This window comes from Cololabis saira, chromosome 18 (assembly GCF_033807715.1).
Source record: "Cololabis saira isolate AMF1-May2022 chromosome 18, fColSai1.1, whole genome shotgun sequence".
Classification (NCBI taxonomy): Eukaryota; Metazoa; Chordata; class Actinopteri; order Beloniformes; family Belonidae; genus Cololabis; species Cololabis saira.
Window position 1 is genome coordinate 13,159,773 of NC_084604.1, and position 281,340 is coordinate 13,441,112.

At 42.0% G+C, this 281,340-nt stretch overlaps 1 protein-coding gene across 1 annotated transcript; it reads left to right on the forward strand.

Annotated features, from left to right (window-relative positions):
• The first annotated feature begins 95,756 nt into the window (after positions 1–95,756).
• Positions 95,757–230,865, forward strand: man1a1 (mannosidase, alpha, class 1A, member 1). The gene is made up of 12 exons (XM_061707448.1): positions 95,757–96,476; positions 132,792–132,888; positions 155,122–155,237; positions 159,202–159,282; positions 197,338–197,432; positions 209,390–209,513; positions 209,613–209,706; positions 214,063–214,178; positions 216,757–216,976; positions 217,750–217,922; positions 218,644–218,759; positions 225,566–230,865. The coding sequence occupies exons 1-12, from the start codon at positions 95,964–95,966 to the stop codon at positions 225,690–225,692; spliced, it is 1,872 nt and encodes a 623-aa protein (XP_061563432.1). The 5' UTR covers positions 95,757–95,963; the 3' UTR covers positions 225,693–230,865.
• Positions 230,866–281,340: the final 50,475 nt, after the last annotated feature.

Sequence of the window (281,340 nt, forward strand, 5' to 3'; positions counted from 1 at the left end):
AGGACAACTGGATGCGGTGGGGGCTTGGTGTCCGTTTTTAAAAACTGTGCAAGCAGTTGTTGGAGGCCCAATTATCCAGCTTTGAACTGAACGTGTTCGTAATGGATTGCCCGAAACCCTCTTATGTGCTGTAATATACCGCCCCCCGAAATATAATAAGGACTTCATTCAGGACTTTTCTTACTTTCTGTCGCCGATCATGACTAAGTATGATTGTGTTTTAATGGTTGGAGATTTCAACATTCATGTTTGCTGCCCCTCCAAACCTCTTTCAAATGATTTTATTAACCTCATAAAGTTTTTTAATCTTGTTCAACATGTGTCTGGCTGCAGCCAAATACAAGGGCACATGTTATATTTAGTGCTATCCTGTGGGATACCTGTGCAAAACCTAAAAGTCCATGACGCTGTTTTCTCTGATCACATGTCTGTGTTATTTGAAATCGGGGCGGGGCTAATTTGCACCAATTATGGTCAAGGACTCAAAACCAAGTCCAATGACACCACCCACGACTCTGTATGTCATACCATTCAAAAGTTATTGCAGAAAATAGGATCTAACAAATATCGACCAATCAGAAGAAGGGGCGGGGCTAATTCATGCCAATGAAGGTCAAGTACTCAAAACCGAGTCCGATGACACCACCCACCACTCTCTATGTCAAACCATTCAAACGTTATGGCAGAAAACAGGGACTATCCAATATCGACCAATCAGAAGAAGGGGCAGGGCTAATTTGCACCAATTATGTTCAAGGACTCAAAACCGAGTCCGATGACACCACCCACGAGTCTTTATGTCAAACCATTCAAAAGTTATGGCAGAAAGTGGCACACAAAAAATATGGACCAATCAGATGAAGGGGGGGTGCTTTTTGGCGTCTATCGTCGCCACGGTAACGCTTTTGACTGAAAAGTAATTGTTGCAGGATCGAGACGCATATTTTGATGTATAACACACCTGGGTGCACGTTACGGTTCGGGCCGCATTAACGGCCGAAGAAATGGCATAAATTGCGCCAAAATTACACGATTAATTGAAAATGGCCAACTTCCTGTTTGGTTTCGGCCATGGCGCCGAGAGACTTTTCTTTAAGTTGCAACATGATACAGTTGTGTACCGATTTTCGTGCATGTACGTCAAACCATATTGTGGGGCGTGAGGCACAAAGTTTTCAAGGGGGCGCTGTTGAGCCGTTAGGCCAACGCCCATTAATGCTCACAGAGTGCATCCCAGTCTGTAGCCTCAAAACACCACAGGAGAGTTTCTTCAGCTTTCTGTGACCAGCTCTGCGCAATTCTTTTGGTCACAGGTTGCATCTTAACAATGCACTTACAGATGGAGGAGAGAAAGACCAGATTTATGATCTGACTTGCTTAGAGAAGGGCATGCAGAGGAATTGCATGCATCTCTGACATTTGTGTAAATCAGATGCAGCATTTTATGGTGGAGCCGCTTGAAATACTGTTGGCATGTTGGAAATGCAACGGAGAAAGATGGAGGGTTGAACTCTGGAGCAATCGTCATAAATCCACTGGGGTTGTGTTTGTAGCGTACCAACAACTGAGCAGATGGATACAGTGTCAGCGCAAGTAGATGCTGGGACGTAAACTAAAATGACACTGGCAAACTAGATGATATGGAAGAGCAGTACCAGCCAACAGTTCAATATCTGGGCTTCAAAAACACAATGTCACAGTAGCATTTTCTAGATAACACCATCAGCTGTTCACACTCTCTGCAAGTCCACCACCTTTACTTTTGCCACTCCTCTTCAGATCTCTGTTTGTCCGTATCGTCTTGTGAGTATGGTCCCGCAGCAACATATCGATGAAACCACATGATGCTGCATTCTTATACTCTGGCTATGTTCTCATAGGTGTTTGGAGAAATTTCAGTTCATTTCAGCAGTCTGTTGATTTTCAGTGATAACCTTGAATCTGAAAATCTCTGAGATAAGGGTCAGTTTTAAAAAAAAACATATTTATCCTGCTGACAGCCAGCCTATCAGGTATATCAAGCCATCACTAGCTAGAGCTGATCCATTACTGCAGTGATTGGGAGCATTAGAGAGACCATCACTGTTCTTCTCAGTGCTGTTGCTCCAGGTATGAGTGGATGTTTCATGCTGGTTATTTAGATTCACAAAACAGCTCCAGGCTCCACCATCTAACGATGTTGCCTGTGCAGGACTTGACCAGCTTTGTTTCCTTGATTTCCGTTAATGCAATTCCAAGATCTTGGGGCATTCTATCCTTTATATGCTGCTCTGTCCTTCCACGAAACAGCCTGCCAGTCTGATGCTAAATAAGTAAAGCAATTTGCTGCTGAATTAATATAATTGTTGACTAATCTAATTAGAATGCAGTTTCAGTGACTGTCAGGCTCCATTAGAGTTCACTCTCCTTGCCGCCAGAGGACAAGCACATGGAAGTGGCCGGAAGAACCACAGTGAGAAGCAGCATATTAATCAAACACTAACAATGCATCATCTCGTCATTTTTCATCCTCCGAAACATAGATGTGTATTTACATGTGATTTTGATTGGTTGACATGTGAGTGCCTTTTTTCCCCTCAATATTCTGTGCAATGTACTATGTTCCCAAATTAACAATTAACCTATCCGGGCCGCACCCTGCCTTTTGCTCATTTATAGCTGGAATAGGCTCCAGGCAGCGATTGGAGTTTGGACTCAAATTGCACTTAATAGCAACCTTTGGAAGATTTTGTAAAAACTTTTTTAAAAGACTAATGAAGAATATTTTTTCGCATCTAAAGAAGGAGACAGAGTTTTGTAAGTTGCAGGGAAAAAAATGTTGCAAAGATTGGGGATCTTGTGAGGTCACTATTTACTCGACCACAACCAACTATCAGTGTTCCTTTACACCATCAAACAACAGAGATTGCATGAGACACAATGAAAGACTTGTGACAATATTCAACATATTTGACTGTGTTATAATGTAATTCCTTAGATACAGAATATACAATGTTCAAAGTAAACCGCAGAACATGAAATATTCACCTCATCAATAAGAGATTTGGTTTGAGATTTGAGACTTGAAGTGCAAAAAAATGATTCCTGAGGACTAAAACAGGTGCAGGCATTGGATGTTTTGGACATCTTTCTTATATGATTTACATTTCAGTGGAATCGTCTCCATTGTGGCTTCTGTCAGTCACATTCCCGTCGGTGTCTTATGTTGTGCTGCTCCTCATTCATTCCTTCTCCCGCGTGAATTGCGCTTGAGTAGGCTCCTGTTACAGTGCATCTGCTTGGTCGAATGGACTTCCTTTTAACTTGGAACATGCCAGTATCATTACTGTGATACCTAGATAAAAGAATTTCCATCTTTGTGCATATTGGGGACGAGTGCAGCACGAGGGAATGCCTTCCACAGAGAGTAATTAATATTTGTTCAAAAAATTGCTGCTTTTTGAAAGAAAAAAATAAGCTTATATTGTTTGAGAAGCTTAAATTAAATGTAGTTGGAATGCCAAAAATATTTGATATATCTTATTTATATGTGCTGAAACTTCGCTTTTTGTACGCCACACTGGTATTTCATGCAATCGCAGTCACTACTGGTGCATGCTGATTTTATATGCATGTACCACCCGGTAAACAGAAGGTAAACAGCTGCACCACTACCCTGATGGTGTGCTTCTTCCAAAGACCTCAGTCTACCTGACCAGTTTACGTTGTATGCTGTGTCCCATAATTCAATGTGCCACAACAGCAGAAACCAATCACAGCTGACCACAGCTTCCAGTTGTGCCAGTTGAGCATAAGTTACTACACAGTCTACAAAAAACATTGTTCCAGAAGTGTTGTGGCTTGCTCTGATGATGCTTTGCAAGGCTCAATCAGCTTCCAGTTTGTTTTTTAAACCAAAGATGCTCACTGCTGTTCACCCCTCCAAACAAACCATAACTGGTCGCTCTTCTTCAAGATGTGGAATTAATGTGAATGAGTTTGCAGTCACCTCTACAGTCTACTTAAATATCCCATCACATAACCAACTTCTTTTATTTTAAACAGCAGAAAGTTGCATTTGATTTTGTACAAACTGCCCAGATGGACGCTCGTTCTGTTTAGAAACAGGAGCTGGAAAATATGTTATTACTCACAGTCACTTAGTTACTGCCTTGGTATTTATGTTTTATATTTATTGGTTTAATGAAATTATTCTCAAGGAAACATTCTCCTTGACAGATATCCATACATGTGTTTGAGAGTTAGTTTCCTACATAAGTGTTTGTTTTCCTTTTTTATTTTTTTCTCCTAAGTCTCTTGTTGATTTGTAAAAAGAAAATCTGCAGCATAAATGCTTCATACATGTACATCACAATGTCTGAAAAATAAAAAAAACAAGGTTGGTGGAATCAAAATCTACAACCAAACCAAAGGGAAATGTTGCTAAGTAGGCCTTACGTGAGCTGTAAACAAATGTCCCCCAAAATCTGGATGAACTGAAGCAAAGGAAAGCATAATGAACCAAAGTTTGCCATGTGAGAGACTGATAAAGTCATACAGGAAATCCTAAAGGTGCCTGTTGAATTGTCATTGAAGCTTCCGAGTCATGGGAAGACCTACTACAGGCCACATTGTTATTATTTTGTACAACTGTTTAAAATATTTTTGCATGCCGTTTTTGCGTAGGAATGTTTTCATTGGTCCTGTGTTTCATTGGACCTAACCTCATGGTCGCTAAATTCTTCATATTTCACTTCTGAGAAAAGAAATGCTAGATTTAATGTGCAATAAAGATTACAATTCCACTCATCCTTCCATTAACTTCCATTAACTTGATTCACTGTCCAATCTTGTGTGAAAAGGCACATAACCTGCAGACTGTAGCCGTCTTAGTCACTTTCAGAGTAATGTCTGAATGAAGCTGGAAGAAACATGACCATAAAAGTGACCAAACACATGACTGAATGTCTTTTATTAATGATACCATTAATGTTTCTTATCTCATGCCTGAAAAGCACTTTTATGAGGTTGTATTTTAGATTCAGCAACTTGTCTGGCTGCATTCATTGGGTTTGCTGGTGGCTATTGAACTTGATTATTACAGTGCAAAAGATTTTTTATGGTGACGCGTACAAAGACAAACCGCAGGCTTTATACAGTCACATTTAATTAAAAAAAAGAATGCAGACAATTTAGAAAAAAATTAATTGTCCTACCTTTGAAGTCCAATCGCCTTGTGTGAAAAAACCCATCTGGCAGTTTTCCTCTCTGCAAAAGGCTCTAAAACACTTAGTCATGACAGTTAACTATTTGATTGAACGATGTCACATCTTGAGTATTAAGCTTTATGGCTCCAAGTAAATATTGAAATGCAGTTTGTGTTTGTAATTCTCAAATTTTTAACAAGGAGATGTTTATACATTTTTAGAATAGAATAATTTAAGGTTAATGCTTTTCCTTGTATTTTTCTACATTTTAACATGGAAAGATTCATTTCTAACATGTTGCAATTGCTTGTTTTTCATTGATGAAGGGCTTTCCATTAAAAGGGTGATGTAACTAAATTGTTCAATTGTTATGTAAACCTAGATTTCTAAACATAAACAAAGCAGTGGATACTACATCTCTGAAATGCAGGACTGTATATTCTCCAGAATATTCTTAAAAATGCTGTAAAATGTAAAAAAAAAAAAAAACATGCAAGCAGGTGTTACATGTATTTTCTATTCTTTATAATGAGACCAGTCCTAAAGAAAACATGGCAAAGCATTAAACATAGTTTAGGATTTGTTGGTTGGTTAAATACAAAAAGCTCAAGATGAATGCAATAATCAGTGCTATTTTTTGTCGTCTTGAGTATTAGTCTTCTGTGAGAGTTAACTATAATTAATGTGACGCTCCAAGGAGCCCGGGCTGGGTTGTTTCTCTGAAAGCCGACTTTAGTTTGCAGTTTGAGGACTATTACCTCAAAACTAATTATTTGCATTGGTTTTTACTTAATTGGGCTTCATGGCCTTTCCCCGATGCTCTGTTTCATCAGAGTGATTTTATCCTCAGGCGTTTCCTTTCTCCAATCAAGTGTGCTTGAGACTAAGCAAGTATTTCATCCAGTACAATTTGAGCAGAGCAAACAGCTTTTTTTTTTGCTTTTTTTTTTTGTACTATTTAAAAATAAAAATCCACTTTTTTATATCTGAGGATGATTCCTGAATGCCTCCCACCCATTATATTTTAATGACACCATCCCTCTGTGGCAAGAAAAAGTTAATAAGTGCAATAAATTATGAGATTTAACATGTACACCTGTAATATTTCATTGTATTTGTCACTCAGAGGAGATAAAACGGATGCCATTGCCGGGGTCAGTATGTCTTCTGCCAGTTGCAAACTAATCTCATTAGTCTCTTTTCATTTGTCCTCCCACCACCTCCATGTCTGTCTTCTTTACCACAGTCATTACGTCTCAATGATCCCCTCTCAGGCCAATTCCCCCCTCTTCGTCTCTTGTCCTCTCTGGCAAAGTGTCTCTCCCGGTAACAGTAATTCTCATTAATTATCACTGCAGGCATGTTCTGGTGCCAGAGAGACCCAGGTGGCAGTCCTCAGCTGAACCTCCCTGTTGCTGTATGAGAGTGGGGCTTTGCTGGAGCAGGCAAGACATCTTAACCACCCATAAGTGCACTGCCATTAACTTAAGAAAAAAGGAGACTCGAGCAGATTAATGACTTCATTCCATTGTTTCTTGCCCCATTTTCTTTCTTTTTTTTGCTTTCCGCATGAGCTTCAATGCAGAAGTAAGATGGCATTTGGTGGCTGTTTGGTGGCCTGCACATTTTTCTTATTTGGCCCTTAGCTGTACCAAATGAAATACCCCTTATGCAATGCAGCATGCAACAAAGGTTTTGCTCTGGTTATTTTTTAAATAAAATTCTATATAAAATGAATATAAAATAAACTTAAAAGATAAATACGCGAACAAAATAATCATACAAATTATTGAGGCAGCAAAATTGTTCAACATATTTTATGTTTCCATGTGATACTTAAAATGAAGGTGTTATTCCACCCATGAAAACAAGTTTTGAGTCGAGGCCAGACTGAAGAAAAGACCTGAAAGAAAAGGAAGGTTTTCCTTGCTTTCATCATCTCTGTTTCACTGCTGTATTTAGAGAATATGTGAACATGTGGTGTAAACAAGTTATGGATCCTTTCATTGTGCCAACAGCAGTGGTAGTGGACAGCATCCAGCTGTATTTCAGCATAAGTTGTTTATTTAAAATTTTTTAATACTTCTAAATATGTCACTGGTGTGTTAGCTCCCCTGTCCACTACCCTAAATACAACGTTGGCGGGGCCTTTTCACGTATAACTCCCAGTCTCCTCTAGTTCATAAATAATTTTGTGCCACTGTTGTCAATTTTAAATCAAATTTAAAGGGGAATTGGTTTGCTGTCTTTCTTATTTTAGTCTATTGAAAGGGGAAAAAATGTCTTATATCTGCTTGTTTGGAGAGTGCAGACGTCTGCAAGCTCCTGCTGCTTACTGCTTTACTCACTTTTAAATCATTCTCTTAAATCCTCTTACTTTTTTCCACAAGTCTTGAATATGATTGTATTCTTTTTGTTTTAAGTAAACCAAGACTTTTTGAAGGATTTTATGCTTTTTACAACTCATCTCATCTCAAGAGGAGATGAGAATGCGTAGCCTACAGGGTGTAGGTGGAGTGCTCAGTCTGGTGCACCACCAACAACTTAACCCTGAACACCTCCAAGTTGGAGGAACTGATCATTGACTTTAGGAAGTGTAAACCAGACTTTCAGTCGATCACTCTAAATAGGGACAGGGTGGAGATAGTGTCAGACTTCAGGTTCCCGGGCATCCACATCACTGAGGACCTAACCTGGACTGCTCACTCCACAGCGATCCTGAAAAAGGCACTTCCTGAGGATTCCCAGGAAGAACAACGTACAAAGTGGGCTCTTGTTCTTTATACTGCTGCTTGGCGGAGTCGGTGCTGAGCTGCAGCATCTCGCTGTGGTTCTCCAGCTGCACTGCAGCAGAGAGGAAGCAGCTCCAGGGGGTCATTAACACCACTCAGAGACTGACTGGCTGCCCTCTACCATCTCTGGAAGACATGTATAACACCCGTTGCCTCAGGAGAGCCCGCAACATGATCAGGAACTCCTAAAATCCTGGTCACCACCTTTTTGAACTTGTCCCCTCAGGGAGGCGTTTCAGGGCAAAAAAGACAAAGACCAACAGACTAAAACACAGCTTCTACCGAAGGGCTGTTGTTGCCCTGAATGCCTCAAACTCAAACTCAACCGAACCCTGAACTGCTCTTCAACCTACACGATAAATAATCTCTCTTACATAACAAGTGCAATACTCCAAGTGCAATATCCCTGTTGTAGTATGTATACTGTACTTACCCACAAACTGTCAATTTTTATTTTGTTTACAATGGAGATATTCAATTCAATTCAATTCATACTTTATTAAAGACACATCTTGAGAAGAGGTCCATAGTACCATAAAGATTATACATATAACATACACGATATAAAAGACAACAACCTATGATATAAAAGACAAAAAAAAACACAATACAGAAGACTAAAAAACAACAGTGACACAAAAAGAAAACAAACTTAAACTATAGACTAATTAAACTATTAACTATAAAACAACTTTTCATACTTTATATCACCGTTTACAAACCACCGTAGAGTTGTTTTATTGATGATTTTACTAATTTACTTTCAGACTTATGCACTGATTTTTACTGTTTAGTCATAAGAAGGAAGTTGAATGTGCCTGTAGCTAAACTCACTGCTGTCCTCAAATGTTTGGTCTAACTCAGCATGTGATTGACTCCACTCAAATTAGGGGGACTATTCCAGATGTACTTATTTCAAAGGATGTTTTTGTTTCAAATGTGGATGTCGCCGATGATGCTTTATGTGATAATTTTTGTGTTTTCTTTGACCTGGATGTTACTCCCTGGATGAGTCTGCAGTTATTCAAGGAAGACTCATAAATGACAGCACAGGGAAACAGTTTATGGAAATGATTAGGTTTGAAAACACCCTGTGTCCTAATGCTGATGATCTGTTGAACATGAAGTGTTTTCAAGGTTTTGGATACCATTGCTCCTGTCAAGGTTAGAATTCTTAAAAGTAGGCAAAATGCGCCATGCAGAAAAGAAGACTCAGTCAGGGCACAGAAACGAGAATGCTGGATAACCGAAAAGAAATGGTGCAAGTCATAGCTCCAGGTTTATTATGACATTTACAAAGAAAGGTTATCTGTGTTCAACTTTGCGTAATACAAGGGAGAGTTTTCTGAAATTATGAAAAATTGCAATAAAAGATCTCATGTCTTGTTTGCTACAGTAAACAAACCTTCCAGTTTCACTGCCCATAGAACTAATTTCTACTTCTAGGTATAATGAGTTTGCAATATTAAAGTTCATGGCATTAATATGCAATCATTTCCCCAACACACATAACTAGACACTACAGACACTACAGCTGTCACATTTCATACTTGTCATCGACAAAACATTCGAAGGGATCTTCTGCAGTCTGACTACATTGACGTGCTGCCTTGATAACTTGCCCACTGTATAGTCTGTGTTGAGCAGTTTGTTATCACAACTCGCTCATCTCGTCAACATCTCACCTGTTGAAATCGTAACTGTGTCGCACACTGAATGTCTATGACCTGAGGGGTTTGCCAGGGGTAAATCCTGGGAGCCGTATTGTTAAATCTGTGCATGTTTCCATTAGGCCAGTTTATACAAAGCTATAATGTGTCCTACCACAACTATGCAGATGACACTCAGATCAGATATACGTGTGACTGACGGCAGGAGAACATGGGCATGTACAGTAGATTCATCGTGTCACTGCATCAAACAGATCAGTGTGTGGATGCAAAACAATTGTCTCCAGTTAAACTCAGACAAAACTGAAATCATTGTATGTCATCATTGTCAAAGAGAAAGTGTTATGAGTTACGTTATGACTCTCTCTAGAACATACCAATCAGGTTAGAGATCTAATGGTAATATTGGGTTTAGATCTGAACTTTAACAGCCACATTAAATCAATAACATCAGCAGCTTTTAACCATCGAAAAAATATTGCCAGAATCAAAGGAATAGATATCTGAACCAGATTTAGAAAGACTAATCTATGCGTTTGTCTCCAGCAGGTTAGACTACTGTAACGGGACTGGCTTCTGTTGCTCAGAGAATAATTAATTAGGGCCCGAGCACTGACAGTGCGAAGGCCCTATTGTATGTGTAGGAATTGTTCTCGTTTTTATTCTCGTTCTCGTTATTTTTATTTTTCCGACGAAATTAGGGCCTTTTTGCCCCCCTAAACGGACCCCAAAAGTCACCAAATTTTGCACACAAACCAGGCCTGGCGAAAAATTTGATATTTAATGGTTTGCATTAATGGGCGTGGCCTAATGGCTCAACAGCGCCCCCTAGAAATCTTCATGCCTCAAGCCCCACAATATTTGACGTACATGCAGGAAAATCGGTACACACCTGTATCATGTCTCAACTTAAAGAAAAGTCTCTTGGCGTCATGGCCGAAACTGAACCGGAAGTCGGCCATTTTGAATTAATCGTGTAATTTTGGCGCAATTTATGTAATTTCTGCGGCCGTTAACGGTGAAAACCGTAACGTGCACCCAGGTGTTACCGTGGCGACGATAGACGGCAAAAAGCGGGCCCCCCCTTCTTCTGATTGGTCGATATTTGATAGTCCTTATTCTCTGCCATAACTTTTGAACGGGTTGTGATAAAGACATGTGGGTGGTGTCATCGGACTCGGTATTGAGTACTTGACCTTCATTGGCCTGAATCAGCCCCGCCCCTTCTTCTGATTGGTAAATATTTGATAGTCCCTATTTTCTGCCATAACTTTTGAATGGTTTGACGAGCACTGACAGTGCGAAGGCCCTATTGTATCTGTAGGATTTTTTCTTTTTCTTTTTCTTCCGACGAAATGAGGGCTTTTTTGCCCTTTAAACGTGTCCCAAAAGTCACCAAATTTTGCACGCAAGCCAGGCCTGGCGAAAAATTTGATATTTAATGGTTTGCATTAATGGGCGTGGCCTAATGGCTCAACAGCGCCCCCTAGATAACTTCGTCCCTCAAGCCCCACAATACGGTTTGACGTACATGCACCAACATCGGTACACACATGTATCATGTTGCAACTTAAAGAAAAGTCTCTAGGCGCCATGGCCGAAACCGAACAGGATGTCGGCCAGTTTGAATTAATCATGTAATTTTGGCGCAATTTATGCCATTTTCACGTGTCGCACTTTAACAAACTCCTCCTAGCAGGATCGTCTGTTCGACATAAAACTAAATTCAGGAGACACAAAAGACTGGCTGCGTCAAACTTCAACATTAAAAACAGGAAGTGATACTAGTAGCTGATTGGTGTATATTTGATTGATCCTATTTTCTGCAATAACTTTTGAATGGTTTGACATAAAGACTCGTGGGTGGTGTCATCGGACATGGTTTTGAGTCCTTGACCATAATTGATGCAAATTAGCCCCGCCCCTTCTTCTGATTGGTCGATATTTGATAGTTCCTATTTTCTGCAATAACTTTTGAATGGTTTCACATAAAGAGTCATGGGTGGTGTCATCGGACTTAGTTTTGAGTCCTTGACCTTTATTGGTGAAAGTTGCACGCGCGAGGGCCCGTTCATCGCTGCTTGCAGCTTTAATTTTTTCATTTTTAGAAAGGCACTAGAGTATTAGCCAGTTCCATTCCAGGGTGTCCTAGAGCAGATGAGCAGATGGGCATTGAAAACAGGCTGGAGCTTAAAGGTAATTGCTAATTTCGGTCTTCAGTCAGCTTTTACTTTGTATATTCTTTAGTTGACATTGATTTTTGAGAGACTCTTCATGATAATCTAATTTCACTCTTTTGACTTTTTAATTCTGAGTGACTAACTTAAGTTAAATCAGATCGTTTTTCCATTTCATAAGACAGGATAGAGCAGACTTTACTTATTGAGGAAGTTTATGTCCTTCATCTTTTCAGTAAGATGTTGTAAATATTGTATAGGTATGTTGTGGAGAGTGCAATCACATCTGCAGTCATCTGTTCGGGACTATCATCAGCGCCAGTAACTTAAAGAAACTGAACAAACTGATAAAGAGCCCTGTTCTGGGGACAGTTCTGGAGCCTCTAGATATGATTGTGCAAAGAAGGATAATTCATAAAATGAAGAAGATCATCAACATCCCTGAGCATCCTCCTCACAACACAATGAATCAGCAACAGTACCATCAGTCACAGGCTTATTCAGATCTGCTGCAACACAGATGCTACAGGAGATTCTTCGTGCCCACAGCTACAATGAATGTACTATGAATCTTTGAAGAGACTGAAAAACCATGGAATAATGAATTTCCCTTTGGGGATCAATAAAGTATTTTGGAATTTAAGCAATATCCTTTCCTTTCAGGGATTAATAAAGGGTTATTGTATTCACTTCTCACAACAAGTTTATTTGTATAGCACAATTCAACAACAAGGTAATTTAAAGTGCTTTACAGAAACATCAAAACATAATAACATCAACAGCAGAAAATAAAAAGCATTATTTAAAATTTAAACAAAAAGAAAGCTGAATGTTTCAGCTGATCTAAGGCTTTCTGGGGGTTTGTTCCAGACATAGGGAACATAGAAGCTGAATGCAGCTTCTCTATGCCTGGTTCTTACTCTGAGATCTCATAAGAAAACAGATGACCTGAGAAGGTTCATACTGGGTCAGGAGGTCACTGATGTATTTTGGTCCTAAACCATTCAGAGCTTTATGGCCCTTTTGCACTAGTCCCACCTCAGCTCGCTTCTACCCGCCACGGCCCCGTCTTGCGCTTTTGCACTAGGGGCTGAGACGAGTAGAGCCGCTCCAAGCAGATACTTTTTCTGTAACCATTCTTGGGGAGGTTCTAACCGGGCTGAGCCGGGACTATTTCTGACGTCACCACCCTCCACGCCACTGATTGGTCGGGGGCGGGGCCGTCAGACGTTTGAATGATGAAGCGGGAGTCAGCGCAAGAGCGACTCGCTGCGATTTTATTATAAAGCGCAAAACGTCTGTTTGGTGATCCAACTCTGAGGTGCAGATGTTCATAAACCTGGTGGCTGACAAGAGAATTAAAAAAGGGATGTCGACGGGCTGTTTTACTCTCAGCCGCTTGCGGCGCCAGCTGATTTCTGATCAGCGTCGACATGAACAAAGCGGTTGCGCAATCGAGTACGTCACAGCAGCTTCACCCCAACCTGCCCACTTCTCACCTGGCTGTGGAAAAACAAACGGAGACAAAACGGGTGGAGGCGGGTAGAGGCGTGACGAGCCGAGTCGGGCTCAGTAAGTACTAGTGCAAAAGGGCCATTATAGACCAGCATCAGAACTTTAAGTAAGTAAGTAAGTAAGTAAACTTTATTTGTACAGCGCCCTTCACAGACCATGGTCACAGAGCGCTTCAAAGTTAAAGTAAAAACACAGTTAAGGGATACATACAAATTTAAGATTAAAAGGCCAAGACAACACATTTACGATCATAACAGCCCCAAGACAATTAGGCAAAAGCCTGCACAAATAAAAAGGTCTTTAGTTGCCTTTTGAAGGAGTCAACCGACTCCATGGAACGCAGAGAGAGTGGAAGATCGTTCCAAAGCCTGGGAGCAACGGCCTGGAAGGATCGGTCTCCTCTGGTCCGGAAGCGAGTACGAGGTACCATCAGCAGATTCTGATTCACAGACCTCAGAGCCCGAGCTGGGTTGTAGGGCTGGATCAGATCGCTGATGTAAGGTGGAGCCTGACCATGCAAAGCTCTGAAAGTTAAAACCAGAATTTTAAAATTGACCCTAGAGGAAACTGGCAGCCAATGAAGATCTTTGAGCGCGGGCCAGAATTCTTGCTGCGGAATTCTGCACTAGCTGCAGGCGAGACAGTTCCTTCTTGTTTAGACAAGAGAACAAACTGTTACAATAGTCCAAACGCGAGGACACAAATGCGTGAATGACCAGCTCCAAATCCTTTTGCGACAACATTTTCCTGAGTTTCGAAATATTCCTCAGATGAAAGAAGCAGTTCCTTGTCAGCTGTTTGCAGTGTTGCACTAATGACATGTCTTTGTCAAACACAACACCCAGGTTTCTTAGGCTCGGTTTAACAGACTGGCCCAAGTCACCCAAATACTGGTTAATCCCAGGAATGGAGGCATCAGGGGCAATAACCAGGGTTTCAGTTTTGTCTACGTTTAGCTGCAAGGTGTTCACACTTAGCCATTGTTTTATCTCCACCAAGCAATGAACTAGGAACTTTATAGTCTATCCTCTGATGGACGGACAGTCAGTGTAAAGACCTCAGAGTTGGACTGATGTGGTCCACTTTGTTGGTCTTAGTGAGGACTGGAGCAGCAGAGTTCTGAATGAGCTTCAGTTGTGTAACTGATTTTTTAGATGCTGTTACAATAGTCAAGCCTACTAAAGATGAATGCATGAACTAGTTTTTCCACGTCCTGCTGAGACATCAGATATTTTATTCTTGATATATTCTTAAGATGATAGTAGGCTGACATTGTTATTGCCTTAATGTATTTTTCCAAATGTAGGTCTGAGTCCATCAGATTTCTTGTCTGGGAGGCAAGGGAACACGGGGAGAACATGCAAACTCCACACAGAAAGGGCATTTTGCCAACCCCACCCAGGGTGTGGACGTGGACGCTGAAGTCATGGGGGAACAGTCAGCGCCCACAGTGTCCCTGGCGGGACTTGAATTGACCTTCTTGCTGTGAGACGGCTGCACTACCTGCTGCGCCACCGTGCCCCTATGTGTATATATTAAAGCTCTTTGGTGACCTGTAATCCTTTCTCTTTGGCTCCAAACACAGTTTTATTCTTGTTTAACTGGAGAAAGTTGTGCCACATCCACTTATTAATCTCCTCAATTCATTTACCAAGAGCCCGTACAGGGCCTTGGTCTCCTGGTGACATTGTAATATAAACATGTCATCTGCATAGCTATGCTGTTGTTTATAATCTGTGCCAGTGGGAGCATGTTGATTCCTCAAGGTCCCGGGATGGAACCTTGAGGAACTCCAGATGTGATTCTTGTCTGCTCAGATGTAAAGTTACCTATTGACACAAAATACTTCATGTTCTCTAAGTACGTTTTAAACAAGTTTAGTACAGTTCCGAAAAGGCCCGTCCCATTTCTCTAGTCGTTTGACTCATATATTGTGGCCAAATGTGTCAAATGCAGCACTGAGATCCAATAAAATTAAGACCGACATGCTTCCACCGTATGTGTTCAAGCATGTGTCATTAAACACTTTGGTCAGCGCGGCCTCAGTGCTGTGGTGCTGTCTAAAACCTGAGTGGAAGGCATCATAGCAGTTATTTTGTGTTAAAAAGTTATTTTGTGGGTGACGCAGCTGGTAGTGCAGCTCCCCCACAGCTAGAGGGTCCTGGATAAAATTTTCGTTGGGGACACTGTGGGTGCTGAGGGCGTGCTTACTTCCCCCATGACTTCAGCACCCACACACTGGGTGGGGTTGGCGAATGGGCCTTTCTGTGTGGTGTTTGCATGTTCTCCTTGTGTTCCCTTGGTAGCTAATGTGAGCTACCCTCACAAAAAATGCAGCAGTCCTGGGCTGTACCTGGGATCACATGTAGTTGCTCATTTGTTTCTCGTCAAGATTGTTCTTTTTCAGCAGATGCTTCGTTACAGCTGTCTTCAGTGGCTCTGAAAACACACCTTAAACACATTAAGGACAAGTTAACCATCTGTACCTACTGTACATCTATCTTTAAGACCATTTTGAAAAAACATGTTCTCAGGATGTCTAAACAGGAAGAGGAGGAGTTCAGCAAATGTAAGATGTTCTCCAGGTCTTTGCTGTTAATGGGTTGAAACTGTGTCATGGTATTTAAACCGTTTTTCGGGGGACACGGTACATATCCTGAACCTGCTGCTGATGTACCAACTGCTTGTCTAATATTTAGGATTTTGTCCGTGATGAATTTGGCAAAGTCATTGCAGGCCACGGTGGACTGAAGTTCAGTTGCTACTGACACAGGAGGGTTTGTTAGCCTGTCAACTGTAGCAAATCAGGCCCGGGCATTATGACTTCTATTTTTGGTGATGATGTCCTTGCACTCCTCAGTTGTAAATTAGGAGTTAATTTTCATAATCATAATGAACCTGCAGATTTGTTTTTCTCTATCTGTGGTCAGTTTTCCGACACTCTCTTTTCCCCAATTTTCACTAGTGTGGAAGTTCGCATGGAGACTTCTTCCTTCCAGCGATAACCTTCTAATTAGAACAAAAGTATCCATGACATTTAACATTTTAGCATTGAGGCTATTGACAAGCTCATTGGCTGAACTCCTGGACAGGGCAGGTGTTAAAGGGAAGAGCTGGTTAAAGATCTCACTGCTGTTTTCAGTTGTACATGTATACCATTTTGTGATCACTGCTGTTGAAACGTTTGTCTGCACTGAAATCACAATTTCCCAGAAAACACAGGAATGATCAGATAGGCCCACATCAAACACAGTAAACTTTGAAATGCTACCAGAAATATGTTGGACTGTGCTGAAAACACTTGGGGCAGAGAGTACAGAGCTCCCCCAGGGCCTACAGCCTGGACCTGAAACGTTGTCACAGTACAAATGTGTTCACTGATGCTGCAAAAATTAGCACAAATGAGGTGCACTAAGAGTTGTCAGCTTGAGATCGGAACGGCCGAGACCCAGGTGTGAGCAAAGCCACGGTAATTATCCCCATAACATTACAGCACACCTGAAAAAGTGCAGGTTGTGGTGTGGAAGCCTCAGCTAGGGCTCATGGTAAGTATGGATTGAATTCATATGTCTTGTGTATAAATAATGGAAACCAAAAAGTCAGCCAGTCCAGAAATGTGGATCTTTTCAAAGACAATGATTTGCTGTTCATCTTTGTCATATATGAAAACAGTCTGATCACTACTAGGGTTTGAACTAGTAATTGATATTCTTTTTCAAGAGAACTGTTAAAGCACAGACCACCAACAGAATAAAAGCTGACTTTTTATCAAAACGTAGAAATAACATGAGAAACCCTTGGAAAACTGATAACAATTATAGTTTATTGTGTCTTTATTGAATGCAGATTCAATATTGAGGGAGTTAAAGAAAAAAAGTAAGCAAACTTTTAAAGTTAATAGCTAGTCAAGTCACCGTGTAACGTTCTCACTCGGGTGTAGATGAGCCAAAGCTAAACGTTCAGCTAAACCTTTATCCAATTTCAATAAGAAATGATGACAGAGGCGTGGAGTGGCGTTTCATCAAATATATTAATATAATATATTTATGTAAAAACTGAAACAGAACAATACAGAGTTAAATTAGTAGATGAACCAATGCTGACAATTGCAGCTAACTACAACAAACATCATAGAGCTACTTTGGTAGATGAACCAATGCTAATGGCTACCTAACAGATCGTTTTTTATGCTAACAAAGCTCCCATCAAAACAATCCACCAAGAAACAACATTAACAACAAAATGGTCGGCAAGATACAAAAATAATTATCTGATATATCAAACTGTTAACTTACAGCATTGCTTGTACACAACTGAAATGGTAGGAATCCGATTTGATAGAGCAGGTTAATGATGGCTGATCTGACCGGAGCAAAACCGGAAGTAAAGTCGCGGAAAAACCGGAGGTGACATCGCTGTTCACCGGAAGTGACATTGCAGTTCCTACATCATCTCAAAACAATGAAATATTGACTTATACTGTAAATACTTTATTTGTTAACTTATTATTGACCCATTTACCATATATAAATATAAAAAACGTGTTTTAACAAATATGAACTCTTCAATTATTTTAATAATACATGAACAACACAGGGTAAAGCTTGAGTTATGGTTCTGCTGGAACGTGCATACGCCATCACCGTGACGCCGTCGTGGACCCTTCGGACTTCTCCGTCACTCCATTTCGCCGCTGTGCAGTACCCCCCACAACCGCTAATTCGCGATCTTTTTCTGAATGGTTTATCCGACACCGGTCACAGTGAATCAAAGAGATAAGGACAACTATTGTGCAAAAAAACTAAACAAAAAAAATCACACATACACGAAGAAAAGAGCGCTGAAAGTCCACGACAGCTTCAAACCGGAAACCGGAAATGCGTTGCTTCCAAGCGAACCAATCACAGCCCTCTCGGTCTGCGTCGCCTCGACGCGTAGTTACAATTTCCGGGTACCACACGCCGTAGGCACGGCGTCGTTTTGACGCAGAACCATAACTCAAGGTATACACAGTTACAGGGCAACACACTCCCTGCCTGACCTGCTATGGTCACTCAGGATTATGGGTAAGCAATATCAAAGTCTCTTTATCAGTCTTTAGGCAGAAGTAGAATGAGTTCTGCAATAGGTCTCAGAAAAGTTTTCACAGTGCCTTGGTCTGTTGTCTTCAGCTCAACTTTTCTGACATGTCCATCTTTTCCAGGGAAGGTGGCAATAATCCTGGCCATGGGCCAGCAGTTGCGGGCCGTTTTCAGAAGCTTTTGATCCGACCTGCACAAATTTAAGGAGACCAATTCTGTCTACAGAACTCTTTTAACTTCTTTCTTTGTGTGAACAGATCTCTTGAGGTCTTTCATGAGTTGCCCTGGGGGTTTGAGGTCTGGGCTCTGATTGAGCCATTCCAAAATGTGGATTTTAATTTTATTTAAGCCACGTTGATGCTAAGGGTTATTGTCCACCTGCCTTAGCCAATTTCTGCTAAACTACAGCTGTTGGACAGCCAGCCTGACATTATTTTGTAGAATAGGTTGGTAAACTTTTCCCTTCAACGATGCTGGTGGTCCAGGCCCTGAGCCAATAAAGCAGGCCCAAATAAAGATCATCCCTCCATCTTTCCAGTGTATTCGCAGAGTGGTCTTTGGGAAACCTCAGATGAACAGCCAGGCGTCGCTATGACACAGTGTTGTGTTTCAGTGCTGGCATTCACATGTTAAGGGGTCTTTGGTCAAGACACTAAACCTCAAATTGCCACCAATTATTTCACTAGTGTGTGATTGTGTATCTATGAGCACTGAATTAACACTGAATTACTCACAATTACTTAGAGTTTTCTCTATTTAAGTGAATGTGTCTTTACGTTTATAAGTGCATGATTGGTGAGCGAGATGAGAAAAGTGATAAATAAATGCAGTTCATTTACCTTTGGGGGAGCAGTAGCTTCTTTTGTGGGCTGCTACTGTATAGACACCCAACCTGTGCAATGACTTGCAGATGACTCGTGAACAGATATCTCTGCCAGTGCTAGTCATGTCTTTTGGTCTTTAGCTGGTTCTTCTTATTTAAGAGTTTACAATGTGCATTTGAAGTCATTTTGACTAGCTATTCACATCTACTCACATCGTGCCACAGTGCTAAACTGTCTCCATTTATCTAACTGCGGACTGACGGATGCCTAAACGCTTTGATTTTAAATTTCTCTGTATCCAGTTTCCCACATTATGCAGCTCAACCCCTCGTGATCATATGTCTTCACCGTATCTCCTTTTTATGTTCAAATTAGGAGATGTTTGTTGTGAACAGCAAATCTTATCAACTGGACTCCAGATGCACTAACTACTGACTAATTACATTTTTTTGTAGTGATAAGAGCCACCATGCATCGCAATGGAAAGTTCAAGCGTAATAGAAAGTCTGATATCTTGAAACATATTCTCTTTTGAAATCTGTATGAATTAAAGCAGAAAAGCAGATAAAAAGGTTTTGTTGAAAGTTCCATGTATAAATTTTGGGAGCAGATGAGTCGAGTTCTGGAAGAGAGTTTAAAGCAAGTGCCAAAGTTTCTGGAAAAAGGCGAGAAAAGCAGGGAGTTGAGCAGGTTCTGGAGCGGTGCATGGCTTCACTGCTCAACCCCTCCTGGGCAAATATGACCTTCAATTAGCAGTCTTAAGAGGAAAACCATTTCAGATAAATTAACATCTAAACAAGCCAGATGCATTTTTGAAGGATTTGCTGTGGGGTTGAGAGAGACTGCTTTGAAGCTTTGATACTATAAGTACAGTAAAGCTGCGTTCATGACCTTTAACTAACTGTGAGTTCATAGAGGTCTCAACCTTGATACAGTTTTCAAAACAAGACAGTAAATGAAATGAAGGGAACACTATTTTCCGTGTATTTTGAAAAGATGAACAGACAATCCATAAGTTAAATGGCGTGAGTAATGGTCTGCTCCTCATTGTGTCTGATTGTGTTTGAATCTGGGGGGATTGCGCTGATACATGACCCCATAACCAGCGATGATTGGTTATGTGGAAATATGAGGAGCAAATCAGTGATAGCAAGTTCACTTCAATGATGAAGAGGAAGCACTCTGCACATATCTGATGTGCATCAGATAAGATTCAGACAGTAGGCATAACATTTTACTGTGAACCATTTTGGAAACTCAGCTTGGTTTATATAATCAAGGCCGGTCTTATTTAAGCTACACACCGTCTTGTTAGCAAGATTTGGTCACCTCACTTGTTTGAAGTGAGCCACAGCCTTTATAATAGAGCCTTTACTTACTATTTCCATTTGTTATAATAATAATACTCTAAATATACATTCATAACAACGACATGCATTAATTGATACACAATATTGGACATTATATTTAAACAAACGAATATGAAGTTATCAAAAGTGTGAAAATGCTTCATTAGCCAGCATATGTTTGAAATGTTCAAAATAGGAACAACACAGGACACATCCGTTCATTCCTCCACTGTTCAGTACGTTGTCGGCGTTTGTGTAGCCAAACGCCTCCTCAAGTGTGTGCTCCCAGACACATGCAGTTCACTTTAATATGAGCACATTTAACAAGTGCAGACTCTCTCTCAAGGCCAAGGCAAGAGCAGTACAACACAGGTTACAAGGATCAGACAAACACTCCCTCCAGACAAAATGGAAGATAACAGAGGTTCAAAAAAAAAACTAAAAACTTGTTTGCATTCCTCAGAAAATTCTGAAACTCTTGACAATGAAGTAATCCCATCACCACAGCTTGGAAATCCTCACGGGCCCTGCCCCACCTTGAGGAGATGTTTCCACATCGCTGTGGCGAAATAACAAGGCATGATTCAAACATGAACTTCCAGTGAGAGTTAACTTTAAAAATAAGATTTCAAGAGCATATTTTAATGGCTGCGATACATTGATGACGCGTTTAGCTCTAAGGATTGTTTGGCTTGACTAAACATCATCTCAATGAGTCAACCTCTCCCCAAAACATCCCCGGACAGAGACTGTGAAAAAGCTCGGACGTGAAATATGCCCTGACCTGACTCTGCACAAACCACAGTGTGACCAGTAAGATTAGACATATGAATTTAAACTCAGAAGTGTAGTAGAAGATAATTATTCTACTGTGCATATTAAAATCACAAAAATATATGGCTTGCAGTAGCCCTGTCTTGTGAAACGGTATGTGGCTTTGATGTGCAGTAGAAGACCACGAGTCCATCTTAAAATGGAAATCTGTGCAGCTGAACATTGCAGCAGCAAATACTGAAGGAGCAGCCCAGCAAAGCTTACACTATGACACTATATGAAGTTTAACAAATAAACATTTTGGTTTGAGCATGCATGCTTTAAGCATGGATTGCATGATTAACGGCTGGATGCTTCTCAGTGTTTTTATCATGCATTTTAAGTTTTATCATGCAGCAGGAAAACATTATGTCACACACCAAACCAGCAAAAGTGATGCCCAGAAAGCTGCTTTAGCTCTAAAATACAATGGAAAAAGCTGCCAAAGCCGTGAGCCAGGTTATCACACAGAAATGGTAAACAGAGCCTTACAGAGCCATTTCGAGTAAATATTTGCCTTGTTGAAGTGCTGTTTTCCAGCAATAATGGACAAAGTCGCCAGTCCCAAGTTCAATTTAACATTCCTCTCCAATCTGAGCATGAACATTTTGAATGAAACCACTCTGTTTTTCTTATTCTACCCTGAATAGAGATTAATTTTGGCCGACCATGTTTGTCTAAGCATCATATTGTAGCGTTCCTGCATCTATGTTCAGCTGTGATTGTGTTATTGTTCAGAAAGGTCTGTAGTGCATGTTTACGTGGGGTTATATTGAATGCATTTAGGGCCGAAGCAGGTGTGTGAGTATATGAGAAAGGCAAGGGGGGCGGGACATAAGCCTGTGAGTGACAGGAGCCTGTGTGAGGGGGTGTTAAAAATACAAATTCCAAGATTATAGAAAAACTTGGAATACAGCAATATGCCAAAACACATCACCATACAGTGCAAGAACATTGATTTTATAAATTGAACCCAAAGTTGAATGCGGTTCAGAGCGCACTCATAGCTGTGCTTTATTAAACAGGCTTAAATGGTCGATGTTTGGAGCATGCACAGAATCGGATTTTGACAGAAAAAACTGCTTATTAGCAGCTCTTACCACAGCTACTGCAGAAGTGTTTGTTAACTTTCTTGGAAATGGGATTTTGAAAAGTATGTCAAGGGTAAACTGTAAAATGAAAGAAAAAGAAAAACCACAGTGTAGGTGCGGGAATCTGAGCATGTATCAGTGACATCCTGTCCAGAAAGTTAATCTTTGTTCAGAGATAAACAGAACTAGACGGGCAGTCAAGTTCAATTTATCTCTTTTGAACTTAATTTTCCTTTTCTTTTCCTTTCTCCAGTAAATTTGATGTGCACGGCCTAACTTTTGATCAAATCTGAGCAAAACTGACTGCACCTCTTTTTATATAGGATCACCCCTCTGACCATGGCCACGGTTACATTATGTTTTTTAATTCGGAATTATTCATTCTTAATTAAATAATTCAGAATTAAACTATTTTCCTTTGAGTTTCCATCCATCCATCCATCCATCGTCCACTGCTTATCCGTTCCCAGGTCGCGGGGGCAGCAGTCTCAACAGTGATGCCCAGACTTCCTTCACCCCAGACAAAAGCGGAATGAGTGTATACATGATCGCGGAATTATTCTATTCTGATTTAAAATCGGAATAAACCAGCCACTTACTTCGGAATTAAGTTTAATTTGGAATGGCCATTTTCATTCGGAATTAGGTGTTTACATGGTAATTTTTAATCATTTTAAATCCGATTTAATTTTAATTCTGAATTAAAGAGGAATTAAACTTCCCATGTAAACGCACTGCATGACACATGGACAGATCCACACCCTGCTTTTAATTGCTAACTAACAATAGTATATCAGCATACTGTAACTTAACCACCAGTGTCACCAAGACGAACCTGGACTGACAAACTTTAACCTTCTCTATTTGTAACTTTTGAGACACAAACCAGAAATTCATCACCTGCTTGCAACTGAACGAATGGACGTGATACAATCGCAGATATCACAATACTGACAGTAATGGCTGACGGGCAGCAAAAAGACTGCTGAATGAATTCCAGACTGTAAACCAGTCATCCGTTCAGGTCAAAGACTGAGACAAGATAAGGAGATGAGCAAAGAGCTGCTGTGCGGTTCACTGCATCAATAGTTCATATAATAAATCAGGCTCATCTTTTCACAAACTAACAAAACATTAGGAGCAGAACGCCAAAATTAACAATTACAATTACAGTTAATAGAGACAGCTGGAATCCCTGCCACAGTACTGTCTCTTGTGGATGAGCTCTATGGGTAAAAATCATGCATGTCTTATTTAGAAAAGGATATTAGATGCAAACCAGAGATGAGGGATTCTTCAATTTATAAACCATGAAACAGCAATTATTTATCTCACTTTTGATGGAAACTCTACAACAGTAATCCTTTTGGTTCAGATCACATTCATGTTCTGTTGGACCATCTGCTCCACTTGTTGCAGAGTAGCTGCAACAGGCTGCCAATACTGCTTCTATTGAACTGAACTTTTTTTATAGTTTAAATTATGAGTTTAAAAAATATGAATTGCCTACATGCTGGTTTGGATGCTTTTCTTCTTGGAGGATTCCTACTAGTAATTATGGTACTTAAAAAAAGAAAATGCATTCATTATGATGAATATGTGTGAGGATAAAAGTTGTCTACATGTGGAGGCAGCAGATTGAGCTTTCAAAAGAGTAGGGATTCAGGATTATAGAATATTATAGGGTATTGCACTCTTATTTTAGTATTAACAACCTCCATTTCTATGAAAAAAAAATAATATTAGCTAAGAACTACATTTCCCTAGAGTCATGCTATACAGCTTTATGCTAATCAGCGCCATATTTGTAGTCACATTAGTTTGGGTTAACCCTAACCCTAACGTATAAAAACGTAAACGTATAAAAAAACATATCAATTGAATATATCTATTATGTAGTGCATCTGAATTAGTAACTACATTTTATAGAGATGATGTATGTTAAGGAATTGTAAATATGTTTATTTAGGATACTTTATTTAACGTCATGTAACTGACATTGATGTATTCACAGTGATTCAATATAAGTTGTAAATGTACCTGTGTACGGTTTATTTTAATATTTACCGTCCAAAAGCACAACATATTTAACCGTTAAGTGTGCTGATAACGCCTCATTCAATAGGGCAGTCAAATCGGGTGCGCGTGATCACGTGATCAGGATCTCCGCTCGTCACTCTATGACGTAGAGGGGATGCCCAGGGAATTCCCTGTGGTTGACGAAATGGCAGAATGGTTAAAACAATGAATTCAAATATCGCCTGTCTCCACTCCCTGGTTCAAAAGCAATTAAAAATGGCTTTTTGTGGCGGGACGACGCTCTGGTTAAGGTCCGGTTAGGTTAAGGCACACTATGATTGGTTAGAAGTAGGAAACGGTTGTGGTTTGTGCTAAAAAAAATTATTTCACATCAGTTACGCCACCTCCGTCGTCATGGCAACAGCAAACAATTACGTTAAATACTAGAAAACACGGTTAAATACTCGCCGTCAAAATACTGTTAAAACATAATCGAAACACCATTGAAACATCAATAAAACACTGCTAAAACAGCGTTAAAAACATGCTTTTACAAACTGACAGTAACAAACGGTCACTTGCGCATCAAAAATTCATAACTTAGCCAATATAATAAAGAATAATATATAAATAATAATAATGTAATAATCCGTGTATATATCACGACAACGGATCCCAATTGACTTTGCATAGGTACAATATCCGTGGTGCTCAAACGGAATTTTACCATTTCCGTGCTGGTGCCACGGAAAATAGTGGTGAGAGGTTGTAGGCATTTCACGTCTTTTTGTGAGATCAGGTTGGACAGAGGTGACCTGTCAGACCTGCCATTTACCTGCCAGTGCTGAATGTCTCATCACTACAATTGTTACATTCTTAATGGTCTTTGGAGGTTTCAGTTCAATTCAGTTCAGTCCAGCGATTCAATTCAATTCAATTCAATTCAATTCAATTCAATTCAATTGTCAAGAATGTCATCAAGATTTTTTGCTGTTCAGAATTAAATTTTTTCATTTAGCAGTTTTTCCCACATCAACTCTCTTTCCTTCGCCACAACATTTTTGTTGCATTTTTGTCAGAATATGTGCTCATATTCAGGATATTATTGCACCAATACTGTATGTTCAGTTCCAGCGAATTAAAGTGGGACGATCACTTCTGTTTGCGTGTTTATGTGTTTTTATAGAGAATCATGGTATTGCAGCTCGATTGATGATGGCTTTTTAGTGTCGCCTTAACTCAGTCAACATGCTCAGAGTTGACTGAACCAGCTCTGAACACCTGTTCTGAAACTTAAAACGCAGAGTTTTTGAACTCAGACTTTGTTGACTCTGGGTTTGTTGAACCTCCTTTGTGAAGCAGGCCCCAGTGATTTGACTCCTCTCAAAAAGAGTAACACTGTGAAATTAACAAGCATCTGACACTTAAAGGGGACATATTATGGCATTTAATGTATATTTTAAAAGGCCTTGAATGTCTTAAAAACAATCTAAAGCTTTTTTCTACATAAATCAGAAATTCAGCCTGTGGGCCATGTCTCTAGTTTTACCCCTTCTCACCTCATTTTCTGTGCTTCATTTTTAGGGAAGGGGGGGCTATGATAATGAGGCTCTGTGCTGATTGGCTCCCTGAATGACGTGTAGCAGGGGAGGAAAATAAACCTCGCTCCGGCCAGAGCAGCTGGCTGCGTCGTACACAAACTGTGTCCCATGCGAGAAGCTTCTGCGACAAAATAAAATCCATTGCTTTATTTTTTTTGTATTGGATTGTCCTAACTGGCCGCGAGTTTAACAGTTTCAGTGTGGACAGAGAGTGTCCGATGTCACGCAGCTCGATAGTCGGACGCTCTCATTCAGTTACACACTGTAAACGCATCGGAGCCTGATTTACGGTTCTGCGTTAAATCGACGCGTACCCTATGCCGTAGGCTCTGCGTTGGTGTAACGCGGAACCATAAATCAACGGGCGCCCGGCGCATGGCTCCGGGGCGCATCGCCCGTTACCGGGGATCAAACCGACAGATTTCGCTGAAAATCTCGGAGGGTGAAGCTGATCCAGCCTGGGACAGACCCCCGAGGACCCAGCTCCCAAACCACCCGGGAACCTGGATGATTTAACCCGGATCCGCTCCGCCGCGGCGCCGCGTCCGACTGGCTCAAGGAAGGACCGCTCCAGCCGGCGGCGAGAGCTGGTTGTGGGCGTGGTTTCAGCAGCGGAGGCCAAACCTCTGCGCCTAGGGTGACGTCACCCTAGGCGCAGATTTTAATCGGCTCAAAAAAAAAACACGTGACACTGGGGGATTCTGTAAGGCGGGGGTCACAGACCTTGCAGAAATTCATGGTATTTTGTCTCCCCTGTGCTGGCAGGGTGAGGGGAGACCACTTTATATATGTTAAAACAAGAAAAAACTTGTTTTTCATAATATGTCCCCTTTAAGTCAACATTTCCAATGTGGGGACTTTAAAAATGAAAAGACTCAAACTTCGAGACTTTTAGGAACACCCTCAGATCTTTGAATGCAGGAGAAGGATCATGCTAATCGTTGGAAACTTCTTCAAATGGCTCATTGTCCGATTATTGTAGTTGGTAAAGCAGCAGGCACCATTGCTGTAACTTAAGGTTACCCGTCATTTGTTTTGAAAAGGTTGTATAGTCATGGGCCTCTCTGCTCCCCAGCAACATTTGTTTAAATTATTTTAGTACATTTACCTTATTAGACGCTAACTTTAATAAAGCTTAAAGTGTTTTGTCTCTTTTAAGAAATTTGGGGAAACATTTTTTTTTACCTTGTCTGCACACATATTAATGATTGATACCATGAAGGTAGAAACCAAAGGTATATATATGTGCATTATTACTATATTTAATATATATATACATATATATACGCATACATATGCATACACATACATAAATATACACATACAAACCCAGTGATTTTTTTTTTTTTTTTTTGGGGGGGCGGGGTGACGACATCCACTGCCAATCCAGGAAGCAGGAACACACGGAGACACACGTCAAGCACTGGAAATCTGCAACAAAAAACCACAAACAAAACACGAAACCGGCACGGAGCCGACCAAAACACGAACAGCAATCGACCCAAATCTTAAGATCTGATCGCAGTCTGAGCTAAGCTATCGCTACCGCTACCGCTACCTAACCCCAAAAACTACAGAGCCAGCATGCAGGTGAACAAGCCAGTGTGTATGTCTATGTGTGTGTGTGCGTGTATGTATATGATCGTGTGTGTGTGTGTGTGTGTGTGTGTGTGTGTGTGTGTGTGTGTGTGTGTGTGTGTGTGTGTGTGTGTGTGTGTGTGTGTGTGTGTGTGTGTGTGTGTGTGTGTGCGTACGTGTGTGTGTACATGTCTTTGTGGCTATATGTGTGTGTATGTATATGTTTGTGTGGCTGTGTATGTGTGTGTATGTGTATATAATAATAATAATAATATTAATAATAAATCGAAGCTCTGAACAAGGTTTTATAACTAATTATCATTTTGATGTTTTTTCTCCACCCTCTCTGCAGGTTATCATCTTGATCAAAGGGTTTAACATCTTAACCCAAACACTTGGTTCTCTTTGCATTCCAGACGAGATGCGATAAAAGAAAAAGCATGAATAAAAGAGACTGAAAACCCTATTTGAGGCAGGTCTTGTGGATGAAAAAGTCTACATTTCTGAGGTGGGTTTAGTTCAGCTTGATATCAATCTGACTATTATTGAACATAAATAAATAACAAAGGAAAGTGGTGTCCTCTGGTTCTGAAAGACTTGACAACAAACTCCAGTATTCAGCCTGAAACTTGATTATTAGACACATATTTTCTTTCAACCAATTACATTGTTGCAGAGCCAGAAATGAGTCAGGGTAGAGTTAATGCGCCTGTAAGTCAATGCCCATGAAATAGCTGACAACAAATGAAACAGAAGCAGCTCACAAAAGAGTGTGATAGCTCTGACTTTCAACTCTGTTTGTTCAACGAGGAAAAGATTTTCACTCAGATCAAAGTACAACAGCACAGTAGATAGCTCTTCTTTTTGTGCCCTTTGTGGATTTTCTCCTCTTCCTCATGAAATTTCACATCGTGATCCATGTAAAGAATTCCCTGAGGAAGGAACCATGCCACATGACAAGACAGGTCACAGTCCAGAAGTCCATGGTTTCACAAACAGGCGCAACACGAAAGAACAACGTGTACGACTGAATATAAAAGAGCCCAAAACCATCAAAGGGAATTCAGGAAACACAAGGAGGGAGAAATGGAAAACAACTAAAAACACAAAGAAAACAAAAAGAAGAACAGGCACAGTTGCCTTTTCAGATTCTAAACTTTGAATTAGATGTCTCAAGAAATTCCCAGTAATAATTTCTTATACAGTATAAGAGGACATAAGTGACAACATAAGGCTATACAGTATATTTTAACCATAAGTGTAGTTTGAGTTTGAGTTTACATTTTAACTTTCTGTTATGACTTTTAACATAATTTGAACTAAAATTGAAAAAGACCGAACTGAGTATCATGAGAATATAATCAGACAATATTCTAATGACTGAGATGGACCTGATGGACGGACAGGGATGGATGGATGGATGGATGGATGGATGGATGGATGAATGAATGAATGAATGAATGAATGAATGAATGGATGGATGGATGGATGGATGGATGGATGGATGGATGGATGGATGGATGGATGGATGAATGAATGAATGAATGAATGAATGAATGAATGAATGAATGAATGAATGAATGAATGAATGAATGAATGAATGAATGGATGGATGGATGGATGGATGGATGGATGGATGGATGGATGGATGGATGGATGGAATATTACAGTAATATCTTTAGTTTGCTTGAATCCAACATCTATGAATTTGGCAAAACATTATTTTCAAGGTCGTTTTGAAGGAAAGCCATTTTTTCATATTGACGTTTACCTCCTGAATAATATAAATAAACCTTTACTGTCTTTTAATGCCATCTATCTTACTGTGAACATAATGGGAGCAAACCTCACATGTCAGCATAAATCCAGCAATTTGGAACAAACCACAGAGGAAGTAGCCTCTTCAAACTGGGACAAATGAAGCCTTACAGCATTTATACTTAAGCTTGATACTCAAGCATGACGTTCATGCTGTGGACAGATGGCCATTGGTGGTTGTTGTTGCACTGCAGTGCTATAAAAGCAGCATCACTTCCTCTTACTTGCAAAGACTGGTCACAACGGCTTCATTTCTCCAAGGTCAAGGAAAACTAATGAGGCTTTTGTCCTCAAGTTTGTGTGGAGACAAAACATATCCCTGAACTTTCCTTTTTATTGGAGTTTCTTGGCTTATAAAAGTAAAGTCTGCGTCCATTTTCATCTGTTTCTTGCCATTCAAGTAATTTTAATTACTCCTAAATTGTATCCAAAACGTTTCATAGTTTGACAGATAACCTTGATTTTCTCTGTTATATTTACATACTATTTTGTTTTTCATCACTGCATGCTTCTGTTTAAAGTTCAGAAAACACGCATCAGTGTCATGTATTTGTTTTGAGTTATCTTATCAATAACTATACCACCTGAAGATGGTGTTATTTAAATAGTTAAATGCTCATAAATCTGATAAACTGATTCCATCCAAAGTCTTCGAAGCTCTTAGTCGATTGTTGTGTTCTCTATATCATTATATTTATAAAGGCCTGTCTAGACTCCAAATCAGAAGTGTGTTTTGTTGTTGCTGAAGGCTGTATCTTCACCTGACTAAATTGTGTCCAGGTTTCAATGGTTAAGTGTGTCCTTCATCATTAGAATCCATTGACGTTGTGCCGTCTCCTAATTGGGATGGTGAATTGCACCAGCACCAGTTGCTGAGGCCAATGATGTTCACTTATGTAAAAGTGTTGAGAGTTGATGATGTCGGAATCTGCACCTGCATATAAACTGTTGTGCTCCGAGCCGCTTGGATCGAACCCTGCATTGTCAACTGTCAAATTGTGGCTGCCAGCGGAGTCCACTGTGATCGATACAAGGCCTTTGCGTTGGCAAGTTTAGCCCTTATGGGCAAATAACCACATAACTAACTTTAGTAACTTCAGTCGACATGTATATGATACAAATTTTGAAAAAAAAGTTCTCAAAGTCAAAATAAAAATGTAAAAATGTCACCTGTAACATGGTCCAACAACCTTTGAAGGCGAAATAGTTTAAATTCCAAGTATTTCATTGAGATCCTTATAAAAGGATGAAGGAATAACTTTTCAAATGTCATAGCCAGTTAATTATAACTATATACTGTATCATCATACGTAAATTAAACACCTAATCACTCTTTCTAAGCTTGCTGTTTCAAACTAAATGATGCTCAATCCTTCAATGCCTGATATATGAAATAAACACCTACACCTACAGGCATTTCGTTGGCCTGGACATGTGCAATGACAATATATTGAATCTAATCTAATCTACACTGGTCTCAGACATTCATGCATTCAGTACGATACATCGGGGGTTACAGTGTCAATTCTTAACCTCCGCCTGTGTGGCGCAGTAGCCATTTTGAACCTTCACGCTCCTGCGTTGCGATAACCGGCAGTATTGTTGCAGCGAGCGGCGTCTTTCCAGCCAAGATGGTTCTCAGGAAGGCAGGTTGCTGTGCAGCTGGACGGCCCCCTTCCCTGAGTCATTCATCTGCTGAGTGCACATCAAGGTTATGTTGATCCAGCAGGCATACACTCTGCAGAGGAGCAGCATCGCAGCATCACTGCTGCTGTCTGAACAACACAGATTATATCACCCCGAGGTGGAAAGCAAGGCCACTGTAAATAAATGCTTTCTGTGGGAAGAACGCTGAGCCCAGGCTTGAAGTGATGTATGACTTATTTAAAGGATATAAATTATTAATTTATTGATTCCATCAACTTAACTTGGCGCTTATAATTTAGCTGACTCTTTGGCTCCTCTGTGTACTTTCATCTGATACGTTTAACCTCACAGTTCATGTCGCACGTTGGGTGCTTCAGTTTCTTCAGTTTCCGTGTGAAAGTTTTACCCCGCAGCTGTATAGCAGCTGACAGTTCAACTTATACACAAACTAGAAAATGAACAACATTTGCAAGAAGGGAACGAAGACAAAAATGTCTTCTTTAGCTGGACGGAGAATATAGAGAGGGTATATACTCATCTCAAAGCCTGATTTTAAAATAAAGAGGCTTGATAAGTTATTGCTTTGACTCCCAGTAGACAAAAGAAATGTTTGTTGGGAGATATACACTTATGAATATACTGTTTGGTTAATTGAGTAAGACACTGATAAATGACTGATTAAATCAACGATGGCTGTTAGAACATGAAATCAACATTGTTTTAATCATTAGCTTTTTCTCTGGTTTTACCGATGCGGGAAACGATATTTAGATATGCCTGTATGGACGTTGAATAGAGTGTAAAATAGGACAACTAGTTGCATCGGATTGCTTCATCTGATCAGCACCACACCAGACAGCAGAGGTGCTGACCGCTCCCTTGACGTGAACTGTTATGCGTTCCCTCCTCCTCCTTGTTCTTGTCTTCCTTCAGGTGCTCCACATCAGGCCATTGTCTGGCCCCGCCTGTTTTTAAGAGGGATGGGAGGAGCAGGCGCTCTCTCTCAGACCAGGCAGCCTCACCTAAGTGCCAGGGTTGTTCCTGTGTTTCTTTTGTTTGTGTTGCTTTGAAGATGGGGGTCCGTTAGTTTGGTTTTCTTTCCTCTGGTTTTTGTCTTGTGAGGTAAGGTTCCTGTTCTTGTTAGGTTAAGGAGGGAGGTTCTGGGTCCTGCGTGGTTGGCTCAGGGTTCCCTCATGGTCTTTTCCTTTGTTTATTGTTTTGTTTGGTCAGGCCTCCAGACTCTTGTTGTTCTGTTAAGTTATGGTGTTTTCCTTGGTTTGTGAATAAACCAGTTTTTTTTATATATACGCAACTTAAACTCAAGCTTTTAGTTATGTTCTTGTTACAGAGTTGAGCCGAGTGTTCCAACTTGTGATTGTAACATGAACTAGCGCCACATATTTTTTTCAGGAGGATGTTTTTCAAGGTCGGCACACATGCACGTCCTGTTAACTGCAAGTATATTCTGGCCGATAAGGGAGCCGCTGTCGCACCATGATTTCAGATGTGAGTTACATGTGAGTTACATATCTAACTAGTTAAAGGAGCTTGAGGCCGGATTGTGGCAAGATCTATGAAAAAAATCTGTATACATTTTAAGTTTTCTAGTAATAATGTCAGATGAAGCGTTCCAAACCCAAAAGAATGAGTCCTCTAGTGTATTTCTCCTTTGCCTTGAACAGGCTGTGTGCTGCAAAATGTGCTGCAATTCGGTCCCGAATTTCCCGCGCTGTCCTGCGGATGTGACATCACATGACGCTGCATGCACGTTCTCCCCGTTCTCCCGTGCCGGCTTCACTGTTGGCTGCAGTACCCCCGACGACCGTCGTGGTGAAGGGTGGCGCTAGAGAGTCTCATTTCTTAAAAGGAGCCTCAAGCTCCTTTAACCTCACAAAATGTTTGTGGGTGAGCAACTCGCAATGGAGATGAACTCACATCAGGTGACGACTGTCATTTATGACTGACTGACTGACTGATTATGAAGATGAATATTCCTCATCCCACACTGACCTGCTCTTTGGATTTCCAGGTCCTAGGTGGTATTGGATTTGCTTCTGTTTTATTTTGAGGGCAATTCTTTTCTTGTTTATCTCAGTTGGATCTTCAGTTGATTCCCGTGTCATTTCTGGGTTCAGATCTCCTGCTTTTTGAAATCCAAGTTTTTGCAACAGCCTTTCAAGTTTAAACTTCCTTCATCCGGTAGCTTTCCTAATTGTGGCCGTGTTCTCATTCATCTACAGGTTGGGACTATGTTTTTGTGTCAGTGCCAATGCCTTATGTAACTGGATGTGTCAACAAGCAAGGGGGAAGCAACATACAGCTCAGCAGAATCCGGCATTAAGCACCAACAGTGTGCACACTTGCTCACAGTAAATCCTCCTTGGAATAATTGCTGTATTCACACAGAGCCTCACTATAAACTTCACACGACGTCTGGACACAAGACGCCGAAAGAAGCGTATCTGGCAGACCTTTGTGATGTCACGTGCAGCCCTCTGGAGGAAATTTCAGCTCTGCAGTGCATGTGTGAAAACAGCTTAAAACTAGTCCGCCTGACTCAGAGATCTCTCTGAGTCAGTATTGTACAGGAGGAAACGTGGTCTGACACGGTGCTGAAATGTCGGCGACAGATGCAATCTATGACCCACGGGTCCCTGCTGGTGACTCATGGGTCACGCCGATCAGCGTTATACTACGAAAAATACTAATCCAGATAGGCTGCGTTCAAAATGGAAAAAGAAACATCTTCAGCTCATCTATTAATAACTTTTGGAAACAGTCCAATCAGTACACTATAATTGCATCTCCACCTTTGACCTTGTCCTCTGTCTCTGATACTCCTGTCAAACACACTCTGAGAAGGGAAGTGTGTCTGCATGTCAACACTTAACAGGAGCTGGCTCCACGAGAGAGCCTGAAAACTCAACACTGCTTTTTGTTCTACTTTTGGAACCTCTAGGACCACAATTAACCCTTCTGGCTGAGAGTGAAGTTCTATCTTCGGATAATATAAAACTATAAGTTATTTAAGGTAAGAAGGAACTACCGCAATGGCTTTAAATGTAACAGGAAACGAATGAGGGGAAGCGAGAATTTTTGACTATTCCTCCTTGCAGAACTGCTGCAACCCAGATTCATGTGTAGGATGTCTGGCTCTCTCCTGAGGTCGTTCCACACAATCAGTATACTGTAGAGTTAAGTTGTCTGCCATTTACTGAGTCACTCCAAGAGGCAGTTTTGCTTTTTCTGCAGTCATTCTATGCCAGATTTTTCAAAGTTTACGCTCCCTGTCCTGCTGCGTCTTCTATTAAAGGTGACCTATTATGGCATTTAATGTATATTTTAAACAGGCCTTGAATGTCTTAAAAACAATCTAAAGCTTGTTTTTTCTACATAAATCATAAATCCAGCCTGTGGGCCCTGTCACTAGTTTTACCGCTTCTAACCTCTTTTTCTGCGCCTCATTTTTAGGGAAGGGGGGGGGTATGATAATGAGGCTCTGCGCTGATTGGCTCCCTGAATGACGTGTAGCAGGGGAGGAGAATAAACCCTCGCTCCGCCAGAGCAGCCCGAGCCTGTAAATTATCACAACACTGAATTTTCACAAATGGAAACTTTATTGTTAAAAAAATAAAATATGAGTTGTATATAAATAACATTTATGCACTATTTAAGCCGGATCTACCCGGCGGATGCTGAACGCTGGCCCCGGAGCCACGCCGGGCGCCCGGGAGCAGCGCTGCTGGAGCAGCGCGCATCACCGCGGCTTTAACGGGGGAATCTGACCGGTTCCGACCGGCCGGGACCGCAGGAACCGGCCTGGACTGGTAGCAGGGACTCCCGGGGACCGACCAGCGGAATTTCAGCCGGATCTACCCGGCGGATGCTGCGCGACGGGCGCTGCAACCTCACGGCGGGCGCACAGATCTGCTCCGGAGCGCATCCGCGGCGCATCGCCCGTTACCGGGGATCAAACCGACAGATTTCGCTGAAAATCTCGGAGAGTGAAGCTGGTCCGACCTGGGACGGACCCCCGAGGACCCAGCTCCCAAACCACCCGGGAACCTGGATGATTTAACCCGGATCCGCGGCGCTGTCCGACTGGCTGAAGGAAGGACCGCTCCAGCAGCGGAGAGAGCTGGTTGTGGGCGTGGTTTCAGCAGCGGAGGCTGAACCTATGGAAGTGAGCGCCTATGGTGACGTCACCATAGGCGCAGTTTCAGAATGGCTCAAAAAAAGGTCACGTGACACTGGAAGACTCAGTCAGGGGGGGGAGCAGACCCTGCAGAATTTCATGGTATTTTGTCTCCCCTGTGCTGGCAGGGTGAGGGGAGACCACTTTATATATGTTAAAACAAGAAAAAACGTGTTTTTCATAATATGTCCCCTTTAAGCTTCACCTGCAGAGCTGGCACGGGCCTGTAGAATATTTTGGTACGCTTTTGAATTCCTTTACCCTGAACTACTTGCGATCATGGAATCCAGGTCCTGAGGCAGTGAAGCAAACCAATATCATGACGCCCTCTCGACCATACTTCACTGCTGGGGTGATGTTGCGACATTTGCAGGAATCACCCTATGTGTCTATGGTTGAGAGCAGAAATTCCCCATTCCCAGTGATGAATTTAAACCTTTAGTTGTTACTTTTGGGTTCATTGAGGATTCTGTGTATTTTATTTTAAGCCATCTTGAGTCGGTGCCCACTTCCAGGAAGACTGGAAGTACTGAACTGTCTCCATTTATAGACAATCTGTCAAACCGTGGACCGATGGATTCCTAAACACGGATCTCTGTCCAGCCTCCTGCAGATCAACGACTCTTCAGAGTTGCTTGTTTGTCGTCAGAGATCTCTCTCTTGTGAGACATGGCAGCAGATGTTTTTCATTAACAGGAAACTTAAAATATTTAAATGTAAAAGTAGCTGTAAAATATACCTCAAAATTCATCCGTTAATTGTACTTTAGATGTAGGAACTACTGATTCCAATTAGTCATAAGTGTATAAGTTGCTTTGCTTTCCCTTTAATGCAAATGTTTGATATATATAGTCAATAAAGATATTAGAAATTATAACCGTTTCTGTGACATCAGCCAAATATTATTGTCTTTGTTAATAATTATTATCTTTACGAAGTGGAAACAGTAAATAGTGATGGCTCGGGTCACGTTTCCTTGCCACTGCATCCATGAAAGTGTCTGCAGTGCTGAAGAAGCAGACACCATTTTAATTGTGCCTTTTTCTCACATCCTAACTGCATAATGGTCTCCAATTTACCACATTTATTAAATTCTATACAATACAGCAGCTAATATACTTTAAAAAGTAGTTTGCCAATTCTTCTCTAATTAAGAAATTCCATCATGTACATCACTAAGAAGCACAAACATGCCTGTATTATTCATATATGACCCATTTATTATCTCTGTGGATGTTTAATAATATCTGTGCTGCTGAAACCCAACACGGAGAAACATGTTAGGGGGCAACACGACTATAAAAGTATATTTACAAAAGTATCCGGGGTTTCTTTGAATAAGGGCTGCAAGACAGGCTTATTTTTCATCTAATGGGATTTATACCATATTTTGCATATTCTAACGAAAAATGCTAGTTTATTAAATTTATATAAGAAACTACGCAAATCATTTCTTTTGAATACAAATATTTGAAGAGGTCAAACTGCCCATAGCATCTGCAACAATGTCTGAGTTGGTGTATTTGCCTGTGTGAGACAAGTTTCCTAGCTACAGGTTCATTTAAAAAAAGAAATGTAGTTTTTCTTTGTTCCACCCGAGTTGTTCGACCTCCCTAATCCTACACACTTTTCCTTGAATATTCAATATTCAGCAAGCTTGAATGGATTATTGTACAACTAATGACTTATCTTGTGTGACTGTTTACAATGATTTGAACTCCCGTCTGTTCTGAGGCAGAAACCTGACAGAAATTTCAATGTCCCGCATTGAAAATGAACTGAAATTCCTTATTTGAATTAATTTGAACTGAATTGCATTTATAAGATTTAAATGCAACAGAGATCATCTTAAGTCGTGACCAAATTACAAAATACCTTCTCCCCACATTGTCCCTATTTAAGCACTTCTGCCTGCATCATTTCCAAGTAGAATTGCTGATAAATCCAGGACCTCAGCAGGACTTATCTTTCTTAACTATTCATATGTCTGTTTCCCAGTCCTGAAGAGATTATTAACACTGAGCATATCATCACACCACTTTCCCAGGCATTTGAATAAGTTCTCCCTGACAGTTGTGATGATTTCTCCTTGGACCTCGGAAACGTCCATCACTTCGTCTTTCCTTGAGAACCCTGGGATTCCCCCTTCTGGATTAAGGTGTCTGAATAACCACACTCTGTGAAAAGGTTGAAAAAAGTTGGAAGTGGGCTAATTTCAGAAGATCATGTCACTTTTGGCTCAAAGAAGCCCCCCACCACCTCCGAGGTTGTTTGTTTTCTAACCTCTGACAAAATAACCACTCAAAATAGGCACCACTTGGAGTTGGATTAGCAGACATGGTTCAAAGACAAAGAGAAAATCATAGGAGTCTGAAATGAGTTTCCGGGAAAATTATCAATTGTATCATTCAAGCTCCATTCTCCATTCACTTTGAATAAATGGGGCAATTTTAGCATCTCAGAATGGTTCAGATGCCCAGCTGAGGCCTTTCTCGTGGAATTTCTGCGGGGACTCCAGCTCTCTCTTTCTGAAAATATGCACGGTAATGCTCATTGGTGATTCTAAATTATTCATAGGACATTTATCTCTGTGTTCTCCTGTGACGGACTGGCGAAGTGTCCGGGGTGTGCCCCACCTCTCGCCGGGTGACAGCTGGGATGGCGCCAGGCCCCCTGTGATCTTGAATAGGATTGAAATGGATATAGGATTGAAACTGCTTTTTTTTTTTACTGTGCACAGAAAAAAAAGGGAATTACTTAGTCGTTGGAGGTTACACAAGAGTTGCTTGGTAAAGTTTTTTGGCTGGAAGTTCACAAAGTTTTTCTATCTCTTTGCCCTTTGTAAAATAACTGACACATGACTTTGGTCCTACACGAGAAAACATGGGTCATTCTCACCATTTACAAACAGTGGCATGGGGAAGTTTTTCCATGTTATTCATGTGCTGGTGTTATCGTTCCCGCTTGTGTGCGACTGAAAAGAACCGGAGGCACACGACTGTCACTCGCTGTCTTTCTAACAACAATGGATGCATTTGGAATGAAAACAATGATTAAAAAAAAATAAATAAAAGGTGATGAATGATGCACAACAAAATCCCATTTAAAGGCTGGTAAATGAAACAACAATGCTTGTTATTTTCAGGCACGGCAGGCACAATTAAATTTTTGCATTGTCGTTGCCATCCATTACCCTTGGAAAATGAACAGCTTTGAAAAGCTTGACACATGGTGAAGATGAAGGAGTGTGAGCCAATCTCTCAAAAATACAGACGCTACCTGGAGTGCCAGCAGCTGCGCCACACTCTGTTGTGTTGAATGCCTGATGAAAACAGTGCTGCACTTCACTTAAAACCCACCACCCTTGGGAAAGGGTGTAGTTTTTGAATAAGCTTGATATCCAGTGAATGAGAAATAAATGCCTCTCCTAAGAACCTGTCAGCAGTTGGAGCAGAGGAGCACCTGCGCTGCGCTTGATTCAGAGCTTGTTAGATCTTTGCCTAAATGCTAACTACGTAGAGTTTTCAATAAGCTCGTAAAAAAGCAAAGGCTCACACAGATAAATGACATAAATACTGAAACCAACATAGCTCCCACTAATCAGAAAAAAACTGAAGTATTAAGAGTAGAATGAACAAATAATTCCACCAATCCAGATAAAACTGTTAATTTACTTTATTCAAACTACACAAGCACATGATCTGCTGGGCTCGGAAATCTATGAAATCACGGGCCGTAGGGGAGAGTGGGGTAATTTGTGCCAAGGGGCAAGTTTTTCCACCCCTGTTATCTAGAAAACCATAGAGGAAATTGGTCATGGGATCACATATTTTGGAGAGGCATCCATTTCAATCATCCTGCAAAGAAGTGAGACGCATGGCTTGAGAGGTAAGCACATTTAAGTTCAAAAAACAATTGTATGCCCTCCAAAGTAAAATTTCTACGATCAAGGTTTTTGGATTGCAGTGTTCGAACAATTATAGACAACTTGAAAAACAGTTCACACATGCTTTAGTGCTTTAGTAAGCTACACCATGAATCTATACAGTTAGCATGATAGTAACTTAAAACAGCTAGGGGATGCATTTTCTTCCAAATGGTGGGGTTGGGGTAATTTGTGCCAAAGGGCCTGGCTTAAGTTGTGCCACTTGCACTTATGATCATTTACTAGATAGGGCTCTGAAAAGCTTGAAAAAAAAGAAAACCCAAAGAGAAAGAGCTCTCCAATAGCTCAGAGAGTGACTTTCCGATACCACTGAGCGATGGCACTGATTATGAGAGCTCAGATGCCCAGAGTGTTGGTGATGATGACGACGACGACAACGACGACGACGACGACGACGACGACGACAAGGATCTGTCTGCTGGTGACTTTGTCATTGTGAAGTTTGCCGGTAAAAATCCAAATCCTATAACTACATTGGATTGGTGGAGACAGTTGAAGGTGATGACATCAGTGCAAAGTTTCTTAAGCAAAATCTTAAGAGTTCTGTTGATGGAAAGGCCGTGTTCACATTTAGAGAGAATGATTAAGGGGCTTTCCCTAGAGGTAATGTGTTAAGAAAACTACCCCCACCACAAAAACTTGGTGGTAGAGCAAGAAGGGAGCACAAGTTCATATTCCCCTGCAGTATCACCAAGTGAGATGTTCAGTAGGCCAAATCTCTGAAGAGTAGGAGTAGGCTATGTGTTCATATGTTAATAGGCCTTGCAAACTGGCATTTGATGTAGTGAAAATGTTAAATAAACCATAAATAAGCAATTTTGTATTGAATTTGTTTTGCTTTTATCAAAACAAATTTTTGCATCTTTGTTTGTGAGATTAAAATGATATGTCTGTGTTTTCTCACTGCTTTATGTATCGCAAAGAAAACCATTCTAGTAAATTGGAAACAAAAATCCAGTTTATGTATCAACCATTTTAGGAATCTTTTATCAGATCATATTAGTAGTGAGATAATGTCTGCCTCCACTGAACAACATTCGGCTGAATTGCACTCTCTGTGGTCCCCGATTATTGGCTTCGTTACCTAGTGGGGGCGGGGGGGGTGATCTCGTAGCCCTTGGGGTTGGGGGTCGGCTTGGGGGGTCTGGGACGCGGGCCTCTGGTGGCCCCTGGGGGGCGGTGGGTGGGGCCGCGGGGCCCTGTCCCTGGCCGGTGGGGGCCTTGGGGGCCTGTGGGGGGGGTTGCCTCATGGCGGTGGGGGGGGCGGGGGCCAAGTGCCCCTGCGGATGTGGGGACTCCGTGACCCTTGGGGTGTCCGCCGGGGTGGCCTCGGGGGGGGGGTGGGGCCGGGTCCAGGGATCGGGCCTCCCCTGACCGGGGGGTGCACGGGCGTGCGCGACGGCGGGGTGGCACCATTCCCAGGTATCTATGTCTTATGTTGTCAGTATGAATGGGAGGATGTTGGACCGTTTCCCCCTCCGTCTGGGGGCTCCGGCGGCGCCGGGGGCGCCCGTGGAGGTACGGTGGGGCCCTGGCCCGGCTCGGAGGGCCGGCCCCCGTCTACTGGATGGCCGGTGGGGGGACGCGGGTGTCTTATCAGGGCCGGCTTTGCTGGTCCTGCCTCCTGGCTTCGGCCTCCGCTCCCCCTTCTTCCCCCCTTACACGATTCATACGCACATAGGCGAAGGGCGGGGGGTCCGGGTCGTGGGGGGCACTGTCCCGCGTGGCCCGGCACTCCCCGCCTCACGGTTTTAACAGCAAAATAGACACTGCACATTCAACACTTAATAAATACATTTGACAAAGACACGTAGTTCGGGAGGGGGGGGGGGGGGGTCGGTGTCAATCGATGCTTGGCCCTCCCCCCTCCCTGTTTTTATGGCATTAATCACATGCACTCAACACCAGGGGCGGGAGGGGGTCCCACATCACCCGCGTTCCCTCACCGGCCTGGGACAGGTGGGTCGGGTTACCCGGGCCTGGCGGGGCTCGCCGTGCAGCCTGGGGTGCCTTCTGGCGGTGCTGGACCCCCCCGGGGAGGGGGAAACGGTGCGTGATTGTATGTCTGTGTCGGTGAGAATGCGGTATGGAAGGGTCCTGCCATGGAGGATTTGAGCCTCCATTGGCAGGACATCAAAACTTAATAATTTATGAATATTATATTATACAAAGATGGTTATTATTATTATTATTATTATTATTATTATTATTATTATTATTATTATTATTATTAGTATTATTATTATGTATAGTATATTATATTATTATTAGTATAGGTATCGGATAGGTGAATGGATGAATGAATGGGATGCCTGGGTCTGGGGCCCTCCGTTGTCGGGCCTGCACGGGTGTTGCCTTGTTGGGGGGTTCCCTCTCTCCGGGCCCGGCTCCGGTCCCCCCCGCTGCCTCTGCGGCGGGGCGCCCCTCTGCTCTTGGAGGGCCACTTTCGTGGGGGACGGGTGCGGCTCTGTCTCTCCGGGCAGGCTGGCCCCCTGCCGGGTGGGGGTCGTTGGCCTGAAGGGTGAGGGCCTCATGGCCGCGTGTCCGGCCCGGGCCGGGTGGCCGGGGATTGCCTGGGTCGCGGTCCGCCGCCGCGGGATCCCTGGCTGCTTCTTCCCGCGCCGTGGGGGCCCCGCCCGCGGGCCCCCTCGGCCGCCGCCGGGGGTGGGGGGGCCTCGCAGGCGGTGGGTTGCCTCCCTCCTACTTCTCCCCTCTGTGGGGTTGCCGGTGGCCTGGGTTCCGGGCTCTTCCGTGTCGGCCTCTGGTCTCGCGGGTGGCGGGGTTGCTCCCCCCCCTCCCCCCACTATAGATACACTTCAGGTGGAGCTTTGTTTGGTTTATTACACACACACACACACACACACACACACACACACACACATAGTCACTTAGTCACTCACATGCATACACACACACACACACACACACACACACACACACACACACACACACACACACACACACACACACACGCAGGATCATATACATACACACACACACACATAGACATACACACTGGCTTGTTCACCTGCATGCTGGCTCTCTAGTTTTTGGGTTTAGGTAGCGGTAGCGATAGCTTAGCTCAGACTGCGATCAGATCTCAAGATTTAGGTCGATTGCTGTTATTGTTTTGGTTGGCTCCGTGCCGGTTTCGTGCTTTGTTTTGTGGTTTTTTGTTGCAGATTTCTAGTGCTCGACGTGTGTTCCTGCTTCCTGGATTGGCAGTGGATGTCGTCACCCCCCCCCCCCCCCCCCCCCCCCCAAAAAAAACAAAAAAACAAAAAAAAAAACACTGGGTTTGTATGTGTATATTTATGTATGTGTACGCATATGTATGCGTATATATATGTATATATATTAAATATAGTAATAATGCACATATATTTACTTTTGGTGTCTACCGTCATGGTATCAATCATTAATATGTGTGCAAACAAGGTAAAGAAAAAAAAAAAAAAAAAAAAAAAAAATTATATGTTTTGCCAATGGCACAATTTACCCCGGTGTATTTTCTCTAACGGCACAACTTACTGGGGGAAATTTGTGCCAAAAAAACACTTTTTTTTTCAAAAGCTATATTTCTCATACAGTTTAATAGATTCAAAGTGATCCCAGAGATGCACAACATCCTTAACCATATGTACCCATTTTAGTTGGAGGCTTTGCTGTAATCCCCTCGCTTTAAAGGCACTTAAAGTAAAAAATGGCACTAATTACCCCACTCTTCTACACCGTATTTCACACGTTTGCTCCGGTTGTCGTTAAACACAGAATGACACGGTGTAATATGTAGGCTTGCCACCAGTCCCTTGAGAAATTGTTACATAATTGGGAATTAAAAGTTGCGTTCCGTATTTCACAATTGTCCCATGCACGTCTGTCACACACGCACACACGAACAACGAACTAACAATAATGAACAAAATAAAGGACAGGATATATCAAAGACAGCAAAATATGTTGGTACGATCTCTGCCTGCCCTGCAGACAGCCCGCCCCTTTGCCCTCCATTGCCTAGTTACCTCGCTCACTGCTGCTCATCACCACGCGCACCTTTCTGGATGTCTACAGAGGCTCCAGCCTCCAGACACCCTACCTCGTCCTAAAAAGAGGAAACGTCAACAAAAACATTGACGGTAGTGGGAAGAGGGCAACCCGTGGCTCGATAGTCACTGAATGTTGGGTTCCGGAGCCTGTGTTCGGATTCCATCCTTCAAGAATTATTCTGCAGAATAATGAATCTTGAGACTGATTTTGCTGTAGTTATTGTGAGGTTAATCAAACTTTTTGGATTAAGTTTTGTTCTAATGAATAACGGAATCGGGTCAGCTTGAAGAGCTGACTGTGTTTTAGACAATTGCTTATCACCTGTTACCAGTTACAACAGCCACTCCATAAACTGCTCAGGGGTTTGGGCTGGTCCACAACTGTTTCATGGTCAGTTGTATATTCTGTTGGAACACCCTCAACAGAAAGGATGTCGGTTTGTTCTTCAAAACATAGATTAGTTGTTCTTCAACTGAAATGTCCTGTTTATCTGTTTGTTACCTCCCATTGTCCATCCACTGTCTACCATTGGTTGTCTTAACATAGCCGACGCCTGTCGGTTTCTCAAATAAATACCTCCTGCAAAGAAGGACCCAGTGAGCATTTCGTCGAGAGCGAGAGGGCCGTGTTGCTCTGCAAGCTTCGACTGTGCTTCCCTTCTGCAGAAGGCCTTGAAAATAATTTCTAACAGTCTCTGTGTCTTTCCTAAGTTATTAATTTATGTTGATGATTTAGGAACCTAACAGTTATCATTTTCCTGATAACGATCAGGTGGTGCCCCGTCTTGATTAAGTCATTTTGATAATTCAATTTGATAAATAATCTACCTTATTAATTATTAATAATTGTGGGAGGTCAATTATTAATAAGTCTCTTGATAACTGAAACAGCATCTCCTTGTGTGTCACAACAGCTCACACCTTATGAAAACTCCCAAATAAAAAATATAAAAAAATATAAACATAAAGAATATTTTATGAAATCAATAAAGAATTCAATCATGAAAAATTATAACAAATAAAGGCTTAAAATATTGTGCTTTCCTCAGTGGAGTTCATGAAGAGTGAGCAGACCCAACCTGATCTCACAAAAATCTGTGAAATGCCCACGACCTCTCACCACTATTTTCCGTGGCACCAACACGGAAATGGTAAAATTCCGTGTGAGCACCACGGATATTGTACTATGCGAAGTCAATGGGCTCCGTTGTGATATATACACGGATTATTACATTATTATGTATATACATGTTTTATTCTTTATTATAGTGGCTAAGTTATGAGTTTTTGACGCGCAAGTTACTGTTTGTTACTGTCAGTTTGTAAAAGCATGTTTTTAACGCTGTTTTAACAGTGTTTTAATGGTGTTTTTATGATTTTTAACAGTATTTTGATGGCGAGTATTAAACCGTGTTTTCTAGTATTTAACGTAAATTTGAGTATTTAACCATGTTGTTTGCTGTCGCCATGACGACGGAGGTGGCGTAAGTAGGGTTGCCACCCGTCCCTTGAAATACGGAATTGTTCCATAATTGGGAATTAAAAGTTGCGTTCCGTATTGAACCAATACAGACACATATTATGCTCTTATTTATTTATTTCATAATATACAGGTGAAGGTCGGAAAATTTTAATATATTGCAAAACTTCATTCGTAGCAATTTCAACTTAAGGTGAAACAAATATATTATTTCCCATTACATGCAAAATGAGATATTTCAAGCCTTTATTTGTTATAATTTTGGTGATTATGGGTCACAGTTTATGAAAACCCCAAATAAAAAATCTAAAAAAATTAGAATATATTATGAAATCAATAAACAATGCAATCATTAAAATTATAACAAATAAAGGATTAACATATCTTGCTTTGCCTGTAATGAGACTATGTAATATACATGTATTAGTTTCACCTTTTAAGTTGAATTATTGAAATAAATTAACTTTTACACCATATTCTTCACCTGTAGCTATATTCTACATCTGGGCTGATGTGGACATACATAGCATAGGAGGCTATTCTAGTTGCTAGTATGGTTGGCTGTGTGTACAGTCATGCAAGTTCAATGCTATTAAAGGTATTGTGACATCATTTTTAACATGCTTTTAACACTATTAAAAGTCTTGGCCAACATCCCTCAAATGTGTGTAAAAGAGTGTAACAAGAAAAACTTCACTCTAGTACTCTTTTCCTGGCTTTTTATTACAGTGTTTTTTTGCCCCGTGAAAAACGCTTCCTTTTTCCCCTTTCCTGTCAATCATTGCCCCGCTCCTCCTCCAAACCTCCTCCAACCAACCGCTACACACTTCTGCCGGCGTCTCCGCACACACGCGCGCACACCGAATCACAAACACCGACACACAGCCCAGACAGGGCGACTACAGCCCGCTGATGAAGTCCAACCGGGACCAGAGGACCGGGACCGCAGCTCCCCGCCAGCAATACGCTCACAGCGGCGTCGGGGGAGCGACAGGCGAAGCATGCACGGAAAAGCAGCACGGCGAAGCAGACAGTCCACAGCAAACAATCATAAAAATAAAGGCATGCAAGCAGCAGTGTCTCCTTATCTTAAGTCCAGTCAGTGGCCGCGGGTCCTCTTAGCAGTTTTTCTCCGGTGATTAGAACAGAAGAGGCTCTAAACCGCTCCGTGTTAAGCCTGATTTATGGTTCCGCGTTAAATCGACGCAGAGCTTACGCCGTAGGGTTCAGCGTACGGTGCGCGTCGCCGCGTAACCCTACGCCGTAGGCTCTGCGTCAGTGTAACGCGGAACCATAAATCAGCCTTTATGGTGCGCTGGAGAGGAGAGGAGGCAGGGAGCTGGGTGGAGGGGGCGGTGATTTAGCGGGCCCTGACGTCACGGCCCGCCACCAAACCAGCTGCGCCGTTTTTGCACAGTTATGCGGAAAATCCCAGAAAGCACACAATACACTGAATGTTAAAAGTTCGTTGTTTTTTGGGTGTAATTGATGTCAAGACACACAACAAAACACAAAAAATCAAGAAAAATGTGTTTTTCATGTCACAATACCTTTAAAGCACTTTAAACTTTAAATCAAAGCGTTTTTTTTTTTCATATAAAATAAACACATTTCTATGCAGGGTTTTGGGGATGTCCCTTTTTTTGGCGCTCGCGTGGCTGAAATCACGGCGTCCCTTATTTCTGTTTCTGAAAGGTGGCAACCCTAGTAATATGTCATGTGTTGAGGTTCATCTGAGATTATAATTCCCTAATTTCTAGATCTAATCTTGTATTGTATACCTTTCATTTGTGTAGCGCCAGTCGGCGACAAAAGGCATCTCAAAGCATTCTGTCAACAGATGTCAGTCCATTTCTGTTCAATAAAACACAATCAAATTCAACTGCATTAAATTACAATCAGCTAGTTAAATCTGTTCCATATGAGTTCATGTGATGCCACTTCATAAAAATATATAAATAAAATATGATATTTCTTCCTTTCTCCTTTCTAATTTGTTAAACTGCACCTATAGCTACGTTGACTTTCTCTAATGGTGCTTTTACACTAGTACCTACTCAGCCGGCCTCGCCTCGCCTCGGTTTTGCGCTTCTCCACTAGGAGTGGAGGCGGGTGGAGGCGTGCCGAGTAGATACTTTTTCTGTATCTATTCTGCTGAGGTTCTAAGCGGCTGAGTCGGGCGGCATCTGACGTCATCAGACTACAGGCCACCGATTGGTCGGGGGCGGGGCCGTCAGACGTCTGAGTCAGGAGGCGGAAATCATTGAAAGAGCGACTCTGACGGCGGCTTCTGGTTCATTTTATTCGACAGGCAATGGCAGCGCAAAAGTCTGTTTCATGATCCAACTCTGAGGTGCAGATGTTCATAAACCTAGTGCCTGAGGAGAGAATTGAAAAGGGATCTAGACGGGCGATAAGGAACGACAAGATTTACCAGGCGCTTGGTCACTTCATAGCCGCTCGCGGCTACCAACAGACTTTTCAGCAGCACTGAGACAAACTAACACAAAAAAAAAGCGTTAACACTTGAAGCTTCTTTCACTCTAATTTTTTAACCTGATATCGAACACAAGTCACAGACCAAGCAGCACATATATCATCTCCTCCAAGTTCTACATCTTTAGTGTTGTTGTCTTCTTCGTTTAGATCACACAATCAAATACGTCACAGCAGCTTCGCTCCAACCCGCCTACTTCTCATCTGGGTATCAAAAATAAACGAGGGCAAGGCGAGTCGAGTCGAGACTGTCAGGACATTTTCCTGTTTTATTTTGAAAACCAATGTCACTCTGTTTAAGTTCTGTCTTGACCTTCCTGTTTCTCATCTGCCCTGATCGTCTGCACCTGTGTCTCTTTTACCTTTGTGTATATCAGTCTTGTCTTTCCCCTACTCCTTGCTTGTCCGTACTGTTTGCTCCCTCCATGTTCTCCTCGTCCGGTTTTCCAAGTTTTCTGTTTTCTGTTCATGTTCTGTTTTTTGATCCTGCTCAGCAACGTTTTTTGTTTTGTTTTTGAGCAATAAATCTCAGTTTTTTGGAACTCCTGCCTCCTGCTCTCCTGCATCTGGGTCCTCACTAAAACCTTTCCTGACAGAGACGAGGCGTGGCGAGTCGAGTCGGGCTGAGTAGGTACTAGTGTAAAAGTGCCATAAGTGTGCCGGCATGATTGTGGATGCTCTCTGTACTCCAGCGAAACTCTCCCCCATATCAGGACTCTAAAGACAACTGCGTCTCATCCACAGATTCATTGTCATGCAGTACAGTGTGAGACTGGAAACAAAAAAATGAAAACACTGACTAACCAATCCACTGTTTCCGAGCCGACATATTGTCCAGACATCTGAAGTCAATTACTCAAATTAATCTTCTGTCAGCAGTCTAACAGTGTCTTGAGCAAATGTATCTTAAAGTTGTGCTTAATAAGGCATTTTATACATGCAAATAATGTTCCATTCACTCGTTCACAGTTGTTCCAACACGTGACTGAGTAAGAACACTAGAGACGTCATCTGCATTATCAGCTGTGACAGTTTAAAATATCAAACTTCTTCTTGACGTTGTTGGTGTTTGTCATCCAGTGCTTACAGCACCGCCTGGCGGTCATTAAGGAACGAAATAGAATGAAAGTTACGACTGTAACTACGGTTCTATGAGTCCCGGATGACCGCCAGGCCCTCCGGTCACTCAGAATCCTCGTGCTCTCGCGAGAAGATTCTAGGAACCGATCACCTGCTGACGCCGGAAGATATACTCTTCCAGGGGTCATGGGTGACACTGTTGTTATTTGTACTCGACATGCGCATGCGCGAGCGGAGATATCCAGTGCTTACAGCACCGCCTGGCGGTCATCCGGGACTCATAGAACCGTAGTTACAGTTGTAACTTTCGTTAGCCGACTTGTTAATTCATAGATTTAAATCATAGACAAGGGAATGAAAACACAAGAGAGAACTGTGTGAATACCCCCTTGAATACAATAATGTTATGAGTGCTCCATCTTTGTGAAAAAATAGTGTCCTGTTTTTCCAGCAATTGAAACCTGTTCTCCTCTTTTCTCATTTTCCGACATCTCTATTCTCCTTCTTTCCACCTCTCTCTTTCTCTGCCAATATTTTGCAAATATCTTTTGACCTCCACCCCATCACCTCCTCCATCTTCTCGTCCCCGTTGTTAGTATTCATGATAGTGTGATCTAATATATTCTAATGAAGTGTTGTTTCATTCAGAAATATTGCAGCGCTGGTGGCTTTACATTTCTGCTTAATTTTGGGATCACTGGAATGAAAAAATCACTGAGACCTCCCTAGAGCCTCGGAGCCAGAGCCTACGTTTGTGAGTATGTGTGAATTCGTCTTTATATGATTGTGGGGACTTCCTGTAAAGTTGTTTTTTCACCTTGTTGTTTGGTTTTACTAATCTCTTAGCTTTTTAGCAATTTAGGGGCATGTGTGTTATAACATACTGACTTTTTTTTTCTTGCAGCCTGTAGTTTCCTTAATATTGTTATGATAAGGATGAAATAATATCTGTGGTAGCTGTGGTCCTACTCTGTTGACAGAAATGATGACATGTTAAATGCCAAAATAATAAAAAAGTAAGCATTGACATTTTGAAGCCCAAAACAACCAAATAGCACTGCTGAAGCGATTGTTCCTAACACTGAATGAGTCATCGTACCATTTTTTTCAGGCATTTCATTGGGTTGATATTTGTGATGGCCTGTCCTTGTACTTGGATACATTCACTATCTTCCCCTTCCTTGAAAACCCTGAAATCCCCACCTTCTGGACTGAGACACTGTATATGTATAGTCCTTTTCTGTCATGTAGGCTGTCATCCCCTCACCAAGACCCCAAAAACCCCAAAACAAAACTTGGCTAAGTTGTTATACTGAGTTGCAAGATATGTTGAAATTGGTTAATGTTGGAAGATCACTTCTCATTCTGCACAAAGCAGCCCTGTGCCACCTTCCAGGTTGTTGCTATTCTACCCTTTGCCTGTAGCTTCTGCATGAGCTTCCACAGTCTGCACAGCAAAAGTGTTAATTTCTCATAGACTTTGTTGAGCAGGCAGCTTGGCTTGGGCGCAGATGGTCCTCGTGGATTACTACAACCATACACTCTCCTCCTGTCTTGATCAACTGGCTCCCATCAAAACCAAAACAGTCACTTTCACACGCTCAGCACCCTGGTACACCCCTGAACTCCACAAAATGAAATCCCGTAAACGTCAACTCGAACGACTCTGAACTTGGACTTCTTTCTTGACAGCAGTGTACATCTCAGCCAAAGTAATTCCTCCAACTACAAACTTTTTTTATTAACCCTGCTAAATTACAACTTTGCTCCTCGATGGGGTTTGTTGACAGACTTTGCTACAATATATATAACCATTATTTTTTTTCATTTAAATTCTTCACTTTTTATCAACTGGACAGAAATTAAAGAAAAAACAAAACAGCATCATCACCAGCCCATTCATACTTCAGGTTGTATAGATGCTGCATGTCCACAGCACAAAAGCAGTGTAGAAATTGACAAAATGTATGCTTTACGTCAGGGGTCAGCAAGTAAGTTTGGCCTCGGGCCAAATGTTTTCGGAGCAACTGAATGGTGGGCCAGAACATCACATCAATCAGGCCAAACATGTTTTTTTTTCTACTAAACAAAACTTTTTTCCCCTTATCTATAGGCTACTAGTATTATTATACTATTATATCTTGTACAAAAAAGTAATTTAAGAAGGTCATTAGTTTAAATAAAGTAACTTGAATTTGCTACAGACTGTTATTAGTGTGTTATTACTGCTTTAGCGCTACTCTGTGGCTGCGTTATGAAACCGCTTATAAGTAACTTGGTGATAATAATATTATTTTCTGCCAAGCTACTAACAAATGCAGTCCTTCTTTAAAATACACAGAACGACATTAAACACATGAAAAACCCATGACGCACCTATGAACAGTAGCACAGGGGAGTCAGTACGTGCACACGGAGCAGCAGGCTCTCTGTGTCTCCTGAAGCGAGTGAGAGGATATGCAAATGAGGCAGATTTTCACACATATAATGGACGTTTTACCTTTTAAAAGACCAACAGCAAAACTCAAGGTAAGTTATCAGTTGTCTGTCTTACCATTTCAACAGCTTCAGGAGTTTTGCCGGGAGTCTGTGCCTACGTCACTCCTGAAAATTTGTGTGCACCTCTAATTAAGGCCCCCCTTTTCTACAGGTGACAGGGAACTATACAGAATTGTGTGCGTCCGGAATCATGAAGATCTACTTTTATTATATTTTATCTTTTCTAAATAAAGGCTTTGAATTCTCTATGAAATTGTCGTTTTTGTGATAGTAAATAATAATAAAAAAAAAAAAAAAAAAAATTATTTATCAGATTTTCAATGTCATCTGGCGGGCCAGATATTATTGGAGACGGGCCAATTTTGGCCCGCGGGCCGCCAGTTGCCGACCACTGCTTTACGTGTTTTTTCTATAGAGCGTTTTTTTTAAATAATACAAGGCGGATCCCCCATTCACCCATGTTATTTTTCATTGCTCACCTGTAATCACCACCTTTTCGATACCTAAACCTATCAAGTCACAAGCAACAGCAAAGTAGAAAAGGGTAATAACTTACACTGAATGAGACTTTACCAGATTATAAGTCTGTATACTAATGCCATCTTCTTCCATCTCAAATGTTATTTTACTTAATGATGACATGTGATGGGTGTATTACCAGCAGTGGAGTGTTCCACTCTGATCTGATGATGCCCGTTGGACCAGCCTCTGCTTCCCTACTCTGGCCATGTAGATGGGTACCTACAGGCCAAGCAAGCAGCGGCCCAGGCAGTCCTGGAGTTAAAAACTCGGGTCTTGGAGGAGTTCGGTGAGGCCATGGAAGAAGACTTTCGGTCAGCCTCGAAGAAATTCTGGCAAACCGTCCGGCGCCTCAGAAAGAGGAAGCAGTACTCTGCCAACACCGTTTACGGTGCAGGTGCGGAACTGTGGACCTAGACTGGAGACATTGTCAGACGGTGGAAAGAATTCTTGGAGGATCTCCTCAATCTGACCGACATGCCTTGCATTGAGGAAGCAGAGACTGTGGACTCTGATATGTACTCGTCCATCACCCAAGCCGAGGTCACTGAGGTGGTTCGTAAGCTCCTCAGTGGCAGGGCACCAGGGGTGGATGAGATCCGCCCTGAGTACCTCAAGTCTCTGGATGTTGTAGGGCTGTCTTGGTTGACACCCTTCTCCAACATTGCATGGAAGAAGGGGACAGTGCCGCTGGGGATGCTCAGCGAGTATGGGGTCCCGAGCCCTATGTTAAGGGCTGTTCGGTCTTGGTTTGATCGGAGCAGGAGTTTGGTTCACATTGCCAGCAGTAAGTCAGACTTGTTCCCAGTGCATGTTGGACTTTGGCAGGGCTGCCTTTTGTCACGGGTTCTGTTTATGGACAGGATTTCTAGGCTTAGCCAGGGGCCGGAGGGGATCCGGTTTGGGAACCACAGGATTTCCTCTCTGTTTTTTGCAGATGATGTTGTCCTGTTGACTTCATCAAACCGGACCTTCAGCATGTGCTGGGGCAGTTTGAAGCCGAGTGTGAAGCGCTCCCTCCAAAACCAGGCCATGGTTCTTCCTCGGAAAAGGGTGGGGTGCCCTCTCCAGGTGGGTGGAGAGGTCCTGCCTCAAGTGGAGGAGTTCAAATATCTCGGGGTCTTGTTAACGAGTGAGGGAAAGATGAAGCGTGAGATTGACAGAGGTATCAGTGCAGCGTCAGCAGTTATACAGTTGGTGTACCGGACCGTCGTGGTGAAAAAGGAGCTGAGTCGAAAGGCGAAGCTCTCGATTTACCGGTCAATCTACGTTCCCACCCTCACCTATGGTCACGAACTTTGGGTAATGACTGAAAGGACAAGATCGCGGATACAAGCGGCCGAGATGAGTTTCCTCCGCAGGGTGGCTGGACGCTCCCTTAGAGATAGGGTGAGGAGTTCATTCACCCGGGAGGAGCTCGGAGTTGAGCCGCTGCTCCTTCACATTGAGAGGAGTCAGCTGAGGTGGCTTGGGCATCTCTATCGGATGCCTCCTGGACGCCTCCCTGGGGAGGTGTTCCAGGCATCTCCCACTCAGAGGAGACCCCGGGGAAGACCCAGGACATGCTGGAGAAACTATGTCTCTCGGCTGGCCTGGAAATGTATCGGACTCCCCTCGGAAGAGCTGGAGGAAGTGTCTGGGGTGAGGGAAGTCTGGGCATCTTTGTTAAAACTGCTGCCCCCGCGACTCGGTAACGGATGAGTGGAAGAAAATGGATGGATGGATGGATGGATGGATGGATGGATGGATGGAGGGCGTGTGATTTATGGTCATCTGCACGGGCAAATATGGGAAAGTGGTTCAGGGAAAGAAATGCTCAGTTTGACTACTCTGTTTGCTAGTGTAATTGCTGTGAGATTGTGTGAGTACCTTCAGAGGCTGAATATCCACTACAAATGCATACAATGGACATTGAGACTATGTCACAACTATTTTGGATTCTTAAAGTTCTGGTCATTTCAAAAAATGTTTATGTTTGTTAAACTGCCATTTTTAAAAACTCTGAACCAAAAGCAGTCTTTAGGTTTGTGAACCTTGTGTGAAGAAGAGATAAGTGTAGGAACTCCTGGATGCAACGATTGTCTAACACTTGGTAATGTTTCTCATCTCTTTGTCCGGGACCATGCTAGTAAATTTTTAAGTTTCTGCTAGGTTTTGCTAAAAGTAGATTTGTTACTGTCACTACTTGGTGGCAGTGCTGGTTTGGATTTGGTAGATATTTTGTAGTTAAGTTAATGGAGGCTTTTCTGTTGGTGGGAAATATGGATGAGTTGAGCAGCAGGGGGTGGGGGGCAGGGTGTATTACCAGCAGTGGAGTGTTCCAGTCAGATCTGATGACGCCCCTTGGACCAACCTCTTCTTCCCTGCTCTCTGGGAATGGTGGTGGTTTGAATTTGGTAAACATTTCGTAGTTCAAGTAATGGAGGTTGTTGTGTTGGTGAGGAGCAGTGAGAGCTGGGCGGAGGGCAGAGAGAGATTACTGTTTAGTCTTCTGCAGATGTTGTAGGGAAGTTGTGCCAGAGCCTTTACTGAGTACTAATCCTCCTTTGGAGCATAAGTGTCTTGTGATTATTTCAACCATAATGTTTCTCGTTTCCAGGAAAGCATTGTCATCGGTGAACCTTAGACTTATCACAGTTGTGCTCATTTTATTCCTGCGTTTTTTTCTGCGTTTTTATGAAAAAATATACACACATGGTCGTTAGGGAAGTTACTTAATTATTTGCAACTTCTTTTTTTTCTCATTATTAAAGGATCGATTCCATTTTGTTCCATTCAACAAGACAGATGTCACAGTGGCACAGAGATCTATTGTGTATTGTCAGTCAATTTTCAACATGCTGCAGTTGTCAAGTAGAAAAAGCTCTTACATACAGACACATACACCAGTGGTTTGACAGTACTGCTGACTTAGCAGAAGTAGTATTATACAGCTTTTTTATTGGTCTGACCACTGCTGACTTTGCATCTTGCAACCAAAATGAAATCATTCTAAAACAATATGTTCAAGGCTCAACAATAAACTTCACTGTCAATATAGTATTGACACTACAGGCCAATATCCACAACCACTGCATCAACTCTTCTGCGAATCAAAGAGACAATACCGTGTGTTTGTTTTGTAATGGAGGTGTACATAAAAGCCATTGCACCAATCGCCCTCTAATATCAACAGTTCCAGCTATCACTTTAGTTTTTTCAGTCGGTTATTATTACTTAATCACTTTGTCATCAGTACCCCACTGCTCCTACTCTTAAATAACCATGCAGTGCGATAACGATCAATTGTTTTTTTTATCTCTCTGGATATCTGTTTATTGGAAGATCGTGGGTATTCTGTTGTCTCTGTTGCTAGACTGGCTTGTAGAGTGAGGGTACAAAGCTACGCTTTTTTTCATTGTTCTCACGTTGAACTTGACTACAGTCCCTTGGCTTCAGTGGACCCCCTTGTTACAAGTGAGATAATTATGCAAAACAGAAAAACATCTTCTCTCTCCTTTTGACGTACAATGAGCCAAGGCTCATGAGCCTCATGTTGTGTTTAGGACAAATGTGAAGTGACATTTTTGGTGGCAAGTTTGCATTTGAGGCAGTAGAAGGTCAACTGGCTTTGTATGTTTGGGCAATGCAAGTGGACACAAATACACATTTGTGGTCATGCTTTATGATGACAGGATATCACTACTGGGATTTTCATCAGTACCATCCTGAGTGAGAACCCATAGTTACTTGAAACTGAGTGTAAGCACCTAGAACTGGTGTTAGCCGTCTTAGTTCACTGTCTTGTTTATCTGTATATTTATTCATTCATTTATTTAAACCCTCTTAAAATAAAGCTGGAAATGCAGTTGCTGCTTGTTTGGGGTCCTTTTTGCCTTCAGTTTTCTCCACAGTAACTGAAAACTTTGCTCTATCGGGTTGGCAATTGAACAATATTACATTTCTTTGCCTTTAGAACATCTTAAATTTTTTTGGGAGGATGTTTAGAGATCATTGCCCATCTGCACTGTGAGGCGCTATCAGTTTTGTAGGAATGCTTTTAAAGTGACAGTACAGCCTGAAACACCTCATTCCTCTTTCTGCTTCTGTCACAGTCACAAAATCAATTAAAGCTGCAAGCGGCGATGAACAGGCCCTCGCGCGTGCAATTTTCACCAATAAAGGTGAAGGACTCAAAACGAAGTCCGATGACACCACCCATTCAAAGATTATGGCAGAAAATAGGAACTATCAAATATCAACCAATCAGAAGAAGAGGCGGGGCTAATTTGCACCAATTAAGGTGAAGGAGTCAAAACCGAGTCCGATGACACCACCCACGACTGTATGTCATACCATTCAAAGTTATGTCAGAAAATAGGGACTATCAAATATTGACCAATCATAAGAAGGGGCGGGGCTAATTTGCACCAATTATGGTCAAGGACTCAAAACCGAGTCAGATGACACCACCCACAAGTCTTTATGTCAAACCATTCAAAGGTTATGGCAGAAAATAGTATCTATCAAATATCGACCAATCAGCTACTAGTATCACTTCCTGTTTAACGTTGACGTTTGACGCGGCTCCACGGCCACGCCATTTCACGAAAACTCCCGATTTTGATAACTTTTCATCGTTAACGTCTTTTGCGTCTCCTGAGCGAGTTTTATTTCAAACGGACTATCCTGCTAGGAGGAGTTCGTTAAAGTACGACACGTAAAAATGGCATAAATTGCGCCAAAATTACACGATTAATTCAAAATGGCCAACTTCCGGTTCGGTTTCTGCCATGGCGCCAAGAGACTTTTCTTAAAGTTGCGACATGATACAGGTGTGTAGCGATTTTCGTGCATGTACGTCAAACCGTATTGTGGTTCTTGAGGTTTTCAAAGTTTTCTAAGGGGTGCTGTTGAGCCATTAGGCCACGCCCATTAATGCAAACCATTAAATATCAAATTTTTCGCCAGGCCTGGCTTGCGTGCAAAATTTGGCACATGAGGTCAATTTTGGATCTTGGTAAAATCCTTTTCTTCTCCAAACTTTTTTTTATTTCCATCGTTCTGGCATTTTTATCTTGGTTTTATCTGTCCAAAGAATCAGTTTTCAGATTCTTCATATATATTTTTTTCTGATGTTTTCAGTTAAGTCTAAAAGGGGACCTATTATGGCATCTAATACCTATTTTAAACAGGCCTTGAATGACAAGCTTTTGATTGTTTTCGCTAAATAAATGAGAAATTCAGCCTCTAAACCATGTCTTTATCATCCCATTCTCTAACCTCATTATATATGCTGGATTCTGAGTGGGCGGGGAAGCTATGATAATGTGCTGATTGGCTGCCTGAATGACGCGATACACCGCTACGAAAAAATGGCGGAAACTACGGCCGGCAGAGTTAGTTTTGGGCGTGGTTTCACGCATCGTAGGCCAACCTATGTAAATCGCGTTTTCGTTACGTAACAAAAGGGAGCAGAATCTGAATGGCTCGTAGATCCACATCACACTGGATCGTTCATCCGGGCGGCTGTACAGACACTGCAGAATTTGGTTGCTTTCCTCCTTCTCTGAGTTGACAGGCTGAGGAGAGACCACTTTATATATGTTAAAGCAAGAAAAAACGTGTTTTTCATAATAGGTCCCCTTTAACCAAAATAAAAGAATTCAGCGATTATCCACAGTAGTCATGTTCCATGGTCTTCCAGGCCCTTTGATGTGGTTGAGCCCACCAGGGCTTTGTCGTTTTAAAAGTGTGCCAAACGTAAAGTTTGTGCTATGTCTTACAGATTTAGGCTATTTTCAGTCGAATTACCGCCTCCTTCAACTGCATTGAGATTTCCTTGGACTTCATATTGGTTGCTCCAGTCAAAAAGAATCCAAATGCCAACTCAGTTGTCGATATCAACTTCAGACCTTTTCTGCTTCACTTATCTTGAAGTAATGAGGTCGTGGACCACACCTGGGCAGTTAGCATCTTTTCAGTCAATTTTCCAATTACTTTTGAACCCCTGAAAATGGGTGCACTGAGCTTAATTTTGTGAAACCTTGTGAATCAAATCGGAAAGTGTAGACTTCGATAACATCCTGATTTTTTTGTTTGTTTTGTTGACATCAAAAACTTAGGCAAACCACAAAATCCACAGATATTTTATTTTGCATCCAAAGTTTGCATTGTGTGTTACAGGTGAGCTGTTGTGAGATGCACCATGAACCATCACGCAATGAAACTATCTTCTCCAGGCTGACAAATCCTTTGTCGGACTACAGATTTGAATGCTGTGAGTGCTGTCCTTGATTAAATTCAAAAGGAGTCATTTCTATTTCGTCTTAGCATACCTTTTCAGATGTTTATGATTTGTGTACAATGCAAAACACAATGGTTTTACTGCAAATGAAAAAAATACTACATTATTTACAACTGGAATGTCATTCCGCTTACGTATTTTCATGAATGTAAAATATCTGTTTTATTGCATAATACAGTATTTACACATATTTTCTTGGGAAATTATCTTTGAACATGACACATATTCTAATTCTTGTGTGATCATTTGCACATGACATGGGTAATTTATCTGCACTCCGACAACTGCACAGCTCCGAAATTTCAAAAAGACAGATATCCTTCTATAATTTATATAGCCTACAACAGTTTACATCTTGTTTACTCCATTTCACTTATTTAAGTTTCTTGAGTTACAGCACTTATTTTTACTGTCACTGTTACATTAAAGACCAAAAACACAGTCAAATGTAGACAGTAAAGCTGATTTTGACTGTGATATATAAAGTTTGGAGTATAGATTTGAAGAAAAAAAAACATATTTTTTCAATTTTCTGCTTACATGTTTTATGTATCTCATATAATTTGCCCTTTAATCCCAACATGATATTCACCATATTCATTGGTGCAGTAAACTAAACGCAGCTGGACCAACCGAGTGTGAAAGGAGTTCCTTCATATCCGTGTAACTGCCGTAAGTGAATGATGGATGAAATGGCCCTTGAAGCAGAGCAGCCTGACTACAACTCATGTACAAAAAGGTACATCAAACATGCATTGGCAGCTACTTACTCAAGGCTGCACATGCAGTCTGCACTTGCATGATGACATGGCCTCGACTTGTCTGCAAGATCAAGTCAGTTGTCAGAAAGTTGAAATTTACTTTAAAGATACGTGTGAGGTTTTACACTGAGAAGTGATAAAATATTGTTTTTAAAAAGTTATGCATGAAACCTGTTACAACAACTTGAGCTTTGCACACATTACACAGAGCTCATGTGCTTCAATTGATATAAACAGTTCAGACAGTGACAAAAAGATTTATGCACAATATGAGCCCACTGGAAATGAGCAGGCAAAGGACCGCTGTGCCTGTGGGAAGCTTTTTAATTTGAGCGAATACAGATGAACATAACTGCAGAATCATGTGTACGCTTGCACAAAGAGGTGGATGATGCAGTAATCATAAACCATTTATAAAGAAGAAATATAGGAGAACAGCAGCACACTTGCAAACTACAGGTGTGTAACAGTTTCATGCTAATAGATTAAACAATGGGTCTAAAACAGATCGTCTTATAGAATCTATTAGAAGAGCTTCTACTTTTTGTATTTTATCTGTAAGTTTTGTAGCCTGTTAACTGACATTGGGTCTTTGAGTTTGTGAATAATCGGCTACGTGTTCTCTGTAATTCTTAGTCAACATGGAAATACTACTCGAGTAAATGACTGGTTTAAATGCTACCAACTGCCTGTTGTGCTTGTTTCTGGGTAGCCTGAGTTCCCACGAGTAATACAGTTTATGTTTAGCTAATGTTGAGCTTCTTTTGTGCTAATCTTAAGCTAATATTGAGCTTAGTTCAGCTAATGTTTAGCCAATGGTAAGCTTATCTTGATCTGCTGATGAGCTGATGCTGACTTGTTACGGGTTGCTACTGCTGAAGGATTATGAAAGCAACGCGCAAATGAAAAGTAAAAAGTGCACTTTTTCCTGAGTGCTGAGAACTGAATGTGCTGATGGCATTTTATATTTGCATTATACGGTAAACACGAAGGAGATACGATTCTGAATCATTTATTTACACAGTTAGCCACAACGCTCCACCTTTAGAGAAGGTGGAGCTGTTGCATGTGGCCCATAGGTTTGTTGGATACAGTGTGAAGATCAGACTTGCTGCACTTCTGAGCCTGCAACACGGAGCCAGACACAGCAGAACATGTCGCTCTAGGCAACTAGCGGAGATTATGAAGCGCTTTGCCAAGATAAGGCTGTTCTTCCTGTATAAATCTCCTCTCTGGCTGTTATTAGAGAGATTAGCAAAAGCTTTCTTATATAGTGTCCCTCCCCTCAACCATTTACCCATCATCCGCAATTGCTTCTTACACTCACAGCGCATGGGGAGGTAATGAGAATGCATGCATTGTTACATGTGACTGTGTGTGTCTGCTAATGGCTTTATAATTGAAAGTGATGGCAGAGTGTAAGCTGAGATGATGAATTACTGGCAACCAAACCGTCAGCACAGCAGGTACATGGCAGTGGCTGCAGGTCTGGAGTTGTTGAGTGTTGGTTTCCTACTGATGCTTTAAAACACACATAGCTGCAGAGATGTTTATGTCAAAGACGGGCACACTGGTTGGGTCGCTGCTTCGCATCGAATTGTCCCTTTGTTCTTTTATTGTCATTTTATACTGTGTAAAATTATTACAATTCATTTGTGTAACTTCTAAATATGTCAAGATTTTTTATATCTAATAACGAGAGGCCAGAGAAAGAATAGTATTGGTAGGAGTTCATAAGTTTTTTACTTCTTCCTACTCGTTTTTCGAACATCATGAATGCTGCTACCAAAAAAAAAAAGTGTCTCTCTTGTATTCATTACTCAAATGTTCAACCATGTCTGTTACTTTATACTATCGTGTTCGAAATGAAGCCTTGTGAATTGAATTGAAAATTGAATTTTGAAATTTGGGATTCCTTTTCCCCTGTGCCATGTTGCTATTTCACCAAATTACCTTAAAAACATTATATAAAAGAATTCAACCTTTTTTTAGGTATCGATAAAAGGAATGTGATATGCTTTAGGTAAAATATTGCAGGGAAACATTAGACAAGCTCCCTTTTCTTTACAACTCCATTCATGACTTATTTTGAGGGTGGAGTCATCCTGTCAGTTCCACTTAACCCGCCTCTCCCACAGGTTGCACCTTATTTTCAATCTGTGTTGCAGCTTTGCACCACCCACTTTAAAATGACAGTAATTGTAGAATTATGTGATGTTTGCTCTCAGTCTCTGATGTGACAGCAATCTGCACACCTGAATGACTCACAGAGCGAGAAAATTTAAGACCACGAGGAAAATGTCTGTTTCTGGGCGTTTTCATGTTAATTTAAGAACAAAACAACAGACTAGTCTGAAAATAAATACTCTTGTGACTCATGTCACTGTAAAATATGATTTTGCAGCCTATTACAGTAAGTGGAAATAATTGAAAATCCTGAGATTCTGAATGTGTTCCACTGGTGCAGATGTGCTGGCTTGCTGTTATGGCATACGCATCTTTAAATTATTCACAGCTTGCCCTAACACGACTTGGGCTACATTTTAGTAATGACAGGAAAGTACAAAAGGATCCCTGAAGGCCAAGGAAAACTCTACTCCTCAACACTCTTGTTGCCTTGTCAAGGGCCTCTCAGCTTCAACCTGCTGTTTGTACTCAGCAGCTTTGGAAGACTTCAGTTTTAACACTTTTTCCTCCAGAGAACCATCTGTTCAAAAGATGGTTTATCAGGGATACACAGCTTTTTCAGCTAGATGTTTGGCACAAAAAGACATGCATTTATTCTATGGGTTGCCTAAAAAGTTAGAAAGTTAGACATCCTGGCAACTGCGGCTTATATCTGCCGTTGGTTTCCATTGTCATATCTCATCTTCCTCACACCAAGCTTTGGATTTTACACTTAATGATTTCGATGCAAATATAAATATTTACTCAGATTTAACAAGAATTACTGAGGATGATGATTTTTTTGTTGTGGTTTGGTCAGGATTAGCAGTTTCACAGTTTTTGTTTTTCCACATCTACAGTTACTCACACTCACTATGAGATGTATGTGTGCTTACATTCACTATTTTATAAGGTATACCAGGTGTATAAAGTGGCCGGTGGGTGTATACAGGGATTTATACCAAGAAAAACATTTTCTGAAAGACATTTTAAAACATCTTTTGGAAGATTGATTTGATTAACCTTTGAAATTGTTGATCATATACTGTACATTTTGACTCTAGTATAAAAATCTAAAAGTACTGCTTACAAATATAAAGTTGCTTTGCAGGTACATGACGAAATAACAACAGATGCTGCAGCTAAGGATTAACGGCTGTTTGAATGGGCATTGACAGTTTTCTGACTTTTTCTCAGAAGATTTAACAGAAGATGGCACTCAAACCTTTCCTTTGGACGGTGGATGTATCTGCTCTGGCAAAAGTTTAATTTACTCTTCTACACGACTCACTCTCCCATTGACTCGTTTCCACCGCTCTGAATTTGTCACTTTGTTGCTCTGATTGGTCGTAGCGCTAACCAACAAAGGCAAGCAAAGGCAGTTTGATAAGCAACCACTGGTGCCTACCCTCGAAATAGGAGGCCCCATGAATCGTTTTCAGACCCTACATCCTTCTAGATGTAGGGTCATCATGTGTCCCAAGCTTTTATAATCTTCCCATACAATGAATGGCTGCTCTGACACCTCCAACCAATGTTGACTCTCCTCCAGCACCGACTTGACGTTTTACGACATGTGAAAACCTTTGAGTCTTTAAGCAGGGGATGGTTTGCTTTGGAAAAAAAGGTACAAAAGGTACAGGTCTTTTAGAGGGTGCTGAGAAGGAACTGCCCCCAAGACCCTACGACAAACTTCAAGGACAAGTTAAACAGGGTGAGCACATTAGTGATGAGACTAACTTTGATTCTGGACAAAGCATCATCAACTTAGTGAATTCAATCCAATTCAAAACATCATGTTTGATTAGAACCACCAACACAATAATTGCTGAGTGCATACCTAAAACAGTGTGTGGCGGCACGAAGAGGTAGTTTTGGTCAAAGTTATATTTTAAATGGATTTTTAATGTTGCCAGACAACGCCACCCTGGGAGTTTCACCCAGGGAAATTAAAGTACACTAGTTAAAGAGAAAAGGCACTCAGGTCCGTCACAAAGTGATGCAGAGACAGTCGTTCAAATATACAAAATAGGTTTGTTTTATTATTCAAATGTTTTTGTTAAAAATGATCGATAAAAGGAAATCATTCACTAGGGGAGGGGTTTTAAAAAGGGGACCAATCAGGGCCGAGACTTTCTGGTGTGGATGGGTCAACTAAGAGGGGATACTTAAAACACCACACGTGCAATAAAAGAAATAAGGTGAAAAACTTAAACACAGCACACAACAAAAGGCAGGGGCACCACCACCGGACACCAATCCACCACAGTCAGCTCCTGAGAGGGGGGAAACCAGAGGACAGTTAGGGAACAAATTAACACAAAAAGAAATGAATAAACTTAAATTAAACGTAATTAGGCTCAACAATCACTTGCTGGCCACTCAAAATATACAAAATCACAAATACCTCAAAAGACCTAAATAACTGAAACTAAACAAACTATAAATTCCTGAATGAAAGAACATACAAATAAACAGAACCAACAAACACACAAAACAACAACTAATAAACCAAGTCCCACACTGTTCTCTCACACATACACACACACGCACACACGCGCACACACAGACACGTGCGGAGCAGCAATACGCCCAGCCAGCCAGCAGTCAAGCCAGGCAGAGCGAACACGGGCCGGGTCGGCCGTGGCAGCGGTGGTTAGCTCGAGCAAGCAGCAGACGCAAGCAGTCATTCAGTAGTAAAAACGACGTCTGAACGTCACGGAGCTCCAGCAAGGCAAAGCAGCTCCACAAGGCAAAGCAGCAGGGGTTTAGCGGTGGTTACATGGACATCTTTAACCTACAATAATAAATAAACACAACATAAGAAACTACAAGTGGCTGGCGGAGAAAGCCATTGTCACTGAACACCTACCAATCAGGCATTCCTGGCCATTACGGCATGGAAAGAGGGGTCAGCGCAGCATGTGCGCCACCTGTAAACACACACACAGATTGCTGCGTGTACAACGCCAAAGAGGATGACGCGGGGGGGGAGAAAGCTCACTTACCGGCAGTAAGCAGTGAACGGCGTACAGAACGGTACAAGCGGTGAGCAGCATCAGCATTCAACACAGGGTGACATGTGCTTGGACACTTCCATGTCACCGGCGGCGTGAAGAAGCAGCATGCAGCAATCACCCAAACGAGCCTCCACACCCAGGGGCGGAAGTGACGGACGTCAAGTGGCAATGAAGCCCGGCCCCCAGGGAGCAAGAGAAAGACAGGTATTGCAACCCCCCTTTTATACCCGTCACTGCCCACTAGGAGTGACGTCACAGGACCGAGGACTGTCCTGCTACAATCGCAAGATCATCCATCCATCCATCCATCCATTGTCTAAAAGTTAATAAATAATCTCTAAAAGTACTAGTTAAAGTAGGGCTTTTAAAAAAAGGGATATCCTCTTTCTGTTAGGAAAAAACTGAACAGATCCCTTATTGTACAACGACACAGTTAGGTCCATGAACATGCACGTATCCTTTATTGCACATTGATTTGAACATTATGTTGTGGTGTTTAAGGTTTGTACAGCTGTGATATAAAAACTGTTGTTGAGTCTAATTGTCCTTACTTTAATGGTCTGAAGGTAGTCCAAACAGCGATTGACCTTTATGATGTTATGGGCTGTCGTGAGGCAGGAGTGACTGTGTACATCCTCCAGTCGCCTGGAGTCGTTACCCTCTCCACACGCTCCTCGCTAATGATTGTGGGTTGAATTAATTATTTTACTTTCCTGAAATCAATGAAACTCTTTTGCCTTTGGCTTGTTCAGTAGCAGGTTGTTGTCTCTGCAACACACTGGCAACTGTGTGTCGGTAGGCAGATTCCTCGCCCACCTGAGATGAGCCCCACCCAGGTCCAGCAGTTTACCCACCAGCCTGTGTGGACGGGCGGTATTAAACTCAGAGCTGTCATCCACAAAGAAGAGCCTAGGGTTATTCTGATTTTTCTCCAGGTGAGTCAGTGAAGTGTGAGCAGCTGAGGCTACAGTAGCAGTAGAAAGCTCTGTCACCAGACCTGAAGCTGTTGTTCCTGCATGGTCCTCTGAACCTCCCTGGTCATCCAGGGCCTCTTTTTGCTGTGACAGTGTCCGTCCAGGTCTTTCTGTAACACAAAACAGTGTCTGTAAACACTTCCAGGGCCTGATCCTCAAAAAACTCCCGTTGTTTAGGAGGAAACAGACTTGGTGTGAAAAGTTTTGGCTTTGACGTAGACCTGGTGATGAAGGACACCCCGGGAAACTTGGATAACATAGTGGGTATGGGTTTGTTCGTCCAAACAGATGAATATTGTCCAAGTACACCAACCCAAACAGGTTAGCATGTCTATCAAATCTGTCACTCACGAGGGACTGAATTGCTGCTGCATTTGTGAGGCCAAAAGACATGACCAAGTACTTGGAATGACCACCATAACAATTTTCCATTTGTCTTCCTCCATTATGAAAATGAAATGGAAAGCACTTTGAAGATATAGTTTTGTAAAAAATGTTAGCACCTTATACAGGTACATGTAGCTCCAAGTACTTCACTGTCTGGGTCTGTTGGATCCTGCAATGATCAAAAGGCAGGGTGCACCGTAGACAGGTTACCGATGCGCTGCAGGGCCCTGAGGCCATATGTATTCTCCAGTCTTCCTCACATTTGCATCTTTGTTCTAAAAGAGAAAGCGCCATTAGGAAATTAAAAAACCCATCAGAAAGTGGATTTGGCAGTGGTAGAAGCATTCATGAATGACTTAATATTGGACATTTGTAATGATATCCATGCAGCATTCCAGTCTATCTCAGCCTCTTACAATCTCCACTGCGTAAATTGACATATTTTCCTTTCCCTCATTAAAGAATTTCAAAATAATTTGATTTCTGTCAGGAACAAGGGGAAAGAATTGCAGAGGAGCTACAAGTCTCAACCCAATTAGTGACCTCATTCACTGAGCTCATCTTGCCTTTTTTCCCCCGACTCTCTTCATCTCACATTCTACAGTATTCTCCATGCCACCCCACATATTCTTCCTTCCTCTGAAATCTCTCATTTTTCCTCCACTGGACATTCTATTCTCCCTCATCTTTGCGCGCTTCTCTTTCTGTCTTTCTTTCTTTCTCTCTGCACAAATGAGTCCATTTCACCCGGGGGATGAGACCACAGTGGTTAAATCAGATTGGGGCAAGGTTATATTTGGAATGTGGCAAGAGAGACGCATCAAACAGCTGGATGATGACTGCGTGGCCTATTTTACAGTACATCAGCAAATTGGCCAACATTGAAATCTCAAGGCATATTCAGCTGACAATATTGGTAATATAAGTCTAATAAACTCAAGTGAAGCTGCCTCAATAATTAACATAAACATGCATACACAGAGGAGATGCAGCACTGCCTTATGATGGTGATATGATGGGGAATACACTGGAGACAGAACTGTCATTTTCAGCAAGATGGATCAATATAAATATGCAATTAAATATAACTATGAATTTTATTTTTTCCTTAGTGTTTTCTTCAAAATACCACCAGTTAGCACAAACTCAAATTAACTTATACAGAGTCAGGCCTGCAACAATATCAGCATTTCTTTCGTCACTTTTTGGTGTTTATTTGGACGGTACATAATGTAAAGAAGTTTTCACATCATATGTTATGAAATTTGTGGAGTCATTGAGGAAACAACTGGATATCAGGGGGAACATCTTCTCCCTGGTAACCTCAAGCCCTTTTCAGACATCTTGATCTGTGATATCAATAGCTTCATTAAATTATTAAATTAACATCATTCAGTCATTCAGACATTTTTACATCAATGTTCCTCACACTTCATTCAGACATGCCTGTGAGTGCAATGGTGGAAAGAGATGCAGTTTTCTCACATCATTTCATATCAGTATAACAATTCATAGCCAAGTACACAGTGGATGATCGTAGGACCTGTATGAGCCATATTCATTGTTGTATTATTTCATGTAAGTTTGCTCCATGCCACTAGGGGGCGGTATTTGCTGTGTGGCTCAGCTGATTCTTGGTCAGCTGGGTTATGTCATTTAACCTGGGGAAACCCAAACACAGGTGTTGCTGATTGAAGAAGCAAACGGTTTTTGACTGTGCTTAGTACAGTATGTGGCTACTGTTCTTATGTGTTTTGGATGTGAGCAATTCGGTTTGTTGTTTTAGTTACTTTTTATGAGTTAAACTCAAGAAAAATAAACAATGGAAGCAGCTGTGAATCAAATACAAGCCGTCGTCTGATATGTTCGGAGCGCACTGGGTGCACGTCTAAACTAAATCCTCCTTTGTACTGCACTTGTCATCTTCCAACTTTCACCACCAAATCCTTTTTTCTGGCTCCATTTTCAATCTTGTCTTTAGGTTTTCCTTCAAATTTGTTGCCTTCTTTATAATAATTTCTTTCTAATCTTGTGCTAAGAATGAGATTATTTTCCTGAGTTTGTGTATTCCCAGGTTCGCTTTGCTCCTCGCAAGATCTTTGTTTTCCTTCATGTGTGCTGGTCTTCCTTTGACTTGTTGCCTGCCTCTGTTCTTGATTTTGGGTTTATGGATTACCTGTCCACAACACTTTAGTCTATCTTCGTGATTAAGTGAGTAGAGTAATTTTACGTTACATCAACCTTCCTCCACCCTTGAAGAACCAAACTGCTTCGATCTGTTTCAGTAAAAAACAAAACAAATCTTGATCAAATCTTCATCAACGGGTTATTTTGAAGGTCTGTTCTACGGATGAGACAACCCTCTCAGAGAGAAGAAAAAAGAAATGTTTATTTGGATGATAAATTGTTCAACATCTCTGCGTAACACTCCAGTAAGTGTTTATTATTTTAGGGATATTTACAATGTTAAAATACATGATGTGAATATATTTTTTCAAGTCTACTTACTTTCTAAAAATTCTACTTGGACACAAAATGTGGCACGAGAGGGCTAAAAACTCTCAGACTCACGACTCAGTTGCTGCTGCTGAATAACACTCAACAGGACCATCTCACAAGCAGAAAGTCTAAATTGGTGAGAAAATTGCAACTTTAGACCGTGAGCAGATATATACACTGATCAGATGAAACATTAACACAGCCTGGCTGCAAAACAGCAAAAAATAATCAAAAGTCATGCACCTAACACTTCAAGGGTTAACAAACACGAACATGATCAGCATCAAGTGTCATATATCTGCTTTGTCCTGTTGGGCGGGTCCTCGGATCTCGGCTGTGCACTCTCACCTGTTACTGATCAAGGATCATCCAGAAATACCGGATGCATGCTGTCCTCCTTCGCCAGATTGGTCAGCTATGATTCACTTATTTGTTTTCCTTTGTTGGATTCAGTGATCCCGAGCACATGCCTCATTCTACTACTCTGACTAAATCTGCTGGAAGCTCCACCCCCGCATTACTCGTCCCGTTGGCCGTCTACCCGCCTGTCTTCCAGGACCAAGGTCAATCTATGCCCTGATGCCAACCGGCAGTTTGGGCCATCTCCGTCTGTCCTGCCTCCCAACTGGAACGTCCTACCTCCCAAAGTCCACCAGTCTTTTTCATGATCGCTACTGACTTGTTTTCCTTAGCTCTTAATTGAGAAAATATATCTAATGGACTAACGTGAGGTTGAAGTTATTTTTGAGTACCTTGGTTGGTCACAACATTACCTGTCAAGAGTTTTAATGTTATTGCTGATTGTTGTAACATAAAATCTAAATTTAACCAAAGTTAAATGATTTTTTTCCAGCTGTTGGTAGTAGATGAATCATTGTATTAAAGTACTGCTGTTTGATTGCTGCCTTCAGTTTTACTCCCTGAAAACTTGATTTTATCTCTTTTTTTAATGAAAAATACTTGCAAATTTGACCATGAAAACAGCTTCCAATTGTATAAATGTAGCCAGGGGCAATCTCTCTTATTTTCCCCACCGACTATGATAGCAAAAATCATGTTACAAATACTGAAAACAACTCAAGACAGAAAACCATACATTGAATAACTAGTATATTATGTGATAATAGTTTCCCCACTATCTGTATAAATCACCAAATCCAGATATTCCATTTCCTGCAATCTTGGAAATTATATCATATTTCTGACCAAGGCATCAAGTAAAAACTACATTTTTATAGTCTACCGTTATAATCCAAGCGCAAGAGTGTCGGTCTGGAAACATTGTCCTACACAAACACTCATTCAGAGGGGTATCTGCACTACGAGTCCCTACAATTAATGACAATTTGTTGCAATGTAAAGAAAGTAACATTCAGTTACTGCACACTTTAAAGCCTCATATGTTTATTTTCTTTAAAGAGCCACATGAAAAAAGCTTATGGATCATAAATGAGGCATAGATTATGTATATTACATATATATCTCTATGTACTTACGGTTGCATATGTATGACAAAACACTTGATTTTTATTGCATGGGCATGCTGGCTTCAGTGTTTGCTTAAAGAGTTGATAAACTGATATGATTCATAATATTTTATTATTTATAATGAATAAAATATTGCGAATTGAAGTTTTGAATTGAATTGAATGATGGGAAAAAAGATATATTGTAGACTGAAAAACTTTTAAGTTAAGTTGAGCAAAACAAGATTTTATTTCAGAAAAAAACACTGCGATTTGCAGGGGATCCAAAAACTTGTCACATCAAAAAACAAATCCCACAGAAGCAGGAACATGCCAACAGACAGGGAAACAAACAGCTCGGACCATCAGAATGGAGGGGAACAGCAAGAGGCTGGCCGTTTCTTTTGTGAAACGTCGTCTTATTGTTCAAATCTCAAGAATGCAAGTGCAGAAGAAATACATATACAAGATATGTTCTGATTCCCATTTTACGCATAACGCATGCGGGAGTTAAAGTGCTAACTTTATTTTAGTTTGACAAAATGCAGTTTTTCATGTAAGAAAATAGATATTATAACTTTATATGTGTGGTAAAGTTATAAAGATGTGTATTTTAGAATTATTTTTCAAACAATTAGGGCATACCTGTCAAGTTTTGGATTTAAAAATAAGGGACATTTTCCACCACCTGCTGTCCAACCAGCCAATCTACCTGTCAATCACTTAAAAAATACAATTATGTGTTCTTTATGTACCTTTGTGGACACTGAAATGCTGTGGACATTCCTGTGTATGTAATTCCTATAATATAGCCTAAATGAAAACACAAAGGGGAATTAAAGCATATTTATTTATTTAGAATATTTTCATTTTATACAAGAATTGATTGTCTTCAAGTAAAACATTTACATTTTCTTTTAATTTGTCATTTTCACTCATGTGGGTCTCAAGTCTGCCTTTTTTGCCTTCTCTCTGGTTACATACATCCATCTGTCTGATTTGTTGTTCTGAGTTTGTTCCCGTTGTCGCCACTAACTTCGCGAGAACTTCCACCAAGGCTGCAGCAAGGGGCAGTTCTCGCGAGGTTAGCGACAATTCAGTTTGAAGAGGCACAATAATCCTTTTTAAAAATTATATTTTAAAATGGGAAATTTACGGGAAAATACTAATACGGGAGGACGGCGGGAAAGAGGAGTAAAATACGGTAGTTTCCCGGCCAAAACGGGAGACTTGACAGGTATGAATTAGGGCAGATGGGAACTAGGGACGTGAAACTCAACCAAACACACAGACACAGACTTTCAAAATAAAACAGGAAATAAACAAAACCATGACAGATGTTATTGCTGTGTAAAGGCTAATGTTGACAGCTCTTCCCAGAGTTCGACTGACAAAAACATGGAACTCTTTATTTCAAAAACAGATTCATATGTATAGGAATGTGCACCTACTTTTAAGGTCCTTATCTTAAATTTATGAAATTTAACCCCAGATGGACATCTTATTAAACACATCATCCTCTTATTTGTTTTACAAAAACCAACCCAAAATGTGAGGAGAATCTAAGCGTTTCAGACCACCCTTAGCAGCAATAACTTATAGTAATTGTGTTTCTGTATTAATGATTCGTCTCTCACATCATTTTGAGGATATTATAGTCCACTATTCACTATGCGGTGCTTGAGTTCATTAATGATTGTGGATGTTTGTTTATACTCAGCTCTCTTAGTGTCAACAGCATTCTATTTGTGATGGCATCTGGACTTTGACCAAGCCATTGCAACATCTGGATTTTCTTCTTTTTCAGCCATTCTGGTCCAGGTTTATTGATGTTTGTGGAATCATTGTTCTGTTCCATCACCTAATTTGGGTTTAGCTGTTGGACAGTTGGCCTCACATTTGACTGTAGCAAAAACTTTGCTGAAAAGCTGCGAGGTGCTGTGGCTAAGGCAAAGAAAAATCAACAAAAAAAAACAACCCAAATCATCACCTTCCGTACAATTTTTTTTTTCATATACTATATTTGGTTGTTTGTGGTGTTGGCGGTGGATGAACTGAGTGGTGTGAATGATCTGCTGCCGACACTAATGAGTTATAGCAGACTAAGTCACCTATCGCTCCATGAAATGCTTCAGGATCATTTTTAAGAGGATCTTCTTGAGATGAATATCACCTTGGTAGTTCCATGAAGAGCTGACAAAAAATGTCACACCCACACTAACAGTAATGATTCAGGTTCTTTAGGAAATACGTGTCACAAACCATACCATTACCAAACGGTAATGGTATGCTCATTTGATTTAAATAGCATACTTCATATATTGAGCATTTCACGTTTCTTAAGTCTTCATTTGTTTATTCATTCATTCATTTTCCACACCTACTTCAGTCTGTTCATGTCACAAACGGTAGGTTCTTTTCGATCCCCAATAGACCACAGAGGCAGGTGGAAGGTTACGACGCTTTATTGAATAGTGAACAACAAGTAATATATTTTTGGCTCACTGGAGTAAAAGAAATCTGGGGGTTAAGATCTGCCACCAATAATATTAAAATCAACAACGGGAGGAGGGGGCTCAAATTAAATAGCTTGGCCACCGGAATTAGAGCGAGACCTGGATACACCACTGCACTGCAAGAAAGCAATCTCAGAACCAAAGCATCACAGCAAGGATCAAGGCATTAGCCAATGGTAACTCAACAATAAGTTCCCAAAATACACGCATGCAACACCATTTAAAAGCAGGTCTCGGGAAACGTCTATGGTGGCCCCAAACCCCTTCAACCCCCCCTCCTACAATCAAATCTCGTATCCCCCAGATAATGATGTCAGTCAGTGGCCCCTAAAATGAATAAAAGAGAGAATTAAAAATGCTCAGCCGAGACAATATAATAAAAAAAGGACAATAAGTAAAACTCTGTAATAAAGTCAGTGGTAAAAACCCGTGGCCATATGTAACCAGTTTAGACTTATAAAAGTGAATTACAGTATAATAACAACTTGGAGTAGTTATAAGACTTGGACCAGGATCAGAAAACGCTAAATTCGAGAGGAGCCACGGTATTGAGCAACAATAATGAGACAGGCACACAAGAGTTGAATAGCCACTGCTATAATATTTTTTCCAAGTGAACAAGTTATTTACAAGGTACCAAAATTGTTATCAAAACCGTAGAAAAATAAAAAAAGTAGTGTGCACACTAAACCAAAAAAAAGTGTCCGTTGGGGCCCTTAAAATAGAAAAAAAGAGTTGTTCCAGGTTTTGCAAGTCACCTGGTTCCAAGGATCCTTGTGTAATGTAAGTGTATCATGTGCGTGTGAATGAATGTGTACGTGGATATCTCCTCGGTGCTGATCTTCCTTCAGGGTAGTTGGCTCGCCATCTGGTTCAGCAGGAAGTTGTCCTGAATCCTCGGACTCTTTAGTCCTCTTAAAAAAACCTGACCTGAAGACAGGGTCATACAATACATTCAACACTATTCATTTTCAGATGCATCACTAGGAATATGAAAAGTTAAAAGATGCACAATATTACATCTAACTCTGACACAAACCTTCATCTCTGTTCAAATCTTAAATCTGTCTTTGGTTCTTTTTTCTGTTTTGTTGTACAACATTTAGTCTAGAGTTTATCATTTATGAGAACATTAAAGTGCTCACACATTTACCTGTTCTTGTAAACAGTTTCAATACTATATGGTAAGTAACCATTATCATTCAAAATAAAATTTATCATAAACATATCAGAACGATGTGCAAATAACAGCAAAACACATTTTGAGTTAAGACTCAGAGGTATTAAAGAAGCGTGCTTAATTTACTCACACTATAGGCCTGTTCATGTGAGAAATCTGCACCAAAAATTACCCTCTAGTTGCTTTAAACTCAGTAAAAATAACATAAATATCTTCCATAAAATAAAATATTGGTTTACAGTCATCACAACACCTCAATTTACTCTTTTTCTCCCTTAAATTGGCATAAAGAAAATAAAACGCTTCCCCTTTAATTATATTCACATCAGAAAAAAAATATTAAACTCAATGTGCATAATATTCAGAAATGTTGCACCATTACTCATTTAAATTAACTCTGAAAAGCTTAACATCACCACTGCTTTCTCTCAGCACACGGAAAATAAAGGGAAAATAGCACCAGAGCAGCAAAAAACACATTTCTCACCGTTGCTCTGTGTATATCACGGCTGAACACGCCGAAGTCGGCCTTGCAGCAGCTCTCCGAATGAAAGCGGTTAGCCTGTTAAGCATAGAGCTCGCATTCAGAATGGACGACGACGGCAAGCGTCAACAAGCTGTTCTTTTATTTTTTCATTGAATAATTGGCTCGTCTTACCGACGTAACTCTCCTTCGTTCAATCACTTGGCTCTGGACCTCCACTGGGTAAGTGCTCCGACTCTCTTTTCCTTCTCCCACAGGTAAATTCTGGGTTTATCTCCCGTTCTTCGCTCTTCTCCTCACCATGCAGTTGCCCTCGCTTCTCTGGCTGAGATCCGAAAGAAAGCCGGGAAGAGCAACGCAGCCGCACTTCTCCTTCAACCCGACAGGCTGAGCGTAGCCTGCATAGCCTCTGATTGGCTGCTGAGACTAGGTACCCCTCGTGGGTCCATGCGCGCTGAATGGTGCATTTAAATGCCGTAGGAAATCTAAAACTTTGACGATGTAAACTAAATTAAAGAATTAAAGATATTGAAAATAAACAGTCTCTTTTCTTTTATTGTACTGAATCAACTATGTGTCTTTTACACCTGGTTACACATGTATCAAAAAAACTCTGTTTCCCCTGTAGTGTTGTAGTTTTCTAGGTAAGGAGGAACCAATAACCTTTTTTTGTGTGTGTTTGCTGTGTAGCTTTCACTTTGAGAAGAAATAGTGGAAAATGAGAAGGATCTGTCATTAAAAAAACATTCTTTGTATACTGTGTCACTATTGGTTCTTGAATCCTAAGATTCCTTAGATTTATAGTCATTTGAAAAAGAAAGTTCATCCTCAGTTAAGTCAAGAGATTCATTTATGCAGTCATTATATTAAAAGAAAAAGTTGAAAACTAAGTACGCACCTACTGTTCCCAGGACGATTATCAGCAGCCAGTTGGGAAGGGTTATAGAGACCTCACTTGGCATCATTAGGAAAAAACGCTTAAGCATTGCTTGATTAGATGGTTCACCAAGAGAAAGCCTCCTCTATCTGAAGAGAACGTTGCAGCACATGCTGGGTTATAAAGTTGCACGTGAGAAAACCACCAGACTTCTACACAAATTTCTTTTGAACAGACAAGACAAAGCAGAGATGTTTATCCATGATATTTAATTAGTCTGTATATTCTTTTCTACTGTATTTGTGTTTGAGGCAAAAACTCTCAAAAGTCAGCAGAATCCATCTGTAGCCACTATTTCTGTCTGAGGCCTTGTGTACTGTAACCAGAACCATCCACCTGGCTAGATCTAACAGGAACACTTGCTGGACGGGCTCACTTGTACACATAGGGCCTGATTTACTAAAGGTTTGCGTGTGTAAAAACGTGTGCAAACTTGACATCACCCGCAAACCAAAGTGCAAGCTGATCTACTAACAGCGTGCAAAGAGGACTGCGCCTCTCAAATGCGCAAAATAGCACACATTTAGTACTTTTACCGCCAGAAATCGCTAAATACTGGGAGGGGAAATGCAAATTGGCCCATTTACCACGCGCAATGAGATTTACCAAGCCTGAAAGATTGTGATTGCGTCTGTATTTAATACGTTCGAAAGGAAGGTGCTAATCTGCCCAGCATTACGCAGGGATGCTTGTTGGTGCCTCTCCACATGCAAAAGGAGAAATATTTTATTTGAATGTTAAACCGAGTATTATTCAGCAAAAGGTTGCCACAGCCACAGGAGGCACATTCATTTTTTTTATTTGTGATAATAAATAAATCACGTGTTTTCATGGAGAAAAAAGTGTTTCTCATTGTGCGCATATACTTGTTCTGCAGTTGTCATACCCCGGGCAATTTAGTACTCTTTATTTAGGATCTTAGTAAATCGGGCCCATAGTACTCTAACACACTCACAATACAGCTGATGGAAGGATACGGGAATTGGTGGAAATTTTCTACAGAATCTCAGAAGGACATAGGTTAGCTCTGTGAAGAAGAAAAAAAGATTCCTCTTTGTCAGCTGTCGCTGGGAAGACAAAAAGAGTAGTTAATTATGTGCGTATGTCGCGGCTGACAGCGACTGAACTATGATTTTAACAGTTTTTTATCGGAAACATTGTGGACAGTGAACTGTGTGTGTGTGTGTGTGTGTGTGTGGGAGAACATTGAACTGGGACTTGGCTGTCAATTGCACAGGGGTGGGTGTGTCTTCCCTTGCGCTCTGTTCACAGGTGAACCGAATCCTGCAATCAAGGCTCTCAGGTGGACAGCGGTGATTAAAAAGAGGAAACAGATGCGGCACACGGAGGACGTAGTGAGGACGCACGGCAGAGAAGCCAAGGTGCTGGAGGCTGGATGCAGACGGAGATTCCTGCTCGCCTTCCCGGACGCAGAGAGTACGCACGGCAGAGAGGCCAAGAGGCTGGACGCAGACGGAGAATCCTGCTCGCCTTCCCGGACGTGGACAGGACCCCTGGCTTGATCACCGCATCTGTTTGGGAACATCGCTCTCTATTTACCCACATAGAGGGACGGTCTACCCTGGAGCTTGAGAACCAGTGAGTTTTAACTTCTCATGATTCAGTCCACTGATCGCACTCTTTCCCTGCCTTCCAGCCTGGTTTGACTGGCCGACGCTGTTTCTCTCCTGACGGCGAGAGTCGGCCGGACCCCGCCCCCTCACCTGCCGGACTGATCCCACGTCTGCTTTCCTGGTGCGGGACGCCAGAGCTCCCCCAGCGCACGCAGCCAGGCGCGCAGAGACTGTAGGCCCTGGGCGGGCCAGTACAGACTGAGACTGTTGGCTCATTGTATGTGTAACCAGGTGTAAAAGACACATAGTTGATTCAGTACAATAAAAGAAAAGAGACTGTTTATTTTCAATATCTTTAATTCTTTAATTTAGTTTACATCGTCAAAGTTTTAGATTTCCTACGGCATTTAAATGCACCATTCAGCGCGCATGGACCCACGAGGGGTACCTAGTCTCAGCAGCCAATCAGAGGCTATGCAGGCTACGCTCAGCCTGTCGGGTTGAAGGAGAAGTGCGGCTGCGTTGCTCTTCCCGGCTTTCTTTCGGATCTCAGCCAGAGAAGCGAGGGCAACTGCATGGTGAGGAGAAGAGCGAAGAACGGGAGATAAACCCAGAATTTACCTGTGGGAGAAGGAAAAGAGAGTCGGAGCACTTACCCAGTGGAGGTCCAGAGCCAAGTGATTGAACGAAGGAGAGTTACGTCGGTAAGACGAGCCAATTATTCAATGAAAAAATAAAAGAACAGCTTGTTGACGCTTGCCGTCGTCGTCCATTCTGAATGCGAGCTCTATGCTTAACAGGCTAACCGCTTTCATTCGGAGAGCTGCTGCAAGGCCGACTTCGGCGTGTTCAGCCGTGATATACACAGAGCAACGGTGAGAAATGTGTTTTTTGCTGCTCTGGTGCTATTTTCCCTTTATTTTCCGTGTGCTGAGAGAAAGCAGTGGTGATGTTAAGCTTTTCAGAGTTAATTTAAATGAGTAATGGTGCAACATTTCTGAATATTATGCACATTGAGTTTAATATTTTTTTTCTGATGTGAATATAATTAAAGGGGAAGCGTTTTATTTTCTTTATGCCAATTTAAGGGAGAAAAAGAGTAAATTGAGGTGTTGTGATGACTGTAAACCAATATTTTATTTTATGGAAGATATTTATGTTATTTTTACTGAGTTTAAAGCAACTAGAGGGTAATTTTTGGTGCAGATTTCTCACATGAACAGGCCTATAGTGTGAGTAAATTAAGCACGCTTCTTTAATACCTCTGAGTCTTAACTCAAAATGTGTTTTGCTGTTATTTGCACATCGTTCTGATATGTTTATGATAAATTTTATTTTGAATGATAATGGTTACTTACCATATAGTATTGAAACTGTTTACAAGAACAGGTAAATGTGTGAGCACTTTAATGTTCTCATAAATGATAAACTCTAGACTAAATGTTGTACAACAAAACAGAAAAAAGAACCAAAGACAGATTTAAGATTTGAACAGAGATGAAGGTTTGTGTCAGAGTTAGATGTAATATTGTGCATCTTTTAACTTTTCATATTCCTAGTGATGCATCTGAAAATGAATAGTGTTGAATGTATTGTATGACCCTGTCTTCAGGTCAGGTTTTTTTAAGAGGACTAAAGAGTCCGAGGATTCAGGACAACTTCCTGCTGAACCAGATGGCGAGCCAACTACCCTGAAGGAAGATCAGCACCGAGGAGATATCCACGTACACATTCATTCACACGCACATGATACACTTACATTACACAAGGATCCTTGGAACCAGGTGACTTGCAAAACCTGGAACAACTCTTTTTTTCTATTTTAAGGGCCCCAACGGACACTTTTTTTTGGTTTAGTGTGCACACTACTTTTTTTATTTTTCTACGGTTTTGATAACAATTTTGGTACCTTGTAAATAACTTGTTCACTTGGAAAAAATATTATAGCAGTGGCTATTCAACTCTTGTGTGCCTGTCTCATTATTGTTGCTCAATACCGTGGCTCCTCTCGAATTTAGCGTTTTCTGATCCTGGTCCAAGTCTTATAACTACTCCAAGTTGTTATTATACTGTAATTCACTTTTATAAGTCTAAACTGGTTACAGAATTGGCGAGCCAGCCAGGAGCCATTGGTTTTGAGCATCAGTATTGAGCTAATGATAAATATGGATTTCATACATAAGTCTGGTGTCAAAATTCCAAATGCAGTTATTGTCAGTGGAATCACTCAGGTAGCTGAACAAGATGAACAAGTGATTGACTTTCTAAAACAGTATGGTAAAATTGAGAGAATAGTTTTTGTTGATGATTCACAGTCCGAGTTCTTTCAAAACCTGATCGTTGAGTATGCTAGCGGTTCAGCCTTAGAAGGTCTAGAACCTCACTTACCATACACTTGCACAGCGCGAGATGACCCCACCGTTGTCTATGAAGTTAAGACCCTCAGTAGCTTGTACGCTACCAAGGTTGGAAGTAACGTTACCAAGACATACTTAGCTGAGCTCAAGCAACTAGCTAAGATGAGTGGCAAAGACTATAGCGCGGTGTTGAAAGAAATGATGTCTCATATCGGGGAAGATGTTGAAGCCATGCAGCCCACAACTGAAGAGCCCTCCCCCGCACATGTTGAGACCACGGTTTTGTCCCATAAAGGGCCAGAGTCCCACACCTCACTTTTAGATGCCACACCGAGCATGAACAGTGCCACTGACCATGTTCCTCTTACCAATGGAAAGAGAGCACCGTCCCTTTCATTGAGTGACTTGAACCCACCTGACGTCCATAAAGTCGTGGTCGAGCATATTGTACGGAGACAAGACGTCCCACACACCCAATCCCAAGTGAGACTCCGCTCCTTCTCCGGCAAAACTCCCAGACCTAATCAAGAAACTGATTATGAAACATGGCGGATACACATTGAATTGCTTCAAAATGATCCTAGCATGTCTCCCTTACAAATATCCAGGAAAATCCATGAAAGTTTGCTCGCTCCAGCGGCCGATGTAGTTAAAGGCTTACGGCCTGAGTCACCGCCTGCAGCCTATCTACAGCTCCTGGACTCAGCCTTTGGTACTGTGGAAGATGGAGAGGAGCTCTTCGCTCAGTTCCTGAACACCCTCCAAGACCCAGGTGAAAAATCATCCACTTACCTTCACCGGCTCCAGTTAGTCTTAAACAGAGCAACAAAAAGAGGAGGAGTTACACCTGAAGAAGTGGACAAACATCTTGTTAAGCAGTTCTGCAGGGGATGTTGGGATTACTCCTTGCTCAGCGCCCTGCAACTGGAGCAAAAGAAGAGCAGCCCACCCCAATTTTCAGACCTCTTGCTAATGATTCGCTCCGAAGAAGATCGACAACAAGCAAAATCCAGTCGCATGAAAAAACATATTGGCATCACAAAACAAAGAGCCCAGGTGCAGTTTCATAGTACATATGGTTGTGAGTCAGAGGAGAAAGATGAGAGCAGCATCAGTGCCATTGATGATCTCAGAAAGCAAGTGGTAAGCCTGCAAAGACAACTAACTACACTCATGTCACAGAAAAACACCACAGGAGCTAGCAGCAAGGGATCTGCAGGGAAGCAACTGAGTAGGATGTCAAATCCAAATGATACAGAGATGCAAAGACAAAACAAAAAGAAACAGACATACAAACCCAAGGCCTGGTACTGTTTTAACTGCGGTGAAGACGGGCACATCGCCCCCTGCTGCACCGACCCTGCAAACCCCAACCTAGTGGCAGAAAAGAAGAAGCAGTTGGAGAAAAAACAGCGCCAGTGGGAAGAAAGGAATGATTCAAACTCGCATTTAAACGACTAACAGTTCCTGTTGTGGGACAAACAGGAGCTGAGGAGAGTCAACAACGTCCCTCAGACGTGAACAATGAGAACAAACCCCCCGTTGAAATCAACAAAGACATTGCACATACAGAGAACATCAAGGCTCAAACATGTTCCAACCTACATCATTCAAAGCAGGACCAACCGTTTCGACTCCCCAAACGGCTGGTTGGCATCAAGAGCACAGCTCAAGTAACCGTGAGAGGTGAAGAGGTCAACTGCCTTCTCGACTCAGGCTCACAAGTTACCACCGTACCTGAGTCATTCTACAAGCAGCATCTTTCAGAGCAGGAGATCAAACCGCTTCATGACCTCTTAGAAGTGGAAGGTGCGAATGGACAGCTAGTGCCTTACTTTGGTTATATAGAAATGATCATAACCTTTCCAAAAGACTTTGTAGGAGCCCCAATAGATGTAAACACACTTGCCTTGGTTGTTCCTGACACTTCACAGTCACTCATACTCATAGGCACAAACACCTTAAATGTATTGTTTGACATTTATTCAGAGACTGACATAACTAATCGTCAGCCCCTCCCACATGGCTACAGAGTGGTTTTCAAGGTCATTGAGCTAAGACGGAAGCAGGCAAGCAACAACCACCAGGGGGTAGTGAAGATGCAAAGCAAGACGCCTCAAGTCATTCCAGCCGGCGAAACTGTAGTGGTGGAGGGAGTTGCCCTCGTCACTGGTCTTCAGGATGAGAAATCCGTCGTCATTGAGTATCCATCAATGTCCCCCTTGCCAGGGGGCCTGCTGGTAAAAGCTGGTCTTGTTGATTTCCCCCAGCTACGACCCCATAAGCTGCCAGTCGTCATAAGCAACGAGTCTGACCATGATATCGCCATTCCTGCCAAGTGCACTATTGCAGAAGTAAGTGCTTATCAGACCATCTTGTTAAAGGAACACAGTATAACCAAGCAATCAGAATCCCTCCAGAGACCCCCAGAGACCCAGTCAGCTCAAGAACCCACCTTAATTTTCAATTTTGGTGATTCCCCAGTCCCACACGAATGGAAGCAACGCATCACTCAGCAGCTCGACAACATGGCTGATGTGTTTGCGCATCATGACCTCGATTTTGGCCGGACGGACCAGGTGCGACACCATATAAAACTCTCGGATGAAAGTCCCTTCAAACTGCGTGCCCGACCAATCCACCCACAGGACATTGAAGCTGTCCGGAGGCACATTAAAGAGCTTCTTGATGCAGGAGTTATCAGGGAGTCAGAGTCTCCATTTGCATCACCCATAGTGGTAGTCCGGAAAAAGAACGGCCAAGTCCGGTTATGCATTGATTATAGGCGTCTAAACCTCCAGACTATAAAGGACGCATACAACCTTCCAAAGCTGGAGGACACATTCTCAGCTCTCAATGGTTCGAAATGGTTCTCAGTTCTCGATCTTAAATCGGGGTACTACCAGATTGAGGTTGAAGAGGCAGACAAACCGAAGACGGCCTTCGTGTGTCCGCTTGGATTCTGGGAGTTCAACAGGATGCCTCAAGGGGTGACAAATGCCCCCAGCACATTCCAAAGATTAATGGAGCGGTGCATGGGGGATATGCACTTGAAAGATGCGTTGGTCTTCCTTGATGACGTCATCGTTTTCTCCAGAACCCTTGAGGAGCACGAAGAAAGACTCATGAGAGTGCTAACTCGTCTCAAAGAGTTTGGGTTGAAGTTATCCCCAGAAAAATGTATCTTCTTCCAGACATCAGTCCGCTATCTGGGTCATGTTGTCTCCAGAAGTGGCGTTCAGACAGATCCTGAGAAGATTTCAGCTCTGAAGACATGGCCGGTCCCCAAGACCCTACGAGAGCTAAAATCCTTCCTTGGTTTCGCTGGGTACTACAGGAGGTTTGTTAGGGGTTACTCCAGCATCGTAAAACCTCTCCACAGCTTAACCTCTGGCTACCCATCTCTCCACAAGAAATCAAAAGCGAAACCAACAAATATAAGACAGAAAACAAACCAATACCATGACCCAAAAGAGCCCTTCGGGGCTCGCTGGACGCCAGCTTGCCAGCAAGCCTTCGAGGCAGTCATCCAGAACCTCACAACAGCCCCTGTCTTAGCCTTCGCTGATCCCCAGAAACCCTATATACTGCACACCGACGCCAGTACCACCGGGCTCGGTGCTGTGTTATATCAGGAGCAAGATGATCAACTCAGGGTCATAGGCTACGCCAGTAGAGGGCTGTCACGAAGCGAGAGCCGCTATCCAGCGCATAAGCTAGAGTTCCTGGCGCTCAAGTGGTCAGTTACGGATAAGTTCAGCGACTATTTGTACGGCAACCACTTCACCGTTGTGACCGATAGCAATCCGCTAACTTACATCCTGACCTCGGCCAAGCTTGATGCGACTAGCTATAGGTGGCTAGCAGCGCTGTCCACATTTTCATTCAAACTCCTCTATCGTCCAGGAAGGCAGAACGGAGATGCAGATGGATTATCACGCAGACCACATGGGGTGCTAGCAGATGATCTAAAGTCACAAAAAGAGAGAGAACGCATACGGCAGTTCACACAAGATCACCTCTCCGATCCAACTAACATCGATGCAGTTGATCAGTCTGTTGTGAAAGCAATCTGTGATAGACAGCTCACCTACGGTGTCAGTCCTGATGATGAGACTGAGGGAGGTCCAGATCGTGTTGCTTTAGTGGAGGTTCTCGCCATGTATCCCAGCGCTGTTCCCGACAGTTATGGACAAGAAGAACAGTTTGGAGGTCTTCCAACTGTCCCCCATCTCACTGAAGCCGAGCTAGCAGCTAGGCAAAGAGCGGACCAATGTATAAAGCATGTCATCGCCCAAGTCGAACATGGGGATACACCACCTCCCACCTTGCGCGCCCAACTTCCTGACCTCCCACTCCTCCTCCGAGAACTGAACCGTCTCGAGCTCCGTAACAACATCTTGTACAGGCGACGTCAAGTTGGACCCCAGACAACTTACCAGCTCGTTCTTCCAGCTGAGCTCCGCGACACAGTCCTCACCAGCCTGCACGACCATATGGGCCACATGGGAATCGACCGGACACTGGACCTTGTAAGGACCAGATTTTATTGGCCGAAGATGGTCATGGATGTGGAAAGAAAAGTGAGGACCTGTGGCAGGTGCGTGCGGAGAAAAGCGCGACCTGAAAGAGCAGCCCCCTTGGTCAACATTAACACCACTCGACCCCTTGAACTCCTCTGTATGGACTACCTGTCCCTGGAGGCTGACAAAAGTGGAACCAAGGACATATTGGTGATCACAGATCACTTCACCAAATTTGCGGTTGCCATCCCAACACCGAACCAAAAGGCCCGCACAGTAGCGAAGTGCCTGTGGGAAAACTTTATGGTACACTATGGCATCCCGGAGAAGTTACATAGTGACCAAGGTCCAGACTTCGAGTCCCGCACGATCAAAGAGCTCTGTCAGGTGGCTGGAATCCACAAGGTGAGGACCACCCCATACCATCCTAGGGGCAACCCCGTGGAACGATTTAATCGTACCCTGCTTGACATGTTGGGCACACTCCAAAATCAAGACAAGTCCAGTTGGCGTGATCATGTGAGGCCCCTGGTACACGCCTATAATTGCACCAGGAACGAGGTGACTGGCTTCACCCCGTACGAACTTATGTTCGGGCGTCAACCTCGCCTGCCAGTTGATCTTGCGTTCAAGTTGCCAGTACCAGAGGGTCAACATTCATCTCACTCTGATTATGTGCAAAACCTCAAGTCACGTCTTAAAGAGAGCTACAGGATAGCCATGGAGAAGGCTGCAAAGATTGCTCTCAAGAACAAAACAAGGTTTGACAAACATGTATCAGCCTCAGATCTGGAACCTGGAGACCGAGTATTGGTCAGAAATGTTCGCATCCGGGGAAAACATAAGATCTCGGACAAATGGGAACCCACTGTCCATGTGGTGGTGAGAAGAGCAGGCACTCTCCCTGTATACACTGTTAAGCCTGAAAAAGGGGATGGTCCTCTAAGGACATTACACAGGGACCTGTTACTGTCTTGTGGGTACCTACCTGAGGAGCAGAGCAGTGAGCCTGTACAAAAACCAGTACCACGCAGGCCAGGAACCCGTGCAAACCCTGTGGTAGAGGAAGAGGATTCCTCAGATGAGGAGGATGAGGTACTCATTCCTGTTTGGTTAAGTTCCCCTGTCCCCATGGTCAGTGAGAGTCCTGTGTACCCAGATCTGCCCATGACCGATGTCCAAGACACTCAGCATACAGAACCTCCAGGCCCTTGTTCTGTTGAGAGTCCTGTAAATGCTCAAGATGATGATAACCCACCAGATCTTGACAATCCACCTGAACTTGACAATCATAACGATTCCGACAACTTACCCGATATGTCCAATAGTACTTCAAATGGTCCTATGATGATCGAGTCCAACTCTAATCACAGTGATATTGAGTACTTACCCATCGATAGAGTCACACCAACCGAACCAGTCGACGAACCTTTGATTCAAAATCACTTACCTGAGGATGGTAATCCAGGAATCCAAGGAGAACAACTTCCAGTTGAGGAGGATGGTCTTAAAGGAGCAGAACCTGAGGAAAGGAAGGATGAAACGGGTCAAAAGGAAGGAATGGATGGAATAATCTCAATGGATACAAAGGAGAACATGGATACAAATGATTCTGTCAGGAGATCGGAGAGAAACCGTCAACCACCACGACGGCTTGATTACACAGAACTAGGAAGTCCTATGATCACAGCTGTGAAATCATTCTTGCAAGGACTGTCCACTGCTTGGGCAGAAGTCATAAGTGAAGAACCTGTCCAATCCCCTGCCCTGATCCCTCAAATCATTATCATTTAACTGTCTACCATGCACAGGGACGTGCATAGGTTCAGGAGGGGAGGGTGTAACCAGGTGTAAAAGACACATAGTTGATTCAGTACAATAAAAGAAAAGAGACTGTTTATTTTCAATATCTTTAATTCTTTAATTTAGTTTACATCGTCAAAGTTTTAGATTTCCTACGGCATTTAAATGCACCATTCAGCGCGCATGGACCCACGAGGGGTACCTAGTCTCAGCAGCCAATCAGAGGCTATGCAGGCTACGCTCAGCCTGTCGGGTTGAAGGAGAAGTGCGGCTGCGTTGCTCTTCCCGGCTTTCTTTCGGATCTCAGCCAGAGAAGCGAGGGCAACTGCATGGTGAGGAGAAGAGCGAAGAACGGGAGATAAACCCAGAATTTACCTGTGGGAGAAGGAAAAGAGAGTCGGAGCACTTACCCAGTGGAGGTCCAGAGCCAAGTGATTGAACGAAGGAGAGTTACGTCGGTAAGACGAGCCAATTATTCAATGAAAAAATAAAAGAACAGCTTGTTGACGCTTGCCGTCGTCGTCCATTCTGAATGCGAGCTCTATGCTTAACAGGCTAACCGCTTTCATTCGGAGAGCTGCTGCAAGGCCGACTTCGGCGTGTTCAGCCGTGATATACACAGAGCAACGGTGAGAAATGTGTTTTTTGCTGCTCTGGTGCTATTTTCCCTTTATTTTCCGTGTGCTGAGAGAAAGCAGTGGTGATGTTAAGCTTTTCAGAGTTAATTTAAATGAGTAATGGTGCAACATTTCTGAATATTATGCACATTGAGTTTAATATTTTTTTTCTGATGTGAATATAATTAAAGGGGAAGCGTTTTATTTTCTTTATGCCAATTTAAGGGAGAAAAAGAGTAAATTGAGGTGTTGTGATGACTGTAAACCAATATTTTATTTTATGGAAGATATTTATGTTATTTTTACTGAGTTTAAAGCAACTAGAGGGTAATTTTTGGTGCAGATTTCTCACATGAACAGGCCTATAGTGTGAGTAAATTAAGCACGCTTCTTTAATACCTCTGAGTCTTAACTCAAAATGTGTTTTGCTGTTATTTGCACATCGTTCTGATATGTTTATGATAAATTTTATTTTGAATGATAATGGTTACTTACCATATAGTATTGAAACTGTTTACAAGAACAGGTAAATGTGTGAGCACTTTAATGTTCTCATAAATGATAAACTCTAGACTAAATGTTGTACAACAAAACAGAAAAAAGAACCAAAGACAGATTTAAGATTTGAACAGAGATGAAGGTTTGTGTCAGAGTTAGATGTAATATTGTGCATCTTTTAACTTTTCATATTCCTAGTGATGCATCTGAAAATGAATAGTGTTGAATGTATTGTATGACCCTGTCTTCAGGTCAGGTTTTTTTAAGAGGACTAAAGAGTCCGAGGATTCAGGACAACTTCCTGCTGAACCAGATGGCGAGCCAACTACCCTGAAGGAAGATCAGCACCGAGGAGATATCCACGTACACATTCATTCACACGCACATGATACACTTACATTACACAAGGATCCTTGGAACCAGGTGACTTGCAAAACCTGGAACAACTCTTTTTTTCTATTTTAAGGGCCCCAACGGACACTTTTTTTTGGTTTAGTGTGCACACTACTTTTTTTATTTTTCTACGGTTTTGATAACAATTTTGGTACCTTGTAAATAACTTGTTCACTTGGAAAAAATATTATAGCAGTGGCTATTCAACTCTTGTGTGCCTGTCTCATTATTGTTGCTCAATACCGTGGCTCCTCTCGAATTTAGCGTTTTCTGATCCTGGTCCAAGTCTTATAACTACTCCAAGTTGTTATTATACTGTAATTCACTTTTATAAGTCTAAACTGGTTACACATGCATTATCACCAGCTGCTCAGACTGACAACAAACCCAGGAGAAGATCTAACTTTCACTCAGTGATGGAGGGAAGAATGTTGACTGTGAAAAGTGTTTCCACAAGAGACGCTAGCAACACATCCCATCCAAGATTTAATTTTCTGCTTGAATCATGGAATGAAAAAGTAATCATACAGACGACTGTCACCAATCAGACAAGTTGTCATTGTAGAATTAAAATTCACTTTCCATCTCTACCGGTAAGCACCTGTTGCATTGAAATCTTTCAATCCCAGCAGTTATTCCTTTGCCTAGTTTAGTGATTTGGGTTGCTATGACAGCCATTTGCTGGACAAAATATTTACAGGCAAAAAAAAGAAGAGATTGCATTCCAATCACAGAGAGAAAACAAATTGCACAATCTTTCTCATATTTACTCATGCCTCATCTCTGTCGCCATTTAAGCTTAATTTGCCTGCGTCTCTCATATCACAGACTGGTTCCTCAAGCTGTTTCTTTCCTAGCAACAGAGACAATTCAGATGATTGAGCATTTTCCTCTCTCATTCCCCCACAGACAAACTAAGATCATGGATCTAATCATTAATGTGTTTCACCATGCATGTATGAATGTGCTGACGGACTGTGGAGTGGGGAGTTTGTCCATTTGTTGTAAATGTAATGGAAAGGCTTTCAGTGGCAGTCAGCTGCAAATGGTGAGGATTGATGCTCTGCATTAGCATTTTTTAATATAATTGCAAGTAAGCCATTCACAATTACTATTCTATGCAGAACACGAGAAAGTCTTGATGATGAACAATGTAACAGGGAATAGCTTTACCATAGTTTCTCCCACATAATCTGCCTGTTAATCAGTACTGGGGCCGGGGCCAAACCCCCATTCTTTAAGACATCAGCAGGTCAAAGGACTGAGGGCTGAGCAGCAAGATACACGACGTGGTCGCGACATGGTCATAGAGTAAGCTCATGAGGAATGCAGCCAGTGGTGGAAAATGAATGTTTGTTTTCTATGCAGAATGGTTAAACGACACACTGCAGTGTTTCGTTGATGCAAACTGTATTGATTGGAGTTTTAGTCAGTTTTTCATTATGTAATAATTTTTGGTAGCCGGTTTGAACAAAGAGATCATTTTCAAGTTCATTCACTGGAGAGAAATGTCCCTGTAAATGCTGAGTAAAAAACTTCTGATTAGATTTTAAATTAAATGCTATGTTTGTGAGGTTGTGGGGCAGCCTAACGCTTTTAGGACATATAGTCACTGGACCTTTTTTTAATTTTTTTATAGAGAGCTATGTGTTCAAATAAAAGCTGGAACACATAGGCGCTTCCGTAAGAGTTTATGGTGAAGCCTCCTTCAACTTTTATAGCCAAGGTTTGTAGAACTATCCATCAGAAGACTTGAGGAGGGCTGTGAGTGTGGACGCTTTTAAAAGGTTTTGACCTACCAAACTCTGACTGTTGTGTTGAGTGGGAAGGGAACACTTAAAATGAAACAAAACAAAAAAAAACATAAACAAAAACATTCTAGCACAGTGGTTCTAAACCTTGTTGGAGGCACCGAACCCCGCCAGTTTCATATGCTCATTCACTGAACCCTTCTTTAGTAAAAAATAAAATATGATTTTTTTTACTGGTGCACAAAATGAATTGTGCATTAACATCACCTTGTTCAAATAACAAAACCAACACAGTGCATGAACTCAAAACAACTTACCTCAGTGTGACTTCTGCTGTTGCCTTTGAGAGACCAGTTCAGATATGCATGGCTTCACCTTGGAAAGTGCCAGTCTCATGTCATTTTCACATCAAAGTCTGTTCCTTTTCTTAGTTTTTATGTCTAGCATCCTCGAAAACGATTGCTCACAAAGATATGTTGTAACAAATGGTACAAAAAAATCCAGGGCTTTCTTAGCAATAACTGGATATTTTTCCATTTGTTGTCACCAAAACGTTGAGAGCGTTGTTGTTCTGAAGGGTTGCTGTTGAACCTGGCTCTGCTGAAGTTCAATGATTTCGTCGAGGTATTCATCATTGACATCTGCTGTCTCAATAGCAAACGTGAACGGCTGTCTCACCCATGCTGGATATGATGCTCTTGTAGGGAAGTATCCATCGAGAGACTTCGCAAGCTCATCTAAGTGCGTGGCAATTGTTTGCTTCAGTTCCATGGGTACAGATATGTCTCCAAGTCCACACACATCTTCGATCTTACTTACACAGTCGTCCAGAAGGGGGAAGTTTGCGAAGTTTTTGTTCTCTGCTCGTCGTTTCCATAACGGTAACTTTTTTTGAAAAGCCTTCAGGTTTTCTTCTGCTTCAGTTATGTTAACTCCACCACCCTGCATCTGCTGATTTACAGTAGATGATTGAGAGCTGCGAATATATCAGCGATGTATGCTAAAATGAGAATGAACTCAGAATCTTTGAAGCAATCTGCATGACAATGCTGGTGCTCTTGCAAAAACTGGGCTAATTCCACACACGCATGGCAAAAACACGATTCAGCACCTGTCCCCGGAATAACCACCGAACACTCGAATAGTAAAGAAGTACCTCGAATTCAGAGCCCATTTCTTTACACAGCTCACTGAAGATGCGGTGCCTCAGAGCACTATTTCGCACATAGTTCACACATTCCACCACAATTTTTAATACTTCTGCCATTTTGCCATCAAGGTTTTTGTTGCCAACGCATGCCTGTGCAGAATGCAATGCGTAACAATGATGTGCGGTGCATCGGCTTTTACTAGCGCACCAAAACCAGACTTTCTTCCCAGCATCACTGGAGCTCCGTCCGTACAAACTGCAGAAACCATTTCCCATGAAAGGTTGTTGTTTCTGAAGAAGTCATCCACAAGCTTCTTCACATCGGCTGCCTTAGTTGTTGTTGTAAGAGGCTTACAAAATAAAAACTCTTCTTTATCATGTCGTCTTTCACATAGCGCACAAAAACAGCAAGCTGGCTTAGATTTGAAACGTCGGTGGTCTCGTCGAGTTGAAGGCTGAATTTTGCCGGGCTTGAAATCAGATCCGCGACTACTTGAGCCAAGATGTCTTTACTCATGCACTCTATTCTGTCGCTGATGGTGTCATTTGAAAGAGGAATTTGGGATAATTTACCTACAGCCGCTGTTCCGAGTATAAGATTCGCCATCTTTAACGCAGCTGGTTTTACGAGTGTTTCGCCAATGGTGTGCGGTTTGCCCTGCTTTGCGATCAGATAAGCAACTTCGTACGATGCTGTGAGGATCGGTTTGTTGATGGGTACAAATCCAAGACCGGGCAGAGTGGCCTTTTAGTCGAATCTGGCTCTCTTCACCTTGAATTCAGCAAGCGTTGTGTTCTTGTATTCCCCATCTCCATGCAGCTTCAAGAAGTGTTCCTTCAGTTTTGCAGGTGCGAGACTAGAGTTGCTCAACTTGGCATTGCAAATCATGCAGATGGGACGCTGACTCCCGTCACGTTCCGTGATACATGTAAATCCATGTTTTACATATTCGTCCGACCACTTTCTTTTTTTGCCCGACATAGTTAGCATGGATTCAAATATCCGTAAGAAATCACACGACACACCGACAGTCACACGTTGTGGCGGTTGGAGGTGGACGTGGGGTCGGCGTCACTAACGCTAACCCAACTTCACTGACGCACACCGCTGGTCAGACGGAGGGTTATTAAAGAAGGTGTTGTTAAACAGGAAGTGATACGCTGCCAGCGCGTCCACTCCTTTACAGCCGTTTTACAACGTGTCATCACCTTGGGTAAAAGTACCAGTTCTTCGCCGCCACGTCGTGTGTCCGTACGGCGATCGACCCTTTAGATCGCCGGCCGCAGGAGCTTATTTGCCTGGATCGGTGCTCGGGAGATAACGGGCTAATTCCGGTGTGTGGTCCCGACTGAGAAGGAGGTCTCACTCTGCTGCTTATCCAGCGCTCTCAAAGCGGACCGGTAGGGAGTCTCACTCAGACACATATACAGCCCTTTCTAAGCGGTCTGATAGGGAGGTCTCACTCTGCTGCATAAACCAGCGACCTCAAAGCGGACCGGTAGGAAATCCCAGAGCAGGACGCTTTCAATGACTGTGCCCACTAACTGCAAAGTAGACGGAGGGGTAGACTTCTGCGGCGGAGGCTCCACCGAACCCCTGAGACCGACTCACCGAACCCCTATGGTTCGATCGAAACCAGGTTAAGAACCACTGTTCTAGCACTAGCATGGCAGCACCTGCGTCCAACTGGACTCCTAACAGTCTGACCAGCACTTATCCAGCTGGACCTCCTGTGTGATTTCTGGCTTGTGTTGTTCTCTCAGATGTAAGTCGCTTTGGATAAAACGTCTGCTAAATGACAGTAGTTGTAGTGGTAGTACTAGTAGTAGTAAAAGGAAACTGGAGAGCCACCTTTTTAGTTATTAAAATGAGCTTATGCGATTTTTCAAAAGTTACGATTTAACCAGTTATCATCATTCATTTAATCATTCATTTTAATTGATTGATTGGCTGCTTGACACAGTGCAGTTACATGCACATCTAAATCAAGCCATTGGCAACAATCTAGCTAAGGATTAAACTGGAGTTTCTGAGAAATTGACGTATACATGCATGAGAAGATAATCGATTGTTGAGTGAGGTGCGTTCGACTCCGTGATGCTAGGTGGCACCTCACACACTTTTGCGTTTACGGTCTTCCGGTTCCTTCTTTGTTGCTCGTCTTCTTCTTTTCCTACAGTGTTGATATTCTAGCTTTCGCGGTGTCGTCACTTCCGGAAGGGGGAGTCCCGGGGCAGTCAGTAGTTCGGCTAAGCACGGGTTGCATATACATGAATATACGGAAAACTTAAATTAGTGCACTAACAGCTTGATCTCAAGAGCTTCAGTTCGGTCGCTAAGGTGTACACATGGCTTTAAAAAATTTGATATCGGTTGGATTAAGGCAACAATACGACTTTCTGTTAGTGCATGTAAACGTACTGACTGATTAGAATCCTAATCTTAGGTTTATCCATTTTATTTATTACTTATGTGTTTTAATTACAAACCTTAGCTCTAACTCCGTATTATTGGTGTGGGTCTGGATGGTTTTCGGTTGAAATGTTTTTGTTGCTTTGGTTTTAAGCACTTTGTGTCTTTGAAAGATAAAACAGGATTGATTTATTGAAGATGACAGAGTGGGGTAATCTAGAAATGAGGGAAATAGAGAAAGAAAAGTTCCTTTTTTTCTACTTCAACATGTATAAAAAATACCGATGAACTCATACCGCCATCTGAGTTGAACTCTTTGCTGTCGAGGTCTGTAGCGCGCCGCCATGACAGTTCTCATGCCGTCGTTCGCAACAATGATTCACATGCTGCAGTCCAAAGTAATACGCCCTGTATAAACTCATGAGAATTCAAGTGGAGTCCAAGCTCAGAGATGACGGCGATGGAAGATAAATGTTAAATCTCTGACCCTGTCTGAGCTGCTTGGTCATTCCACACATGTTCCCACAAGGTGGGAAGAAATACTGTACCCAGGTCCTGGTCAGCAGCAGAGAATTATTAAAAACACAGGATAAAAGTAGAAATCTAAATAAGGAAATATAACACGAATAAAATATAAATATGTATGAGTTGGATTGTCCTATTTACAGAGTATATTATATTATAGAGTATATCCAAAGTATTACATCATTTACACTACAGTATTATCATTGTTATTTCACTGATAAGAGTTGGTGGGGGACTGGGATATACTATATCGTCCACTGTCGATTATTTCAGTGTATTTGGGGTGTGGGTGGCTGGGGTCAGGTTGAGGGCTGTGGTGTTTACAGAGGATCACTGTGTTCAACAGTCACAGCTTGATGGTTCTGCTCCTGATGCTCCGGAGCCTCCTGCCTGAGGGGGGGGGGGGGGGGGGGGGGGAGCAACCAGCGTGTGTGCAGGGTGGGTGGGGCGCTTCATGATACAGGAAGCCCGTTTCCTGCATCTGCTGGAGTGGATGTCTCTGGTCGTGGGTAGGCAGCTTGGACACTTTCTAGCTAAGTTAACGGATATAATTATGAAATCAAACCTGCATTGAATGGAAAGACCTTTTGTTCCATGTATTTTAATTTATGCATATATTTTTTATCTTACTCCACTTTCCACAACATGTTAATATTGAGTTATAATAATGTTAGAAATATATATAAATGTATACCTATGGTGGTACTGAAAAAAAAAACAGAAACGCATGCAAGCCTCTTGGAATTAATTTGTTTTAGCATTAAATTACTATAAATGTGAACTGATCTTCACCCAAGTCAATAAAGAAAACAAACGCAGTATTCTTGAGATGACTACACTCATAAATTCTAATGTCCTTATTGAACACGGCTATTAAGTATTCATTACTTCAACAAAAGCTAATTGTACACAGTAATGGTCCAGTAGTTGCAGTAGATTACACATCTAGGGTTGAGGTAATGGAATGAGTTTGGCGGTGTGTTATAGAGGTACTTTGATAAAAGAGACTCAAACGTTTCACGTTTGCCGTCTACAGAGAGCATCTGCTGACATGCATTGCAAAATAGTGATTCATTGTGGACCGATGAAGGAAAAAGTGAATTGGTTGAGAAGAATTGCTCAGCTCTTTGTAAGTGATAAAAAGACTAAGCTTTCTCGTCTCAGGAAATCCTCCCAACCATGAAGTGTGGTGGAGGGGGCATCATTATTCAGGTCTGGTCAACTGCATCAGGGCGTGGACCACTTTCCAAACTTGGGGGAAATTAATTTTATAGTTTACCAAAATATGCCACAGGATAATGTCTGGTTTGCTGTCACCAGCTGAAGCTACATAAAAGTCAGTTACCAACATTGTCTTCCAGCACTGTGAATGTTAAATGATAAAGTTCACCAAAATCATGATCAATTTGAGTTTTTTGTCTGTTCTTATCTTAAGCACATTGTGTTTGTTTTCTCTTGTGCCTTAGTTGATTTTTTGTTCACATTTGATTGCATTTTAATTCAGAAACCCAATTCCAAGTTTTATTTTCCTTGACACGGTTTTATTAGACTAAATTCAGTTTTTTTCTAACAGCACACTGTGTGCTGTTAGAAAAACACTGAATTTAGACTGAATTTAGACCCGGATTAACTCAGTGTGGTGCCCCAGGGTGACCACACTTGTAGTGCCCCCCTCCTCCCACATTTTACGGTAAAAAAGGGGAAATTTACTATGGTTATAAAGACCATAGATTTACATGAACGTATTGCTGAAGTACATGCTCAACACTCATACTACAAATAAATGTAAGACAAGCAACCAATTAGGAATAACACCACAGATAGACATGAGTCTACAAACGCCATACTACACTGATGCTCCAATCAGAATGCAACTCACATACCAATGTAACACCACATGTTAACTATCATCATTTCCATCATATATGACCTGTCTGAGGACGACATGCAAAACTATTACAGCATACCTGTATGACTAAACAATCAAACAGACCTACTGAATGAGCTTATGTGAAGGTAGGGAACAGCACATTCACTCAAACGCAATTCTCTTTATTTTATTATTATTATTATTATTTTCAAGTATTTTTATTATATCATTGGTTTCTGCTGTACCTGTTTTCCCCTCTTACAGCAAATATATATAGAAAATAACAAAATATGACATATATGGTCCAGTTAGTCATTTGATTTGGTGCCCCCTCATTGGCTGGTGCCCCTGGGCGCTCGCCCGGTTCAGTATATGGATAATCGGGTGTTCTGCCAATTTCTGCTGCTTTGCCAAAAAATGCTACCTAATGGTTTTCTACCTTTGTAGAGCTACAATTTTACTGTGTTTTACTCCCTAGCCCACTTCCTTTTCCCCCCAAGTGGTCCTTGCCGCTTGACAGGCCGTCATAAGAAAACAAGAATGTGTTCTTAATGACCTGCCTGGCTAAATAAAGGTGAATGACTGAATGAATATCAAATAAAGCGATAGAATTGTTGTTTTATTTCTCTTTATCGTATAATGTTCACAAAATTCTATGCAATTCATGTCATGGGTAGTGTATTTTGAAGGATCAAATACTCAACATCCCATATTATCAATTTTACATCGTGCAAGAAATGATGGACGTGGCCATCAAACTTTGAAAATCGACTGTGCGCGTGCGCGGAACCACAAAGTAGCATTTCTCGCAGGGAGCAAGGATTGGCAGAACACCGGCCTAGAGCAAACATGTAAAGGCAGTATAGAAAGAGTGAAAGACAGTCAACAGAAAAAGAGAGCAACAGGGACCATAAACTTAGTTTATAAACATAAATAAGTAAATCTATTCAAAGCCTATTGTACACCTCTTTACACAGCTCACCTTTGGTGTAATTATACCACCGCCAAGCTAAAGAAGTTGCAGGTAGCATATAATGATGCGTTCAGAATCCTCCTAAGGCTTCCAAGATGGACAAGTGCAAGCACTTTATTTGTTAACTGTTATGTTCCCACCTTCCATGCTCTGCTGAGGAATTTTATGTTTAAATGTATGCGTCGACTCCATGAGTCAGAAAATTGTCTAATAACTGCACTCACTAACATCAAATGGAGTGATACAAGGTACACATCTGGACTATGGAAACATTGGAACAGATGTTTGCATGTATTTTAATGTGTCACCTGTAATTATTTTGTATTTTTATGTATTTTATATGGAACCTTTTGAGTCTGTAATAAAGTATTCATTCATTCATTCATTCATTCATTCATTCATTCATTCATTCATTCATTCATTCATTTATATAACTAGACAGCTAATACTTTTCAAATCTCAATTTAGCACCAATACTGGAATGAATGAATGAACGAATGAATGAATGAATGAACGAATGAATGAATGAATGAATGAATGAATGAATGAATGAATGAATGAATGAATGAATGAATTGTTTATTAATGTGTCATACACCTCTAAGGTGCCCAGCCTATAAGGGCTTACAAGACACAGATACACTACACCAGCAAACAAACATCAGCTGCGTACAAACAAAAACACAAACACAAAATTATAAATTCCACTTATACATTACAGATCAGATCCTTTCTCAGTTTTCATATAACTTGTCCTTTCTCTGTTTCCAGGCTCTCTTTATAAAGGTAGCTATAGAGAAAACCTCCTCTTTAAAAAACCATTCCAATTTAGCATCATACTCAGTCCAAAACAACTCAGGTTTCAAATTTTGCATTTTCTGAAATAAAAACTTCCTGGCTTCATCATATAATGGACAATAAAACAAAAAATGAAGTTCATCCTCAATAACATTTAGATCACAAACACTACATAATCTTTCCTCTTCAGGAACACTGGATTCGCATTTTGCCTCAATTCCTTCAATTCATCCATTTTCCTTGACCTGTGGAGTTCTAGCAACCAGTCTGCAATTTTATACGCAGCCTTTTTGAAACCACGCCTCACGCAGGCTTCAGCCAATCAAGGAGCGGGGAGTGATGATGTCATCACGGCTGTCAGCCACGCTGCTATATAATGCTGCTTCCTGTGTGCGTGAGCCGCTGGTCGGTCTGTGTGCGAGGCTCCGGCATGGACAGCAGCTCCGCTCCGCAACTTTACACCGGAGATTTAACCCCAGCTATCGCTCATTTGGGATGATTTATAGCCTTTGGAAATGGATTTGTGAACGGGAGAAGCCGAACTTGGGTCGTTTGTGAGTTAAAGCGGGGGTTTATGTCATATATATTTTGTTTGCTGTAGTTGTCGAAGCAGGAGGGAAAATGCCAGTCGCAACTCTTCTGCCTTTCACTGCCACCCCGAATAGGAAGTCTGCCAGTCCCACTTCTTTCAGGCTGACAGAGAAATTTATCCTGCTGTTGGTTTTCAGCGCTTTTATCACCCTGTGTTTCGGGGCGATCTTCTTCTTACCGGACTCGTCGAAGCTGCTGAGCGGAGTTTTCTTTCATTCCCCGGCGGTGGAGACCAACACTCGCACCGGTCCGGAGAGCAGCGACTCCGGCTCGGCTGGAAACGAGGAGAAAAGGGTCCTGGCGAAGATCAAAAAAGACCACGAAAAGGCACTGTTAGAGGCCAAGGATACTTTACAGAAACGACCCGATGAGATCAAACAGGACATCATGAATGATAAGAACAAAGTTGCGGAGGAGAGCGCGGGTGGAGGCGGGAAGGAGGGCCAGCAGCTGCCGGTGGTGGAGTACCGGCGGCCGCCCGGGGCCACGGGCCGCGCTCCGCTGGACCCGGAGACCCGCCAGAGGAGGGACAAGATCCAGGAGGTAGGACCGGGTCCACCGCTGCTGCTCAGAGGGGAAACACACCCCACAGTCCAGGGGCCAAAGCTCTGAAAGGGAAAAGGGGGAAAAATAACAGTGACACTTTTTTATTTTAAGGTGTTCTAGGTTTAAAAATATGTCACTCAGTGAATCGTTCAGATATGCAGGGGATCGGTCTAATTAACTAGATCGTTTTACGCTTCTATTCTTTTTGATCTGTTAATACTACAGGAAAAATGAGGCAAACAAACTTTAGAGTCTGCACACTATCTGTTACTATGTTATACCATTTATTTTTTTTTCTGCTGAGAAATAAGTGGAAAGCCCAGTGTTGATCATGATCAACCTGCCCCTGGTTCTAGGATGTTAAGGCACATTTTTATTGACGTTCCTGTATTTGACTCTTGAACAGCAATAGTCAAAGTGTTTTCAGTTGGAATATTTAATTTACATGTACTCGCATAGCTTGCCCATAGTCACACAGGAAGCAAACAAATTATATGATAGATGGATAGATGTCCTGACCTCACTGAGATATGTATGTGTATACACACACACACATTTATTCAGGTGTATTGACACTAAAGTGAACTGTTCACATCACACACTCACACACACGTGTTGCCCTGAATCATTTCTGTTATGTTTTTAGTATGGGAGACATGGTGTTTGAACAGAAGATGTGGAACACTGACTTCAGGATCTGATCTGTTTTCTAAGGCTAGGAAGCCCTGCACTCACGTTGTCAATGTGGCATTTCTGAACGTCAAATTCATTGCATCATCTCTATTAGAGGCCATTCTGTTTGGAGGTAAAGCAGGGAGTATTATGAAAATGCTAACAGTTTCTGTGCCTGAGAGGCATCTAAAGTCACTAGCAACTCAAAATCTCTGAAAGGGAAAAGGGAAAAAAACAATGACCTTTTTTATTTTAAGGATTTCTAGGTTTAAAAATACGTCACTCCGTGAATCGTTCAGATATGCAGGGGATCGGTACAGTATGTCACTGATCCAGCTGAGAGTGTGCCCCCTCCCTATTTTTATCTCCACTTCGGCTTCAAGTCATGCTGTATTCACTTTATCCAAGTGAGGAAGTCAAAACTCTTCCACTCTTTTCTTTGCTGTATAAACAGCCAAGTCTCGTCAGCTGTCATATAGTCGGAACCGTTTAAACTGCTGTCAGAGCATCTTTAATGAGTCACATCCTGTCTCGGAAATCTACATTCCAATTCTATATCCCAATTAGTGTTGTGTAATTCTTTTGCCCGGTGGAATTTAGAATTTCACTTTTGCCTTTAGTCATGAATGCATCATTATTAGCAACAGCATTTCCACTAGAAAGCATTGGTATCGGTATGCAAAAGTGACAAGTTTCCTGATTAGCGTTGAAACATGCAACAAAAGTCTGAAGAAACGAGCGACGAGGAAGCCTGCAGGGTTTGTTGTGCTGACGTGTAGTGCAGGAATTATGATGTGACTTTTGGACTTTGCATTATCTTGCAGTGGCCTGTTGGGTTTCTTTAGCATTCCTATCTGCATTACAATGTCCTCCCAACCTGAGTTAGTTCACAGCTTCACTCTTGATAAAATTGTGCCTCCAAGAAGGATCGTTACCAACCAGACCAGATATCAGCACCACTCAAGGTGACAAAACTTGCTTATGATTTTTGAAAAGATCCATGTCTGTAGAAGATATTTTGGTATGATAACCCTTCCTGAGTGGCAGCTGTATCATAGTTATCAGCTCATGAAGTTACCCAGCCCCTTCAGAAAATTACATTTTAGATGCTGGTGCATATCCTGGTTTAGACTCATGTACAGGATATCTGTCAATGTTTCACAATATTGTGTTTGGTATCATTTTAAAGGGGACCTTTTAAGCATTCATTCAAGCTAAGATGTGAATCTTTCTGACCAACATAGAGGTCACTGCAGCTCTTTAAACTATAAACACACATTTTTACACAATCTTCGCCTAAATTATATACTATCTTTTAGCCCTGTGTCATCTAGGAACAACAGAGATGCAACATACAAAAACTGGAATACTCACAGGAGCATAAGAATTCAGGAAATGTATCACATCTTAGCTTGAATGAATGCTTCAAAGGTCCCCTTTAAAATGATACAAAAGACAATATTGTGAAACATTGACAGATATCCTGTACATGAGTCTAAACCAGGATATGCAGCAGCATCTAACATGTAATTTTCTGAAGGGGCTGGGTAAGATCATGAGCTGATAACTATGATACAGCTGCCACTCAGGAAGGGTTATCATACCAAAATGTCATCTATAGATGGATCTTTTCAAAAATCATAAGCAAGTTTTGTCACCTTGAGTGGCACTGACAAGTGAAATTTTTGGCCTCTGGCCCATGGACTACCAGTGCAATAAAGAGGCAGATGACATGGAAATGGGTTTTTTTTCTCAGTAATGTTGTCACAAGTGGTGGGTCATGACACGACACTTGCACGCAACTCATCCACACGGTCTCCACGTATGAGATGACACCAGGGGCCTCGCAAATGACTCATATTTGAGCTTAGATGAAGGATTAGCTGGGTTTTCTTAGAAGGGTAGACGCAGTTTTGGCTGCACCAAGTTTCCAACTTGTGATTTTTACTCCACCAAAACGTACTGACGTGTAAAACGTACACGAGGTCCTGACAGCGACCCCTTGACAGTGAGGATTAGTCGTGTGTGTGTGTGTTTGTGTGTCTCTCACACGTCAGAGCCTCCACCCCCACTCTGGGCTGCCCTACCTGTCGTGCCAGTTACCCCGTCAGAAACCTGTCCACCCCACCCTTTCAGGGAGGTTCTCATCGGTATTCCTAACCTGAAGGTGGAGCCGGGACAAACTGCAACATAGGTCGCGTCCTAATGCCACTTGGATGTATAATTTAGCCATGTGTCTAATTAACTAGGTCGTTTTACGCTTCTATTCTTTTTGATCTGTTAATACTACAGGAAAAATGAGGCAAACAAACTTTTCAGTCTGCACACTATCTGTTACTATGTTATACCATTTACTTATTTTTTTTCTGCTGGGAAATAAATTGAAAGCCTAGTGTTGATGCCATGATCAACTTGCCCCTGGTGCTAGGATGTTAAGCCACATTTTTATTGACGTTCCTGTATTTGACTGTTGAACAGCAATAGTCAAAGTGTTTTCAGTTGGAATATTTAATTTACATGTACTAGTCATAGCTTGCCCATAGTCACACAGGAAGCAAACAATTAGATGATAAATGGATAGATGTCCTGACCTCACTGAGATATGTATGTGTACACACACACACACACACACACACACACACACACACACACACACACACACACACACACACACACACACACACACACACACACATTTATTCAGGTGTATTGACACTAAAGTGAACTGTTCACATCACACACACTCACACGTGTTGCCCTGAATCATTTCTGTTATGTTTTTAGTATGGGAGACATGGTGTTTGAACAGAAGATGTGGAACACTGACTTCAGGATCTGATCTGTTTTCTAAGGCTAGGAAGCCCTGCACTCACGTTGTCAATGTGGCATTTCTGAACGTGGAATTCATTGCATCATCTCAATTAGAGGCCATTGTGTTTGGAGGTAAAGCAGGGAGTATTATGAAAATGCTAACAGTTTCTGTGCCTGAGAGGCATCTAAAGTCACTAGCAACTCAAAATCTCTGAAAGGGAAAAGGGAAAAAAACAATGACCTTTTTTATTTTAAGGATTTCTAGGTTTAAAAATATGTCACTCAGTGAATCGTTCAGATATGCAGGGGATCGGTACAGTATGTCACTGATCCAGCTGAGAGTGTGCCCCTTCCCTATTTTTATCTCCACTTCGGCTTGAAATCATGCTGTATTCACTTTATCCAAGTGGGAAGTCAAAACTCTTCCACTCTTTTCTTTGCTGTATAAACGGCAAAGTCTCGTCAGCTGTCATATAGTCGGAAACCTCTTAAACTGCTGTCAGAGCATCTTTAATTAGTCGCATCCTGTCTCAGAAATCTACATTCCAATTCTATATCCCAATTAGTGTTGTGTAATTATCTTTCCCGGTGGAATTTTGAATTTCAGTTTTGTCATTTGTCATGAATGCATCATTAATAGCAACAGCATTTCCACTAGAAAACATTGGTATCAGTATGTAAAAGTGACAAGTTTCCTGATTAGCGTTGAAACATTAAACAAAAATCGGAAGAAACGAGCGACGAGGAAGCCTGCAGGGTTTGTTGTGCTGACGTGTAGTGCAGGAATTATGATGTGACTTTTGGACTTTGCATTATCTAACAGTGGCCTGTTGGGTTTCTTTAGCATTCCTATCTGCATTACAATGTCCTCCCAACCTGAGTTACAGTAGTTCACAGCTTCATTCTTGACAAAATTGTGCCTCCAAGAAGGATTGTTACCAACCATCCATTGCAAAACTGCAGACGAAGATAATACAAGCAGTTTGTGTCAAAATTTACATTTGCATCTCAGTAAGGGGCAAAGAAGCAGCGTGAATGGGGCTCAGAACTGATAAAAGTAAACACGCAGGCACTTGGAGAAATGGTTTGTGGGAATGCTTTAGTCAGTGATAGGAATACAAATGGTAAAGTCAGACAAAACTTCCAGTGATGTATGAGAAAGTTGTGTGGACTGATAAACGATACTCCTATCAGCTCTGAAACGTAAATCTGCTTTAGGAAACGACATCATCCTGGCTGAACATAGGAGACACAATTGACATAAATCATCAAGAAGCAAGTGGAGTGGTTTTCCCAAACCGGTTCAGCCAAGGAGAAATATTGACACAACAGTGTCGGCTACGCATAATTTGATTTAACATGGTTTAACACAGTCTATGATTAAACACCATCAGTTATGAGGGATGCCAGCAAAAGTGACTCCTCAATATTTTCTAGTTATGGCTGTTGAGCAGAAGTTTGCAGTTGTGATTACGAGCCTAGTGAAATGTGTGTGAACTGCTGTCTGGACAGAGCTAATGAGAAATGCTCCGCATGGTTTTGATCATTAAGTTGTCAGTTCTCTCCAGTGAGAATTTAATATATCGGGGTTGTTTCTGGTCTAAAATCAGTTAAAGTCAGGTGAATACTTTTCTTAAGTCAAGTCAAATTTTATTTGTATAGCACATAAACAAACGGCTGAGCCGCAACCAAAGTGCTTCACAGAAAGTGCTTAAAAAGGGACAAGAAAAGGGCTAAGAGACAAAATCTGAATAAGACAATATAAAAAGACACTAATTAAAAGCAAGGGGAAAAAAGGTGGGTCTTTAACTGAGATTTAAAAATATGTAAAGACTGGGCCGCCCGGATGTGTAGGGGGAGGGAGTTCCAGAGTCTGGGGGCTGCCACAGCGAAGGCTCTGTCCCCCCTGGTTTTAAGCCTGGTCCTGGGCACTTCCAACAACTGTTGGTCGGCTGACCGGAGTGCTCTAGATGGGATGTGGTGGTGGAGAATGTCAGACAGGTATGTGGGGGCCAGGCCGTGGAGGGATTTCTAAGCGGTCAGGAGAAGTTTGAAATGAATACGCTTAAACCTAGTATGCATTTTTTTGAGAACGCTTTTGAGCGACAGTATTTTGTAACAGGGCTACAAGCGTTTAGGACTGATTGGAAATTTGGTAATTATTGTATGTCCCCGGATCACTTCCCTTTTAATAAAAAAAAAGCCTTTTACTCTTGCATTTATTGTAATTACTTTGTATGAACTACAGATGCACGAATTTCTGATTTTCTTAAAGGCCCACCATAGACTGTATAAGAAGAACTGGACAAACCCTCTGTGATGTCATGCATAGGTTTTCTTAGAGGTGCTTTTGAGGTCTTCTTCCTCCTACGTTGTAGATGGGCAGAACTAACAGGCCCAGAAACCAGGTTGAACATGCTCAACGGGTCTGGTCAGCCAGAGTAGGCAGTTGTAGCTAGTCTGGTTAAGCTATAACTCAGACAACATGCAAATTCCACACACAAAGACCACACCTGGGGTTAAAGTCAGGGAGCTTAGCTCAGAGGTACCAGTGCTACCAAGTGTCGATGCTGCCTGAGTCTTTCAATTCCAATATTATTTTTTTATTTACCTATGTAAGGATTATAGTAAAGCAATATTAAAGCACTTATATCAACTAGTATAATAACAGAAGCTGCAGGTTGCGTGCTCTTAGAGTAATTCTTAGTCTTTAAGCCTTTGTTAGCTCCATAACATTGTGCATCTGCAGCAGGGTAATGTGCTTCTAAGTGTTGGATTAAGGTTTCTAAACTTGATTTAAGTGTTTTTGTTGGTACTGGTACATGGTATTTTTACCTTGCAGGTTGTATAAAATAATTATAATAACTTGTACTTATATAGCCTTTCATGATACCCAAGGTCGCTTAACAAAGGGGGACAAACAAACAAGCAAAACAAAAACAGGGAGGGGACCTTAGCCTATTCAGCGAAGGCCAAGGAAAAGAGGTGTGTTTTGAGGTGTGCTTTGAAACTGTGGGGGAGTGGCGGATTTCAAGGGGGATAGAGTTCCAGAGGGTGGGGGCAGCCACGCTGAAAGCCCTGTCTCTGAATGTTTTTAAACGGGTACGGAGGATGGAGAGGAGTCTGACATCAGAAGACCTCAGGTTCCTAAATGGAGTGTATTGATGGAGGAGGTCGGACAAGTATTGGGGGGCCAGTGAATGGAGGGATCTGTAGGTGAGAAGGAGAATTTTGTACTGTAATCGAAACTTAACCGGGAGCCAATGGAGGTGGAAGAGGGTGGGGGTGATGTGCTGCCAGGGCTTGGTGTGGGTGAGAACCCTGGCAGCTGAGTTCTGCACATACTGGAGCCTGTCCAGGGTTTCACTGGGAACCCCGGACAGGACTCCATTGCAATAATCTAGCCGAGAGGTGATGAACGCATGGATGAGCGTCTCTGCCACGGAGTCAGAGAGTGAGGGCAAAGACGGGAGATGTTCCTAAGGTGATAAAAAGCTGATTTAGTGATGGATTTGACATGGAACTGGAAATAGAGGGTGGAGTCAAGGATAAGTCCCAGGTTGCGGACCTCCAGAGGTTGGGGTGATGGAGCAGCCATCCACATTGACAAGGAGATCTCCAACCTTCCGGAGCAGTGGCTTGGGGGCCACAACCATGAGCTCAGTCTTGTCACTGTTGGGTTTGAGTAGGTTGGTTGACATCCAGGTTTTTATGGGATGAATGCAGTTGACCAGAGACTGTGGGGGGAGCTGAGAGGATGGTGAAGTGCTGAGATACAGCTGAGTATCATCAGCATAGCAATGGAAGTTGAGACCATGGTGACGAGTGATCTGGCCGAGGGGGAGCAGGTAGGTAGTAAAGAGGGTGGGGTCAAGCACAGAGCCTTGAGGGACACTGTGTTTGACAGGAGCAGGGGGGGGGAGGAGGAGCCATGAATGGTGACAAACTGGGTTCTGTTAGAGAGGTAAGAGTGGAACCATGACAGTGCTGAGCCAGTGATGCCAAGGAGGTCAGAGAGCCGTTTGAGGAGGATAGCATGGGAAACGGTATCAAAGGCAGCAGAGAGGTCGAGGAGGATGAGAATGCTGATTTTTGTCAGAGTCAGCAGGTCGTTGGTGATCTTGATTAGAGCGGTCTCAGTACTATGGTGTGTTCTGTAAGCTGACTGTAGAGGTTCATAGAGAAATGCTATCTTTAGGTGTTCTTTACTCAAGAACACCTAGCTTTTGAGTAGCGTTGCTGTCACGATGTGGTTATTTTACCAGTCAGAACTGATAAGCATTAAATCAGCAGATTCCAGTATGAAGCTGATCAACTCAAACAAACCAGAGATTAAATCAGTGCAAACTAGTGACATTTACTTGAACTATCTTTAAAAGTGGTTCTGAAATGCTCATGATCTTAAGCCCTGCTCAAGTATCACATTTTCCCTACAAAAGCTTACTACATTTGCTGTCTTTACTCATAGCTGTAGCTTAAGGTGCCATAACAAAACTACGGAAGAGTTTATTAGTAACCGGATCACAAAGGTTAACTAGTACTAGCAGAATTACTCCATAAATTATGAGATATTGATTACTAACAGGTACTGCAATTCCTTGCTTATGGAATATTGACTTGTATTGATGCATCTTCCAATTGCTGAAGGTGATGCTGGTGTTTTGCTGGGCTCCTGCATGTTTCTGTACTATGAAATTGCATGTTTAAAATCAAACTCTAATACTTTTTTTTTAACCTGAGCTTGACTCATCTGCAAATCTGCTTGTTTTGTAAATTAATAATCCTCACCAACACAGCTAACCAAACATATTAATACTTTGCCCCTTTTAATCTCTTGTAGCGTGTTATTTAGATATGCCTTTTCTTATTATTTGAAGAAAAGGCTTTGGGGATGCCGTCTCCTTACTTAACTCCACCACCCACCGGTCTCAAGAGATCTGGACTGTGTTGTCTGGTGCTCTACATTGGTGAGCGTTGTGTTTGCAGAGGACAGGCTGCACAGACCACTCTAGCATAAATGGCTTGTTGTGATTGACCACCGCAATCCTACAATCAACCAAATCTGTTTGTCTGTTGGAAATCAAAGGGTCTCTGGTGAGCCCTGCCTCCTCTCAGCATGCAACCCGGGCTTTCAGTGTCTGTCACAGAAGCTTTGGAGACGAGAGCAGTTGGGGGTGCTAATGAAAACCTTGGCTGATCAACAGAGGGAAAATGAGAGTGTGGCTGGACAATATGGTCTAAAAATTAAGCCTGTATTTTCAGGGAGAATGGCAACACATGGTGTACATCTTTGTTTTTCTCATTTATTTTAACCAAAAAAAGTATTTGTGGTGCATAAACAAGTGCTTTAACTACTGATTTGATATCCGTTAGTGAGGGCACAAAAATATAAATTATACAGTTATTACAGCAAAGATATTTTATTCTTTTAAAACAGCGGTCATACCCAGATGAGTGTAGTGCTTTAAAGCAACGCAGAGAGACATTTGCAGTTCTTACTCAGAGGTTCCCCCTTAAAGCATGGCAATTAAATACTTTTTAGTACACGGTCTGAGGGGCACTCATTCTCTGGTTTTCTCTAGCTTCATCTCATAGCTGTCATTGTTGATGTGTTTATAAAGCCCCGTTGCAGTTGTAAAGAGAGACAACTGCTACTGGCGTCTAATATTAATTTTTTTGAGGGGGAGGGGGGTTGGTTGCTAATAGGAGGGATGAGAGACTGCAAGGGGGAGACAACACTTATGAAAAATAATCAAATGTTCCTTCAAAAGAAACTGAAACCTTGCTGCTTTATGTATATCCTCGGGTCTCTTGTTTGGTACATGCACTTTACCCTCGCTGTCGGATTCCCAGTTTCATTCAGCCGCGGCTGAACTTAACTCTATTTACGGTCTTTCCAGGCAAAATGTTGTGGAAGTTGTTCTGATAATCATACCAGTATCGCAAATACTCACAGGTACTGCCAAAAATGGGGGTATCTGTATTGGGGAGTATTTCCTGCTTACCAGCATCTGTCACTATGAAGAGAATCTCAAGTCTTCATCTTTGTTGTACTTTGTTTGTACTGTTCACTAACTGGTGTCTAAAAAACGACTGTTGTTGATTTAGAAACAACTCTTAAGAGTTCAGATAAAAAGGGTGACCTGTGTTGATGTCCCTTCTTCTAACCAAGTTTACCTTCAGGTCAGATGTCGTGCTCTGAACAGCTGTCTGCATTCCAGATTCACTCTTACTTTAACCATTTTGATCATTAAATGTCAGTAATTTTAACTGAGCGACATAGTAAACATTGGTGAATTATGAAAGGTTGAGTACCACTGCAACTTAGATAATTGTGTTTTTTAACTTGTGCAATTTTGTTGAAATCGGCATTCAGTGAGCTTTCTTTGAAGAGTGCCAAGCAGAGATTAACCTGCAGCAGTATATGAATTGTGCAAATCGTTAGAAATGTGTCCTTCACTTGTTACGCATTTCTACCTAAGCTGCCTTTTTTGTTCTCTCGAAGGAAGAAAGCCGGTTACATTTTCTTTCCAAATTTGTCATGAAAAGCTCCGGCCCGAGAGGAGAAGCCTTTGAAGGGACCCAGTGAATGGTGTCCCCTTTAGAGACAAACACGGTGCTAAATAAACTTCCGTATGGAGAATTTCAAAGTGAACAGTTTTCCCCTTGTAAACCCCCCCACCCAATCTGACGACATCCTTTTAATTCTCAGAAGTTTCAGTTTGGAAAAAACAGGGCACTAGTATCAGCAGCCAGACCGTCTGATCCGTAGTGTCGCAAAAGAAGACGCCTTTAAGTTTTAAAGCAGTTTGAATGGGTCAAACTCCACTCACAAGGGAGTTCATATTTAAGAAATCTCTCCTGCAACTCAATTAATGTTCAAGTTCTTGGTGTGGATTAAAGGTCTGGCTATGCTATCAAGCAATGTGTCTGGCAGCTGATAACTACTCTGCCTTGGGCCTGCAAGTGCATCCCCCCTCATACCAGATGTTGCAGAACAGCTTTGGTTCCTTACTTCATCTGCAAAGGAAATGTTGTGTGACAAACACAGAATGCAGAATTATTGCAGCTTTATTTTGAATTTAAAAGTTTTTGCAAGTCATGCTATAAATGAAAGATACTAAATGCTTACAATTTAGAAGATTTAAGTCAAAATTTGCTGCAAACAAAAGCCAAAATATCTCTGCAAAAGACTTAATCCAGCACTGATAAGCATGCCCAATTTGAAAAATACAACAAAAGCTTAGATGCGAGAATCCAAGCAATCAGAGCCATCTGTCTCTGGCATGTTTTGTGGGTATCAGCAATGGAAAAAGCAAAGTCATTAGGAGGAAAATCATGGAATTTCTGGAACTGGAAAATTAGCTTTTCCCTGTAGTCCAGTGTAGGAGTTCCAGAAATTTGACAGCCAACTGGGTTCAGCCCACCTGAGCCCAAAATACACAATACAGGGAAGAGTTACTTTACCAGCACTGTCACTGTACAGAAATATGACAGGCATGTGGACAGCTGGCGTCGGCTTGATGTCCTTGTTGTCTGACTGCTGCGTTTTGTTTGTTTTGTTTTCTTTGTTTCACCCGTGAATCTGCTTTCATTACCAAAATAACCAATATATGGCAGCTCATTTTCCAATACACTTTTATACTTTGTGAATCTTTGGATATATTTGGAGATTTACAAAGAAAAATTATTTTGTATATGGCCGACTGTAATTCTCAAGAAAACCCAAATGGACTGATCGGACCTTTTTTAGCTGCATTTCTGCTTGAGGCTATAGGCAGCGTTTAAGTGCTGCCTGACAATGCTGAGAATCAGAATAGTTTGTCATTTTGCTTCCAAATGGCAGTAATGGAAATCAAATTTAAAAAGCAGTCTTTCATAGGATGGAGGTGAAATGTAATTTTAATTTTGCAATAAAGATGAATTATTATAAAAGAAGTTGGTAGTGCTCACTGGGGCCAACGGTGAACCTGCCACTTTCACAGCAATCACTTAGAAAAGTGGGTGAAATGGTGAGACTCCTTTTCATAAGAAATGAGCTAAAACCATACTGGAATTACTAGATGGAATTATAAAGATGAGATCTCGGCGTCGTGCTCACGAAACCTCAACATTGATCTCCTGGACTTTGCTTTGAGAACTTTTCTGCAGTTGTGCAACATGTTTTCCATGTAATAGACTTTTGGAATAGTCTTTCCTGACTTATTTGTTGCGTTTCCATTACACTTTTGCGAGGAAGAAAATCGAACCTGATAATTTGCGATAAAGGCAGTGCTGCAGGGGGCCGGTGTTTCCATTGACTGCCGTCTCGTCCTCCGAGACTTCTACACAAAACAACAGAAAAGAAAATGTCAGTGTTCGAAGAAGATGGACAAAAAAGGACTTTGTGATTGCCATGACGGCTGTGGAGAAAGTAGTCTAAGATGATGAAAGCAGCGGGTGACCATTCAGAGGCAAAGCCCTTCTGTAATGCATAATGATTACTGTAAGTAGTGTTAAAGCACAACTACATCATATTCATGAGGCCAAAAATAGCTGGAAACTAGATTTTGATGACTTTAGATTAGGACTTGATCTTCAAATATATTGAGACCTTTTAACAGGTGATATGGGATGAAGGAATATCAGAATACCAGCTACCCAGCTGAAAGTATTTTGAAAGAAGTATTACTGAAATGTATACGGATGTGAGAGAGAGTCTTGCTGCCCGGCTCATCACTTTGCTCTGACCACGGACATGAAGGACTTGCGAGCCGTCCGCGGGTGAATTAAACCGCCCGTCTTGGGACCAGCTACTCTCCCCAGGACCACCCCGGGGAGCACATAACGCAGGGTGTCCTCTCAAGCTGGAAGCTCGACCCAACGGGACTGGTTGCCATAACTACCGACAACAGTACCAATGCTTTTCAAAGGAGTACAGCTGAACACGTGGTGGAGGATGCAGTGTTTTGGCCACAGACTTCATCTGGCCACTGGTGAGTCCTGTATAATAGCCTACTGAATGAATGAAAGAGGAAAAATAAAAGCCTTTTGTAATTTACACCATTTACAAGGCTCATGCAGGCCGAGCTAATGTTAAGGCTTATACAGCCAGCACTCCTGACCAATTTCATAAAATGTCAGACCTGTACTGTGTTGTGCCTTAATAGTTTTCCTAACACAATATTTGTAGTTTTCAAATTGCACAACACATGTAGATTAATTGTTAATTAAACAATTGATAATTGAGTAAACGTTTTTGATTTACTTGCCTTTGAGTTCTCTGCCTTTTTTAATGTGAATAAAAAACAAAGTGTTTTGTGTGCTGCAGGACATGGTGTGAATGATAGTTGCGTTGCCGTGTCATCTTCCTCTGTAAGAGAGTTGTAAGCAGCTTCTCCTACAGCTGGAAGAGGAGAAAAGAACTGGCTGAAGTGCAGATTCTGCCGGGTCTGCCGGGCCACCAGATTATAACGGTCCTCTCGCTGGAGCAGGAAAGGCTGTCTGCAGACCAGAAAACTGGGCCTCGGATCCGTACCTGGCAGGACATGGAGGTACTGGAAGCAGCTCAGAAAGCTCTGAAACCCCTCCAGGATTTCACTGATGCACTCACAGGCGAGGACTCTGCGAGCCTCCCGTACGCCGGGCCTGCGCCACACCTGTCCAGTGCCAACCTCCTGGCACCTGAAGTGGGGCAAAGTGAGCTGCCTAAGTCCATGGAGGCTAGAATGAACCTCAATGACAAATATGCCGACCCAACCACCAGTCACCTGTTGGACACGACATCTTTTGTGGATCCACGATTTAGATCCACGTATGTCCGAAGTGAGTAAATGGATGCACTTAAACATGACGTTATCCTGGAGTCTCTGGTCGGTGATTGAGACAGATGTTTGTGCGCGCTGCCCCGCCCAACTGTCCCTGAGCCTGCAGAGCAAGGAGAAGCTTCAGTGGCAGCAGCACCTGGAGCTGAAAAGAAGAATTCCCTGGCAAGCTTCTTTAAGCAGAGCACAGTTACTAGATCCACTCTCACGCCGGGGGAGGCGATTGAAAATGAACCTCCCAGATCCTGCTGTCAGTTTGTGCAGAGCCACTCAGATGGTGGGAAGAACAGGTTGTTGTCTTTCCAGCTCTGAGCTGCCCTAGCAGGAAAGTACCAGCCGCGAGCTCCCCTTCAGAAAGTATTCAGTTGCAGTGGGAACATTGTTTTTATTTGTGCTCAGTACTTCTTCTGTTTGGGTTTGGCACCAGGGCTTAGTTCATTTTGTTTCAGGAGCGTTTAATTTAATATACAGCTACTTTCACTTCAGTCAACTGTTCTGATGCACATGTGCTGCTAATAATTAATAAAGTGCAGTTAGCACTCAGGGCTGTGAATTAAAACCATCTTTTTGGTCTTTCTTAATAAAAAGATTATATCCAGATGTATATCGTATGTTGAGAATTAGCTATAAAATGGAGATGAATCTTGGTCCTTTTTACCCAGCCTTACTTTAGATTGACTGGCGACGTCACATCCAACGCTGCAAAAAGCCTTCCTGTTACACTTTTGTGATAAAGTGGATTATCAAAACCACTTCCTGGAAGTGTAAGGTTTTTGCAGTATTGGGGAGGTTTTTTTTATTTCATTAGAGCTGTTTCCATTACAGAATGCCTTTTTTTATGTTTGGATTTTGCGCTTTGTGTGTGTGTGTGTGTGTGTGTGCGCGCCTGTGTGTGCATGCCTGTGATGAGATGCAGCTTGTTACTTTGCAAATAATATGTATAATAGTATACAAATCTTCCTGTCAGTCCCTCGTCTTCCTCGATACACACAAAGATAAGGGGTGGTTTCAACACAGACTCCACTGCACAGAGAGAACTACCATGTGGTTAGCAAACTCTGAGCACCACCCAAAGTTGCCTGTTGATAAAGATAGAGCATCCAGTCCCCCCCCTTCTTTCCCCAGCTGGAGGTGGCTGTCATTTCCTTCCCCTTTGTTGTATTTCTCTGTATTTGCTCTAACTCTGTTCCCCCCCTACTCCTCTGCTGTGTTAAGAATTTAGTGAGCTTATTTTTAGTTTCAACTTCTTCTAACAGCGTGCTTGTGTGGGTGCCTCCTTACAAGCACATGTGTCAACATGAAAAGCCATTTTGCTGTTTTGTCAAACGGTAGAGCCTGAAGTAAGAACTCCAGTCTCCGTCGCAGCAAACTTGGCTGCTTCAGTCTTGTTTCAGCATCGACCAATTGAACTAATTGCTTCTGGTTCCTTGGTCCTGCTTCTTTTATTAGAGTGGGACTCGGGCCTGTGTGTGTGTGTGGCAGTCACTCCTGACCCTTCCAGGTGCTTTCTTTAATTGCCGTATGTGCGCGTGCGTGCGTGCGGTATATTAATGTAGATGTTAATCATCACTAGCTGCATTTACATTGAACCTTTTTAATACTACAATCAAGTAAGAGTGCAAATGCCTAAATATGTATTTTGGAATGTTATTTAGTAAAGAACAAAAAAAAAGCTAGATGTTTTAAGGTGCAATTCTGTAAAAAAACAACAACCCCTTTCTCTGCTGGGGAGCACATACTTGCAGCTCTGAAGTGACTGAGGGCTCAGATCCAGCAAACACATGTGGAACTTGTAGGGCCATGTGGAAAACGTCTCATTCAGGGAGCTGTTGAGATTTGTTTACTGTTAAGCCGACGTACGCCACAGAGCTGGTTCAGAGTCGAATTACCCCCCTCCCCCACATGGTTATAACACACCACAACGTGTTTCCCTATACCTCGGGACCCGTACCTTTTTGGGAAGTCATTGTTTTCTGTGTGATGTCACCAGTTTTTCTACATCATTGTGGGGGGATTTTGGTCCATTGACCTTGAAAACAGAGGTCTGTGGGTGCTTCTTCATTCAGCTCTCTCAGGGTGCTACAGCAGCATTTCCTGTTTGTTCAAGAAAGTTTGAAAAAAGATGAAACAAAAAAGTCATTTTTAGATCTGCAACACTTGATCAGTTGTTTTTCCCCCTTATTCGTGGGGATAGATTTTATTTATTTTATATATATATATATATATATATATATATATATATATATATATACACACACACATACTGTACATATATATGTGTGTATGTATAGGGTTTGAGTATTATATTATGTTGAATACAAACTTGAAGTGTACAGAAAAAAAAAAAAGTGTCTGTGTCTCTCTCTCTCTCTGAGAGACACAAATGTCCCTAAGACGTAGTTTAATGTACAATTATAGGCCCCTTTTCCAATCGGCAAATACCCCGCGTTTAACACTGGAATCTAGTGTGTTGTCTGTCCTTTTTTTTTTACATTAGGGTATTATCACTGGACGGTGAACGTGTGTTTAACGCGCTTTGTGTAACGTAAACGCAAGGCGTGGTATTTGCCACCTCGTGCCTGCAGGCGAGCTGAGCGGAGGGAAGGCGAAACATAACCTAACCCGTGTGGGCGTGTAGAATGACGTATTATCGCTACATAAACAAGATTCATACGCCGTCAGACAGGTGTCATTTTCAGAACGAGGATGGATGAGTGATGGGGGAGGCAATCAACATTTATTTGAGTGTTTTTAAGTTGCTACCAACTCCAAAACTGCCAAAACATAACTCTGTCGTTTGGTGTGGAGCGGCTCTGGATATCGAGGATCTGAATGAGATCCGCTGATGTCACCGACCCAGATCAGAGAACAATCATTCATCATCACCTAATCCTAATCTCACATTTATGCTGTGTTTACCACACCTCATGAGTGCGTAGGCACAAAGCTTTTACACCAATTCCAAAAGTGATGCACCCTGTAGAGGGAAGGGTTGGATTGAGGTCAAACGCTCGGCTCCACCCCCAAAAGCAGCGGCTGTAAAAACTGGGTTAAAAAAATGGTTTGACACATTTTTGTTGTCAGATGTTTAATGAAGAACTTTAGAAAAAAAAAAGAGAAAAGCAATCATTACTAAACATCTAATACACCCCCCCACCCCTTTTTCTTTAATACGACATATATTCAGCTCTTTTCAGCTGTGACATGTTTAATTACTTCATATACTCCATTACACTGACATGATTAATGTATTAACTGATACAACTTAGCAGTTTGTGAATCAGGAAAGTAGTCTTGGTTCATGTTCATTGTTGTGCCGTCCTGAAACTATTCTGTAGTTGCACATAAAGGCACCAGATGATGTCATTTCCATCCATCAAAACAATGTTTTTTATTTATGAAAGTAAAGACGGGCGCTGTTCTGTTGTAAGTTGTGCTCTGACTGTGGGTTTTTAGAGCAGGCCTTCAGCTGTCCAGTGGAAGTACAGCAGTCACCCAGAGTTACTGCTGCTTCCACTTTACAAGAGACTTGGAACGAAATTAGTGCCTGAAGAAAGGTGAGCTTAATGAAACATCAAGTCATCAATGAGGCGTCACGCTCTCTCGACACACACCACTTTGTCTGCCGTCTCAGTCCACTTCACTCCTTCAATTGCAGCACTTGCTGCTTGTTTTGAAGGCTTCCAGGGAGAACAAATGTGTGGACCTGCTTTTACAGCTTCAACAAGCTACAAGCCTCATTTAAGAAAATATGTCATGTATTTGAAGACTGGAGAAAAGGAAGTGCTGCAATGTTTCAATTTCTCCCGACTTCCTCGGATCTCGTATGTACTGGCTGACCTTTTCAGTTAAGAGGAGACTTTGGAGTTTTGCTTTTCATTAGTGAATCCCATCCATGCACCACGGGCCTTGACCTGGGGCTGAGGTGTGTGCACACGTCTGGGTTGGTGTATTCTAGCCTTCATCCTGCTGTGAGCAGCAGCCTGTCGAGAGGCGCCTGAACTCTGCTAATGTCATGTTTTTTTTATTTGGTATCTGAGGGAGATGTGCTTTTTCCCCTGAATTACTGTCTGGAAGTTTTGACTTCTCTTTTCTATTTAAGTCACATTCCCTCTGTCATTAGGGGACAAAACAAGAGGGTGCTTTTCTTTAGAATAGTCATGTACCGGTAATGACAATGACTCGACAAACTTTCTCTGTTGCAGGCACAACTGTTTGAGATGAGGTCTTTTATATCTGTTTTGTGGATTTGGTGGAACACAAGATACAAATCTACCTCAGCACACAATTAATTTGCTGGTGCTGCTTTATACTTGCATGAAATCACTTTCAGCTCTCAAGAGACCATGGGTGTCTTAATCCGAATGCTAATTATTTTTTTTCAGCCCATGGTTTTAATGTTAAGCATTTATAGGTGGTATGCTTCTTTTTTTTTTTCAGCTTAAAGTCAAAGCTAAAAGACAAAAGAAGTACAATCAGATATCAGCTAACTGGTGACTAATAGTGACAAATAGAGGCTGTATATTAACGGTTTTTATTGTTTTTTTTTTTTTACATATGTAGGCTTTTATTAGAAAATGTGTAGTATGTGGCTGTAGAAAGTGATTATAGATAATTTGACAGCACTGGGAGAAACTAGTGAGAAGATGCAACAAAGGTCTCCGGTCGTGGATCAGACAAAGCATGCAGCACATTTCTTTCTGGATAATTACAATTCTCCACTTGCATTGCAGGATTATTAGTATTCTCTCTGTTATACATGGTGATTATACGCTGGGCCTGGCCCCCCTGGGTCTCTGCGAGAACGCACGGATGTAAAATCTATGGCCTGACAGCACCATTGATGACCATGTGTAAGTGTTGTAGCTCTTGGAATAGCGAGGCCAGGAGGTGTAATTTATCTTTCTGTGCTCAACAGATTGCTCTTTCATTAACATACATTATTACTTTTTCATTTTCCAACTGTGTCATTGGAGAAGTCGTATATTAAATGTGTATTATATATTTATAAAGCCTTACTGAAGAGCAATGTGAGCGGTACTGTCGATAGCATGTGCTTGTTTTATTTTGTGTGTTTTTCAGTTTTTCACTTTTTTTTTTTAACAGAAGCATTTAAGCACGGATGCACCTATTACCTGGCTGGTGGCAGTAATTGGCTAATTGTCTGCTTAAACAGCTCCGTGCAGTTATCAGCCAATCAAGCGTTGTGTTATCTGACATTTGGTCAGTGAACGCAGGTTACAGAAGGATCGGATTTCCTGTCAGTTTCATGCACTGCGACGACGACCAGAAATGCTGCTTAAGAGTACAGAATCTGTACATTTGCAATAAGAAGCTGTTGAGGTACTTTAATGACGATGTTTGGGACTACACACTTCATTAAACATTTAAAACGACATCACCCAGCTTAACATGCTTAATACTATGAAGATGGTAAAGAGGCCCAGACTCACGCAGAGCACACAGTCGGTAGCCTCGGTTATCTTCCACAAGTGAGTGTCAGCCATTAAGTGGAAAGTCATGGAATTAGTGGAAGATCAGCCATTTTCTCTCGTCAAGTATAAACGTTTCAGAAAATTGATGCATCATCTGGGACCAAAACACACAATAGTGAGCTGGAGGTACTTCTCCGATGTCGTGTTACCAGAACTTTTTAATCTTGTTTCAAGCCAAAAGCACAATTTGCTGAAAGGCACTTGCAGTGCAGTAATCAGTTTTACAACAGAAATGTGGATGTCAGACGTCGTCTGACAAGACTGACTGATCAGTCTTTATTATTTGGTGCACCCGCCTTCAAAGGTGCAAATAGAGGAAAAGTAAAAGTGACAGCACTTTATTTTAAGTAAAGTGTTTGTGACATGTTTGTGATACGTCTCATGTTTTGTTATATTTAAAATAAATTGAAAAGAAAGTTGGTAAGCCTCTATAATTTGATGTATAAGGGGGAAATGCTGCAATTCCATTTCTGTTAGATTTGAAGCCAAATGCTTCCATCCAGTAACCTGAAGGTCTTTAATTGCTGCAGTTATTGGTTATTTGTTGTTGTTTTTTTTCTCTCTTAAATCTCTATAACCTTTTGATAAAATCAGAATTGACTCCTGAAATTGTGGTGTCATTGTGGGGGCGTTTTTTATTGTTTGTTTTTCTCTAAAGCTTTGAATCTTTCCAGCCCAGTCAAAAATTGCAGCTTAATTTTAGTAATGAATGATCACAAACCAGATATGTTTGTTGATAATCAAGTGACAGCCCCACTAAGCTTCATCCGATAAATGGAGGAAAAAATAAACTTTTGTTTTTAATTTAGTTTTTTTTTTTATTTCCATTGCTCAGCAAGGTGTATCTCTGCAACACATTTGATGCAATTACTTTAGGTTGGTGTTAATGTGTGTGAGTTGATGCTATAGTGTGTTGCAATTCAATCAAAAGCTATCATGGTGTAGTCAGAGTATATTAGTTCCCCCTGTTTATACAGCTGAAGTACTAACATTCTAGTAGTATTAACTAGAAATTGCAGTGAATGCTTGACTGGATGTGAACGCTGGGTGCATCTTAGCATCATAATCAGGGTTAGATTAGAACCTGACAAAGTTTTATCATTCAGTGGTTTATTTTCATATCGACTCATCTCTGAAGACAGAAATATCTTCACCTCCTAATAACACGTTCCTGCTTATTTGTGATGAATGCATGTTTCCTGAAGTTGGTATCTTAATGTGGTTTGGATTTATGAATTTGTACCCCTTTCACACTGGGGTTTCCAGATGGGATATGTTTGTGACACCTGGCATGTAACGCTCTGGTGTTGAATCCTTTCGGTTGTTCAATATTAATGGTTCCTTAGGGCTACAGCGGTCACGGTCGGCGGATTCTCTTCCCCTCCCTAATCAAATTCAGTAAACCCAAGAATCCCAGGCTGCCAATCACATAATCCATTTATTTTTCAATCTTCGTATCCTATCTTTTTGGCTTTTACCATGAGAGGGCTAGAATTTTAAAACTGCAGGCCCTGCCAACCCCAATATTAGCTTGACTTTTTAAAATGTTATTTTAAACTGAAGGCTTGGTGACATGTATTTTATTTTCATGTAGAGCACAGAGATTCAGCAGGCACGATTCAGTCTGTGCGCCAGAATATTTAAGTCACTACGGTTCGTGTTTGAACTATTCCAGAGTAATGAGTTAATGTGGGTTTCTTTCTGCTTCCCAATGTCTGAGCGAGGCTCATAGGGGATGATGACATTCAAAACAGAGAAGCAGAAACTGGCCAGGGGAATCACCACCAGCAAGACTGTGGTGTTACAAGCGGCTGACGGCGCGTAGGACATGGAGATGACGCTGTACGCAGGTTGAAAGTTAGGTGGGGCTGTGAGAGGGCTGTCGTCACAGAGGGCACAGCGTTGTTAGAGCTGTGGTTTATTTGGGTTACCAAATGTATACGTTGGTTGGCGCCAGCTCTTGGTATCCAGGTTGTGTGGGGAAACCCTGGAATCCTATCCAGCGTAACTCACTTCTCTCTTGTACACCAGATAGGCCCGGTATAGAGGCCAGTGTGTGTGTATATCGATGAATGCATCGACTTTCTGACGACAAAAATATACACTCTACTTGTTCTGTATTTGTTTTGCTGTAACAGAAATATTCAAATCACTGCAGCAATCCAGAGAAGTGCGGCTCTTATGGGACAGCCTTATATTTTGCTGATTCACAACTTTGACTATTATTACATCATGCAGGAAGTTTGGTTTGACCATTTTCTTTCTTGACAAGAAAAGTGATAGAAAATTTCAGGTAAAAAAGTTACCATTCTTAGGTCTTAGTTCAATTCCATTCACAGTTAATGCTATTGAGCTTCTCTTGTTTAATATATATACGTCTCTCAGGTGACAGATCCCGTCTCCTCACTCTAATATGAGGTCATGTCGAGATATTTTTCCGCCTACAGTCCCCACCTGCCTCCTTGTTTAATGCCCTCTCTTTCCCTGTGGTCTGAACTTCAGGTTTGTGGCTAGTTTCCCTCTTTGCTCTCAGACACACACGCTGGCGCTGCGTTGTGGTGTGCCCAGCTCAATTTACTGTGGGGAGAGGCAAGCCAAGTACACAAGCTAAATAATTCAGCCTGCATCCTGCAGCCACCCCAACCCTTTAGAGGAAGGAGATGAGTGTGTCTGCGTGCTTTTTAATGTGTTTTATAATGGATGCTGGTAGTTTTGCAGTTGCATTCTGTATGCTTTGAAAAAGATTAATGTAAATGGACTTTTATATGGCTTTAGTACAAAACGTGACGTTTGTATATGCCCAGACATTTTTCTTGAGGCCCCCCCTTTGGTTTATCTCCTACCAAAGTGGTGTACCCCCCACTTTGGGAATCACTGGTATGTGCTATGCATTTTTTTAAACTTGATTTGAAGTCTTCAACAGATCAGCAGAAAATGGGAGTGGAATGAATCAGTCCTAATTTAAATATATGTCTGATTTATGTCCAATTACATTAATGTTTACAGTATAGTCGGCTGCATATATGAAAGAAAACCATCATACCCCAAAAAAATTCTAACAAAAGGTTTTTCAGTGGATTATTGTAGTACTAGGTGTACTTAATGACATCCTAAAAGTCTACCAAAATCTGACCACCAGAAAGGTGTATTTTTCAAGATGGCAACCAAGGTGGCCAAGAAATCCCAGGTGAATAGGGTAAAATTTTTAACAAACAGATATCATCATGAAACTTCCCCAGTTAATTACTTACATGAAGACAAAAACAAATTGCATTGGAAGTTTTTTGAAATTGTATGTGTAACTATGCAAATTAGGCGTATCTCATTGAATATGCGCCAATTCGCATAAAATAACCATTGCTGCTTATTCTTTAACAGAGGCAAGCATTTTTGGTGCTAAACCCCATGTTTTTTGATAAAAGCATCTAATTAGAATATTTAAATTATAGTGACATTATTAGCCATGCACATTTAACATTTAATAAAACGGTTATGAAATCGGTTATGAACATATCTATATTAAATGTACGATTTCCAGTTTCACTTCTATTTCTAATCCTGTATTCAGGAGCTTTCTTTATACCTGTAGTCTAAAAAATCCATTGACTACTACAGTGTGGTACTGTGAAATTAGTCAAAACAGGGGCGCCACGTGAAGGCACAGTACCGCTAACCCCTATAGTTGTTTTTTCTTTTTTTTTTGTATTTTTATGTTTTTTTTCATTGTTTTTTTTGTATTTTTATCTTTTTCTTCTCATTGTTTTTATGTTTTTAAGTTCGCTGCAGTTGTTTCTTGTTTATCTTGTATGTTTTTTTTAATTTTTTTTAATTTTTTTCCTTTCACAGTTCGTCGTCACAGTCCTCCTCCCATAAAGGTTGATTCTGTAGATTCTCACAGTTTTCAACTTGACATGGTCCACAAGCAGGCATGCATGGTAGTCCATATGCTCTGCAACTGCACCGTTGTGTTCGGCAGGCGGTTTTGCAATTACAGTGGACCATCTGCAGGAGGCTTTCTGGGGCAGCAGTCTTATTGGTCATAACTGGCAGGAAGATATTGCCCTCCAGTTTCCACCCCCAATCCACTGGGTTCATGTCACTCTCCTTTTCTATCCACACCAATAAACTCTTTGACAATGGTATTTAGTCGAGGACTCTGTAGAAGGGAGACGTTCTGGAGTAACAAATGACTTAGCAGAAACAATTTTTTTGCTAAAAAGGTTGTAGCGCAAAGAAGCAAGTGAATCAGTACTCTTGCCGCCAAAAAACACTGCCATTGCCCTGCTCCCATGGTCCTCGATGACATTCCTTGCCTGATTTGGGAGCAGAAACACATTTGCACAGGACTGGATGGTTGATTCACGTTTCACAAGTTTCTGGAATGCTGACTGTTTCCCGACACTAAAGATGCGGGAAGTTGTATCACATCCTGTGAAAGCATGAATAAAGAGCAACTGGGAACACAACTCATTACCCAGGACTTGTTTCATCTCTCTGATGTTGTACACTTTACTAGCTTTGGACTTATCTGAATGAAAATAGAGGTCTCTATTGTTTGTCTCAGCATAGTAGAGCAGAATAATAAGCAAGTCTGTATCCTCTCCTATCAAGGTTGTGGTCTGATGTTCTGATGCTTTGACTGCAGTTTTGACTATGTCAACATCTGCATCACCTGATGCATTGATAACTCTGCAGCACAGCGACGATCAGTATTGCTGTAACAGTGAGGTGAGAAAATACAGTACAGAGGATTCTTTTAATTTAATAATTTTGTTTAAAGAATCATGAAATATCGTAATCGTGGGCTAAAAATCGTGAATCGAATCGAATCATGACCCGAGTGAATCGTTACATATATACTTGCGTCTGTATATTTTTGTATATTACTAATATAAGAATTCACAATCGTTATCTTTATTGGCCATTTTCTCAAAATGAGTTTTTACCTCTAACAGCGTAAACCCACCGGACGCCGAAGCAAAGCTGTAGCACCGCGCGCGGAGGCAGTCTCCTTGGTTAAACAGGGCGTGAGCCTCCGCAGGCACTCTGCTCCGCCTGCAGAGTGATAAGAGTTTTCCAAAATCTCCTGTGTAAATTTGTATCTGATAGGTGAATAAGGTCAAACAATAATTTTTAACCTAGCTTTATCCAATGTATGTTCCTTTATGCGAATTGGCGCATATTCAATGAGATACGCCTAATTTGCATAGTTACACATACAATTTCAAAAAACTTCCAATGCAATTTTTTTTTGTCTTCATGTAAGTAATTAACTGGGGAAGTTTCATGATGATATCTGTTTGTTAAAAATTTTACCCTATTCACCTGGGATTTCTTGGCCACCTTGGTCGCCATCTTGAAAAATACACCTTTCTGGTGGTCAGATTTTGGTAGACTTTTAGGATGTCATTAAGTACACCTAGTACTACAATAATCCACTGAAAAACCTTTTGTTAGAATTTTTTTGGGGTCAAGTCATAAATGCAGCCGACTAGTAGTAAGTTTGGTATATTTCTTTTTTTTTTTTTTTCTTTCAGCACAATCTACCCTTTAGGGCCTAAAGTTATTTTCCACAGTACACTGTCCAGATTACACTAGATTGCATGCTGCAAAATGTACAATTAAAAAACACAAAGGAAAATGTTTAAACTATAGCATATGTGAAATAATGAAGCCTGTTGAAGAATAGAAAAGTGAGTTAAGGTCTCGTGTGGAATTAAGTCAATTTGAGGTAAGAAAGTTGTAGCAATTATTCTTACATTAACATCTACATAATGATTGTTAATATCAAGTAAACATTTCCAACATCATACGTGCTAAATTGTGCATTATCATGCGGATGCACTTCTCATTTTCAAGCAAACCCAACTAAGTCCGCTCACGTCAAATCCCAGGAGGAACACGGCATCAGCTCTGAGAGAGCGCAGTTTTACTATTATTATTGTCTGGATATGAAAGAAGAACTAAAAGCTTGTCACGTGTCGCCAACGCCACTCACTGAATCCATTTTTATCCATTTCTCTCTCTATTTCTGTCATTTTTGTGTATCTGCAGAAGTGAGGTTGCAGTATGGTGGACCTCATAACTTAATTTTCCATTATTAAAACACGATCTGAATTCAGTTTGACGATCTGATATAAACTGCTTTCATCAAATTTATTTAACTGAATTCTATGTGTGGAATCCACTTGTGCACTTTCTAAAGCAAGTCTTTAGCTGCATCTGCTCTTCTTGGGAAGTGAAGATTAGCTCGGAAATTAACTGTTTCACGGAAAAAACGCCTAACCAACAGTTTTTAGCTTGTATCTATATTTATCAATATTTATGCCACTTCTGTATTTTTATTTATTATTTGGTTACGTGAATAGGTCACCAAAGGTACTTGGGTAAGTGTTTAGTAAATTTTTTTTTGTTTTGTTTGTTTTTTTTTACTTTAGAAAAAAAGTGAGTGTGATCTGCTGATGCCGTTTAGCCCCTTCAGATTCCGGAAACTTATTAATAATCCATTGTATACTGTCATAGTTTTTTTTTTTTTTTTTTAATTCATTCATTTTCATTAATTAATTTTAAGTAATGAATTAAATTTTTTTTATTGCATCATGTTTTTTTTTTTATTCAATTACTATTTCCTATTTTAAAATTCATAATAGAAATAGTAGTTATATAGTTATTTGCTGCTATGTCAAACATTTTTTGATTTTCACAGACAGTGGTTTATAAAGTTTGACTTTAGAACTTGCTTGCGATCAATAACTCTGCAGAGTGAACTGCAGCCTCTCGTCAGTGTCGCTGAACCTTCTCTCAAGCACTTCCAGCTGTGTTGTTTTAGTGATCTTTAGTTCTTTCACAGAATGCAAGTGTGTTTTTAATCCACTGCAAATGTTGACTACTGTCATTTTGCACCATGTCAGGTGAGTTTATGAAATGTTTTTGCTTAATATAAATTCACCTCTATTAAATTCCATATTAAAATGTGCAACTTTGCATCAAAAATAAACATATTTGAATACTGATTCAAAAAGCAGTTTTTGTCTCCATTACTAAATCTAATAAACCATATCATATGAATGAATTTAAAACAATACATTCATTTATATTATGGGGCAAAGCCTTTTCATTGCTTGTCTGCTTAGCCAATGACTGGCCTCATCACTTCCTCTTCAGTCATCATCCTGCCATGAAGCCTAGCTAAGCAATCAGCAGTTTGTACTCATCAGTATTCTCCGGAGACCAGGCGTCGCCTAAATGCAGCGACCATCTCTAGTTTCACCCCCAAAACACCAAGTGAAACAGAATATTCCTTTGTAAACGTTCGCCAGATGTGAAGACTGCTCTTCAGAACACTTATGTTGTGACGTTGCGGATCATCTGTCCAACAATATTGAAGTTTACGGTCAGTAAAAGTGTCCACATTACCATGTTCCTCCTGCTACAGGCATACACAAGGCTTTCATGTTTGATATTATAGGGTCCATCCGCAAAACAGACTGGAACGTATTGACCTGCCAGGCAACGGTCCGGCTGCTCAGGCTCAAAATTGTCAAATTCCGGTCACCGGCGGGTCAATCGGTGCATCTTTAGCCCCAAGTGACGGTGTGCAGACTAAACCAGCATTCATAATTGATTTGTAATATTGCTGGCTCATTCTACTTTCCACATCTGTGCTTTTTAAGATGCTTTGAAGTGAATGATTTATCTCTGACTGGAAAGGCCCAAACAAGAAAAACAGTCATGGAGTTACTTTCTGTTCACAGCTCAGCGGTGGTCGGCATCATTTACAGATGCCCAGGTGCCGTCAGCTGTCAGCTGAACACTGCAACATGTCTGTAAACGGTTTCTTACTTAGCTGCCCAGCAGTGTGCCAGGGGGATTTTCAGCATACATGTCCAAACACGAGTGCTGGAACAACATGCAGATTAAACCATTAAAAATGCGTAATCAATAAGCCTCTGGTTATTTTGCAAATATGGAAGTGAAATGACGCAGTTGCACACGGCTCTCATTTGACTGTTGATTCTGGCCATCAGTCCACGTCACCACCCTGACCCAGACAATGAAAAGTATTGATGAAATAACTGCTTCTTTTTTTTGTTTTTTTTTTTGTTTCATTTTATCAGCACTTTTTGTTTTCCTGGTACATAATACCAGTTAAATCAGAACTTATGCCAAGCGTGACTGCAAGGAAGTTCATTATCTCTTTTGCAACTGTCGCTTTGTTTTGTTTGTTTGGTTTAACAGTTTTAAAGACGGTAAGGATATGTATGTGGTAGTTCCTTTAATAATAAGACTCACATGTCAAACTCCATGAGAAAACGGTCCTTTTGTGCAACTGGCCCCTGTTCTTATAAAATTGAAATTGTACAAATTACTTTTTTAATTTTTCTTGTTTTACATTGAAATACTGTCCAACACTCACTCTGTTCAGGGTTTGAGTCCATCCATCTCTTAGGTGGAAAGGGTATCTGTGAGAAAAAACAAAACAAACTAAGCTAAACTCCAGTGGAGTTGGAGTATACTATTAATCTGCGGACATACTGAAGTTGTTCTGGTGACATGCGCCCAAAGATAGAATCGTGGTTTTAATTTTTACTATCCTACTATGGGTCAGTTTAGATGGACGCCATTCTACTTAATTTACCATCTTTGGAAAAGATGCATATTAGTCGAATTTTATTGCATGTATCCCAGAATTGCCTGTAAACATGGATTAAAAGACTATTTTTAATCTTAAAAACCACAATAATGCAGGAAAAACTGTCAAATGGCCAGAGTCGGCAGTTTCCACACTACCATTCAAACAGACCATTTCGTTTTGAAAATGATTCTCTGTTCAGCCGACCCAGGTAATTTGAATGAAACGGGGGGTGTATTTTTGGCATATGCTGCTCAGTTTTTAACCTCTGCCAACCTGTTAAACAAATGAGTGATGAACACGAGCTCTGCAGCCGCCTGCCTGCTGTATGGAAGTGGGCCGTGACTCTGATGGAGGACGTTAGAGAAAAATCAATTTGCCTTTCAGAAAGTCTTCATTCGTTTTCCTATTGTAAAGCAGTCAGGTCAAAAACACTTGGGCTGCTTCCTGGTGACAAGAGAAGGTTAAGTCAATAAATGTAGATGTATGAGTTTTTATACAGTTGTACGAAGCCGACCAAACAAGGTGCGGTTTTCAAAGGGCCCCTTAAACACTCCATTGTTTGACATGAAAGTCACAGTGAGTGAAGAACAGGCCGAAACATTTTTATACACAGCAAAAGCCAACTCACAGAATCCAGTCCGGTCCATTTGCCTCGTCTGGATTATGTAGGGACGGGCATAAACAAAGATGGACACTAACACGGTGATAGATGGACACTAACTCAACAAAACACTTCTGAAATCCAACATCGCCCGACAGTTACTGGTGCTTTGTTTATGCCGCAGATCCTGTTGTTGTTCTCACAAGATTCAGCTGGCAGTTATTTACTTCGGACAGAGTTGGCGGTCATTTTAAGCACTTGTAATTTATATGTGCACCTCAGATGTGCAGTCGCGGCAGTGGCCTTTACAAGAGTCAGACGATATTCTTTATCCATTGCAAGGTGAACAATGTTGGAGAGCTGTAAACAAGTTGCTTCTAAACAATCTGCAGCCCTTTATTTTAGCTAAGATGGTTAAAGGTCTGTAGCCATCGGTGAATAATTAGGAATTCCCTCATACCTAAGAAATTTCAAACTGTCAACCTATTAATTTTTGTACTGATGTGTTTTAAGCTGCCCCAAATGTGTAGTTTTTTTTTCTTCTAGTCTTTAATTACGTCAGTCTCTCCTCGTATTGTTTTATAGTAACTTTACTAGTAACTTTTATAGTAACTATAGTAAATCGATAATCAAAATAGTCGACAATGAATTCCATTGTCGACAATTGTCGCCAGACGTGTTTTTCAAATGTGAGGCATCTCACTTCAATACAATCTCTGCCGAGAGTCGCGCATGCACAATGGCATCTCTGCGAGCGGGTAGCGGGTAAACAAAAATTACGGCGTCCTGTACAGCAGCTGCGCGTAACAAAACTTCAAAAGTTTGGGAGCATAGCCTGGATACGGCGAATAAAAAGATGATTTGAAAGGTTTGCAAAGCAGTCCTTGCTTATCACGGGAGCACGTCGGTAATGCACAAGCATTTGAATAGAAAGCACGTCGGACAGTTGAATAAAACGGACTCCTTGGTAAGATATTAAGCCTATTTTGGCTTCAAAAGAGAGCTTTAACGTTATGCCTGACAAAAGTATTTTAAATTAATCTTGGACGAGAGGAGCAGGGATTGGAACCGCAGTCAGTCAGCAACATTCTCTTCCTCCACAGCAATGTAATGTCCAAGCGATTCATTTGTTAAATTAATTCGTTTCATTCGTTAATTTGGTTTATTTCATGTTATTTATTAGTGTTATTTGAGCCACTCGCAGCTTACTCTCGTTGCTATAACCTCAATCATAATTGATGCGCAAAAGGCTAAATAGCTTGTGTGATGATGACAATGATAGATTTGCATCTAACTTTCTGTCAGGTGACCTATGAACTGTCAATTATCCATCAAGCTCCACAATGATCATGTTAACATTAAATCAGATAGATTTGTCTGGGACATTTCTCTTGCGGGACGGGAAGAGACACTAAATCAATGCATCTCTATAATTGTGCGCCGTGCGGGCATAAATTCTCCAGTTTTGCGGATGCGGGTGGGAGCAGAATGAAGAAAACAGAGCAGGGCTCTAGTACCCATCTTTCTTGTGTTTATTATCATTTGCCACATAATTAAAGCAACCTAATACTAAATTAGAAAAAAAAAAAATACTAATTATCCGATTAGTCGACTAATCGTTTCAATAATCTGTGACTAGTCGACTATTAAAATAGTCGTTAGTTGCAGCCCTATTGACAGCATTACCTGTTAACTGTTAAGCACCAGTGATGTCATTGGAAAGGTCGTGTCCTTTGCAATCGAGCAGATGGGTTTCTTTCTGATTTTGAAATCAACATCTACAGTTGCTGTTCTAGATTCACCTTCACACTAGAAAAAAATCACACAAGAGTCAAGTTACAAGCTGAATCAAACGCATGTCCCTCAGACTTCTTTTTTAGTCCAAACCTTTTTCTCTGGTCCAGAAAAGGACGTCTTTGACTGCAAGTTCAGTGCTACGTACAGTTACATGAATGGTACATAAATAACTATTCAAGAATGGCCAGGGAAATTTGAGCTTTTTTGTTTTGTTTAACATTTCAGAATAAGTGGCTTCAGGGTTTGCTTGTGAGATTTTTAACCTGAAAGCACAAATCCAATAAGCCCTGAAGACGACAAACAAAGGGGTTTTCTTTTTTCCTGCTGTTTAATCTCAGCCCTGTTGATGCTGAGTACATTTAGCTTTTTGTTAAAAAAAGTAGAGTCCAAAGGGTTTTGCTGCAGTTGTAAACATGTATTGGGCTGTACTCTGGGAAGAGATTGGCCTCTGTAGAAGTAGAACAATTTAAAGACTTTATGAAGGACTTGAAGAAAACATTGAGTTTGACATTGTTCATTGGGGTGCTGGAATGTCTTTCAAATGATTGTTTAAACCTCTGAACTCCTCATATAAAAGACCTCTTAACCTGGATTAGGGTGTAAATGTGTGCGTGACAAATCAGACGGTGCTCTTCATTACAGATTAATGGCTTGCGTATTTGGCCGTTGCATGTGTGGGACACATTGTTTCCGCTGCAGCTCGCCATTATGGATGAAAGTATTAATCCCACTCTTGTGTCAGCAGAGAGCTTGGTGAGCCAGCATCCTTCGGTACAATACCAACCCATATATGGCTGCAGAAATGTTAAACCGCTTAGGAAAGCCCTCACTGATCCTTGAAGAACTGGTAGCTAAATGGGAGGAAAAAAGGATCTGGTTCCAACTCTGCGCCTGCGAACACATGAGATGAGGGGGAAAAAGATCAGGTGGTACGTTTTGTTCCAAAACACCACGGTTTTGTGAGCACCACTGGCAGGGCTGAGGGTTGTGTCTTCAGGACTTTTGCAGGTATCAAAGCAAACGTAGAGGCAAAAAAAAAAGGATTGGTCCTTTGGGCCGAGTAGCATGTTTGTGTTTAAATAGCAAAATGGAAAGAAAAAAAATTTATGAAAATATATATATATATATTTATATATTATATATATATATATATATGTATGTATGTATGTATGTATATGTAGAGGGAGCAATATCCAGGACTGACTTACGAAGTAGCACTGGGTGATGAAATGGGGGAAAAAAATCGGGATTTTTTTTTTAATTTAAAACGTTTTTTTTAAATCGGGATTAAAAAAAAATAATAATAATAATTTTTTCTTTTTTAAATCGATACTTGGATTTATGTATCGATAATCGTTCCTACACATGTATATCGATAAAATATCGATATTTTTAACCCACCCCTAATATATATAAATATATATATATATATATATATATATATATATATATATATATATATACATACACTGTACATGTATGTATTTAATTTGAGATATACACCCTTCCTGTCTATCTTCCTGCCAACTACTGTGCATCTGCTGTGAGCAGCTTGGCATGGTTTCCATCCAATAATAATGATAAAGGCGAGTCATGTATTTTTAATAGAATAGAGCACGGCGCTACTTCTGACCCGCTCTGCGAAACATCTGCAATTATGTTGTTTTGTGTGGCCGCCGTCAGTTTTTATTACGGACCTACTGGAGTCCAGAGTTGACCCTGAAAGCGACCCGTGGAATTTTTTTAAGCTCTTAATGAACTTGTTGCATATCTTTACCCTTTTCATGTTCTCCAGTGCCGTATTAGGAACCTGTGAAGAGTGCAGATGTGCAGAGACTCCTCACGCTTTCTTTAAAATAGATGAAACCTGAGTCTAGACGACGTGAAAATCACGTCGCTGTTTTGATCCTTAAAGCTGTCAGACCTCCTCTGCTCATCCACCTAAAAAAATTATTGTGCTTTATTTTTTTTGTTTCTGAAATACATAGATCTGGGAAATGTTATTCGTATCAGGAGAAAAACTTCATTTATTATGGCTATATTGATTTTATTTCATTATTTCTAGTGGCATTTTTTTGCCCTCATTGTTATTTCTTCCCATAAAAAGCAGTGTGTGTATCTGCAGTCATTGACAGCCATAAACAAGCAGCCTGGACTCTGGAGGAATGAAAAATAGATGGATTTGTTTTTATATTTGTCCTGTTATTTATTTATTTTGCATTATTGATATAAAGTAGAACAAACCTACCAGTTTTTTTAAGTTATTTGCATATTTAAAAGAAAAGTCGCATTTAGTTACTACAACTACATGGGGAGCTTTGCTAATTGAAAATTTGATACCAACATCACGCATCTTGCTGCTTTTGCCGTTTTTGAAATATGGTGATATGATGATTGTGATTAATCTACTATTTTTCTACTACTATTTTCTACTATTTTTTTCCCAGCATTCTCTGCTCATTGCTGCAAATGCAGTTACCAGTTTGCACATGCATGTTAGGTAAAAAGGACAGTCTGCAAGTTTGTTTATCTGTCTCTTGATACAACTTCTCTCTGGTGACTTTAATCTCATTTATGAATTCATTATGGTATTGGATTTTTCAAATTGAATGCACAGTCATATAAAATCATTAATGAGCCAGTGTCCAAATCATGCTGGATGTTACTTGTACAAGTAAGAGAATGAACTAATTTACCTGCACAGAGTGCTTCCTGCAGCTCAGGTTGTTGATCCTCAACTTTCCAGTTCTTATGTCAAAGTATGCTTGAGCCAAACCCCCAAATTGAACCCTAATTTGCTCCTCACTTGCTTTTGGATGAAGGAAATGAATTCAATTAAACGTTAACTCTGCAGTGGGTCTGCTTTGAGCACGTCTTTTTGAACAGACACTCAACATTTCGCTCTTGTCAGCACTTGCCTGCTCATTGTTTTGTTTGTTTTCCCCTTTTTTAAATCGGATCTAAAGAATGACTTGCATTTTCTTTTTAAATTATTAATGCTTTTTTGGGATGTTAAAATTCAGGAACTAATAAATGATACTTTTTTTTTTTTTTTTAAACTTGTGCGTGCTGTTCCTCATCCAGGCTTCCTGCAAATTCCCTGTTTTGTTTGCAATTCTTGATTCCTGCTCATCGCCAAAACGGAGAACATTTGATTCTTTTGTATTCATGTGTTACAGTAACAATATGGATTTGCAGATAGAATATTGTTTCCAGTTATTAAAAATACTCGCTGTTTTACATTCAATTCTACACGTGATCAACCCTCGCTGAGACCAACCCCACATAAAACTTGGGATTACTCTGTATGTTAAAATGTACCAGAAACACTGAGTGGATAATGATTTATGGCCAGCTTGGCAGCTTATTCTTACACCCATTATAATCCATTTGTCTTCTCTCTCTTTTTCGTTTTTTACGGCTGCTAATTGCAGTCCAGTATATTCAAGGCTTTATAGCAATAATCATTCTTTATTTATGCAGTGATTTGTTAACTTCTGTGATTACATTTGTATTTGGACCTGTCTGGGGTGAACACGGACTTTTGCACAATCAGGCTTGGGAAGGGCTCCCATGCAGCTCCTGTGGAGCATGTCTTCAGGAATTTTCTGATGTGAAAATATCTGTTCTTTGTGACCCAGTGTTTTTTCATTTTTGTTCTTTAAAAATAAAAGAAAAAAAATCTTCAGTGTTGTTGTCATAGGAGCGGATCCTCTAGTTTACCAGACACTCTCACGTGCGATGTGGTCCACATGCCGGATGACCTCTCCTGATCCCACACACTGTCATTTGGGGGTTGGGAACATCTGCTTCTAGTGAGGAGCAGTGGGAGTATTCGGTTTTAGTTTCACTTTCAAAAGTGATGGGAATGCATTTCCCCTTTTTGGTTTTACACCGATTCTCTCAGTCGCAGATGACGTAAGACACGTTGGAGCAAAGGAGTCATTAACCCCCGAGTCTTTGCAGCGCAGTTAATGATTCGCCATCATTGGTCAGCGTGCCTGAATCTGTGTGGACAAATGGCAGTAAAGTGCATGCAATGGACCAATGCAAGACAGGAAGGTCACACAACACCCCGGTACACATTTTGCCATGTAAATTAATGAACTTGGAAAAATATTTCTTGAACACACTGCAGGCTACTATCAGGAGTGAGAATAAGATAAAGAGCGGGTGAGGAAGAGGTAAATGTCAACACGTGTCAAGTGTTTTTGGCAGCTGTATTCGTGTGTTTTGCACATTCTTGAGGCAAGGGGCAGGTGTGTATCAGTTTAAGTTCATTTGCAAGATTGGACTTGATATTAGTGCCCTGCTATTGCACCTTAATCATTAGGCCAATTAGCATGGAGCTATGTTTGAAATAGCTTCAGCCACCAGATCCTAGTAAGCCTTGAAAATCCCAGGCAGTTAATCCAATTACTGTGAACACATAGGAATTCAGAGGATTAAATCCAGTAGAAGTTAACACACAGGAGTGTTTTGTAGCGCGATAGAGGCATCTAAATGTTGAATCGGAACATGACCACGCCGTTGGTTAACTGTCATTTTGTTTTAATGCTCATTTTAGTGTATGGATATACTTTGTCCAGAAGTCCACTTGGGTGCTCTGCACATGCAAAGTGAGGTGAATGCTTCCACATGCATGCAGCGTGTTTTCCTAAGTGAAAGTTGTCTTTGTTCAACATTGGGGAAACAATAAAGAAGCACTTACGATGAGATGAGAAGTAGCTGCCTTCAGCAATCTGCCTTTATGACTGTGTTGAAATGTAATAGCCATATGTCTAATAATCATCTATAACTCCTATGCTGTAACCGTTCTATAAATCAGAATGTTCAAATAAAGAATTTACTTTATCAGTTTGGGCCAAAGTCAACTTCTCACTTTAACGGCCACAATGTTTGTGTGTAAAGCTTTTGAATTAGCATTTTGTACTGTCTGATTGTTTGGTTGTTTGTAGGGCCTTTTGCAGGTCTAAGACCGTGCTATTTTAATTTCATGGGGGCTTTAAGCAGCTTTGGATTGTATACATGTATATGTATTGGCTTTGATATGGTGGTAAAACTGTATCGCAAATCCATTTTCAGGCCGATTTTCTGCTTGACTGAGTTACTAAATGGCGACCTCCCTTTTTGACAGCTTTACTGGCTTACTTTAATAACTTCGGTTTCCCGGGCAACAAGTCACAGTGACTGAGTGACTTATTGACCTATCGGTTTACTGCCTGCTGTGACCATTTGTGCCTGTCGTTACGAATAATCACCCTTAATTAATGTATTATGAGTGTCTGTCTGTCCTGAATGAGCAAATGAACAGCGAGTCAGCAGCAGTAACAGACGTAGCGGTGTGGCTCACTACTGCTGGTTGTGGTTGAGTGCATATCACACGCACATGCAAATGAGCGCAGGCCCCTGCACAAACTGTGTGCTTGAACCTATTCATCTGCACAAAGATGACATTGAGGTTGGAGAAGTGCGATAAGTCCAGGAGACGACAACAGCATAGGAACTGTAACGGCCTGTTGCTGATAAGAGAGCGCAGTCGGTGAACCGTGTGGGCCCGGATCTGTCTAAAGGTGGAGGATAAAGGGATTTTCTGTGTCTAATCTGGAGGAAGGTTCCAGAGAGCTCCTGCACAATGCTACATAACCTGGATTAGCAGAACAGATGTATGAGGAAACAGAAGAGAAACAAACATCTGAGACTGGAATGAGTGGGTTTTAGTTTGGAAGCTAGTTTTCATGTCGGTCCAAAAGTTCATTAAGATAAAAATGAGACACCAGTGGCTGGTTATGGTGAACACAAGTCAAGGGAAAATGTTGCTTTTTATATGGCGAACTGTGCAATGAGGAGTAAAGGTTTAGTAAGAATGAAAACATGACATGTGCTCATCATGACAAAGAAGATATTTCTTAGTAGGTCAGTCACTACTTTTTCAGATTGAATAAGTCTGTTGTGATTAATAACATATTTTGACTTGAAAAGAGATTCTGCCTTTTTTTTTTTTTGAGGTTCTAAGACAAAATATTTGCAGAATCATCTAGGCTCTTCGAGTGGGGGGGGGGGTTACATAATCCTCCACTGTGCCAGTGGAAAAATCATTTGATTTGGGGCTCCAGATAATCATCATAAATATCTAAAATGACACAAACCTTATGAATTTCATAGCTCTTCAAGTGAACGCTACATTAGATGTATTTACACCTTGTCAGTTTTGCAGCAGCTGTTGTTGTTTTATCGCTACATCATCTATACTGCAGAGTATTAGTGTTGAGACGCGGTGCCTGTGACGGCGCAACAGCACAAGGGTTTGTTTTTCCTTTCGAGTCTCAGCACCACTCAAATATTGAGGTCTAAACTGAATCATGGATTGGGAGATTTGTTCAGTGCTGGGACTAAAGTCATTCAGTTTGCACTTGTTACTAACTCATAGTTGATTGTCTTTTTTAACTTGTAGTAAAAAACACCGTCTTTGCTCTTCTGCTTCCTCCTGTCTGACAGATGATGAAACATGCCTGGGACAGCTACCGGCGCTACGCCTGGGGTTCCAATGAGCTCAGGCCCATCTCCAAACAAGGCCACTCCAGCAATCTATTTGGTGAGTGAGAGACCGTACACACACACACACACACACAACCACACACACACACACGCACATACGGAGCATTGATCTTGTGTTCCTGCCACCAGCAACCTTGGCCTTTAGATTAGCCGCCAAAGTGGCCGTGATTTATTCATCCATCTATGCATGCCTCCAAATGCCAACTTTATCATATATTTATATTCTGTTTGTGCTTTTTCCAGTTGTCAGCATTTGTGCTGTGCCAGCATCTGGGACTTCTTATGTCTCAGTGGGTATCAGTGTCTCTGTTTCACATTTGTCTCAGTCTTATCCCAACCTTAGTTGTCTGTCTCCCTGTCAGTGCAAGTCGTGACTGCGGGGGTCTGTTCTACATATTGTAAACACGGTAGACACAAACTTTTGTAATTCAGATATGATTTTGACTTCTGATCACGGACCCGGTTGCTACGTCTCAACTGTAAAACAACTCCTATTCAGGATTTATTGCTACCTGTGACATCATTGAGAGCAATGATGGGGGATTTAATAGGGGTTAAACTAATTTCTTTAAGATACACTGATTTATTCTTATTTATGTTGACTAATATTTGATCTTCCATTACCAGTGTTGTGCATGAACGCGTTCAAATGAACGCGTTCATTGAACACGTTCATTTCTGTGAGAACGTTGAACTGAACGCAACGTATTTGCAAATAAAGAACTTGAACGTGAACTTGTTCATTCTGCAGATCATGAACTGGAATTTGAACTGTTCAGATTATGTGAGGTGCAGCTTCAGTGTTTAGGTCCAATTATTACGGAATAATCCTTCTTATTTCACCAGCGGGCGGCGCGCACATTTAAAATGCTCGACGAGCCCGGTGCAGTCTTTACAAATGAAGGCTGATTTATGGTTCCGCGTTACACCAACGCGGAGACTACGGCGTAGGATACGCGGCGTGTGGACCGTATGGTCGCGTCGCTGCGTACCTTACGCCGTAGTCCTCGCCGTCGATTTAACGCGGAACCATAAATCAGCCTTGACGGGTGAAGAGAGACGTTACAGTCGCAGCGTCTGCAAACCGTCAGATGATTATCCGTTTATCATTATCTGCGGGAATTTTACACATCGTCTCCCAAAGAGTCTGACGGTAGGAAACTAACCTTTCTGTGCAAATTATGTCCACCTGCGCTGAGAAAACAAGTCTGAGCGTCTGCCTCGTCAACTTCAAATTTGAAACGTCATGTGGAGTTAAAGCACCCGTCCAGTGTGAGAAAATATCTGCGAGTCCTTAACAATCAAAAAAGTTCCAGAAAGACCAAGAGGTCTGATTTCCCAGTAACAGGTAGACAAATTGATAATGCACTACAATGTTGGAGATTTACAGCCTCTGAATAAAGTTGAAACGCCACTAGGACAATACATGATTGTATTCAGCAGGGTCTCCAACCCTGCCCTGCATGTTTTACATGTTTCCTGCATCATCACACGTGATTCTAATTAATGGCCGTCATCAGCTTGTCATCCAGGTCTGCACAAGTCTGTTAATGACAGTCATTTATATCAGGGTTCTGAGGGGAAATATCTAAAACATGCAGGACAGGGGGTCCTGAGGACCAGGGCTGAAGACCACTGGTATACGGTGAACAGTTTTAGGATAGGGGGACTTTTCATTCGTACTTCTCACCTAAAAATATTGAAATGAACTGAATTTGAACTAGTTCAAAATGAAAATGGTGAACTATGAACGTGAACAGTTCATTTTTAAACTATGTGAACTGAACTTTGAACTAGTTCATGAGAAGTATGAACTTGCACAACACTGTCCATTACACACATGTGACATGTCCTTTCATTTGGAAGTCTGCAAGCATGACTTCCCTTCATAAGCAGGGCCTGTGGTCAAACCTGGCCAGAGATGTAAAGTTGCAATTTTTTTTGGCTGATGCTCAGATCGAAGCGCGACGAGGTGAAAACTCGCCAGCATCCGACCAAAGCAATGCTGCTCCCACAGTTCAGTGGAGTGAAAGGAGGCTAGCACGTACATGTGGGTGATGAGCAACACTGGTGACACATCATCTCAGTAGTTATTATGATGATGTAGTAATGTAAGCATGCATGACCTTTCACAGTGTATATTGAGGTTGTACAATACTTGCACTTTAAATATTTTGTTCTTTGGGTGTCAAATCACTCAGCATATACAGTAACGCAAGGTTCTACTATAGAACCACTTTTTCTTGTATGTTTTAATTAATATTGCCTTTGTGTAGTACTACTGTATTTGCACATCTAATACCTCTATCAGACATGCGTTAGGATATGCATTAGGAGTTTTAGTGACTTAAACAAATATCCCAGCAAATGCTTTTAGGATTGAGGCGTCATCTCAACCTCAAATGGTGCTGAGCTATATGGGGGGGGGAAATATCTAACAGCAATTTTTCTTAACAAAAAAGCTATTTGATTGATGCTCATCAAACTCAAATTCAGTAATTATTTCTACTTATTCAGTAATTGATTTCTATGGTGTATTTTAGTATTACCACCTCGCCTTTAATGTAAACATGAAAGTCAGCAGTTCTTAATCATCATCAGTGACGTGGACATTATGGCACAGGTCTGGCTCAGTTATCCTGCTTGGCCACAATTACAAATTAATTGTGACATTAAAGGGCACATTTTTACAGCTCCATAATCATGTTGGACCATTTTTATGCTTTACATTTAGGCCAGCGTATCTGAAAACTTTAAAAGGATACAAAATACATTTTTATAGTATTTGATATTAAAGTGGGTGGGTAAAAATATCGAAAAATCGATGCATCGCAATTATCCCCGCCCTAATTCAATATCGATTAAGAAAAGCCTCTGAATCGATTCACCTCCTGGCCAGTGGGGGCGCTGTGCGCAACATTTTCTTATGATTCGCGTTTTATGGACGGTGGCTGGCGGAAAAATATTTCAGATCCAACTCCTCCCCTCTGGACGGCGTTACAGAGCTCTGTACGCTAACGCTAAAACCTCCAGACACAGAAACTGTTTCTTCCCGCAAGCGGTTGCTCTGATGAACTCTCACAAATAACAGTCTCAGAGTAACCAAACATGTGCAATATATAAATGTCTTTAATATTCATGCTGCCTCACTCTGCTGCACCCTCTCACTTTTTATTTCTTCATACAAATTTAATTTTTTATCTTGTATTCTCTGCATAATTCTTGTCTGTAGAAATTGTAAATAGGTCATACTTATTCTCACTACCTCAAACTGCTGCACCTTAAAATTTTTATAATTTTGTACATAGAAATTCCACATTTGTCTATTGTTCTTTTGTTTATTTAACACCTTTAACACCATAGAGAGCGAAACTACCGGAGTCAAATTCCTTGTTGGACATTGTTCGAACCTGGCCAATAAAGCTGATTCTGATTCTGATCAAACGTTTGGACTCATTTTGAATTCCCATCTCGGCCGACTCTCTGCCCCACCCGGCGGTGGGCGCGGCGCAAACAGCGCTCTATGTGAAAGCAGCTTAAGTTGTGCCAGGCAGAACTAAAATACAACAGCAACACGACAAACCTGCGGATCATGTTGACACAGAACTGTCATGTTTTTGTTTTTTTATTTTAACTTTTGTACTACAGTACAAATGCACAAGTGAGCCATTATGGAACCATTATGGTGCATTATTTTCATGCACATGTTATAGGCATGAAAATAAAAATAATGAAAAATTGCCAACAGGTATTTGTGTATTTCTACGTCTTACTGAATCGATATCGAAGCATTTAAATCAATATCGAATCGGAATCGATTCTTAACAATACCCAGCCCTAGTATTTATGTTCCAATATTGTGTTTAAGTGTTTCAATTTCTTGCTGTGGAGTACGTGTTGCATACTAAAATTGTGTTAAAGTTGTTGTGAGTTTCTGCAGACCATCTCTCTTGAAAGTTTAACATGGCCAAAAACACTTTTCTATATTTTTATAGGAAAAGGAGATCTTCAAGTCAGCTAATCTTGTTTAAAAAAAATTTATATTTTAGCAAAAAGCACTTAATGCAGTCAAATACCCTACAAAACAGTGTTTTATAAAAACTGCAGACTTTACCCAGAAACAAGAGACAAAGACTCAACTCTACAAGCTCATTTTTATTATTTCCCTCCATAAAGCTAATGAGGAAATTCAGTCTTGTTTTTGTAAATTCTTGATACTATTTCATTAAAGAAACATATTATATGTAAATGTAGGGACTGAGCACTGCTGCTGTATGAATACCAATGATCTGATTAGCTTCCCCAACTGTTGGTCTTACTGAATGTTTCTCCTCTCGATATTCATCCCTCATGTCGTTCCTGTTCTATGGAAAAGTAAACCGGTTTTAGTGGGCTGCTCCAGCAGCCTCACTTCCATCATTAAATAAGACAGCTCGGCCCCGGGGCCTTGTCACAGCCTTCTCCAGCTCCTATAGAACATGATGTACAATGATAATATTAGCCTGGTCTGACATAATGTGCAATGAAGCCACTCTCCACACCTGAGGCTATTTCCATGATTAACAGTAAACCGGACGGCACAATCAGACGAGCCATGGGAATTTAAAGCTTTACTGATGTTGGTTAGACAAAAGGAGGAGTTGGGGAGGACTGCGGCAGTCTGGATGTGAGTGGTACATGTCTGAGAATCAGCTGCATAAAGTTTTCACCAGCATATCTTTCCAGTATACTGAAAACGGGGATAACGAGTGTAGCTCACTTGACCCCTCGCTGGTTTCAGTGTTGATTGGTGTATTCTCTGAGTGCCTTTGAGTGGAAAGTGGACGGGATGCACTTGAGGGATCAGTCTGTGTCTTTCTTTTGTGATTATTCCCTGGAAGAGCGAAACTGCTGCGCCTCAGATGGCAGTTGTTGCGTCAGCTGTTTCCTTCTCCGGTGGGTTTGACTGAATATTACATCAAATCTTGATTGCAAATGTTAGCCCCTTCTCTCTCCTCTTTTTTCCACTACAACTAACCTGAAAACACTCCACCTTGCAAGTCCAGCCACTAACTCCACAAATAATTGAAGGTAGCATATTGTAAACAAAAGTTTCAACCACAAAATAAGTAAAAGTTTTATTTCCTCCTCCCCCTTTTCAGACACGTTAAATAGGATTTACGTGTATTGTTATGCGCGCATGTATTTATATATAAATAGATGTAGTATGCACATTGGGTATAGATTTGTTTTTATAGATTTATTTTGTGTACATACATTGAAAACAGATTCATTTATTTACAAAGGGTTCTTTAGGTCTAAACCATACCTGCCAACATTGGGCTGTGAAAAATAGGGAGATTTTCTGGGGTAGTGGTTGGAATGCTCCACTCACAACATCCCCACCCTGATATAAACAAGGCGACTTTTAATGAGCTTTAAATCCATAGCTACAATGAAATGTGCTAAAATGTACCTTCCAAAATGATTCTACAGCCTCTTGGAGCCAAATGAGTTTAGTATTAATAACAATTAAATACAATATTTGTAGAATTTTCCAGGTTCCCTTTGTCACCCAAGGACCTGTTGTAATTGTAGGTGTCAGACTTTGCAGCTTCAATCACTGTCTTGGAGGGAACATACTTGTGGCCAGGACTGGTATGGTTAATCTTGCAAGAAAGTAGTGCTCAAAGAGTAGAATTATCCATACTCATTGTGTTTTCTGTGAGGATCTTTTTCACCATGCTGAATGAGCTCTCTGAGCTTCATTGCTGTGAGGGATGCGGAGCATTGCCTTCATCAGTGATGCCAGATTTGTAAACCTCTCCTCTTTCCCTAGAAGAACCAGAACCTTCAACTCTCTCTTCCTGTGGGAGATCCTTGCTTGCTATGACTTGATACTCCACCAACTCTTCCCTCAGCCTTTTTTCAAAGCATTTTCTCAAACAAAACAAATTTTACAATTTTCAAATAACAAAATAACATATTTTAACCATTTTCCAAACAATAAAATAACTGAAAAAATCTGAAAAATGGTTCAAATATGTTATTTTGTAACTTGAAAATTTTAAAATATGTTTATGTAATGCTTTGCTGATGAGAGAATATGTTTCTCTATTTTTCTTGTTTTTGTGAGGGGGGATATTGTTTTTCGGCACTACCTTGTTCTCTATAACTGATATAACATGAATTACTGTAGGATCAATAAAGTTCTTATTTTTGCCATCTGAGAAAATTAAACATATTATATTTGGTGCCTAACTGTTTCCCAAGTATAATAGTGCGTGTGTGAATGAATAAATGAGACGTAAAACGTACATTTCTTTGTAGTAAGGCGCTTTATGAAAATAAGTCCATTTACTTGTATTAGTTTACAGCGCAGTCTTGCCACATCCAATATGGCGGCAACGTTGACGTATCGCAGCAGCTCCATGGGGCGGAGCTTGGACGTAGGCAGTGCTTTTGGGTTGGGTTGCCAGGTTTGTCAGGAACCCGTTAATATAATACATCCATGCAGGAACCCCGACACGTGAAACACCATTGACTCATTTCACTTTAAAATCGGGAGATAAGCGGGAGAAATGACAAATCGGGAGCAGGGCGGGAGAAATGGTTGAAAATCGGGAGACTCCCGCTTAAATCGGGAGTGTTGGCAGGTATGGGTCTAAACATCTATAAACAAATCCTTACTAGTGTTGATGTTATGCTCTATACAATATCATGTTTTGACATGTCTGGAATTAATCTATAAATGAAATGAAATGAAATAAAAAATGTTGGTATGTCAAAAAATGCAACAAAAAAAGCAAAAAAAAAAAAAAGGATATAATAGTTGTAGTAAAATAGTTATGGCCTTATCAACCAGCTCTAAGTTTAATATCCCCCGTTAAATGTAGATACATTGTGCAGAATATTGTATTGTGCATCAAAATCTGCAACATTTGAATACAGATGCAGAATTGGTGAAATTCTTGCATTGTTCTTCTATCGGCTATTTTGGCAACCAACCATGATTCGGATGAATTTGATCAAACATTATGAACGTTAACCCTCATCAAGGGGAAGCTAAAAATCGTTAAAAGAATGTCACACTGTTGAAGTCCTGTGTGAGCTCTGACAGTCATCCAACTCATTAGTCCGGGAGATGTCTTACCATGTATCTCATGCAGACGCATTATTCAGGCAGGGATTTTGATATTTAAACGACATGATAAATACACTTATGGTGGCACAGTTTAGAAAAAAAACAATCATGTACTTTTTATACAGATGAAAATGAAGATAATTTAGTTGTGGTTTCAATAAAGCGTGTAACAAGACTTAAAAAGCACTTTTCAATGGAAAACATGCATCTGGAATCCAATTTAAGTGACAAACACATCAGTAGTTGTCTCAGTAAATGTGTACAGTTCAAATTTAATTGAAGGTGTACAGAGACTGTACACTTTAACTGATAATGACGTTTTGGATGACATTTCAATACATCTCTTCAGAGTCGATTCATTTAAATGTTTGTCCACTTTCTTGTTGTGAGTGATGTATAGTCATGCAAAAACGGTACATTTTGAGACAAATCTTATGAAGTAGACCAGACCGTTTCAGATCTTGTCCCTGGAGATGCTGTACATTCATTTGTTTGCTAAATTTAAATACAGCTCGAGGCATCGATGGCACCAATCTCTCCTCCTCTCATTCCCACTCCATCCCTTCATCTTTTAGCGCTCTGATCAGCTGAGTGGAACGAGAATATCGCTGTTCTGACTTTTCCACAAGAACAGGTACATAGTTGTTTTGAAACTAAGAGGGTTGCAACCTTATATTTTGCTAACATGCGCTGCTAAGAGTGATGTAACTTTGACAGAATGATTATCGGTGGAAAACATGACCGTATTGGTCTTAAAGATGCCATACGTATGAATTACCGACTGAAGCTTGAGAGAGACTTTGAGACTAGCACAGTCAACTAGGGATGGGAATTGATAAGATTTTTCCTATTCCGATTCCATTTTCGATTCTGTTTAACGATTTGATTCTCTATCGATTCTCATTTGGAAAAAAGGAGAACAAACAGGTTGATTAGCATCAACTTTGTTTTATATCTTTGAACCAAAAAATACAAGTGAGGTGTTAAGACGCCCCCAGCCTTGGGCTCCTCGATGGTGAGCCAGGGGGTCCCCACAAAATTATTTGTAATATAAAATAATAATAATAAAACAAATATTCTTCTGTAGAAATTAACTAACTATTATTCTGTGGCAATTACACAAGAATGTCCAGTAACATGTTCAACACCACAAACTTAAGCCTGAATTATGGTTCTGCGTCAAACCAACGCAGAGCACACGCGCCGTCGCCGTGACGCCGTATTGAACCCTTCGGACTTCTCCGTCACTCCATTTCGTCGCGGTGCAATACCCCCCGTGACCGCTAATTTGCGATCTTTTCCTGGATGGTTTATCCGACTTTTTCCGGTCACAGTGAATCAAAGAGATAAGGACAACTATTGTGCAAAAAACCAACAAAAAAAATCACACATACACGAAGAAAAGAGCGCTGAAATTTCACGACTGCTTCAAACCAGAAACCGGAAATGCGTTGCTACCAAGCGAACCAATCACAGCCCTCTCCGTCTGCGTGTGGTCTGCGTCGCCTCGACGCGTAGTTACAATTTTTGGGAGGTACGCGTCAGTGACGGCGTCAGTGACGGCGTCAGTGACGGCGTCAGTGACGGCGTCAGTGACGGCGTCAGTGACGGCGTCAGTGACGGCGTCGACGCGTACCACATGCCGTAGGCACGGCGTCGTTTTGACGCAGAACCATAACTCAAGCTTGAGTCACTGCTTGGTGACATTCATCTATTCTGGCCTGTACTCTTCCCTGCCTTGATGAAAGGAGAAGCTAGCGGTAGATGCTCTTTAACTTCTCCCATAGATGAGCTGACGAGCTGCAGCTGTCTGCCGGAGCCCAGCTCGTGCTCGTGCCTCTTCTAGCACACGCCGCCCGACTCCGCGGGTTGCGGAGGAAAGCACTAGCCGAGTCGAGCCCTAAGAGTTTCCTCCCTTTGTTGAAATGTCCACATTGCAAGTATTGCAAGTCGCCCTGTTGTCATCCTTTTTGGTAAAATGTAACCAAACTTTCGAACGTTTATGCCGCTTTGTCCCCATCTTTTCCTGCTAGGCGCGAACGCACAACGTGCTTGGTGACATCATTCGCACCCACTGGAATCGATAAGGGAATCGTTTGCAAAAAAGGCAAACGATTCCAAGGAATTGAAACACTGGGAACCGGTTCTCAAAAAGAACCGGTTCTTGATTTCCATCCCTACAGTCCACATACGCAAAGATAAACCAGTTGTTGGTGCATATAATTTCTGCGTTTCCTGTTTCTCAGTTTAGTGCTGTAAAAAATCAATAATGTATTTACACAAATCCTGAAATACAGACTGAAAGAATGAGGGTTGATGGTCTGAGGACCGGTCTGAGCTCGGGAAATGGGCGCGGTTGACCAGTTTCTGTGTCGGTATCGCTCAGCTGATCAAAGGCACCTGAATAACTGGTTATCAGCAGGTGTGGTTTGCTGGTTTGGAGCATTCCCATGTGCTTTTGGAGTGGAATTTCTTTTTTTCCTTTTTTTCCCCAACTTTGGTGATCTAATTCCCTCTGCAATCGGAGGACTTTTTAAAACATTATTTTCTGGACAATGGGATGGATATGCAGTATACCTATACTCATTTCTCCCCACTGTAGTGGGAAGAAATGAGAGCCGGGTGTCCTGCTGGAACACGGGCACCGCAGTGGAGGTTACCTGCTTGGTTCTGCCAGCGGTGCTTTGAAAAGGCTGTCGGATGAATGGCAAGCTTTGCCATACACCCTGCCAGCTTTTTCTTTGTTTATTCCTCGCCGTCTCCTGTGGCCTTTCGTCTGTGTCCATTTCAGACCTATCAATGGCTTTCTTTTTTGCTCTTTGTGCCTCGAGTCCCGCTGCAGCTTCTCCCATCAATTCACTGTGACAGTGGAATGACCCAGACTGGATGAAGTACGGCAGTCTCATCTTTTGGCATTTACTGTTCACCTTCAAATATAATGTTTATTTTGGCACACTCATTGTTAACGACAGTCCAAATTGGTAGCACATATGATTGCATAATCTACCTGTAATCTCACGCTGCTGCATAGAAAAGTACATTCTGTTCACTTAGGACACATAATTACGCTTCTGTTTTTGTACCTGCATTTAATTGCTCCTCCGGCTGATGTGCTTCTTCTTTGTTTAAAAATAAAATGAAAGTGAACAGGTCTTATGCAGCTCCAAGCTTGCCGCCAGGAACAGATTTGGGTTGTTGGTTTGAATCCAGCACATATGCCTTTGCAGCGATGGTCTAATATACCACTGCATTTCCCCCATCTGGCTCTTCCGTTGGCTCATTTATACTCTGTCCCTTGTCCTTGAGCTGAACCAGTAAAGCTAATATAAAAAGTACTTTAATATTTGACAACTTTCTGCATGTAATAATTCTTTTGATTCCCATTTCATTGGTGGATGATAAGGACTTGCTGCTCTTCTCTGGCACAAGTTCAGCAGGATGACTGGAGATGGGAGAAGAATAAAGGAGGAGGGAAATGTTGTAGTCATGGCGAGGCACCGCTATTGGCCCAAAAAAAGAGATTCTGTTATTGACTCTGTAATCAGATAAAAATCCAATGTGGCTTCACCAATTCTGTTTTCATCAAGTGTGTTCTCACCAAATTTAACTTCTCTGGCAAAAGTGAACAAGTTTGTGTTTGTGGGAAAAGAATCAACACAATATCTGAAATACTCCAAGTAGGGCTGTTCGATTTTGCCCAAAAATAAAATCTCGATTTTTTTCTCTCAAAATCCGATTTTCGATTACGATTATTTTGTGAATTGACAAAAGGCAAAGAAATGATTTCAAATATGCTGTTTTTTTATTGAACATTTGCCCCATTGGGCTTTAAGTGCAAACTTTGCTCTTATTAAACCAAAAATGAATGAATAAAGTGCAAAACTCTGTAAAATAAGTTGAAAAAAAGTTTTAAAAAATATAATAAAATATAAAGTTTTATCTCTGAAAAAAAAAATCAGCAAATCAGCACTTGCAAACATACAGTAAGTTATATTTCCAATTAAATAAAACAAGACATTTTTCTAATTAAACTAAACTGGGTCTTTGCATGCTAAATAATAATGCAACCCATGAAGGAGGTAGAGGTGTGTAATGTCAGTCATTACATTTGCTATTCACACTTGCAAGTTTTTTGCAAGGAACACGAGCCGGTCTACCGCATCTGACTTGAGGGATGCCCGGTGGCATGTTACAACGCCCCCTCCTACACTAAAGAGCCTCTCCGATGGGGCACTTGTCGCAGGTATTGAGAGGTATTTCCATCAATCATTAATATGGTATCAATTAGGGTTGCAAAGGGGTGGAAAATTTCCGGTAAATTTCCGGAAACTCTCCGGAAACTTTCCATGGGAAGTTAAGCTGGGGAATTTTGGAAATATTCCAAATTGGAAACTTTCCATGGGAATTATGGGAATTATGGGAATTTATGGGAATTATTGGGAATTAACTGGAAATTGGGGGTAATTTAAACAAACTGTATCATATCCAAACATAAATGTAAATATTTATTTTGTCAATTGATGTATAAATTCTTGAATGGTTACAGAAAACCGTCTTGCTGGAGTCAGAAAAAACAGCATCAAATTTGAGGTAGCTACCACCATAATAAGCTAGCCTCTTAAATGGTCAATGAAATGAAAAATAGCTTTCATTTAGCACCTAACTTACCAGCTAGCTAGCTACTGTGTTAATACATTTTTATATAATATTTGCAAGTTAAACATTAATACCATTATAGATCAAATATATTTACCCCATAATATTATCAAAACTTACTTGACTTTATATAGTCCGTGTGCTTTGAGCTCAAATGTGTGGCCTCCAGGCTTCAAGAAATCACCTGTGCATGTGATGGAGGAATGCACAGTGCCTGTAGGGGGCGTGGCCTCAATAGCCCTGCAGTAAGCAATGTGCTGTGTGCATGTGATTGAGGAGTGTACTTGCATTAAATCTGGTTGTCTTAGCCAAGACTATGCTACAATATATTTCCCCCAACTATATTTAAGTTCCCTGTTAAGGGCCAACCTTCAATTCTGTAAATTTCTTATTTATTCCCGTTAATTCCCGTTAATTCCCATATATTCCCGTTAATTCCCATATATTCCCGTTAATTCCCATGGAAAGTTTCCAACTTTGAAAATTCCCGGAATTTTGCAACCCTAGTATCAATCATTAATATGTGTGCAGACAAGGTAAAAAAAAAAAAAAAAGTGAAAAATCGATTTTACGATTTTCACGTTTTAACATCGTTCTAATTACATAATCGCGATTACGATTTAAAATCGATTAATCGAACAGCCCTAACTCCAAGTAAACTCGAGGTGGAGTGCACATTCAAAACACAGATTCAGTCATATGAGAGTTTTGGCTCGGCACAGGTGTCGCCATCCCCCGGGGGGGTGAATGAAGTGTGCAGTCGTATTGCTGCTCGGCCACAATCCTATCATGTCATCGTACATTTGATTCAGTTTCCTGTGTGCCGACAGCCCCAGAGCTCAGAGCCATCAGAAGGCAGGCTAAAAATACCAGCATCCGCCAGTCAAGAGGACTGATGTTTCTGGTGGATTTCTATTCCGACCAGTCATTTAGTCGGTTATATAATTTGGCATTTAGTTCTGGGCCGTAGCCACAGCTCCCACACAGCATTGTGTGTTTTTGTAAATCAGATATTCAATCTCTCTAATTGAAATGGATCGAGTAATTCTGCTGTGGCCTTCCCTCAGGTTTTCACAGACTTTGTCAGTGTGGGGAGGAGGAGGAGCGAGTTGTATTTAGTTGCGTCTGAAGTGCTAAATCACTCTGCACAGACTTGGGTGGGATACATGTGAGGGTACACTGCCGCAGCTAAAATGTGGAGTCATGTGGATTCCTTGCATCCCTGTCTTGATAACACTCATCTCCTGGGTTTTTATTATAAAACCGTGAGTCTGTACACGCTCAACAAGCCTTCTCACCTGGGCTTTGAACCCCCACCACCACCTCCGAGGTCTGCAGCAACATTCTGCAGCAACACCGCCCATCCTCTCACTGGCTGTTTGCTCATAAATACACACCCAAAAAGCACTTGAAAGAAAGAAGCAGGAAGAACAGCTTCTTCACTTTATTTATTACAGCTGTACTTCCTTTCTGCATCAGCATCAAATTCGTCCACAGACAGAAGTGAAGCTTGTCAAATTCTTTTCACTGCAACCTTGACGAAAACTGTCGACGCTTAAATATCCGGCTCGCAGAGCCAAGAGGTTAACAGACTTTGGGAGATGTGTGCTTCTGCGTGCTTTCAGCCTACGATAACATGATTAGCCCAAGGCTTAGCCATCACTTTTTCTCCCCTCCCCTCTGTGACCGCTTAAAAAAGCAAAGCATTGACTCGATGTTGGGATCATCGGTGGGGCTAAATGGGATCATCAGCAGGGCCGAGGATGTTGAGATCTGGATCAAACTGTGGGATTAAAGATTAGACCTGGAGTTTGCATTGGTTAATGTTGGGTTAAGGAACCCACTGGTGCCTTTGTGTTTTTTGTTGTTTTTTGGGGGGAGCGTCTTAACTCTTAATTGCCTGATGTTAAATAACACAAACGTGTAGGTTTTTGTATTTGAAGAGTTAATTGAATTGAACTCAAAAACACAACACAGATTTTTGTATTTTACAATTTCTAAATAATATTTTTCTTGCATTAGGACGGTTTATGTATTTTTCTATTAGTTTTATTTTTTTAATAATTTTTAGCTTTTTCACAAAAAACATTTTCTCCTTTTTTGACGATGGGAGTTGTACAGAGGTCTCAGAGACTCATGTATCAAACATGATACATATTACATTATAGGCTTCCAGCCCACATTTCCAGGGGACCATCAGTGGCTCTTTGGCTGCTGCCTGACTGATGCTGCTATTTTTGAAGTGAAACTGCTGAGTCAGTGTACCTTTCCAATTTCCATTTAACTCTGTAGTACAGCTGGAACGAGGTTATGTTTTTCCGCACCTGCTCTTTCATATAATTGGTGGGATATTTTTTTTTTTTTTTTTATTTTTAAATCTGGGGAATTTTACAAAACTGGTGTCAACTCACCTTGTTTTTTTATTTGTTGGTGGTGGAATACAACACTGTCACCTGTTATCAACTGGGTGGATCTAACAAAACCCAAATAAACACAGACTATTGAACATGTTCTTATCAGCTAAAACTTAACCAGGATCATCTTGGTAGTGGTGTTTTTAAAATGTGATCAATGATGGTGTGGGACATGAATCAGGACCACATACGCGTGCTGGTACTGGTACTGGTACACACGGCAGCAGTACAGAACATTGCTGGTTCGAGGCCGAAGCCAGGCACGCTTTAAACACTGTCATTAATTCTGACTTCCTTTAGACAGTAGATGGCAATTTATACAAAATACCTTTCCTTCTTCCCCCTGCTGTGTGTATTTTTCTGATTTTACTCCCTGTCAATGTCCTTTCGTAAAGGAGACTAGACAAGGCGTTTGTTAGCCATTGAGCTTGAAGAACCCCGATCGTTTTATTTTGGGACGTCTGCTTGGGTAGACCACATTCAGTTTCTCATAATGTCTTTTTTGCACATCTTGCTTCCTTCTGTGTGAAAGGCTTTGTGCTTGTTCCCGTCTTTTTAAGGATCCTGAAAGACCCAGTCCGCTCCGCTTAGTCTGCCGTTTCAGACACAAAATCTGAGGCAGTTGTTCGTTCATGTATTTTTTATGTTTGAGGATGTGCCAAACAAGTGAAACGATGACATCGACAAGTCAAGGAAGAAAAGCCTAAATGGTTTTTCAGGCAGTTCATTATAAATGTCCTCTGTGGGATTGATCACGTCCTTCTAGTGTGGCCTTGGCTGCATTGCAGTCTGGTCACCAGCACATATGTCACATAGGAAGAGAGGAAGAGGGCTAAAACGCATGGTCAATTAGTTCTTTCAGGGCAAATGTTCACATTTTACCACCGTGTAAGGCATCTCTTATTTTGTGTGGGGGCTGGAAAGACGGATAGATCCATGAATAGGAGGGTGAGGACGAGGACTTAGGCTGAGTAATTCATCCACAGTCACACGCAGCGTTTGAACGCACCAGTTTATACAGAAGCGCTGCCCGACATCAGCGAGCACAAAGCTTGAGGTCAGAGGGCGCCGCAGACTGAGTCGCACTTTATAACCTGAGCTCTTGTTGACTTTGGGAGAAGCCGTTTGCTTTTTCAGCTTCCCTGTCATCATTTACATCTCTCTCCCATTCACTGGCTGGACTGAGCCACCAACGGCTCTAGATAAAAGAGGGAGACGTGGAAGCCTCCAAGAGCTCGGTGTGACCCAGAGCTGAAGGCTCAACTGACAGCCGAGGTCATGTTTTGTGTTTAGTATGTGCATGATGACATTCACATGACGTGTCCTTTTCTTTCTTTTCTTTTTTTTTATGGTTTCTTGCCCTGAAGGCAAAGCGACCCATGGCTCTTGTGTGGATACTAAATCCACAAAACAACTAGACATGCAAAAATGTTATTGAGGTAGTGACAGAAGTCACGTAAATTGCAATATTGCATGATATGATAAAAGATATTTAAGTGTTCAAAGTTCTTTGTTTCAGGTTTAACCGATACGAATGATGATCTTGATTGAAAATTCTGCAAATGAAAAGAGCAAAAAGGAGAAAAAAAGACTGATGGCCATGTCAGGAGAAGACAAGTGCAAGGAGAGGACCAACTGGATGGATTGTGCTTTACAGGAATAGATGGATGCTGTTGGTTAATGACTTTTGGACCCTCGGTTTCCCATTTTTCTGCCACCCTTCTTTGCAATCTATTTTTATTCTCCATCTCAGAACAGAAAGGTAATGATTCTCTTCTTGTGGGGACAACAGCTTTTCCATTTTTCATCTTCCCATTCATTTGTTCCATCTTCTTTACTGGTAGTCCTGGTGTAACGTTTGGAAGCACGGGCAGGGATGGACAGCACGTTTGTCTTCCTCTTGGCCTTCTCCATTTTGGGCATTTTGGAATGTCTTTCAGGGATAGATGGAGTGAGTTGAAACTGTTTTACTGTTCATGTCATTGAAGTGCGCTAATCCGGTGTGTCAGAATTGGTCTGCCGGGGACTTTTTAGTGGCTTTGTGGAGAACTACAAAGGGTTTCCTGAAAAACAGCCTCATGCTACGTTACGAAAGCGGCATTCAGTTCAGTTCACTTCAATATTTTTTTATTAATTGTCAGCTGGAAGTTAATTATAGCAGTAAATGAGTGATGAAAAGATTCAATTCTCATAAAACAGCTTGTAGTCCAGGAATATATGGAGGCAGTGGTTTTTACTGGAATGAATTATTCCCAGAATTATTCCCTATGCTTCCTTCGAGAGTAATTTCCACCTTAATTCAACTTCCCACTCCCTGTGGATCTTCACCAACTTTTTTCCCCCTCTCATTTTTAACCTCTGATTGTTTCAGTTTCCTCTTCTGTTATAACTGCAAAGCTTTTTTTCAGTGGGTCTATTCTCCATTTCCATGTAACCCCTCTCTTAAAGAGCAGCTTCCTTCACAGATTTCCCCTCTGACTTCCAATCCTGTGGTTAATGGCAAAATCGAGCCACAAATCTTCAGCAAGAGCAAAAGGAGTTGAGTGTAGTTACCGGTAGTTACCACTGCAGGTGAAGTAAAGAAAACAGCCAGCAAATTTGCAAGTGAAAGATGTTCTGACCCTTTTTAATCCTACGGACGTAGGAGCTTCCAGCACGAAGGTGTTCATTTTAAGAGAGACCCTGTTTGCTATTTGTCTTAACAGAGTGTGTTGCTTGGGATCTTCATAATTTTGTGGGAAGAATTCAGACAAATGACGGGCTACAACTGAATCCTGTCAAGGTTTTGTTTATGGTCCTCCCATCGGGCCAGCAAAAAAAAAACCTTTCCACTGTAAAGAGCTGAACTTGGAATTCAGATTCTTGCTTCCGCCTGCCGTCACGGCTCAGGACAAACTCTCTGACATATCTTAAGAGATCTTGAATTTCCTCTCGGTGTTCAGTATCGTCTCTGACCAATGTTTTTAGTGGAAAACCATTAAGGATCAATGAGGCATCAGCAAATCTGGACCTCTATTAATATGACCATTGATCAGTTCTCAATAGCTTGAAACAAGCCAACTGGACTTCCTTTTCTTTCCACTTCCATCCAGAAAGCACTTTGAACTGAGTTACCATAAGCTCAATTACTGACACTCTACTCTGATGCATTTCATTAATTTTTCAAAAGTATTGTCAAGGTAAAATCCTCCTTTTTTTATGTGGAAACTTGGTGGATAAGCTAAATGCTCCAACTTTGCTGTTTAAATACTATTTACTTACAACTAAAGTATTAAATCAGCACTTGTATTTGTGTTAAAAACACTTCTTCATGCATATAGATTAACTAGCAATTAATCAAAATTGTTTTATTGCTAGTTTGATTGGCAGCTTTATTTGGATTTAATTACAGACCAAATAATCTATCTACAAATATGAAAAAGAAATCCAGATATTTGCAAAATCAAAGTATGCCTATATGAAAACATGCCGTGTTTGTCCAGAAATTCACATTTATTATCCTTTTCCAATGGCATTGGCTTTAATGTAACCCCTGGCCTTCTTGGCATTAGTATGCTTCCCACTCTGACCATCTGTATTTGTATCACATGACTGACTGACACACACACACACACACACACACACACACACACACCCACACATGCAGGGAGATCAGCAAGAGTGAAGGAAACACATTGACAGGACAATAGACAGAAGGAAAGTGTCTTGTCCACTCTTTGTTGCTCTTCAGCCTTCAGGGGACTGAAAATGTGACATGGATGGAAAGCAGGAAGGAAAAGTGACCACAACAATAACCAGACATGTCAAATCTTCAGCTTGCATCTTTCGATACAAGTGAAAGGATATCTCAAGCCACTTTACACAGAAAGTAAGTTGACTACAGTCTAATTAACCGTGGTACCGTTTCTTTGTAATTCATTCATAAATCAATTCCTTCTTGGTCCACGTTTATATAAATCTGATTAATAATAACTAGGTTAACTAAGGAACCTAACAGAGCTTCAGCTCTGTGATGTAGTTAATGCTTCCGATGCACAGTTTAGGTCCATCCTCAGCTTTTGTGATCAAAACCCCCAACCCATCAAATCCACTAACTGTCAAGCCATGGCCATTACAATATTAAAATTCTTTACAATTTAGGTTTTTTTAGGTTTCTTTTGTTGCGTGGCCCACTTTGTCCTAAGATGAATTTGAGTCTCTCTCTCATTTTACTGTACAATTTTGAGTTAAAATGGATCATATTTACATTTCCGTTTTTTAGGGTCTGTGGAGCGCTCTTTCGATCTCACACACACACACACACACACACACACACACACACACACACACACACACACACACACACACACACACACACACACACACACACACACAGAGCAGTGAAGGCATCAGGGACAGTGGGGTTCAGTGTGGATGGCGAGGTTATGACCAGGTTAGCAGACAACTGCTCTGCCTCCTGAGTCCCAGCTGCCCTGAAGTGGTTAATTATTAAAACCTTGGTGTCACGCCGTCCTGGTCTGGATTCACTAAAAACACTGCAGCCATCGCTATGATAGCTCAGTATCAGTGCGTACAAAGGGCAGGCCAGCGTTGCAGAATAAACGCAGTGACAAGTGTTAAGAGCAGTGTGTTTACTTGTAACTCGTGCAACTTCCTCTACCCATGTAGTGATACCCGCCGGTCCCCTGTGAAACAAAGCACTACGTACAACAGAGAGAATACGTATAAACAATTAATGCATGACTATGAATGGCTGCTGAAGAAAGATACTGTAATCCTTGTCTGTAAAATACGACTGTATTAAAAAGGTGCTATATAAGTGTGGCCACTTAAACAAACACATGTCACTTCAGCTCGGTGGCTCCCCCCATCGCGAGCATCCATTTCAGCCCTCTATAGCTTTTTCATCCATTGTCATTGTCTAATTGTCTAAAAGGCTGCTCACACCAAGAACTTTAGTTAAAACAATAATGTTGTGAATCTGTAGAGATGAACGATCTTGTCCTTTTTCCTCAATGAATGAACCCCCAAATGTAGGGCTGGGTATCGATTCAAATGTCAAGAATCGATTCTGATTCTTAAGATTCAGTATCTATTATTAGGATATGATTCGATCCGATTCGATTTTAGCCGATATTGGCTATTGGGCTGGTGTTATTAAAAATGTTTTTTGAGCTGTTGCATGAATTATATGACTGTGTATTATGCAACATATTAATACTAGTATTATATTGAGATTCAACAGCAAGTATTGGCAGCTAATGATGCTGTAAGGACCAATCAGCTCCCAGAATGCTGATAGAACTGCTTTCAGAAACATCATGTCAGAATTACCAAACAGATCCAGGGAGGAAACAGAAACGGATGAAATCGATTTTTATTTTTTTCCACATTCCATTTTTATTTTTTCCATTTTCTGTGGTTTTTGGTTTTTAATTTTTGAAAATTTGGTTTTTATCATTTTATGCAAATTTAACCTCAAGAAAGTATATAAAGCAATGAAATATAGACAATGTATGCAATTATAACTGAAATCTTTAATGTTTTCATACTTTTAAACATATTTAAAGGCAAAAACATGGCAGTAGTTATTCTGGCGTCCAACAAAACATTCCTTTTTTGGGCATAATCAAAAAATTCCAAAAGTTATTTGTATGAAATAAATAAGTAAGGCATAAATAACTAAAATATGCCTTTCAATATCCATTTAAAGTGCAAAAAAAGAAATACATTGCAACAGCTCAACAGCGCATGTGTGAATTAAATGACGTGACTGCTGGGATTAAAGTTAACCGGGCGAAAACCTAATAATGAAAAAAAATTATCTTTAGACATACAAATCCATTTTTAGGAATTAATATGAGAATCGATTTAGAATTGGAAAATCGGTTTATTTTTTAATTTTTTTTCTCCCCCCTCCAACACAGGCCTACCCAAATGTAATATTTCTGTCTACAGTGTTGAACTGGGTTGTCTTTATTTACTACTTATCTGGCAATTAGGTGGAGTAGCCTACTGTAGTGCCAGTTGAAACCACCACAACACACTACAGACAAACCCAGTGTTTCCGCTACTATAATATAGGCCTGGCGGGGCCGCCAGGCCAACGAGACCCCCCGCCAGGCCTAAAAAAAAAAAATCAATGATCATTTACGTTTAGGAGTCTCTGCAGCGCTGTTCTGCAACGGGAGTCAACCTGCTTCGTTGCCTAGTAACGCTGCTGAGAGCGCGGGCAAATTATTATATATTATGGGATGTATAGAGTTTGTAACTAGCCAAAAAAAAAAGAAAAAATATCGCGGGTGACAGACAACATGATATAAAGAAATGTTTCTGCAGGTCCGTGTGTTTGTGTTTGCATGAGACGCTGCAGGGAAGCATGAAGGAAAACACAGCCCGACGAGACACCAGGCGTCCGCGGGGTCCTAGCGCCAGCCATGTATGAGCGTCTAGGCTTGTACGTGCGCGTCGCCGTGTACCCTACGCCGTAGGCTAAATCAGCCGTAGGCTAAATCAGCCTTTACCGTCGCTGACACCGGCCCGACTGGTGACCCAATAAAAAAACAACGCATTTAAACATCTGGCTGGGATCCCTAATGGCTTAATAACCATAAATACAGCCCTTGGTTGTACCACACTCCCCATGGTAAATTTCCAATTTGTTGTTTAGCTTACATTTTTGTTCTGATTGAGCTTCTTTTTTTGGTAAGCAATGATGATGAAAATAACACAGACAATAGATTGTCTTTCCAGTAGAAGAACCACTAAAGGTTAATTTTTGTCCCCAGTCAAATGCATGTAACTCTGTTATAACCAAACGGGAAAAAAAATCTTCTACAACGTTTAAATTATTTATAACTGATATAATCTCAATTGTGAATAGGGATGTTTTGTGGCATATGCCGTCAGCACAAGCAGCCGTTAAAAGAGGAACATCCCAGAGGGTTTTCATAGAGATCCCTCTGAAATATCTAGAAAAGATGTGCTCAATGCTCATATGGGTCAGACCTTTCAGGCCCATGACACTTTGGTTAAAGGTTAGATTAAATCTTATTATTTCATTGAAGTGATATCATTCAGCAATATAGGCCTACAATGATTTTTAATGTAAAACTTTGTTATATTGCTACATGTCCAATATGCCGTCCCACGCACCTCGTCTGTTTAGGATTTTTTCGGTGGTACCACCGGGCCTGAAAAAAATTCTAGGGGAAACACTGAAACCTGTATCTGTTTGTGATGAACATCACAGCAGGGACTAAAGTAATGCATATATCCACATCCTGGTCCGGTTTGTTGTGATTGGCGACAGTTTCTCTGAATCTCAAGTTGATGATTCAGTGTTATCTCATGGAAAGCGGTCGGCTCCTCCTGGATCTGTGCAGCACCAAACCAAATAAGAACAGCAGCAAATAAACAGTGTTAAACCTACAATTTTATCTTGACTTGAGTTGTTTTTTCATTGTTCTTGTTTTGTTTTATTTCCCTTCCTCCAACAGTCCTGTTTCCACTTCTCTCCATCTCACTTATTGCCTTACCTGAACGTCGCGGCGTAGCTGCTGCCTATGTGTCCTGTGTTTATGATCGGTGTCAGCAGACTAAGGGCTGAACGCTAGTGAAAGTCCCTCGCACAGACGGGCGCCACTGTTTTGGGATGGTGTTGGATTTGTTAGGGGCTTTGTGCAACGACTGCGCTGAAGTTATGTTTCGCGTGTCTGTGTGTCTTACCTCCTGCTATGAGGCTAATTGCTATAGTTGAGCAGAACTCCTGACGATTCATCAGTGCCGATAAACGCTGCCTCTCACCATCTGTCTTCTAAATAATTTATTCCACTGTCAGACATGGATCTACTTTTTGCTGCCATTCTTTTTTTGGGGAGTACTTTGTTTCCAATTTGAGGCTAATGCCTGGTGTCAGTTAACACTTTTAGAAAGGACTAGTGTGCTGATGGACAAACCTTCACTTTTTAAATGAACCAGACTTTTTCCCTCTCAAGGGATACTAAGATTTTACAGCAGAAACATTTGATGAGACTCAAGAATCCATCTTTAATCTTTTCCTCTGTGTTTCTTCCAGGGAGCATAAAAGGAGCGACAATAGTGGATGCTCTGGACACCCTCTACATCATGGAAATGTTTAAAGAGTTTGACGAAGCTACTGACTGGGTAGAGAAGAACCTTGACTTCAATGTGGTAAGTATGTATTTGTTAGCGCGTTCACGCTTGTGACGACCGACTGCACGAATTTAGCAGAAATTCCTGACACTCTGTAACAAGAACAAGAATTTAGACAATGAAGACTTGAGTTTTAGGCTCACAAAAGCAGGAACCTTGACAGATAAGTGTGCTCACACTTAGTTTTAGCAGAAGACAGTTTGAGTCCTGTGAAAAACAAACAAACCAAAAACCTCCACAGAATTGCAGTCTTGTTCAGGGCTCATTAAGGTTGCCGGCTTTAATGTCAGCTCATGAAACTGAGAACGATACACAGGACACACGAATCTGCTTCGCTGATGGGTGTATAAAGTGCTACTAACGTTTAAATCACAACTTTCAAGGGCTTTGAGCTGGCTGTCTACGAAAACATTAGATGGTTTTATGGACACGATGTTATGTATTAAATTCTAATCAAATTCCATAAAGTGAGAGGAGATAAGAGTGAGGTGAAATACGCACATGAGATTTGTTCTGATTAAGGCAGAATATAATAAGCATGGGAAGCACAAGATTGCAGGGATTTTAATATTCCAGGTGGTTAAGGTGTTCTTGATAACTCTGACTCAAGTAATTTTTTGGCCTTGAAGATGTAATGAGCAAATTATCTGGAGTTGAAGGATTCTGCTGGTGATGGATCGGGATTCACTCCACGTGTGATCAACGCTTCAATTAGTTATTGTAGGGTGCAAAAAACAAATGATTAAAGCAGATTAAGTCTGTCGGTTAGAGAAACACGGTACGTGAATAAAGAATAGTGTGCGTGTCTTTTCTTTCATTTTTGCCTGTGTGAATTATTTTTTTTTAATGAATATCTTTATCATCTTCTCAAACTCAAAGCCATAAAACCCTAATGGACCCAATGAAGTTTTTATGGCTTATTTGTTATATTAATGTGAGAACACACAAATTCTCAAATGCTTCTGGGTGTTTAATCTAGGGGGGGGGGGGTGATTTGCTTCATGGCTTCCAACATTCATCCTGTTTTTGAAGGTACATTTTACACTCGTGTGTGTGTGTGTGTGTGTGCCTTTGCAGTACAAACATTATAAAAGGTCAGAACAGTGTATTTACAACTCACATCCATCCTCTGAGTTTGTACATGTACAGACACACATTCTTGTTGTCAGCAGTCGTACCGGATTGTATTCATTAGGTGAGGAATTGATTTTCAGATTTAAATTTCTTAAAATCCTTTTGGTTTTTAATTCTGTCAAACAGAAAACGGACTGTAAAACTGCACGGATGCTACCAAGAATGACGCGTTTGATTGAAAAGTTTAGAGCCTATGAATCATGAAAACCTCACATTTTTACCCTGGCATGCTAATCTTTGCTTCAGCTGCTGCGCTTGGAAGCATTTCTCCATGAGGATATGTCTCTGGGGAACAAAATACTTTATTCCTTTGCTGCGATTCATCTTTATTGTAGAGCTGTCCTTATGACATCCGTGTTGAGAACTTTTCATTCAGGGAAGAGAGGGAGAACAATGGCTTCTCTTGAAGTGCAGTCGTGACTGCAAATAGTATTTGTTTGTTTATCCAGATTGTGAAATCCAAGATGTATAATATAAATATGAAGTATTTTTGTATGAAATGACTTCAAATCTGCTTTGACTCTCTGTCCTTGTACCTTATATTGTAACTGTCTGGTGTTTCAGCTCATACGTTTGTGGAGTGATGCCACATTTGGATTTTCAGTGGCCCTGCTTTGTGCATAATCCTGCCTAATTTGCAGTTCTAACCAGTTGTCAGCCTGTCACTCAAAGAGCATCGTATCTCCAGGACGCCAGTTGTTCCCGTTATCCCCTGCTCGTGCGCTGCAGGAGTAAACTGCTGAGATATTAAGCTCGCTCAGTGGATATTCTTTACAATTAGGGATTTTATTTGGGAAGGCTTTAGTAAACTATTAAAGAACCATCTGAGGGATTTTGAAAGTATCTGAGTAGTAATTATTTTAGCCTTTACCCCACTTTCTGTTACATGGCATTCATTATTATTGTTAATATTTACATTTTTTTTAGGTAAGATTGTGTGAAGTACTCATTTTTGCACTCCGTACAGAAGACGGCATCACATTGCTGTGTTTGGAGAATAAAGGGGGGATTCTGTGAGAGGGCTGGACCAACAGCTACTCAGAGCGAGGGCCTTACAGGATTGATTTTAACCATTTCAAAAGAACTGAATCATTGTCATTTTCACAGCAGGCAATGCAGGATTAGATTACTTTTGCAGCTCAGTTACTTTCATTACATGTTTACTTTGCAGCATCTGTGTTAAGGCACGGTCCATATAGCAAAACCACATTAGGAATCACATGGTGTTAATCCAGACCCGGTCCGTGTAACTAAGGAGGCAACAGTGGCGCATTATAAAAATTCCCTCTAGGTGTTTTTAATGTTTAATGTAGATTTTTTTCTCTATAAGACTTTTAGGATGCTCAGAATTAGTTTCTAAACGGTTAAATATTATTAATGTACTTGAAGGTAGTGAGAGTCACTACTACCTCTTAGTCTGGGGTGGTGTTTTGAGGGATGTGCTTGCACCACAAAACAGAGAACCTTTTTTAGACTCAAGCTTCTTCTCTCACCAAAAGAACCATGTTTTTTACATTTACTTTCAGGAAGCTCATGTCAAAATGCTGCAAAACAAACTGAATGCTACAGACTGACAATATGTTCATCCACAGTATAAGGAAAGAAAAACATGAATATAGGTTGTTCTCTCAGACTTTTATAAAAACCACGACAAAGTCACATTATCCTGCCAACCACGCTGCTCTGGATTTTCTCGATAGATCATTTGATAGGATTGGATGTAAAGAGTTTCAAGGTGGACCATTATCTGATTGGCTCATCTTGCTGCAGTCCCTAATTAGTTCTCTGTTTGGAAAAGACCATGCTTAGTCAGTCTCCTGTGCATTGTGTAATGTAAATGTTGCAACATCAGGCGACTTGACTCCTTGCCTGTCAGCTTCTCCAAGAGTGAGATAACTTTGTGCAACTGCTGACTCGCAGAGACATTGTCCAAAAGTCTGATGCAGAGGCCAGAAAATGTCAAATTAAAGTCAAACATTAACTCATTTAAGTTTTGGTGTACATATTTAATAAGAAATAAAGCAGTTGCATTGCTAATGCACATCAGGCAGCTGGAAGAAGAATTGCTGTTTTGCATTACATCTGCCTGAGTGTGTATGGGAAATAATACATTTTTAATAAGTACGAATTAGCCGCATAAACAACCCATTTAGTCACTTAGACTTGAGGAAAATGACAGGACCCATTTTCTCTGGCATATAATTAGTTTTTCCACAGGACAGCCTATTTTCCTATGTGAGCCTGGCTGACAGCAGTGATGTATGAGAGCTGTCAGTCACACACAACAGCTCCCACTCCCAAAACTCTTCACAAGCATAAGGCATGTGTTGCAGATTAAGCTTCATTGTTTTATTCATCAGACAATTCACATTTATTTTCTCAGCTATGAATTACGTCAAGATATGGATACATTTAATTTTATAGTATTTAGTATCTTTCCTCGTGGGTCTGCCTTTGGGCTTCTCTTCTTACCTAATGTTCTGTCCAAAGAGCTAGCGTATCAAGTAAATTACAGGACTTGTTGTTAAATAAGATGTGTTTCGTGTCTGAAGTGTCAGAAAACAGCAGCTCACTGACAGACGTAACATTTAGTTTCATCAGCCTGTGCAGCGATGAGCCAGTTATTTATATAACTCTTGCATTCCAGGCAGAAATAAAAAAAAGCACATAATCACGTCTAACATTGACTAAATATGAATACAACTGTAGCTATAGATATAAATTCCCTAGTGTTAAAAGCCCATTAATCCTCCCTGAGGCCAAGTGACAGCCCCTGAAAGACGAATGCTTGAACTGTATATTCATACTAATGTGTTTATCTTTTTTCTTTTCTTTTGTCTTTGCACAGAATGCAGAAGTGTCTGTGTTTGAAGTGAACATCAGGTTTGTCGGAGGTCTCCTGTCTGCCTACTACCTGTCTGGAAAGGAGGTAAGAAGCTTCCCGTCGTGCGTTCTCATGTTTCTGCATTGTTTGATGTTGGGAGCATGAATCCTGCTGCGGGTCGAGTGACCAGACAGATGGAGCACGACAGCCGTGGAGTAGCTGCTTGTGTTCAATATAATGTTGTGAAGGTTTCATTAACACGCTTCCAACCCTTCATGGGCAAAACGGGAATTCAGGTGTTTTTATTGGATCTTATGAACCTTTTTTTTTTTTTTTTAATTAAAAAAAAAACATTTTTATGCCAGATTTCCCCCCCCCGCTTTTATCACCCCGTGCTCCTAACTAAGTCAGTCCTGGGCATTGCTCACCCTCTACCAACCCCGGGAGGGCCACACTGAGCTCAAGTCTCTGGCCAGACGTAGCTCGTGGAAGGATCACGTTATTCCGACCGAAAAAACTTGATTTTTCACAAGTGGATGCCTATTGGATTCATGCTCAGTCATTCTCACTCTCACGCACACACGCACACACGCACACACGCACACGCACACACACACACACACACACACACACACACACACACACACACACACACACACACAATGGACCTACATGACAAAATCCTTGTGCATCTGGGAGTAGATTTCTACATAAATCACCTGCTCACTACAAACCTTCTCCAGGACTCACAAACCCCGCAGGTGTGCGTTTATGAACGCTGGTTAATCTGGCCTTACACTCTTGCTGCTCATTAATTAGCATAAATCCTTGCAAAACCATTTACTGTAGGCTCATTCAATAAGTTGCTGGCGTGTCCAAGTGGCATCGCCGGGGGCATTGTGAGCTGGTCCTGCAGGCAGACGCTGTGCTGCATCAGGGACCTCGGCTGCTGGAAGGTCCCGTTTCTTGGCAATGTTTTGTAAGACACGCAGGCCAAAAGGATCTTGCACACTTTCTTGTAAATTTGGACTGATGAGCAATATTTATGTGCACTTCTTCTATTCAGAAGCCCTGCGCTCGCTCACAGGCAGGGGCAGATTTTGTTTGTGCCTGCAAAAGTCGGCACTACTAAATTTCATCAATGCCAAAAGCCATTCCTCCCTCGTTTCATGACTGAGCTTCACCTGAGCAAGGGAAGTGGACTGGAAGCAGGGCGTTGCGTTTCTTTAGCAGGGAGAGGTGTTGTAGGAAGAAGTCAGACATTGGAACAGCATTTCCAACTTGGCCAACATTTTAACTAGGAGAGCCTGGAAGAACATTATTTCTTATGTCTAGGGCTGCAGCTATCCAATACTTTGGGAATCGATTAGTCCATTGAATATTCCATCGATTAATCAAGTAATCAGATAAAACTTATTTTTGCTTAATTAAAGCCCAATTATAAATATACAATCAAACAAGACAGATCACTTAATAAAACAACCAATTTGTTTCCTTTATAAGAAAAATTGATTTATTTACATATTATGCAAACTAGTGAACTGTAATGAATAAAATAGTTTCCCACTAATTTCATCTCAGTATCAAAAATAAAAATTCTTAAACACTGCCTTTTAAATTGTGCAACTTCACATTCAGAACCCATTCGTTTAAACAGCAATGCTTGGCTGTGGACTATGTGGACCTCCATAGTGGACAGGGACTTGGCATACTTTGTAAGCACGTTGTGTCACACTAGAAAGAATCCGTGCGAAACATGAGCTTTAACTTTATTCTTTAATTAAACGAGGTTTCGAGGCAGAGGAAATTCCTTGATCATTTTTTGTAACCGAGTTACTCGAGGTACTCGAAGAATCGTTGCAGCCCTACTTATAGTTAGTCAAATAGTTGTAGCATAAAATAAACCAAGAAGAGCCTCATTAGAGGGCACTTGTAGAAATCTATTATTATTTAATGTGTTTCTTTCACTTGTTTTTGGAGAATGTAGCTTTGTTTGTTTAGTTTTTTACTTGAACACTTCTGTCAATGCCGAAAGACAAACTTACAATTAAGATTTATTTCTTGTTTTTTTTCCACAAGTGGGTTAAATCATATAATGTCACAATGTTATAAATAAGTGGAAAACTAAAAAAAATCTGCATTTAAATGGAAAGGTCTTTGAAGCCAACTGACATATCTATTCTTTTTGTCTGCCACCACATCTAAAACCCACACACCCAATCATTTAAAATCTGAAACGTGGACAGATTTACGATTATTGCTCTGGAAATCACTCTCAGGTGGAGACCTTTTTATGAAACACTTTTGACTCCAGTGGCAATACTGTCACCCATATGGTGAAGATTTGTCGCTTCCTTCGTCTCTATGGGAGGGGGAGGAGGACTAAAAAGTTATGAGCATGTTACAGAATGCAGGGAAAACAATTTAAAACTGATAAGATTATATTTGAGGTTAAATTTCAGCCGGCCAATTTAAAAGATCCATATAAAAAACTAAAAAAAACCCTGTCACAAGGAAACCGCCAGCTTTAAGGTCATCCGCACTGGTTGTGCTTTCCTCTTCATCCTTCAGTAGTCACTTTAAGCGCCAATTCTTTTTGATGAGAGTCCTTCATTTCACTGCCCTCCTGTATTAAATCAGGGACTTGAGAGCTCACAGCTTATTCAGCTGCAGGCCAGGGCCCGGAGGGCGAGACAGGATAGATATTTGGCTCCTTGGTGGCCTTGGAGGACTGAGGGCTTTTGATGAAGAAGATGGCAGCTGACGGCGGTGCGGCACTGACTGAAAGTTGGCATGGGGCTGAAACGTGACTGGGTGGCACTGAGGGAGTAAAAGTTCATCAGTGTCAGCTAGTCTTAGCACAAGTAAAAGAATGAACTGAGCTTGAATTTTCCGTTGACATGATTGAACTGGGTATATTTCAGTATTGTAATATTGATTGGATTAATTTAATCTATTGTTTGGGCTTAAACATACAGTTGGTGCAAAGTTAAATCCACATGAATAGTCAACATTGTGATAATTTGTTCGCACTGTCTGATTTGAAACAGCTTATGATGATACACACAAAAAATGTATTAAACAACACAGTTTATGATAAATATGATAATTTTTTTCCGTATCTAGGTAAGTTAATTTGAACATTTCAGCAACAAGGTGCTTTACAAAATAAAAACATGAAAAGTGAAGAGTAGGAGAAAAAAAGATTTGAGTGACATTGCAAAGGCCCAATACAGAAAAGCTAGACTTGATCTAAAGTTATAGTGTAGTATTTAAATAAACATAAATTCAGAATGGTTTAAGTCATTCAGTCGACCGCAGCTGTAAACAAACAAGTTTTTAACCTTGATTTAAAGCAACTGAGAATTTCTGGAAGCTTCTTCCAGATCATAAAAGCTGACCGCTGCTTCTCCATGTTTGGTTCTTGTAAAGTTATCATGCTTGCTATTAACAGGACGTATGATGATTTGCTTACGCCTGTGACGCACTGATAAAACAATGCTGTGTTTAAGTATTATAAGTGCTGCACAAGAAGTTGTTCATTCAGTGATTTTTAAATTAACATAAGTATTTAAAGTCTATTATCTGAGGTACAGGGAGAAAATATTGTGACAACAGGAGGATGAGTTGAGTTGATCCATGATATCCTCCAGGTTTGTGTAGTTAAATGGTTAAAATTGTGTAATTTTGTCCATATTGGTCGTGATTGGAGTGATGCACTGACTGCTTGTCTAATCTTCTGGATTTTCTAAGTAAAAAGTTGGCAATTTCATTGCAGGCCTTTTGTAGAGTAGAGTTCAGATGCTACTGACACGGGAGGGGGGGGTCCACAGTAGCAAACAAGGCACATCTGTTAGTGGTGTTCCTGTTGATGGTTTCAGAAAAAAGGATTCCCTGTGATATCATATTGAACCTGGAGTCCAGTCTTTCGACACTCCCTTTCTTATCTTCTTACTAGTAGGGCATTTCTCCACGGAGATTTCTTCTTACCAGAGACAACCTTCACCCCAGTTGGAGCAATGGAATCAATGACAAGTAGTTCATTTACTGAGTCACAGGACAGAGCGAAGGTGGAAGAGTAGACTTGTTAAATGGTTTCTGTTGAGTTGTCCTTAAAAAAAAAAAAAGCTTTTCTTTGTAATGACTTCTCATTGGCTATGTGAGTGGATGGAGATGGTGCTTTCAAAGAAAACAAAAAAGTGGTCATATGGGGAAAAATCAATCAAAAAGACCTTGGACATGCTAAGACCTTAATTGGTGATCAGGTCCAAAGTATGCCTCCATTTTTGTGTTGCCTGTTTCACATGTTGAGCAAACTGATTCAGAGTTCAGTTTTCTTTTTTCATGTGCTAGACTTGACTCCATAGTCAAATTCATTTTCTGGATTGATCATTTGTAATCCAACATGATTGGAGCATTTATGTTTATCTTTATTAAGGATAGAGTTAAAGCATGATACTCGTTTACCTAAGACAATAAGCTCAGGGGAATCTGTGTATTGAAATGCGGGATTATGACGCTGGGACATGAGCCAGGTGCTTTCAAAAGGTAGTTTTATCTTTTTTTTTGCCACGATTTGGTTCAAAGGTATATATATATATATATATATATATATATATATATATATATATATATATATATATATATATATATATATGCTTTATTTTTCCACTCTAAGACACAGAGGAATCCCAACACAACCAACAATCAAGACATGTTCAAATCTGTCAAAAATCTTTTTTTCTTATGTAATCAGTGGCAGCCAAGTTCAGTTTCACTTGAAGAAACAAGAGCCTGTACAGTAGTATCTGATGAAACACTTTGTACTTCTTGAAGCTCAAAGAAGTTTTTTTTCTTTTTCCTTTAAAGTAAGATTGCTAAAAATGCAGGAAAATATATGGTTAAATGTAAACCTTGTAGATATTTGAATTTATTTTCAGGAAAACGCTAAAGAATATTGAGAAACTGTTAAAGTTACAGTGATCGTCAAAGAATGCTGTAAATGGTTGAAGTGTAATTTTATTTTGCCTACATAACCTTCAACAGAAGTTTTTTGTTGTTTTTTTTTTCATCATGATGATGAGAATAATATATATAATTTTTTTTTTTTTTAATATTTAATCTGGTGAAAAAGTGCATTAGGCGAACGATTCCCTCCTCACTCCCTGAATCATAGACTGGCTCAAACTCCAAAAGAAGGGGGAAAAAAAAAAGAAGCTCTTTGATAAAAATTTGATCAGTAAGATCCCAGCTGCTGCTGGCTGTAAGCACCCTACTGGCAGGCTTTTAACATCACTGCCTGCGTCGAGATCACAGGACGGACCCTCATCCACTCAAGAATAGACGTGGAGGATTGTAGGAAGCAAAGAATGTATGCGGAGATGGGCTAAATTAAAGCTTTACAGTACTTCCGCTAATCAAGGCTAAGTGCTTCTAGGAGGGAAAGAGGAGAAAGGGCATATATTGCAATGACTATGAAGGCTAGTAAGGGAGACGAAAAAGAGAAGGAAGTAGTGCATGAAGGGAAATATTTGATGGAGAAATAAGGAAGGTGGAATCTGTTGTGGAGAAAAATGTTTTGAGTTTTGAAGTGTCTCGCTTTCAGTCAAATTACAACCAATAAAGTAAGAGCTGAGACATCTTTATTGATCATGAGGGTGTACTATCTTTGTATCATCACATCTTTGCTGTGAAATTCAGATTTTTATATTTAACAAGTTATATCCTTTTCAAACCGTATGTGCCACAGTTATTAAACAGAAAAAAAAACCAATGATGTTGGATTGTGATGAAAATCCCTTTCTACGAGATGGCCAGAATCATTGTCGTCCCTCATCACTCTGAACAACCCAGATTAAAGCAGAAGTGAAGCACTGAATAATGTGAGTAATTTGTGGCTGCTTTTGATGTTGTGTGAGAGATGGTTGTGCAATTAAACCTAAAATTAATGTAGTTTGGCAGGAAGATTATGTTGTATTCCACATTTATTGCCTCAAATTTGCAGCCATTGAATGTGATGTCAGTGTCATCGGACCTGCTTTGTTCTTCATTGGTTTTAATGGATGGTAGGTGGATCCTTCCTGGTAACCTTTAATGTTAGTTAGTTATCAAAGAACATAGTGGATGCCTGTATAGCCTACTAGACACTACCTAGCGGATCTCTGTGAGTGGGAGCTGTCAAGACAGCAGGCTGCCCATCAGGAAGCCGCCACTCTCGGAGAAGGGGAGACGGAGAGGAGTTGATACGTAGTACATCAGTTGTAGTACATCAGTTGTAGTACATCAGTTGTAGTACATCAGTTGTAGAGTGCAAAATTGAGAGAATTACCGGAAATGTCTCTGCGAGTCCATGTTGAAAGAACAAAACAAAACAGATCTGCTTTTCTTTATCTCAGTTCATTGTCAGAAGAGATCGACGTCCACACTGCGCCACTGTGATCATGTACTACACACCAAACTATGCTCACTGGACGTGCACATGCAAGTGAAAACAACTGAATATGTAATATATATAGATATATAGGGATGGGAATTGATAGATTTTTGTAATTCTAATTCCATTTTCGATTCTTCTCAACAATTTGTTTCTATATAGATTCTTATTTGGAAAAAAAGGACAATAAAAGGTCAAGTAGCATCACCAATATAACATTTTCATAATAATAAAATAAATTTTCTTCCATAGAAATTAACAAAATACAACATAAATTATTCTGTGGCAATTCCACGAGAATGTCCAACATTTTTCTAATAGAAATTTAAATTCTCCTTTTTAAAAGTATATGAACTGAGCTCTCAAAAATAAAACTGTCACAAATCCAATCAAGTCAAGTCCAATCAAACAGTGTATTTTGCAAATCTGCAACCCTAACCCTCTGACGAAATATCCACTTTTGCAAGTTTTGTAATTTGCCCTGTTCTCGTCTTTTTTACTGAAATGTAACCAGATTTTCGAGCATTTGTATCGCTTGGGCGCCATCTTTACTATCGACTGCTGGTTTACACACATTGCAAAGCAACGTGTGTGATGACGTTGTTTGTGCCCACTGAAGTTGAAAAGGGAATCGTTTGCAAAATTTGCAAACGATTCCAAGGAATTGAAACACTGGGAACTGGTTCTGAACAAGAACCGGTTTGTGATTCCCATCCCTAGTCGTATAACATCATAGCACCATGTGTCGTCTATCCTTCTGCACATATATACATCTACAGTTTTATTAAATCCAGTCTTGGCCTGCATCCATACCGGTATATAACAGCTGGTAAGAACTTGGAACTGGAGCTTCCAGACACGGAGCTGTTCCTGTGACTTCCTTTAAGAGGGGTAAAAAAAGATGGCTGCTTGGTGCCTAGAACATTTGATATAAAAGTGTGTTAAATCGTGTTTATTTATTTCTGAACTGTTTTTTTTTTTGTGGTATCTACATATTTAATCGATGCTGAAACTATGGATTTATTCTAATGTTGCATTTCCACTTTAAATCATAAATACGGTCAGAGCAAATAAAGGAGGTGCTTGATTTTCAGCTGTTTTATGAAAAGGCAAGGAGGAGTTGAGGATTTACTGTACTGTCCCTGAGCTGAAGCTTCATGTTTAAAAGGAAGGAAAATGATGCTTTTAGGAGCATTGACTGTAAATTAGAGGTGTCACGACATTCTCCAGAGATTGTCAGTCGTATGATGCATGTCCCTCCCCCCCAAGAAGCCTGTCACTTGTTGAAATAGGAAATTTGTGCATCAATCATGCTGTTCCACACAAGGGGAACACAGGTTATTTTAGGACTGATTAGCCTTTGACAGTGAAAAAGCAGAGCCAATGACGTACAGTTAATTGGGTCTCTACGATAAGGACTTTACATTGATGTGTGAAGCGTCCACTCAACTGAGCTATATGCAACTGAAAATACCTGCAACTGTTGTTCACAATAGCTCTTAAAACAGTTGCTAGGCTACTACTGTACCTACATTTGTAGGGTCATGGTTGGAGCCTCTATTATACAGCTATAAGTTATCAACCACTGCCTCCATCTCCAAAGTAACCCTTGAGCCGTTGAGTGTGCAAAGTGAGGATCAAGCGAACTGTTCTCATCCTTGTATTTGAACTTCGTGTATGGAAGGTGAAGCATCTTCAAGAACAAAGGAAGACTTGGGTCCTGTCACCTTGTCTCAAGGTTTAGAAAGTTACCATGACTTGGTGTCTACACCAGCTCATGTGCTCCGTGAGTAATTAGCTGCTTTGATCATCTTTACCTTCTGGCTGTTTATACAAAAAGTCACTTTGTACAAAAATTGCTTTCAAAGATTCAGCAAAAGTTGCAAAATTCCGGGAATTTTCAAAGTTGGAAACTTTCCATGGGAATTAACGGGAATATATGGGAATTAACGGGAATTAACGGGAATAAATAAGAAATTTACAGAATTGTAAAATTAAATATAGTTGGGGGAAATATATTGTAGCATAGTCTTGGCTAAAACAACCAGATTTAATGCAAGTACACTCCTCAACTTGCAACTTGCCACTTGCTTACTGCAGGGCTATTGAGGCCACGCCCCCTACATGCACTGTGCATTCCTCCACAACATGCACAGGTGATTTCTTGAAGCCTGGAGGCCACACATAAAAAAAGTCCCACACTGGGACTTTTTGATTGGGTGGGGGAGTGGGGTGAGTTAGTATTTACTCAACATTCATGTTTTTGTTGTTCATTAAAATAATTGTTCATACAAGAATAAAAACTAAAGTTCTACTCAAATAAATCTGTTGAAATGTCATGTTTTTGTATTATCTTGCATGAATATCTGCTTATGACAAAATACATTTTTACATTTATGTTTGGATATGATACAGGTTGTTTAAATTACCCCCAATTTCCAGTTAATTCCCATAAATTCCCAATAATTCCCATAAATTCCCATAATTCCCATGGAAAGTTTCCAATTTGGAATATTTCAGAAATTCCCCAGCTTAACTTCCCATGGAAAGTTTCCGGAAAGTTTCCGGAAATTTACCGGAAATTTTCCACCCCTTTGCAACCCTAGGCTTAAGCAATCTGACCTGGCCCCATCAAACATAATTTCCTTCGAGAAAAGAAATATCCTAGTAGTTCAATAGATTTATTTTAGGGGTTTATCTACCAGAGCAATGACTCAACTCTGTTAGAAAATAAATTTGAACATTCACGAACATGACTGTTCTGTTAATCCAGATAATATCCGGAGCAACCACAAGCTAAGTGAATAACCATTTGTGACACAGTTCTCCTCCACTGCCTTCTTGTCATGGGTTATAGTTTGTTTTGAAGCTGGACAGTTGTTGTTGTCTTTCCAACCACGGGAGCCTCTTCACAAGCCTGTTTGAATGATTCGAGTTGGCACAGTTTGATTGTTCCGTGGATCTCTGAGCAACAGGAAGAAGCTGAATGTTATCTTCCTCTTGACAGGCTTTCATTCATTTTCTGAAAGGTTTTACTCCCGCTGATTGATCAGAGAGCTCAAGAAGCTGGGTAATCTGGCTCAGGATAGCACAGCCTGTCATTGCCAATCCCTTTATGTATTCATTAGACTGCATTAAGATAACTTTGCTGAAGTACACTCTCATCTCTCGGTAAAACTTTCGTCTGCTGTCAAGACAGATTGATCAAATTCACACTCAGCTTCCAGGATCAAGTCATGCAATTACTGATTATCAATTTTTGTTTCCAACAGAAACAGGTAAGGACCCTCGAAGCTTTCAAAACTAATTAGGATTCTGGCTTAACCATAATTTGAGGGTCGTTTAAAAGATAATAGTATTACTGCCTCGACTGTTAGGTCTTTCACATTTATTGTTGTAAAAGCACAATAAACACCAGAGTATACTGTAGCTACTGAAATACATTGAGGGTTCTTTAGCAATTTATATTACTTAATTACCCTTAAGTAAGATAAATTGCACACACTACATTCAAAAATGCCAAAATTAACAAAAATAGGTTACAACATTACCTATTGAAATAGTAAAATGATCAGTCATGCATGTTTAAGCATCCAGGGGCAATGCACAACATTTTCTTCCCCCTCCCATCTGGCCCAGCATTAAAGATATCCATCCACTGAAATCAACAAAGAACAGAGCAGGTCTGCGAACAACTACTTGAATTTCAGATTTAATTGCGCGGCCATATTTCAGCCAACATCAAAAGCAACTAAACAGAAATTTCTCATTATTCAGTGCTTCACTTCTACTTTAAAAGCTTCTGCTTTGAAGAGATCAATTTAAAACAAAAAAGGATCTCAAGACATTCTTAACTTAAAAACAACAAACAAACCATAAAAACCCCAACATTATATTTCAATAGTAAAGCCAAGCAACAGGAAATAAAGGGTTACAGAAATTCCACACATTAATTTTGTGCGGGACACCCTGAAGTAGTCAAGGTTTAACTGAGGGTTTCATAATAAATGTTAACGCAACAGCAAGAAGCTGGAAGGTACACACACAGACGTGCAGACCTTTAACTTTATGCTTTGCCTCGTGCGGACGTTAACCTCGGGCTTACAGCACTCAAAGGATTTGCTCAAACTCTTTAAAATAGAGTTAACCCCCAAAAACAAAAGGCGAGGATCACGACTGGGAGGCAATATGGGCAGCAAAGCAATTTCATATTTATTGTCCAAGCTAAAATAAACATGTAACATGGTGTTGACTATGTGAATGTGTTCACTCGGGGCTGTAATGTTGTAGTCTGAATCATAACTCCGCATTTATGGCTAGCCCTGGGTTCATGAATCATAACTAAATAACATTTGCTTGGGCTCCCTATGTTCTCTCTGTGGTGCATATTAAGGTTATATACAAGTGTGAAAAGTTTTCATATTAAATAAAAAAACAATGTTGTACTCCTTTCATTTTGTAATACTTTCATATGCAACATTGTTTAAGCACAATATAATGATTTAACCGATTGACAGTGTACCTTGGGTTATTGTTTCCATTAATGTTAATGTAATACAGGATTATAAAATAGTAACTGTATTGTGTCAAATACATTTTATTTTCCTTGACACTATGCTTTGATGAACATAAAACACAATTATACATGAAACACATGTTTGAATGAAGAGTCATTCATATAAATGATATCGTTAAGCAGATGAGAGCGTGTACTACAGACGAAACGGATGCCTCCAGCTGTCTCTGTAGGATTTAGTGGATAATTATAGGCAGGATTTACACTATGCCACAAAGAACACATGCATGCATAAAGATAAGACCAAGGAAGCTTGTATTGATCGTATTCACCTCCCAGTTTGATGTCTAACCAGACACTGATCGACTATGACGCATACAAGCATCGCTCTCCATTTACTTCAGTGTGCTGTCACTTAATTGAGGAAAAAGATGACATTTCAGTCAGTCTTTTGGATTTTACTTAATGTTTTATAAGGCAAGGCAAATTTATTTATATAGCACAATTCAACACAAGGTAATTCAAAGTGCTTTACATTGACATTAAAAGCAGCAAGACATAATTAGACAGTAAATAACATATAAGATTGAAAAAATTAAGAATAAGATGATAAGAAAAGAAGTAAAATAATAAAAAGCACAAGCAGTTAAAAATAAGGGCAGTAGAGTACAGCAGGTAAGTTTAATTTAGGAGTACGCTTGAGTAAACAGTAATGTTTTTAACCCTGATTTATAAGCAAGGCTTTTAAACATGAAGGTATGATTTCTGTGGGGACCTGTTGTTATGTTAAAGATTCATGTAGACCCAATGTTATTGTGATAACTTGACATAACAGAATCCAGCAAATGGACAAATCTTGTCTAACCGTCATACATTTTTAATTGTAGGCATTGAGTCCTTGTGGGCACATGTACCTACAGTCCGCCAAAAACCTTAATGTCTCTGTATGCATTATGTCTGTTTTATGGAAATGGTAGCAAAAGATTGCTTTAGTCTAAGTATGTTTTAACCAGTTTATCAAAATGTCAAGTATTTCACATCTTTATGCCCTGTGTTGCAGAGTTCTTTGGTGTGTTGGGTGGTTTTCTCTCAGAATAGTTAAACGTCCATCTCAGGTGAACTGTGCATGTGTTAATCTTTGTGCAATCACAGCCAGTCAAGTGTGCATCAGTACATTTGATGTAGTAGATGGCCTGAAACGGTGATTGCAGCAGATAAGTTGCCAATATTTCTCACTTCCAAAATGTCTACTATAAGCATAAAGAAAAAAACCCTATCCCCCAGTATGTACATGATCATTTGTGCAACTGAGTGATGCTCGTGACTGTTCTTCCAACTGAATCTATCTTAGGCTTAATCAATATTTGATCAGTAAATTGCATTAAACAAGCTTTGGCCACTGCTTCTCAAATGAAGTTGTGCTGCTACTGCAATATGAATATTTGGATTAGGGGCTACTGCTTTATTTATATACTGTTTCTTTTGAGATTTTATAATACTAACTGAACACAGCAATATGAATTCCCTTCTCTGGCTAATAAAGCATTGAATTATTTGATCTTTCATGCAAACATTTACTTGGATGTCTGTACAACATACAGACAGAATACTTTAAATGGGGGAAGATGAACAACTCTGGATTAAAACAATCTTGATGCGTTTTGTCCTCTTGCTGTCCCACATCTTCAAGCGTTGGCCTGGTTCATGTGTCTGTCATTGGTCCGATTTTTGATCTGCCCTGTAAATCACGCCTTTCCTAAACGGCCTGAGCCGTGTTAACTTAAGACTTTGGGTCTGTATGTAATTGTGTCAAATGCATGCTCCTTCCCAGGCAGGGACCTGCTCATTGACATAAAACCACCTACGGTGTAATCCCATCTCTCACCTCTTGCCGCACAGGTCAGCTCAGCCGCCTGCATATTGATCTCCCCTCTCACACAGACGTGCGCGCATGCACACGCTAACGCCGTGTGTCGGGTGGAGCCGACGGACAGGTTTTATCTGCTATCTTCAGGAAATCCATTTCAGTCAGAGAGAAAATTGGCTTTGCTTGAGAGACGGAAAGAGAAAAACAGCCACCCCATCCCTGTTCCCCTTTTGGCCATCTCTGCCTTCCTCCTGCTGTGCTCAAGCAAAGTGCCTTACATACCCACACACTTTCACAGATACAAGGTTATTTACCAACTGTAGAAAATGAATTTTTCTGGATATCTATCTTAATCCCATTTTTAGACTGGTTTAATCTGTGCTGAGGAAAGCAAACTGGGCTGCAGATGGTGGGGGAGGTTTTAGGAAACCTCGGGGGGTGAAGTGTCCAAAGAATATAATACTTTACAGATATTGTTCAATATCTTCTGACAAATATGACGTTCTGTGGTGTTTTGTACGGAATGAGTAAATATGATCACGCGTTTGGTTCGTCGGTGTGCGTGCGTACTCGTCAGTATTTGGTGGAAACATTGCGAACCACAAAATACATGCAGGTTAACACTTGTGTAGTAGTACATTAAATGAACATTAAATTTGTGATTATGAATCTGTATCGAATCAGGTCGAATCAGGAAGTGGAGAATACAAGTGTTATAGAGCACTGTGAAGTTTAAACAAACTTCAGAGGATAATTCAATAATAGAACTCAGGGATTAAAGTTCTCCGTACTGGGTATGGATTTCCGTCCTGGGGATTTTTTTTGGATATTTTTTTATGAGATCAGCGCAAATCCGACAAAAAATATGAACACCGGGGTGTCTGTAGCGCCGCAGTGACTTGTCGAACGGCGCCCACTGCAGTCAATCAGCTGTTGGCTGTGCACACACAGTAAAGTTCTCCTTTGGTTTTAGATGCACGTAACCTGACACCTAATAGCCTACGGCGTAGGGTACGCGGCGACGCGCACCGTGGCCGCGTACCCTACGCCGTAGCCTACGCCGTCGATTTAACGCGGAACCATAAATCAGGCTTACATGCGCATCTGCCGCGAAAAATGTTCCCACCGTCGCCTGTTTCGGCTGTTTCTCGACCCCAAACTGGTATGTGTTGTATGTTTTTATTTTTTTTTTAAATATCTTTTTTTAAAATGTTGTTTTCAAGCTCCAGCTGAGTTATATTCGAGAGATTATTCAGCAATGTCAGTGGTTGCGTGACAGCAGCTTCAGGCTCGGCGCCAGCTCCGCCACGATAGAGAGGGATATTCCTGTTTATTCACCCCCTCATTCATTCACCCCCTCATTCATTCACCCCCCCCCACGACGGGACAGCCTTGTACCTGTCACCGGTGTGTCTATCAGGGGGAATCAGGGCAGTTAAATGAGAGTTAAAGGGGCAGTTTGGTGGTAGCCAGCTTAGTTAGCCTGGGAGCTAAGTGTAAGTGTACTGCTTGTTCTTTTTTAAAGGTTGTATAACAACTACAATCACAACACCTGTGGAAATGGATGTGTGTTTAAATGTGACTAATGTTAAAGTTGGTAACACCGTGAGGGAGTAGGGGGGAGTGGGGGGGTCGTTACAGTATTTTTGTGCTTGTTTTTCTTCCCTTTGCAGCTCAGTTTAATGAGGCTTCACTTGTTATTGACCATCAGGGATATTTTAAACATAAGAGTAAGAAAGTTAAAATGTTCTACACTAAAGGTACTTACACGTTGCTAAATAACTAACTGCTAAGCCAATGGGTCTTAACTGTACCTTGTAATCCAAACTTGCAACCTATCCTTCCCCCTGATGGTTGAAATGACTAAATTTAAACCACCGGGGGGGGGTCTGAAAACTTTCCGTCCTGGGATTTTTTTTTTGCTTTAATCCCTGAGAACTGCAGGACACGTTAATGTATGGCATGAAAAATGTATAGAAACAATAAAGATTTGAGAGAGGCCAGGTAAAAGTTATGGATTTTAAAGAAACAACTTTAGTTCAAATTAATACTTGAATTAACTTGATATTGACATGACTAACAGACAAGATTTCGCAGTAACCACAGCATAAACATTTTTAGTTTTGCTTTGTGTGCACAGGTGAGCATTGTTTTCATGATATTCCTGACCATAAAGACACTTTAATTTTCCACCACTCTACTTCAGTTGCATGAATTCCCTCGTACAATATATCAGGAATTTGTTGATTGTAACCTGATGTGACAGTCCAACAATTTACGTATTTGTTTTTTTTTGTCCTGTATTTCAAAAACACAAAGTGTAGGTAATTTGCCACACTCTCATTTAAAACAATGCCTTTTCCCATCCATCCATCCATCCATCCATCCATCCATCCATTGCAACCTGTTCAGGGTCATGTGTCATATACCCTGGACATGCCGTCACTCTTTCAAAGGCCTTGAGGACTTTCCTATCCTTGGGAAAAGGATTGCTGCTAAACACGCACACAAACGCCACCAAACTATCTGAGTGAGCCACCTTTGTGCCATATTCCCCTGGATCCATCTCCTACAGAGCATTGGCAGGACACATCTGGTTACAGAAACACTAACCACTACACACGATCAGGAGAGGAACGTCACTTTTCCTCTCACTGGGCTTTGACAGACTGTAATCACAACACCATGCTGTGATTGTATCCCCCCCGCTCGCCTTCTGTCCTCTCCTTACAAACACACTAAGCAAGGGGGGTATATTGTTCAAAAAAACAAGAACAAAATGACAGAGAGCGCTGTATTTAGCTTGACCAAATTAAGGGACAGTCTCATAAAATTCCTTGACCAGCATCCTCTGTTTGGCTGTGTAGCGATGCTACTTAATTTATCAAACTCGCTTGGGCACCAGCTTTTGTTACAAAGGAAAAACAAACTGTATTCATCAATCTCTCATCTGAAAGTAGGTTCTTATCTGGATTGGTTCGATTACATCAAATACACACCAAGAAGGATTCGTTCAAAGAACATTTATTAAAAGCTCCAACAGACAAATAAATATGTGAGTGTATATTATATATGTGTATGTACGTGTGTGGAGGAGAACACGACTCAATAAAGTGATAACTTATAGGACCTTTAAACTGATCTGCCTAACATCAGAGTATAAAAGAGAGGAAATGAAGAGAAGAGAGACGGAAGTTTTCCTGAACAAAAATCTTTATATTATAAATATTATTATATTATTAATCTTTAGATTATACTTTTTTTTTTTTTAAAGTAACTCTGGCGACTAACCAGATAATTAACTTTAAACAAAAATAAGATTTGGTATACTGGGTTCGGCGTTACCAAGTCATGGATTAGTTGATCCAAAGGTAATTCTGTGTCCAGTAGAAAACTGACTTCCATGAATTCCCCGAAGTCGAATGATGAGGACCTGGTGACATTACAATTTGTCCTGCCAACTGTGCTTTGGATGAAAGCGGGCTGCGCAGGTCTCTCGCCTGGCCTTCGAGTGGTAGATGAGCCAATATGGAATATTCTCGTTGGACAAACGAGTTTAGATCCAAAGTTTATCCTTGCCGTGTGGTGAGCAGCGCAAACCAAAAAGGAAGGCCAAAAGTGTGTGTGTGTGTGTGTGTGTGTGTGTGTGTGTGTGTGTGTGTGTGTGTGTGTGTGTGTGTGTGTGTGTGTGTGTGTGTGTGTGTGTGTGTGTGTGTGTGTGTGTGTGTGTGTGTGTGTGTGTGTGTGTGTGTGTGTGTGTGTGTGTGTGTGTGTGTGTGTGTGTGTGTGTGTGTGTGTGTGTGTGTGTGTGTGTGTGGGTGTGGGTGTGGGTGTGGGTGTGGGTGTGGGTGGGTGTGGGTGGGTGTGGGTGTGTATAGATAAGTATATATATATATATATAAGAAACTAAGAAGTTGCAAAAATCGGAGTTACAAAAAGTAAGGTAAAAAGTGTGTTGGAGAGAGGAGGCAGCTGCTTTTTGCTTCAATGGATGATGACGCCCACGGGTTTGTGAACACCGTTCATCTTACTCCTCCTTATTTCTTTGGGATTGAATAAAATAAATGAAAGAAAAAACTGCTTCTAAAAGTCAGTTAATTAACATAATAGATTGATTTCTATGTTTGGATCCTTTTATATGCTCATCCTCATTAGGGTTTTCGTGCATAATGTAGCTCAGTGTATACACTTAAGGCACTGGTAAACATTGGTCTTGTGACTTAATAAAGGGACCTGATATCTTTTACAAAGCATGAAAACAACAACAACAGGGAATTTCAATGACATCGATAGTTCAACCATGGTGGTGAAATGTAGACATGAACTTTAGTTTAAAAAGAAAAGAAAAATCCCATTGAAGCTTTCTCAACCAAAGTTAATTCACACATTCCAGTCTGAAAGTTTCTCTGGGAGATGTGGGCTGCTTGAGAGGGAGGTACGGTCTGGTTCTTGTCCTTTTAGTCAGTTTTAAGACTTAGACTTTACTGTTCCCTGCTGTGCCAGGCACTGACGGACTCCTCCAATTCCTCGACCAAATGTGTATTTCTTCATGTCTGACGGTCAGTTACTCCCTTTGTGTGACTTTAACAACAAGAGCTCATCATGTGTATTTCACTCTCCTGGGTTTGGGAGATTGTGTCCGTAACTCAAAATGTCGTAAACCAGACTGGAATCACTACAGAGAACAGTGGACGAAGACACTGGCTGTGCCTGATAGTCTTATCATGAAATTTTATCCAAAGCTCTATTTTGGCACGAGTTATAAAACATATTTGATACAGGCATGAAGAAAGGTGGAGCCTGACATCTGAAAGGGAGCAGTTGGATAGCTGTAACTAACAAGTTTAATAGATAATCGATACATGGACATTTTGAATTGCATTTGAAATGTCTTTTAGCATTATTTAAAAACTAAATACATTAAAAAAAACTATTATCCTGTACCAAAACTCACCTGCCAAGAACAAGTTTTGCCATTTTAGTGTCTGAATTTATTTATTTATCTACTTGAAAATAATTCACCTGTAGTGTTTTTCTTTAACATTCCTTGCACATATCATTTAACATAGTTTTAAAACAATGTTGCATTATAATAAAACAAAAAAAAAAACTGGTTTGTTCTCCAATTCAGAGCAAGCGGCCAGAAACCAGAGATATAGTTATAATTTTGAGATATAGTTTCCAAAAAGACATTAAGTTAGATAACTACAATATTTATATACTTAAAGGGTAAAGCAACTTTTACTGTCACTGGTGGAGCTAATGCTAATGAGTTATCAAAGAACACCAGTCCTCCTAAAAGCAGGAAGGAATACTTTTCATCTCGGTAATAAAATGTCGTAAAGAATTAAGATGGGGTTAGCGGTCCCTGAAAATACTTTCTTACATTAATACTGTAGCATTTAAAATAAAAGCAGCAGTCTGGTGTGTGTGATAAACATTGCATGTGGAATCCTGTTTATACTGTAATAAAGTAACTTTATTTTTGTTAGTGACAACACTTGGGTTTAATGGTGGAAATGTCGCAGCTTACTCTGTCACGGTTGCAGTAAGAGATTTAATGACACTTGATTAAAAATACAGAATTTCTTTTGGTCTATTTGTGGTTTCTTTAAAAGGGGCTAGTACTGTATTTGGACTCATTTGAACTTGTGTAAAAATCACTAAGTGCATGCTTAATTTGGAGAAGGTATAAAAGTGTCTCAGGACGTAAGAATTCAGAACATCAAAGCCCGCTCTGTTTGTCCTGTTTTAAATCCCAGGATGTTTTATGCTAACTACTCTTCTGTCATTGTTGTACTGGAATATATCAAGTTGGGCTTTACTTACAAGCAACCACATTATTCATCCAGTATGTAATTTACTTAAGCACATCGTGTCCCTCCTGTCAGAACTACTCTACCAGATCCATTGTTGGTCAAAATTACCACTAAATAATGCTTATGTTTACCCTGTTTTTGTCTCTAAATAAACATCTACATGTGTACAAGTGTTTTGCTACGTCCCTGACGTTTCTGACTGACACGTCTGCAGCAGGTTATTGTTAGAAACTGTGAAGTATCCCTGGAGTTTACGTCTGCTGCTTTGTGTCTTAAACGTGTTATCCGGCCTCGAGAGCGCGGGCTCCTTCCAAGACCTGCTCCCTTTGGATCTTATCTAATCCCCTGCATAAAGGATGAGGCCAGGAAGCTGTTTGCTTTGTTAATATACTCATGAACACATGCATGTGCAGACACATGGGGTTTTTGAGTGACACGAGAAGTCTTAGCTCTCACATTTGAATATTATCACACTCAGGTGCTATCTAATCATAGATTGGCAGATGACTCTGAAATGCCTATTGTTTGGCTTTTTAATTTCTTGTGTCAACCTGGTTTGCCTGTCAGTCATTCTTTTTCTTGTAAATATTTGAATCTTATTTTACAGCTTTCTCTCGTGTGTGTTGTGTTATATTTGTTTAAGTTTTTTAAATGGGTTTCATTTTGATTTGGACAGTTTTAGCCACTTTTTGTTGTAACTAGGGCTGTTCGATTTTGGCCAAAAATAAAATCTCGATTTTTTTTTTTTTTTTCTTTCTCTCAAAATCCGATTTTCGATTACGATTATTTTGTGAATTGACAAAAGGCAAAGAAATGATTTCAAATATGCTGTTTTCTTATTGAACATTTGCCCCATTGGGCTTTAAGTGAAAACTTTGCTCTTACTAAACCAAAAATGAATGAATAAAGTGCAAAACTCTGTAAAATAAGTTGAAAAAAAGTTTTAAAAAATATAATAAAATATAAAGTTTTATCTCTGAAAAAAAAAATCTGCAAATCAGCACTTGCAAACATACAGTAAGTTATATTTCCAATTAAATAAAACAAGACATTTTCTAATTAAACTAAACTGGGTCTTTGCATGCTAAATAATAATGCAACCCATGAAGGAGGTAGAGGTGTGTAATGTCAGTCATTACATTTGCTATTCACATTTGCAAGTTTTTGCAAGGAACACGAGCCGGTCTACCGCATCTGGCTTGAGGGATGCCCGGTGGCATGTTACAACGCCCCCTCCTACACTAAAGAGCCTCTCCGATGGGGCACTTGTCGCAGGTATTGAGAGGTATTTCCATCAATCATTAATATGGTATCAATCATTCATATGTGTGCAGACAAGGTAAAAAAAAAATAAAAAAAAGTGAAAAATCGATTCTACGAGTTTCACGTTTTAACATCGTTCTAATTACATAATCGCGATTACGATTTAAAATCGATTAATCGAACAGCCCTAGTTGTAACGTATGAGGATAATTTGAAAAAAGTTTTCTTTTTTTTGCTTGATTAGTTTTAAAGTGGTCCATAGAAAAAAAAAAACTCTCAGCTTGCAGAGGTTGTGTTTTCAGTTTAGCTGGCTGGGTGGCTACTTTTCTCAGCATAGGAAAATAATTTCAAACCAACCAACTTTTTCCTGCCAGAGCACAGGCCGCCTCATCGGACGACAATATTTCCAGTATGGCCAGAAGGCTTCTGTACTCATTTTGAAACAGTTCCAGCAAATGATCTGATTAAAAAGCTATTGACCCAGACAGCTCCGCTTTTCTCCAGCACAATCTGTAAAAAGAGTGTGTGTACTCTTAATTAAAGCTCCAGAAAGCGTGATGTAGCTGAATGTGGAAGTAAAATGCAGCCGGCCGTTGCTTTGCTCGGCAGCATGAAAAGAGCAGAGGTTTCCTTGGGCAAAGCTCCGGGGCTGTAGACACAGTCATCATGCTGCATCGCTGGGTGCAGTTAGACAAGCCTCTAGCCAACCAGAAGCAAACGAGGAGTGTGAGTTCTTTGTATACTCCACTTAATGTCAACAAATCCCACAGGACGGCCAGAAACAAAAGGAGATGGCTGACAAAAATATTTAAAGCATTAGCAGAGTTTCTCCCTGCCAAAACGCTCCACTGTTGTCCAAGAGCAATTTAAAAATGCATTTATTAGCTTCAGTGTGGCTTCAGGGGACAGACTCCTTTATTTGCTGTGAAACTGGAGCTGTGAAAGACTGTTTTTGCACTTTTTAAGTGGAACTTTTAACAAGTAACCATAGTTTGAATAAAAGGATTGGAATGCCTCAAGTCAGTTTGCTTAGGATTAAACTTTTCACCGGGTCCCAACAATGCTCAGGTGCAGTCTGCAACCTCAGGGACAGACTCTCGAGGACAGAAATAAGACTGATGTGATTTTTTTTTTTTTTTGTAGGACTCAGCAGGTCTTGACACAGCCATCATTTTTCTCAAGAATGCTGCTTCCTTTGGTCCAACTTGAATATTTATTTATTTTTAATAAAAGCACCAGGAGGGAAAAGGGATTTGGTGGATAATGTCATGCGAGAAAACCCCACAAAATCTAGTTCCGGCTATGTCCCTTCCATTGAAGGAGGGGTCACCACACAGATTTTGCATGTTTTTACACCCGATGCCCTTCCTGACGCAACCCTGCTAACACAGGAAGGGCCTGGCACCGCCGGGAATTGAGCCGGGGACCTTCTGACTAGCACGCAACTGCACCAACCAACATGCCATCGGACTAGGGGGGTGGAGAAAAAACAAAAAAACAAACCGAGCTAATGCAGGCATTATAAGAGCTGTGTACCATTTGGATCAGTGTTACCCCAGAAAATAACCTTTCCATGTCTACTGAGTAAACGTTGCTTTCACTTGAAGAAGATTAAAATGCATATACATGCTTTAAGTTTTACCAAACTTGGTATTAACCATTAATATATATGCAGACAAGGGGAAAAAAATGTGTTAAAGAAAACATACACTGTGATCAAACCCACAAAATTTCTGATGACAAGGCATGAAATTGAGTATATATGATGCTATTTCTATATATTCCATCATTTGAATGCTCATGTGGTTATACTGATGAAAGAGAAAATGACCCAGAGCATGTGATGTACTGCTCTGTGTGTAGAAGAACATCATGTCCGTCTTTGTGTCGCCTGAGGGCCAGAAGCTCGCCGGACTCTTAAAATTCTTCAGCATTTGCCCGTGCTCAAAGATTCTCTGAATGTTTTGATGATATCATGTTCTGTAGAAGATCATGACATATTCATGATTTGTTTGTGGACCGTTTGTTTTTGTAGGTAGTTTAAGACGGATGGGAACCTCCTTTGATTTCTGGGAGATTCAGCCTCTCCGAGATGCTGTTTTTACACACACGTCTCCCTGACCTGCTCCCAGCTGAGTGGAGCAGATGTTCCTCTAGGTGTTTCTTTTTAACACCACTTACTTTTCCAGGCTTGTCTTGTTTTTGTATGGTTTTGTTTGTTTTCTACCCTGAAATTCTCAAGGGGCTAAATACTGCAATGCCTGTTTCAACATTCAGTACGTGCTCTACTATGAATAAGGGAAATCATCACATTCTCCAAGACCTACATTTAACAGAGCATCCGATTTTTGGGGGAGATATACAGTAGTTGTACTACAGTTGCATTGTATTATAAGGATTATCACTCTAAATACCCCAATAAAATACAGATGTATATAGTGAATCCTCACTTTGTCTTGTGTGCTTAGCCTCCTTGCTCTTCACCAGGCAACGTGGTCCTCTGTGGAACTTAGTTCAATTACATCACTATCTCCAAGGCTTCTCTATGTCGGAATCTCTGTACATCTGTTTCTATACAGCAGCTGAGCCCCTTCTGATGTGTTTTTTTTTCTTTAATATCGGTGCTTTTAAGAACCAGCACAGCCCGCCTGCCTATCTATCATGTCTAACCTGCTTTTGAAAGGAAGAAGTTAGTGTGTGTATCTCACTATGTGTGTATCTTCTGCTGTGAAGATTTGCAGACTTGTTTTGTTTTTCCCCCTTCTCTTGCAGACAGCAGTTTGACAGTTGGCTTTGTTTAACACTTGTGCTACACAGCGCCTTAGAGAACTTTGTTCTCTGCTCGGCTTGTCTGTCTTACTGCCGCTTTACCCAACAACATCTTGGCTTTTGTTGCTGTTGTTTTTCACAGCAGCAGTACTACATTTTTTTTTTTCTCCTTTTCTCTGTTTTGAGACATATTTGACTATCTTTCTGACAGACATTGTGGTGTTATTATTTAGCATTTATTTATTTAGTAAAAGAGCTGGTTTTCATTTACATGTATTTTGAGTTCTGGCTGTGCTGACCCACCTTAAAGCTGCATTTACAATATATTTATATTCATAGTGGATCTATGCAATGTCTGTAGTAGATGAATATGTTTGAGTTATCACAAGATTCTGTATCCTGAAACAAAAACCATGAACGTTAGTTGACAATTGGAGTACAGCCGTGCATCATGACGGCAGTACACACTTACCCTAGCACAGTATGTCTTTGCTGTGTTATTCTTTTGAGGACTAAAAGATAGTAATTGTTCCCTTTTTGTAAGGTGTTCATAATGCAGTACTGTCCCCAACAAGCACCAGAGTCCAGCCACAGGGAGAAAGGCAGGCATAAACTTAGACGCAGGGCCGCCGCAAGGGGTGTGCAAACCGTGCCACCGAACGGGGCCTCGCGTTATGGGCCCTTTTTTTTTTTTCCCAATTTTTTTTTTTCCATTTTTTTTTCCTTTTTTCCCCTATAAATATCAACAGTCACGTTCCATTACAGACCTAAATGTGTACTAGTCTGTGCATATCAATAAATATATGTGCAATGATGGGTGTGTCTGTTGTTCAATACAACTGATCAGACCAAGCGCAGACACAAGCTGCTCTGATCCAGACGGGTGGAGTTGGAACAAACTGTCACACAATGTCGAGAGAACGAGACAGATTCAGGAAATTTCCATCAGGGGATGAAAAAAGAAAAAAACTAAAGAAAATGTAAGAGTTTAATGCCTCTCTGAAAGGCTTGTTTGATAAATTTGTTACAAAAATCACTGATCCGACCGGGTCTCAAGCAGCTGCGGGGCCCCGCGTCGAGGCAAGCCAAATGATGATGAGGCAGGGGAGGTATCCAGTATTTTGCTAATTGGAGAGTTAAAATTGTGCATATAAACACCCGATCCGACCCGAAAAACCCAAAAATTTCTCGTGCGCTCACTACGCTCACGCGCCCCCCCAGCCATTTCGCACAGGGCCTCGCAAATCTCCCAGACGGCTCTGCTTAGACGCAATGACATCTCTTTGACCCTTAATAATTTTGTAGTTCACTTGTGATCAAGAGCTCTACTTCATGTTGTGTGTAGACATGACTCATCTTGGCTTCAAAGATATGTCTGTTTTGGGCTACTGATGTATTAAGCAAATATAGGTCAAGTGCCTGAAGCTGTACATGCATAAAGAAATAAGGTCATTTAAAGTTTAGAATTTGGTTGAAAGTAAGATCAGGATATATGTAGATAAATTTGATTCTAGATTTGAATTCCGACGCAAATAACTTCCTCCTTACTGGTTATTATGTACTTACCTTACTGGTTATTAATTGCCATGGCTTCATTATAAGGAAAACATTTAACCTTGGCTATGCTTACACTTCTTTTAATGTTTAATTCTGTTTTTGTTTCTTTTTGTTGCCAAAATCAAATCATTTTCAGCCAGTGGACCGTGATATGACCGCCTGCGAAGAAACTCTGTTGTCGCTGTTGTACCCTAATTAGCCATGAGTCAGTCATAATATATGTACACAGACATATTGGTTCTCCACCTAAGAGATAATGACTACTGATATATTTTGTCTTCTAAAATATTGACAATACATTAGTGCCTACATCAGTACCTCTCCTCTCTTTGTCCATCATCCTTTCTGTCCTATCTCTCTCCTCTGTTCTTCCTCTACCTGGCGGGTCTCCAGCAGGAGACCCCCCTCCCGAATGATCCAGCTCCTGCTCAAGGTTTTATTCCCTCCTAAAGGGGTTTTTTCCTTCCAACTATTTGGCCTAAAGGTTTTTATCCTCCTAGGGTTTTTTTTTTTACTTGCCATTGTTTCTTTGATATTTGCCCGGTCATTTTCTGCATCTCTGCAAAGCACCTGCAGACAATTTGTACTGTAATAGATGCCATATAAATTGAATTGAACTGAACTGAAGCAGGTTTCATCTGGGGAAAAAAATCCTTCCAGAGTGACAGTTCAGAATGAAGGTGCATTGGAAAACATCACATATATTTCAGATTTCGGACCACATACAAAATTGACCCAGGTCTAAAGTAAACACAGATTTTGTGTCATCTGAGCAGATTTAAAAAAAAAAAAAAAAAAAAAAAAAAAAAAAATTTAAAAATGTATTTCCATGTGGGTCATTTTTGCCTTTGAGGCCTATATAAAAGTAGATATTGAAAATGTGCCTCAAAAAGATCTTGGCTTATTGGTTTTGAAAATTGGGTCAGTGTGTTGCCTGCATTGGTGCGAAACCACACTGGATAAATCCATGTAGGCCTTTAACATCCATTCCCTTTTGCCTTGTGGCACTTGCCAAGCTACGTCCAGAAGGCCAAATATTTAAACAGTGTAATGTGGAAGCTCCACTGTAGGACGGTAAGCACTTTGTCTTTGCTTTGCCACGGGGAGTCATATCAGGCTCTTTATGCTCATTGGCCTTCGTGAACTCTTTGAGGGGAATATTTGACATTTTCCTCCGGATAAAAGCCTTCAAGGCCTCCAGCCCAGCACTGACCCTCCACTGGGAACCTTGAGTGGCACTTGTGGCGCTTTTCCTCACACGCTAGATTTTTCCATCCTCTTTTTCGCCTGTGCTTTCAGTCTGTTGTTTCTGGGAATATAGCGTTTTGAAATATTTATGATTGTTCATTTATCGTGAGCTATATTTGTCAAAGCTACCCCTGTTTATAATTCCCAAAGTGACCTCTGATGAATGAATGGACAAAAATGGAAGATATGTTGTTTTTTTTTCTTTGTGCTAGCCAGCTGCTTCTAGTCTTATGAAATGTTTAAAAAAAATCTTACATTCCTTTAGTATTTTAAATTACACATGAATTTATGTGTAAAATCCCACAGTTTTATTGATCGTGCATCAGAGGTACATAAAATATGTACAGTTGTCAGCATGAAATCCTTTCTTGGTTTGAGTTTTTTTGATCATGACGAGCCAACATCAGTTCTGTAATGCACAGAAGTATTTATCTCCATGACTGTTGCTGTCATGCTCATAACATGTTCAAAGTCGGCTCTTATCAAACATTTTAGTTTAGTGTACATTTTTCTGTTCTATGGAAGAAGGAAGGTCTTGCATCATCCTTATTTTTATGCAGAATTCATTTTGTAGTTTTCTAGCTGTCGTTTATCAGCCGCCATTCTCCTGTAATTCTTCTTGATACAACTTTCTGCATATTTTCTCTTTGTTTTAATTTCGACCCACAGATGGAATCAAATTGAAAGCAGGGAAGTTAAAATCCGATCTGAAACCGAAGTGTGATCTAAAAAGTCTCAGTTGGATCTAAAAAGCAATCCAAACCTGAGCCATTTTCTTTGGACAACTTCAGACAAGACATCAGTCAGCTGATCACTATTCTGACAAAATCAATGCCTACTGTACATGACAATTAAACTTGGATACTTCCTGTTTGTTATGGGATGCCAGGTCAGCGATGGTTCTCCAACCACATCAGGAAACACTCCACACCCTTCGGTCTTCCCCTCAGATTCTCACAACCAGCCTTGATTCAGCATCCAAAACAAAACAAGATCTAGTCCTTCTGCCGTTTGCAACTAGTACACCAGTTGCCCAAACATCTCACATCATCAAAGTCCTTGAGACACTGGTGTTTGTCATCTAAATAAGCAGACAAGCAGCTTACAGGACCACTGCATTTGCCTCATTATGGATGTGGAGTTGAAGTATCTGCTTCAGAGAGGCAAGTGTCACCTGGACAAATTAGGCCGTACTGTGCGGATCATGTTCTTTGATTTCCACTGTGGCAAAATGATTAGTTCGTGGGACTGAAGGGCTGTTTGTAAGTAGTCGGCAGCTGGAGGGGCATGAAATGTACTTTACTCTGCCCCGTTTCTCTGAACACCCCAGACTTCTGGTACAACTCAAAGCCTCGTCATGTCCAGAATTGCTCAGACTTTGATGTTGTAGGGTGTCAGTGATGGACAGGAGGCCGAGTACCAGATCTGCTCGTGGGAACAATCAGCTCATCTTGAATGTTATCAAGATGGAGGAGGAGATGTGACTTTAGGAGGACAACCAATAACTGAATGCTGTTTCCATTGTGGGAGAAGGGATGGCGGTGACTACAGATTACCTGGGTGTTCACCTGAAGAAGGCACAGAACAGACTGTGCTTTCTGTGTAAGGTTGTATCTACCGTCATCAGTTAAGGTATCAGCATCAGAGTCCAGGACTTTAACAAGCTGATAAAGAAGGCTACACGTTTGTTGAAGTCTGGAGCCCATAGTGCTAAGCTTGCAAAACATATTGAACAATACTGCATATCCCGCACACAGTGGCTTCTTCAGGTTTGTTGCAATAAGGGCCGTCCTATGTTTTCTGCCCACATTAACAGCTATATTCAGTGATTCCTCACAGAACATGAGTTCTCCTAATTACCATCAACTTAATGTTTATTCTGCAACAACATAATTTCCCCTTGAATATTAATGTGATTATTTAGCTGAAAGGAACTGCTCACATTGCAGTTTTATCCCTCTAACTCCACTGGTGCAGTCTTCTATAGCTTGCTTACAGGGAAGACAATTTTCTGTGGAAATCCACTTTGTCTGTATTTCCATATTAGATCTATCAAGAGGTGTTTGTTAAATGTTTGCAGAGTCAAATGTGGCTCTCGTCACAGGAGAAGACAGGAAACATTAGCAGTGGGTTGTCTCCGTATTTAGGTGCATGGACGTTTACTTTAAGTTGATGTGCGAGCAGGGATTGCTAACACTGGCTAAATAGGTAAAGCAGAAGCATTTGAGAATTATTTCAACCTTGATTGTCTCACTCGGTAGAGAGTTCCAGCTGTGAAACCATAAGTATTAGAAAATACCCTTTACTACCAACCTGAGTTGGGTTGTTGAATGGGTTTAAATAATTTCACAGGTAAGGTTGATTTGCGTGAAGGAGTGGAGATACTATACCTCCCCAGACCTGCCAAACTGCAGAGTCTGAACCCTATGGCTGGACCATTATGCAAACTTCCAGGAAGTGGTTTCTGGTGTTTTTGCACAGCAAACCACCATCTCTCTTCCAAAAGGAAGAGAGATGCATGAGAAAAAAAAAGCTGCACAAAGAGAATGTTGTTTTTTTGGTCTCTTTTACCTGTTAGTTTACAGTACCCTGAAAATAAACTGAAGAGGGTTATAATGAGTTTAATTATCCTGCATGAAATGAAACAAGGCAGGAGCCTGTGTTGGAGCTACAGCATGAGAGTCCGTCTGTAAAGACCACTCTGCTCTCAGCTGTTAGTGTTCGTCCTGCATGGATGTCTGCTCAACCTACTTCAGTTTAGCTGGTAATGGTATTTTCTTTTTACAGGGTTCTGTGTTAGACCTTTTCAAATCATTTGAAAGCATTAATAAATGCTCTGCAGTGATGTCTTGGTTGTCGATAAACAGGTTTATTTCTGTTTTTTCCTCTTTTTCTCAGCAGAATCTACACATTTGAATCTTATTTTGCCTTTGCCCGGAAGTTTTTATTTTTCAAACCAAATAATACAGAAAAATCTGCAGTTTTAATCAGCGCATAGTTACACAACCTTTCTACCGAGCCTTCTTTTCTTTTTCTTTTTTGGTTGTTGTTTTTTTTAGTCCCCTTAATGCTAACAGGTGACCCTCGGAACAGGGGCGGGGTCTTTGTGTGTCCTTTTGTGCTTTATCACGGCTGACGGGTGGTCGCTGCTCAAACACCACAGCCCCCTCCCTCCCTCTCTTTCTTTCCATCAAGTCTCATTAACATTCATCCAGTTTTTCCTGCGGGCTTCTTCGGTGGTGCAGGATAAGTCGGAGTTGAATTTCTTTGGACAGTATAATGTAAGATCCTCATTTTTACACCTCTGTGACCCGGAGGCATGCGCTGTCAGACCGGTTCAGGGCGCATCAGCATATACCACTGAACTAGAGTGCTTGGGATAAAATATACCCACTTGTTCTCATCATTTAAATGTAGATGGAAGAGTGTGACTTCCATGTTAAATCACCAGTTGCTTTAATAACATCCCAAGCTGAGGCATCCTGGCGAGAATTGCTTTACCTTGAAGATATTTGCATCTTACTCCTCGGTGAATGCCAGCAAAATGTTCTACTTGCTGGATTATCATTCTGATCTTCTTGAGAACCAGTGTACTGAAGGCTTGATGTGCATCAACGGCTTTCTCTCTCTTTTTTTTTTTTTTTAATAAGATTTTGTACTGTTTGTGCTGTTTCGGTTTTATTTATAGACTCACTCTGTTAAGTACTATAGGCCTAACTGTTGAAATACATCTATTTCCTTTTTCCTCTACTTGCATGTTTTTGAATTACAAATTCATCACCCTAAGTCGATATTAATATTTCCTCCCACCTTACTCGTGTATGTTTAATTCCTGAAGCAATTTGTTAAACCCACAGAGAGAGACAGAGGGAGATAGTTTGACGGAGAGTGAAGTGGAGGACAAGAGCAACCATTCACACAACAGCAGGCTTCTTAACTGCTGAAAGCTGTCACCTCCTTGGAGTGGTGTGTGTCGGTGTGTGTGTCCGCGTGTGTCCGTGTGTGTGTGTCTGTGTGTTGCCAAAGCCTATCCAATACAGCTGTCAGGGCTGCAGTCTCCAAGCGGGCCTCCTTCAGCTGACACTCAGTCGCACACTCACTTACTCTTCGGAGCCCACGCTCGTCATTGAGTCTTGCCGGCATCGTTTGATTAATTCATGAAGTCTAATATAACGCATCCCAGACCTTTTTAATGCCACTGAAATAGAATAGCATGACATTTATGACTGTGTTTGATTTTAAAATTAATCTAAGATAAGAGAGCGAGAGAAAGCACTTCACTGGACATGCAGCCCTCACATACAAGGCTGGAGATGTAGTTCGTCACTGGAAGAGGATGCTCTTCGCAAGAGTGCACATATGTGACTATATTTATTCTAAAAACTGAGCACTTGGAAATTTGACAAAAATGAGATAATAGAACAGGACTTTGCTTGTTTGATGACTTCTGATCCAGGTTTGCGATTATGCGTGCTGATTAGAAGCTTCATGCGGCATGCGCCTCTCGACAGTGTTATGTAACATGGAATAAGGTTGGTTTCACATATAAGTAGTTCTCTTATTTCACCCTGTGGATTTGTACATGTGTTTCATGCATGCACATCCCAATGGGATGTAACAACAAGAGTACATAAAATATGCTCGGAAATTATCATAAACTTAGCTGGCAAAAAATATGGTTGTAAAATGGTGATTTCCCAGACTAGGTCTATAATCTTTATATTAGTTTTCAACACAATTCCTGATGTTTGTATCCCTTATGCTCATCTAATCTCAATTCTGACCATGCATCTTCAAATCCAAGTGAGCTTCTTGGGAGTTTTCTCCCCTCCGCGTCTGCCAGGTAGCTCTAGCAGTGATATGTAGGGTCAGGTGACCTTTAAGCATGTTGGAGGGATTTTCTTTTCATCAAAATGTTTCCTCTAAACCTTGCAATATGAATGTGACCCAGACCACCTGGTGTATTGTGTTCATGATCTGCATGAACATGCTTCTTTTTAATAACCAGATAGCGATCATTAATGCTCAAGTTGTAACAGTGTGACCTTTTTCTGATCAAAGCTTGCAAAGAATACAAAGCAACACATGTTTATATATGACAATCACACTCAAGTACGAGCTCTGTGATGTACTGGCAGCCTGTCCAGGGTCACCTGAGATCTTTGTGTTTGTTGCTGTTCAAGCTAAGGAAGCAGAAGGCAGTCGATTACAAGTAAGGTGGGAAATGAAATGATGGCCATGCAAGAATTATCAGGGCTGAATGGAAAGGAGAAGGAAAAAGAAGTAGTAACAGAATAAATCTCTTTGGGAGTTGAGGGAGGTGCGCAAAATGAGGAAGAAAGAGGATGGAGGAGCTTATAAAGGCTAGAGGGAAGGAGAGAGGAAAAGGGCATGGTGTGTCAAGATCTATCAGGGAAGGGCAGGAAATCGAAGGTGTCGGCATCCATGCTTTGCTCTATCCCTACTGATGCTGCTGCAATCTGGGGCACTTGTCCCACAAGGCCTGCTGGTCACACAGAGGCCAGGCCGAGTGATTCATCTTAGTTAGGGAGCTATACCAGTCACTCTCTGTGGATTGCAGCACATATTCATGCACACATTTACACCGCCAACATATGCGGTTTGAATAGTGCTGCTAGCGAAGTGATTGCACGAAACGCAAACAAATTTTACATGTGTAAACCCTCCACTGCCATCTTCTCAGCCTAAACTAGATCTTAGCTTTATTCTGTCTGTGATTTTAAACCCTGAACTAAGAATGTATTTTTTTTGTGTCAGAGGCAGGTCAATTCATACATACTCGCATTCATACACCTGTCAATTCAAGTGATCTCGAGTTACGACCATGCAACAACACTTCATCCAAATCAACACAGTCATCCAACTCTGAAAAAGACCTTGCTGTCTCAGAACCAGTCACACAAACCACATGTGAATGGTCGTTTTCTGATGATACACAACAAGAAGGCAGGGAAGCACATGCAAAATAAGACTTCAGTAAATGATTATGGCAAAGTCTCTCTTTTTTTCTGTGGTCTGGAGCTGGAACAATGTAAATCTAGTCAGACGTCTCCTTGACACCTGTATATGGGCCACCTAGAAAGGAGAACTTACAACCAGGAGTAAAGCAAGCACTTGATCGCCCAGGCGAAACGTCCGGCGAACAGAGCCCCAGTCAAAATAAAACTTCATCCTCTCCTGGCCGGACAATAGTTTTTCCTTTGCCAGCTGTCCGGCAGCATAAAGGCTGTGTCGAAAACGATTCGCATAGTCAATCACATTTAACAGAGACTCTGGGTTGGTCCAGGGCCCTAACACTGCTGCCTATAGACCACGAACAGTACGAGCAAAAGACAGCTCATTTGGGCTGCAGCCAAGCCCTCCTCTGTCACTTCCCTGGCTGCGAGCAGCAGCCGAGTCTAACCTTGTTCCCAGACCTTACCCAACTGCAGATGCAAGAAGCATGCAAGAGGGACTTCAGAGATTGCTGGAAACACTCCAACGCACCCTGACTCTGGGCATGAAATGCAGAAAGCTGCTTCAACACTTGAGAAAACATTCAAGAACACAAGCCAGAACCCTGATCAGTTTGAATGACCGTTGGGATGCCAAATACAGAAATGAACTCAGTATGAACCCCAGATCAAGTCATTACTATACCAATTCAATTCGATCATATTCATATAGCATATATTGAAATGCAAATTGTCTCCAGGCACTTTTCAGAGACCCAGAGCATGACCCCAGAATAAATATAATAAAAGACGCAACGGCAAGTGGATAAATCACCTAGTGGGAGAAAAACTATTAAGTCAAACAGTGGCAAGGACAAAGCCCAAATCAACGGTTGATATCAGCATTTGAAACAACTTTTTCTTATTTGGGTTTGCACTAAGTAGGATTAACATACACAAACTCTCTGCTGTAGTGCAGCACATCTTCTTGATGGGTGTTTTTTCAGAGGTACCGAGGTGTTAAGTTTCATCAACATCAGGCTTTACTAATGACATCTGCTTCTAGTTTTGTGAGTGCATTTCTCAGGATCTGTATAATTAATTTACTTATGAATGCTCGTTGACAGTTTGTCTGATGGTTTTGGACACAGACTGGCTTAATTTAATCTATGTATTTCAGGGAGTGTTTTTATATTTTTACTTTGTGTGCTACGAGCATTATTAAGGCATAAATCTCTGGCTGTGATACCTTATTACAACACAGTTTTGGTCCCATAGTACCGTACAACATGTGTACACTCACACACCCGTATCAGCCGGGCCACCCATTTTCTGTCATGAAAATACTGTATCTTGAAACTCCTGGAATCCAGTATATAACTGATGAACATGCTCAGGCCAACTGAAAGGATGTATAAATATTTTATTTGTTGTTCTGTTTGTTGTTCAACAATGCCAACACCCTGTGACATACCTCTGAGCAACAACTTCAGTCAAAGATGGAATTACGCCAATGTGCTGCTATACTTGTAAATTTCATGTTTAAAAGGGGTGTTTTCATGTAAACACATTTCAGCAAAATGCCTTCTGGCTGGTGTTAATTGCTGTTTCATTACTCATACAATTTTCAAAGCATTTTTCTGTTTGTGTGGATATCAAATCCTAGACTTTATTGATTGCAAAAACAAAAAAAACAAAAAAAACCTGTACTTGTTTCCATAATTTTAAACCAATTTTAGGTGATTTCACCAGCAATAGCGCCGGTAACGCTGTACTGTGTGCATGTGTACGTACGTGCATGTGCATCATCCAAAGAAGGAAGTCAAAGAACAAAGGGATCAGGTAACCATAAAGGATGTAGAGGATAGTGAGTGTCATCCACCCAGTAATAATACGACACAAGTTGACATGTAGTTATTTCATTTTCAGTCTCAGACTTGTCCTGCATGGTCAGGTCTCTGGAGTTTTGCTAGAGGGTATTTGTTTACACAGTCTGGCACTGAAACAGCCTTTGTGGAGCTTTTCTTGCATGAGGAAGTGATCGTCTCCTGTTGGGATGCTGCAAGTAGCATGAAGTTGATTCATTAGGGCTTTTCACTGATGAATACAAAAATGGAAATAGCTTTAGCCAGGAGCTGAAAACTAACTTAATAGTTTATCGTTAAATCTTTCAGAGTTTCAGGGTGTCCTGATGGTGGAAAGGGAGAGAAAAATAAAATAATAATGATGACAATAACTTTTCAGTTGAGGGTTAGTGATGTTGTATGAGTGTTTGAACTAAAACCACATTCTAGCTTTCGGTATACTTGCAGTGCTGTCATAACTAAAAGAGTGACAAAAGTTGCTATTGTGACTAATAATCCTTAATGACTAAAAGTCATTAACCCTCTTCTAAAGAAGGACAGTCTTCACGCTAGAGTACTAAAGAACTGTGCGCCCATATCAAAACTGCCATTCTTAGGCAAAGTCCTAGAAAAAGTTGTATACACACAGCTAACTGACTTTCTCCTGTCTAAAAATGCTTTTGATACTTTCTGGTCAGGCTTTAGGCCCCCGACACAGCACTGAGACAACTCTGATCAAGGTGACAAACGATATCCACCCGGACATAGACTCAGATATACATGTCACTGACAGCAGGAGAACATGGCAATGTATTTTCTGGACTATAAGTCGCACCAGTATATAAGCCGCATCCGCTCTATTTAAAAAAAAAAGATATGCAAGCCGCAGATATTTTTGTTGCTAGATTAGATATTTACTACATGTACAGAACCATTTTGAACTGTAAATGATGTACATGTTTGTACCTAAATAGATCCTTTACTAACAGTGTCTTTTAACACGGCAGCAACTTTGCTGATTAAAACGGGACAGAACCAAGAGAAAATAACCGCTATTTATCTATTTATCTGTTTTGAAATCTGCTTCTACCTACTTCTATCTGCTAAAGAAGAAGTAGCGTATTCTTCTTTGCATTTAGTTTGTCTTAGTTAATTCCGGTTAGCACTCCCCCGAGCGGTGGAAGAAAAATCCACAGAATAGCCGCACCTTTGTATAAGCCGCATGGTTCAAAACCTATGAAAAAAGTAGCGGCTTATAGTCCAGAAAATACGGTAATTGTATCACTGCATTAAACAGATCTGTGTGCGGATGCAAAACAATTGTCTCCAGTTAAACTGAGACAAAACTAAAATCATTGTCTGTGGTCCACAGAAACAAAGAGAAAGTGTTATCAGTTACGTTATGGCTCTCTAGTCTAGAACATAATAATCAGGTTAGAAATCTAATGGTAATATTGGGCTCAGATCTGAACTTTAACAGTCACATTAAATCAATAACATCAGCTACTTTTACCCATCGAAAAAATATTGCCAGAATTAAAAGGAATAGATATCTGAACCAGATTTAGAAAGACTAATCTATGTGTTTGTCTCCAGCAGGTTAGACTACTGTAACGGCCTGCTTACTGGGCTTTCTAAACGAAAGACAGACAGAGTACATCCACAATGCTGCTCCAGTCCTGACTAGAACCAGGGAATACGACCATATTATTCCAGTCGCCAGGTCTCTGGACTGGCTTCCTGTTGCTCAGAGAATAGACGTTAAAACAGCTTTGCCTGTGTACGAGTCTCTTCATTGCTTAGTGCCAAAGTACATCTCTGACATGTTAGAGCCACATGAACCAACTGGGACTCTGAGAACCTCAGGGACTGGTCTCCTGCTGGTGCCCGGAGTCAGAACTAAACCAGGTGAAGCTGCATTTCAGTTTTATGCTCCTAAAGTCTGGAACAGTCTTCCAGAAGATGTGAGACAGGCCTCAACTCGTTCAACGTTCAAATCCAGGCTGAAAACAGTTCTATTTAGCTGTGGATATGACAACTGAAAGGGTTTTACCTGCACTTTTCCTTTTAAATTGGGAAACTCATGTTTGAGATGATGACAGCAAGAACAAATATTAAAAAGAGATGTACATCAATTAAGGCAAGAGAAATATGGAATAGTTGTGACAACGACCTAAAAATGTGCAGCTCTATCGTCAGGTTTAAGAAAATGTTTAAAGAAAATATTGTAAATAAATATAAAACACACAAAAAACATTATAGAATGTGAAACGTCAATTTTATATTTTGTCTTATTTATTTTTTGTCTTCTTTATGCATTGTTTGTTTCCACGGATTAATGCTAATGTTTCAGATTTAAACTGATCACAAGAGAAAAAGGCACTATAAGCTACGGCTTCAGCCTATACCTTTTCGGCGAAATCAATGTTTATTTTATTTTTTTCATTTTGTTTTGTAAAATAACTTGTACAAGACCGAAATAAAGACAAATCATTAATTCATAAATTTAATTTAATTATTTTATATGATTATTCTTATGTTTTATAGAATGATTTTATTTGCCTTCTTGTGACTTTATGTAACTGTAAAGTCTTTGAATTGCCTCTGTACGAATTGTACTCTACAAATAAACTTGCCTTGGCTTAATATTAGTACTGGCCTTTGTAATCCTAAATTCAATCAGTGCACTCAAATGTAATTTTGAGTGCAGTGGGTTTAAGAAATGTAATGTGAACAATCAAAGTTGATTAGAAACACAATTTATGGCATTTTCACTCTTAGTGAAAGGAAAAAACTATATTTAGCATAATTGCCTTTAATGATAAATGTCTTCCGAGTTGTTGACGGTGTACTGTATTTCCATCAGGTACACGTGAATATCACATCTTTGTTCCTATTCCTGGTTCAGCTCACAGTAACCTTTCTTTTCCTTTTAAATTTTTTAGAAAAGCTGTAGAGTTGCTAGATTGTTTTGACAAGTAGCCTCTAGAGCCTTTCGTCTTCAAAAATCTTGTGCCCCCTCCTGCCCCCGTCTCACACACTCTGAATGGTGTTTCTCTGGAGGTGCAGAACTACCCGCATAGTATATACACTACTGCAACACCTCCGAGGGTTTTTGTGTAAAAAAAAAAAAAAACATATGATGATACTCTAAATCTGAGAGCTTCGTGTTTGTATTTACGTTCTTGTAGTTTTCCAAATTCTGCATTAAAATACATGGAGTATAGATTAGTAATATAGGACAGGACTGTTTATTTATTGAGAGGTTTAGCTTTTTTTTATTTCAAGTGGGTTAGTTCTGAGTATTTCTGATGGATTGAATGAATGCCAGAAAGCGACACTCTTCACATGACTATAAAAAGACCAAATCCACATAGACGGCCTAAGTTAACAGAACAAGAGTAACGGTGTTATTCAAACTACTATCAGTGGACAGAGACAGCTGCAGTGTCAATCTGTAAAAAATCAGTTCAGCTTATTTATTTAAGTGGAAAGTTTGGATTGCAGAAGAAAGTAGTTTATTCGTGGCATTTTAGATGGGAACCGATAACTAGCACAGGTTTATGTGCCAGGGACACATCCAAGAATATTAGTCAACATAAGTCTAAAATATGAATCACAGATTTATTTCTCGTAAAATCAGACAACATTCTTAGTCTTTTCTGAAACGTTGAATGGTTAGTCCATGTAAGTAAACCACATTTAACGCTGTCAGAAGTCAATGCACAGAAAAACATTCCCTCACGTAGGACATGATCACCCAGTTTCATGCAGGTCCCAGTTCTAGGTATATCTGCTCTCGTTTTTAGGTTGAATATTCATGAAGCTATTTAAAGCAACAGCAGGTCCCTGTGTTGACTCCAACCGGAGCTGAAGGTTACTTGGGATATATAATGTAACTTTAGAACTTTAAAACTGCTTAAACTGATGCCAGTAATTTTAATACGCACCAGAGGCTCGTGTTTACAGGCTCTGATGTTTTAGCCTGAAAGACACCAAAAGGAAGATCAAATATTAATGAGTCCAGCTTTTTCATGGATGGAGGCTGACTCGCTGCTGTTTGGGATTCTTATCCAAAGCTTTGCTTTTTAAGTTTAAGATAAGTTCTGGGTTTTTTCTGTTTTTGTTTTTTTTTTTTTTTTTTCACTTCAGCGAGCAAGAAATCATTAAAACATTGAAATTTAATCTGATTTCCTTAGGCATTTTTCAGCCTTTGTTACGAACATTGAGTTTTAAATTTGAAAAATAATGTGGTTTCTCATTGATTATAAAGAAGTAAGAAAGTGTTAGATAAGTAAAGGAGTAACAGGATGTATGTACAGTCTTTTATTTACCAAATAATTGTGGTAAAAGGAAGGTAAATAGGAAGAGAAAAGGAAAAAATGCTTATGGCATCTAACTGGAAACAATATGTTTGAACATGTTGTTTAATGATGCAATAAAATTAAACACTTTTTTTTCATCTCAATATGTAAAAACATGTTTAAATTAATTATGTAAATTAATTAAACTATTTTTGCATATATTGTCTTTAATAGTATTTCAATCAAATACCATAAATGCCTTTATTTCAAGAGTTAAAAGATTTAAATTATTTTTGAAAGGTTAACTGAAGTTAACACAAAACAACAAAAACAGGTTTAACCGTGGTAGCACTGAGGCAGGCGGGGGAATGTTAGCAGAAGTTTGCACGAGTGAAGAGAGATCACCAACAATGAGCTCCAACTCTTAACAAAGGTGGAGAGTTGAAACTCTTTACTACGTCTTACGTCAGGATTCCGGGTGTTAACATATTCAGATTACATTTTTCAGACTTTGTTCTAATGTAAAAGTACTTTGTGCAGAATCTGTTTTAACAAGGTATTCTCTCTCTGTCTGTTTCTTTTACAGGTGTACCGCAGAAAGGCGGTGGAGTTGGGCGAGAAGCTGCTCCCCGCCTTCAAAACGCTCACGGGGATCCCCTGGGCTCTGCTGAACCTCAAGAGGTAGACGCGCTCTCTCTCTCCGTCTCACAGCAGTCCGCCGTGTCGCTCTTTCAGGCAGCGTTTCTGTTTCCGTGCTTTAAAGAGCCCTGTGGTCTGCAGCCCGCCGTGAGCCGGCCAAACGCGCCACATTTACAGTTTTACACAATGAAAGATCTTCGCCAAACAGAATCATTTTTTTTCACCAATTCTCACAAAGTTCAGACTCGAGTCACACACAGACCTTACCACACGGTCTTACTCCTTCACAAAGGGGAGTAAGCGGACATACATACAATTATCTTTGTCTTGTCATGATTGACAGAAAACAAATCATTTATTTGTACTAAACTACATCATCAGGAAGAGCTGTTTTCCCGAGAGTTGTGTTATAGTTTTGTAGGCTTTATTTTGGTCCATCTTTTCCCAGAGAAAGACAACGTTCTGCTGATTGTCAGCTGTTAATTAAAAGGCAGGTTGTCATGACGATAAATGTGCTGTAACAAATCAATTTCCCTCTGTCTGTTTGGGTGACGGGACTCTATGCCCTTCGTCCTCCTCCCTGAAGTGAGAAGCACCCCAGGGAGAGGGTGCGTGCGTGCGTGCGTGCGTGCGTGCGTGCGTGCGTGCGTGCGTGCGTGCGTGCGTGCGTGCGGCTCCATGCACATCCATGATCCTGGAGCCCTGAGGAGATTGGTGTTGATGATGACATTACCTGCATGACTGAGCTATGATAGATTGGAAGGATGGATGCGCACACACTCACGATTACCTTAACACACAAAGCACAGCTGTGGGCAGGAACTTAAGAAGACTGATAGGTTTTCCTGATACATTTCTTCTCGTGTTGGGCATATAAGCAGCTACAGTAGCAAATCCTGTACAACTACAGAGGCTGCAGGTCAGACTGAAACCAACTCCGAGGGACTGAAATACTCTGACTGACGTTGGGAAGAAAAATGAGAACTTCTTTAAAAGTGTTTGCTTGTGATCGGCAGTGCTGTCCATTAAACCTTGACCCAGATTAAAACCGAATAAATCTGTGTAAAAGCTTCAAGCTTGCCCGATTAAGTTCTCCCTTCATCCCTCCACCTCTTCTCTTGCTTGTTTTAGGGCCAGTTAAATCTTTTTGTTTCTGTTTTTTGTCTAAACCTAATTTTTACATCCCACTTTCTACTACTTATTTTAGTCAGCGCTCCCTCAATCCATTTTACCTTGAACTAGTGTCTGCATGTACTGTTGGTCTGCTCCTCTGTGCGACCTCATTCTCTTGTTTCATCAGTCTACCCTGCAGCTGTCTGAGTCCGGGACGACCATGTATGAAATAAGGTCTCAGTTTAAAGCACATTTCATCTTCATCCAAACCAGAAAAGTTTGAAAAATGTGTTTGTTTTTTTGTTTTCATCCTAAAAGTTCCTTCACCACGGGCCTGTTTTTGCCCCCTGCAATTGTCCTCTTAAATCCTCCGTAGCCAGCTGTTGGAGCTGTGAAGAGTGTGTGTACACCAGCCGCAAAAGAAGTGTTCGGATCCACAAATTCAAAGGATTTAAGCCTTATTTGACCCCCTCTCTCTGAACATGCATCTTACTGATAGGTGCGGTCAAAAAGGAACCCTGTTGCTCCTCTAACCACAAGTGATGTCAAAGGTTGCTAAGTATATCATATAGGTGCATCTCTGTAGCAAGCCAAAGTGTTTATCCACCGAAAATCATTATCATTATACCAAAGGAACTCGATTATACTCCCAACTATTTTAATTTCTTCAACCCTAACACTGACATGAGCTCAAGCAGGAGACTGTTTGAAACGTCTGGAGAGTTTCCAGATATCCTCCAATCAAATAATTTTACAGTTCTATGCAGAAGAAAGGTATCGTTTCTGGTTCATCCTCGGATAAGACTGAGTTATGAAATTCAAGAGGAAATTATATGGATTTATTAGCCGATATGGGGAATTTTTATCCAGTTTGTCACTTGTATTTTGTCAGTTTCAATTACCACTAAATCAAGATTTCCTTGTAAAGCATCATAAACAAGCCCTGGGCTGGCGGAGCCGCCACATCTCTCAGTCTGCTCCTCATTTTAATCACAAAGTGTCTTCTCAGCTGGCTGAGTCTTGATATTATACCTACAAACAGTAAAAAGCGTTGCTCTGGCTCAGCTCACAGTTAAGATATTACAAGCTACTGCGAATGTTACGCCTGAGACGACTAAGACAACATTTGGAAGTAAAAGTGGAGTCAACTTCAGAGAAGTTTGATACTACAGGTCTCATGATGAAGGTTTTAGGTAATCTCTGAAGTAGTACTTCCCTCCCAGAGTCCTTCATGGGTTTAAGATGTCTCCCCAGGATACGGCTCTCGTTAATTCCCACCTTAGAACTGTACTTGAGAAAGAAACTAATACCAGTAAGTTGTAGGTTTCCTGCAGTCAAAATTCAGCTTCTGGTTCCCTAAAACCTTTTCTCAGTGTGCAAACAAATCCGAAAATGTATCTCAGTTTTGATTATTTCGTCCAGTTGATGTCCTACAGAATCTGTTTTTGTTGGAACAAAACTCATCTCTAGCAGAGGGTTAACAGCCGAACACTTAATACTGCAGAAATGTATTTACATTGAGAGCCTGAGATCCATCATTTGTTTTCATTTGACGCAAAGGAATTGAACATCGAACACATTATGAAGGGAATTGAGTAAAGTTGACTATAAATCTCTTTATAAATCAGAGGAAAAAACAATTGTACACAACATTTGTCATGTTGTTGCCTTTAAGCATTTACAGAAAATGCTCATGCTCATTTGTCTTATAAAACCTGTTGCTATGACTTCCCTTCAAAAGCTCAACATGAAATCCATTTTCTTTTCTCGCTCTTGCACTTTCTGCTGCTGTAACACACGCACACACACACGCACACACACACACACACAAGTTACCAGACACTATCTGCATTGGCCAGTATGTCCAATAACTTTTTGTTTTAGCATTCAGTGTGACAAAGCACTAGCGAATCCCTCCCAGCACACTCCACTCCGCTGTGGGATGAGGAATCGTGTGGACGTGTTTCTGTAAATGTGTGTATTTAGTTGGATTTTGATGAAGTGTCACTGTGCTTCACACAGAAATTAGTGACTCATTCCTATGTACAGACTGTAATGACTGTAACGTCCTCACATACACACATCTAATATCCTTTTCACTGTTTCCCTGCTGCGTCCATGCTTCCTGTCAGACACCTAGATGAAGCTCAGACCTAGGGGTGGGTTAAAAATATCGATATATCGATATTTTATCGATATGCATGTGTAGGAACGATTATCGATACATAAATCCAAGTATCGATTTAAAAAAAAAATAAATAAATTTAATCCCGATTTTTTTTTTTCCCCCCCATTTTATCACCCAGTGCTCCTACCTAAGTCAGTCCTGGGCATAGCTCCATCTACCAACCCCGGGAGGCCCTGCACTGAGCTCAAGTCTCCTCCTTACTTGAGGAGTGAGCAGGCTGCTTCTTTTCACCAGGCAGGGTGGGGTTTCTCTGTCCGGACGTGGCGCGTGGAAGGATCATGTTATTCCCTTATTGTAACCAGAATATCGATATCGTATCGAATCGTATCGGAAATCGTATCGTCTTGGGACCTAGTGTATCGGAATCGTATCGTATCGGGAGGTCAATGATGATACCCAGCTCTACTCAGACCATAGATGTAGCTACAAACAAAAAAAATCCATATTTTGCCCCAGCTAAAAGGAGGCATGATTCTTTTATTTTTTTCTGAAGTCATAATGAAGTGTGTGACATGCTTTTGTCAAAATGCAACAAAGATATATTCCAGCTGCACTGTTTTCAATTTACACCTCTTTACAAAGCCTCTAGAGCGGAGCGGCTCCCACTCTTCTGCAGGGAGCGCCTTATTTCACATCTGTCCTCCACCTCCATGCAGATCGCATGGCCGCTTTACACTCACTCACCCTTTAAGCTGTTACTATATGAGGGAATATACTAGATTTAGAGTTCACAGCAGCTCAGACGAGGGTAGTAACGGGTCACAGGCATCACGGGTCAGATCGCATCACGGTTTTTGAACCATGGGAAGCATCACTTTTTTGCATCAGTTAAGTTTAAGAAACACTTAAAGCAAGGACCAATATTCACCGGGTCGAATGTTTGAATAATTTATGACAAAACGCTACAAATTAAAAGTGCAAAAGATGCATCAGGGATGAGATCTGCTTAAAACACTTAGTCAAGAAAAAAACACCCACAAACATACCTTTAGATCTGCTTAATATTTGACCCTTTTCTTTGATTAAGTCAGATTTCTAAAAAAAAGAATCCTATCTTGAATAATTTGAAATACATTTCTTATCTTTTTCTCCCGGCACCGGCACAGTGGGGTGATGTTTTCGTATGTGCTGCCTTGCTCATGCGTCTTCCTCACGGAGCATTGACAGCTTACCGGCACAGTCATCAGGCCCTTCTTCTTCTTTTTTTTTCTCAGATTCTAGTAAAGTGAAGAACCACAGCAGGAGTCCCTTTATCCCAATTAACTTTTCAAATCATGATGTATATGAGACCTAATGGCTACATGCATCACTAAGTTAGCTCCCACACCATCAATTACTGTCGCAAAGTCCATTAATTCATCAGAAATCAGAGATTTCCATAGCAGCTTGCTGCTAAAAGCAACGGTATTGTGGTAATAACATTGCAAAGTTAATATTTAGTCTTTTGCCCGTGCTCCATTTTCTTATCTTGCAGAGGCAAGTTTTCAAATGTCAGTTCGTGGCAAATTTTCTCCTTCAGCTGCAGTCACGGAGACTGAAGCAATCAATCCCGAGCACTTGAGGTCTTAGAGCTTTATTAATAGCTGCAGATGGAGAATGACTCTATTTTGCAGCCCGCTAACGTTGTCACTCTGGACGACCCAGAAGAGCGGCACTCTCATGGAGCTTTCTGTTCCCTACGTGTCAGGAAAATGTGCCTGTCAAGAGGAGTTGAATTATAAAAAGGCAGATTTTCAGAGTCGTGGTATAGAGAAGAATGGAAAATATACCCAGACGCAAACGTGTCAGCATCACAGGGTTCACCAGATTCAGTTCATGTTTGATAAACAACATAATACAACGCTGTCCACTTCCATGATGAGACATGAAGGGCTATTCCTGAGTGTGCCTTTTTTTCTCATCTTCTCAGGGTTTCATGGTCATATAAGCCTGGTCTCCTTCAAACATATGGAAAATACTTGGGCTACTTATTTTTGTAAAACTGCTGCTGTGATTCTTAGTTTGAGGATGTAGCGGCTCATTGTTTCAAAGGATGAACAAAAACAAGGTATTTTCACCATAGCTACAGTTATAAACAAACACCGTTCAGCCGACAAATATGATATTAGTAATAGCATCTCTGCCCCGGAGCACTCTTTTTAAAACAAAGAAAAGCTTGACATTCAGGATATACAGAGATTTGTCTGAAAGAACGGGCCACACAAATGCACACTCACACTCTCAGCAGCATTCCTCTGCCGTAACCTAAGGCAAGTGGAAGGCAGCCGTGATTTAAGGTCTCTAATTAAGTTGCTAACGGTGACACTCAGTACGTGCACATGCAGCGATTCAAACTGGTTGGAGATCATTTGCACACATCGTACTGACTTTTAAACTGCATGTGAACACCTTAAGTCAGTCAAGTAATCTGATCAGACTGGATTCATCAACCCGCTTGCAGCACCTAGATAAGCCAGTCGCAACCGCCTTGTTAATGCCATGTGTACGGAGACATGGATATTACAGTCTGCGCATGCTCGAGAATTTCCCCCGGGTGGGGTTTTCCCCCGGGGGAGGGGATTCACCCGGAAGTGAAAGGAGACGACGCAACGCTGCTCAGTAGTAGCTCCCTGGGGTGTCGTTTGACTGCTTCAGGGGTGTCGTCAAAATATTTCCTATTCTGACATTTCATATATAAATACTGTATTTTCGCGACCATACGGGCGCCGTGTGAAAAGGCATAGCCTCAGTCTTATGTGTCATATTTCTGTATTTAAAACACACACGGCGCACCGACCGAAACGGCACACACACAAGAACACACACACACACAAGCACAGGAGTGTGCGTATTTAAAAATACAGCGGGAGCAAAACTTTGTTTGATTGTAGGCTACTTTATTTCAGTTTTTACATTAATCAAACCCATTAAGTCTCATCCTCTGTTTCTGCATTAAAGAGCTCCGCTAAATCAGCTGTGCCAGTCCGAATTCCTCGCTGTCAGAGTCACGTTCCGTGCCGTGCGGTGCCTCGGAAATGCACGCTTTTGCAGACACGTTAGCCCACGCATCAACAATCAATCTGCAAACTGTGGCATAAAAAAAAACAAAATACGCCGTACCCTACGCCGTAGGCTGCGTCTATTTAACGCGGACCTAATGCCGCGTTCCATTTATCCTCGGAAGTGGGGATTTCCCAGTCCCCAGTCGGAATTTTCAACTGGAATGCCCCTCAAAGTGGGGTTTCCCACTGGGAAAGTGGGAGAGTCTTCACCATCCCCGAGTTACCATTCCAAGATGGCTGCCATTCCCAGTTCCCACTTCCGATTTCCGAGGTAAATGGAACGCGGCATAAACTCCGGAACCGGCAGACATAAATCTCTAAATTTCGGAGCAAATTTCTTAACAGGCGTAGCTACAACTGTTAGATTTCATCTATTAAACCAACATCTTCCTAAATGATTTATTTCAGCCGGCGTGATTCTCAACAGAGCAGCGTCCCAGAGAGAGTTTCTCTCCCGGGGCTGACGCAGCAGCTTGAACCGGCGGACACGTCTCTTCTCGGGCTGTGAGCTGCTGCTGCTCCCCGGGGGCGGCGGCTCTTCTCATCTCCGAAAACATCGGGTCAAATTTCTTAACAGGCGTTATTTGGATAAACTGAGCCCCGGTTGCGGATCTTAAGGTTACCTTTATACCTGAAAAAATATTAAAACTTAATAAAGTGCCATATTAACAGCGCTACAGCTGAAATTAAAACAGCTTTTGGCTCTCTGCTTCCTGATCAGGTTAGGGATGAAAACGAGGGGGAGTAGGAGAAATGGGACAGGCACCTGGGCCAAGTGCCCTAGATCTCAAGTGCCCTAAAATCTCCCCCTTCTTTTTTAGGGGTTAGGGAAGAAAAGAAGTGCGAGTGAAGGAGAATTCCGCTTGTTGTTAAGCGGAGGTCAACCGGAAGTGGCTCTTTGTTGAAATGGTTACCATGGTTACCTCGGGTACAGCGCCACCTAGCGTCACGGAGTCAGCCATGCTCTGGTTACAGTGGTTTATTCAATCTGATTCAGTCTGATCTCAGAACAGCATGTGTAATCAGACAAGTTGATCCAATCTTCTGCATGTCATTATCTGATCAGATCTCCAACCACCTTGAATCGCTGCATGTGCACGTACTGACTATCGCAATTCACATTTTCTCCGTGCCTGAGGGGAGTAGCGGTGCAATAGATTTTAAGACGGGGAGGAAAAGATACACGGCGAAGAAAATCGGGCGGAAAAGAGGGGTTGTGATCTGGTCAAGGCAAAGCACGGTGAAAACATGGCCTGAAGGGACAGAGGCCAGGGTGTGGGTTTGATCCAGCCACAGAGCACAAATGCAGAGGAAAGCTTCCTGACATCATATTCACGGGAGCCTGAGAACGCCGGCCAGGTGTGACAGGCTGATAATGGAGATGGGAAGTTTCTGTTTTTCCAGGGTACTGCGTGGCACCACGTAATTAAACGCTGTTGTCGGCTCTGCACTAGAAGACAAAAATCTAGCAGGCTATGATTTGTTCTTTTATAGCCGACATGTGAGAGGCTGGGTGAAAAGAAAATTGGACGAAAAGGAGATGCAAAGCATGAGTTCTCCTGAATTGACCCCCTGCATTACCGATGGAAAATACCAGCTGTTCATCTGAATGACATTTGATTGTCTTTCAGATTACTTCATCGTTTGCTAAACTGAAAAGTAGTAATGATTTTTTTCTGACGGCGTCAGACACAAAGTGGCGGTTTACTCTGACAAAAGAAAGATTCAGTTTAATCTGTTTTCCATTTACCCCCCCTTATCACTCCTTCCATTTGTTTGGTTGGTAGCAATGAATGTAGACAGCAGCCACATTTGCAAGAATAATATCTCCTGAAAATGCTGTAGTTTTCTGTCTTTTTTTTTTTTTTTTCAACTATGTTTCAAAGAAAATGCGCGACTGAAAAAGTTCTGTTCTGAAATTCTTGGAGCTCTAATCCGAATCTGAGCGGTGCTGTGAACGTGTTGAGGGTTTGGTGGTGTGAGTCTCGTTACGTTCCATGTGAGGAGGGGATTTAGCGCCTGCACATGAAGTTGTTGGCATGGCGGTGGAAACTGGGGCACCAGGTCATGTGCCTCAGTAGTCAAACACAACGCTGGACTCAGACGGACTCATGTGGACTCACGGGGACTCATGTGCTTCTATTGTTCAGTATGCCAACGGATTAATGCCATTTTCCAGCCCCGGCACAAGAAGGGGCTGGAGCAGAAATTAGCTTTCAGAGGAGCACCAGATATCATTGCCCCTCAGTAACTTTGGAAACAAGTTCATGTCGTTGAAGTTCTCTGATCCAGTTATTCCCTCACCGGGGGCCACAAGGAGGAATCAGACTTACGTTTATCGACAATCATTGATTTTTCTCAGCAGCTTCGTCATGCTGTTAAATGTCATTTGTGCAGTTAATGTTTAGTATAACTTGTAAAAAAATTGCAGCTGCTTTTTAACTTAAATGTATTGTGACATCATTTTTAACATGCTTTTAACACTATTAAAAGTCTTGGCCAACATCCCTCAAATGTGTCTAAAAGAGTGTAACAAGAAAAACTTCACTCCAGTACTCCATTCCTGGCTTTTTATGACAGTGTTTTTTTGCGCCGTGAAAAACGCTTCCTTTTTCCCCTTTCCTGTCAATCATTGCCCCGCTCCTCCTCCAAACCTCCTCCAACCCAACCGCTACAAACTTCTGCCGGCGTCTCCACACACACGCGCGCACACCGAACCACAAACACCGACACACAGCCCAGACAGGACGACTACAGCCCGGGGATGAAGTCCAACCGGGACCAGAGGACCGGGACCGCAGCTCCCCGCGAGCAATACGCTCACAGCGGCGTCGGAGAGTTAAGCCGGGAGCGACAGGCGAAGCATGCACGGAAAAGCAGCAGGGCGAAGCAGAGAGTCCACAGCAAACAATCATAAAAATAAAGGCATGCAAGCAGCAGTGTCTCCTTATCTTAAGTCCAGTCAGTGGCCGCGGGTCTTCTTAGCAGTTCTCCTCCGGTGATGAGAACAAAAGAGGCTCTAAACAGCTCCGTGTTAAGCCTGATTTATGGTTCCGCGTTAAATCGACGCAGAGCCTACGCCGTAGGGTTCAGCGTACGGTGCGCGTCGCCGCGTAACCCTACGCCGTAGGCTCTGCGTCGGTGTAACGCGGAACCATAAATCAGCCTTTATGGTGCACTGGAGAGGAGAGGAGACAGGGAGCTGGGTGGAGGGGGCGGTGATTTAGCGGGCCCTGGCGTCACGGCCCGCCACCAAACCAGGTGCGCCGTTTTTGCACAGTTATGCGGAAAATCCCAGAAAGCACACAATACACTGAATGTTAAAAGTTCGTTGTTTTTTGGGTGTAATTGATGTCAAGACACCCAACAAAACACAAAAAATCAAGAAAAATGTGTTTTTCATGTCACAATACCTTTAAAGGGACCTATTATGAAAAACATGTTTTTTCTTGCTTTAACATATATAAAGTGGTCTCCCCTCAGCCTGCCAACTCAGAGAAGGAGGAAAGCAACCAAATTCTGCAGTGTCTGTACAGCCGCCCAGATGAGCCGTCCAGTGTGATGTGGCTTCTACGAGCCGTTCAGATTCTGCTCCCTTTCATTACGTAACGAAAATGTGATTTACATAGGTTGACCTCCGATGCGTGAAACCACGCCCACAACTAACTCAATCAGCACAGTGCCTCATTATCATAGCCCCGCCCACTCAGAACCCCGCATAGAGAATGAGGTTAGAGAATGGGATGATAAAGACATGGTTTAGAGGCTGAATTTCTAATTTATTTAGGGAAAAAAATCAAAAGCTTGTTTTTAGGACATTCAAGGCCTGTTTAAAATAGGTATTAGATGCCATAATAGGTCCCCTTTAATTCAGGATAAAACAACATAGTTTTCCTTTTAAAACTCTGGGATTTTCTTTTATCTATTGTACTTTATGCCCACTTCCCCATATTTGCCGCTCTCTGCCCTCCCAAATGCCCCATGGGGATGAAGTTGTTCTGAATCACAATTAAACATAATTACAAATAAGCTCCTAGAGAACATGGTGCTTATTTCTAACACTAAAACGTAGCACCAGCTTTCACCGTAACAGATGGTGTGATATTTGAGCGGCAAAAAATCCCTGTGGTTTCAATTAAAGACCAGTTGCAGTGGTGTTTTCCTTCAGGTAGATTCAGGGTTTTATTAAGTACAATAGCTGCAGTGACTGCACCCTCGACGCCACCTTAATTCAGTTCACAGGTACAGATGTCAAATGGTCTTTTAGAAACTTCTAAGATGTACTTCATGGATTATTGACATACCAAAGACACCTTTACCCGTTCGTCTTTGGCGCTTTATCCTAACTTTGTTAGAATGTGTGTTTGTTTCACAGTAGCTCCTGTTGCCTGCTGTTTTGCTCATTTCTATCCGGGGTTTAGTGTTGGCCACAGCGGGGCGTTGGGAGGGATTGGTGTGCAGGGAGATGAGCTGGAGGGTATGTGCTGCCCTCCCACCCTACCCATCCAAGGGATTTATTGTTCACCGCAGGGTTTATCAAAGTGTTGAGAGAGATGGACGGGCAGATCGAACATAAAGATGTCGGGGGGAGGCGGAGCAGCAGGGAGGGTTGAGGAGATGCTGCTCTGAAAGGAGCAGGAACACTTAAACAGAACGCAGTTTGTAATCAAGTTGACGCGGCATGTCGACCGTTTGATTTTAAATCTTTTGATGTTTTTTTCGCTCACCAGTGTCCGTGATCTGCTCTCTCCTCTTGATGCTCCCCTGGTCTTCCCCCCTGTTTCATGTTGAGAAACAAATTATGGCCTGTGTGGCACAAGCTGAAAGAGGAGGATAATTAGTATGTTCATGCGCTTTCTTAAGAACGTGCATGAAAGTTTTTGTGTTTGGTACTTCTCCAAACTCCCAGTCCTTTTACATCCCTAGCGCTTGTTGGATGTTGTCCCCGTTTGAGCTTCCCGTCCACGGCCGCGTGCTCGTGTGATTTATGCGCATGTTGCCCGGACGGTGCGGTGTGAGTACTTGATATGTATTCATGAGTAGCTACTCGAGGCCTGGCCGCCAGAGTCATCAGTCCTCGGCCCAGAATCAATCCCTCGGCGCCTCTAATCATCCAGCAGTCACGCCGTCTCGAGATCCTCCGTCCTCGTCAGGCGTGTGGCAGCGCTCACATGTGGGCGGAAGAACAAGAACAAGAACAACACCAGCTCGTCCGCAACTTTTTAACAGATGAATTGTCAAGTTGGGTTTAATTTTAGTGCCATTAATCTCCCTCGTTTCTCATCTATTCTAAGAATCCCTTTGTAAATGTCAAATATGCAAAACAGAATGCTAATAACTTTCTAAAATAACATCTGAATCACAGGAGCAGCTCGTGTCAGCGTAGCATCTCTTATCAGCCCCCGGTGCAGGCAGCCTTTACTCTGACATTTACCTACTTCCAACCAAGCAATTCTTCTTGTTGTTAACAGACAATCTAACCTGAAACAGGTTCAGATTGTAAGTCATACAGTTTAAACATGATTCATTTTGCTTTTGATACACAGTTTAACCATTACCGAGTTAACCATTTGTGTCTGTTTTGAACACGTTGCTTGTATTTTGGTGGCTGGTATTGACGAAGCTCCCTCGTTCCCTCTGCTTGTGTCTGTGTCCAGCGGTATCGGCAGAAACTGGCCGTGGGCGTCGGGCGGCAGCAGCATCCTGGCCGAGTACGGCACCTTGCACCTGGAGTTCATGCACCTCAGCAAACTCTCAGGAAATCAGGAGTTTGCACAGAAGGTTGGAACAGACACGGACCTGGACACGTAACCCTCCTCATGTCCAACACGCTTGCAGTCGGACCTTGAGATACATTTGTCTTGTGTGTCTTATCACTAGGTAATGAACATCAGGAAGGTTCTGAATCGCCTGGACAAGCCTCAGGGGCTTTACCCCAACTACCTGAACCCCAACAGCGGCCAGTGGGGCCAACGTAAGTCTCCCCTACCTTCCTCCTCCTCCTCCTCCTCCTCACCGTAGCTGGAAAGCTGAAGGCTGATGTGTTTTGCTTGTTTTTTTAATTATATCCAGTGTTTCTCAGCTCATATACAAGTTGGTAAATGGAAGAAACTTTTATCCTGACCTCCTTCAAACCTTTTGGTTCATTTTCAACTTTTCATTTTTGTTTTGTTCATGCTTTTTAATATAAGAAAGTCATCTGCAGATATAATTAGATTTAATTGTCATATTTACATAATTTAAGGTGCATCACAGGCAAAAAACACAAAACTGTGTGAACTTAAAATAGAAATTACAACCTGAACCCATTAGGTTTCTAATTATCTGCACAGCCAGTCTCATGCTGGATATTCTCATTTGTCACATGATGAATGTCACAAGGTTAGATTTAAACAAATGGTGATTTATAACTTATGTATTTCTTAAGTTCAATGGCCAAATAGTTCTGCATCTGATTAATCTGTTAGTTTCACTTGCAGCTTCACAGCTTTTACTTTGAGAAGATTTACAGTTTTAGAAACGCTGATTTTTAAAAAATTATCTTTTTATTGCCTTAAAAATGTATTTATTCAAGAGTAAAAGTTATCACCAAAACACCATATGCAATACAGACTTTTCCCCTCAAATCCCTCACACAAAACCATTTTGACCAAACATATTCACATCCTTTTATCAGCTGTTAGATTTACTGTGGTGTAAATTTTAAAACCGTCATCTTCTCAGCTTATCCAGTTAAACATCCTAAATCAACCACATTACATCAGTTTAAAGAAGCTCGCTGTCATCTCATCTCCTCTCCCGTTTCCTCTCTCATCCCAACGTGACCTCGCACGTTCCGTTTGATGCTTGTTGACTCTCTTCACATCACTGTACCTCTCTCTGCGCCCGAGTCATCCTAGAGTATTTCCACATTCACTTCAGCGAGTGCACGTAGCCATTAACCCGCTCCAGTTTGTGATGGGGTGTAATTTCAAGTCCATTAGTAGACTCTTGGAACCGTTAAGCTGAGGAGGTCATGATGGGAACTATGGAGAGGTCTGAGGAAGAGAGGGGAACCGAGGTGCCAAGGATGATGAGGATCAGCTCACGGACAGAGAAAAATTCAATACAGAGATCTTAGGTGGAGCTTGAAAGAGGAATCCAGCATTATCAAACTGAATTACTCTGACTCCATTAGATCAATAGCTACAGTAGGGGGATAGACGCACCAGACTGAAAATGCCCCTTACTATATATCATCTTTGAGAAAAAGAGACTTGTTCCCCATTAATAGCAGTGGCATTCCTTTCCCAAGAAGTTTTATAGCACTAGCATATTCATTTGGATTCCTGCATAGATTTACTTTTGTATTTTTTATTACCTTGGCTGATGAAGAAATTGCTGAATACTGAACTTTTCCTTTAAAATATAAATATACGACGATATGTTACGTGTCCATGCTGAAACCGATTCATTATATTGCTCTTGACTTCCTGTTGCATCACATCCATCCATCCACTTTCTGTAGCGACTGCGACCTTCTCCAGGGTCACAGGGTCTGTCAAACCAATCAAATGGTTATTTCATCCTCAAAATTCAAACCTGCACGTGTGCCTTAAGCCTTCTCCACGGCTATGAATTGAAATGTAAGTAAGTTGTAATATTAGCTGTGAGAAGGTCTTTACAGTTGCAATTGTCATGAGAAAAGGCATTAATGTTTGAAACTACAGTTTTTTAGCCACGAATCCATCAAAGTAACGAGCAATGTGTGGAGCACATCTTTGGGGAGATGGGAGAAGCAAGTAGTCATGATCATGTGGTATCCATAAATGTCCTCCTCGTGGTGAGAATCACTTTTCGGATTCAGACGACTTTATTAATCCCTTTGGGAGGTTCCCTCTGGGAAATTGAAATCTCACCCACACAGCACTGTCATATACAAATCAAACACCCCAGAAACCAAACACTCATATGAAGATAAAAAGATAAAAAATTAAAAATAAAAAGCGCGGTGCCATTAATAGAATTATATGGATAGAAAAGAAATAAGTGTTATGTAATATTGCACAAAGTTATTGCACAGTCCTGTTTGTTGTTGGTCAGACTGACTGACTTGAATCTTTACAAACTTTGCTCCGTTATCAGGATCTATCCTCTGGGCTCATGTTCCAGCTGCTACTCTGGCCATCTTCGTTCGTCGTAAATCACACGTGAACAGCACGTGCGTGCGTGACACACATGTCCTTTCTGTTCCCTATCTTGACCATATAAACGTCTTGAGCGCCTGATTCTGGAGGGGGATGATTTTTGCCCGTTGATCCGATAAGTGGAAACACCTCTTGATTCCACTTATCCTAATCTCATCATCATCATCAGAAATTTGGCACCATGGTGTCCCAGGAGGGACTGGATGAACTGATGAGTCACAAGGTTCGCTGAAGTGAGCGCAGCACTAAGCTGCTTACGGCGAGGATGCAGGTGAAACAGTCAGCACGGTTTTAATTGTCCCCATCGAGAGTTGTCGTGATGGCGACGGACTTGCGAAGAAGCGCACGCATCAATACCCGCCCCCTCCCAGCGAACCGTTACTATCCGTTAACCATCACTGTCGTCATGCGATCGCTGGGAGGATCTGAGTTTACCTTCATTTGTTGTCAGGTTTCAGGAACTACAGTACTTTGTAATATGTTTGAAAGTCGTCAGTCAAGTTTGTTTGGTTTTGTATCCTCTGCTATGGTTCTAGCTGTCGTCACAGTTCGGTTGGGCAGTTTTACCAAGCAGCTGCTGGTGTTTGATGGATGAATATGGATCCACAGCGCTTGGCTACTTACTTTAATCATGCAATTAAATGTTGAATGCAACTACTGACAGCACATCACAGTTTCAGTAAGTTAAACACCATGGTACATACGATTAATACTGCAGTACAGACAGTAAGTATAAAGAGAAAGAAATAAAAACAGTTATAGAAAAAGGCATTTATACTTTATCAAGTTTCTTTTTCAAAAAATCATACAATAGTACGACGGAGTATTAGGGCCAAACAAAAAAACAAAAAAAGGAAATTACGAGAATAAAGTCATAATGTAATGAGAATAAAGTCGTAATATTACGAGAATAAAGTTTTAATATATTATAAATTAATATATAAATATAACTTCACAAGATGCTCAATATTCTTCATTTTAACACAGGGAGAAGACTGCTCTTCCTGTTAGAGTTCTCATAAATTACCACTTTATTTTCATAATATTATTACTTTATTCTCATAAATTAACACTTTATTCATTACGACTTTATTCTCGTAATGTCACAACTTTATTCTCGGAATTTTACGACTTTATTCTCGTAATATTACGACTTTATTCTCATAATATTACGACTTTATTCTATTACGACTTTATTCTCGTAATTTTACGACTTTATTCTCGTAATATTACGACTTTATTTCTCATAATATTATGACTTTATTCTATTACGACTTTATTCTCACAACATTACGACTTTTTTTTGGTAATTTTACGACTTTATTCTCATTATATTATGACTTTATTCTCGTAATTTCCAATTTTTTTTGTCTTAGTTTGGCCCTAATACTCTTTTGTTCAAATAAATCATATCCCTGATTTCGGCTTAAACGGATGTTTAGGATATACTGTAGTATTTTCCATATGATGTGATGAATGAACTCCTAGCTCTCAGCGGTTATGACCTGTTGTTGTATTCGCTTGTTGGGTTTATATTGTGAATTTAACTTGTGTGCTGTAAAGTTATGCATTTTAGATTCCCCACCCTCTGTTTCTAAGAATATAGTTTCCTACATTTGTCATTAATGGACAGTTTATGTTTCATGGCAGATCGCTGATGCTTTATTTTAATCTTGTTGTCTTCTGATTGCCTGGTGCTCTCGCTCCTGGTTTAATGTAGAAAGCCAGATCGTTGCGTTGGCTCAAAACCCCACACTTCCATTACCGTGCGCAGCCCCAGCCTCCCTTCTCATCACTTTAAGATGATCACAGCTGACATTTAATCTTTGCACTCTGCAAACGGGGCTGGACTCTGTTAATGACACATGCATATGAATGAGGCTGTAGTCGCTAGCAGCCGGACAAATGCTGAAAAATGGCTCCCCGCCTGGCAGCTCGCATACGATAGCGACCTCCAAGACGCCGGTGCTGATCATAGACTGCAGGTAATCTCTCTTTAGAGCACACGGACACATCCAGCCACGTGTCACTGCACTATGATTTGTGGACGGCATTTACAATCTAACCCGGAAGACTTATGGGCACCCCGTGTGTGTGTGAGAGAGTGTGTGATTTATACGCCGTTGGTTATCTTTGGGTTGCAGATCACGTGTCCGTGGGTGGCCTGGGAGACAGTTTCTATGAGTACCTGCTCAAGGCCTGGCTGATGTCTGACAGGACTGACGAGGAAGGGAAGAAGATGTACTACGAGTCCCTGCAGGTAACACGATTTACACGCACAGTGTGACGACACCCACACATAGCTGAGGAGACTCAAGTAAAAAGAAAAGCTGAATTTTCCTGTCGGTGATGAACTGAGCTAGGGCTGGGCGATATATCGAGATTTTAATATATATCGATATATTTTCAAACGCGATATGGTACAAGACAATATCGTTTATATCGATTATTAAATTTTTTTTTTTTTTTTTTTTTTTTTTACGATTTTGATATAGCTTATTTTGTGACAAATTGACTTGAATGTTTTATTTGAGATTTGCACAAATGTTTTGTTATTTGCACAACTGTCAACCTCAGTGCAAAAGTCTGCCTGTTACTGTCTACATTGTATTAATTGCACAGTGTATTTTAATTTAATTGTTATGCAGGAAAGGGATATTTGTTTTATTTTATTCAAGAAGCATTTTTATTCTATATATACCGGCAGTTTATTTTTATTTCATTTGTTTTATACATTTTGATATTGTGCAGACCTCTGTTAATAAAGGAACCTGTGTGATATTTGGCACGAGGCTTTGACTTAAAACTGACTGTTTTTTTTAAGGGTTTGCCTCAGAAAAAAATGAAGCTAACAGAGATGCTATGCTATAATGCTTTGGGGGAAACCCCAATTAAGGCACAGAAAAATATTGAGATATATATCGAGTATCGCCATTCAGCTAGAAAATATCGAGATATGACTTTTGGTCCATATCGCCCAGCCCTAAACTGAGCTCTTCATTTGCAGCGCTTCGTTGTCGATAGGTTAGTGATCCGCTGCAATTCTGACGAGTTACGGCAGAGTTTAATTCCTCGAGAAGGAAAGCGTGATTAAGAGTTAAAAGGCAAGGCAAGTTTATTTGTATAGCACAATTCAACACAAGGTAATTCAAAGTGCTTTACATCAACATTAAAAGCGGCAAAACACAATTAAACAGTAAATAACAAATAAAATGAAATAAAATGATAATAAACGAGGTAAAATAATAAAAAGCACAAGTTGTTAAAAAGTAAGGGCAGTAGAGTACAGCAGGTACATCTCATTCTTACAATGGCAAGAAGTACGTTTCTATACGGTCAAAACGTACAAAAACCAGGTCAAATACAGTATTACAAAAGTAATCTGTAACAATTCGTACGGTGAATTAAAACAATTTAACAATTCTATGCCACAATGCCTGTTTCCAGGTCTTATTTCACAAAACTGACGAGAATTACGTTTCTATACGGTCAAAATGTACAAAGACCGGATCAAATACAGTATTACAAAAGTAATCTGTGCCGATTCGTGCGGTGAATCAGACCAATTTGACAATCCATGTCACAATGCCTGCATTCAGGGCTTATCCATCACTAGTGTAACTTTGCCCAGTTTTCAAAAATCATAAATATTTAATTTAAGAGTACGCTTCAGTAAACAGTACACAATTAAAAAGGTGAACTGAAGCCACGTTAGTGTTTTGGATTCATCGTCCTCTAAAACTCTGAAACTGTTGGATTAAAACAGCACCACCAGTAACTCGTACTGGAGCTTGTTTTCACTAAACACCTGCTATAGGTGTTTGTTTACGGCTACTGAAGTGCACAGGTTCAGTCCAGAGGGTTTCTCTTCCCATATGCACCCGCTGAGTCATAATAAATGTTGTTGGGTAATGTTGGACAACAGAAGTGAGGTCAGCTCTGGGTCATAAAGAGTGCGGCTGCTGTGGTGTGTTTATTTCTATCTACAAGCAACATAATAGAAGTTCAGCTCCCCGGATAACCTTCCTAGCAGCCTCACGCTGAGGGAGGACGACAGCACGGCCACATGCACACGTGCGCTGAAACACAGAAACATGGATCTAATGGGAACAACAGTCGACCTAAACCAAGCTGGCACTCAGGGGAGGAAATACTGAATTAGACAAGCCGGGATACTTGAGCCATAATCGCCATGGAAGCGTGAGGATTAAAGACGTCTTAGTTTTATTTCTTAAAGAGAGCACAGTTAAGAGAAATGCAGCACGATTGGTTTTTGTTTTGCAGTAAAAATGCTGCAGTAAGTTATGGGTCGATGCCCCAGAAACCCGGGAAAGTCTATTTCTGCTGTCATTTGGAGTCTGAGCTGTGATTTCAGCACACGAATGATCAGCAGCTGCTGTTTAAATCCATTTGATCCTTTTAGAGGAACAAAGCACTGATACTTCAAGATACTTCAACATATTTTCATTCAATTCAGTGCAATTGAGTAAGACTTGTTTAAACCCTGAGGGGAATTATTCACATATAATCAACGTAAAGAGATGGTACCATTATGATGTTTTAAAAAAATGAAACAATATAAATGCAGGCTCCAGTATATTTAACAGAAATGAAAAAGACAAAATTAATATATATTTATCAAGAATGTTTTAGATTAAAGAGAAAACCTACCTCGGCATTGTTTAAGAGAAAGATGAGCAAGATGCAAGGCATTTTTTGTTCAAAGACTATAGATGAAAATGAATTATCAGTGGGATTATTTGATGTAGTTTGAATGTGCTTCGTCTCGTCTCGTGCTTCCTGACTGGCACTGTATTGGCCATCTTTGTGTCCTTCAGGCCATAGAAACCAACCTGATGAGGAAGTCCAGCAGTGGGCTGACCTACATCGCGGAGTGGAAGGGCGGGCTGCTCGAGCATAAGATGGGCCACCTGACGTGTTTTGCAGGGGGCATGATCGCGCTGGGCGCTGACGGGGCGCCCAGCGACAAAACGGGCCACCAGATGGAGCTGGCAGCAGAGATCGCCCGCACGTGTCACGAGTCGTACGCCAGGACCGGTAAATATGCACCCTTAACTCTTTTAAGTTACATTCTTTGTAATTTGACTTCTTGGAAAAAAAGGGGCAGAGTAAATAAGATTCTTCTTCTTCCTGCCCCCTTTCAATCACGGGGTAGGAACGTTTGTGTTTGTGTTGAGTTGTTTGTTGTATTATTTTGAATAAAATAAAGAATAAAAAAATAAATTAAAAAAACTCCAGTTTTCCACATCAGATTTTCAGGTTTAGTATTTTACCTAGTAGAAAAAAGGGAAGAGTCTGGTGCTATTGAGAGGAAACATTCCTAGATGTTGTAGGCCATGTTGTTTAGCCATAACCGTGTAACCTTTTTAAAATAGTTTTCTTAGACTGCACAGAGATTTCATGACGACATTCTCCCGTTGACGAAGCGCAGCCTCAGTTTCCTCCCTCATTTAAATACATCCTCCGGTCACGTTGTGACTCACTGGTTGAAAGTACGTCCTGAAGAAACAAGAGCAGCACCAAATGAGCAGCAGCATTCTGCTGTTGGAAGCGTTGCACCCGTTCACATAACTTAATGTCAAGTGAAACTGGGACGGACGCAGCTGACGAGAGAGAGAGAGAGATGGATGGATGGATGGATGGATGGATGGATGGATGGATAGAAGTGTGACCAAATGACTGTAGTGTGAAAGTAAACATGAACGTCACCAATCCTTCCTTTCGTAGCAGCTCCACCCCGACATACTGAACTGAACGAGACAAACGTTGCCGTGTTTGTCTTGAATCCCTGAGTGTTTTCTCCTCCGCAGCCTTGAAACTTGGTCCAGAGGCGTTTCGCTTCGACGGCGGGGTCGAGGCCATCGCCACCCGCCAGAACGAGAAATACTTCATCCTCCGACCTGAGGTCATCGAGACGTACATGTACATGTGGAGGTTCACCCACGACCCCAAGTACCGGGAGTGGGGCTGGGAGGCTGTCCAGGTAAATAAATCACTGCCAGGGAAAACCGCCTCTTCACACCCTCATGTCAGTGTCTGATGGACTGGAGACGTCGCTCCCTCCACCTCCTCCCCCAACTGGCTGACAGGTGTTTCATTTAGACCAAAAACCTTGAGCTTCTGGTGCAAAATAAATTGGTTGATAGCGCTCCACTCTGCAAAAAACTGTGACTAAGGAATAAATACCAGTCACAGTAGCTTAGATTTTTTTTTTTTTTTTTTTTATGTTTAGTTTTAGTTTCATTTCAGTCTTATTTTGAGTTTTTGAGGTATTGACGTACAGATAGAAAATAATTCAGGATGAAAGAATCCTGTTAACAAGGCCATACAGGACTAAACTCATCTTTTCTTTCTCTGAGTAATAAGACTTATTTAAAAACAATTATAATTAATTAATTATAAGAATGAAGTGCCAAACAGAAATAACAACTTGAAAAAAAGTTCATTTTACCTGCAATTTTATTTCATTACCGTTAATTATAGTTCCAGGTTTTAATTTTATAAAAATCTTTAGTTATTTTTTATTTCAGATTATTTTTTCACTGTTAGTTTTTGTTCATTATAATAAGCCAAGGTCAAATTCTTAAACTGTTTCCATATTGGGGATAAATCATCTGCAGGGATTAATGATACATTAGGCACATAAAGAGTCCCGTCAGCGTCTGCCGCTCACTGCTGTCTGTCCTGATTCCGTCTCTCATCAGGCCTTGGAGCAGCACTGTCGAGTAGAAGGAGGCTACAGCGGCATCAGAGATGTGTACGCTTCCAGTCCAGGCCACGACGACGTGCAGCAGAGCTTCTACTTGGCTGAAACTCTCAAGTAAGACCCACACTTAGGCACGCAGGCTTCCCTGTCCTCGGTCGACTGTCGGCGGTGTTGTTTCTCATCAAGGCTCTGAGGCCCCGCGGTCCTGCAGTGACAGAGATGTAGAGCCCCTCATTCATGCATGGTTTAATTGTCACTCATTCCAACAAAGCTCCAGACTGGGGTTCCAGCTACTGGCAAGGTTACTTGACATGCATATACACTCAGACGCTGACTAGATATGAAAGCCTGTCTGTTGCAACCAGAGCCCTGACGACTGTTGAGGGACGTAAACACCAGGGCTATAAATGATGCAACGATGGAGGAGCAGACTGGACGAACTGCATCTGAACATTATACACAACATTTACCCTTATTAAAATGTGCAGAATCCATATCGCTTCACACAGCTTAGACTGCGATTACAGTTATTTCCGAGAACTACGCGGTAATGCTCTGCATACTGAAATACATCTGCCAATCAAATGGAGCCTACTGCCCGAGATGCCCCCCCACCCCCCGCTTTACCTGCACCGCCAGTGAGGAGAGCGAGGTGAGAGAGCGAGGACAGATGAGCACCAGAGATGAGCTACATGCAGGATGAAGAAACCGTGACCAGATTAGAAGAGTACGGCCCAATCCCAATACTCCCCCTACTTTCTTTCACTAGCCCTACTTTCTATCACTACACCTAAAAAAGAAGGGAGAGATTTTCGGGCACTTGAAATCTTCCCAGGGGCCTGTCCCAATACTCCCACTACTCCTACTTTCAGCACCACCATTAATCAGGAAGCTGAGAGCCAAAAGCTGTTTTAATTTCAGCTGTAGTGCTGTTAATATGCCACTTTATTAAGTTTTAATATTTTTTCAGGCGTAAAAGTAACCGTTAAGATCCCCAACCTGGGCTCAGTTTATCCAAATAACGCCTGTTAAGAAATTTGACCCGGTTGGTTTAATAGATGAAATCTAACAGTTGTAGCTACGCCTGAAATTTGCTCCGAAAATTTCGAGATTTCTGCCTGCCGGCTCCGGAGCTGATTTATTGGTCCGCGTTAAATCAACGCAGAGCCTACGGCGTAGGGTACGTAGCCTACGCCGTAGGCTCTGCGTTGGTGTAACGCGGACCCATAAATCAGCCTATATTCTGGCGAGGTTTGAAAAAGACTTCGCAACAACGGGCAAACGAGTGATTATATACATTCACTGAGTGAATATTATGAAAGTAAAATATATATTTCTCGCTAGAAATGTAATTAAAACGCATTTTTATGCAGAAACTAACTCCAAATATTGATTTTATTCACTAAAAAATAAGAAATGTCCGCCATGTTTTTTTTTTTTTTTTATTCAGTCCGCAAATGACGACGAAAAGCATTCTGGGAAATTTTTCTGTCCCTAGAAAACTAGTGAGGATCGGAAATCCCTACATCCGTAGGGACAGATTCATAACCACTACACTACTTCTTCACTACACCTAGGTGGAAAGAGGAATTTGGGACACGACTACCCTCACGGGAACGTGCAAAATTTAGGGGTAGGGATGAAAACTAGGGGTAGTGGTAGTATTGGGACAGGCCCTACGTCTGCTGTTTGGCAGTATTGTGGCTACAAGCGGGAGGACGCTACAAAAACAGCTAACCTGCAAGTCACGCCGAAGACTGACTGCAGAGGAAACATGCGTGAGCTCCAGTCTTCTACATCTACACCACTGGTGCAAACTTTAAAAGGTCGTGGGTCGACAAAAGCAGAAAATCCAAAGCTGGCGCAAGTAGCAGCCGACCAGTCACAGATCTCCCTACGAGACGAGGTCAAAGCGCTGCCCAAACAGAGCCGAACCCGTTACGCGGAAATCCAAGGACGGTTTTGTTTTAATGTTTTAGTAGAGATATGATGTTCTGCTGGATTGTTCCCATGCAACTGAGTCTACTTTAGTTGTCAGCTTAGTCAATGTTAGATTTGTTGTTTTTTTCAATAAAAGCCATGTTGGTGAAATACAAATAATGCATTTAAAACTTTTTCAAGTTAAATACAACAATGCCATCTAAAGTCGTGTGTATAAATATAACATGGACAGTTGCATCGTCACATATCACATGTTTTCTGGACACCGTGCAGCCCTTGTTAACCTTCACTGTCTATTAATGATCCCTTTAATGTATGATATTATTTGGGGACCTTCATGGGAAACACTTTGGGAACCTTTTTAGCTGTTGTAAAGGTTTATACGAATACACTTGATTTGATTTGATTGTCTGAAACGCTTGGAACAAGGAACTGTCCTTGCCTTTTCCCTGTTCTTGAAGCCCTTTGACCTTTTACCCAGAAAGCCTCAGCAAGACTGCTGGAATGGACTGAAGTCAGACGCAGAAACCCTGACCCTCCCATCACTCGTCCAGGAGTTACTGGTGGTGAAACCACCTGGGTAGAAGATTCAAGGCTACCTCCTCCGTTGTTTAATGTTGCCGTTTCCTCGTCTGACACGGATGACTTTTCTCACCGCTCTTTCAAATCATCCATCTTGGTCCAACATGTCCCCAGAAGAGTGTCCTCGTCCTTGAGGAGCAGGTGGACCGCTGGATCTCTGTCCGATGAGCTGCCTCCCGTCTGGTCTGGACTTTCCTTTCTGCTCAGTCTTTCACTTCAAACACGACATCAGTCCAGTTCAAGTCTGCCAGAAACTGGTCCAGGACCGTTCTTGAGTCGCGATCAGAGGAAAAACTCCACATCAGTGCTTTAATATGAATGGGATTTGCATTTACTGGACCTTTTTAAATAAACAGAGAAGTGGAGCTTCTGGTTCTGCTGAACACTCTCCTGTGACACGGCTGCGTTTACTCTGGATAAAGATGCACCAGGACCTACAACAGCCCTAGAACCCATTTAACACCTTGCAGGTACATCTGGGAGGGTAGCGTTGTTATAGTAACTCATGGCGTGTGTGCAGGATAAATATTAGATTGTATTTTAATGCAGTTAGGGTTTTTATGGCCATTTTCTGTTTGACATGTGTTTCACATTTTCCAGAAAAGCGTTCCAGCTCTGAATTGAAGTGATTTCTCCTTTGGGATATGATAATGTGAGAATGATTACTAACAAATGTGCAGCTTTTATTTTCAAGAACAGACTTGATATTTACAACCTTACGATTTAAGGCTGGAGCTGGTTTGAATGTGAGAATATAGTAGAAGCCCCGAAACTGTGAAAAACACCACATGTCGTAACGCTCCACCAGCAGCTGCAACTTCTCACTTCTTCTTAATCGCTGCGTGTTATTTTTACAGTAAGTGCTGTTTGCCTGAGTCTGAGTCTGAGTGTGCACGTGTCGGGTGGGAGGGAGGGTGCGAGCGCGGAGCCGCAAATAGTTGCGTAAATGTGGTTTCAGCCACACAGCGACTCTTTCCAACTGTCCAACGGTCTTTAGGGAGCAGCTTCACACGGTGTGAACATGACCCGCACCGGTCAGGTTCACCCCATAAAACTTCCTGACGATCAGAATAAAAGTATGTTTGTAAGCCACAAAGAAAATAGCAGTGCGTCACAACTGAGACTCGAGTGAAAATAAAAATACCGTGAGAGTCACACCTGTCAAGTCTCCCGTTTTGGACGGGAAACTACCGTATTTTACCCCTCTTTCCCGCCATCCTCTCGTATTAGTATTTTCCCGTAAATTTCCCGTTTTATAATATGATAATTTTTAAACTGCAAACTGAATTGTCACTAACCTCGCGAGAACTGCCACCTGCTGCAGCCAGTTCTTAAGTTAGAGGCGACAACTGGAACAAACTCGGAACAACAAATCAGAGAGATGGATGTAACGAGAGAGAAGGCATTTCTGCCAAAAATGGACTTTGTGTGTAAATATCTCTAAAAATGGAAAACCGAATTTCCTTTCCTAAAGAGGAGCAGGATGGGGCAGTATGGACTAAAAAGTGTATCACGATAATTTTTGGCATTTATCCCGATAAAAAAAAATACCAATACAAAAAGTGTCATCAACGGGATTATTTTTCTTTCTTTCTTTCTTTCTTTCTTTCTTTCTTTCTTTCTTTCTTTCTTTCTTTCTTTCTTTCTTTCTTTCTTTCTTTCTTTCTTTCTTTCTTTCTTTCTTTCTTTCTTTCTCTCTCTTTCTCTCTCTCTTTTTTTCTTTCTTTCTCTCTTTCTTTCTTTCTCTCTCTTTCTCTCTCTCTTTTTTTCTCTCTCTTTCTTTCTGTCTCTCTCTTTCTCTCTCTTTTTTTCTCTCTCTTTCTTTCTGTCTCTCTCTTTCTCTCTCTCTTTTTTTCTCTCTCTTTCATTCTGTCTTTTTCTCTCTCTTTTTTTTCTCTCTCTTTTTCTCTCTCTTTTTCTTTCTTTCTTTCTTTCTCTTTTTCTTTCTTTCTTTCTCTTTTTCTTTCTTTCTTTCTCTTTTTCTTTCTTTCTTTCTTTCTTTCTCTTTTTCTTTCTTTCTTTCTTTCTTTTTCTTTCTTTCTTTCTTTCTCTTTCTTTCTTTCTCTCTTTCTTTCTCTCTTTCTCTTTCTCTCTCTTTCTTTCTTTCTCTCTTTCTCTCTCTTTTTCTTTTTCTTTCTCTCTCTCTCTCCCTCAATTTATCGTTTTTACAGCGAGATGACAAATTCTTACCGTGGGGAATTTTTTTGACGGTATATCTTGAACGGTAAAATATCGCCCATTCCTAGTAAATAAACTGAAAATATTTCAAATAAATACATGTGCTTTAATTTCCCTTTGTGTTTTCATTGAGGCTCTATTATAGGAATCACATATACAGGAATGTCCAGAGCATTTCAGTGTCAACAAAGGTGGAACTATCAGATTCTGAGCACATAATTGTAGTTTGTAAGCGGTTGACAGGTACTGTAGTTATTTTGGATTTCTCGTAATTCTGTCTTAAAATGTAATACTGGACCTCGGTTGGGCTGGTGGGACAGCAGCGGAAAATTTCCTGTATTTTTAAATCCAAAACTTGACAGGTATGGTGATAGCCTTTAACACCGCACTACCTTTCCTGTGGGAAGGCTGCGTGTTTGTAGCTCCACCTGCAGCTGGGTTTGAACCCCAACAAGGTTGTTTTAGTTGCAGCTCAGGAAGTGGAATACTAAATACTGAGCTCTGTTTGTGCCAGGTTAACTGCCACGCCGGCCATTATTTCAGCCCGCTAACAAGCTGGACGCTGGATTTCAATGCTGGCATCTGTTCAGCCTCCAGCTTCCCTTCGTATTTACGGTCCCGTTTGCTTTGGTTCCATCTGAATTAAAGTGCCGGGCCTTAAATCCTCCCCCCCTCCCTTCACCCCCGGCGCCCTCTTCATCTTGCAGCGTGTTTTGTCCCCCACCTGCACAGCAGACAGCTATTGACAGAAATCAAGGTTAACCTAACAGAGGGTGAGGTGCCATCCAGACCAGTATTTTATGGGCTGTAAATATCACCAGCCGTCTCCACCACAGCGGAGTACAACTCCAGCACGTGCACGGCGAGATGTCTGGCTTCCTTTTTGCAGATCAATTTGTTGGGATTTATTAGGTTGATGAATGAGAAGGGAGGACAGCGTTTTTGTTCCATTTTTCCAGGGAAGGCAGAACAAAGAGGGCGTCGGTTCACATGACGCCCCACCAGCGTCCGCACACAGCGAGGGAAAATGGATAACTGACCGCCAATCTGGAAAGTCTGGTCAATATTTAGCCATCAGACTCATTTGTGGCATCAGAAGCCTAACTGGACACGGAAGACATCGATCCCATTTAGCGGCAAACCCCCTGCATCTAATCCTGCAAATGTTGCTCAGGCGTCTCGCGGAGCCGCTTCCAGCTCTCATCCTTCAGCCGCTGCCAAGGACGCCGCCGCCGTACTTCCCGGCAGCGTCTGCCCTCAATCACTCACTGCGTTCTGATTGTGTGTTGGAGGAGGGAGGATGTTCTCCGGGAGTCTTCCCTCCGACTCACGCCGCTCCTCTTCAGCTGCACTTGCTGTATCCGCTGCTCTTTTATCCGTTTTTTCTTTTTGTTTTTATTGATTTCTTTGACCCTTGCCGGTGAAATCTGGACTGAATCATGACATTAGAGGCCTGCTTTCTGCGATCCGGTGGCAGCAGGCACAAATGTTCACTTCAGGTTTCATAACCTGGTCTGAACTCTAGCTGCAGTTTCATATCTGACTTTTGTTTTCTTAAAAATGTTCACACGCAATTGGAAGAAAAAAAGAACAGCCCCCAAAACACATCAGCTGTAGAAAATAAATCAATAAATAAAGATTCAATGTGTCTGCATGACAAACTTGAGACATAGTCGGTCGGCTCACCAAGTAAAAGCGTTTAAAGCTGTTTGGAGAAGAAGGAAACAAAAACGAGTTTTGTGCCAAAAAGCACACGCTCATCATTCAGGTGACCTCAAAGCTCGCCGTGTGGTAAAGTTTGACCGTTCATCCGGATGCTGGTCAGGTGAGGAGCATCGCCCATGGCAACGCAGACCCGGAGCAGAACCGGTCTGATTCCCGTCACATCCAAGCGTCTGCCAGGAGTGGGCGTGGCTCCAAACCTTTCCCGCTTCACTCTCATCCCTGTTTTTCTGGGTTGATCGCTCTACTTGACGCGCAATGCTCGGTCCTGCTGATCTAACAGAGAACACCGGAGGCAGGAACGTTCCCAGGTGCACTCTGGGTAATCCCATCCCCCGAACAAACCTGTTCCACCCTCAGGAGTGGGCGGTTTCAGATATCACTGAGCTGAAAAGACGTCTTTAAAGCGTGTGGGTTTACTGCTGCGGGGCTGTTCCTCGTCCGTGGGGTTTTTTGTGCAATAACATCCGTCTCCTTGTCCCGCTCGTGTCTTCCAGGTACCTTTACCTGCTCTTCTCCGACGACGACCACCTGCCGCTGGATCACTGGGTGTTCAACACGGAGGCCCACCCTCTGCCCGTCATCAGGAAGGAGAACACAGACAGACCCAACGAAGTGGAGTAGTGCACCCCCAGAACCAGAACCAGAACCTCTGATCCTGTATATCTGAGCCTCCGACCGTCTGTCTCAAACACTTTAGCCGTTTGGAGCTCCCAGGGGCTACAGATGCCACTTTATTAGGAGATTTTATATTTACTGTGGGGCTCTGACAGGATTGAAGCCTGTCGGAGCTGACGTCTCTCTGTTGATCCACCTCTGCTTTTATTTTTTGTTTATTTTTGGTCACTTCTGGTTGAGACCAAATGCTGAAGAGCAACATTTTTCCCTCCTGGCTAACAGGATAGCTCATGTCGTAACGTGGTGATTGACAGGAGTCTTCAGTAATAACCCGTCAGTGTTTCTGCATCGTAGAAGTTGAACTTTCTGAAGACATCCGTGTATAATTTATTTTTGCGTCTCGTCCGATGACAATCTGTGAGGCTGTCCCGTTACTCACCAGCGGGTTTGTTCGTCGCTGCAACTTGTTGTTTTGTTTTTCCCTCGAGGGCCAAAGCAGCCGTCTCCCTGAACTGTGGACACCAAGCCCACGAGACGTTCCCAGCTCTCGGAGGACGACGACGACGGGAGTCGCACGTTGAGCTAAAGGAGGCTCGGCTCACTTCACACTTCACATTCGACGTTTTCCGCTCTGCTGCTCCGCTTCGGCATCCGAGCGGGAACCACTCGGCACCACTGCTCTTGTTTTTGTTTCGTTAGAGAAAACACTGGAAGTTTTTGCTTTTCTAAAGATGCGTTTTGTGGTCGTGAAAGGTTAAAGGAGAGACGCTGCACAAGCAGAGCCTGGTTTTCTAGACCTCTGCTCTCCCCCGACGGCTCCTTCCTCCGAGCCGGACCGCTCCCTTCTTTCTCCCCGTCGTCTCCACGGCTCTCCTCCTCTTTCTGCTGTTTCTCTGTATCTCTGACCGGCTTTTGTGATTCATGTCTCTGACTGGTACATGCATCTTTAACCTTCTTAGTCTCCCTTTTTAATAACATTTTTCTTCTTAATTTCCTTCCCCAAAAATCACACCTTTTGTAGCTTTTTTTTAGCGTCTCCTCAGTTTGATGGAACGTCATTTTATCTTCCGTGATCTGGTGAAAGATCACGGGAAGTAAACTGAAGTTGGAGATGCTCAAAAAGAGCAAGTTTGTGGATATTTGACGTAGGGCTGTTCGATTTTGCCCAAAAATAAAATCTCGATTTTTTTCTCTCAAAATCCGATTTTCGATTACGATTATTTTGTGAATTGACAAAAGGCAAAGAAATGATTTCAAATATGCTGTTTTTTTATTGAACATTTGCCCCATTGGGCTTGAAGTGCAAACTTTGCTCTTATTAAACCAAAAATGAATGAATAAAGTGCAAAACTCTGTAAAATAAGTTGAAAAAAAGTTTAAAAAAATATAAAATATAAAGTTTTATCTCTGGAAAAAAAAAAAAGAAAAAAAAGTGAAAAATCGATTTTACGATTTTCACGTTTTAACATCGTTCTAATTACATAATCACGATTACGATTTAAAATCGATTGATCGAACAGCCCTAATTTGACGACATCTCGTGATTTAAATGTTATCCTCCCCTTTTTCGAAGATTTCCAAGACTATTTAACAAACATCCTCAGCAAATGTTGCTATTGTGACAGCTGAGCTTTAGAAACTCCTATAAAACCCCAACATTTGGACTTTTCTCTAAAGAGGACACTTTTATCGTATAATCAGCAGTCCGGCCCGCGTGCTGGTCAAATCCTCAAAGCTTTTCTGGTTTCCGATCTCCACGTGCAGCACCAGGCGGGCTGTAGGATCTTCTCTCCTCTGTGAGGACGCTCCAATTTACTACAATAATTGACCTTTTTCTCTCTCACGCACACGAAGCCATAGCACAGCTTTACCACCCCGCCGGCGTGCTGTCGCCCGTTCTCCGTTTACTCCCGAGGGCGCGTGTGTCTCCGTGGCCGCTTTTATTGTCGTGTATCAGCATGTGATCAAAGTCGAGCTCAGCCTTTTTATTAAGTTGAATTTGATGTGAACGATTCCTCCTGTAGCCAGATGAAGTTTAATTCAGTCCAGTGCCTTGACTGTTCAAGAAAGCGGGGGAGAAGCTGCCGACACAAATGCACAGGACTTGAGTTTGTGAATAGTTTTGCAGCTTTAAGTTTTCGCTCCTCTGATGAGGATTATATCAGAACTAGACATGGATTAAAGGATTAGGCCTGCGTTTTGATTTGATATTCAGAGCGACTTTGGCTTTGAAATAGCTGAAGAGTTGGTGCAAACATGGCGATAAATGGGAGATCGGACCACTAAAGGTCCATCGAAGGATTTGGTAAAATCGAGCTCAGAATGAGGGGATTAAGTCCGTTGATTGTTCATTCCTGAGGGTCCAGGGTCTGTGGGGAAATGTGAACGATTTGAGACTCTTGAAGTCTCTATCAGTTATTCCTTTGACTACAGTGGCATCTAGTGGTGAGAGGTTGTAACTGCAGCCCTGGATTCAACGACAAGGCAAATCAATCATGTCAAACCTCTGTTTTTGACCAAATTATTATTACTGTCAGTCTTTATTGTATATGTTTAGGTGATGGATCTTTACACTGTTCAGTTTGATTATCCCAGTTCTCCGGCTTCAACCAAAGAACAATTACCAGACTTGGTGCCGTTGGGATCATAATTATCTGAATTGGTACCATTATTTTATCAATACGGTTGAAAACGTGATTTTCCTCAACTGAATATGTATATCCACCTCTAGAAAGGGAGATTTCTTCACTAATATTTGTTGGGCGCTTGGAGCAGAGGCGTCGTGCTCGGAGAGCAGCTCTTTAGTTGGGGGGATTTTTAAAAATGAAGAAATCAATATTTTATAGGATGCGGCGTCGGGTTTTAATTGGTTAAACTGATCAATAAAGCTGACTGAAACAGACTGAAGCTAAAGGGGAGTGATTTAGCTTTTTACTGTCTTAAAAGAAGCCCTCCTGTTGCCTCGTTGCTACAGGGGGCTCTCGCTCATCGTTGCGATAATATTTCTCTTGATTCAATTAGGCAATCTGAAAAATGACTGAATGAAATCATTTGTGTATCTAAAGGCCAAAACGAAAGAGCTCCTTCACGTTTTCACTGATCCATCATTCAGTCGGCCTTCCCCTCGGAGGTTTCTGAGAATCTCTCCACGTTCTCTGAATCGCTGCAGAAATGACGTCGTCTCCGGTTCTGATGTGTCGTAACGGCTAGTCTTTCTGCTTGTGTTCATTTATTAAGAAGTGATCATAGGACATGTGGGACCTCCGGGGGGCGCCGGCGCTTTGATGATGAGATTAGAGGAGCAGGTGGTGATGGCGTTGGTTGTGTCGGGGTGTGATGTTGCTCCTTCACAGCGACGGCAGACAGAGGAACCAGCTCACGGTCCAAGAGCCTCGGGGGGACCGGAACTCTACGAATGTACCATCCAATGTGAATTTAAACATACATCTACATCCACTTTTATTCACATTTTCCTTTTTAGTTGTTCGTTTTTGTTGTTTTATTTTTTTTCTCTCATTTCCAAAAGCACAAAAGAGTGAAGTTGCGCATGCGGGCAGAGGAAGGTCTGTGTCATCGAGAGATGAACGCGTGCACGGCGTAAAAACTGACTCAAATCTGCAAACGGAGGCCCATCGGCTCGATCCTGGAACAGGCGTAGATGCAGGACGTGTTCGTTGTGCAGAGCGATGTCGCCTCACGTGACATAAATCCAAAGAAAAGGAGGCGTTGACAAACTTGAATCCTGATAGCTGATGATCGATCAGAGTGACATCATTCTGGCTCGTCAGTGTTTTCTGTCGTCTTCATCTCTGACGCCGTCAGACACGCCCACTAGCGCAGGGCGGCGTTTCTTAGTCGCTTACATATTATCATATTACATATTAGTTTTTAACTCCAGTGAACACTTGATTCTTAGTTCACACTGCTAGTCTTAACGCTCAATTCGGATATTTTCCTCAGATCCGATTTTTTTTATTTTGTTTGGCTGTTCTAAATGTGGCCTATGTCGGATTCCAGTGGGAACTGTTAGAACTGATCCGCATGCGCAGAAAAACTATAACAAAGAGGGCAAAGGCAACGGATTGGCTCCTGCTCAAGGTTTCTTCCCTCCTAAAGGAGAGTTTTTTTCTTGCCACTGTTTGGCTTAAGGCTTTTCTCCCACTAGGAGAGTTTTTACCTGCCATTGTTTATGTAATAATTGCTCGGGGGGTTTATGTTCTGGGTCTCTGGAAAGATCCTAGAGACAACATTTGTTGTATTAGACGCTATACAAACAAATAAAATTGAATTGGAACTATGGCAGGGAGAAATGTCGACGTAGATTGACATAAAAGTCGAAGTTAACACTGCAGCCACATTGAAAAGAATCCGATCTGGGTCTGATTCAGGACCATATATGGAAACGGCCAGATCTGATTTAAATAAATCTGATCTGGGCCACATCTCGAGAACTGAAGAACAAGTGGTCTGAAGAAGTCAGGCCTGGTCACTTGACCCCTAAAAGAATCTGATTTGGGCCACTTTTGTGTGCAGTCTGAAACCCTGGTGTCTGACTCAGACCCGGAGGGCTGATCTGCAGCATCTCCTTCATTCATTCATTCATTTTCTAAACCTGCTGAATCACATCAGTCCTGCTCATCTCGCTGCCTGAAGTGAGACGTGCAGGACGTTCCTGTAAAGCTGCAGGTTCAACCGAACCTCATTCCTGCTCAGACGTTTCAGGATGTGATGTTGACACTTTGCTCTGTTGCCTTTCTGTTGGTGAATATTGTAAACGAATCATCTCCCTCCTTGTTTTTTTTCTTTACATCAGTGACTTTTCTTTTCTGCTCTGAACCTGTTGAACCGTGAACCCCAACGCCAGCTCTGTCGATGGTTGCAACCCCCCCGAAGAGGTTTAAATGTGTGAAACCCAGCTGAGAAATGTACAAAACTATTGCTGATAATCATTCCACTGCACATAGTTTACTTTGCATTTGAATGCAAGATTTTAATTTTTGTGGGGAACTTTGTTTTAATGTGTTTAAAATTATTATTATTGATATAAATGTAAATATTTCATTGCGGCTAGTAAGCCGTTTGGCATTTATATGAAAATCTTCTGAGCTTATGGATGAAAATGATATTAATGAGCAGCAGACATTTTAATAAACTATATTTGTTACACTTCTGTTGTGAATAAAACATCTTTTAATAAGTAGCGTGTTTGGATCGGTGTCGTGTTTACAGCCAGCAGAGCCGAGCTCCGTGAGTTAGTTTTATTTATTTATTTATTCATCTAAGATGAGCATCTTGATCAAAGTTTCCACTCAGTTTGTTTAAAAATTAGGAAAAAAAGTCGACGCAAATGTTGGTAAAAGGTGTCTCCGATACAGACGTTTAAAGATGCAAAACTTTAGATCTGAAGGTAAATATTATTGGTCTGTTTAGTTATTAACATTTAAAAACCCGTGGCTGGCTGGGAGCAGAGGAACCAGGAGAAGCTGCTCTGTGGGTTTCACTACGACGGCCTGAGACGCTCCGGTTACGGCTGGAAAAGCAAACCAACGTTTTCCTCACAGTTGTTAACGTCAGCAGAAATGGTTTAGTTAAGTTTATTTGGAGACGATGTTGCAGACCCTCAGGTAGATCTTTCCCAAATCTGCCCTAAGTACAAACATTATGCTTCTAATGTTAAAATCAGCAAAAAAGTGAATACATGACAGATGTTTTAGAAGTTGCTACGACCTCTTTTTTTTCTTGTGAGAATTAAAAAAAATGGAGCTGGATCTTAGTGGATCAAAGTATTTGGGCAAATACATGCTCAAACTACTTTTTTCACCTTGCACTTTATATTTTTTAACAAAAAAGAAGGAAAAAACTCACATTGGCAACACTAATTACCTCCTTATTGATTTAAAAGTGGCCAGTCAGGTGATGCAACTCATCCACCCTGGAATTGACCATCAACAACAAGGAGAGACTTTCCACCTAAATCCGACTTTAAGGATCTACAGTTTGTGTCGTTCAAGATTAATTTGATAGATTTGGTGCATGTATAACAGAACATCCTCACAAAATAGGGAGAAGGAGTGAAATACAGCACTTTTAATTTCATCCTTTAACGGTTTCTAACTCCAGAATCTTGGTATAGATCAGGTATTGTGTGGATTTTATCGTCTCTTGGGCCGGCTCTCCGCTCGGATTCATTATTTCTGACACGAGGCAGAGTGGCGGCGGCCTCGGGTCTTCTGAGGTCACGGCTGAAAGGACGAGTCAGTTTTAGGTTATTACACTGTTATTACACTTCAAACCCAGCATCCCCCTCACATAGAAACCTGCTAACGCTGAGAGGAGGCGGGTCACATCCTTATTCTCTGTTTGGGTCAAATATAAAGATGACAACAGCACCACTCTTCTCAGCCCTCTTCTTCTTGTGAAAATTGGTGGAGTTTATATCACGTATCTGTGAATTTGAAACAGATCCTGCTTCAGCTGCTTTTTCACCTGTTGCTCCTGAACATTTGAAATTCACATCAGTTAAGAAGAACGTTTTATTTAATCGGGTTTATTCTCATGGTTAAAATGAATAAAATAATAAATAAAATAAAACCTTTTTTAAGTTAGTTCTGATTGTAAAAAAAACAAATAACTTGTGAACTTTGTCAAGTCTGATGAAGAGGAGCAGTATTATCCAGCCCGGCTCCCTATTTCCTGCCTTAAGAAGTTATAAGTTCAGAACCACTGACATATTAATGAATACTGAAACACATCTAAGTTTCATTGGGAAAAGTTCAAACACAATGTTTTTTTTTTAACTCTTGTTTCACTGACAAGGCCCCTGGGAGGACACCGTCCTGCAGTAGGAGAGCTGAAGTAAAGATACTTGCTGAAGTAAAGCACCAGCCGACCGGCGGGTAGTGCAGCCGTCACATCAGCCGGGGGCCCAAACTGTAAACGTTAACTTCTTTGGTCGCTCTGTGAGGAACCAGACCGGCCTCAACACGTACAAGGGGACATGGCATTCAACCTGACAATAAATATGCATACCGGAAAATAATGTGCAATATCATTCTCTGCAACGTGCAATTATGTAAATAACATTGTAAATATCCATCTGTTATTTTTTTTTATATACTAGTATTTCTTATTACTTATTTTTATTCTCCTTATTATTATTGTATATACTGTTTATAGTGTTTTTATTATTATTGTGTTATATTGATGCCTATTGTGTTTTGCACTATCCCCTTTGCTGCTGTAATCTGGACATTTCCCCTCTGTGGGACTATTAAAGGATTTCTTATCTTATCTTATGGCAAAACTGGACCGGGGTGATGAGGTGTAAAAGGAGACCTCGCAGAGCGTCGAATGCCAAAAAAATAAGGCTTTTTATTTTGTGTAAAAAAAAACACAGACATACAGGCGGCGGGCAAAATCACTATTCTAAAAACTGGCACAATGGGGCATAGCCTCTCAACAAGCTTCCTCCATTCAGCAGACCCCTCTCCTGGTATACAGCTGCTGTTTATAAACCCAGGCCGGGTGGAGAGGTTGATTGGACACAGGTGTGCCACAATCAGCAGAACCAGGCACACCTGTGTGCTGCTCCCCCGCAGACCACGCCCAATCCTCCACTCTGACACACACATTAAAAAAAGTCCAGTGATGGTGAGAAGGGGAGGGGTTGCTCACTTTCTCACACGCTCATTCAATAAAACAACCAAAGAGTTTCCCAACAAGACTTGATAGAGTCGCTTATGGCACTTTCGCACTAGGACTTACTTGGCCCGGCTCGGCTCGGCGCGGCTTTACACGGTTCCACACGTGTGTTTTCGCACTGCCAGGTGAGAAGTGGGCAGGTTGGGGTGAAGCTGCTGTGACGTACTCGATTGCGCAACCGCTTTGTTCATGTCGGCGCTGATGAGAAATCAGCTGGAGCCGCGAGCGGCTGAGAGTAAAACAGCCCGTCTACATCGCTTTTTTAATTCTCTCGTCAGTCACCAGGTTTATGAACATCTGCACCTCAGAGTTGGATCACCAAACAGACGTTTTGCGCTTTATAATAAAATCGCTGCGAGCCGCGAGTCGCTCTCGCTCTGACTCCCGCTTCCTGATTCAAACGTCTGACGGCCCCGCCCCCCGACCAATCAGAGGCGAGGAGGGTGGTGACCTCAGAAATAGTCCCTGCTCAGCCCGCTAAGAACCTCACTGAAATGATTACAGAAAAAAGTATCGACTTGGAGCGGGTTTACCCGTCTCAGCCCTAGTGCGAAAGCGCAAAACGGGTAGAACCGAGCTAAGGTGATACTAATGCAAAAGCGCCATTAGATCGTTCTGGACTCGCAGACAAGAACAATGTGCAGATGTTTCCGTGCAGAGTCCAGCGTGACCTGCCAGTATGTGTTTACTCCACACGTGTAGCCGGTGATTCAGGCGCTCATTAAACAACTTATCCGTGCTTTATTGTGCACTGAAGACAGACATATCTACATACAGCATTTTTCTCTTTTGTATATAAACAAAACAGTTCAGTGTTCCTAGATTTGCAATAATGGAGCATCATTGACTAATTTCTCTTAACACCGTGATAATCTGAGGTAAAATGATTTCCTCAGAATAAGGAAATAAATGCAAAATACAGTGTAGTAAATGTACAAACCGGATTCGGTTGAAGTTGGGAAATTGTGTAAAATGTAAAAAAAAAATACAAAATACAACCATTTGAAAATCCTTCTCAACCTATATTCAATTGAATACACTACAAAGACAACATATTTAATGTTCAAACTGATAAACTTAATAGTTTTTTGCCAAATAATAATGAACTTAGAATTTCATGGCTGCAACACATCCAGTAGAAGTTGGGAAAGGTGGCAAAAAATCCTGAGAAAGCTGAGAAAAGCTCATCAAACACCTATTTGGAACATCCCACATGTGATCAGGCTAATTGGGAAATTTACATGGGAAATAGTTGAACAGTTTCAGAACAACATTTCTCAAAGCAAAATTGCAAGGAATTTATGGATTTCAACATCTACGGTCCATAATATCATCAAAAGGTTCAGAGAATCTGGTGAAATCTGGGCCACGGCCGGAAACCAAGACTGAATGACCGTGACCTTCGATCCCTCAGACGGCACTGCCTTAAAAACCGACATGAGTGTGTAAATATATCACCAAATGTGCTCAGGAAAACTTCAGAAAAAACCAGTGTCAGTAAATACAGTTCGTCACTACATCAGTAAGGGCAGGTTAAAACTCTACCATGCAAAGCAAAAGCCGTTTATGAACAACATCCAGAAACGCCGCCGGGTTATCTGGGCCCGACCTCATGTAAAATGGACTGATGCACAATTGAAAAGTGTTTTGTGGTCTGATGAGTCACTTTTCAAATTGTTTTTGGAAACACTGGACGTCGTGTCCTCCGGACCAAAGAGGAAGCGGAACTATCCGGACTGTTAACGCAAAGTTCAATGAAGTTCTATGATAATGAGGAAGCTCCGGCCGGCCGAGTTAGTTGTGGGCGTGGTTTCACGCATCGGAGGCCAACCTATGTAAATCACTCCCGTCGTTACGTAACGACGGGAGCAGAATCTGAACGGCTCGTAGATCCACATGACACTGGATGGCTCATCCGGGCGGCTGGACAGACACTGCAGAATTTGGTTGCTTTCCTCCTTCTCTGAGTTAACAGGCTGAGGGGAGACCACTTTATATATGTTAAACCAAGAAAAAACGTGTTTTTCATAATAGGTCCCCTTTAATGAGTGACCACGTTTTTTCTCTCAACCGCAGAAATACAGTAAGGTGATTCTTGCGGCAACGCGTCCAAGGCCATCGATGTAAAACTCACCAGCACGTCTTCATGTCAGCTTCCCTTCTAATAAACACTTTCTGTAGCCACCCAATCATCACATTTTTAGTGTAAATGTACAAAGTTCTGGTTTGTTTCCAGTGAAACTACCTCCCGTGTAGGTTGATTACCAGCCTGTTGTCCTGTTGTAACGCATCTCCGCCACCAGAGGGCGCTAGCGCACCAGAGGAGGTCGCGCATGAGCCCTGCTGTTTTTCACTGTCTTTCAGATATTTTATCTTGCTTTAGTTTTAGTCTTGTAGGATGCTTTTGTGTTTGTTTTTCCCCTCCACTCCACACACATTCAGTCACCTCCACCCTGGAGCAACGTTGCCACTTAAACTAGACGACGTCTAAAAGCCCGGAAAGGTCGTGGAGAGTCAGCGTCCCATTACTGCAGCGGAGGAGCTGTATCGGTGAAGAGCAGGGAGGCAGGGCCCTGTGGGACACACCATGACTCACAGCCTTCCTCTTAAAAAGATGCTTTAAAGACACGGGTTTTACTTCTGCTTTGGTGCCACTTCTTTTGAATTCAGTGATACTGAAGGAAATTTAGTGAAGAGAAAGTAAATTTTCTGGTCTTTTGACATAATTTTCTCCCGTTGAATTTGTTTGCTTTAGCGTCACTGGAGTCCCCACGTCGCCATCAGTGCTTATTTTGCACGTTTTATCATCTTTCTGTAGCAGGATAATAGTTTTTGATAATGCTTTTTTCTTGGGATGCCGTTTGCATCGTTTGGCCATTTTCTTCCATTATTCTGCTATTCTTTGGGGTTTAATGATGTCCCACAGTGCTGCCTGGCATGAGCTGGGTGCTCTTGAAAGGAGGTTGTCCTGCTGTCTCCAGTCTGTGACGGTCCCAGTGGGAAGCTGCCTCAATAGCTTTGTTATTGTATAAAAACATAATAGAACCCGGGGTGAGTTGGTGGCTTGCAGCGGTGCAGCGATGCTGCGTTGCAGCGTTGCATCACAACATAACAGTCGCTGGTTTGACTCCCAGCAGGAACCTTTTCTGTGTGGAGTTTGTCTTCATCTCCTTGTGCTTGCTGGGTTTTCTCCAGGTTCTCCAGGTCCTCCAGGTTCTCCCAGACACGTGCTGGTAGCTTCACTGGTGATTGACCAGAGAGGCGAGTGAGACCATCCATCCATCCATCCATCCATCCAGGTGTGGTTTAATGACAGAGAGCTGTATCACAGTCTAACGTGACCAGTTGCAGCTAAAATGATAACAACCAACGACAAGTTGTCACCACACTGCAATTTGGGTCAACTTGACCTCTGTGCTGTGATTAAAGACCTAAGAGAGCATAATCGTTAGCATTTAAAGATAACCATGCTGTGAAAAGCAGTAGCTCCGGGTTGATATGGGAGGGTTCAGGGATGAGTTCTGGTGGGAGGCAACTGGCTGGAGCCAGCAGGATAACTCCACCCAGCTACTCTCTCCACTGGCGCTACCCGAGGATGGCCTCATCAAAGCAGTTCAGCTTAGCATGCGCTAAGCTAAAATAACTAACTTATGATATCTGGCATAAGGTGAGGGAGTCCAAATCTGCCAGGTTTGTACCCATTACTGCAATCACACTGCCAATTCTGTCGTCTCAGTACACAGCAAGTAGCCAGATGGTGCGTTCAGAACTGTCAGAAAACTGAATGCTGCACACGTCGCCTCCCTTAAAGGAGCTTGAGGCAGGATTTATGAAAAAAAAAATCGTAAATATTGTTATTGTAAGTTTTCTAGTAATAATGTCAGATGAAGCGTTCCAAACCAAAAAGAATGAGCCCTCTAGTGTATCTCTCCGTTGCCTTGAACAGGCTGTGTGCTGCAAAATGTGCTGCAGTGCTGGGGCCGAGTTTCCCGCGCTGTCCTGCGGATGTGACGTCACATGACGCTGCATGAGCGTTCTCCCCGTTCTCCCTATTACGTACTCTGCTACTAGGGATCACAGAATCCGCAAATGAAAGGCAGGTTTTGCAAGTAAAGATATGTTTTTATTTTGACCAATGGTTCTGTTGTTCAGGTTGAAAAATGATGCAAGTGATTATTTACAACAGTATGGAAAGCAGTTTACAAATTAAACCAAAGAACTAAAGTTTATATAAAGAAAATAACCCCAACGTAACCCAAAGAAATAAGCAAAAAGAACTGGACCCTAACCTTAAAAATAATAAATCCACTAACTAAACCTAACCTTTAACCAAAACAAAATTAACTATACTAAACTACTATTCTAAATCAATCCTCAACAAATTAGGCTTTTACATCAGTCAGGCGTTGGAGCCATCTGATATTTACCTTACTGCTTCCATTCACAAGTGATACAACCAACAAGATTTAGCAGGAACCAAACTGCTTGGGCAGAAATGCTGAGGGAAACCAAACATTTGGCCCCAAAGCTCACACAACAGCCAGGACGGACAGCACGTCTTCACACATGGGTGGTGTGAGACGACTGCCAAAGAGCACTGCTCCAGCAGCAGCTTTGTAGGGGAGGAGTTTCCTCTGGTTGGCTCCCGGTAGAGGTGGGCGTCGCTCTCCATCAGCACACCTGCAGCAGCTCCAACTCCTCCCACACCAGAGGACCTGAGCTCACAGTTGAATTAGTAAAGGCCACCTCCAACAGGGAATACACTCATCCAACTAAACCTCTGCACCCCAGTACCAGATACAAATAATAAATAAAAATAGTAAACAAAAATAGTAAATTTACAGGGACGTAACACTCCCGTGCCGGCTTCACTGTTGGCTGCAGTACCCCCAACGGCCGTCATGGTGAAGGGTGGCGCTAGAGAGTCTCATTTCTTTAAAAGGAGCCTCAAGCTCCTTTAAAGGTATTGTGACATCATTTTTAACATGCTTTTAACACTATTAAAAGTCTTGGCCAACATCCCTCAAATGTGTCTAAAAGAGTGTAACAAGAAAAACTTCACTCTAGAACTCTATTCCTGGCTTTTTATTACAGTGTTTTTTTGCGCCGTGAAAAATGCTTCCTTTCCCCCCTTTCCTGTCAATCATTGCGCCGCTCCTCCTCCAAACCTCCTCCTCCTCCAGCCATACGCTCACAGCGGCGTCGGAGCGACAGGCGAAGCATGCACGGAAAAGCAGGAGGGCGAACCACAGCAAACAATCATAAAAATAAAGGCATGCAAGCAGCACTGTCCCCTTATCTTAAGTCCAGTCAGTGGCCGCGGGTCTTCTTAGCAGTTTTCCTCCGGTGATTAGAACAAAATAGGCTCTAAACAGCTACTTGTTAAGCCTCATTTATGGTTCCGCATTAAATCGACGCAGAGCATACGCCGTGGGTTCAGCGTACGGTGCGCGTCGCCGCGTAACCCTACGCCGTAGGCTCTGCGTCGGTGTAACGCGGAACCATAAATCAGCCTTTATGGTGCGCTGGAGAGGAGCGGAGGCAGGGAGCTGGGTGGAGGGGGCGGTGATTTAGCGGATCGTTACGTAACGATCCGCCACCAAACCACATGCGCCGTTTTTGCACAGTTATGCGGAAAATCCCAGAAAGCACACAATACACTGAATGTTAAAAGTTCGTTGTTTTTTGGGTGTAATTGATGTCAAGACACCCAACAAAACACAAAAAATCTAGAAAAATGTGTTTTTCATGTCACAATCCCTTTAAAGAGCAACAGTGGTGCAGGGAAACTGGTGGTACTGTCGTTTGTCACATTTTTGGTCCAAAAAACAAACTACAAAGAAATAATTTGGGTTCTTTTATTTATCTAATTCATGACTGACATAAAATCTTGGGGGTGGCTTGACTGTTGTTCAAGTGGAGCCAGAGAAGAAGGTTCCCCCCTGTCGTTCCCAGGAAGAGTAGAGCAGCAGTTTTAAACTGGGACAGCACTTATTGACACACTGCACGTGGAAGAACGCACGTAGCACACTCGGAGTGTAGTTACACGATTTGTAAACCATCCCAAGAGGAAGTATTAGTAAATAATTCCGGTTTTGAGTCATTTACTATGCAGAGGTTGTCAGAATGAGCGGGTTGTGGGACTCCACTTTATTATGGATGTCTGCAAATAAACAGCAGAAGTTTCTGCCTGATTTATCACTTCTGCCACACGTCTGTCTTCTCACCTGTGAGATCCTGATTCTCGCAGGTCGTCCCTGCAGGAAGACGATGACCTGCTCCCGCCTGTGTGCTCGTCTGTTTGGGTTCTCGCTCCACTTATGAATTGTGCAGAAAGCTCTGGTTATTGTCCGCCGGTCCGTACCAGGCGATGTTTCAGATCGAAGCATCATCTGACAGCGCTTTACGTTGTGATTCAGTGTTTTTCCCATGTTCTTCAGCTCCATAAGGGCTGCGTGCCATGTTGGTGCGCTCGGTGTTCAGGTCCGAGACCGCAGATGTCCAACCCAGAACGGGAGTCACTGGAGTCACTTCACATCTGTTTCAGTTGTTCAGATCAGGTTTGTCTCATTCATCACTGCTGCCCCCGAGCCCAAGCTCCTCCGTCAAGTTCATATTTGACGCAGATGGCCCCTCCCGTGTCTTAGAACCACTTAGTTACCTCTCCCCCGCTGTGATGTGCAGGCTTCTCTCTTACAGCCCTGCTACAGTGATATACGCTGGACCGTTTCAAGATGTGGTGAGTCTCCAGCGATGGTCCCCCGGCGCTGACTTCAGATGCAGCTGCATGAGGAGAGAGATATCAGGTCATCACAGACGCTCCAGAGGCGTTTTACCACCAGTTGTTTTGAAGTAAAGCAGTCAAGGTCTGAGTGAAGACTTAAGATGAAAGTAATGGGAATTAATAACAACTCTGAAAATAAGAATTCATGTGCAATAACTAATTTATCACAATGTAATCAAAGTCCAGACATACATTATTTGTTTGTGAATTCCTTAAAAACTCAGGGAACGTCTGTTTCAGCTGAGTGAATAGAGAGACGAGGATGTGCTTTTATTCCTCGTGTCTGAGAAGTTGCTCTTCCAAGTGAGACATTTAGTTGACACATGTCTTCATATTCATCTTACATGACTACCTCTATGAAAGAGGAACCTTTGGTAATACATTCATCTGGGAAAGGCTGTGAAAAGTATTTCTTAAGTGGAAAACAGACCAAAAAAAAACAGTTACTAATACTACGACAGTAACTAAGGACCTGTGTTCATCCAATGGTCAGAGAAATGACAACAACCCAGGAGGTAGATTTTTAACTCTGCAATCCTCAGTTATAAGACTGAAAGTTGACGTTTAAAATAGACCAAATACAAAAAGACTGAATAAGGCGTCAAAGCGTTGCTAGGAGAAAGATGTCTCTCCTTAACGGACGCGGCGGCACAGCTGTGGTTTGCAAAGTTGCTTCTGAACAAACCACAAGACTTCTGGAACAACATCAGATGAAAGAATGTAGAAATGTTTAACTACAATCCAAAGCACCGTGTGGAGAATAAATAAATAAATACATTCACAGGATATCAGCGCAAACACTTTCCACCAACTGTGAAGCACAGTGGTGGAAAGGTGGTTGTTTGGGCTTATTTCAGCGCCCTGCAGTCACCGAGGAAACGGTGAAAAGTCCTCTGTATACCAAAGTATAATGTAATAGATCATTGATCCTAAACAAGCGAGCAAAGTTTCATAAAATAACCCAATAGGAAAAGAATAAAAGGTGTTATGATGAAAAAGGTTCCTAGTTTTCCTATAATTAGAGCAGCTTCCTGACATGCAGGTCACTCCACTCAGTGTCTGATCCCTGCGTCCCATCTTCCCAACAAAATATCCTTACTCGACCAGACCCGCGGGACATTTAACCGGAGATGGGAAAGTGGAAAAAAAGGCACTTTCTAAAGAAATAATTTGAAAAAATGAAGCAGGCTGTTACGGACCTCATTCAGGCTACATACTTAATTTCAGCAGGATTTCTTGTTGTCACGGTTACAGCTAAAGCAAAGCCCCGACCCTGCGGTCCATCTCTCTGTGTTTTCATAAAGTCTTTTCATATTTTTCTCTCCCTAAGCCCTCCGCTGAGAGCCCTCACAACTGCAGTCCAGAGCGTCTTCACTTCAGAGGGAAGAAAAATCACCATCATGAAACACGCTGAAATAGTTGCACAAATTACAGCGTGGAAAGACGAAAACAGAGCAACGCTTGGCGAGGGCTCTGTCTGAAACAAACAGCTGAGTCATTTTGTCTGCTTTTTTGTCACAAAATGACCAGTTGATTTCTCATCATTTTCTGAGACGTTGGTGTCAATAGCTGCTAATTTGACAAAACCGTGACTCACCGCGGTGGAACAGTCGAGCTGCGTTGAGAGGTTTGTTTGTGCTCTGTTTTTCCTCTGATGATCCAAAGAGATGATGTTCTGTACAATCTGTCAGTTGTAGAGGCTGTAAGGCGCCACGTTGTTTACAACCCGGACACGCCATTGCTAATATAGGCAGCATTTATATTCTGCTTGTGGAAAAAAACATGAGTCCCTCTCTGCTTCACACCCTTACTGGTTCTACTTAAAGGAGACCTATTATGGCATTTAATGTATATTTTAAACAGGCCTTGAATGTCTTAAAAACAATCTAAAGCTTGTTTTTTCTACATAAATCAGAAATCCAGCCTGTGGGCCCTGTCACTAGTTTTACCGCTTCTAACCTCTTTTTCTGTGCTCCATTCTATGGGAAGGGGGGGGTATGATAATGAGGCTCTGTGCTGATTGGCTCCCTGAATGACGTGTAGCAGGGGAGGAGCATAAACCTCGCTCCGCCAGAGCAGCCCGAGCCTGTAAATAAATACAACACTGAATTTTCACAGATGGCAACTTTATTGTTAAAAAAATAAAATATGAGTTGTATATAAATACATTTATGCACTATTTCAGCCGGATCTGCCCGGCGGATGCTGAACGCTGGTCCCGGAGCCACGGCGGGCGCCCGGCATGGCTACGGGGCGCATCGCCCGTTACCGGTGATCAAACCGACAGATTTCGATGAAAATCTCGGAGGGTGAAGCTGATCCAGCCTGGGACGTACCCCAGAAATACCTGCTCCCAAAGCGGCTGGGAACCTGGACAATTTAGTCGGACGGACCGCGCTTTGGGAACCAGGAAGTAGGCCGGAGCAGCGCGCATCACCGCAACTTCAACCGGGGAATCTGACCGGTTCCGACCGGCCGGGACCGCAGGAACCGGCCTGGACTGGTAGCAGGGACTCCCGGGGACCGACCAGCGGAATTTCAGCCGGATCTGCCCGGCGGATGCTGCGCGCTGGCGCTGCAACCCCACGCCCGGCGCACAGATCGGCTCCGGAGCGCATCCGCTGCGCATCCGCTGCGCATCCGCTGCGCATCCGCTGCGCATCCGCTGCGCATCGCCCGTTACCGGTGATCAAACCGACAGATTTGGCTGAAAGTCTCGGAGGGTGAAGCTGGTCCGACCTGGGACGGACCTCCGAGGACCCAGCTCCCAAACCACCCAGGAACCTGGATGATTTAACCCGGATCCGCGGCGCCGCTTCCGACTGGCTGAAGGATGGACCGCTCCAGCCTGCGTAGAGAGCTGGTTGTGGGCGTGGTTTCAGCAGCGGAGGCTGAACCTATGGAAATGAGCGCCTATGGTGACGTCACCATAGGCGCAGATTCAGAATGGCTCAAAAAAAGGTCACGTGACACTGGAAGACTCAGTCAGGGGGGGGAGCAGACCCTGCAGAATTCCATGGTATTTTGTCTCCCCTGTGCTGGCAGGGTGAGGGGAGACCACTTTATATATGTTAAAACAAGAAAAAATGTGTTTTTCATAATAGGTCCCCTTTAATGTCCTGCTATGTTTGGTATTACCTTCCCTCCCAGATTCATAAAGTCTCACACAAAGGTTTAAAAAGTGGTTTATATTTGGGTTACGATGGGATTATTTCTCACACTGGACAGCGATGACACGACTGCGATAAACAGTTGTTTCTGACAGGTGTGGCGTCCTGCGGCAGCGTCACTGCAGAGCAAATACAGGTGGATTACATGCAAGACATCTTACAAGCATGTCCTCTTTCACTCACCACTCCTTCTTAGATCACAGCAGAGGAGAACTAAGGTTAAAGCAGATAAAGGAAGGGAAAAAGAGGAGGGAAACATTTGTTACACCAGTAATAACCCGGGTGACAGTAACCAAGGTTATTGAGCCGTCGTCTTGCCAACAAATCACAGCAGGAGCCTACGGGGGGATTTCAGGGGGGGGGACGGCAGAAGGAGAGGGAGCCCCTGCAGTGAGCTGCACCCAGACGTGAATGAGAGCTGGTCTGTTCCTGATTGTTGTGCTTTCCGTTTGTTTTCCCTTATTTATCCTCTCTTCCTCTCTATTTGACAACATCTCCATTCCACTGACTCACGCTCGCTGCGACTGATGGCGAGTTTAGTCTTATTCAGAGGCGCCGGCGCTCATCTTTCTCCCCACCGGCTCCATCAATACAGTTTCCCCTTCAGTACGACTTGTGGCTATGACTGTTGTGATTAGTTGTTTGAACACAGGTTGTATCTCTCCGGGCCCCGATGTTACCAAACCTAATAACTGCACGGTGACTACAAGGCCGAGTGGAGCGAGGCTTTTTGGTCCACCTGCACAACAAACGAACGCTTGACTAGAACGACCCCAAGGAGAAGATGCTACCGCAGCATCCGTGTTCCTGGAAATGTCTTTACTCCACGTTTGTCTCTAAGCACGGGAGGGATTGGTAGTAAATCTGCTGAATTACGGGCCGTCCTTCTCTCGCGTGCTGAAAAACAGACTTTAGATGTTTTATTTCTTAATTTCAGGCCGTTATTGAAGATTATGTTGGCCATATGCACGCTGTGACCGTTTTCTGAGTTTAATCTGTTTATATACATATGAATGGATAAAGTATGGCGTCACGATTGTGTAACATTTCATCAGAGAAAATCCTCTGCTGCTCCGCTCCCCACGATGAGCTGCTTTTTTCTTTTTGTCCAATCTGTTTCACCTTTAAAAGCTTCAATTCTGCTGATCATTTTTACTCATAACATGCCCACCTTTGTGGGAAACTGTAAGAAGAATGAGATAAGACAGTATTTTGAGCCAGAAGCAAACTTTAATTAATGTTAGAAAAAAGGAGATAAAGCAAAGACAGCAGTGTGATTTCTGAGGGATATTAAAGATGCATGAGTGCAGCAAACAATGAATTTATTATTCAATAGACAAGCAGAAGTACAGAAAGTAGTCGGAACAGGATTGTTATTCGGAAGTAGACGCGTCGGTGAGAAAAAAAAAAGTAACATGTTGCTCTGAATAAAAGACGCTACACAGATCAGCTGCAGGCAGGGCTTTGCTCTTGGGAAACGCTCTCACTAAGACAAACTCTGCAAGATCTGAATTATGTATTTATTCCTGGTCACCTTTGGTCCACATGTGTCTCACCATAAACATATTCGTACACATCTGTAAACAGAAACTGTCGTCAGCATCTTGGCTACATCTACAAGTCCTGACGTATTTGCAGATTAAGATCCATGTCATTAGGCTGCTATCCTCACTCTTCCCGTAGACTGTCTCTCAGTGAAGCCCAGAGAGTTATACAGGCTAAGTAGGTGATATGCTTTTAATCATCTGCAATATATTTCATGTGTACAGCAATTTATTTGCAGCACTAGCTGCATTCCTATATCAGTGAGGTGAATAAGTTGAAATTAAACATTTATAACGTTCCAGTACAGAGGAGCATTTAATCATCTGATCAAGCCTTCTGGATGGAAGGTGAAATATTGTACCAAGAACCAAGAAAAGATGATTCAAGCCTTCGTTATCATGACCTGGTTGACTGGAACAAATGAACCAGCTACTGGCCAGTGGCCTGTGTTGTGCCACAAAGGGAGTGCTGCTTCAGTTGATTTATCAAAATGAATTATCAAAATGAATCAATCAAAACGGGGCACCACCTGGCTTTATCAGGAAATAATAACTTAACAGCTAAATCAGTCTCAAAGTAGCTGTTATTCCATACGTGTCAGCCTGTTGCCAGGTGTGGCGTTACAGAATACTTCAGAAGAAAGCACTGGTGATGGGAAGTGGTAACAAATGCAGCACTCGCATGTTGACCATCATGAAGAAGAAATACTGTGACCCAACCTGGGACAGAGGTTCCAACAGATTCCAGGAAGAAAATCTGGTATCTCCTTCTAGAAAAGCGCTGTACCAAGAACAGCAAGAATTTTATTTTGAATGAGTACAACCTTTTGGCTGTAAGGTTTTAAGTAATATTAAATCCTCCTTAAAATCTGGTTAAAAAGGAACAAAAACAGAAGAACAAAGATCAATATCATGATGTGAAGTGCAATTTTTGTAACAAAATTGACTCAATATACTAAAGTAATGTGTAAAAGCTCTGTGTTCTCTATGAATCAAGAGGTTGTAGGAGCAACCTCAGCAGCAGAAACTTCAAGCACTACTTTTCTGTTTGAAAGAGTCAGTCTTTCACGTTGTGGTGGAGAAATCTTCCCTCTTTATAAAGCACCTTTAGTTATTTTAAGGTTGCAGGCCCTAGTTTATGCACAGCTCTAAGAAACGGTATATGACAGACTTCTTTGTTCTTCCACAGATCTTCTGTTTACCTTCCAGAGCTGCCTCTACAGCCTCGTCACCTTTTTCTCTCCCAAGTAACTGCGCTTTTCTCCAACCACTAGCCCTCTTCCTGCATGCTTCCTTTGCATTTCAGTTCTGCATTTACGGAAATACATTTTGTTGCAATGGTTGCAATGTCATATTCCCATATATTAACTCTTTTCCTTTTAGCAGATTTGTTTGCAAAATGTTGCAGTAATTCACTGCCCCGATGTCCGTATGTTTAGTTAAATAGGAGGTTGAATCTAAAATTTCACATCTTTATACCTTTTTCTTGTGTGTTTCTCAAATTGTTCCTCCTGATAAGCCTGCCTGTAGTTACGAGCCCACGCACCTCCGCCTCCATTATCCTGTCAGAATACCTGAGAGCTCTTGGATGAGCAGTCTTTCACTACACATTTCCACACTCAGACTCCATTAAGCAAGGTCATCAAGGATAAAAAGTCCTCGTGTAAAGTTTGTAGCCTCGGTAGTTTTTAGTTCTCCGTCACATATTAATCATTTGGTGGTCTCTTGACCCAGTTCAGTCACGTCCTCGTCTGTTTCAGAGCCGCGGCGTTGAGGTTCTGAGTTCGGACCGCTAAAAGCACTTTGTAGTTTTCCCTCAGTGGTCACTCAGCTAAGGCTGCATTACCATTGTTTGTTTTTAACAGCAGCCATTTACATGTTTGCAGAACGATGAAACTGTTGAGCAGAAACCAAAGAATAGCAATAGTTAACATCATCGCAGAACAAACAAGCCGTCTGCTCTTGATGTAAGAAACGTCAAACCGGCCACACGTGAATCTGTTTTGAAAATGTATGTTAAGAATGCTAGAAACATTTGAAATGGTTTCTTACTAAATACAGGAGTTAAAATAGTTTACAAAATCCTATAGCAACATGGAAACTAACCTTTTTACATAAAGAAAACATTCAAAGTGGTTAATAATGGATAAATACAGTCTTCTGCACTTAGCCAACGGTGAGAAAAGAGCATGATGACATGTGGATTTACTCCCAGCATCCTCCGTAAGCTGGCAGAGGAGCACAGGGATGATCACAGCTCCACAGTGCCTTTGAATATGTCTCCATATACGCAGAGCTTTCACAAGCCCACCTTCTGAATCCCTAAATAGGCCCAGCATACATATGCATGCTTGTTTATCGTTGACTGTTATCAAGGGAAATGTTAAATAAAAAGAAAGAAAAGGCCTCTGCCAGCAAAGCTGCTTGATAGAGAGGGAAAAATAACAAAAGGTCTCACTTTTCATTTCCTGTTTTCTAAAACTATTTATCATTCTTGACAAATGATGTATATTTGGGTTTTACTAGCGGCAGTACCGATAGTACTCTACTTAAGTTAAGAGGCAAAGTGAAGAGGTGCGTGCTGAGCAGAGATTTGAATATGGCTGCGGTGTAAAGGGTGTGGAGTCGTGTGCGGAGAGGAAAACTGCTTGACGCATTCAGGGCAGTCGCTGCAGAGTCCTGATCCCCTCCGAGTTTCAGCCTGGATCTTGAAACATGGTGGAGCCGCTGGCTGGTTGGCTTCAACGTTCTCACAGAGGTGTGAACGTGAATAACATCTGATACATAAGACTGCAGCACTTCCTTTAAACTGCAAAAGTACAGTCCATCCTGAATCTTTGACTATTGCAGTGATTAATTAATTCAATTTAAAGGAGCGCTCAAAAATCACACCAAACATGAACTCAATCACCCAGGAACTGCAGCAGAATTGCACAGCAAATTAGGAGAATATTGATACCACTGAAAGTCTACTCTGGATTTTCCTGGTTACACACAACTATTCGCCGTCACAAACATAAACAAAAGTAGTTTAGAGCCCAGTTCATCAACCGTCTGAGGCATAAAGTTAACGACCGAAGGGAACCGTCGGTGCAAACCGCTCAATGTAACGTCAGCTCGTGATGTTCAACTGAAACCATATTATTTTATTACAGGCCCTAAGAATTAGCTCTGTGTCACATTAAATCGATGTTACACTAAACCGAACCCTAAACAATTAAAAATTAAGAAGCTTTAGCTTGTTTACTTTACATCACATTAATATAGATTGGAAGATCAATCGTTTGCAATTGATGTTCCTTCTCCAAACACAATGGACATAAAGAGATTCTCTAAAAAGCTGTGTCATCCTTTTTCCACAATGTCTTTCTTCCTCTAAGTCTGGCTAGTGACTAATAGGAGCTAGCTTAATATCATCAGTTATTGGCAGTTTACTTTTTCCAGTGTTTCAGTATTTTCTGCACAATCATAAACCAGCAACTTTGATTTTTAAAATTCAGATGGTAAGACTATTGGATTCAAGGTGACCAACCGGAAATGAATCTCGGCTAAACATGTCACTGATGTTTCTCCTTGCTGATTTCTTACATTTTAAAAGCTCGCTAGATTTACGCTGTCAATAGAAAAACAATGATTAATACACCTCCATCTCAGGCAGGAGGTGGGTGCTGATGCTGAGGTGGATGCTGAGACTGAGGTGGGTGCTGATGCTGAGGTGGGTGCTGAGACTGAGGTGGGTGCTGAGACTGAGGTGGGTGCTGATGCTGAGGTGGGTGCTGAGACTGAGGTGGGTGCTGAGTCTGAGGCGGGTGCTGAGACTGAGGTGGGTGCTGATGCTGAGGTGGGTGCTGATGCTGAGGTGGGTGCTGATGCTGAGGTGGGTGTTGAGTCTGAGGTGGGTGCTGATGCTGAGGTGGGTGCTGAGACTGAGGTGGGTGCTGAGACTGAGGTGGGTGCTGAGTCTGAGGTGGGTGCTGAGTCTGAGGTGGGTGCTGAGACTGAGGTGGGTGCTGATGCTGAGGTGGGTGCTGATGCTGAGGTGGGTGCTGAGACTGAGGTGGGTGCTGAGTCTGAGGTGGGTGCTGAGTCTGAGGTGGGTGCTGATGCTGAGGTGGGTGCTGAGACTGAGGTGGGTGCTGAGTCTGAGGTGGGTGCTGAGTCTGAGGTGGGTGCTGAGTCTGAGGTGGGTGCTGAGACTGAGGTGGGTGCTGAGTCTGAGGTGGGTGCTGAGTCTGAGGTGGGTGCTGAGTCTGAGGTGGGTGCTGAGACTGAGGTGGGTGCTGATGCTGAGGTGGATGCTGAGTCAGAGATGGGTGCTGAGACTGAGGTGGGTGCTGAGTCTGAGGTGGGTGCTGAGTCTGAGGTGGGTGCTGAGTCTGAGGTGGGTGCTGAGTCTGAGGTGGGTGCTGAGACTGAGGTGGGTGCTGATGCTGAGGTGGGTGCTGAGACTGAGGTGGGTGCTGAGTCTGAGGTGGGTGCTGAGACTGAGGTGGGTGCTGATGCTGAGGTGGGTGCTGATGCTGAGGTGGGTGCTGATGCTGAGGTGGGTGCTGATGCTGAGGTGGGTGCTGATGCTGAGGTGGGTGCTGAGTCTGAGGTGGGTGCTGAGACTGAGGTGGGTGCTGAGACTGAGGTGGGTGCTGAGTCTGAGGTGGGTGCTGAGACTGAGGTGGGTGCTGAGACTGAGGTGGGTGCTGATGCTGAGGTGGGTGCTGATGCTGAGGTGGGTGCTGATGCTGAGGTGGGTGCTGATGCTGAGATGGGTGCTGATGCTGAGGTGGGTGCTGATGCTGAGGTGGGTGCTGATGCTGAGGTGGGTGCTGATGCTGAGGTGGGTGCTGATGCTGAGGTGGGTGCTGAGACTGAGGTGGGTGCTGAGACTGAGGTGGGTGCTGATGCTGAGGTGGGTGCTGAGACTGAGGTGGGTGCTGAGTCTGAGGTGGGTGCTGAGACTGAGGTGGGTGCTGATGCTGAGGTGGGTGCTGATGCTGAGGTGGGTGCTGATGCTGAGGTGGGTGCTGATGCTGAGGTGGGTGCTGATGCTGAGGTGGGTGCTGAGACTGAGGTGGGTGCTGAGGCTGAGGTGGGTGCTGATGCTGAGGTGGGTGCTGAGACTGAGGTGGGTGCTGAGTCTGAGGTGGGTGCTGAGACTGAGGTGGGTGCTGAGTCTGAGGTGGGTGCTGATGCTGAGGTGGGTGCTGATGCTGAGGTGGGTGCTGATACTGAGGTGGGTGCTGAGACTGAGGTGGGTGCTGAGACTGAGGTGGGTGCTGAGTCTGAGGTGGGTGCTGATGCTGAGGTGGGTGCTGAGACTGAGGTGGGTGCTGAGACTGAGGTGGGTGCTGAGTCTGAGGTGGGTGCTGAGTCTGAGGTGGGTGCTGAGACTGAGGTGGGTGCTGATGCTGAGGTGGGTGCTGAGACTGAGGTGGGTGCTGAGACTGAGGTGGGTGCTGATGCTGAGGTGGGTGCTGAGACTGAGGTGGGTGCTGAGTCTGAGGCGGGTGCTGAGACTGAGGTGGGTGCTGATGCTGAGGTGGGTGCTGATGCTGAGGTGGGTGCTGAGACTGAGGTGGGTGCTGATGCTGAGGTGGGTGCTGAGACTGAGGTGGGTGCTGAGACTGAGGTGGGTGCTGATGCTGAGGTGGGTGCTGAGACTGAGGTGGGTGCTGAGTCTGAGGCGGGTGCTGAGACTGAGGCGGGTGCTGATGCTGAGGTGGGTGCTGATGCTGAGGTGGATGCTGAGACTGAGGTGGGTGCTGAGTTTGAGGTGGGTGCTGAGTCTGAGGTGGGTGCTGAGACTGAGGTGGGTGCTGATGCTGAGGTGGATGCTGAGTCTGAGATGGGTGCTGAGACTGAGGTGGGTGCTGAGTCTGAGGTGGGTGCTGAGTCTGAGGTGGGTGCTGAGACTGAGGTGGGTGCTGATGCTGAGGTGGGTGCTGATGCTGAGGTGGGTGCTGATGCTGAGGTGGGTGCTGAGACTGAGGTGGGTGCTGAGTCTGAGGTGGGTGCTGAGACTGAGGTGGGTGCTGATGCTGAGGTGGGTGCTGATGCTGAGGTGGGTGCTGATGCTGAGGTGGGTGCTGAGACTGAGGTGGGTGCTGATGCTGAGGTGGGTGCTGAGACTGAGGTGGGTGCTGAGACTGAGGTGGGTGCTGAGTCTGAGGTGGGTGCTGATGCTGAGGTGGGTGCTGATGCTGAGGTGGGTGCTGAGACTGAGGTGGGTGCTGAGTCTGAGGTGGGTGCTGATGCTGAGGTGGGTGCTGAGACTGAGGTGGGTGCTGAGTCTGAGGTGGGTGCTGAGACTGAGGTGGGTGCTGATGCTGAGGTGGGTGCTGAGACTGAGGTGGGTGCTGATGCTGAGGTGGGTGCTGAGACTGAGGTGGGTGCTGAGTCTGAGGTGGGTGCTGATGCTGAGGTGGGTGCTGAGACTGAGGTGGGTGCTGAGTCTGAGGTGGGTGCTGAGACTGAGGTGGGTGCTGAGTCTGAGGTGGGTGCTGAGACTGAGGTGGGTGCTGAGACTGAGGTGGGTGCTGATGCTGAGGTGGGTGCTGATGCTGAGGTGGGTGCTGATGCTGAGGTGGGTGCTGATGCTGAGGTGGGTGCTGAGACTGAGGTGGGTGCTGATGCTGAGGTGGGTGCTGATGCTGAGGTGGGTGCTGATGCTGAGGTGGGTGCTGAGACTGAGGTGGGTGCTGAGTCTGAGGTGGGTGCTGAGACTGAGGTGGGTGCTGATGCTGAGGTGGGTGCTGATGCTGAGGTGGGTGCTGATGCTGAGGTGGGTGCTGATGCTGAGGTGGGTGCTGATGCTGAGGTGGGTGCTGAGACTGAGGTGGGTGCTGATGCTGAGGTGGGTGCTGATGCTGAGGTGGGTGCTGATGCTGAGGTGGGTGCTGAGACTGAGGTGGGTGCTGAGACTGAGGTGGGTGCTGAGTCTGAGGTGGGTGCTGATGCTGAGGTGGGTGCTGAGACTGAGGTGGGTGCTGAGACTGAGGTGGGTGCTGAGTCTGAGGTGGGTGCTGAGACTGAGGTGGGTGCTGATGCTGAGGTGGGTGCTGATGCTGAGGTGGGTGCTGATGCTGAGGTGGGTGCTGATGCTGAGGTGGGTGCTGAGACTGAGGTGGGTGCTGATGCTGAGGTGGGTGCTGATGCTGAGGTGGGTGCTGATGCTGAGGTGGGTGCTGAGACTGAGGTGGGTGCTGAGACTGAGGTGGGTGCTGAGACCGAGGTGGGTGTTGATGCTGAGGTGGGTGCTGATGCTGAGGTGGGTGCTGAGACTGAGGTGGGTGCTGAGACTGAGGTGGGTGCTGATGCTGAGGTGGGTGCTGAGACTGAGGTGGGTGCTGATGCTGAGGTGGGTGCTGAGACTGAGGTGGGTGCTGAGTCTGAGGTGGGTGCTGATGCTGAGGTGGGTGCTGATGCTGAGGTGGGTGCTGAGACTGAGGTGGGTGCTGATGCTGAGGTGGGTGCTGAGACTGAGGTGGGTGCTGATGCTGAGGTGGGTGCTGATGCTGAGGTGGGTGCTGATGCTGAGGTGGGTGCTGATGCTGAGGTGGGTGCTGAGACTGAGGTGGGTGCTGAGACCGAGGTGGGTGCTGATGCTGAGGTGGGTGCTGAGACTGAGGTGGGTGCTGAGTCTGAGGTGGGTGCTGAGTCTGAGGTGGGTGCTGAGTCTGAGGTGGGTGCCGAGTCTGAGGTGGGTGCCGATGCTGAGGTGGGTGCTGATGCTGAGGTGGGTGCTGAGACTGAGGTGGGTGCTGATGCTGAGGTGGGTGCTGAGACTGAGGTGGGTGCTGAGACTGAGGTGGGTGCTGAGACTGAGGTGGGTGCTGAGTCTGAGGCGGGTGCTGAGACTGAGGTGGGTGCTGATGCTGAGGTGGGTGCTGATGCTGAGGTGGGTGCTGATGCTGAGGTGGGTGCTGATGCTGAGGTGGGTGCTGATGCTGAGGTGGGTGCTGATGCTGAGGTGGGTGCTGAGACTGAGGTGGGTGCTGATGCTGAGGTGGGTGCTGAGACTGAGGTGGGTGCTGATGCTGAGGTGGGTGCTGAGACTGAGGTGGGTGCTGAGACTGAGGTGGGTGCTGAGACTGAGGTGGGTGCTGATGCTGAGGTGGGTGCTGATGCTGAGGTGGGTGCTGATGCTGAGGTGGGTGCTGAGTCTGAGGTGGGTGCTGAGTCTGAGGTGGGTGCTGAGTCTGAGGTGGGTGCTGAGTCTGAGGTGGGTGCTGAGTCTGAGGTGGGTGCTGATGCTGAGGTGGGTGCTGATGCTGAGGTGGGTGCTGAGACTGAGGTGGGTGCTGAGGCTGAGGTGGGTGCTGATGCTGAGGTGGGTGCTGAGACTGAGGTGGGTGCTGATGCTGAGGTGGGTGCTGAGACTGAGGTGGGTGCTGAGACTGAGGTGGGTGCTGAGTCTGAGGTGGGTGCTGAGACTGAGGTGGGTGCTGATGCGGAGGTGGGTGCTGATGCTGAGGTGGGTGCTGATGCTGAGGTGGGTGCTGATGCTGAGGTGGGTGCTGATGCTGAGGTGGGTGCTGAGTCTGAGGTGGGTGCTGAGTCTGAGGTGGGTGCTGAGTCTGAGGTGGGTGCTGAGTCTGAGGTGGGTGCTGAGACTGAGGTGGGTGCTGAGACTGAGGTGGGTGCTGAGTCTGAGGTGGGTGCTGATGCTGAGGTGGGTGCTGATGCTGAGGTGGGTGCTGAGACCCAGGTGGGTGCTGAGTCTGAGGTGGGTGCTGATGCTGAGGTGGGTGCTGATGCTGAGGTGGGTGCTGATGCTGAGGTGGGTGCTGAGACTGAGGTGGGTGCTGAGACTGAGGTGGGTGCTGATGCTGAGGTGGGTGCTGAGTCTGAGGTGGGTGCTGATGCTGAGGTGGATGCTGAGACTGAGGTGGGTGCTGATGCTGAGGTGGGTGCTGATGCTGAGGTGGGTGCTGAGACTGAGGTGGGTGCTGATGCTGAGGTGGGTGCTGAGTCTGAGGTGGGTGCTGATGCTGAGGTGGATGCTGAGACTGAGGTGGGTGCTGATGCTGAGGTGGGTGCTGATGCTGAGGTGGGTGCTGAGTCAGAGGCAGATCAGCATGCAGGGACGGTGGAGAGAGCTCTGCTGCTGGGCAGTTATGAATGAAATGCGATGCAGATTTTCTCCGAACTTTATATGAGCTTCACTCTGAGCTCGACTCACTTTCAAACTGCAAATCCAAAACATACACGAATAATATGTACTTTGAGCCCTTGGTGTAACTTTAGTTTGAAAAGTGGGGGAGGGAGAGAGGTTGGACTCCTCTGCAAAGACAAAAAAGTGACTTAATATCCTCTATCCCATAGTCCCAATGTATTTGGGACTATAGTGACACGAAAGCAACTGTATGATTCCGCTGGGCAAACCCTCAGCCAGAAGAAGCTGTTCTTTATTCTGTATTACTACATGGAAAGACAATCAACTGCTTCATCTCAAATTCTGTTTTGATCCAACTTCTCCTCATTTGTCTTCTGACATTAAAGAAAACACAAAAGCATCGACGTTGAAGGGTAAACAGGAGCCATAAACCATGTTGCAAACATTGTTAGCGGAGGCCTATTTTTTTCTATAATTTAGCTTGATATTTTCATCAATCCTGTGTTCGCTACTGTAAACTTTCACTGTCAACGAATCCATATCACCTCACTGCTGCAGATCTGAGTGTCTCCTGCTTTTCGTTGCCTCCTCTTTGTTTCTATTGACCAGGGAAAAATTTATACAGAATATTGAAAAGAAAGAAAGAAAAGCCCAAGAAAATCTGTATCAGTTCTTATTTGTTTGTGTAAAATTTAATACAAATATAAAAAGTGTTCAAACGCAAAATAAAGAGGTGTGTCTTATATTTATATTTGACTCCTAGAATTCGGCATATATTTGAAAAAGTCGAGGTCACAAGGTTATAAAGCAATTTTTTTCCCAAATAATGTTTCCCTATAAAATAAATGAATAAAAACAATTGAAAAGAACCTCAAATACAATTTAGAGAAACTGTTTTATTTGACTTTCAATTCAGCTTGGGTTTAGACTGAGTTGCTCGGATGGTATGGAGGGTATTGAAAAGAAAAATCTGGACAGTCTCAGCAGTTAATATTTTTTAGTCTTTAGCAGGGGCGTCAGAAGCATTTATGGAAGAGTAGGGTTTGACACCGACGATCCACCTTGTTACAGCTGCTCTCTGACTTTTCCTGAGCTCTCTGATTCTGCGTTGGGCAAAAATCATCTGGAACATCTTTTCCTACAGAAAGAAGAAGGTGTTTAACAACCTGTTCAAATGCACCAGAATGTACAAAATGGCACCTGCTTCACTAGAAATGCTCTAGGGGAGGATCCTGCAGATGGTGAGGGGGGTCTGTGGGTGCCCCCAAGGCCCCCGGTCTCGAACTCAGCAGGCACGCTGATTTTTCCCAGTGGCCAGCCACGGTACTGCAACAAAAAATCCCATGGGGCCCAAAAAGCTTTTTTCCCATAGACCGCAATAGTAAAAGAGAAGCCTCTAAAACTGTTCACAGGACACCTCCAGCTGTAATCACCGGCAATTACTAATCTTTGTATTCTATATTTTTAAGTCATGGACTTTATATCCATCAAAAATGTTTTCTAATGGCCAGAAAAGTCAAAGAAAAGTCTCTTTCTGGGCGTGACGTCACGGCTGTGTCCGTGCACTCCATGGATGTATTATATTAATATATATTATATAATTATTTTATTAATACATTAATAATATATGTAATAATATACATTAATTAATATATTATATTAATACATATTATATTAATACTCGCGTCATTGCCCCGGGGCATGATGGGAGGCCCCAGAGCATCATGGGAGGTGACTCAACTGTGCATGCTCTATGGGCCCCACAACGCGGAAGTAAACCCGGAAGTCAGGAACTTTTTCCGGCTTATGTGCCAGGCGAGCAACTTGCATTGAAATGAACGGCGGCCATTTTCCTGTCTGGTATCCAGTTATTTAATAGATCCATGGTGCCCCCTCCCCAACATTAAAAATGCTTCCGACACCCCTGCTCAAGAGCACATTCACAGGCTCTACTAGATACCACTGTCTGTGGGTGAAAGTAAACAATTAATACCCCACCCTGTTTTTCATATATTATTAACACTTATTTGTTTCTAAATCGAATTTTATATTGGACGCCTGCCTCGTATACTGGAAAAATCTAAGAAGGAATGCAGATAATTTAGCATATAATAGCAGATAATTTAAAGGCTACGTTTGATGTCTTATCGCCTTTTTCTTGACAGAAAGGTTTCAGGTGAAAGCTGAGCCCGAGGAAGTCAAAGATTTATATCAGACGAGGATCTCAGAGCAGACCTTGTTTTTTTCTTACAAAAATTTCAAGAAGTTCTGACTGAAATGTTTCCACTCGACTGCAAACCCCTGTGATGGTGATCATGTTGTGGTTTCTCCTGCACCCCGAGAACTTGAAAATTGAAGGTTTCTTCGATAAGTAAACAGTCTCAGCAGCTCTCTGGTATTTTGACGAGCAGTCACACAGAATATCTAAAGAGAACTCCACCTTTTTCTCTTTTTCTCATCATGTCTCTTCTCGCATCTGAGAGCATTGGCACTATAACGTACTGGAGCACGTCGCCAGGGCTGAGATGATGGTTTGCTGCATTTTGTGAAGTGGAGCCACAGTGTCCATGAGCAGGTCAGAGCAGGTGGAGATGAAAATGTAAGAGGTGTCTATGATGAATCAGATCAAGGCAGAATTACTACTTTCAAAGACACAGTCTTTAAAAGTGCTGGGATGTTTGACCCACCTACTACAAAGCAATCCCCTTAAGTTTAGCACCCATGGCACGGGCAGATTTACATATTCAGATCTGTTATCAAACATCTATGCCCATTCATCTTTTCTTTACTAATAATATATTACTGAGAATTTTATCTAAATATGTTACGGCCGCTGCCCTTTCCTCCTTTATGTTTTGTTTTAATCTTGTTTTCTCCCCCTGCATCTGCCAAGCTGCACAGCTCCTCCCTCGTTGGCCTGATTGGTGCGGCCTCCCGGCTCCTGGCAGTCCATCCCTCCGATCACCTGGGTCCCTGATTGGTGCGCCGCGTCTGGGGCTGGCCAATCCCAGCCGTCCAATCAGGAGTGAACACCTGATAAACCCCTGCCAGTCTGTCAGTCCAGGCGGCTGATTGTGGGACAGCTTGCCTCTGCGTGTTGTGCAGAACTTTGTTTGTTAGGCTAAAATTAGCTAGCGGCTACCGTGTGTTCCTTTGTGGTTTTTCTTTTGTTTGTTAAACCTGTGGAGTGTGGCCAGGATTTAGTTTTGTGTTTAACCTTGTGACTGATTCTGTTAAGTTTCCACACCTCGTTCCTTTTATGTTTAGAGACACTAGGTGCAGGGGTGCTGTTTTGTTGTACTTTGGTTTTTTAGTAAGTGTAGACAGCCTTTGTTTTCCTTTTGTTTTTGATTTAAACAGCACCCACCGGCCCTCTTCCTTGGTTTGTTTTCTTTTCATTTGTTAACCTGTTAACCGGTATTCCGGTTTTTGAGTGACAAATAAACTACCTTACCTAATACCAGCTGGGTTTTATGTTGCTTTCCTTTCCCCTGCGAGCCGATTTGTAACAAAATAAGACAGAAATAAAATATCAAACTCATTGCCAGTACCTGATGTGACTTTCTGCAATATATGAGAGCATATGAACCCGGCGTGCAGACTGACCCTCCCACTATCATCCACACCCTCGTCTTCACACTCAACTGTGACTAAACCCTTACAAGGCGCTAAAGCAATGCCACCGAGGGTCTTCACCCTGGTGTGGGTCATTTTGGGCCGAGCCTTACCACCTTTGCAAGGGTTAAATGATAGCTGCTCGTTATTAGATTTAGTATGTGATCAACATAAATTGTTGAATAACGGGATGGATGGCGTTGTACTTATATTATCATTTTCCCACTGGCACGACAGTACGTCTGTTCGGTAGCATCAACATACAGAAGCGCTCTGATCTTTACACTCTTACCCGAGTTAAGACACTGGAAGTCAGCGCAGGGTTCAGTGTCCTGCCCAAGGATGTGTCAACATGAGACGGGGACAAGGGATCCATTAGTTGACCTTCCAGTGGGAGGACAACAAACTCACAATGTACTGATCGTGTACATTGGGCAGATCTACTACACTTATGAAGCATATGCATTTTTGAGTGAGCCAAGGTACATTGACAACATAATTGATGTCCAGAAGGAAGTTAATTATTTATTCATTAAATATTGACTCCATACTGTACATGGGGAGCACGGTGGCTTAGTGGTTAGCACTGCTGCCTCACAGCGAGAAGGTTCCTGGTCTGACCCCTGGAGCCGGAGTCTTTCTGTGTGGAGTTTGCATGTATCTCCCTGTGCTTGTGTGGGTTTGCTCCGGGTGCTCCAGCTTGCTCCCACAGTCCAAAAACATGCATGTTGGGTTGATTTAGGATTGTAAATTGCCTGTAGTTGTAAGTGTGTGGTGTTGTTTGCCTATATATATGTGACCCCTGCCTTTTGTCTGTAATGAGCTGGGACAGGCTCCAGCAGACCCCTGTGACCCTGATAATTATTTATTGAATATTTCAGCCTCTGCTAAACCAAAACTTCTCTTCCTCGGATCTCAGGTCAACTGTACTTTTTTTTCATTTTCTTTTTCAAGTTTGAATGTTGTGACTCAATCATACCTACCGTATTTTACCCCTCTTTCCTGTCGTCCTCCCATATTAGTATTTTCCCGTAAATTTCCCGTATTATAATATAATCATTTTTAAAAAGCATTATTGTGCCTCTCCAAACTGAATTCGTACTAGCCTTGCGAGAACTGGTGCTTGCTGTAGCCTGGGTGGCAGTTATCGCGAGGTTACTGGCAACAACGAGAGCAAACTCGGAACAACAAATCAGAGAGATGGATGGATGTAACGAGAGAGATGGCATTCTGCTAAAAAAAGTAGACTTCATATCTCTATAAATGGGATACCGAATTTACTTTCGTAAGAGGAGCAGGATGGGGAACAGTTATGTGTTTTGAAAAGATGTGTAACTGCGATGTTAGTGTCTCTCACGGGAGAAGGACCGATGACAGTCAGCAGCACCAGAGCAACACCAGAGAGCCACATGTGTGAAAATGACGGATTAAAAGAAAATGTAAATGTTTCACTTGAAGACAAACCATATGTATATAAACTGAAATATTTAAAATAAATAAATGTGCTTTAACTCACTTTTGTGTTTTCATTTAGGCTCTATTATAGGAATTACATACATATGAATGTCCACAGCATTTCAGTGTCAACAAAACTCGGCCTATCAGATTCTGAGCACATATTTGTAGTTTGTAAGTGGTTGACAGGTAGATAGTTAAGATTTGTTGTAAACCTGTCTTTCACTAGCAAGGACCACGCCATCAACAGGATACGTTTAAATGATTTATTGATACGAAGATGATGACGATGACGATGGTGATGATGATGGCGATGACGATGACAATGACGATGATGATGATCTATGGGTCGGTCGATGCGTTGTGGGGAAGCTGGTAGGGAATCCGCCGCAGCGCCCGGGCAACGACGAACCCCCTAGGAATCTATGAGGTAGAGAAAGAGAGGGAAGAAGGAGAAGAGAAAAGGGGTGGGGGGGAGGGGTGCAGAGACGAGAGCGAAGATGAACTGAGGGTTAGGCTGGTATTTGAAGGTTTGCCGGAAGAGGCGTGGTGCCGGAGGAGGCGTGGTTGAGGCGTGGTCCTGCTCCCGAAATTCGCTTGTTAAGCTCCAATTCACTAGCAAGGACCACGCCATCAACAGGATACGTTTAAATGATTTATTGATACGAAGATGATGACGATGACGATGGTGATGATGATGGCGATGACGATGACAATGATCTATGGGTCGGTCGATGCGTTGTGGGGAAGCTGGTAGGGAATCCGCTGCAGCGCCCGGGCAACGACGAACCCCCAAAACCGTGGATTATTTAAGGAGATGAGACTGAGCGGATCTGAGGTCGCTAAGATCTGATCGAATGTAGCGATGATAGTTGGGAGGACCATCAACCCACGGGCTGTATGAGGTGCTCTGGGATACGTAGCGGGAGGCTGAAGTGGCGGCTTCGATCCTAAGGAGTGACCGGAGTAGTGCGTTGGGGAGATGCCAGATAAGGAGAGTATATGGCGGAAACGATGGTGAAACCAGAACTGGTGACGACTGTCCTGACTCGGACGCAAGGATCTGTCGAAGATGTGCTCTGTGTTTTCCAGGAAGACAAGTAGTTGGCCAGGGTCTCGAAGTATTCAGGGGCGATTGGTCTTCGGGGATGAGAAACGAGAAAGAGAGTCGGTGATGGTGGTGGAGTGACCGGGGACATGCGCTGCATGGAGGATAAATTGATGTATGGCTGAGTGCCAGACTAGACGGCGCATGAACGGCATGATAGATGTGGAGTTGGAGCGTCCTTTATTAATTATGTCGATACTTATCGATATGAAGATGATGACGATGATGGTGGCGATGAATGATGATGGCGATGATGATGGCGATGATGATAGCGATGACGATGATGATGATGGCGATGATGATGGCGATGACGAAGGCGAAGGCGATAACGATGGCGATGAAGATGGTGATAACGATGACGATGCCGATGACGATGGCGAAGATGATGGCGTTGATGATGATGGCGATGACGAAGGCGATGACGAAGGCGATAACGGCACGGCTCGAGTTGTCTGGGGAGATAGGAGACAGAGATGGAACAGCGGAAGCGATGGATGGCAAGTGGGAGATGAAGGCCCGCCCTTGGGGAATAATGCGCATGGCAAAATTGAGGTGGCCCAGGAGGGAGAGGAGTTGGCGTTTGGTGCAGCCTGGGGCTAAGAGGAAATAAGAAGACTGATAAATAAGAAGACCGATTCGGTTGAGCTTTTCGGTTGGGAGAGAAGCCTGAAACAGATCCGTATCGAGAGTGATACCAAGAAATTCGAGGTAGGTGGAGGGGCCCGGCGTTTTCTCAGCGGACAATGGAACCCCGAGTTCGGAGAAAACGGAAGTCAGGGTCAGGCCAGAAGCGGGTGGCGATGAGAGAGGGGTAACGATGAGGAATCATTCAAGAGATGGACGAGGAAGGAATGCCGTGGTTGTTGGAGAGGATCCAGCAGAGGGCCTCTGAAGGTGTCGAAAAGTTAGGGGCTGCTCTTGCGGCCGAAGGTGAGCCTGACTGCGAGTAGTATGCACCTCGCCAGTGGACGCTGAAGTACACCAGCCCGGAAGCGGGTGGCGATGAGAGAGGGTGCCAGAAACCCTGGCCGGATCTAGCGGCTGTAGTTGGTCGAGGTGGGCTGGGGGGGGCAGTGGCATCCCGGTGCCAGTAACCCCGGCTGAAGTTAGCTGTTGTAGGTGCTGGAGGTGGATTAGGTGCTGGAGGTGGGCTGAGGGGGGCAGTGGCATCCCGGTGCCAGAAACCCCGGCCGGATCTAGCTGCTGTAGTTGGTGGAGGTGGGCTGGGGGGGGCAGTGGCATCCCGGTGCCAGTAACCCCGGCTGAAGTTAGCTGATGTAGGTGCTGGAGGTGGATTAGGTGCTGGAGGTGGGCTGAGGGGGGCAGTGGCATCCCGGTGCCAGAAACCCCAGCCGGATCTAGCTGCTGGAGTGGCATCCCGGTGCCAGAAACCCCAGCCGGATCTAGCTGCTGTAGTGGCATCCCGGTGCCAAGGACCTCGGGGAGGGAGGGAGGAGACTGCTGGTGTGGGTTGAAATCCGACCTGCGACGACGGCTATGGGCTGATCCGGATTGTCCGCGTCCTCTTCCCTCCGATGGCGGAGGTGGGCTGGAAAGGCTGGAAGACGGTGAGCTGCAGTGATGCCGGATGTTCAGAAGGGATGAACCGGGTGGAATGTGGACGACTGAAGAGACAAAAGTTTCTGGGCGGCTGTCGGGCTCGGGAGAGCGGTGTTTCGGGCACGGCGGCGGCTGAGGAGTTTACCTCCTCCGAAACATGGCGGGGTGTGCTAGCATCCCGGTGCTAGTAACACCGCTGAGTTAGCTGTTGTAGTTGCCGCGGGTGGGCTGAGGGGGGTGCTAGCATCCCGGTGCTAGCGGCCCCGGCTGAGTTAGCTGTTGTAGGTGCTGAGGGTGGGCTGGGGGGGGGCTAGCAACCCGGTGCTAGTTACCCCGGCCCCGAAGTTAACTGTTGTAGGTTTGTTTGCGCAGGTTTGGCCGGAACCGGAGAAGTGCGGGAAGCGAAAGCGTTGGGATGACGGGCGGCGGGACCAGCCGCGGACAGGGCGAAACGAGCAGCTGCCCGCGGGGCCGGAACGAGTCGAGGAAGAAAACCGGGCCGAAATGCGGTGGGAGGGAGGCCAGGCACTGGCCGGAACTGGGGAACGGCGGGAAGCAAAAGCGTTGGGATGACAGATGGCGGGATTAGCTGTGGACGGGGTGAAATGAGTAGTTGCCTGCGGGGCCGGAACGGGTTGAGGAAGGAAACTGGGTTGAAATGCGATGGGAGGGATGCCGGGTACCGACATCACGATGCCGGTGGCCCCCAACCGAGGTAACCTGTTGGGACTGATGGAGCTGGGAAGCAGAGGATCCTGGCAACCCGGTGCCAAGAGCCCCTTCTAGCGCTGGCGGTTGAGGCTGCTGAATGAGCATAGCGGGGGTTTCTAGCATCCCGGTGCTAATAACCCCGGCTGAGTTAGCTGTTGTAGGTGCCGGGGGTGGAATGGGGGGGGGGGCCTAGCATCCCGGTGCTAGTAACCCCGGCTGAGTTAGCTGTTGTAGGTGCCGGGGGTGGACTGGGGGGGGCTAGCATCCCGGTGCTAGCAACCCCGGCCGGATCGCTGCTGTACTTGCTGGAGGTGGGAGCTAGCAACCCGGTGCTAGCAACCCCGGCTGGATCGCTGCTGTACTTGCTGGAGGTGGGCGCTAGCAACCCGGTGCTAGCAACCCCGGCCGGATCGCTGCTGTACTTGCTGGAGGTGGGCTGATGTGGGAGCTAGCAACCCGGTGCTAGCAACCCCGGCCGAAGTTAGCTGTTGTACTTGCTGGGGGTGGGCTGAGGTGGGAGCTAGCAACCCCGGCCAAAGTTAGCTGTTGTAGTTGCTGGAGGTGGGCAGTGTAACGATGGAATCGTTTATGTTTCCACACGGACGGCTTAAGGTGAAAGACCGCTCATGTGCAGTTGAGGTTCCTGCAATGAGGCAACGTTGTTCGGAGATTATGTTTAACGAGAATGTTAATAAAAGACCTTGTGAGTAAAGGTAATGCTCAACGTCCGGTTTGTACGATCGCTTCTCTTTTACTATTGCGGTCTATGGGAAAAGCTTTCGGGGATTTTTTTTTTTTTTGCGCAGTACCGCGGCTGGCCACTGGAAATCTTCTGAGTGCGAGACCTGGGGGTCAACGTCACGGCGCGCCGTCGGAGTTGGCGTGATGACGTCATCCGGAAGAGAGCAGGTGTCGGCTGATGGCATGGCAGGCTGGCATGAGATGGTTGAGAAGAACAGGCGGTGGCCCTATGGAGGGTGGCGACAGTCCAGCCCGAAACACCTGCAGAAGGCGGGCCGTCGGGACCCCCGCCGGGCGTGGCGAGACCGCGGGCGGATTGCGCAGCCTGCGCTGTTGGATCAACGGCGAGGGATTATCCGCGGCGCGTCCTCTTCCCGCCGATGACGGAGGCGGGCCAGGAGACAGGGAGGACGCCATGGCGGGCTGCCGCAATACCGGATGTTCAGGAGAGATGGACCGGACGGGATGGACCACTCGTTTCTGGGTGGGGCCGGGTTAACCGCGGGCTCCGCGCGTGGCTGAGAGAGAGAGAAAAAAAGGGTTAGAGAAACACGTGCACGGCGCTGCGACAGCGAGCAGCCGACGGCGCAACCTGCGCTCTCGATTGACGGCGAGGAGACACAGGAGAGGAGTCGGGGCCCCGCGGCGACGATCCGGATGTTCAGGAGAGATGGACCCGGACGCGGACCGCTGAGGAGACGGGGCTCGGCCGGCCCCACGACCGCCAGGGAGAGCGGCGCTTCGCTGAAAGATTTTTCTCCTCGGGATCTCGATCGGCTGGTGTTTGCTGGTGGTACCCTGCAAGCAGATCGTTGTCCGATGGTGATAACGACACGAGATCCATGCCGGCCGTCGGACCCCGCCGGAGCGTGGCGACGCCGGGACCGGTGGATTTCGCACCTGCGGAGCTTCAGGCATGGCGACGACTGAAAGTTTTTGGTTTTTTTTTCTCCTCCGGATCTTGATGGTGTTTGCTGATGATCCCCTGCAAACAAGTCGTCATCCGACACGACACGAGATCCATGACACGAGATCCGTGCCTGAACGGGTGAGTAACGATCTGAGATACGAGCGTGTAGTAGTGTTGTTGCTTGCGGTTCTGGTTCGGAGAACGAGAGCGAACGTGCTGCAGAGACGAGAGCGAAGATGAACTGAGGGTTAGGCTGGTATTTGAAGGTTTGCCGGAAGAGGCGTGGTGCCGGAGGAGGCGTGGTTGTGGCGTGGTTGTGGCGTGGTCCTGCTCCCGAAATTCGCTTGTTAAGCTCCAATAAAATGTCTCAGTTGGGCTGGTGGAACAGCGGGTGGTGGAAAATGTCCCTTATTTTCAAATCCAAAACTTGACAGGTATGCTCCATGTATGGACGGGCACCTACAACAAGAATGAGCATCTTCAGTCCCGACTCCAAACTAGAAGAGCTTGATGGAATTTCCTCCCAATTGTTCAGCCGTCACTGTGAATCTGCACCATCATCAACATCATCATCATCAGGGCCTTTAACCACAGAGCATATAGCCAATGTGTTTACCCCACGTCACAGCTGACTTGTGGGATAAATAATTGATGTTGGTATAAAAAAAAAGCTGGACTGTGAGAAAGTGAGCAACCCCTCCCCTTCTCACCGTCACCGAACTTTTTTAATATGTTTTTATTTTATTTTATTTATCCTTTATTTATACAGATAAAACACTTGAGTCCGAAGACTCATTTTCAAGTGTGACCTGTTCACATCCACACAGTTGCATAAAACATAAAAATGAGACATGACAAGATATGACAGGACATAACACTTGAAACTGATGCAGAGTGGAAATGACAATACACTATAACCGTTAAATAGCTGGAAAATAGAGATATCAGGTTAGTACACTAGCCCCAGACAAAAATAAAACTTGTAGAACACAGACTAGCTTATGTGCTTTAAATGCTTAGCTGCGGCAGAGGTCATCTAGTGCAAGTACAAGATAAAGATGCACTCTCCATGTCTCTAAGCAAAAGCTTAAAACTAGCAAGGGGAATCAGGTTCGTCAACTTCAGACTCTGTTGCAAGGAGTTCCAAGCGGACGGGGCTGCAAAAGAGAACGCCCTTTTGCCTTTCTCTGTGCGGACCAAGGGGATGGAGTAAGTAATGATATCCTGCGTACGGAGAGCGTATCTGGATTGCTTGCGTGAAAAGTAGACAGAGAGGTAGGGTGGGAGCAGACCAAGAATGGATTTGTAAATGAGAGTGTACCAGTGGAGGGTTCGGCGGATGGAAAGAGATGGCCAGTTAACCAGACAGTAAAGCACACAATGGTGTGTAAGTGGTTTACAACCGGTTATGAAGCGCAGCGCTCCATGGTACGCAGCATCCAGAAGTTGGAGACAGCTTGCAGATGCATTCATGTAGAGGACATCACCATAGTCCAAAAGAGGCAAGAAGGTGGCAGTAACCAGCCGTTTCCTAGCAAGAGCTGAAAAGCAGGACTTGTTTCTGAAGAAAAAGCTCAGTTTCAACTTCAGTTTCTTCAAGAGCATATTGATGTGAAGTTGGAAGGTGAGAGTGTCGTCAAGAACAACGCCAAGATATTTGTAGTTTGACACAATCTCAATAGGTGTACCCTGACGAGACACAATGCCAGGAAGTGCCGCTGACGCCTGCTTGCTGTTGGAGAAGAGCATGACCTTGGTCTTCCCTGCATTCACCACCAGTCTAAGCTGAGACAACTGGGACTGAAGGGTGTCAAAAGCAGTCTGTAGAGACTCCAAGGCACGGGAGATGGAAGAAGCAAAGCAGTACATAATTGTGTCATCCGCATAAAGATGAACAGCAGCATTTGAGGTTGATCCTATTTCATTTATGTAAATGGTGAATAGGGTTGGCCCTAAGACCGAACCCTGTGGCACCCCATTAGAGGTAGTAAGCATGTTGGAGGACAGATCACCAAACTGCACAGCCTGTTTACGATGAGACAGGTAGTTTGTAAACCAGCCAACAGCATGGGAGGAAAAACCAATGTCCGAGAGGCGCTGACATAAGATGGAGTGGTCGACGGTGTCGAATGCCTTTGACAAGGCAAATGTGTGTGGCAGGGTGGAGGATTGGGCGTGGTCTGCGGGGGAGCAGCACACAGGTGTGCCTGGTTCTGCTGAATCAACCTCTCCACCCTGCCTGGCTTCATAAACAGCGGCTGCATACCAGAAAAGGGGTCTGCTGAGTGGAGGTAGCTGGCTGTGAGGCTATGCTCAATGTGCCATTTTTTTAGAATTCTGATTGTGCCCTCCGCCTGTATGTCTTTTGTCTTTTTACATGAAATAAAAAGCCTTTTTTTTGGCATACGACTCTCTGTGTGTTCTACTTTCCACCTCATCACCCAGGTCCAGTTTGCCTTATCCCCTTTTACGAGGAGAGGCTGCTCCGGTCCCTCACATGGACGTTAACCCTTTTTGGATTTCTCCCACTTTAAAAGATTGCTTCATTCTACCATCAATAAATCTTCCACGCAAGCAGACGTGAAAACGGATTTACTTGCAGATGTTAGCAGCCAACCCTGTGTAGAACATGTTGTTTCGCCAAAGGTTTCTCAAATACCATTAGATACCAGGACATCCAACCCATTAATGAAGTGGATGTGCATCACACTATGGGTCGTTAGTCACCGTTGAAAAAAATAACCACGGAGCTGTGTAGAAACTGCACCGAGGTTGCAGGTTTTTTGGAGCAGTGAACACAAGTTATTAAACCCAGAGCAGCTGGGATGTGACTGATAGACTTTGTGCTAATCTGCTTTTGTGTTTCCTTTGTAGAAACTTGCTCACAAAATAACGTTCCCTGGAGCTAGGCAATCATGTTTAAACTTGATCATTTGGACTCCAGTGTTAACGCTGTACTCCGTATATTTCAAAGAGCAGAGATTAGATTGTTGTGGTTATTATGTTGTCAACTTTATTACTTTTTGGTCGGGCCGTGGGGGCTTTCACAATCGGATCACTGTGTTCTGTATTCCCAAAGCAGGAGGAAACTCCAACCTATAAAATATTCCAAATATTAAGCTTAAAGAAATGAAGCGCTAAAGTGTGCCTCAGTGTTTATAACTTCCCAAAATAGAAACACAGATGGACGACAAACAAGTGTGTGCATGTGTGTACGTCCATATGTTTGTAGTGCACCCCAGTGCACAGCCAAGAACAATAGAGAGCAGTCCATCATTTTGCTGCACCATATGCACCCCATATTCCCACAGCTCTCCCACTCTACAGTTCGCCCAAATACCACCATCGCGCTGATGTTTTGTTTTCCAATAGTAATCCTTAAGGTGTGTCAGAAATACAAACAATCTATGGCGTCTCGTGAGGGACATAATTCTGAATTAGTGTTCGTAAACACATAAGAAATCAAACTGATTTACAGTACGTACCACACCGAAAACCTCTCACACACACAACTGGAAATTTCAGATATATACAAATGTATGACAATGATATAAACACTTTCTGATAAATATCTCACTTCATAGGCTACTCTAAATACATTTTGCATTTATTTTAAGCAGAGGTGTTTCTACACCCCCTGGGGGCCCTTGGCAGGAGAGACCATGGGCCCCCCAGAATCATGATGAATGAAGTCCAGGACCATAGATCAGTAATGAAATCTTTTATAAAACAATTAACATATAAAATAAATAATAAATAACTACTTTAATGCAAACTTTACATACCCACTAACCTATTATGTGGCTATGAATGTGTTTATAAGAAAATGGCTGAATTCACTTTATACCAACTTTAATGTGCAGTAAACTTGCTTGCTGGATGATAAAGTAGCAGGCTCGCTAGCAGCAGTACTTTTTTGTAATATAAAACACATAGCTCACACATTCCCACTTACCACTGTCACCTTTTTTCTTTTCATGTTTTTTTAGTTTTTTTCCTTTCCGTGTGCCCAGAGAAATATGTTTGCTTTTTTCAAATTGTGAATCAGTATTGCCGCTTGTCGATGCTGGCAAGTAATGGGGCCCCATTAAAGAGATTCCTGACTGTCATTGTAGTGTCTATGGGGGTTTCAAGTTGTGTCGCTGACAGTGTTGTGCTAGTTACTGAAAAAATAGTAACTAGTTACCGTTACTAGTTACTTTAAATTAAAAAAGTAACTCAGTTAGTAACCCAGTTACTTAGACCAAAAAGTAATGCGTTACTATGAAAAGTAACTATTAAGTTACTTTAAATAAAAACATTTTTTTTAAATGCTCCCATTAATGCCCCACTAGCCTTCATTTCAGCAGGTACTGTATGGATTTGCATTGTGCATCGTGTTCTGCATTCTGATTGGCTAAACAGTCTCCCCGCTTCTTCACTTCCTGTGTCAATAACGTTGGTTGCTTAGCAACAAGCTGAGAACGGCCAATGAGCTTCAGCAGCAGCTCAGGAACGGGACTCTTTGATGAATCGGTCATTACAGTCTCAGATATAACCAATGGTGGCATGTCGGTTTATAAGAATCTTTTAACCCAGAAGAAAAAACAGCGACAAAACGACCTATAACTATTTTCTTCTCTCGAAAAAACACAGCTGCACCGATGGCTTTAGGAGCTAAAGACGCTACAGGGTCGGGATGCAGCGGCGCAGTCAGAAGAGCAGTGGAATACGTGCGAGGCGGTGCTGATCTCTGCAATTTGAAGTCTTTTTAATTGTAAAAAGAATTTCACTTACCACAGGTTCTTTTTGGAACGTAACCGCTGCGAAAAACGAGGGATTACTGTAATGACAATATCTCCACGTTGCGAAACTCGCCGTCTCTCGGCTCTCCATGACCGCGGTGAAGTTAGTTTTATGTTGGATATTCGACAGACGTTCGCTCTGGGGGCGGCATTTCTGTCGAATATCCAACGAAACGTTTTTGAAAGCACACACACATCCACACTACATTTCCTCCGGTCTCCGCGTGCGGGGAAAAAAGGCTCCACTGTAGCCAGAAATAACGGAGTAACGCACCCTTGGTAACGGTAACTGCGTTACTGAATTTAAAAAGTAATGCGTTAGAGTATTAGTTACCGCAAAGCTAACGGCGTTACTGTAACGCGTTACTAAATAACGCGTTAGTCCCAACACTGGTCGCTGATATGGAGCGATATCAGCCGTTTGTCGGGGCCCACCCTACTATCAACTAGCTAATGACAAATTGGAAAGGGCCCCGTGAGGAGGGTTTCTGATGGGTTGTTGTTGCAGCGTCTAAAGCAGTTCCATTATTGTGTTGTTGAATTCAGCCGTCCCTCAGGGCCCCCCTTCAGCTCGGGGCCCTAGGCAATTTCCTGGGTTGCCTGCCCCGTTGTGTCGCCTCTGGTTTTTAAGTTTCTTTTGGAATGATTTCTCTGGCAACTTTTTCAGAATGTGTTTATTTAATTATACAGCTTCCTAATGACACATTTACATATGAATCTGGTCAAATGTTTGGCATAAAATACATCCCTTGCTGGTTAATACCTAGACATAGTCTGAGATTAAATATTATATCTTGGTTCGACACTTGAACTTTTATCCGAAAGTCTTATAATAATGTCCCATAAGTTTAAAAGCTTGAAACTCTCTTCCAGTCCAGAACCGGAGAGGCCTTTTGGATGAAAGGTGAAACATTTTCAAGAATTAAGGAAGGAGCCCAGTTGTATAAAGTTGAAGCTACTTTGGTCCTTGAAAACTATGTCACCATGAAGGTAGCATATGTTGCTCTAAAATATTAATGTACTTTTCTGCCAAGCCAACTTTATTTATAAAGCACTTTAAAAACAGCAACCACTGACCAAAGTGCTGAGCACAGGCAGAAAGATACATTTGAATAAAACGAATAAAATATAAAAATGAGTAAAGTACCACAGACAAATAAAAGCATGAGTAAAACTGCATGGACACAAAACACAAGTTAAAACAAGAAAATTGATATCTCACACTTGAAGGCCAAGCAGAAGAAGTGCGGGGGTCAAAGTTTACAAAGAAAACACCGGTCCAATATGCAACAACAGTAAACTCCACCACTTGGGAGCTGCGGCAGCAAAAGCTCTGTTCCCTCTTGAGCCGCCGGTGTGTCCTCAGCACATCTAAGAACAATGACCTGATCTGAACAACGAGGAGGGGGAGTGGTGAGGAAGAGCAAGACCACATGAGATTCAAAAACAAATGAAAGAAATTTTAAATTAACTCCAAAATGCACAAAGGTGTGCAGTTGTATTTTTCACCAGGAAAAAACAAGAGAGGGGAGACAGGCTAACACCATCACACAAATAGTTACAGTAGTCCAGCTGAGTTTGAATAAAGGCATGGATCATTGTTTTAAAGCGATCTCTTTCAGAATGTATCTAATCTTTGTGAGTTGTCTCAGCTGAAAGAAGCTTCACGACTGCACTGATCTCACCATCCAGTCTAAAATCTGTGTCCATCTTAAATCCCAGGTTTGTAACTCGGCCTTTACTCGGCCAGAGGGGCCATATCCACAGGCAAAGACACATTAGTGACACCAGGGTAGAAAAAAATAAAGTCTGTCTTCTTTTAAATAAAATGTTTGAAGCTCAGAGACATCAAAGCTTAAAGTTCCTCAAGACAGCCAATTAAAGTTTTTATGGAGCAGCATACTTCAATTTTAAGGGTTTTCTAAACCTGACTCCTGAACTTCTTCTGCTTGGCTTTCAAGTGTTAGATATTGACATCTGCATAACAATAGGGGGGAAAAAAGCAGAGGCCCAAGAATTGAGCCCTGCAGGACACCACATGGCAACTGGAGCAGAGGAGGATGCGAAGCAATTTTGAGTCACGTAAACATTTCTTGGCATTTACACAATGCTCTAAAAACGATATATTAAAACTATTATAATCCATCATGTCAAAAGTGATAGTTTGAAAGAAACAGGATCACATAGTTAATTGACTCTGTAGCCATGAGGATGTAATTAAAAACCCTAAGCAGATCACATTTGGTGCAATGAGGAGACTTGAAACAAAATTGAAACGCCTCAAAGAAGAAAATTTAATCTAAAAAAGACTCATTGACTGCAAACAATATTCTCCAATTTTTATTACAGAAAGAGGAGCTTGGAAATAGGCCTAAAGTTGAATAACACATTGGGATCTAAGCCAAGTTTTTTTGCCTGAATGCCCGTTTAAACATTTAAGGAAACACACCTGAGGACATGTGGCTTTTAATAATAGCAAGAACAGATGACTCCAAAACAGAAACAATCTCTTCGAAAAAGTGGGGTGAGACAACATCAGAGGGGGAACAAGAGGGGCTCAGATGAACAACAATCTGGCATAAGTCAGACAGTCACAGGCTCAAAATGGTATGAAGCAGCAGAGCAGGGAACGGAGAGTGAAGGGTCAAATTTATGAGCCCTTGCATTAGTCCCCTCATCTGCAAAAATGTTCAGAAATTTCTCACACGCCTTGGGAAGACTCAGTCTGAGGTGCACTCGCTGCAATGTCAATAGCATTCAATAATACTGTTGTGACAGTTTGCATAATATTTGACAAGTACTCTCTTTTGGCATCTTTCACGGTCATCTGATAACAGACCGTTTATTTTTGAAACAACAACTGCAGCTTGTCCTCAGAGAGGTTTCAGGACGCGTGCCTGACAGCAGGAGTTGTGTCATTCAGACAGGGTCAGATTTAGTTTTAGGATGCGACATGATCTGAGAGGTAATCTGAGGTACCCGGCGATGTTGTCGATGCAGCGTTATCAAACATCACTCCTGCAAAAAGTCGAAGATCAGGAGAGTTTGATGACTGTATACCAGCATTGACATTCTGAGTGAAAAATGCTACAAAACAAAAATCATCTCAGAACTGACAGTGATAGAAGGACCCCCCCCCCCCCCCCAGATTTCTGCTTTAATGTTGCCATCACGGATGTAATCCCGTATGACCACAGACCCCTGCTTTAGCAATTGCTGTTAATAACACATTAAAAAAAGGTTTGTGACAGTAGAGTTTACAACTGTAATTTGGACATAGAAGGTGTTCTGGCGTTGGCCGATTTCATACCAACACAGACTCCATACTTTGGACTTTTCAGTGATAAAAAGTCTGGATGATCCTGTTTGTCTTTGGTCCAGAACGTAACATTTTCTTGCAAAAAATATCCGGAGTACTGATTCATCTGAGCATATTTCTACTGTGTGATGGTCCAAGAAAGCTGTCTCACAAACCCCAGAAAGCCCACAGACATCAACACTGCCACTGCACATGCTTCTTTTAAGGCTTTAATGTACAGAATTTATGTTACATGTAACACAAGCCAGAAATCTGGGAGGGGTTTTGGACTCAGATCTGAATTTTAACATCCACAGTAAGACAGTAGCCTGTTATCACCAATAGATTTTAAAATCCTGCTGTTGGTTTATAAATCTCTGAATGCTCTGATCTCCTAGTCTGTTATGAACCAACCAGAACCCTCAGTTCATCAGGGCCACGCCCTACTTTCTGTACCCAGAGTTAGAACCAAACACATTTAACAAGTTTTCAGTTTTTATGCTCCTCACCTGTGGAGCAAACTCCCAGAATGCATCAGGGCTGCTGAAACTCTGTTGCTTTAAGTCAAGGTTGGAAACATTTTTTATTTACTGCTGCATTTCAGTCGTGTTCGACCTGTGAATAACCCTGTTGTTGAATTGTGCTATAGAAATAAACTTGCCTTGCCTACGTTACATTAGGGTTGTGCTCTTGCTTTTTATGCACTACTCCTCCAAATTTGTTGAATCATTTAAGATGTAAAAGGACAAATCCCTTACGATATATCTTAGAGAAAATATTTTTGAAACATTTCAGTTATTCATTTTTACATGTTTATCTACAGTACAAAGTGGAAATGCTCTGCACACCTTTGCTCCTCAAAGACTCAGCATTTAATCAATACTGATTTTGAACCAAATTATCATTACAATCACCTGTTGACATTACTGGTCCGAAATCACATAATTAAAAAACAACTTTTTTTGTATTGCAGGTCTAAAACACATAAAAAGAAAGAAAGCAGAATAGATTTATGTTAACAAATACAACTGAGATTAAAACAACAAACATTTAAAAGCATTGGGTTCATACTATCCACAAATAAATAATGGTTAAAAGAGAAAGAATAGGACAAAATAGAAAGAATAATATTTGTATTTGTCTGCCTTTCTCTATTTTCCCTATTGGCCCAGTGTTTTCTGATTAAGGGCTGCATGTCAAACTCTTTTTCAAACATCTTCATCATTTGTTTAATCAACAAAGCATGCAAACTGTGAAACAGAAACAAACCTTTACTGTATTTGGGTAATAAACGGGATGTAGAGAAAAGCTGCAACATAAAAACACCATAACACCATCCAGACAAGCTACACAAGAGCACCTTCCAAAAGATACACAATTATTTTTGTAAACAAAAAAAGAAAAGTCAGAGAACAAACTAAATGTTCCACATTTGGTGCATACCATTCATGAGTGTCTATGGAAACTTAAAGAGGTATGTATTCATTTGTTGTTAGGAGAACAGCACAGCCTGTAAAACATGAAGTACAACGGTGTGATGACTGGGCAATGTTCTGACCCAAAAAACACTCTAAAAGCTACTTAGACATTTTTCCTAAGACAAAGAAGTAGCTGATTTTACGAAGGTAAATCCAGTTAGCTCCTCTCATCTGTGAGCTGCATTTCACCTGCTGAAGACAAATTAAGAGCAGAAATACCTAAATACAAACAAGAAGGTGCAGTAAAGGCTTGACAAAGCATCACAAACATAACCTGAGTCCTGATGTCCATGTGTTCCAGGCTGTAGTCAGTAATGGCTTGGAAAAGATTCTTGTCAAATGTTTAAAATGTGTCCAATTAGATTCAAGCACGTAAAAAATAGGGTTTTATGTAGTAAACCGATTTCATTCTTTACACATTCATTCTATTCATATATTATTGCTCCCAACTTCTAACTGCATGCACTTTCAGCCCATATTTATCTGTAACTTTGAACTGATTTAAAAAATATAGACAATAAGAAAATTGTGTTTGGTTTTATTTCAGAATTGTTTGCGACGTCATTAGAGGATTATCTATGTATCTATCCAAATAGATTTGAAATGTCATAAAGCAGGAAAAATTATTTTACCAGTCTTATCTAAAGGAAAAGCATCACAAAAGGTAAAAAAATTAAACAAAATAGGGAGCTTTGCTTGAAAAATTAAGTAGAACTTGCAGGTCAAAAAGAATCAGATAAAACCAAACGATAATACAATGTTCAGTTTGTACATTTTTTGTTAATTCTATAGCATTCAAGAGGCGGTCAACGAATATAAACAAGTGTGTCAGCACTTCCAAATATAACTCTGCCGGGAACAGTTTGTCATGGTGAGCAGCCCGGCAACAAAGTCAAAAACTAATAACTAAGGAAGGAGAATAAACGGAGAGTTATGCGTCTCAGTATTAGGTACTTACAACCTCAGAGAAACAGCAACATATGACTTTTTTTCCAACATGTTTTCTTCGATTTTATTTTTATTTAAAAGAAAAAAAACCTTTATAATGCCTAAAATGTTTAAACTATCAAAGCAAGGACATTTGAGCTGATTGTGCAAGGCCATGAATAACCCTAACCACAGGCAAACTTCTGGAAAAAAACAAAAAGTTAGAGGAGTTTTTTTGTTGATCCAGTGACTGCAAGGTGTCCAGGTCCTGCAGCTGCAAAACAGCCCCAATCATGACCCTCCCCCACCGTGGGTGGGAGCTTTTTCTATTGAAATGCAGTGTTGGTTTTCGCCAACACTGCATAGGCATTAGATGCGTTTCCACCATGGGTGCAGATCCCGGGGGGGATGGGGGGGACATGTCCCCCCCAATTTCTGAAAAACATGAATTGTCCCCCCCAATAAAAATACCCTAAATTATTCAATATTGAACAAATGTATTTTCAGACTTAAAGGTTGAATATGTAGAATATTTATTAAAAATATATTTCTAAAAAATAATACATCCACAGTGCGTTTTGAGGTGTACAGAAGAAAGTATTGCTACTCCATACATTTTTTTTTTTTAGTCTGAATTAATATTTTTAACATTTTTGACGGGCTCGACAATGACTTTTTGTCAACGTTCTGTTTACATTCGTACCTGCCCGTAGCCAACATATGGCTCACTTCTCCGCTGTTTCCCTGCCTCCTTCCGGTCGTATGCGTCTGTTTTCAACGAAGCCTTTTCAATAATCAATTGGTGGATCAATGGACCAATTTATGGCATGGTATGAGTTGCATATTGGCAAAAAATTTAAAATTAAAATCACGTTGGTGTCCCCCCCAATCCTGACATCGGATCGGCACCCCTGGTTTCCACCAGCAGGTTCAGGGTAAATCTGCCAGACAGGAACCTCTAGAGCAGCCATTCTCAACCTTGGGGTCCCGGCCCCAATTGGGGTCGCGAGATGATTTCTGGAGGTCGCAAAATCATTTTGGAAAAATATAAATTAACAAAATTGATGTAGCTTTTGACTAGATGTTAGAAGGACGACAAGCGGTTGGTCTCAAACAGGCATTTTATTACTCAAAACCAGTTACTGTCGGCCATAACTAGGCTACACCAAAACAACAACAAACCTGTCCTCTATTCTCATGTCTCAAGAAATGTTTATTTCCCCCCGGTTAGGCTACTTAAAAATCATAAAAGTAAGCGTTGTTACATTCATATTAAATTACATAATTTCAAACAAAGAGGTGCTTCATTGTTTGTCCAAATGTTTAGTATCAACATGGTGTTTGTATGCGATTGTGATCTGTGCAGGTCATATTCTGGTCAGTGAAGCACTCTGTGGTGAAGTGGTGGTGGTGGGGGGTTTGGGGAAAAAAAACAGGCGCATTGTTGTGTTAGCCACATCTGCAGCAACGTTGCTAGCTGGAAAAATAAAATAAAAAGTCAGCAGCAGTTTCAGTAAGTTACAGTAAGTACTTCCCTAATGATGACACGCCGGAAAAGGACTGGATACTCCAGAGTGCTTCACTCTCCTCTCATCTGATCGCACGGTACAGACTGCTTTCTCGGCATGCGCACTGGAAGAGTTCTGGTTGTCAGTAGCAACAGAGTATGCAGCAAAAGCTGCAACCTGTGTCCTGTGTCCATTTGCATCCACATATCTGTGTGAAAAGACATTTTCAGCGCTGACACACATGAAAAACAAATACAGATCACGACTCCAGAGATGAGAGTGATCTTCGCGTGGCCGTGTCTAACATAAAGCCAAGAATGCAGCTGCTCTGTTCAAACAAGCAGGCCCAGCCGTCACATTAAATAGTCGCAGAAAAACATCTGTGCATTGACCAAGATGTTGTTATTTTTCATGTTTAAGCTCAGAAACATAGGTGTTTACAATTCAACAGGCGGAGATGCGCATTTTTTGCAGTTTGCAAACGGCCAGCAGAAGAATGAAGAGAAGAAGAAACGCTTTAACAACAGATGCTACTTGTTTTTTAGGGCCCGAGCACTGAAAGTGCGAGGACCCTATTGTATCTGTGATGTTTATTATTATTATTATTATTATTCTCGCCGTAAATAAATTGCCTTTTTGGAGGCCTTAAAATGCTGGAAAACTCACCAAATTTTGCACACGCTTCCAGAGTCGCGTAAAATTACGTATTTTATGGGCGACAGGCATGGGTCCACAAGAATGGGCTCTATAGCGCCACCTATTTTATGTTTTTTGACGAGCCCCACAATATGGTTTGACTTACAGCAATGACCTTTATGTGTGTATTATATTAGACAAAGAGCTACAAAAAAGTCTTTTGGACCCATGCTCTAAGTTACACAGGAAGTCCGGCATTTTGAACAGAAAATGTCATTTTTCATGAATTCTGATCATTTCTAGGCCTCGTACTTTAACGAACTCCTCCTAGAGATTTTATCGAATTGGCTCACAACTTGGTTTGTACAATCTAGACACATGGCCGACGCTAAATTGCGAAGCTTTTAAGTTTCTGCCAGAGGGCGTGACCGTAGTGATCCGGCGAAGTTTGAGGTCATTTTTAAGCTTCGCCATCAAACATCAATTGGCTGTAATTCAGCAATACATTATTTGATGTGGTCGAAAACGTATGTGCATGATTGTAGGTTGAGCCTGAACCCATCTATGGTGGAATATTCAGGATCGGTTGTAGCGCCACCTGTTGGCACCAGGAATTGTCATGTCTTGTAGTATGCATCTGTGCTCCAAGCGAGATCAGTTTATTGATCTCAAAGTTGGTCAGATAATAGGTAAGACATTGACGATGACTGACAGAGAAAACTGTAAGTTCTTATCAAAGGGCGTCGCTGTCAGAGGTTGTCAAATTTCGGTGTCTCGCCATGAACATAAAAGTTGTTGTAACTTAAACATAATTGATCAGAATCAACCCAAAATCAATTCATGTAATCAGGCTTCCATTCTGAACAAGTGGATATGACAATCTTGGATGAACTCCATAGCGCCACCTTTTGGTCAGGTATACATTTTTCATCAAATTATGTGCTTTAGTTGCTGTTTGGTTTATCCAATCTTAACACAATCGACACATATGATTGGCAGTAGGTTCCTTGTTGACTGTGTCGCGTATCGTGGCCGTAATTTGAAAGGAATTGGCATTTTTATGTCACTCTGTATTTCTGGAAAAATATTAATTAAAAATCAAAGATTTTGTGTAAGGAAAATTAAATGGCAGTTTCAGATAGCTTAAAACAGGACTAAAAAATCATACACTGGAACATATTATTTTCGGAGAACTTCGTCACTCTAAAAATTAAAAACATTAACTAATAACGTAAAAAGCTATGGCTTTGCCATAAAATGTCAAAATTAACATCCGACTTCGCAAATACATTGTTTACTGTAATGTGAAAATATTGTGTGAATGTCAATAAAGTCCTTCAAATACGTGATTTTAAATGAATATTTATGTCGAATGAATCATTGCCACCCTGTCTCAGACTGTCACACACGTGAACGCGCAAAATGCAGCTCTGAGTTGGGGAAGAGAAAGGGGAGGGGGCGCGCTCCTGCGCAGGAGGACGGGGGGGCGGGGCGCTTATGCGCGCGCACCTCCCTGTGCATCAGTGTTGAGACGCAGTTAGTTTTGCGGCAACTAATACTCTAACCAGGCCCGGCCTGGCCATAGGGAGAACCGGGAGTATTCCCGATGCGCCGGTCTAGGATGCCGCCTGCGTCTCTCTCTCTTTTTTTTTTTTTTTTTTTTTTTTTTTTACACAGGCGGCTGGTGCGCCGCAGCGCCGGCTATTTGACTTTTTTTCCAAGTTAGAGAGTCAGGCCAGGCGAATCAGAGGCCACTCAGGCCAGTAGCTTGTGAGTTGGGCAAGATAGTTGGTTTGTTTCAAATTAACACCCGCCCCAACAGTATCACCGAACAGACAGCGCGCCGTGGCCGCGTGTGCGTGTGCGTGTGCGCGAGTGGACCGGGAGACGAGTCCAGAGGCAAATCATGCACACCCAGCCGGGTAAAAAAGAAAAAGAGAAAAGGCGGCACCGAGAGGGAGAGAGAAAAAAAAGGCGCTGGAGGAAGACACGGCCAAATGTCAGCAAAGATGCGTCCGCACGTAAGTTGCAGTTCACTTTCAGGCTACACAGTGTAAATATGTAGCCTATAAGCCCTGGCCTTTAAATGAAAATAAGGATTGAGATTTTAAAATTATTGATTTATAAGACACTTTATTATAATCAGTACTGGAGTTGAGGGGGGATGAGGGGGGGATGGCATCCCCCCCTGAAATAAAAACGGTCCAAATCATCCCCCCAGTAAAACTGCCGACATGCAGCTCGCTTTTTTTATTTCTCTACCGACACAGAGACCACTTAAATAAAACCACACTGATTTTGAGTCAAACCCGTCTTTTTAAATTCAATTTTTATACAGAAAATAATTACAGTGCATGTATTACACCTTATTTCACAGCAGCTTTGCAATTGTATTATATTATTATCGGCTTTCAGCCGAGATCTAGTCGGGACCGCGCAGCGCCGCGGAGGAGGTGCATTCAGGGACCGGTCGGAATTCTAAATTTGACCGATTATCCTCCTGGTGCGTTCAGGGACAACTGGAATTTACTGTATTTGGCGAGAATTGCTTCATTTGCTTAAACATTATTTAAAGGTGACCTATTATGGCATTTAATGTATATTTTAAACAGGCATTGATTGTCTTAAAAACAAGCTTTTGAAGGTTTTTTCTACATAAATGAGAAATTCAGCCTCTGGGCCATGTCTTTATTTTTACCGTTTCTAACCTTCTCTATGAGGGATTCTGAGGGGAGGGGGGGCTATGTTAATGAGGCTCTGTGCTGATTGGCTGCCTGAATGACGTGTAGCAGGGGAGCTTTAAGCCTGAATCACAATTGTGGGTCAATGATGTATAAGGCCTTTGAGAGGCCTATTTTTAAAATACTTAAAATAAAGATGTATTTGGCCATTTTCCAAACATTTGGAATGTAGTGTGCATATATGTGAAAACTTAAAACAAAGGTATTTTAGTGTTTTTAAACCTACATTAATAGGGCAACGACCTTAAAAAAGTAATTGGGGGCGACCGTTATTTATCTCAAAATTAATAGATTTCCTTAACAAAATGTATATTTTAATAAGTATCAGTAATTAAATTAACTTTTCAAGAAAGATAGACTCATGTGTCCTTTCATTTTTGAAAACCATTTTGAAATACATTTTATCTATAATGGAAGTGTCACCCTCATAAAGCCATTTATGCATACTATACCAATGATTTATATTTGAACCAAAACTCATAGACATTAAATTTTGAATTTGCGGATTTCCTAAGTTCTATAGTAAACCATGGTTTGTTAAGGTTTTCAGAGCTTCCTTTATCGGTACACACCTGTATCATAGCACAACTTAAAGAAAAGTCTCCTGGCGCCATGGCCCAAACCCAACAGGAAGTCGGCCAGTTTGAATTAATCATGTAATTTTGGCGCAATTTATGCCAGTCCTTCAGCCGCTTCTTCGCCAGAACCGTAACGTGCACCCAGGTGTGTTATACATCAAAATGTGCGTCTCCATCCTGCAATAACGTGCATAACTTTTCTCAGTCAAAAGCGTTACCGTGGCGATGATAGACGCCAAAAAGCGCGCCCCCAATTCATCTGATTGGTCCATACAGATAAAACTTCGTGCCTCAAGTCCCACAATACGCTTTGACGTACATGCACGAAAATCGGTACACACCTGTATCATGGCGCAACTTAAAGGAAAGTCTCTTGGCGCCATGGCCGAAACCGAACAGGAAGTCAGCCATTTTGAACATTTTGAATTAATCGTGTAATTTTGGCGCAATTTATGCCATTTCTTCGGTCATTAATTCAGCCCAAACCCTAACGTGCACCCAGGTGTGTTATACATCAAAACGTGCTTCTCCATCCTCCGACACCACGCATTACTTTTCTCTTTCAAAAGCGTTACCGTGGCGACGCTAGACGCCATAAGGCGCGCCCCCCCTTCATCTGATTGGTTCAGACAGAAAAAACTTTGCGCCTCAAGCCCCATAATACGGTTTGACGTACATGAACGAAAATTGGTACACACCTGTATCATGTCGCAACTTAAAGAAAAGCCAGGCCTGTCGATAAATTAGATTTTTCATGGTTTGCATTAATGGGCGTGGCCTAACGGCTCAACAGCGCCCACTAGAATACTTTTCTCTGCCATAACTTTTGAAAGGTTTGACATAAAGAGTCGTGGGTGGTATCATGGGACTCGGTATTGAGTCCTTGACCATAATTGGCGAAAATTAGCCCCGCCCCTTCTTCTGATTGGTTGTCCCGATTTTCTGCTATAACTTTTGAATGGTTTGACATAGAGAGTCGTGGGTGGTGTCATCACATTCTGTATGGAGTCCTTGACCTTCATTGGCCTGAATTAGCCCCGCCCCTTCTTCTGATTGGTTGTCCCTTTTTTCTGCTATAACTTTTGAATGGTTTGACATAGGAAGTCGTGGGTGGTGTCATTTTTGATATGCTTATGGGGGGCGGTGGCCGTGAGTGCGAGGGCCCGTTCATCGCTGCTTGCAGCTTTAATTATTATTATTATTATTATTCTCGCCGTAAATGAATTGCCTTTTTGGAGGCCTTAAAATGCTCAAAAACTCACCAAATTTTGCACACGCTTCCAGAGTCGCGTAAAA

What these genes read in the sequence shown, in the direction of transcription:
- man1a1 (XM_061707448.1), top strand. Translation starts at nt 95,964, where the DNA reads ATGCCAGTCGCAACTCTTCTGCCTTTCACTGCCACCCCGAATAGGAAG. An exon ending in GCTCTGCTGAACCTCAAGAG is followed by an intron (nt 197,433 to 209,389) that starts GTAGACGCGCTC and finishes GTCTGTGTCCAG; the next exon opens with CGGTATCGGCAGAAACTGGC. An exon ending in GGGGCTGGGAGGCTGTCCAG is followed by an intron (nt 217,923 to 218,643) that starts GTAAATAAATCA and finishes GTCTCTCATCAG; the next exon opens with GCCTTGGAGCAGCACTGTCG.